The 255,590-nt window shown below is 52.4% G+C and overlaps 10 protein-coding genes and 1 long non-coding RNA gene across 18 annotated transcripts; 5 read left to right on the top strand and 6 right to left on the bottom strand.

Annotated features, from left to right (window-relative positions):
* The first annotated feature begins 36,538 nt into the window (after positions 1–36,538).
* ZNF683 (zinc finger protein 683) lies at positions 36,539–50,009 on the top strand. Its single transcript, XM_073317817.2, has 6 exons — positions 36,539–36,746; positions 40,491–40,610; positions 43,139–43,379; positions 44,749–45,752; positions 46,808–46,936; positions 47,412–50,009. Exons 1-6 carry the CDS (start codon positions 36,576–36,578, stop codon positions 47,916–47,918), a joined length of 2,172 nt encoding a protein of 723 aa, XP_073173918.1. The 5' UTR covers positions 36,539–36,575; the 3' UTR covers positions 47,919–50,009.
* Positions 50,010–59,013: 9,004 nt separating this feature from the next.
* CRYBG2 (crystallin beta-gamma domain containing 2) lies at positions 59,014–92,799 on the top strand. Its single transcript, XM_073317733.2, has 22 exons — positions 59,014–59,289; positions 60,533–60,620; positions 65,460–66,652; positions 74,359–76,813; positions 79,436–79,483; positions 79,580–79,698; positions 80,999–81,155; positions 81,760–81,899; positions 82,124–82,250; positions 82,779–82,814; positions 83,223–83,359; positions 83,614–83,740; positions 84,247–84,389; positions 84,722–84,848; positions 85,361–85,393; positions 85,727–85,839; positions 86,451–86,580; positions 86,722–86,861; positions 88,508–88,631; positions 89,461–89,619; positions 90,229–90,388; positions 90,839–92,799. Exons 1-22 carry the CDS (start codon positions 59,045–59,047, stop codon positions 90,925–90,927), a joined length of 6,090 nt encoding a protein of 2,029 aa, XP_073173834.2. The 5' UTR covers positions 59,014–59,044; the 3' UTR covers positions 90,928–92,799.
* A 3,366-nt stretch (positions 92,800–96,165) lies between these two features.
* LOC140900467 (uncharacterized) lies at positions 96,166–102,774 on the bottom strand. The gene is made up of 2 exons (XR_012155643.2): positions 102,600–102,774; positions 96,166–96,959 (listed from the first exon to the last, which is right to left on the bottom strand). It is a non-coding gene; the product is annotated as an uncharacterized LOC140900467 (long non-coding RNA).
* A 4,028-nt stretch (positions 102,775–106,802) lies between these two features.
* On the top strand, positions 106,803–132,364 carry UBXN11 (UBX domain protein 11). 3 transcript variants are annotated; one of them, XM_073317599.1, is made up of 15 exons: positions 106,803–106,862; positions 108,058–108,143; positions 109,926–109,963; positions 110,690–110,800; positions 111,226–111,326; positions 112,183–112,237; positions 113,821–113,897; positions 115,388–115,502; positions 118,477–118,694; positions 118,988–119,065; positions 126,643–126,763; positions 127,817–127,920; positions 128,982–129,052; positions 130,267–130,413; positions 131,234–132,364. In XM_073317599.1, exons 2-15 carry the CDS (start codon positions 108,085–108,087, stop codon positions 131,391–131,393), a joined length of 1,455 nt encoding a protein of 484 aa, XP_073173700.1. In that variant the 5' UTR covers positions 106,803–106,862; positions 108,058–108,084; the 3' UTR covers positions 131,394–132,364. The 3 variants fall into 3 exon arrangements, with proteins under 3 accessions (XP_073173700.1, XP_073173702.1, XP_073173701.1); XM_073317600.1 differs by lacking the exon at positions 108,058–108,143 and having other exon boundaries at positions 106,805–106,862; XM_073317601.1 differs by lacking the exons at positions 126,643–126,763; positions 127,817–127,920; positions 128,982–129,052; positions 130,267–130,413; positions 131,234–132,364 and adding an exon at positions 120,440–121,972.
* A 2,000-nt stretch (positions 132,365–134,364) lies between these two features.
* SH3BGRL3 (SH3 domain binding glutamate rich protein like 3) lies at positions 134,365–138,750 on the bottom strand. Its single transcript, XM_073317602.2, has 3 exons — positions 138,564–138,750; positions 136,052–136,219; positions 134,365–135,304 (listed from the first exon to the last, which is right to left on the bottom strand). The coding sequence occupies exons 1-3, from the start codon at positions 138,609–138,611 to the stop codon at positions 135,239–135,241; spliced, it is 282 nt and encodes a 93-aa protein (XP_073173703.1). The 5' UTR covers positions 138,612–138,750; the 3' UTR covers positions 134,365–135,238.
* A 5,724-nt stretch (positions 138,751–144,474) lies between these two features.
* On the bottom strand, positions 144,475–163,712 carry CEP85 (centrosomal protein 85). 3 transcript variants are annotated; one of them, XM_073317604.1, is made up of 14 exons: positions 163,631–163,712; positions 161,591–161,663; positions 159,968–160,120; positions 156,206–156,933; positions 154,548–154,681; positions 153,577–153,694; positions 152,963–153,148; positions 151,424–151,576; positions 151,014–151,168; positions 150,271–150,391; positions 149,732–149,782; positions 149,534–149,641; positions 147,982–148,207; positions 144,475–147,376 (listed from the first exon to the last, which is right to left on the bottom strand). In XM_073317604.1, exons 2-14 carry the CDS (start codon positions 161,643–161,645, stop codon positions 147,213–147,215), a joined length of 2,352 nt encoding a protein of 783 aa, XP_073173705.1. In that variant the 5' UTR covers positions 161,646–161,663; positions 163,631–163,712; the 3' UTR covers positions 144,475–147,212. The 3 variants fall into 3 exon arrangements, with proteins under 3 accessions (XP_073173705.1, XP_073173707.1, XP_073173708.1); XM_073317606.2 differs by lacking the exon at positions 163,631–163,712 and adding an exon at positions 162,579–162,613; XM_073317607.1 differs by lacking the exons at positions 144,475–147,376; positions 147,982–148,207 and having other exon boundaries at positions 149,593–149,782.
* Positions 163,713–167,380: 3,668 nt separating this feature from the next.
* LOC140900584 (claudin-23) lies at positions 167,381–167,980 on the top strand. The gene has a single exon (XM_073318089.1). The coding sequence runs from the start codon at positions 167,381–167,383 to the stop codon at positions 167,978–167,980; it is 600 nt and encodes a 199-aa protein (XP_073174190.1).
* Positions 167,981–170,141: 2,161 nt separating this feature from the next.
* CNKSR1 (connector enhancer of kinase suppressor of Ras 1) lies at positions 170,142–192,716 on the bottom strand. 4 transcript variants are annotated; one of them, XM_073317531.2, is made up of 21 exons: positions 192,468–192,715; positions 191,247–191,404; positions 190,761–190,963; positions 189,875–189,959; positions 185,752–185,793; positions 185,496–185,615; positions 185,358–185,417; positions 184,731–184,799; positions 182,548–182,676; positions 182,016–182,101; positions 179,757–179,884; positions 178,401–178,582; positions 177,692–177,722; positions 175,825–175,997; positions 174,975–175,048; positions 174,508–174,579; positions 173,903–173,976; positions 172,622–172,686; positions 172,257–172,386; positions 171,404–171,585; positions 170,142–171,315 (listed from the first exon to the last, which is right to left on the bottom strand). In XM_073317531.2, the coding sequence occupies exons 1-21, from the start codon at positions 192,517–192,519 to the stop codon at positions 171,106–171,108; spliced, it is 2,325 nt and encodes a 774-aa protein (XP_073173632.1). In that variant the 5' UTR covers positions 192,520–192,715; the 3' UTR covers positions 170,142–171,105. The 4 variants fall into 4 exon arrangements, with proteins under 4 accessions (XP_073173632.1, XP_078705523.1, XP_073173630.1 ...); XM_078849397.1 differs by lacking the exon at positions 192,468–192,715 and adding an exon at positions 192,170–192,408; XM_073317529.2 differs by having other exon boundaries at positions 185,358–185,615; positions 192,468–192,716.
* A 14,219-nt stretch (positions 192,717–206,935) lies between these two features.
* Positions 206,936–209,205, bottom strand: ZNF593 (zinc finger protein 593). Its single transcript, XM_073317620.2, has 3 exons — positions 208,935–209,205; positions 208,390–208,452; positions 206,936–207,496 (listed from the first exon to the last, which is right to left on the bottom strand). Exons 1-3 carry the CDS (start codon positions 209,129–209,131, stop codon positions 207,367–207,369), a joined length of 390 nt encoding a protein of 129 aa, XP_073173721.1. The 5' UTR covers positions 209,132–209,205; the 3' UTR covers positions 206,936–207,366.
* A 6,882-nt stretch (positions 209,206–216,087) lies between these two features.
* C19H1orf232 (chromosome 19 C1orf232 homolog) lies at positions 216,088–223,586 on the top strand. The gene is made up of 4 exons (XM_073318088.1): positions 216,088–216,174; positions 219,441–219,632; positions 221,774–221,871; positions 223,286–223,586. Exons 1-4 carry the CDS (start codon positions 216,088–216,090, stop codon positions 223,584–223,586), a joined length of 678 nt encoding a protein of 225 aa, XP_073174189.1.
* Positions 223,587–231,896: 8,310 nt separating this feature from the next.
* FAM110D (family with sequence similarity 110 member D) lies at positions 231,897–239,677 on the bottom strand. Its single transcript, XM_073317567.2, has 2 exons — positions 239,595–239,677; positions 231,897–234,246 (listed from the first exon to the last, which is right to left on the bottom strand). Exon 2 carries the CDS (start codon positions 233,928–233,930, stop codon positions 232,875–232,877), a length of 1,056 nt encoding a protein of 351 aa, XP_073173668.1. The 5' UTR covers positions 233,931–234,246; positions 239,595–239,677; the 3' UTR covers positions 231,897–232,874.
* Positions 239,678–255,590: the final 15,913 nt, after the last annotated feature.

The following is a 255,590-nucleotide window of genomic DNA, read 5'->3' as shown; positions in this document are numbered from 1 at the left end:
CAATCAGGAATCAGAGCCCCATTATGCTAGGCGCTGTACAAACACATATCAGAGACAATCCTTACCCCGAAGACGTTACAATCTAGACTTGCTGTCACCAAACAAGCATAGGACTACTCCGTCTGTAACAGGCTGCCTGAAGACCCTACCTTGTCCGCACAGGATGATCCTGCTGAAAATTGTTACATATATTCTTCTGACTCACCATTGCAGATGGCTCATTGCCCCACCTGGGTATAAGAAGGTTTCTCTGGGAAGAGAGGATCTAGGGTGTGGGCTGAGCAGTCCTGAGGGAGGATCAACCCAGCCTGGAGAGTAGCTGTGCATTGTTTTATTTTGAGCTCCTTTTATGAGTAAGTCCAAACCCAAAGAAGGGATAAGTTCTGACCTGCTACTATCTGGTGATCATGTTGGAGCAGAGGGAGAAGGCCACCTGCTCACATGAGTCTACTCTGTCCAGCCTGAGATCAAAGGCACATTCTTAATACATCACCCAAGAACAGGCAATACCTTTTTGACAGAAGAAAGAGGAGTGGGGAAAGGAAAAGGTCTGCAAGGAGAAGAAATCGGGAGGAAGGCTAGTGGAGGGAGGGTGAAGTAAAGACGGGGGGAAGAGGGAACAGAATGAACTGGGGATGCAGACCGTGTTTTGAACTGAATTCCCTCTTCTGTTCTTCCAGTCTGGATCTGCAAGTCTTTGTGTTTGTACAGGGAGCACAGGGCTGTTGTCTGAGCTGACGCTAGCGGAGGGTGTGAGTCAGGCTGCACACTAGGCCAATCCCTCTGCACTGAACGGGAGCTTTTTAGCATGTGTGTAGGTTCTTTTGTTGCTTTAAAGCTGTTCTCTCTGTAATGCTTTCACCTTAAGAATAAAGGTGCTTGCTTAGAAAGAGCTGTGTGCTATCCTATACCTGGGGCAATGCAGTCTGGCTTGTTGGGGATATTACAGTGTAGGCAGGCAACTGTGTAGCTTAGAAAAACCTTGGTCTGGTGGGAGAGAGATGCGGGTCTCCTCCCAAGAGAGGTGATGGCTGGGAGCTGGAAATCTTTAAGTAAGTGCCCTTGGTGGGGGAAGACAGGTGCAGTTGCTCTGAATTGTGACATGTGGGCTCATCTATTCAGCTTCCACGTATGCACCCCCTTCTTGAGCCAGATATAACCCCCTCTGCGTGTTCCACTATGCAGTATACTTCCCGGGGTCTAGTACTGTAGAGCCCCCTCCCTATACAGCCAGCTGGTGAACAGATCTCTCTCCATGCAATGTCCCTCTCTAGTGAGCTGCCGTCTCCGTTCTCCCTTGGCTCGGTGGAGCAAAGTTGACATGCCTTAAATTAGAGGAACCCGAGGCCTTAAAGCTGCCCTGGCTGATGGCTGCAGAGCCAGCAGGAAAGTGGGTGTGTAGGCCGTTTGGAGGAGGAGAATTAGCACTTTGCTGCTTGGTGACTTCCACGCAGGCAGTGTTGCTGTAGCTGTGTCGGTCCCAGGATATTAGAGAGACCAGGCCGGGGAGGGAACATCTTCTATTGGGCCGACTTCTGTGGGTGAGAGAGACGAGCGGGAGACCGCTGTGTAAGCCCGACAGCTCGTCTCTCTCACCAAAAGTAGCTGGTCCAGTAAAAGATATTCCCGCCCCCACCGTGACTTCCAAGTGGCACTTTAAAGAGAGAGTGAAAGGGCCAGGGTGGAGTTTTGTTTATGTGTGGGTGGATTCTGTTTGTCCAGCAGTCCCTCTGGCCCTTGGAGGGGATTGAAATATTTCTTCTTGACCCGCTGATGCCTGCCAAGGAGATGCTAAATATCCCCTTCCTCCTATTAACTAGCTGGGATCAAACCCCGCCCTCCCCATGGCATTCCAGCTGCTGACAAGGGCAAGTGTCTGGGACAAGGTCTGTCACCTCCTTGGGATTCTGCTTTCCTCACACCCTGTGTAGCTGCAGGGAGGGAGCCAGCCCACTGCCACCCTCTTTTTAGTAACAATAACCGCAACGAGGTGGCTCATCTGTGTCGTCTCCCAGAGCCAGTCAGAAGCATTAGTACGTTCCTGCAGCGCCCCTGGCAGGTGGGTTGGCACCACTAACCCTCATTATACAGCAGAGGAACCAGAGACACGGGAAAGGGAAAGTGTCTTACCCAAGGTCCCGCAGCAGGTCAGTAGCAGAGCCAGGAAGAAACCCTTGGCCTCCTGGGTCTCACACCTGTGTCTTAACAGCTGGCCCAGCCTGCTTGTTACAGCTCCCAGTCTGTGCAGCTGCTCTCCCGAGCTGAGGAAATGGAGAGCGAGGGGTTTGGGATGAGCTGCCTCGGGAGCCTCAGATTAAGGAAAGGTTTAAGGGCCCCTCATGATCTGTCTGTGAGTCAGGACTGGACAACTATACCAGAGCAAGCCAGCAGGATATTAACTCTAATTTGGACTGAGCCATAGACTTGCCATAGGCCTCAGTGCACCTGTGGCTAGCTTGCCCCGGGGCACCCGGCAGCACTCCAGCATGGCCTATTGTTTGGTTTTATTTGTATTTATATTTCTCGCGGCTCTGAGGGGCTTTGAAACAGTTTGATGGGCTTGTCCCGGGAGGCTGTTTTAACACTGGAATCCGCAGCTAGTGCGTTGGGTTTGACTGCGCGCTTGGTTTTTTACCAGCAGGGGGCACCGCTTCCCTGTAATATCACAGGGTACCCACCGCCTCCAACCAAAGGCCCTTTCTCAAGGCAGTGTAAGTGTTTCAACCTTTTTGGTTTTTGTCCTTGGCTGCTCCCACAGTGGCCAAATCCCTTCCGCTAGGTGGGGAAGACCCATTTCAGTCATCTCTAAACCATCTCTCCACCGGCGCGGGATGGCTCCCTGCCATGTACTGACCGTCCTACAGGCAGGAGGATTCAGCCCGGCAGCTATTCCTGACTCCCCACAAGAGTGGGCGGCCAGGTGCTGCTTGGGGTGGGCCAGGCTATGAGAGTAGAGGCAGGCCGAGGGGATACTGTTCAGATCTGGGTCCAGATTAGATGGAGACAAACTCTCCTGAGATGTTGGCCTCATAATGCCAGAAATCTTATCAGCGCAGTCATTCTTGTGAGATTCCCACCATCCTGAGTGGCAGCTGGGCCTGGCTGAGGGGAGATAGGCCCTTTCTGGGTTAGGGTCCAGTTCAGAGCCAGGACTGTAGGAGATGGCTTGGCTTCTTCAGGGGCCTGAATCTGCATCCCTGGAAATCCCAGGGTGGCTGAATTTGAAGCTCTGGTTCAGTCCCATATCTAGCACAGAGCGTCCCTTTGTCCCACATTCATTCTGCTCCAGGGTTAGTATGTCTCCTTTGACCAGCTACACCGTGTCCATCTTTCTTTTCTTCTGCATCAGCCAGGCCTCCCCCAAGAAATATCAAGGCCTTGAAACGCCAGAGGGAAAGGGCCTTTTATATTGACAGAGCTATTGGCAGTAAGGGAGGCAGCAAGGCCTAGTGGATAGTGCACTGGAATGGGACTTGAGTCGGGAGCCCACGTGTCTATTCCCAATTCTGCAACTGGCCTGCTGAGTGGCCTCGGGCAAGTCACTTCTCCTCTCTGTGCCTCAGTCTCCCCATCTGTAAAATGGGGATAGTGATAGTGACATGTTTTGTAAAGTGCTTTAGATCTATTGGTGGATCTGCTGTTTGTGTGTACTGCAGTAGCAACCAGTCACAGACCATGACCCCACTGTGCTAGGCACTGTACAAACACAGAATGGAAAGACGGTCCCAGTGCCAAAGAGCTTATGAGCTAAGTAAAGGTAGCCTCCCTCGGCAAACTCTGCTCTCAGATACGCTGGTGTAACCCCAAATGGACATTCCAGATTTCCATCCGTATAGCTGACGGCACCAGGGGGCTGGGTGGGAGCTGCTGCTGAGGTCAGTCCTGAGTTTGGTTTGCACTTCAGCTATGTTAATAATAATAATCATGCCACCCCCATGGAGACAGCGTCTGGGGACCGGGGGGGTCTCTGTGCCCCCAGAGCAGGCCTGTACCGTGGGCTGATCTCCCAACAGCACCACACTGAGAAATTCCAGGGTCACTAGCATTTCTCTCTTGTGCATGTGGCTGATGAGTGGTTGGGCCCAGGAGCCTTTTCTTAGAAACCCCATGGTTTTATTTTTAAACTGCTGGGGCCCTTCCTGGAAACCCCAAGAAAGAGAGAATTGAGAAAGCTTAGGGAAGGGCTGGGGGCGTTTCTGAAAGGCACCCTCGCACATCACCGCTCGCCTCGCTGGCTGCAGAGACAGTCTCACTTTCAAAGGTAACATGTTCTTTTCCTCTCCTTCCCCCCCTCGACCTGCCCTGCAGTCACTGGGGTGGGATGATGCACTTGTGTCAGCAAGAGAAACCCCGGTGAGAGAAACCACATGACCTCAGGGTGCGCTGGGCCTGAAGTGAAAGTTGAGGCTGTGTGCAAAGCCAGGCATGCAGCCTTCTCCACACTCAGCTCTTCGCGTGGTAGGAAGCGCAACCAGAACAGAGAGCCTGTGTGACAGCAAAGGTCTTGGGGGCTCATGAAAGCACCAAGGGCTCTGGCTTTTCTCATTAAGCGTTTTGATGAACTAGTTACATGGCCCAGGGCGGGGAGCCCGAGTCCCCAATTCATCAAAGCATGCTGCACGGGTTCCCCCTTGACCTGACTTCAGCACCTGCTTAATTTAAGCCCCTGCTTAAGTGCTCCAGCTGGTTCGGCGGCCTGCCCACCGCAGCAGCCAGCGCTGGTGCTTCTAGGAAGCTGTGCCACCTCTGCGTCCCAGCGGATTGCGGAGGGCTCCGCTGCATGGCTTTCCCTCTCAGGGAGCCAGGAGCCCTGGCTACGAATGGGTAACAGCCCAGGCCCCAGCCCTGCATGCTCCTCCATGCAGCAGGTGGTTCCATGGCCGGCCTGGAGCCACATCCCAACAGTGCGAGTGGATCCTGTGTCTCTAATGGGTGGGAACGAGACTTGGAGGCCAAGTTCTGAGAGGTAGGGAGAGACGGCCTGTAAGGAATCTCTGTCCGGCACCCTGACCGTATCTGATCTCTGCTGGCCCAAAGAGCAGGGCTGGGGAAGGGGCGAAGCTCCAGCTGGAAGCCCTGTATGAATAACCCAAGCTGGCTTGGAAGGTGGGGTGGGACTGGCGGTGGCCCCTGAGTCAGAATTGATACGTCTCCAGACCCTTGAAAGAACTGACCAGGGCAGGAGATGGGCTGCAAGACTATGTACCTGCCCCACCCCATGCGTTGGCCGGACAGCATCGCTATAGAGTAAGGTCATGCCTCCCCCTGCACAGGGCATGTTGCTAGGCCCTGCTGGCCTGGGAATGAGCTGCTTGGGATTTGAGCTCCTTCCTCCTAAGTGGGGACCTTCCAGGATGTGGCTGGGGCTGTCCATCTCATGCGTGAGCACCCTCTGGAAACGACTGAGAGTTTGTATTGACCCACGTGCAGCGGCCGTCAAAAAAGCGAACAGAATGTTGGGAATCATTAAGAAAGGGAGAGATAAGAAGACAGAAAATACCATATTGCCTCTATCTGAATCCAGTGTACGCCCACATCTTGAATACTGCCTGCAGATGTGGTCACCCCATCTCAAAAAAGATATATTGGAACTGGAAAAGGTTCAGAAAAGGGCAACAAAAATGATTAGAGGTATGGAATGGCTGCCGTATGAGGAGAGATTAATAAGACTGGGACTTTTCAGCTTGGAAAAGAGATGACTAAGGGGGGATATGATGGAGGTCTATAAAATCATGACTGGTGTGGAGAAAGTAAATAAGGAAGTGCATCTGAAGAAGTGGTTTTTTTTACCCACAAAAGCTTATGCCCAAATAAATCTGTTAGTCTTTAAGGTGCTACCGGACTCCTCGTTGTTTTTGTGGATATGGACTAACACAGCTACATCACTGATAAATAAGGAAGGGTTATTTACTCCTTGTCATAACACAAGAACTAGGGGTCACCAAATGAAATTAATAGGCAGCAGGTTTAAAACAAACAAAAGGAAGTATTTCTTCACACAGTCGACCTGTGGAACTCTTTGCCAGAGGATGTTGTGAAGGCCAAGACTATAAGAGGGTTCAAAAAAGAACTAGATAAATTCCAGGGGAATAGGTCCATCAGTGGCCATTAGCCAGAATGGGCAGGGATGGTGTCCCTTTCCTCTGTTTGCCAGGAGCTGGGAATGGGCGACAGGGGATGGATCACTTGATGATTACCTGTTCTGTTCATTCCCTCTGGGGCACCTGGCATGGGCCACTGTCAGAAGACAGGATACTGGGCTAGATGGACCTTTGGTCTGACCCAGTATGGCCGTTCTGATGTTCTTATGACTTGCTCCCAATTAGAGGGTAACTAATGATGCAGTTAGGCCGAAAGGCAGCACACTTCTCCTCTGGGGGAAGGCATGTTCCAGTCAGCTTGCTCCCCAATGGACTGGAGGTGGCAAGTAATGTCACTCTGATGATTAACAAACACCAGCTAATCCCCACTCAGCTGGGCCCCTCTGCCTGTGCTTTCCGGCATCTCCTTGGTTTTATTGGGTGGACTCTACTGTCAAAGTGGGACACTGCTCTGTTTTGGAACACCTGCTAGATCAGAACCCTCGCCCACCCAGCCTGTTATCCTGCCTCTGATGGTGGCCAATACCTGAACTGTGCTTGCTCAACCCCTCTGAAAATCAGGCCATTAACCAATTGTACAATGATAAACATATGGGGGCGAATTCCTTCCTGACCATTGCAGGTGCTCGAGATACACCCTGAAACATGAGAGTGGCTTGGCCTTAGCATGTGCAATTACAAATGGTCCTATCAATTTTAAGGGACCCTGATGATCATTGTCTGACCTCCTGCATCGCGCAGGCCAAAGAATTTCATTCAGTGCTTCCTGCATTGAGCCCAATAACTTGCGGTTGAATTAGAGCAGATTGGAAGAGAACCCAGCTCGATTTAAAGATGTCAGATAATGGGGAATCCACCATATCCTTGGGTAAGGTGTTGTAGCTTGGTCCTAAATTTCTCTGTAGCTTTTTAGATCCAGCTATGTTACTTGACACCATTTCTCTTTGATGAGGGACACCGTGCTTCTCACTCTGTTGTTCTTTTGCGGCTTGCACCTTATGAAGCTCTCGAGCTGCTGCCGTGGAGGGCATCCTCCTATCTCGAGCTATCTCGTTCTGGTAGGGTAGGCGTGAAATTTTGGAGAGGAGACGCTGAGGCTCTCTGCCATTTGGTTTGTCTCTCTGGAGAAAGCATCTTCTTTACCTCCTGACTTTGGTTTCTCTTCTCTACCACCTCTTGCAGCCTGACGGGGCAGGAGGAGAGATAAAAGAGTGAATGCAGGTTGCACTGAAGGTGTGAACCACAGACCAGGTAGTGCTGGAGGGCTCCGTGCAGGTTGGGCTAGGAGCTCTTTCTGCAGCTGCTGTAGCTCTCTCTAATTCACTGGGGAGCAATGTAACCCCTTCACCACTGGATGCCTGCACAGTAAGACTTGGGGATCCTCCTGCACTGTGAAAGGGAACAGGGAACGGCTGGAGGACGCAGCCACCTGCCCAGGGCCCAGCAGGCCTTTATTTCAGAGACACGCACCGTGTGCCTCGGGTGCGAATGCGTGCACGAACTAGATGAGGCCTCTGCGAGTTGGTAGTGGCCAGGGTCAGAGCGTTGGAGCTCTGTGGTTGGTCCTTAGGTGTGAGAGGGACAGTCCTGGGGGAGCCAGGCCCAGGGTGTGCGGAGAGGAGCACGCAGGATTCCAATCCCCGGCGCGTTGCCAACGCAGGACGGGCGCCAGGGGCAGCGGGGGCAGTAGGAACGCCTGGCCCTGCCAAAGGCTCCAGCAGGCTCCTTGCAGCTGCTGAAAGGCTTCTGATGGGACGGTTGCCCAAAGTCAGATGCGAGCCGTCCTTCCGGTGCTCGAGCAAAGCGCTGAGTCTGTTCTCTGGCCGCGTGGGGAGCGCGGGCGGGGGAAGCACACCCGCCGCTCTCCTTTTGAAGTGGAGGAAGTGGTGAGTTCCCACTGTGGTTCAGTGCGTTTGCCTTTCTCACTGATCTCCTCGGCCCTGCTCCCCCGCCACATCCATCCCTCTCTCTGCCTCCAGCTCTTGCTTTCCCCATTAGCTCCCCAGCTTTCTCCTTGCCCTCTCGAGGTCCCGTTCCCTTTGGTGGAGAGCCCCGTGCTCTTCTCATGTAGGCATTGTCTGCACTGGTGCAACTACCAGGCTCGGCAGCTCCTTGCCTCCGCACACAGAACTGTTCCCACCCCTCCACGGCACGCCTGCACTCCTCCATTTGCTCAGAGCATATCACTCCCCAGCACAGCGCCGACACTGGCAGAAAGCGCAGGCATAAAGGCCCCAGCCTTCAGTTACTCCTCCCCCAGTGCAGCCGTCACTTCTCCCACAATTCACCTGGGCTTCCAGAAGGTCTCCCACCAGCCACTGCTTCGGGGAGCCGTGGAATTGGCACCCAGAAGGCCGTGCAACAAAGGGGAAGGGGGTGTTCTGACACTGAATGCTTTCAGATAGTGACAGTTTTCAGGCCCTACCAACCCACGCTGGATTTGAACCAGCGACTTCGAGGTGAAAAAGACACTCCAGCATTACCCAGTCCCTTGCATGGCAACAGCCTGAGCCATGTCCAAGAAAAAAGGGGAAGAACAAACCCTGTTGTTGACTCAGCAGTGTCTAAGTGAACAGTTTCCCACGAGGCACCGGCAGGTCCCATGAGACATGGCAGACCCTGTTCCTGTTTCATGCAGATAACCAAGGGAAAGGCACATGAGAAGACAAAGGTTGCAGAAGTGCCAGGCGGTTTCCATGAGATGCCTGAAGCCCTTCACTGTCCAACCTCCCTCTCACCCCTCCCCGCCCCCAGTTGCCTCTGCTAGCTCGTTTTCTCTCTTGTAGTCGTTTCCTTTCTCTTCAAATTTTCTCCTTCCTTCCTTTTTTATCGTTCCGTTGATGGCAGAGACAGAGCCCAGTTCGATCCGGGGATTTGGGATCTGGATTCGAACTTCAGCACTGACCAACATCCCCAAATCCCTCAGCCACTATCTTTAGGAACGAAAATCCCGGCTCTGAATGCCACCCAGGCTTTGGCTCTCGTTGCATCTGGCTCTCGCGTCCATAGTGGGTTGAGGTCCACTCCAAAGAGCCATGGGTTTGGGCAGAATTCAGACCCAAACTTGGTGCCGCCGGCCTTGTCTGTAGGAGAAAAGTTGTGTCTGGTTTAGATAGATTTGAAACGGATGCAACCCCCAGTTGGAGACGCATTTAGCCTGGCTTAAATCAGTCATTTACTGACATAAGCTTTAAGAGAGACTCGTAGCTAGTTTATCTTCCATCTTCCTCTACCCATCCCCCTGGCCCGTTCCTGAGCAGCAGTTGTCCCTCACTTAGTCCCGTGGCCCAGACTCTCCCAGCAGCTCCTAGAAGAGGGAGACGCTTGGTAACTATTTCAAGGGTTGAATGCCGTGTAGTGCTGGCAGAGGGTGCTGGAGTGACCCTGGGGCCCGGAGTCCTCTGCTGTACTCAGGGAAGGCAGCTGCAGAGCCAGTCTACCCTGCAGGAATGGAGCACAGAAACAGATGCCCAGAATATAAGGGCTCCATCAGGGAACCGCAAGTCCATTGCCAGCAGCTGGGACACTGTTCTGAAGGAAACGGTGGGCGGGAGTCGTTGCTGTACCGGAGATGAGCTCCGCACAGGACCGGAGAGGGGGTCCCCTGTTCTGGGACTGATGGAGGGGAGGGACTGCTTTGGTCCCTGGATCAGTGTAGAGGGGTCTTGGGGCTGCCCTAACTTGTGCCCAGCTGCCTGTGGCCCTGAGAAGCCACCCCAGCAAGTGAGAGTAGTTGATTCTCCCTTGCTTGGCACCTTGTGTCGTGATTCGCACCTGTGTTAATGTTACCTGATCAGGTAACATTTAATGCTCACTGTGCGCATGATGGCACAAAGTCCATGGCTCTGGGCTGGATCCTCAGCCGGAGGAAGCTGCGTTGACTCCAAGTGACTACACCAGCTGAGGATCTGGCCCCCGGCGTCTCTTATTTGCTCTGCCCAGTGCTGACTAAATCACAAACAATAGTGACAATCGAGAGCGAGGAGCGCGGCAGGGAAGCTCTCGGTTCCTTGAAGCAGAAGCACTGAGTTTACCCTACCAGTTTCACATGTGCACACAAACAGCCGTGCAGAGCTGGGCTCCCGTCACGTCCTCAGCCTCCCCCTCAAGGAGATTCAGTGTCGTGAGGCTGTCGGGGAGGGAAAAAGCGAAGGGCTTGGCCACTGAGCTGACGTGTGTCGAAAAGCCCCTTTCTGTTTATTTTGGGCTGCACACGACCTGTTCGTCGAGGGTCTGGTTTTAACACTCCTGAAAAGGCAGCGATGGCCAGAAAAGTGAGTGGGTAAGAAAGTGGCACCTCGTTCCTCCGCAGGTCTGTTCTCTGGGTGTGTTTGAGTCACAGGCTCTCAGCTTCTCTGACACAAACAAGTTCTCGCTCCTGTTCAGGGGGGCTGGAACCATGATTACAGCGGCGGAGTTATGAGCCGTTGAGTCAAACTGTAAATCCTGTATATAATGGGAACCACTTCAAGTCAGGGAGTGCTACACCGTCCCCCACGCCCCTAGATCCAGCACATATGCTCCTGCTAATCCTTCAGAACCGGCACTGCTCCAGGAGTCTAGTCTGCCTTGTGCGCCAGCAGCTCCCAGCGACACTCGTACGGTGGGACCTTGATTGCCGGTGGTGACACAAGGGGGAATTAGGAGGTACCCTTATTAAACCTAGACGAGAGCAGGGGCTCTGAACTAGCCACCCCGCCTTTCCTGTACTGCTTATTGGGAGGGGGTCCTGGCTGGGTCCCCGCTAGCTGGGGTGGGGGGTGGGATGGGTGTCCTGGCTGGCTGGATCTTGCGGTGGAGCGGGGGTGGCAGTTTGGGAGCAGTTGAGAAGCCCTGCCCTAGTGTGCTCTGCAGGACTGGCCTCGTGCGCTGGGCCTGCAGCGAAGTGGTGGGCTTGGCTCAAGGTGGGGCCCCGTTTCTGTGCGCAGGAGCATGGGAAAGGAACACGAAAGAGGGAACAGCACCTGTCTCACCCCTCGGCCCTGGCAGATTGCTCCTCAGCTCCACCTGCCCCTTTCTCTCCCTCCATTCCTTTATTTCTCTCTCTCTCTGCCTCGTGAGGGCCCTCCAGGGTGTCACAGGCCGCTGCACCCTTACCATCCCCTTGGGTGCACTGCAGCACATGGGACCAAAGCAGGGATGGATTAACTCACAGCTCAGATGGCCATGGCCTGGGCCAGTGCCCATCTGTACGTTCCCCGAGATTGAAGGCGGCCCTGTGTCCCTGATCACCTGGGGCCTGATGCAAAGCCCATATGGGAGTCCTTCTGCTTTGGATCAGGCCCTTGGGTATGGTGTCCAGTGGACTAAGTTCAGTGCCTTCTGGCACAGCCTCATTTATAGCGTGTCTCCACTGTACACCCCTTTGGGCGGCGTGTCGGGTACGTTCACTGCACCCTCACCCCCCAGCAGTGTAGATGGGGAGCCACTGCTTCAGTGAGTAGGGTAAAGACACGCCTGAACCCTTGGCTGTGTACCCTACAGAGCTCTCTACGTGCCTGTGAACCTTGTGGCCCCGACGGGCGGTCTGATCTCTGAATCCCTGCTCATGCGACCGGGGTGCTATAAACTCAGGGGCATGACTCACCCTTTGGGGAAGTTTGGCTCCAAACTGAACATTTTCTCTGGCTTCTGGGTGTGGAAAGAGCAGACTGCAAACCCAGAGTCCAATCACCCTAGGATCTGAGGGCGTTTGAAGTCAAGATGCCACTGCTATGGCTTGGGCCCACTTTTAGTTATGAATGAGCCCTGAGGAGACCTTTAGCTCTTCAGTGTAGACAGTACACTCTCTTCCATTCCTGATGGCCTGCCAAGGAAATTGGGCTTATGACCTTTTTTGTTTGGTTGTTTTTTGCTATGATGGATAAAGAAAGCCAGACAGGGGTTTTTTTTCTCCTGTTTGTCTTTGCCTTCTCTGTTTTTGCAAACACTCTCCATTGGCAGACCAGAGAAGTAGACTGGGAACTTGCACTGTTCTTAATTGTAGACACAGGTGTCCTCACATTGTCACAAGGAGAATTTTCCTCCCCGCAATTTGGCCGGTGTATTGAGTTAGATAGGTAGTAACCAAACCGATGAGAACAGAGGCTTTTAAATGGTCTGTCTGAAATCTCCTCCCTCTCAGTTGTCAGGGTTTTTCTGTTTGTGACTTCAGAACACTACCAGTCCTCTAGAGAGTCTTCCACGAAAAACATGGCAGACAAGACTTGAATGGTTAAGGTAAAAAACAAGTGGTGGGCAGGCAGGCGGGGGGAACCTTTCAAGGAGGAAAAGGGCACAACTCTTGTTTGTTTTCCTGTGCAGATCACCTTTAAGGATAAGTTGCGGGGTGAAAACTAGGGATGGATGTATCCGTTTGGGTATCATAGCTGCGATTTATCAGCTGGGGTAAATCAGTGTAGAAACAGAGCGGGCCAATTTAAATCAGCTGGTCCAACGTGCCTCCCGATTCACTTTTGCCTAATACCAACCCTGAATCAAAGCAACTCTGAGGTTAACAAATGTAAAGTTTGCTGACCAGGTGTCACCCAGTTGAGAAGGGTGTCGTTTCCGAGCTAAAGGGGATTACGGCAGACAATGCCTCCTGTCTTCACAGATTCTTTTGCTTTGGCGGTTGTGGGATTCGCAGCCAGCAGGAACACGGTGGCGGCTATCAAAATTGCTCTCCATGAATCCCGGCTTCCCAATTCAAGTTCCTGCTGCAGATTAACATGGCCTAATCAGAGCGCAAAGAGCAGGGCGCTGGCCTCCAATGGAATCGAGGGGCATGCCACCTTTGCTGGGGATTTGGATAATGAAACGGGGGCCCTAACGAGATCTACAAGGACCCCACATGGCCTGGATAACCCAGAAACCTGCTCAGCCATGAAATCGGCAGCTGTTGTTTTCAATTCAGAGGGTTTATGTAACCTTTAGACCAGAGCCAGGCTGACTCCAAGCTCCGCTCGCTCCCCGTTGACCCTCTCCTGTTCATTGTCAGAGTGCTCTGCTGTCTGTCGGTCGCATTCTGGGGAGCGAGGGCTCAGTGGGGAGGGGTAGTTCAGCAGGTGCCAAATGTTTTAATGATGCATTTAAAAAAAATCCAGATAAAAACTCCCCCCCCCCCCACTGACAGAACTGGGAACGTGTCCTGCAGAGAATCAGAAAGGCCTGTCAGATGTCACCCCAAAAGCGGGGAAAGCAAGACAGCGGGCGAGTCAAACTATGGCCTCATCAGCCTTCAGATTGTACAAACCTGCCTCCCTTCCCATCGTTCCCCTGGGCATTGCTCAGTGCATAGGAAGCCGAGATCGGTCAGGATCTCTGTTGGCTTCGTTAGCACCTTATTGCTGGGAGAGCCTGGCTAAGGGCAAAGTATCATACATTCGCCCATGCTAAAAGTTAATGGAGTCTGTCTCTGCAACTCCTGGCCTTGGATTCCCCCCACCCTCCCATCTCCCCTTGAACCTTGCACCCCCAGAGGGATAACAGCATTGCCCTACCTCCCTGGGGGTTGAGAGAATACATATATCAAGGACTAAGAGGCAGTGAGAGACTACAGTGGTGGAGGCCAGATGAGTACCAGAGCTAGGCAGAAAGAAGGGGCAGGGAAGGATAGCTCAGTGGTTTGAGCCTTGGCCTACTAAATCCAGGGTTGTGAGTTCAACCCTTGAGGGGGCCATTTAGGGATCTGGGGAAAAATTGCAGATTGGCCCTGCTTTGAGCAGGGGGTTGGACTTGATGACCTCCTGAGGTCCCTTCCAACCCTGATATTCTATGATTCAAACCTTAAACGAAGCTCAGTTTGCATTTTGTTCTCGGTTTGGGGCGAAGTGCTGGGTTGGTTCCTATTTGATGCAAATCAGTTTGTCCATACCCAGCAGAGACCTGGCTTCCAAAAAGGGCTGATTTCTTGCTACTTGCTGTGTTTTCCTCTTGCAGCCCTGGCAGGCCAGTCCGTCAAAGCCGCACATTTAGCTTGAACCTGTTCAGAGAAAGGAAGTGGCCTCACATCAAAAGCAGCTGATTAAAAATAATCAGGAGGGAGTAGGTTAGAAAGTTGACCACAGGGTGACAGCAGCGGGGGACACACGCTTCTTCTGTGAATTTAAGTTTGGAGCAGGAAGTGTCAGGCCGAGGAAGGGAGCTGGGGTGGTGAGCTCTGTCCACCCCTTCCAAAGGGACATCCCACGTGCCCTTTGCCATCGCTCTGTTGGTCTCTCAAGGGTCGCTCAGTGGTACAAAGCAGGTCTCCTTGTGACATCAGAAACAAGTTCCTGAGCCCCAAGTTGTTCTCCTGGTTTTGGAGGAAAGGAACTTGCCAGGTGCTCAGGGGGCTCTAGGACGGGTAAGTGGCAATTGAGAAATGTGAGGCACGGTGTTATGGCACAAATCTAACTGTCCAAAGAGATGTCTCTAGAGCCTCGATTCCTTGTAAATGTGGGCTCCCCAGCATTCACTGAAAGAGCTCGTAAACAGCCCTTTGATTTTTGATTACGGAGAGAGGGTCTCGACGCTCCCCACTCAGTAGCTGACTCGACAATAATGGCTGCAAGGCTATGTCAGAGTGAAATCTTTTACTAATGTCCCTGGACAATCGCAAAGTGATCAGTTTCAGCTTCTGATTCATTTCTGGCAGAGTTGTCCTAGGCATCTCCATGGTGTGTTCCATTGTGAGGATCTCAAAGCACTGATGTATTCAGCTGCACATCTCCCCTTCCCTGTGACATAGGCCGGGGTTGAGTTGGATCAGTTCAGTGAGCTGTTGACTTTTTCCTGGAAGCTGGCATCTTGTGCCCCAGAGGCTGGCACTCTCTTCACACCCACACACACACCCATCTTGTGTGGCTCAGCAATAAGGGCAGAATTTTCCCTTTTGTGATTTGTTCTCTGAGAAAGGGGGATTTTTTTGCAAGCTCAGTTGTGTGTCTGACTGGATGTGCAATTGCAAAAGAGGCCTTTAAACCCACCTCATTTGCATGTGAAAAATAACATCAGCCTCTCGTGGATGTTAGGGATGGTGTTGCGCATGCAGTTGAATATAGCTCAACAATACCCCCTTGTCTGTTTGTGCTATTTAACAGGATCTAGCAGCTGCTGTACCTAAGAAGAAAATCAATAGCAGGCAAAAGCCCTAATTGCACTGATGCTGAGACCAAAATGTTAATTACAGTGAGAGAAACAGTTTCCCCCACCTCCAGTTCCCCCCCTTAACTCCTCACAGCTGTTAAGAACAGTGGGCCTGACTCTGCTCTCATATATGCTGGTATGAATCAGGAGTAATACTACTAGAGGTACTGGGGTTGCAATGGTGTAAAAGAGCCAGACCCCTCCATTGCCTTGCACTTCACACCTCTGCAAAGGGGGTGCATGACGCTGCCCTTGTGACCTGCACTTTGCACGCCCTTTGCACTGGTATAAATGACAATGCAGGGCAAAAGGCAGGTAGTGGTCAGACCTGGTGTTTTGTGTCTTGGATGACACAAAGATTGAGGAAGGGGTAAATAATGAAGAGGACCGGTCCTGATACAGAGCGATCTGGATTGCTTGGCAAACCGGATACAAGAAAACAATATGCGCTTTAATACAGGTAAATGTATACATCGAGGAACAGATGTCAGCCATATGTACAGAATGGGGTACTGTATCCTGGGAAGCAGTGACTGAATAAGATTTGGGGGGCAGCTGACCATGAGTTCCCAGTGTGACGCTGTGTCCAAAAGGGCTAATGCAGTCATTGGATCCATAAACTGAGGAATCTTGAACAGGTTGGAGAGGTGATTTTATCAAGGAGCTCAATCTATTTAGCTTAACCAAGAGAAGGTTAAGGGGTGACTTGATCACAGTTTGTAATCAAGGGGTGACTTGATCACAATACCTGCACGGGGAACAAATATTTGATAATGGCTCTTCAGTCTAGCAGAGAAAGATCTAACAGGATCCAATGGCTGGAAGTTGACTTTAGACAGATCCAGACTGGAAATGAGGCGTAAAATTTTAACTATGAGGGTAATTAACCATTGGAACAACTCACCCAGGGTCGTGGGGGATTCTCCATCACCGATCATTTTAAAATCCAGATTGGATGTTTTTCTAAAAGATCCGCTGTAGGAATTATTGTGGCACAGGTCTATGGCCCGTGTTACACAGGGGTAGGGGGGGTCAGATTAGTCATCCTGTCTGGCCTTGGAATTCATGGAGTTATGCCGGGGATCAGAATGAGGCCCGGTGTCATTTGTCAGGCGTACACCTGGGAGGCACTTGCTCCAGTGGAAGAATTTGAGGGCCACCAGGAAGCCCAAAGTCATATTGATTCATTTTAAATGCCCTTCCCTGCCATTCTAATGATACCTGGGATCATGGAAAGGGAGAGAGTTTAAAAGTGTCAATGTACTTTTCATCATCTCTTCTGTTTATTTGCATCATGCTCTTCACTTGGTCGGAGAGTGAAACTAGACCCACTTAAGTCGGGTTTGTGGCTGCTTTGTTTTGCTGGAGCTGTGCAAATCCCCCGTGGAGGAACTAGTGACTCTGATCTAGTTCCAAGTCAGATTCCCTCTCTGGGTTGAGTGGCCCTGCCCTAGGGCGGTTGTGCTTGGGTTGTCAGCATTACATGGGGTCAGTGAGAACCCAGCCCCGCTGCCAAATAGCTTTAATTGCTGTTGAAATCCTGAGGTTATTTCTCTCCATTGAAGCTTTGTGCAGCCGCCGAGCAAGGTGGGTGGTGCAAATCTAGCACCAGTGAGTGACTGAAACCAACCATCCTCTCGGGAGGCCTGTGTGAAATGGTCTCCACACTGGACAGGTGCTTGCATCACAATGCCGCGTTGCTGCCCCCTCCCGGCTGTCTCAGGAGGGTGGCCAGGGGCTGACTGGGCTGTAGAAGAAAAACGACCTTCTCTCGTAGAGGTGCTCAGAAGTGGGACGCGCTGGTGGGGCAGAGGGTGGGGCTGCCCTGTTCTGTGGCCCACGCAGCGCCTGGGATTTTCAGAAATGTTTAGTGGACGTAGGCCCAGAGCCTCAGAGGTGTTTAGACTTGTACCTTCCATTGAAATCAATGGGACTTAGGTGCCTCAATGCCTTTGAGGATCGGGGTCATAGGCACCCAACCCCCATTGACATTCAACCCCCCTCGATTCCTTTTAAAATCCCAGCCAGAATGCTGCAAATTGAGGAAATACGGAGTCTCCTGATCCTGTTGCTTACCTGGCAGAGCTCCATGCAGCTGTGTGGATGGCCACCAGCTGGGGGTCTGGCCCTGCTTTGTCAACCCAGTCTGCTAGAATGGATCCCTCTGCAACATGGATCCGGCAGGCAAGGGGGCAGCAGCCTTTGAGCCGCGTAAAAATAAACCTGGCTTCCTCTTTTGCTGACGTTCAGTACATGCGATGAGAACTTTTGCAGGATGATTTCCAAACCTCGGCCCTTCGGGAGGAGACCAGAGCCTGGCTTGCTGCTCTTCGGTGAATCAGAGTCAGTTAGGCACATGAAGGCAGTGAGTAAGCGAGGCCTTGCACAGCTCGCACGCTGGGCTGGGTTGAAAATGCAATTGTGCTCTCCAGGGGCTCGTCTTGGCCTTCGGGCCCTCTGGTTTAGGGGAGAAACGACTGGGTGCTAGGAAAAATGCAAGTGCGGCCGAGCCCCCAGCTAGATGTGCCCGGGCTGCTGTTCTGCATGTGCAAGGATGGGCATGTCATCACCGCCTGCGCTTACCCTGAGGCGGGGGCAGCAGGCAGCGCCGTGCATAAATATTTCCTTTCCCCACCGCTGAGCCTCAGTGCACAAGCAAAATGGCTGCTATGGCTTAGGGACTGGGCTGAGGTGACTGGACAACCCCAGCGAAGACTCAGTAATATCTAGCAAACGTCTCGCACTCTTACTTCCCTTCCCGTCGCTGAAATGCAGCCACTTCTGGGGTGGGGAGAGGTCGATCCTGTTTTGATGCCACTGCAGCTGATGGGGCCAGAAGCCCCCTGCCTTGGCACACCCTAGGAGGATCCCTGTTCTCATGCCTTGAGGCCTCCCCAGCTAGTGGGATCCCCCCCTCATCCCCCATCACCACACCTCCGGCTGTGGGGCAGCTGGAGTGTGGAGGACCTGCAATGTCAGGCTTGAGAGGGTTCTCCCCCTCTCCCCAGTGCTGCCTGGTGTCAGTCATTCTGATCCCAGAGGGGCTGCAGGGTGAGGCAGTTCCATGGTATTAAAGGTGCAGGGAATTATAAGATGTTCAGAATACTTAAGAAATCATTTTAAATGTGGGATAAGCCCAGTCCCTGATTGAAATCCCTGCTTAACAGAGGGTGGCAGGCTCTGTTTGGTAGCAGCAAGTTTGGCAAAGCTCAGGGAAAGAGAAGCATAATGAGCCAGCTGCTTGGCTAATGGGCCGAGTGGGAGATTTATCCAGGGCTAGAGGCCAAATCCCAACATGTCCATCTCATGCAGGTGCCAGCTACTAAATGCTCCCCTGGGAGCAGCAGGTAAATGCCTGGGGCCGGATCCTGCCATCTGTGCTTGGAGAACACCCCTGCACTGCTGTGTACAGTACGATGATGATGATCTCACAGCATCCTAGGTGCTTCCCAGATCCTGATCCCAGGAGCTTGCAGCCGAAGTATAGGACAAGCCACAGTTGGCTAGTGCAACAAACCAGAGGGAGGGTGGGGGGAAGGACAGGAAGAGGATTTCCAAGGCGCTCAGCTCCCATTGGGTCGGACTGGTGCACCTGGCTCCTGGCTCCCTTAGGCTGCTTTGGAAATCCCATCGTGCGGAGGCCATGTGGTCTGGTGGATCAGCTGTGTGTGCTCCCAGGGAATGAGAACTTGTCCTTTAAACCGCACGTCCCTACCCCATTTCCAGTTGTCAATGCTCTTGGAAGCTGGGGTGTCCCCCCCATGTGTTTCTATAGTGCCTAGTGCGATGGGGCCCCGATCCTGAGTGGGGCCCATGGGTGTTGCTACTATAATATACAAGATAAATGGTAATATGAAAAAAGAGAAGATCCTTCTGTAGCTCTCAGCTATTGACTGGGTTTTAACATTGACCCAGACCTTGTCCCTAAACCCATATGGCTTTATTTATCTTTAAACACCCCCCTAAAGTGCTAGCCAAATGACCCCCTTTCCGGGACCACCTAATGCCTTCTCTCCTCATCTCCCTCTGCCCAGGGAATGACAGCCCCATTCATTCTGGGGGGGGAGTTGCTGGAGTGAGGATTACATGGTAGTGCCCTTGGTGGGTAAGACTGGTCCTGGAGTATAGAAGAGTCACCATCTCTAGCCTCCATCTAGAGGGACTGATCCTGCAAGGTGCTGAGCACCTTCAGCTCCCATTAAAATCAATGGGAATTTTGCCAGTGGGAGCAGATGCAAGGAATTTCCCCAAGCATTCAAAAGCCTTGGGGACCTGTAATGAGAAGAAGGTCTCTCTTTATTATTATTCTACTCTGACGGGCCCAAATCCACCTGGAAAATGCTCCCTCCAGGAACTCCTCCCCACGACCCCTTTTCCATTGTTCATTCCGCCCCTTCGCTCATACAGTGCAATTAAACCCATTAGCATAACCAGCCCTAATAAGAGTGCGGTGGTGGGGCACTGCCAGACAGCCTCTCCCTGCATGGCCGCACCTGCCAGCAATCCAGGATGCGGATTACAACCAGTGAGGAATGTGTGTAAATGCCCAGCCTCTCTCCCAGCTCAGCCAGAGGCCGTGACCCTGGTGCCAGCTGCACTGGCTTAATATTTCCATCCCTCTGGGGTTGGCACATGTGGCGGTTTTGAATCCGGGCTCATCTGGCGAAGGCCCTTAGCTGACCGGGGAAATTCCTGAATGGGGAAACTAAGCCAAATCCTTCCACATCTCTGTATGTGGAGACTCTGAGGCTGCCTGTTTAATCTACTGTGCCCAGCAGCAAGGGATCTAAGCAATGCTATGTACCAGGGGCACGTCAATGTGCATCCAAACAGGAGGTGCTCAGCTCTGCAGCAAGGCTCCCTCGTCCGGCACCAGCTGCATTTCCATTAACATTGGGAGGTTTCTCTTGAATTAGGGGTCAGAAAGAATAATCCAAGCAGCACAGCAGCTCCCTGTTCTTTATTCTGATGGGAAATTCCATCCAGGCCTGAGCCACACACAGATTTTGTACAAGCATAACGACGTCAGTTACCGGTGAGCTTTTTTGCTGACCAAGTTTTACCAGTGCAGCCCTAGTCTGGAGGCAGTTATGCTGGTATGAAGTGCCTTGTGGTGGTACAGCTTAGTTCTGTTACTGATGTAGACACCTTCAGATCAGTTAACTACATCCACGCTTAAGGGGTTGTTTTGCTTTAACTATACCAGTGTAGGAAAATGTTTTTGTAAACAAGGCCTTCCTTTATGCTGCCCCCACATTTTCCATTTGCTGCATATTTTGCATTGACAGGGTCTAACTGAATTGCAGCTGTCGGGGAGGGCAGCTCGGTACGGAATAGTGGGGGGTGGGCTTTGCATCAGGAAAGGCATGGAAGGCAGTTTGGGATTGTAGGATAGACATATTAGCTGGAATTTCACATCCAGCATTGAAATAGTTAACCATATTGCCATTTCAATGGCCATCTTTAGGTTTCAGAGTTGACGTTCCGTTGAGCTGAATGGGGCGGTTCATAGCAGACCTGTTGTTTCAGGCTGTCAGCAGACTTGTGCAGCTGCAGCAATTGCAGCCAGGTCACTTTTTCAGGTTATCTTTACAGGCTTCTGGGCCAGACACTTCATTTTTACTGAGGTGAAAGCTGAGATTCTGGAGCACAAACGTGTCCCCAGGGGTGGCTTCCACAGCAAGTCTCGGGTAAACTCTACCTGCATCCTCAAATGGCATGTACCTGGCATACTCCTCGAATTCCCCCCCACGGTGCACGTGCACCCCCCTGTATTGTGAGGGAGTGATGAGAAAGGATGACTTTAAGGCTCAGAGGCCCCCAAAATTCTGACTGCCACCCTCCTTGTAGATACTTCTCTCTCTCTCTCCACATGCCCTACAACTGGAAATAATTAAAGTCTGCAAACCCTGGGATGAGAGTCATTATATATGTGCAAAGCAAGTGCCATTAAGCCTCACAACATCCCTGGGAGAGGGGATTAAGTATTAGGGGGAAACTGAGGCAGAGAGGGGCAAAATGACTCCGCCACAGCCACACAGGGAGCCAGCAGAGATGGGAATAGATCCCAGGAGTCTTTATGCCCGGTCATCTCCGCTAGTCCCTCCCTCTTTATGGCCCATGTGCTCTGGGAGAAAAAGCAGCTCTAGTGGGGAGCAATGATCTGGGTACAGCCTGGGATGGGGCAACCCGCTCTGGCTCAGCCTGCACCCATGCTTCCTGCGTCCCCAGTGACTCACCCTGGGCACTCTGCATCTCGCCCCATGGATACATCTCCTCTCTGGAGCCATCAAGCCTCCGAGCTCTCACTTGCTCTGTTTTGCTGAGGAATTATGCTAGAGAAGCAGCCCCAGCAGGGGGGAAGAGCACGTCTGAGTCGCTGCCCCCCACTCTTGTCCCGCTGCCCGGATTGATTCCTTCTTTGTTCCTGATACAAAGCGGCTAATTGGTTTTAATGTGGCATTAGCAGAGATACTGTATTCTCCTTCTCCAGGGGCGTCTGTTTCACTGGGGGCAGGAAGGGGGTGAGCTCCAGCTGGATTAGTGCCTGATGGCATAAATGGAAGGTGATTACGGGGGAAGGATTGGGTTATGGATTATCGAGGATTAAGGTCAGTGGACCGAGGGTAAAATTATAGGTGAAGAATCTAATCTGCAGGTCCCCAGGAGGAAGAGGGGGTAGGATGGGGAAGGGAGCGACACAGACGATAGGAGGGGAAAGGAGAAGGGTGATCGTAAGGACCTTTCCCAGGCCAGCCTGGCTATTGTCCCGTCCCACAAGAGCAGAGCCTTGGGGAGCCAAACTGCCCCCTGGATAGGTGCCCCTCACGTTGCCCCGCCCTGAGGAGCCAGGCTGGGGTGAATGCAGAAGAGGTTCCAAACTTCTTCCCCCAGAAAAATAAAATCCGTTTCCCCTAATCCCAGGTCTCAAGAGGCTCCTGGCAGCCACTTTCATGCACCCCTAGCCACGTGCTTTGTGGGTGACGTGTGCTTTCAGCAATCGGAGAGAGACTCAGCTGCCAGGCCAGTGAACATGCCCCGGCCTCTCCCTCTCTAGCCCTGGGCTGCCAGGGGAAGCAGGAGTTGCACACACAAGCTGCTCTGATGCTGTGGCTTCTGCCCTAGTCATTCCCATGTGCCCTCTGGTACCGCGGTGCTTCCGACTGCCATCTGTAGTGTAAACTGAATAAGGACGGCGGTGGCTTTGGGTGGAAACCACATGGATGAGCCCCTGCTTCGAGATCCCAGCTCTGCCGAGCGTCAGGCATGGCGTGTGACACTCACACCCCCCCCCCCGCCCGCCCCGTGCCTCACGCACTCCCGCTGCCCAGCCAGAATGTGGCACATTCAGCTATGCTCCGGGCAAGCAGGAGAGTTTGGGCTGCCACTCAGTTTGGCTACTGCCCGGGGGCTGCTCTCCGCTCCCCGAGCGGTTCCTCGCCATGCGGCACAGCAGCAAGGCGGAGGTCAGTGCCCCAGGTGGGGTGGGGTAGGGCTATTGTGGGGGAAGAGGGACCCTGGAGCTATTGGGATGGATCTCTTGGAGGAATAGGGGGCAGGGCCCAGACAAACTCTTGTCGGGGCAGGGAGACAGGAGCCACTGGAGAAGAAACATTTTAAAATGAATCCTGAGATGCTCTGGCTTGTGTTATGCTGGCGGTCAGACAAGGGGGGTCGCACGAATTCACGTGACTCCAGGCACTGGGACTCTAAGAAAAACACCAAATCTCATGAGACTTGCGATCCCATTGTGAGATTTGGCCACACGTTCTATGGATCTGGGCCTGGCAGAGGGGTAGTCCAGGGCTGCTGCTGGCAGAGGAAATGTGGATCTCCAGTGACTTCTGCATTTTGCCTGACTGGAAAGAAGAACCTGCCTGTTACTGTGTCACTGAGGCAGCTGGTGTTAGTCACCTTCCGAAATTAACCACGGGTCCATGTGAGCTGCTGCCCAGCTTTGCATTTCCCATCACAACCGCTCTGTCACTGGACGCTGAGTGTGCCTAGCAATGGGAAAATACAAACCTCAACTCCCGAGGGCAGGGCAGGGGGTACCACGGCTCCGGAATGAATCAGAATGTTTCTGCTCGCTGCTGTGACGCAGAGCAGGTAACGTGGGGAGGGGGGCAGGGTGAGTATGTGTGCGTGGGGGGGGGGTGAGCGTGCATGTGATCCTGTGCTGGTAAGGTGGGGAGTGTGATTGTGATGGGATGAGCGTGCAACGCGGGTGTGGAGGAGCTGCGGCTTTTCTCATCTCTCCAGCTGGGAATTTCCTGCCTGTCCCGGTGACACTGGGCAGCTCAGGGCAAGGCTGAAGTGGCGCATCATTAACTGTGCGGCGACACAGACTCCTGAGGCTTAGAATGACCCCCCCACCCCGCCCCCTTTCCATCGTATTTGGACCCAGGCCGCTGGGCCCAGAACTCTCTGATTCACTCGCTGTCCCAGCTCTCTGAAGCGTCGAGGGGGGAAGATCGCTCCCCCATCCTCCCTGGCCAAGATACCGAGGGCTTTGGTTAAGACAGGCCCCGTACAGCCTTAATTTGCCCCTGTTTCTCTTCCAGTTTGTCTGGGGCCAGGAGGGGCCCATGGGGCTGGAGGCAGAGAGGGAAGGAGTGAAAGGGGGTTCTCATCAAAATGAGTCGGGGCGGGGAGGGGTATAGAACAGGGGAACTGCCAGACTGACTCCGAGCCGGGGGCCAGAGACCGTTCTGCTCCCAGGCAGTATTTCCTCCTGGCCCCGAAAAGTTAGGCCTGGCCTTGGCTAAGGTTTCGAGGCAGGATGCTAGAGCCAACACTTCGTAAAGCTTAGGCTTCAGCCATACCAGCTTTGTACCCCTTAAAGTGAAACTCGTCTTGCCTTGCCTAGGGGCTTGGCAGTTTTTAACACCATCTAACACCATGCCTTGAAATAAACTCTAGTTCAGACAAGGGATGTTTCATCAGAAGGAAACCTGCCCGGGGGGGTGGGGTGGGGGCTCTTTCTTCCAGAACTGCCCTCTGTACAGCTTCTTCTACCTTCCTCTGGAGCAGCCGGGACTGGCGCATTTGGAGACAGGACACCGGACAGGTGCACTTGGGAGAGAGAGCTGCGCTGGGGAACCACACCATCAAACTCCCTGAAATACAGGTCTGCAGAGCACTGAATCCCACCTCTCTGAGTATCAGGGCTAAGAGCCCCCCAGCGATCCATGGATGGGCTGGAACATTCTGAAGAGGTGAAGGGACTTTCCAAGAACAGACAACAAGCCCCATAAGTCACTTGTGCCCAGAACTAGTGCCACATCCTCTCTTCCCCTGAAGTCTCTGGAGTCATTTCCTGAACCACACTGCATCCTTCCTTCCCTTGAGCCCTCCCTCCCCGCCCTGGGGTAGTTGCCCAGAATCAGCCACACCCTCTCTGTTCTAGGCAGCAGCTTCTTTAGTTTCTGTCCAGAGTTCCTTGGAAATGTGCCTTTCTCCCATCTGCCCAGGGTTCCCTGGCCTCCGGGAACAGCCTTCCCCAGAGAATGTGTCTCACTCATTGGTACAAGGCTGGTTCTTCTGAGGCTTCCCATGGGATGATGATAACCTAGGGGCAAGTTCTTCCTTTCTAAATGGCTCTGGGTGTTGGACAAGCCAAACCGGTGATGTTATTCAGGGCCAAGTCCTCAGTTGGTGTAAATCAGGCATGCACCATTGGCTTCAGTGCTGATATACACCATTTGAGGATCTGGTCCTTAATGTGGAGTCATAGAATCGTAGGACTGCAAGGGACCTCGAGAGGTCATCTAGTCCAGTCCCCTGCATGCAAGGCAGGAGTATTAGACCATCCCTGACAGGTGTTTGTCCAACCTTCTCTTAAAAATCTCCAATGATGGAGACTCCGCAACCTCCCTAGGCAATTTATTCCAGTGCTTAACCACCCTGACGATTAGGACATTTTTCCTTATGTCCAACCTAACCTGCCCTCCCCGGCGTCCGGCTGCAGGATTCCAGAGTGGTAGGCAGCTTGGAGGAAGCAGAGTTAAGAAGGGGGTTAGACACAGATCCCATGGGTGTTAACGCATGCGTCCCAGTCTCCTTTATGCTGTGATGGATCATTGGTGTCTCATGCTCTGTTGCCCGCTTTAGCCCAGTCCTTTGGCTTTGGCGAGAGTTATTGGACCCATTTGTCAGATGTGGGTGCTGAAGCACAGAGCGGTTGAGGCCTACAAATGTCCAAGTTGGGTGCCTAAAGCTAGGCCCATAAATCCACTTTCAGCTACCAAAATAAGTGATTTCTAGAGAAGAGGCGTACTCAATATTCCCACTGAAGCCAATGGGAGCTAGAGCTGCTTAAGATCTGTGATGTTCAGGCCAGCCAGGTATGACACCGAGACCCCTTGGCAAAGGTCCCCTGTTCTTTGTTCGTCTCCGACCTGACAAACTCACTTCATCACATACATTGCTCCCAGGCTGTTTAGCCATAAAGGGTAACATGTGAGGTCTCTATTGAAAGCTGGTAACTTATCAAGGTTCATAATCGTGGTGTGATATTAAGGCATAAAGTGACTATACTGAAGTTGATGCCCTTATGCTCTTAAAGTTAAGAGGAGTCACCAGGGAGAACTACAACTTGGTGATGCCCTCTTCATGCAGGAGGGAGTGGCCACCTCTCCCTCGTTAGCCAGTGATGTCATGCAAGGTTCAATTGTTTACTGTTGCCCCATTGCAGAAAAGTCAATGCAAAACCAACAACTGCAAACAATAGAAACCAAGTGGAGGTCAAAAGGAAGAAATATTACAACAGACAGGGTCCCCCGGTCGATGAGTAAAGACTGTTTCAGTAGAACACACAGTGGGGAGCGGCCCTCTGCAGCCATTCCCTGAGGAGACATCTCATGGAAGGGGGGCTGTTTTCATGACAGTTTGGATCCTGGTTCCCGTGAAGCCAGCCAGCTTTGCAACAGACTGAATGCTGGCGGGGGTGGAGGGTGGGAGAGGACTCCCACTTTATTAGCTAGGAAAGGGAACTTTTAATCAATGTCAGCCTTAGTTTGGGTTGCACGACTTTGTTTTGTATTGGAACCGTTTGTTTCCATCACTCTCTCCTGTTTCTAATTAAATCTTTATTCTGAAATAAGCCTATTATTGGTTTGTTATAAATGCTCACCTGTGTGAGGCAGGAGCAGGGGTTTAAAGTAAAACGGGGGTACCCGGCTCCTTTGGGGGCACAGGATTTCTGTGAGTAGCCAGTGTCGGGGGCTGGATGTCACAGGGGAGCGCTTCCAAGGGACTCGGGGATTGGGGTGCTCCTCTTGCTCACCTGCAAGGCAAAGAGAGGGCTGGCTGAGCCTGGAGGGGAGCGCTCGAGGGGCTGACGGGCTGGTGGCATTAGGGAGAGGAGCCCAGCACAGAATGGACTAGGGAGAAGTGATTCCTAGCTGGTGGTCCTTTCCCCCACTGGGTGAGGAAGGTTCCCAAGCGCAGGCTAGATTGTGGGTGCAGTAGGAAAGAGCGGAGATCCTTTCCCTGGGCTTTGTTTATCAGAGAACCCAGTTGTCACCTCCTCCTCCCTTGTGGTGCAGCTGATGCAGAGGTTGCTTTGACTCGCCTCTCCAAATTTAGCAAGAGCCCCTGAACGAGAGACACTTCCTGTCAATGAACTCGCTTCAAGCAAAGCCGCTGAATCATAACATTAAAGAGAATCCCCAGAGGCTGGGGCACTCTCGCCTTCTCTCATCCTCTGGAATCCGGGTTAAGGAGCAGCTGCCCAGGCCAGGTAGGCAATGGCCCTTCTCCTGGGGTCTCTCTTGCTCTTTTCTCTGCCCACCTTGCTTTCCTTCCTTCACTCTCTGCCTCTGTTTCCCTTGCCAAATCCCCTGTTGAGAGCCTCCTCTCCTGGTGCTGTTACCTGCTTCTTGTCCAAACCGCCCCAAGGCAGAGCAGCCTTGGGATGCTCACCTTTGGCATTGATTATTCGGGATGCAAAGTTCGGATCTGGATCAGAACTTTCCCAAAGCCTAGGGGCTGTGCAGATTCAGGATTTTGAACTGGCCAGTTAAAAAAAGAAGAAGAAGGACCAGGTGCACAATTCAGCCTTGGGTCAGAGCTGCCTTGAAGTTTGAGGGTGTTACCATCCCTCTGGCTGTTTGTTCAGACCCATCCCTATACGAAGCCAAAATACCTTTCTCCTAGAAACCAGAGAAGGTTGCTAAGAGACACCCGTGTGATTTCCTAGCATATCACTTAAAAACTCAAGCTCTTCAAAGCAAGGAAACAAACAGCTAAGGACATCATAAATCTTAACTCTTGCCTCATAATAGCTGAAGACACGATCATTTTCTCACGTATAAAGACATGCGTATTTCACTGCAACACAACAACCTTATCTCTGATCTGTGAATTGTTTGTGGATTTTATATGTATTATTCTTGTTATCTAGAGTTCAGTAAATAAGTGTTTTCTTTTACAAGATACTGTTACATGGGAAATATTGTCAACTCATAAGTGTATCCACTGACAGAAGAATGTTTTGGTCAATTACATATAATTGATGACTCTTGAGACTGCAGTTATCCAATAGATGCTCTTAAAAATGTTCATTCCAGTTCTAGAGATGTTACCATTTCTATCTGTAAAAAGAAAAGGAGTACTTGTGGCACCTTAGAGACTAACAAATTTATTTGAGCATAAGCTTCCGTGAGCTACAGCTCACTTCATCGGATGCAATGTGTTCCTCATGTTCAGCATAGGGAATATTGCTGGAACTGAGAATATAGTTAAACCCAGAACGACCTTTTTAAGTGTACTCTATTACATAGGGTAATAGGAAAGTATAGAACATTATCCATTTTGGATATTTGTGGGGTTGCATCTGGGGCTGATCAATATGTATTGTTTATGTATCCATATTGGGATGTCATTTTGATGTTTCGTTTTCAGAAATATTTTGTGTCGTGTTAAGTTTGGGATTACTTGTGAAAGAGCTGTATTTATGCTGGACCAGAGTTGAAACTCATGAGTTGTGATGAAATATGCATTAATTTATATTTGTTTTATTTGTTACATGGGCAGGGGAAGATTTCTTATGCCCCTGACTATTTATTTCCTTTCCCTTTAAACGCTTAGATTTTGTAAATGTGCACCAATGGGATCGGTAACGACGTTGCTGTCACTTGGCAACCTGGCCTGGATTTTGAAACAAAGTTTTTGGTTTTGGAATTTCTTAAGTTTTTCAATTTTTTTTACTACATCTTCCATTTTTGGTGAGCGTGGAGGTGAATGAAGACAGAATTTGAAACATTTGTAATTAATAACACCCAGGGTTCACCAGATTAAAGGGAGGGAGTGGTCCTGGCTAAATTAAGAATGGCTCCCACCTGGATCATTCCATGCACGCTTGATACAATACGCACATTCCCTGCATAGCAGAAGAACTTGTTGCAGGATTGGGACCTATCTCAACCACAGATATGTATTGAGCACAACCTGCCTTCACTCCCAGGCTAGGTCCTAAATTAAAACACTTACCGGTCCAGTGATGTCAGTTAGGGGGGTGATGTTTTTATACTGGCAAAAGCCCTTGTATAGACACAATTTCACCAAAAGAGTGCTTTTGCCAGGATAAGCTGTGTCTCCACTTGGAGGATTTGTCAGTATAATGGTATCAGCATAATATACTGGTGTAGACCAGGCCTTCATGTTGTAAAGAAGTGCTCACCTGTTATGGCAAATTCAGCTCCAACCCAAGCCTAGACCCTATATTCTGAAGCCAATGCCCAACTCACCAGGCTTCAATGTGTCTCAGCAAGCCGAGAAGGGTGGCCATTAAGAATGCTGAGCATGGCCCTGCTGCTTCCAGACTGCGCGTGAGCCGATAACATCGGCTCTGCTGCCTGCAGGACCAGAGTTCTGCTCCCAGGTTTGCTGTATACTCTCTATATGACCTTTAGGAAGTCGCTTACTCTCTGTTCATCAAATACCCCCCATGGACCCATGCTCACCCCCTCCCTAGGCTCAGGGGTGTTTGGCAGATCGAGGGACACGAGAAAATATCGGTCACCACCTTCAACAAAGGCCATTCCAAGTCATTTTGTCCACAAATTATTAGTCGAATGAATAAAAAAATTCAGAAAACATTGTAGTTCCCATGAGTCTCAGCCCTCACTGTTTGCAAGGCTGAAGGAATTTCTGGGTCTGGGGAATTACAAGGATTCCTGGGCTCTATTCCTGGATCCAATCTAATCTAATCTGTATATCTAAGAGGGCATTTATTTGCCCCTCATCACCACAGTATCCCAATGACTGACTGTGTGGCCTTGGATATGTCACATCACCTCTCTGTGCCTCAGTTGACCCACCAGTGAAATGGCTCTAACGATCCTTTCCAAGCTTGCAGTGTTGATGTGAAGCTTAACCAACTCATTTAGGTAAAGTGCTTTGGGATGCTTAGATGGAAGCAGCCCAGCGTTGCTTTTATTCACTGTCACAGCCACTGGGCAGGAACTCTGGGCTCACATCCGTCTATGGCCCAGTTTTCCCAGTGCATTTTCCATCTTCCCCAGGCAGCTTGTGTATCTGTTTAATGTCCGAGCTCCCTTGGCACAGCTGTGGCTCTGTGTGGCATGAACATCAGGGCATGAGATCCTGCCCCTTGGCCTCACCTGGGCCTGGTTTCCTTTGCTCCTGGTATTGCAGATGAGACTCTCCACCTTCCTAGCCCAGGAGGAACCAATCCCAAATAGGAGCAGAGCTGACAAACCAACCAGCTACGTCACAGCTTCTGAGGCCTCTTGCTACAGCTGGCAGCTCAGAGGAAACTGTTCTTTCAAAGTGATGCTCTGAACTTCAGAGACTGCCCCATGGCGGAGGGAATTTCCTGTTCTGTAGCAGCAGCTGTTGGGTGGGGTGGGGGACCTGGGAGGAGACCCTTCTGCCAACCTTTTTGAAGGTGGGTGCTTCAACTAGGCGCCAGTGGCTTGATCTGAAGAGGTGCTGAGCGCCCACGACTCCCACCGACTTCACTGGAGTCAGTTTGGATTGAGACCCCTCGGATGCACCTCCTTGGATGCTGGCCCTGGTGGACTCCTCTCCTTCCTTGGCATTTAGACCCGTGAGATACACGTGGGCGTCCTCGGCCGTCTTCTAGCAGAGCGACATCCATTCAGCGTCTCTAATCTCCCCGTAGAAGGCAAACTTCCCAGCTCCCTGCTACTTGTCACTCGAGGCACTGGAGGAGAAGAGAAAAGGAGCCCAGCCCAGCCTTCCCCAGGACGGTGAGGTCTGCCGGCTTGAGCCTGCTGGTGTGAAGTGCCCCCCAGCTCCCCCCCGTCCCTACCGTGCTGGAGTTTGCTCCTTCTTGACAAGCAGCTGGGGAAATATTTCCTCCCAGTCCCCGCCCCACACCAAATCTTTGGAAATCTTCCTGCAGGGGGTGTCCAAAGCAGCCAGAGCCGCTCAGGGCTAAATCCTGTGCAGTGTCATGGCACGCTCTTCTCTGGGCACCGGGCCACTGAGGCCTCAGCATTGTGCATGCTCCAGCCCTTGTACAAAAGGCCATTGAATGAAATTCTGCCATGTCCTTTGCTCATCTATGCATTGCAAATAGCCGGCTGCTTCCTCATAGCTTGTGCTCCCAACACACTACCCTTCAGTGACCCCTGCTGGCAGAAGCTGGGTTTGCACTAGCTGCGAACTGCCCTCTAGCCAGTGCTCCTGTCCCAGTCCCTGCAGTGACTCCTGCTGGCAGAGGCTAGAATTGCACTTCCTTTGAGCTTCCAAACAGCTGTTGCTCATGCACCCCACACAGGGCCAGAGCCTTGGTGTGTGTAAAGCAGCACAGAAGTTGCTCCATTGACTTACACCCACCAAAGCCTGGCCCATATTTGTAGTGTTTGTGAAATGCATGAAAACAAATTCAATACCCTAGTGACGTGAAACGACTGAAAGGCTCTGAATGACTCTGGTGTTGGCCACATCAAAGGAGTGGGGTCGATGGCGGTTTGCTGAAGTCCTGGGGTGAGGTGTGTCTCTCTCTCTTGCACACAAACAGCGATGTTCTATGGGTTGTTACAAAGGCTGTTTGCAGGAGCGTTAGTGACCTGCTGTCCTTAGTGGGTGTGCGCCAGGGCTGGGCTGGCTGTTTGTGGTTTGGTGAAGAACTGTGACAGGAAGCTGCCTGCCAAACAAATCAATGGACTTTCTTTCACTGTATTGATGGGCTCTTCCAAACCTGCATGGACGGGCCAGCTGCTGGGTTGTGCTGTCGAATGAGTCTGGAGGTGCAGGTTCACTTCTGTGCTCCAGTCCTGGGTCGCTGTTTGCAGCTTTCTGTGGAGGTGGTTGACTTCTGGAATACCCCTGTTCTAGATCTCAGTGGTCACTTTGTCATGGAGGTGCTTGCCTACTGGGTTACCTGGATCTCTGCACTCAGACTGTTAGGGAGATGTTTGTATACGGGGTAGCCCAGTGCTGGATCTCAGCAGCTGAATTGCTGGGGAGGCTTGCTGGGGTACCTGGATCGCTGCACTCAGCTTGCCATGGAGGTGCATGCATGCTGGGTATTGTCATATTGCTGGGTTGCACTTTGGAAAATTTCACTGCAGAACCCAGCCGAGATCATGAAAAGTGATGGCTAATTCAATCAATCAATCAACCAAACCAAGAAACCTAATAAACCCCAGCATTTCACCATGGCAGCCGTGTGAGACCCTGTTGTGTGGTATCTATGGGGAGATCCGGCCAGGTGGAATCTCTTTTGCCATGATAACGGGGACTCGTGAAGACCTCCCTCACACTCACAAACTCACCCTCGTGGATGTAACTACAGCCTTGAGAAAAGACTTGCATCTTTCACAGCTTGGAGCCAGTTCATTGATAGGAAAGGCCAAATCTGAGGTCCCACAGAGCAGGCCAGGTGCCCCCTCAGCATGGATCTTTCCTGATCCCCTCCCCCTGCTGCCCCCATCCACTAAACTGGTCCATGCAGAGGTCAAGGCCACCTCGGCACCCCCCCCCCTTTTTGGGACTCCTCCTGGTACTTTTTGCATCCTAACAGGAGGGCTACCAAATCCTCCATCTGGACTCTCTTTTTTTGGCAGGGGTGAAAGAAGGGCCATCTCCCTGCATGCTATTGGCTAATCCCCTGTAATCCCCATCACGTGACGCCCCGGGATAGCTTGTGTTCCACAGGCAGGTTGTCAGAATGAGGGCTGCTGTCTGTGATCTTGCTGAAGGAGCTGCTCACCCCAATGCTGGGGGTCTGAGAGCAGAGTGCACCAGCCAGGGCCCAAAGAGATGGGGAAGGACCTCTGAGGCGGGAGGCTGGGGGGCATGGCAAGGTCGGCGAGGGCTGCCCGCAGCTGTGCTGGGTGGAGGAGGAGGTGATCCCAGGTAAGTGCCACTTTCCAGCCTGGGTCTGAGACTTGGAGCCAGCTCTGCAGTCAGGCATCCCAGCCAAGTGAGCAGCAGGACCGAAGTCCTGAGTTCCCATCTCTGCCTTCCTGCTGGGATGCTGGATCTGACAGTCCTTGGCGTGCGGGGCCAGGACACACTTGGAGGTGCGCCCTTGGCTCGGCAGACCTCTTGGTCTGACAGAGGTGCTTTGCTCCTTGAGGGCGTGCTCCCAGCGAGGCTGATTGGGAAGGGGATGCGGGAGGGACGAGGGCACTCTGGGCTGTGAGTCCACCTCAGTTTGAGAGATGAATCCTGTTGTGACTCTGCCTCGAGGCTGGCGACAGGCATGTCCTAGAAATGAATTAAACCCGACTTTCAGCAGCATTTCCTGGGGGCTCTTGCTGCCCATCTGTCTGTTTGGCTGCAGCCCTCTAGTGCCCGCTGTCCTCTATGAGATTCAGTTGTTGAGGCATGCCAACCGGCTACTGTACCTCCTCCCGTCAATGGGACTCCGTCACGTGCCAGCCAGCGTGGAGGGTTCCCAGGGAGACACAGGCACTGGTGGGGAAGTCAGGGCCAGGCTAGCAAAGCTGTATGTGCATCAAAGACAGCCACGTTGTGGAAGAAACGCAGCCTTCCCTCTTAGGTTGGCTGCTGCAAGTCAGAGACAGTCTTTATTCTCAAGCAATTGCAAGGAGGAGAGAGTGCACATTGAAAGGGATTAAGTCCCCGGTACTGCTCTGCATCTGATCATGCCGCACAGGAACCTTATCGGGGGTGGCAAACTAAGTCCCCAGTACCACTCTGCATCTGATCATGCCGCACAGTCAACAAGTGGGATGGTGTAAGCCCAAAGGGACAGATGGCAACACGAGCAGTCCTCCTCCGATACCCCAATACAGATTTCAAAAGGTCTCTTACCTCTATTGTGGCGCCATGGGGTTGGAAGGGGAACGGTCCGCAGCAGCCACCGCTGTCTCAGCAGGTGTTGCCATCCGCGTCACGGCACCAAATTGTGGAAGTAGGAAGAGGCAAAAAGAGGCTTTGAGGGCAGCCCTCTTAGTTTGTTAGAGACAGAGCAACAGTCAGGCTAACACAGAACCATAATAAAGCGAGATTTGTAGAGACAGGACTGGTGAAGTGTATGGGAAACTGCAAGCAAAGCTGTTTTTTAACCTTGCCTTGAGATAACAATGGAATGTAATTGTTAGGAGAAATGCTGAAAACAAATAAGATATCAGAAAGAAAAATGTATAAACAAGGCACAGCTTTGTTTACTGAAAAGGTAAAAATTTTGCTGTATATTGTTTTGTATTTTGAAGATTTGCATAAGGACAGACACCCTGTCCAAAACTGTTGCCTTCCTTCTTGCAATTGCCAGAAAGTAAAATTGTCTCTGACTTGTTGCAAACAACCTAAGAGTGAAGACTGAGTTTTCTTCCACAGGGTGAAAGGAGACCCAGCTAGCCCCATCCCCACTCCCTAATGCCCTGGGATCCTGCCGGGGACAAAGATTTGGGATCATTATAAGAGCACAGCTAGGATTCCACATCCAGCTCCGGGCACATTGGGATAGGAAAGAGGCCGGTAAAATGAACCAGCTTCGGAGAAGAGGCACAAAAATGACAAAGGGGGAGGAGAGGTTAATTTATCTGGAAAGATTAAACGAGCTAAAGGCTCAGTTCTGCTCCCGGTTACAATCAATTGACTTTGGCAGCCCCAGGATCTGTTAGAGACAATGGGCTTGCCCCAAAGGTGTGGATCGACACTGATCTGGCTGTTTCGGAGCAACTTTCCTTAGGAATTTTCCCCATCTGCCCCTTATTCTGAGTACTCCACTTAGCTTGGTACAGCAAGTTTGGACACGCTTATTTTGGCCTAGAAGGGGTCCAGGTTGACCTAGTCTAATGCAGTTTGTCACTTGGCATTGCCTGAATTGACGTGAGATGCTTTTACCTGCAATAAGAGCGTCCACTTCCAAACTCACTCCAAAATAATGAAATCAGTTTTATTTCCTCCTGGGGTTATTTCAAAGGCCTGGCAAGAAGATAGATCGCCTGGAAAGCGCAGAGCTAGTTCCAAGTTCCCAACACTGATGCCTGGGCCGGATTTTCAGAAGAGCCCAGCCTCAGTGGGCCTTCTTTTGGTGCCTAAACCTGGCCCTTGCATGTGCATGATGTGAGAGACAATCACTGTCTCGGATCTGAGCCCGGAGAACAAGGAGGTATAACTGGGAGAATTGAGGTGGACTGTCAGACAGGACTTCCCGATAGTGTGTGGAATAGCCGCCCAAGGGAAGCGGGGAAGCCTCAGAGCTGCAGACAATTATAACCAGACTGGATACAGCAGAAGAAAATTCACTGTATGGACCAGTCCTGCCCTGGCTGGAGGGATGGATCTGAGGAGTTCATTTTTATGAGAAAATACTCCCCCTCCCTCCTGCCCTGCCGGAGACTCCACTCCTCTGGCCCCGCTCCCTTTTTTGAAAAAAATTTTTTTTTTAAATTTGCCCAGTGCAGAACTGACGATGTTCTGCGCGCTTGGTGTAAGCTGGACAGCTAGAAAAGCAGACATGGCAGCTGTGTCATGCCGACCCCGGGACGGGTTCTGCGCCCGTCGGTGGTTAACCTGTCATTGGTGCTCCCTGCCACTGCTTCTGTTTTCAGACCCCCTAGTCCTGGGGGCTAATGCTCCTGTCCAGTGTCTGCCTGTCACGTGGTGTGTTAGCCATGCAGGCCGTCAGCTGTGAGACCTCCTGGTGGGTCAGTGACCCGCTGGCACTGGGGTACTTTCAAGTGTCCTTTGCAACCTTTTTAGGCCAAGACTTGTGACAGTGCAGGGGACAAAAGCATCAGTCCAAGCAAATTTGTCTCCAGGGATGGACACGGGATAGAGAGAGGGATGGATGACGGACTGTGCCCAAGTCCTGGAACTGCCGTTGCAGATTCTTTGGGCCTGATTCTCCGTTGCCTATGCAGTCATACCCCCGGGGCAAAAAGAGCGCAGAGGGGCTGGAAAAAGTCTGCCAGCTCAGAGTGGGATCAGGTCTTTTGTGTTTTCTTCCTGCTGCACTAGGGTGACCAGATGTCCCAAATTTATAGGGACAGTCCTGATTTTGGGGTATTTTTCTTATATAGGCTCCTATTACCCCCCACCCCCTGTCCCGATTTTTCACATTTGCTGTCTGGTCACCGTATGCTGCACAGCACAAACTGCCCTTCCTGGGCAGATCTGCTTTAAGTTCCAGTGACTACTGCAGACCGCCCCTAGCTGGCGCTAATGAGCCCCTGGCTGGAGATCTCAGTTCGTGTTTCCTTTGTGACCATCGGCCCTAGGAGTGAAGGGGAAGATCTAAAAAGAAGGGAACACACAGGGGTGTAGAGCTCCTTAGGGGCAGGGATGTTGGAGGTGGAAAAATCCATCCTATGTTACCATAGATCACTGAGCTGGTTCCCTTCGGCTGCATCTGCCCTTAAGCGACCACACTTGGCCTGAGCCACAAAGACCCATCCAGTAGCAACAGTCCCACCCCGGTTAATTTAGCAGTGGGTGAAGATCCTGCATAGCCCAGCAGCCTCTCCATCGCAGACCCCTGTGTGGTCCCTGGGGATCCCTGAGCTTGGTTCCTTGGAGATGACTGGGTCACTGGCAGGTTAGGCTGGTTAAGTGTGTAATTTGGATGGAGAACTTGATTCTGATCTGACCTCCACTAGATTTACACCCGTGTATCTCCTTTGCTGTTAGGGGAGTTACTCCTGATTTACACCCAGAGATTCCGGCTTTTTGCATTCGGGTCCAGATGTAGGGTGTGACGTGTGAGCTCCCTGTCTAGCTTCCTGATGAGTCTGATCCGAGCCCCCAGGGACAGTGACCCCACCCCCCCCAGCCAGTTACTGCATGGCCCCAGCCCCTGTGCCAGGTGCTGTGAGTGAGCAGTTTGCTCTTGTCCTCCTTGTGCCAGGCTCCCCCATGCTGCGGCCAGACTGAGAGGGAAGCGAGCGAGCGGCGATGAAGGGGGAGCGCCGAGCCATGCTGCACTGGCGGGAGGCAGATTTCCAGGAACGATGCACCTACATCGTGAAGGACCAGCCGTGTGAAATGCTCACGCGCCCTGACTTCCCTCGCGCACAAGCCTCCTTACCCCGAAACTTGGCCTTCCAGCACAACAGCAGCCACAAGGTGAGTTGCAGACACCAAGGGCTCGGCTTTTCCTGGGAGCCCTGGCCAAGGCAAGAGGCAATGGGACAAAAGGAGGGGCTTTGAGGTGCCCCCTCACCAACCCCAGGGAGGGGGCGTCAGACCATTGCTCTAGGCCAGTGGTTCCTAAACTTGTTCCCCCACTTGTGCGGGGAAAGCCCCTGGCGGGCCGGGCCAGTTTGTTTACCTGCCGCGTCCGCAGGTTCGGCTGATTGCGGCTCCCAATGGCCGTGGTTCAGGCCAATGGGAGCTGCTGGAAGCGGCGCGGGCCGAGGGACGTGCAAGACACTTGTGCACATTCTCACATACGTACGCACCCCCCCGTGAATGTACACGTGGATCTGTTAGTGAACACGCGACTGTGCAAACACACCTGCTCGTGCTCATATACATGCATGTGAACATACTAATATGCGCACATGCTAACGTGCAGACACAAGCGTGTGCATGCTCACATGTGTACACCCCTGTGCTCATGCTCACACGCATGCACATACCTGTGTGCACACCTAACACCGACAGACTACAGTCACCAGCGGGCGGGATCGAACACGCTCCTCACTTGCAATCTGCCACTCATGCTTATCGCACACCATCAGCGGGGGCACACCAGCAGGCCTGCACACAGACGGGGCCGGCGTTCACGCTCCCGTCTTGCTGCTTCCTGCGGGGTGAAATGAAAGCAGCCGGGGCTGGGCGGGTGCGGTGACAGCCAAAGGAGCCTGAGCCTCCAGGGTGTGACTGCAAGGGAGGAAGCTCCCAGGCAGGCCCCGCGAGGGCTGTATCTGCCTGTGGTATTCACCAAGTGACAGCCTCTGGGCTCGGCTTCCTCCCATCAAAGCAGGAGAGCGAGACACGCAGCCACGAAGGCATTAACCTTCCCCTCCCTCCCAGCCCTCTCCTCCCTGCAGCCTGGCCTTGTCGGGGCAGGTGCCCAGCTGGTGGAGTGAGGGTGGAGGGCACATTCCCTTCTGACAGGGAGCCCTGCCTGGCTGCGGCCTGTGCCCAGAGCCCTAGGCCTGTCGCCGCTGGCTGTGTACCACACGTCGTGGTGGGGTGGCATGCCATGGCGGTGGGCAGCCTGGTGATGTCTCACAGGCTCCCTGGCTCTGACTCTCAGCGTTAACCTTCTGCCTTCACCCAGGAAGTGCCCTGAGAACTTGCCTCCTTGTCTTTCTCTGTCCCCACAAAGGCCCAGGGGCAAGTGGAGGCCCTGGCAGCTAGCAAACCAGGGGCGCCCTGATTGCATCCCCCGCCCCCAGGGTGTGAGCACTAGACCCTGCTGCCATTCCGAGGGAGCCGGAGGTGGCAGATTTCCAGGTGCCGAGCACCAGCCCAGTGGCTAGGCCATGCCCAGAGCTAGGGACAGCCAGAGTAGGGGCTGGGGGTGGGGAGGGGCTTCTCCTGACTTGTGTGCAGGTGGGAACATGGGCTGGGTGGCTGCTCTTGGGGCGGGGGTGGGGGTGAGCACAGAGCAAACCCTTCGCTGGGATTCCCGCTCCCCGCACCGTGCCAAGCTTTCCACCCTCCTGTAGAGGGGATGCTTTCTAGCCCCATCTACCAGCAGGAAATGTGAGTGTGTGTGAGGGGGCAGTGGCGAGGCGGGGGCTGCTGTTGGGAAGGAAGGAAATGCAGAGGAGGAACAGTGAGTCGAGGGGGGAGCAAGGCGTTCAGAGGGGCTGGGAAGGGCAACAAGCAAAGGAAGTGGAAGCGAGGGAGCAGGGACATTCCCAGCAGCTGGGTCAGGCTGGGGTTTTCCTGCGGTGTCAGGCTGTCCCGGGTGGAAGGGGTGAGCTAACCCTGCCTGGCACGGGGATCCGAGCAAGGAAAGGCTGGGGTTTTCCTGTGCCTCCCGCGGGAGAAAGGCCCCGGTGTATTACACCAGACTTGCTGTCGCAGCTGGAACAGGAGGTGCATTGATGTGCCTGGCTGGGAGAGGTTCTGGTGGGCCACTCCCCTGGGCCGGAGTTCCTCTGCCACCTGGTGATAGCCCTGGGCATGCCAAGCCAAGCCGAGGGGAGCCTCACGCAACTTGGTCCCAATCCAGTCAAGGGCAAAATTACCCTGGAGTGAACTGGGGCAGGCCCAGCATCAGCCTCTTCTGGGACCCTCCCTCCTGCCTGGGCAGGTGCCCCTCCCTCCTTGCAGCCCTGCTCACCCTGTGCAGATGAGCAAAGCCCACATGGGCTGTGGGCGCTGCTGGCTGCCCAGCTAAATGGAGGTGCCTGACCAAGCTTGGCCGTCCCATTGTGCAGAGAGCACGTGGCGGGAGGGGGAGGGAGCTGAGGGGTGGGTAGGGAAAGAAGGGGCAATGAGCCACGGTGGCAAGCGGGGGTAAAATATTAGCCAGACCCCTGCTGGTCCCCCACCCCATGCCTGCCCCCACTCCTCTCCTGCCTCCAGCCGCCGGCTCAGCCTGCTCCGTGGGAACCCGCCAGGGGAGCGCTCTGATTAACACATATGCCTGCTCCCCTTCCCAGCTCTCGTGTGTTGGGAGGGTTGCGGGGGGGGTGGGGGAGGGACAGAGTCCTGCAGGATCGGGAGGAGGAGGAGGAGGAGGAAGGGGCGGGATGGGGGATGGGGAAGCAGAGCAGAAGACGCACTTCCCTCCTGTACAATTTCCCTCCAGTGTAGAGGAAATCCCCCCAGTTCTGTGCACCCAAGGGCAGCCCAGGAGAGGGCGGAGGGAACAGGGCTGAGGATGAGGGGTGCCAGGCAGGGATGAGCGAGAGGGAGGGTGCGGCAGAGGCAGGGGATTCGACTCCCACGCTGCCCCTTTGCTAGGGTGGAGGGGCGGCTTTCCCCACCCCAGCTGCCTTTGCAGGCTCCACGTGCAAGGACGCTGCGTTTGCTGGCAGCTGATGCTGAGGCCACGAGCGCCTGCCCTCATCCAGTGGGAGGAGGCAGAGAAGGGTGCGAAGCGGCCAGATCCCAGTCCGAACCCCTCGCAGTGCGGGCCTGCGGGCAGCTGGAATTTCTCCTCGCCCCTTCGCACCGGCAGAGTTTGCATCCAGCCCTGCAGGTCACCAGCCTTTGGGCCAGGGGGAGGCCAGACCCGGCGTGTTCCAGCCCAGGCCCGTCTCTGGGTCTGCTGGAAGAGACACGCTGCTCCGTGTGCAGCGTCTGTCCTTGTGGCAGGACTGAAGGTGTCTCTGGGTGTGGCAAGGCTGGAGTGTTTTGGGGAGGCTCCGGGGTTCTTTGAGAGGCTCCGGCCCCAGGAAGGGGCAGCAGGAGCCAGTTCCTAACACTCTGATGGGAATCGGAAAAACTTTCATTCACAGTCTAACTCGGTTTATCTGTGCTGCTCTCCCCCTCAATGAAGGGTCTGCCTAATCCCGTTTAGGGATTAGCGTGTCAGGGGCCTGGGCTAATTAACGCCAGACTGATCCCACGGACAGTGCTGTCCATCACCTGTTTGCTCCGCCACCAAAATCTGGTCTCCCCAGCTGGGTTGCATTGACGGTGACAGCGAGGCCTGCCACAGGGGAGCGGGGAGGTGGCGGGGGGCCTTGGGCTGCAGTGGTGGGAGGGTGCATGGGGCGTACGGCATGGAGGAAGGGGAATGGCTGTGTGTGCAGGGGGGGCGTAGTTTTGGGGTATATGTGTGTGTCAGGAGTGCTGTCAAGATTCGGGATCCAAGGAGGCTGCTGGGATGTTCCCTGGAGCCTGTTCCCAGGCGTGGGAGGAGGGCTGGCCGGTGCTGACTGCATGCTCGTGCCCCTGCAGGTGGTGGCGGTGCTGAGCCGAGAGTACATCCCGGCGGGCACGTGCTTCGGGCCGCTGGTCGGGGAGGTCTACACCAAAGAGAACGTGCCAAAGAACGCAGACAGGAAGCACTTCTGGAGAGTGAGTAACGGCTCCCTCCTAGGCCAGCTGGGAGGGTGACGGGATTGGTGTGTTCTCCCCAGCCCCAGGGGCCGTCCCCTCCCGAGGGCTTTCACCCATTGCGCAGGGCTATCTGTGCAGCCTTCCTCCCAGACATATCTCTGCTCCTGGCAGCCAGCCAGAGCGGGCGGCTTCCTGCGGGGGTGGAAGGCTGCTCTAACAGCCAGCTACCAAGGGTGCCCGGGGCGGAGACAAGCAGCACCTTCCCTAGAAGGCTTGGGTCACCAGCACTATGAGACAACCTGCTTCTGCCAGGCCCTCCGCTCCTCCCGAGCCCTGCTCAGCTCCACTGGCCCCAACCTGCCCCATTGACCAAGTTGTCTGGCAGCAGGCGAGCTCAGTGGGCACGAGGCCATCAGGGTGCCAGTACCTGGGAGACAGTCACTGGCATCTTCCCAGAGCTGGACGCAGCATGGGCCGGCCTCTGGCGCAGTCTTTGGAGGACACTTGAATCAGGGAATCTCCTTGTGGGAAGGTTTTGCTGTCTCCAGAGCACTCTGCCTCCATCCCCAGTCTGGTCCCCCAGCGCCATAGCCGGACCTTTGGGGGCACTGCCTTCCACTCGTGTAGCCATATAGGGTTTGGGTGGCTGGGGTCGCACGGGATCTCATGGCTGCCAGGGAGGAGTCCAGGGACTCTCCGGCATTGCCAGAAGCAGTGTCTCCGCGAGTGGGTGCTGTATCGATGCCCCAGCATGCCGATGGGCAGATGGTGTGGCTGGGGAGAGAGTCCTAATGGGAGAATGCGTCACATCTGAGTGTCCTGACCAGAGCCCCTCACCTGTCCAGGGCCTGGAGTCCACCCGGGGGCTGCCGGTTAAGGATGTGTCTGCAGCTCCAGCCCCCACACCCGAGCTAGCTTTAATGTAGCTACCTCTGGTTTCGGAGCGTGGAGCCGCTGCCGGGTGGGCTTCAGCGGCAGTACAAGCCCCGGGTGGTTGCTTGCGGGGCCAGCCTGTGCTGACGTACATGCTGCCGTAGCTTCACCGCTCCAGCCCCTGAGCTAGCTAGGTTAAAGCTAGCTCGGGAATGTCTGCCCGACCTGCGGTCACGCCCTGGGCCCACAACAGCGACGTACTTGGAATGATCATTTGCTCTTTTATTGCACCTTCCTCCAAAGCACTTTACATACGTCAGAGAATTAAGTCTCTCAGCCCCCTGTGCAAGGTGGCTCAGTATGGCTACCCCTCCTTTACAGATGGGGAAACTGAGGCATGGAGCAAGAAAGTGAGGCAACTCTGGCAGGTACAGCAACAGAACTCAGGAAGGGAGGCCCGCCCCTGCTCCCTGTCCTGTGCTCTCACCATTAGACAACCCTGCCCTGGGTTATTTACACAGAGTAACCCGTGCCCGGGGAAGGGGGAGAGGAGGGGAACTTCTGCTGGTCGAACTGCAAGTGAAAGCCCCTTTCTGCATTCCCCGTTTGTGCTGGGAATTTCAGGTGGCCGACAGCATGCCCCAGTGCTTGCTGGGGAGTGTTTTGGTTTGGGGGCTTTTTTTTTGCTTTTTTTTTGCTTTGGTTCATTTTTCTTGTTTCTTAAAAGGAAATAATCCCATGGCTGCTCGCCAGCCAGTGTTTAGCCCTCCGGCCTTTGTCAGCTCTTCCTGCTCTTCAAAGCACCGGGCGGCTCTGAGCTGTTTGCCTCCCGGAGCGACAAGGGGAATGGACCAGCCCTTTCTGGGCCCCTGTCCAGTTCCTCCTGCCGGGAGGCAGAACCAAGTTAGGGGCCAAAAAACACCGCAGAGGCGAAGGTCGCGGCTGCTGAGTTTGAAACCAAAACTCTCCCCGCGTGGGGTGATGTCAGCAGGGGCTGGGATAAAGCTCCTCTTGTGCCCAGTGCTCTGGTAGTGACTCATGAGAACCCCACAGGGTGAGTGTGACAGGCAGAGAGAGAGAGATCACAGACGGGCTGTAAGTGTCGCAGGTACTTGGGACCTCGTCGCTCTCAGCAGCTGCTCACGGCGCAGACGCTCCATGGCTGAGGTGCTCAGAACATTGGTTCTTCCAGCCTTTTCGAGCTGGACCCATTTGGACGGAGGGTAACATTGCCTCTGGGGCTGACCCCTGGCAGGGAGCGGTTGGCTTTGTGAAAGCGAAAGGAACAGCTGTGTGCCGGTGCATGGAACTCGTGGATGGGGAGAGTCCGGACTCCTGGGTTCTATTCCTGACTCTGGGAGAGAGCTCGCTCCGGTGGACTCAACTTACAGCTGAGAGCCAGGACTCCTGGGTTCTCTTCCATGCGGACCCTACACGGGGCAAGTCACTTCCCTCCTCTCTACCTCAGCATCCCGTGTCTGTTAAAGGGGGATAACAAAACTGGGTGACCAAGTACCCATCACCATCAGTGACCAACCTAGTGGGCACAACCCTGGAGGCCCCAGAGGCAGCGTAAACCTCCTGCCAGATGCACCGGCAGGGGATGCTCGTTTTGCTAAGCGCCCCCAGCTCTGTGGCTAACCAGACTGTCTCTTCCCTTCTGCCTCCTACAGATTTACGCCCCGTGGGGCGAGCTTCACCATTTCATCGACGCCCATGACCCACGCCGCAGTAACTGGATGCGCTACGTCAACCCCACCCCTGACGCCCCGGCCCAGAACCTGGTGGCCTGCCAGAACGGTCTGGAGATTTACTTCTACACCCTGAAGCCCATCGTGACGGGGGCCGAGCTCCTGGTGTGGTACAGCCACGAGTTTGCTGAGTGCTTGCAGTGCCCGCTGCCGGGGGAGCTCGGTGAGGAGCGTCTGGGGCGGGGTCTGAGGGTGGCTGGCGTGCCTCCATGTCTGAGATGTTACAGCGGACCCAGAGAGAGTCTGGCTGTAATGGGGGGAGAGGGGGAGTCATGCCAGGGGGCTGTGCCCCGAAGGAGGGGGTGGCATGTGGGGTTGTGCACGTGTGTCTGCCATCCTGCACGTGTCTGGGTTTGCACAGAACGCCTGCCAGTTGAGCCAGGCCCATGGATCGCGGATACTCTGCTCTGGAGCTCAGCTGATCACAGGCTGCCTGGCCCGTCCCCAGAAGCAGCAGCTCACTGGGGCAGTGACTGGGTGCCAGCCCAACCCTGAGCCTTGAGTGTGGGTGGCTGTGGAGGTGAGCTCCAGGTGCCAGCTGATCCCCTGTGAAATAGGGGCGGGACATCAAGTGCAGGTGAGTTTCCTGCAAAGTGGCAGGGAGTAGGGGCAGGTCTGGTCCCCCAGGTGATGGAGTGGCTCTGAGGCAGGGGAGCAGGCCAGACTGAAGGGCACAGGCTCCCAGCCCGGCTTTCCTCTCCGTGTGTGAGCACAGCTGCTTCCAGGGAAACGGACAACCTTCGCTGAACTGACGTGGATCTTCCAATTGGGGTTCATGGTTCAGCCTGAGTCTGGGCCAGTTCAATCCTTATTTCACGCAAACTGACCCGTCCATCTCTAGTAATCTAGAAAAGGAGTACTTGTGGCACCTTAGAGACTAACCAATTTATTTGAGCATAAGCTTTTGTGAGCTACAGCTTCATCAGATGCAAGTGAGCTGTAGCTCACGAAAGCTTATGCTCAAATAAATTGGCTAGTCTCTAAGGTGCCACAAGTCCTCCTTTTCTTTTTGCGAATACAGACTAACATGGCTGTTACTCTGAAATCTAGGAATCTAGTAATCTCTGTCCATCTCTAGTCATCGGCCTCGCTCCAGGCCAGATGAGGAGCTGTCCCGAAAAGTGAATTTAGCGCTGGTGAAAGGCATGGGGGTGCAGCTGGTCCCACGAGGGTGGAAATCTCACCCACAACCCGAGGTCTTGCGAGATCACCCTTGGTGATGATAGGATTTCCACCAGATGGACACAACCACCTGAGAACAGGACCTGTGTTCTGTCTACTATACGGCAGGCCTGGCTGCAGGGCCCTGCGGGCTTGTCTGCATTTAACGTGTCTTAGGTGCTTGGAGCCTGGGATGGGAGCCTAGGACAGGATATGAATAAACAGCCAGGTGAATCACTAGTCACTCACAGTGCCTGGATGGAACACCCGGGGTAGGGTGGGGGTGGGATTACCCTGCCAATGACACTTCCTGGCAACGCCGGGACCCGGAACGTGCGTGGTAACACGTGTGCTTGCTTCTTTCTCTCCAGAGCACGATGGTCTCTGGAAATCCACCACAGAGGCCCCCGCCACGCCAGGGCCTCAGCCACCACAGGGGGGCTCTGCCGCCAATCCAAACCCCACAGCGAAGCACTCACAGAGCAAGGAGGCGGAAGAGGGCGATGAAGATGAGAGCGTTGACGTGGAAGCGCTGGACAGGGGCGTGCCGCCGAGCCCAGCAGGATGCCGACCCGCGGTGCTGAGCGGGCAGCTCCCCCAGGAAGTCAAGCCGTGGCCCCTGGGGCGTAGCCCTTTCCCCAGTGCCCCTGGCAAGGAAGGGGCACCGGAGAAGCCCAGCCAAAGAGCCGCAAGCCTCAGGAACCAGGCAGTCCTCGGCTTCTGCCCGTACGGCCCAACTACCTCGCTGTGCAAGGAGCTGCAGGGCTGCCTTCGCAGCCTCTACCCCTCCTGCCCCCTGTATCTGCCGACGGGCCACCTGCCCCAGCCGTATCTTCACGCCTGCGGCACCATCCCTGCCCACTCCCCCCGGTTTGTGCTGCCCCCCCAAACCATGCCTTTCCTGCCAGCGCTGCCCCTGAGCAGGGCCGGGGTGGTCCCTCCCTTGGGGTTGCTGTCGCAGGATCCGCAGGTCTACGCCCATGCCCGGGGAGATGGGACATCTCCATACCCAGGCCTCTACGCAACTGTCTTGCCTCATGAAAAACAGGAAGCCCATGAGCTCCGGAAGCCACAGGATGTTTTAATCGCCCTCCAAAGCGGGGCTTTCTCCTTTCCAGGCTTGGACAATGGACCAAAGCAGTATTTGTCCCCTGCCGGGGACACCTCATATACCTCTGAAGTTCAGCAACAGAAACCTACCTCCCTGCTTGCCCACCCACTGGAGGCCATCAATCTCAGCATGCCAAAGTTCTGCCCGCCATCCGGCCGCTTGGGTACCACGCCCGTGCCCTACCCTCTGAAGAAGCAGAACGGCAAGATCAAATACGAGTGCAACATCTGCGCCAAGAGCTTCGGGCAGCTCTCCAACCTCAAGGTACCAAAAAGCCACCTTGGGCCAGTCTCTCACCTTCCTCCATCAGCAGCAGCCTTGCCCCTCCCAGCCCACATCAGTGTGGTCCTGTTAGCTTCTTCCGAGGCAGCATGGTCTAGTGGCTAGGGCACTGGGCTGAGAGTCTGGAGACCCAGGTTGTATTCCTGACTCTACCCACTGTGCGACCTTGGGCCAGTCATGTCCCTGCTCTGTGCCTCAGTTTTCTCCATCTGTCAAATGGGTATAATGATACCGACTCACCTCTGCTTTGAGCACTATGGATGAAAAGTATCTCCTCATTTGGTAAATACCCTCCCGTGCCTCTTCCTTAATCAGTCAGTCTCCATCCTTCTCAGCAGCCTTCAATGTCACGTCTCACCCACCTCCTAGGTCTCCCAGTCACAAATCATTATGGCTGAAGATGTTCCATTATGTTAATAGCCGGACACTGGGCTACCCGGGATTGTGCTTCGTGGGTGGGCTTTGGTCGCAAGCTGATCAGGGGTGGGATCTGGGAGGACATCACTAGAGTCCCCTCTGACGTCTTTGCTCTTCCTCTGTATTATCTCAGCAGCTTGGGGCATGTCCCCTGTCCTGGATCCAGCACATGGATCACATTGCAGGAGGATTTTCCCAGCCTCTCTCTCTCATTAGCACAGCACAGCCCAGATGGGGAAAGCCAGGATGTTCCCCGTCTAGCCCCAAAGGTTCCAGGCAGGAGGGAAGAGCCAGCCCAGGAGAGGGCCCCCATCCTGGCCAGCAAGAGACATGCAGGCTCCCCCATTATCCCTGCTCATCCATCCCTCAGATGAGGAGAGCCCAACTCAGAGGGACAATCGCCTCTCGGAGCAAGTGGCTCCATCGCCTAATGGAAATGTCTCTCGCTTCTCTCCCTCAATCCCTCGCTTTTCTCAAACCCCTGACCTCCGACCATGCTCTTACTCCTGCACTTTCCCATCTTTCTTTTTCTTTCTTTCTTTCTTTCTTTCTTTCTTTCTTTCTTTCTTTCTTTCTTTCTTTCTTTCCCCACCCTGCCCCGCCCCCTGTGCTCCCTGCAGGTCCATCTGAGGGTGCACAGCGGCGAGAGACCCTTCCAGTGCCACATCTGCAAGAAGTGTTTCACGCAGCTGGCTCACCTGCAGAAGCACCACCTGGTGCATACGGGCGAGAAACCTCACAAATGCCTGGTAGGTGACGCTCCCTCCTTCCCCCTGCTAAAGGCTGCGGTGCTGGGAAAGGGGCCTCAGGGCCCATCTGAGCCCATGCCGGCGTGGGGGCGGTTGACTCTGAGGTCTGAGAGTGTGGGGCACTGTCCATTGGGCAGCCTGTTGGAATGGTGTTGAAGGCGGGGCAATGGCATCAATATGGGGGGCAGAGACCCAGCGGGGCCTCGGTTGCTGGGCAGCAGGAGGGTGGATAACGGTTGCCGGGGGGACGAGGAATCAGCTGGACACTGAGCCCAAGGCACAGGGACAGGAGGGCCCTGAGTAGGCACAGGACCAAATTCTGCCCTGGGCTGAGTGAGCCCAGCTCCACGGACGGGCCTGGAGTCGCCCCCCGCGAGGCTGATCCTCGCCGCAGGCCCGGGGGCAGGCCGGGGGGGGCGGGGGGCTGAGCCGGGGGGCCGGCCGGCAGGTCTGAGACGCGTCCGCCCCTACGCAGGTCTGCCACAAGCGCTTCAGCAGCACCAGCAACCTCAAGACCCACCTGCGGCTGCACTCGGGCGAGCGGCCCTACCGGTGCCCCCGGTGCCAGGGCCGCTTCACCCAGCACGCCCACCTCAAGCTGCACAAGCGGCTGCACGCGCGTGAGCGCCCGCACCGCTGCCCCGGCTGCCCCGAGGCCTACACCCACCCCTTCGGCCTGGCGCTGCACCGCCGCGGCTGCTGCCCGCCGGCCCCCGGCGCGGCCGGCCCCCCCGCCCAGCTCGGCCGCTTCGACGCCCTGATCGGCCGCCTCGACTTCAGCCTGGACGCCGAGCGCCTGCAGGGGCAAAGGGCTCCCGGGCCCCTGGAGGATCTCACCCGCCGGGAGATGGAGACCGGCAGGCCTGGGCAGCCCCCCAGGGACAAGGGCCCCTGCTCGCCGGGCCTCCGCAAACAGCTGCCGCCCCTGCCCCACTGCAGTGTCTCCGTCAAGCAGGAAGACTTCCCGTTGCAGCCGGCCTGAGCCGCTCGCTCGGCTGGGACTGGGCCGGACCCCATGCCCACTGCGGGGCCTTGGCTAGCTGTGGTCAGGGCTAGCTCAGCGGTTTGAGCGTTGGCTGGCTAAACCCAGGGTTGTGAGTTCAATCCTTGAGGGGGCCATGTAGGGATCTGGGCCAAAAAAAAAAAAAATTGGGGATCGGTCCTGCTTTGAGCAGAGGGGTTGGACTAGGTGACCTCCTGAGGGCCCTTCCAACTCTGATATTCTGATTCTGTGGCCCCTCTGGGCAAGGGCTAGGCAAAAGACCAAGCCCTTACAGACCCCTATGGGCTCTGTATCTTCCCCTCTGGGTCCCACACCAGCCCTGGGTGCCAGGGGCTGGGCTGGGGTACAGCAGCCTGGGATTTTGATTGGGGCCATGGATGTGTCCGCAGGGTGAAGCGGGTGCCAGGGAGCTGTGGGTATCGCCTCCCGCTCTGCAGACAGGGCTAGGAGGGGGCTTTGTTTCTCGCACTGGCCTCCCCAGTCTCAGGACTGAGCGGGGGGGCTGACACCTGGGCTTTACATGAGCTCCAGCCCCGTAGCAGCGCCCTCAGCCTAGGGGCCTGCAGGGATCCAGGGAAAGCCCTTCCTTGGGTTCCCTCTCCAGGCCGCAGGTAAGGTGCAGGTCAAGACCCACAACCTGTCCCAGAACTCCGGGAGCTGCCTGGTCTGTGTTATCTCTGTGAATGGCCCAAACCTCCCCTTTAAAAGTGATGCCACCCTGCTCACCAGGAGGCTAGGCCAGGGTGGCAGGAACCCCGGGCTGGCCAAGAACCAGCTGCGGTCAGCTCCGCCATCCCATTGGGACCTGATTTCCTTCAGCACCACAGTGACTTCCGGGCCCCAGGCCCTGTAGAGAGATACCAAAAACTGGGATCTGCCAAGCCCTTCCCAGCTCCTGCAGCCTCCTCTCCTGACCTCCAGTGTCACATCACGGGAATCTGTGATGAACCCTCGAAGTGCCACATCTGGTCCTGCCCACAGCCCCTGAGGGCACCATCCAAGCCACACGAAGGTACAAAACCAAGGGACTCCTTTCTCTGGGGTCTATGGAATGAGCTTTAACCTCTCGGGGGGGGGGAGGGGGGAGGACGTGGTATAGGAGCAAGACTTCGTCCCTGTCTATACAAAGCTTTAATCTCTCCAGTGCCCCTCGTGTGGGGTCAGGGAGCTGCACTCAGTACAAGCCAGGGGCCCCAGCCTGGCCTATGGAAAGAGCTTTAACTTCTCCTGTTGCCCCCCCCGCCCCACAATCTCGGGCTGTGCCACCCTCCCTAGTCTGTGACCTTCTCAGGTATCCCCGCTGGGGCCGCTGCCCTCACATTCGACTTGCCCTTCCTTTTTTATTTATTTCTCGGCTGGCTGCAGCCCTGGCCAGGGCCTTTGTGTATTCCTTGGGCACTTTGCTGGCGTAGAGCGCTGAAATGGAGGGAGTGAGAAAGTGGGGCCAGCGGGGGCTGATCCTGGTGGCAGGAAGACGGCCCCTGGGGCGGGGGGACATTTAGGCCATGCCCAACCTTCTACCCCCGTTAGCTGCTCGATCTCTGTCTAGGGCAGTGCCCCTGGGACATCTGCCCAGCCCTAGGGAAACGCTTAGTGGTAGGATGGCCCCGCCAGCCCAGAACACCCCATGGGACACCCCACTGCTTTCCTGCTCCCCACTTACCGGTCTGTCCCCTCACCCTATAGCTCCTTCACATCCTTTCCCCAGCATCCTCGATGGCCGGCAGCCTGCCTGCCTGCTTCACGTTAGACCCCCCTCTACTCTTCACTCCTGTATCCCCTTTGCGTTCTGCCCTCTGCCTCTGCACCTCCTTGCACCCTTTGTCCTCTATATCCCTCCTAGCTGCAGGCCCAGCCCTCCACTCCTTGGCTCCTCGTACCCACTGAGCTCCCTCCATACCCTGCAAGCCAGGGCGAGTCACATAACACTCTGGAGCCGGCAGACAGACCCCCACCGACCCCCACCTCAGGTGCCACAGCGGAAACGTCTGCTGATCGGAAAAGCCTGGTAACATGGAAGGGGCCAGGGCCGGGGGTTGTGATTCCAATGTGTATAGTCAATAAAACTTTCTGCCTTTGTACTTTGACAAATTTCTCTGAGGAACAAACCTGTTTTCTGGGGCCTTTTGGTTTCCATGTGTCTGTTTAGAGGCCTCGGTTACCGAAGGAGGAGGCTCTGGAGAGCTGTATTTCCACAGGGGATGCCTGAGCTCTCTTCAGGCCAGCGGTCCCCTCCTCCAACATCCCCAACCACTCAATAGATCAATAGATTCTTCACAGCCCCGGGTGCTCAAGGCACAGCCACCGGGCAATAATACAGCCCATCAGGCTATATATGGTCCGTGGGCACCCCTTCAATTTCAATACAGACGTGTGGCCTGCATGGATGACAGCCTCCAGCATGCCACGTGGCATGGCAGGCTAACAGCAATCAAACATCCTTCAGAGTACCAGCTGTTTTCTGCAGGGGTCAGGAAGGAATCTACTTTTAGCTGGCATACAGCATTGCCTGGTTACCAGGTGCATTCTGGTTTATATTCCACCCCCTTCCTCTAAAGAACTGGATTGTGGCTGCTGCCAGGGACAGGATACTGGTTAAGGTGGACCGATGTTCTGACCTGCTATAGCAAGCAGTCCATGATGGAGGGGTTGGAAGAGGGACCTGGGTTGGGACCCAGATCTCCTGGGTTCCTTTCTTGGTTATGCCATTGAGTGACCTTGGGCCAGTCTCTTTACCTCTCTGTGCCTTGATTTTTCCACCAGTAATATGGGCATAATGTAATAGACTGGTTAGTGTCCCTGTGCACGACTGCCCTTTGCTGGCTGGGGTCAAACCTGCTCAACTGTGTATCATAGACCCTATACTGCTGACAACTACTGGGGATTCTTCTTTAGCTCCAATGACTGGGGCTTGTGCTTTTAGAGCAGGAGGATCTGGATTCTGACCTCAGAGCTGATGTGAATTTCCTGGTTGCCCATGGATTAGTTACAATGCTCACCTGCGTCAAAAGGGTGGGGTTAATCAATGGGTATCTGTTTGTGAAGGGCTTTTGGGGCCTGAGATGGGGGGCCTTGTGAACAGCTCTCGGAAGTGTTTCCAGAACCAGTGAGCAAACCAAGTGGGGAGGCGAGGGGTCTTGCGTGCGGTTGTGACGAGGGAGGTTGCCACTCAAGTCCAAGGGGAAGTGCTCTGCGCATGACCTGGCTTCCTGTTTCCTCATCAAGCCTGGGAAACAGCAGGGTTCCCCATTGCGACCCAGGGAAGGGAGTTCTTCCTGCCCAGCTGGTACGAGCACATCACCTGCGAGATGGTGCCAAGGAATCAGCCATGTGACTGGCTGCTCCTGGGCTGGGCAGGGAGCTGGCTGTGAACCCCAGAGCCAAGCCTCATGCTCACCCCTAGGACCTGCAACAAAGCTGTCACCATGACACCAGCTCCCACATACTTGTCTATCCCAGGGGGCTCTGTAGGGAGCAGGGCAAAAAGCTCTGGTTGTGTGTGGGGGACGTGTCGCAGCAGGGGACGCTGTAGGGAATGGGGCGGAAGAGGTGGCTTTGGGGGAGCTCACACCTATTCTAGTCCCAGCCTCAGGCTCCAACCAAAGCAGGAGGTTCCTAATGGGGGATGAAACGTTTTTTCCCGTGGGTCCCCCTGTGAAGTGGAGGTGGCTTCCTGCACGGTCTGCACCCCTTTGTAGAAAGACACGTCCCCCTACTGGCATCTCTCTCCTGGAGGCAGCTCTCGCCATCCGGCAGCTGTTGTCGAAAGAGTCTTGTGAGTGTGTGACTCATGCTTCGCTGACTTCCCCCCCACGACCCACCCCAGACCCGGCTGAGGGGGAAGATGCCGCGTGCAGGGCTGGGCTGGTCTCTCAGCCCCTCTGCCTGTCACTTCAACAGGAAGAGCTGAAGGAAGCTGCAGCCTCGAGCGCTCGCCTTTGCTACGCTCTGAGAAATCCCCTCATTTACCAGCAGGCCTGGTGACTAATCCCCACCGCATGGCACACAGGGTGGGCGGGCAGGCAGGTACCCAGCTGTGTAAGGACAGGGCCTGGGCCTTCCTAGAACTCACTCAAGGCGGCTTTGATTAACCCATCGTTCCCCAGTGACAGTACGAAGTGCTCAGGGTAGTGGCCATATTATGGGCCCGATCCTGCCCTTTTGAAACCAACAGGAGTTTTGCCGTGGACTTCAACAGGAGCAGGATCCAGGCCTGTGTCCTCTCTTGTGGCCCAGTCCTGTGGGGTGAAGAGCCTTTTCCGGAAGGTGCTGGCGTACCCTCAGATTTCCTTGGGAGCTGAGGTTGCTCAGCACCTTTCAGGATCAGGCCCAAAGGAAGGGTGGTCTTGTGGTTAAGCCAGAGGCCTCAGAGACAGGACATCTGGGTTTAGTTCCTGTGTCGCCTTGGGCAAGTCATGTCACTGCCCCATGCCTCAGTTTCCCCACCTCTAAAATGGGGATAGTGAGAGGTAGACAAGCCATTTATTTACCTTTGGTCTAGCCAGAAGCTGGTCTGGAGGGATTGGTCCAACTTCAGTGTCAGAGACCTGAGAGAGGTCACTACTGTCCTCTCAGGTTAAGAAGAGTGTGACTTCCCTACCTGATATATCCCTCCCTGTGTCACAGAGCTGGGGCTGGAAGTGGGGACTGCAGGCCAGGCTGGTGGGACTCCTTCCCTAGCTGAGTCACAGAGCTGGGCTCATGAGGCTCCTCCAAGCTGCCTGTTCAGTGGGGAAAGGCCCCTGATTCCCCCTCCTGCCCGGGGCGGGGTGCGGGGGGGTGACTTTCGGGTGCAGCGTGCTGAGAGATTTGCCTGCTCGGCCAGCTGCCCGCCAGCTGCTTATGTGAAAACTCCGCAGAGAGCTGAGCAGAGTCTTTCGAGGAACAAGCTTCCTCCTGAGATGAAGAAGAAACCAGCGAGGCTGGGAGAAGGGAAAGGCACCTGGCCAGGCTCCATGCATCCTCAGCTCAGCTTCAGCAGCAGCTGAGATGTGTCGGCCCAGGGGAGCTAGCATCTCAAACACGAGGGGGGGTTTGCCTCCTAAAAACGGCTCTCAGGAAAGAGCACAAGGGATGGGGCTGAAATGGAAGCCGTACTTCAGTTTAACGCTTTACCTTTCAAAGGCTTGAACTGTTTTTTCTCCTTTTCGGTATCTTTAATCAAAGGTTAGAAGGATTGTTCATGCTGTGGAGGAAAGAGCCTTCACTCTCAGGTTGGAAGCAACAAAATCAAAGACAGCTTTATTTGACAGGGTTCAGAGTAGCAGCCGTGTTAGTCTGTATCCGCACAAAGAAAAGGAGGACTTGTGGCACTTTAGAGGCTAACCAATTTATTTGAGCATAAGCTTTCCTGAGCTACAGCCCACTTCATCGAGTGATTGCAAGGGAAGAATACAGCTGACAGAGAGCATCACTGCCTCAGTTTCTCCGAAATACAAGCAGTATCACACAAGCATTTACACTCTTTTGTGGCCTGCATTAATTGAAAACATCTACATTTTGTTTATATTATGTCCTGTCTAATCCAGCATTTTCTCACTTTCACTTCTTAAAACATCATTATCTCAAGGCTAGGTCACACTGACTGTGCGCTGCTGTTTTCCCACTCGCTTCTGACGTGAGTCCTGCTTCTACAGGTCCCGTGATATTAGGCTAAGACGTGGCATAACCGTTGTTCTGTTTCTAACAAATTAAAAATGGCGGCACTTAAACCCTCTCTTTCTTTCCTGTTTCCACAATGCCGTGTCTGCCGGGGGGCTGAGCAGGCAAAGGGCTCTGTCTACCGAGCCCCGGACCTTGTTTAACGGGTAATGTTGGATGGTGACTGGGTTAGGTGGACAGCTTTAGCCCGTTTATTTCATCTAAATTAATACATCATCCTGCAACTCCCCTTCCTTCAGCCCGCAGCTGGAGTGCCCCCTGGTGGGTGAACTTCAGACATGATCTGGTGGAGCAGAGTTCAGCTTTGAGTTCCCAGGCCCCCTGGATTAGTCAGGGGGGCAGCATGGGGATTGAAGCGGGGAGCCCACAGTCAGCACATAGCTCATTGCTTAGCATTTCACGACAAGACTGGGCTTGAAGGACATTCCCCTGGTGCCTCCTTGTGGTTCACGTGAGAACCTCTGGGTCCAGCCTTTGGGGTGTATCCGCAAGGCTTGGGACCTGGGGGCAGTGCGGTTCAGATTCAGAACCAGGGCTGGCATTAGGGGGTAGCAAGCAGGGCAATTGCCTGGGGCCCCACGCCGTAGGGGCCCTCTCAAAGCTACATTGCTCAGGCTTCGGCTGCAGCCCTGGGGGTTTCAGTGGAGTTGCCAGGCGTCTGGTTTTTGACCGGAACGCCCGGTCGAAAAGGGACCCTGGTGGCTCTAGTCGGGTCAGTCTGGTCAGCAGTGGCCCAGGGCTAAGGCCCCAGAGCCAGCTCTGCAGCTCCCATTGGCTGGGAACCACGGCCAATGGGAGCAGCGGGAGTGGCACCTGCGGGTGCGAGGGCAGCGCATGGAGTCTCCCTGGCTGCCCATGCGCCTAGGGGCCACAGGGACCTGGCGACCACTTCCTGGGAGCCGTGGTAAGCACCGCCGGGATCCTGCACTCCCTCCCACACCCCAACCCTCTGCCCCAGCCCAGAGTCCCCTCCTGTACCCAAACTTCCTCCTGGAGCCCGCACTCTTCACCCCCTCCTGCACCCCAACCTCCTGCCCCAGCCCTGAGCCCCCTCCTGCACCCCAAACCCCTTATCCCCGGCCCCACCCCAGAGCCAGCACCCCCAGCTGGAGCCCCCACCCCTCCTGCACCCCAACCCCCAGTCCCCTCCTGCACCCCAAACCCCTCATCCTTGGCCCCACCCCAGAGCCCACACCCCCAGCCAGAGCCCTCACTCCCCCTCCCTCACCCAACCCCCCCTCGTCCCAGCCCAGTGAAAGTGAGTGAGGGTGGGGGAGAGCAAGTGACAGAGGGAGGGGAGATGGAGTGAGCGGGGGTGGGGCCTCAGAGCAGGGGCAGGGCAGGATGTTCAGTTTTGTGCCATTAGAAAGTTGGCAACCCTAGGTTTCAGCCCCATGAGGTGGGGCTTCAGCTTTCTGTCCTGAGCCCCAGCCAGTCTAACGCTTGCCCTGCTTGGCGGCCCCCTGAAACCTGCTTGCAGCCCCCCGGGGGAGCCCCGGACCTCTGGTTGAGAACCACTGGTCTGGAGAGAGAGGTTGCCAGCCTCCAGGTAGAGCCGCTGGAATAAAGTGAGACCACAGGACAAAGCTCACTTCAGAGCCCAGCCAGCACTGGTGATAGCCCATGCCAATGTGCCCATAGTCAAGTGGGGGTTAACTGGGTTAATCACAGTATTATGGGTTGGAGCCATGTCCGCCTCTCCCTTACTTCCCGTTTGGTTAGCAGGGTTTCCCACTCCCACGCTCTGTTGGGTTGGAGTCCAGAGCAGCGGCGAGTTCCCAGCCTGCAGTCCTGGGAGCGTCTCTGTCCCTTTAGAAAGCTGCTCGGTCTGGTGGGCGTCACATCTGCCCCCAGCACACACTGGCTCCCATTTTACAATCCCTGCACTGGCCCTGATTCACTTCCCATTATTTCACGTGGCTTTGGGTGCCCGCACCCTGCTGGCCTGCCCCATCCCCAGGGACTTCTCATGCCTGATTTCCCCAGGCTCGGGGGAAGGCGACCCCCCCTGCTGGTCCTTCACTTTTACCCTCGGCCCAGCTCTGAGAGCTTTGGGCTGGCACTGGCCACCCCATCTGTGCTGGCGCGGGGAAGGGTTTTCTAAAGCACCCTGGTCGCTCTCCGTTGCAGAAGCTCCGGAGATTTTCAGTGCTTTAGAAAACGCTGCCCGTTGTGCTTGTCTCATGTGGCTCTAGTGACCCGACTGCAAACACTGCGATGCCCTTGTACTGCCCCCGGGTACAGCAGAGCCCCGGGGGGATCTGACTCTGAGGGGCAGGAGGCAGCCTGGTTTTGAAAGTCCCAAGCAGTAGCACTCCCAGCGCCTCCCTCAGGGGCCCGTCCCCAGCCTAATTCAGCCCCTGTTGAGTCCTGCCTTTGGGGTGTATCTCCCAGCCCCTGCCTGGCCTCCTGATGTTTCCTGGCTCCCTCCCGCTCTCCGCTGGACTCTCAGACCCCCTTTTCAGGCTGCTGGGACAGAATTCAGGGACCCCGAGAGGGACTCAGTGACAGACTGAGGCTGCGGCTCACAAGCCCCACCCCAGGACTTGCAGCAGGGATGAGTCCGGAGAGGTTAGCAAGGCTCTGGGTGGGTCAGCGGACCGGCACTGACCTACAGGGTCTTTCCCATCTGAAGGTTGCTGAAGGTGACTCGGGTCAATAGTGCCAGGCCAGCCTGGTGGCTGCGGCAACAGGCCAATGGCCTGTGTGAAATGTTTGGGGCGTCTCACACCAGGTGTCCACATCTCAAATCCCCACCCCCATTCTCAACTGGCACTGACTGGCCCCCTTGTGGGCAGACCCACTGAGTGGGTCTCGGAGACTGAGCTCCCCTCTAGGTCCTAGATGGGGTCCCTCTAATGCAGGGCTGAAGCACACTGGCCAAGAGAGGAGGCAGTTTTTTGGTGCAGGGACCATGTGTCTCTTGGTTCTGTGTTTGTACAGCACCTATCCCAATGGAGTCCTGGGGCAGGAGCGGGGCTCTTGGGCATGACTGCAGTACACATCAGACATCATAATATTAATACCCAGAGGATTCAGGTTTCCAGGACTCTCAGCCTGGTGCATTCGTTCCCTGGTGCTGCCTCTGCGAGGGGATGTTGGGATGCTTTGGCATGAAAGACATGACCAGCATTCAGGGCTGGATTAAGCCATGGGCCCCATAGGCCTCTGCCTGGGACTAAAGTCACTGCTGCTGCCCAAAGCTCAGCTTTCATTTGTAAAAGAATTACGTTTCCGGCCCTCGTGGGGGCCAAGAAAAACTTGAAGCTGCACCATGAATACAACCAGTGCAGTGGCGGCTTCCTGAGTCTGCAGAGAGCCTGAACCAAGAGCTCTGAGAAGGCTGAGCTGCACCAGCCATCTCAATGGGCTGTTTGCTACCAGACCCACTGCTCTGGGAGGGGGCCCTCACTGTTGTCACCCTGCAGGGGTGAAGATGGCAGGGCCCCGGTGTGCTATGCAGAGTCTTCAGCTCCGGTGGGTGGGAGCTTAAACCTCCACCTTTAGGGCAGACCCCAGCCTGCCGGAATGCAGGGAGCAAGAGGGCAGGGGTGGGAAAGCCCAGCCTACCCACATGGAGTGGTAATAAATTCCCCACCAGCTCGGCCAGTGGCCCTTGTGTGGGGTGTCCCTAGGGGGACCCATGTGATAGGGCTCAAAGTAACAGCCCTGGTAACGGGTCCCTCTGCTTGGGCTCCACAGACTTTCCAGGGCCTTGCTCCCACTCTCACTGGGGCAGAGCTATGGCAACGGGGTGGGGTCCACTAGAGGGGCCACCTGGGCCTGTTAGCTTTCATTTTCTGGGGCGCCCGTGCTGCCAGTCCCCCCCTGTTTTTGAGATCCAATGGTTGGGACCCATGGGGTAAGTTCCACATAGTAGTGCCCTCCATACAACAGCATCACCTTGGGGTGCGACCTTCTCCAGTGCCATGTGCTAAGGAGGCCTGGGCTGGGTTTCAGCCCCTGGATGGGAGACCCACCTGGCAGCAGACACTGAAGTTGGTGAGTCTGTTTCCAGTGAGTCAGTGCTGAGCCAGCACCCCGTCCTCCATGAGTGGGAGTGGTGCTGCTGGGGGAGCCATCTTTCAACTGAGAGCCCTGGCCTTGGGTTTGCATAGCTATGGTCATTAAAGATCCCAGGCACTTTTTGCCTGCGTGGAGATATTAACCCCATTGTTGTGGCTAAATTCCAACTCAGGGAACTGCAATCTGCAGCCCGAAATCCCCCTAGGATTTGCAAAGGATACAGCATTACTCCTCACTTCCTGTCCTAAACTGTTGTGCAGTGTTGCTGTATGTAGCAAAACAGCTGCTGTGCTCCACCCCAGAGGTGGCTGCATTACAACGTTGGATGAAGTGATCCGTATATAAAGTGCTTTAGGATCCTTTAGGTAAATATATCAATGTAAGTTATTAATTATTATTAACAATGCCCAAAAGACCCCTTCCCAGACTTTTATCTAGGGCACAACCTCCCCATGAGGGGGAATATGGAGAGACAGTGGACTGAAGATTTGTTATAAGGCTCTGCCACTTCATAACAGATAGGCTCTTTGGAGGATACGGCTAGTGGGGCTGGGAGCCAGGAGCGCCAGGGTTCCCTTGCCCCCACTCAGGTACTGCGTCTCAGACTAGACTTGGGAAGTCACCCCAAAATCTGGGAAATGGGGGTAATGATCAAATTTAGCCCCCTTCCCCTCCTGATAACGCAGGGGAAGGGGGCTCCTTAGAGGGGTCTCCTCTACCCAAGTGAGGGATGTAAAAGATCCATGAGAGCACCCACTCGATCTCCCCTGGCCTGCTTAGTAGAGATGGGCCTGATCCAGCCCCTCAGCCTTTGGAGAGGCTGGATCGGCCTCCGAAAGGTGGAAGCCTGCCTCACTGTTTGTTGTTTTCTGAGTCAGTGCCTAGGTGAGACTTTCCCCTCGGACCCGGGCTGCTGAGATCTGCCTTGTTTGTTCTCTAAACAAACACACAGCAGGTAGGATCCTTTCCCGGAGCTACTGAGTCTCAAATCCGAGCCCCACACCTGCCACACACCGTCCGAGGCCTGGGCTGGGCGCTTTCCCACTTTCCCTGGGCGGTTACGCTGAACACCTGTCTCCAGGCTGCGGTCGCGCTCATGTGACCGGGCTCGAGTTCCCAATGCCAGGTAACAGCCCCGGTAACCAGGCCCTCCGCCTGGGCCCCACAGTCCTCCCGGGGCCGCTCTAGCCGTGCTCCCAGCTGGGCACGGCTGGATCTGTCAGCACTGCCGCAGCAGGAGTTACTCCCCGCTCCCTCCCCAGCACACACACCCGGATTCTCCCAGGTGGGTCGCATGCCGGCTCCTGGCTAAGAAAAGGAGGGAGCAAGAGGAGGCTTGTCTGTCCCTGCCGGCTGGGTGCGTGGGGAGCGGTGCTCCCAGCTCCACCCTCCACTGGCCTCTAGCCCTCCGGTTGCTAATGTCTCTCAGGGCCGAGGACCAGGCGGGCTCCCCGCAGCGGGACCCCCCCAGAGCCAAGAAAGGGGGCATCAGGAGGCGGCTCGCCCAGCTCTTCTCCAGAAGTGAGATCAGCCTGACAGAGCTGCAGAGGAAGGAGGGCAGCTGGGATGGCCCCAGCGCCCCAGGAGCTGCCAGCCACCAGGATGGGAAAGGGAAGGGCAGGAGGAAAGAGAAGAGGAGCACGTTGCAGGGGTCCTTGCAGAGGTGAGCCCCCCCGGAGGCGGGCAATGGGTGAGCTGCAGCTTCTGGCTGCGGGAGAAGGGGTGTGCTAGCTTGGGCCTGGGGACGACTGCACGCCCCTCAGTGCGACGGGTGGGTTTGTGTGTGCACGTGAGTGACTGTGACAGGCATGTGTGTATAGGTGTGTTTTCACATGTGCCTGACAAGGCGTGTTGCATCTGGTGGGCACGTCTCTCCATGTGCATGTTGTGATTGTGGCGGGCACAGGGCTAGGCGTGTGTGCGGACTAGGGGCATGTTCCGCGTTCAGCTGTGAACGTTTATCCCCCTCACACGCTCCCCACCCAGGGACGTGCTGAGCTGTGGCCGTACAGATTGGGCCTCCTTTGCTCTTGGGGTGTTTATAGGAGCCCTTTTGGGAAGCAGTCCCGCTGCTGAGTCAGCCTGGGGAGGTTTGATAGGAGACTAGGATCTGGGTCTGTCTTTCATTCCCAGCCCATAAGGAAGCGGGAGCAGCCCCTAGGCTGGCACGCTTGAGGAAGGGGGCTGAATTCTTGTCCGTGTCGCCTTTGTGTGAACAGGTCGCTATCTGGCCTGCTAGGCCCTTTCCTAATGGGTCCAAGCTTGTAGTCACCGTGTCCAGACCACATACAACCTGGTGGTTTCAGAATCTAATCAGTGCTTGGAGTAACGTAACCCATCCAGTCAATACACACCCCAGCAGTCAATACATCCTGTCCACGTGCATCTCACAGTCAGGGTATCTGGTCCATACACAAGGGATACAGTCCCGCTGCCTGGTCCATATACACCTTCATTCAGCATGATCTTTTTTGCAGTATCTGGTCTGTACATAGCTTGAATCCATGGTGCTTGGTCCATGTGAACCTCAAAGTCAAGGTGTCCAGCCTATACCCCTCAGAATGGGCTGTAGATTCAGGAGGCCAACACCCAGGCCAAACAAGATGCATTCCTGTCCTACCCGATGGGATGGGGAAGTGGGCAGCAAAGTCCCTCCAGATAGAGTCGAGGGAGCCTGTGCTCATAGACTGGATGGTTCTGCCTTCTGAGAGAAACGTTGGTTCTTCTCATGATGGTCTGAGATCGTTGGGAGACAACTGAAAAGCCCAGGTACTCCCCTTTTTCCACCTGGAGCGGGGTCTGAGCCAGGCAGTTTGGATTCAGCGCTTTCCCCGAGGTCAGGCAGGTTGGGCTCTGGGCCCATCACTAGCACCACTGTCTCCCATGGACTTTGCGCTTCACTCTAGGATGGCCGAGGAGGACAAGATCTCCGCTGGGGGAAGACGCAGCGAGGAGCACCCCCATCCCAGCGGGCCCCGGAAGTCATCCTCGAAGGTGAGGCCTCTCTGGCGTGAATGGCTGTGGAAAGGATAAGTGTCTGGCCTGGGGCGTGCGGGATGGCTCAGCTCCTGGGGCAGAAGGCGCTGTGGAGAGGCCTGTGAGCTTCCCCTGGGCAGAGCCAGCGGGTCACTCTCCTTCCTTTGGTAACGGATACCCAGAGGCCTGCCCGATTCTCCAACACGTGACCCCGGGGTCGCTCGGCCCTTTGTGCTGCTGGCAGCAGGGGCACTGGGCCGCTCAGAGCGCAAGGCCGTGGCCAGTCTGCTCCACTGCACATGCCTGAGGCTGGCCCGGCTGTTGAGGCTGGCCGCCCTGGCACATGTGAGGTTTAAGGAGACAGGTTCTCCAGCTGGGATGGAGTGTGGTCTAGTGGTTGAAGAGGGGACCCAGGGACTTGGGTTCTCTTCCTGGCTCTGCCACTCACCTGCTCTGGGACTTTGGACAAGTTGCTGAATCATTGTGTGCCTCAGTTTCCCCACCTGTAAATGGGGATAATTGTACTTGAAATCCCCAGAAGGAGGGATCCTGCTTTCAGAACTGCAGCCTTCTGTGCCTCTCCCATCAGAGGCCTCCTCCATCCAGGGAGGGGAGTATCCCAGAGGCTTGTCTGGCTGCTTTCCGCGGGCAAGGGTCTGTGCTGGTACAGTGAGGCTTGTGGGCGTGGGGCATCACTGATTAATGATATTTTGCACTTCAAGAGAGACAGATGCTCCAGGCTCGCAAAGCGCATCACAAACGTTAATGAGTGATGCCCCAGACCCGTCCCCATGGAGGTGGGGCAGTCTCGTTTCCCCGGTGACAGATGGGGAAACTAAAGCACAGGGATGGGAAATTGCCAGGATCAGTGACCCTGGGGGACAGATTCTCTCCAGCCTCGAGGTGTCAGTTACAACATTGTTATTGGGTGGTGTTTCACACTCGCTCTCCACAGGAGCAAATTGGTGACACAAGGCGCAAAGCAGGGGAGAATCAGGAACAGAACCCAGCAGTCCTGGCTCCCCAACCATCCCTTACTCTAGTTACCAAACCCCCTGGGGATTCACCATAGCTTTGCTGTGGGTGCCTTTCTCCCTTCCTGCTGATCTCACTGACTTCTGCAGAAGCAGCAGGCTGAGGGCCATTTCCTGTGGGGCGAGGGTTCCCTCTCTTGGGAGCTCAGGAGTACTACAGGGCAATCAGAGCAATGCCTTGGAATTTCCTGAGGGGCAGCCGTGTTAGTCTGTATCAGCAAAAAAAAACAAGGAGTCCTTGTGGCACCTTGGGGACTAACACATTTATTTGGGCATAAGCTTTCATGGGCTAAATCCCACTTCATCGGATGCATGCAGTGGAAAATACAGGAGGAAGATATATATATATATATAGATATATATATATATACAGACCTAAAAGTCACAATTCTTCAACAAAAAAACTTCAAAAACAGACTCCAACGAGAAACTGCAGAACTGGAATTAATTTGCAAACTGGACACCATTAAATTAGGCTTGAATAAAGACTGGGAGTGGATGGGTCATTACACAAAGTAAAACTATTTCCCCATGCTAATTTTCTCCCTACCGTTACTCACACCTTCTTGTCAACTGTTGGAAATGGGCCATCCTGGTTATCACTACAAAAGTTTTTTTTCTCCTGCTGATAATAGCCCACCTTAATTGATTAGTCTCATTAGAGTTGGTATGGCAACACCCATTTTTCATCTTCTCTGTGTATATATATCTTCCTACTGTATTTTCCACTGCATGCATCTGATGAAGTGGGTTTTAGCCCACGAAAGCTTATGCCCAAATAAATTTGTTAGTCTCCAAGGTGCCACAAGTACTCCTCGTTCTTTTTGGAATTTCCTGTTTCCCATGTAATTCTGTCCATGCTTTGACCCGGCTAGCATTTTAAAGCCATAAACAGGGAGGTCTAGGGGGAAACACATGGGCCCATCACTAAACCCCACTGAAAGCCATTGGGCTGGGACAGCTTTGGGGAGGGACGAGCTCCCCTAACTGGGGAAAGCATATGCGCATCTATATATTTTCTCCAGCTCTCTCTGTCTGTGTTTCCCTCTGTCTCTCACCTGTCTGTCCATCCATCATGGTAAATAATATCTGCAAGACACCTAGCCTGGCGCCGCGGCAGGAACTGAGCATGTGCGATCTAGGCTGTGCTTTGCAGGGACATGGCTGTAAGAGGATGGGATTTTTCCCATCATTTAATGGGGCCCCCAAATCCCCCACCATGATGTTCCTTCTGTGGGTGTTTGTGATGCTAGGGCAAGCAGATGAGCAGAAACCATCAGGGGAAGATTTGAATTGGAAGTAGTTTGGTAACTGAGGCTGGTTTGGAGTACAGTTAGAGAGTGGAGCCAGTACTGCTAATCACAAGTGGCCAAAAACCATAAGTCAGCCCCGCAGAATCATGAGATGGGCTTAAACTCTCATGAGATTTTTAAAAACCAATAAATGATGGGTTCTTTTTATGGGCCTTCTGTCTGTGCTTAAGGGCTTTTCTCAGCAATCATGAGGGCTAGGCACTTACTTTCGTTTTAATGGAAGTTGAGAGTCTCGTGTGATCACCTGACTCCAGGAACTGGGGCTTTAAGAAAACCACGAAATGTCACAAGCTTCATGATAAAATTGTGAGAGTGGGCAACACTCTATGGCAGTCATTGATTGTATCTACAACCTGGTCTGTTCCCATGGCAAACATCCTGAGGCCTCCTCTAGAAACACACCCGCTCTGGGGTTCCTGCACGTTTCTCCTCCGCTCCCTGCGTTCCGTCAGAGCAGGGATCTGCGACTCCAGAGAAGAATTTGCTCAGGGACGGTGCAGGGATCCCCAAACTTCAGCAGAGACGCTGCTACCCCAGCCCGTTCATCAGAGCTGAGGGGCGTTGGTGGGGAGTTTGCGCAGAGCCTGGCTCTAGAGCCCATCAGCCCAGTGAACGCCTAGGAACGTTACAGGGCAGAAAACAACCCAGTATCTATTAAAGGAGAGAAACCTGCCCCAATCCCGGTCCCTGCTCTGGGCTGCGCGAGTCACTCCTGGTGTTAGCACCATTCTCGTTGGAAGCTGTCCATGGGGTGGGTGAGGGAACGTGTGAAAGTGGGGGATCTAATCTCCCCAGGTGTCTGTGGAACAGGTGTGCTCCACTGGCCTGTGTCTAATAGCTTCAGCTCCTTCCTGCTGCACCAGTGACTCCGGAGGGTGGAGCCCCTTTGGCTGTTTGCTCAGCGCCTTGCCCCAGGGGAAGGCTGGAGCTACGTCCTAGCCTGGCTCAGCTGGGGCAAGTGGGACCACTAGCTGCTTGGTACGGTGTAGGGGCCAATGGGGATTATGTAAGGCTGGTGCTCGCTCTGCTGCTACATGTCAGATCCCTTCTGCTGCCAGCCTGCACGTCCCCAGAGACAGGGACACAGGGGCTACCTCCTATCTGCTGGATCAGGAGCCCAGGCCTCCCACATTAGCCCAGGGACTGAGATCTCCTCTAGTGAGCAGGATTTACTATAATCCAGCGACACAGAGACTTGGACCTGGTCCAGTGACACAGGGACCAGCGCCTTAGTTGCTGAGTCAGAGGTTAGGACTTTCCCTGTGAGTTGGGCTGGGATCTCGTTCAGTGACTAGGAGCTCCCATAGTCCAGGGACATGGAGTCCCTGACCTAACCCAGTGGGACAGGGGACAGGCCTTGTTGAGTGACAGGAGCACAAAGATCTCCTAGAGCGTGGGGTCTACTCCACTCCCCCAGCAACTGGGAGAAGGGCTTTCTCTTAGGAACCCTCCCACCTCTTGTGCGGCACCGCTGATCTGCACGGGAGCTGCCGAAACTGACAGCCAGAGACAAAATGAGGGGCGCTGGCCAACCTCCTGGATCCCCACCCCTGCGGGGCCTGAGTTCTTGTTCATTTCTTGGAGTTGCCTTGATTCTGTGGGAGCAAGGGAAGGACACTCTGATCCTGCCCCTGCTGGACCAGCTGTCTCCTGGGCTCACACTTTCCACTTCCCTCCTTTACCAGCTGGAGAATCTGGCTGAGATGCAGGTCTGCCCGCCTGCCCCTGTTAACAGAGATCCCCATGTGGGAGCCGTCTCTGCACAGGGATCACGATGCACTGTTGAAGAAGACCCACAGGCAGGAGCTGGCAAGCCCCAAGCACTGTGGAAATGCAGTTATCTGGGAGAAGGTGGCTCAGGAGATGGGTTCTGGGTTCTGGATCTTCTCTCACTTGCCGGTTCCAGGCCAGCCAGAAACCAGATCTCATCCCCATAGATGTGAAGCAAATGGGAAGGCAGCGGGAGTGTGAGTCCAGTGCGCTGTGACAAAGCGACATCACAACTAGCTCTTGTGTTGTTGACTCAGCAGAGGCTAAGGGTTGAACGAGCCGTGGAGACGGGGCAGGCCTGCCTGGATCAGCGCTAAGTTGCCCAGGCAGGGCCGGGTGAGGGTGGCTTGCCCTGCCGATGCCCGTGCTGCCCCTGTCCGGCGGATAGGCGCCCTGCAGGGCTGGGATGCCAGCACTAGGATGCTGGAGCGTATCTGGAGTTTCTCCCATTGCTCCGATCAAACCCAGCAGCGTGGACGTGAATCAGTTCTAGAACCAGGGGCGCTTGGGCGACACCAAGCGTTTGCAAGGGGTGCGGGGACACACGCAGAATTCCAGCCTCCAGGCCAGTCGTGTGCAGGATCCTGCCCTTGTGAGCCTTGGCGCAGGGCAGGGGCTCTCGCTGGTGCTCCTGCTAGCCAGCACCTCCGTGCTGCTGTGTGGGGATGGAGCACACTAGTGGCTGCTTACTGCCTCCTGCCTGTGCACCCGCTCCTGATTCCCTCTCCTTCCCCCCACAGCTGCATGCTCTCAGCTACTCGGAGTCCGACCTCTGGAGGAACGGCCTCCTGCGGACGTTTGGGACCCTGCCCTGGCGGAGGCAGCAAAGCAGCCATCTGGAGCTCTCAGGCACCGGCGCTGGTGGTACGGGACACCTGGGGAGCTCACTGGGCAAGCCCTGGCCTTTCGGGCGGCTACAGAGACCAGCGGTCGGCAGTGATTTGGATATGGCAGGCCGGCTTGACCTGTGCTCTGCTGGGAACCTGGCCAGAGAGCAAGAGACTGCAGAGCCATCTGCTTGGCCCAGGGACACAGGGAACTCGAAGCCAGCCATACCCAGCCAGGTGGAAATCTTCACATCCTTTGACTCTCTGCTGGGCAAAGAAGATGGGAGTTCCTGGGGAGGGTCTGTTTCCATCAGCAGCTCCTCTCTGGACTTCCCCACCAGCCCTGAGACGCAGGAGGTAGACTACAAGCTTCCAGCTGCCCAGGAGGAACCCAGCAGAGCCTCAGAGCTTCTGACAGAGTGGGCTGAAAGAGTTTTCCAAGAGTATTTAGACTCAGGGACCTTCCGCCCTAAGGTGGCGGGACAGCCAGACCATGTGAGCCATGGCCACAGAGAATCCATCTCTGAACCAGAGACTTGTCCATTCACCAGCCCTGCCTATAATCGGATCAGCAGGACAGAGGACCCTGCAATAGGCAGGGAGAACCCGGAATGGCCTCTGGAGAATATCCGTGGGGTTGAACCCGCCCCTGCCAAGAGGCCTGCGAAGATCCGCTACGAGGTAATGATCACTCTGACCAAGGAGCAGGAAGAGAGTGCGAAGAGCGGAGCAGAGGATCGGCCTAGGGTCTGTGGGAATGGACCGGGTTCTCACGGAGCTGCGAAGTCACCTGGGGAGGCAGGAGTTTCTCAGGGGATTGCTGAGTTGCAGAAAATGGATGAGCAATGTCATGGGGAACCAGCCAGACCGGCTCTCCAGCTGGCAGCACACAAGGAATTCCAAACCTTCACGCGGCAAAGGGAGGGTACTGTTGGGGTGACCGGGCAGGTCCGCCCAGTCCCAGGGTGCCTGGTGACACCTCTGCAAGGATCAGAGCCCAGCCCCAGGCAGAGACGGGACGGGCAGGAACAGAGCCTGTGCCACGGCAGGGACCTCTCGGCAGCAGAGGGGAGAGCCGTCCGCGTGGCAGGAGCCCCGGCCAGCAGGTACGTGAGGAAACAGGTTTTGAAAGGAACCTGGGCCAGCCCAGGTCGGCAAGAACTGGGGAGGGAGGCATGTCTCCGCAGAATGGAGCCAGAGTGTCTCTGTGCCCCACACTGGGAGCTGTATCCATCCTTGGCACCTGAGCTCTCTCCACCTCTGCCTAACTCATTTTCCCTGAGCAGCTGGGAAGGGACCCGACAAGAGGAACCTCTGGCCGGGTTCGCAGAGGGCCGGTGTGCCCACTGACGTAATGGGGGGGATGGGGACTCAGCCCTGCTGAGAACCAAGCCACTCATTCATAAAAACAGTGAAAAGGGCTCCCCGAGTTCTGGGCCTGTATAAATCCTGGTGGGATGGGGGTCGGATCTGGGGGCCTCAGCTCTAAAAATGCAGGGCCAGATTCAGCTCCCAGTTCCATGGGTGTCAATGCAGAGTGAGCGCAAAGGCAGTGGAGTTACACTAGATTGACTCCTGGGGCTGGAGAGCAGAATTCAACCTGCCTGAGGCATCAAGAAACAACCTGGATTACAAATATATATATAGATATATATATGGCTACATTCCAACCCGGGGATCCAGCCCCCCGTTCAGCTGATGAACCCTCCTGTCCCAGTCATGCTCCTTTTGGGAGGGGGGCTTTCCCCAGGGGTTTGCAAGCCTGTTCACCCCAAATGCTTTTAACAGCCGGGAGTGTTGGCATCCGGGATGAGTCTGGGTCACGCTGCCGGAGGGTTTCGGTCCGAGTCTGAGGCTATTTTAAATATTGTCGTGACTTTGTGGCTGAGATGGAATCAACCAGCCAGCACTTCTGCCAAGCAGGAGGGGGGGAAAAATTGGAGCCAGTTATTGAGATTAACCAGCCTTGCCCGAATTCTTAATGCAGTCTCTCTGGCAGCAAACCCTCTGGCCCAAGTCCTTTCAGGCAGCATGGATCATGACCTTTTTTTTTGCATTAAAGACCACAGGGCGCTGGCTGCAGATTGGATTTCCATTAGGCTCCACTGGGCAGCCAGCCCATCATTGTGTGTCCAGATGTCTGGGGTTGTTACCTGAGCAGCTCAGTCTTTCTGCGTGCAGACGTGTATTTTGTAGGAACAAGGGAGTCACAGGAGTTTGCTGTTGTTGAAAACATGGCTCCATCAATGGACTATTGGGGTTCAGGCCAGGGGAAGCCCCCAAAGGTAGACAACAAAGTCATGAAATGTCAGCTGACCAGAAACAGGCAGAAGACAGCTGGGGCTCTTCCTCGAGGTCACCGGTTCAAAGCCAGCCCCAGTAAGTGGTGGCTGGAACTTGTTACCTCTGATGCCTGTCCAGTGGCCTGGGTGACATGAGTCTGCAGGTCCATTTCAACTGATGCTGATTGGCACAGCTGAAGTCGCGATTTATTGTTGTGTGTGTCCAGTGGCTTTGGAACAGTTTGTACAGTGGGGGGTGCTGAGAGCCACTGACCAAAACTGTAAACCCTGGATATGATGGAAACTACTTCAAGCCAGGGGGCGCTGCTACACCCCAGCAGCCCTAGTTCTAGCACCCTTGGGTGCAGCTCTAGGGTGCATGGTATTTCGGGGCCCTTTACACAGTTTGGATTAGGAGCATTTAACTATCCACATTGGGAATCATAACGATAAGGCCAGAATTAAGGCCAGAAGGGACCATCATGGTCATAGTCTGACTTCCTGGACATCACAGGACACAGACCCTCACCCACCCACTCCTGTAATAGACCCCTAACCTCTGACTGACTTACCAAAGTCCTCAAATTATGGTTTAAAGACTTCAATACCTAGCTCGTATGTAGCACTTTTCATCAGTGGACTTCAAAGCCCTTTATGAAGGAGGTCAGTAAATGCATCTCATGGTACTGCAGCTTTAAAGGGTAGACTCGGAGAAACTAAGTCAGTCGGTTAAATGCCAGGGCTCTCAGTCGGTCCAGTAAAAGCTACTACCTCACCCACCAGGGTTCTTCGTGATCACAGTCAGCAGGAGGGCTGGACACAAAGATGCACCTTGCAACCTCTTCTAAATGTCACCAGGTCCGGGATGAGCCATATTTCTGGCGGGAATGAATTCCAGAAGCCAGAGGCTGCTGCTGAGAATTCCCAACCTCTGACTCCTTCCTGGGACAGACAGCCCGAGTTTTCCAATGGTGGGGTGAGTCAGGGGGGAGAGTCAGTTTCTTAGGTAACCTGGGCTTGTGTCATTTTGGGCCCTGTAACCAGCACCTTCCCTTTCACCAGGAAGTGGAGCACCGCTGTGATGCGCTCACGCCAGCTCGTTTTGCTCGGCAGGTGGCAAGACGTTTTCTGCAGTAGCCAAAGCTTCCAGGTGGCCTTTGAGGTAGAGCTGGTGGTCCGTTCTGAAGGGGACCATGATGAGGCCTGCATCCCGAAGGAAGCAATGTGCCAGCCCTTGACCAACTGTGGGGGAAAGAAAGTGTCTCTGGCCACTGAAGCAATCTGGGCATCTAGGGGCAGTGGCAGGCACCTGCCAAACCCCAGAGATTGGGAGCCACCTCAGCAATAGACAGGGAGATGCCTGCATCTGAGGGAGTGGCCACAGGCTTAACCAGCTGCTCAGTGCTTCCTTTGCAAGCCAGCATCAGCTCCATCTTATCTGTTTGATGCTTGCCTCCAGGGACCCATCTCAGCCAGACTCTGGGCGAGCAGACAGAGAGCTCCGTCGGGGGCCAGCTGGAGATCAGTGCGCCATCAGCACGGTGATGGCTCTGTAGCCCATCCTGCCTCACGATTGCCCCAAGCAGTTTTCTGTAATCACTAAACAAAGACTACAGGACTCCAGAGCTGGGAGTCCATTTGAGATGGGACAATCTGGCGGTACCACACTTTGGGTCCCTGTGGACAGGAGTGAATGGAACTGGTTTAAAGTGATACTGTCCAGACCTGCCAGGTCCCCTACTGGAGTTTTCAGAAGTGGAAGGCTTGTCTAGTGGTTAAGGCACTAGTGTAGGGCTCGGGAAACCAGTGTTCAGTTCTCTGCCACAGTCTTCCTGTGTGTGACCCTGGGCAAGTCACTTAGCCTATGTGTGCCTCAGTTCCCCATCTATACATTGGGGATAATAGCACTGCCCTGCTTCACAGGGGTGAGTGAAGATAAATACATTAAAGATTGTGAGGTGCTCAGATACTAGAAGAATAGGGGCCTTAGGCAAAGTTAGCAGCACCTCATAGGTGACGTGGTCGAAGGTCACTGCTCTACTGGTATGAGCCAGGCCACATGGCTTCTGTCCATTGCTGTGAGGAGATTAACCCCATTCCCATGCCTTAGTCTGGGCTGGAGGCTGATTGCCCAGGGTCCAAAGAATCTGATGATGCCAGCCTCAGCTGCGGGTTGTGGGTGGCAATCTGGCCCTGAGATCTTTTGGAAATCTGGCACAGGGAACTGAGATTTGTCTGTAGCTTTCTACTGAGGCAGCCCAGCAGACAAGGATTGTTCTGGGTTGAAAAGCCATCCAAATAGTTAAAGAGCTCAGGCTAAAACTGTGTTTGCTTAGAGCAGGGAAGGAACACCTTAAAGTCACCTGCCAACATGCAGGTGCTGCGTAGTTAGGGGGTCACCCAAACTGCATTTGGTCAGGTTACTGTAACTTCAGTATTCAGATGCTAATGGCCTGGGATCTCCTATGTGAATCGCAGGAGCTTCATTAAGAATCTTTATTAAAAACCTAATTGCAGCAGCAAATTCAAGTGCTCCGGCTTCTCGGGACGTGACTCACGCCCACACTCCAGTACGTGTCTGTCTGAATGCTGGACTTGCACCGATACAAATTACCCCCTCCGAAAGAGGAGGCTGGGGGAGGTGCTACATGTTAGTATGGCTTAGTGGACAGAGCATTGGAATGGCACTCTGCCACCAACTGACTTGGGTGACCTTGAGCAAGTCACTTTGCTGCCTTGTGCCTCAGTTTCCGCATCTGTAAAATGAGGATAGTGACACTGAGCTCCTTTGCCAAGTGCTTCGAAATCTACAGATGAAAAGTGCAAGATACAAGCTAGGTTTTATTATTAGTTCTTTTTACACACAACATTGAAACTCAGTCAGACTCCCATATCAATTTAGCTTCAATTGATTGCTTAGGCCTGATCTACAGACCGGTTTTGTACGGTTACGGGGGTGAATTTTTACTGATACACTGGTACAACTGGTTTCAGAGTAACAGCCGTGTTAGTCTGTATTCGCAAAAAGAACAGGAGGACTTGTGGCACCTTAGAGACTAACCAATTTATTTGAGCATAAGCTTTCGTGAGCTACAGCTCACTTCATCGGATGCATACTGTGGAAAATACAGAAGATGTTCTTATACATACAAACCATGAAAAAATGGGTGTTTACCACTACAAAAGGTTTTCTCTCCCCCCACAAACCCACTCTCCTGCTGGTAATAGCTTATCTAAAGTGATCACTCTCCTTACAATGTGTATGATAATCAAGATGGGCGATTTCCAACACAAATCCAGGGTTTAACAAGAATGTCTGAGGAAGGGGGGGGGGAGGAAAAAACAAGGGGAAATAGGTTACCTTGCATAATGACTTAGCCACTCCCAGTCTCTATTCAAGCCTAAGTTAATTGTATCCAATTTGCAAATGAATTCCAATTCAACAGTTTTCTCGCTGGAGTCTGGTTTTGAAGTTTTTCTGTTGTAATATCGCAACTTTCATATCTTTAATTGTGTGACCAGAGAGATTGAAGTGTTCTCCGACTGGTTTATCAATGTTATCATTCTTGACATCTGATTTGTGTCCATTTATTCTTAAAGCTGGTGGCTGAACTTTGTGACTTACTCATAACTATTTTACATTTGGGGACAATGTATACCTTCAAACCAGCAGCACTGCTATGGGTACCCGCATGGCCCCACAGTATGCCAACATTTTTATGGCTGACTTAGAACAACGCTTCCTCAGCTCTCATCCCCTAACGCCCCTACTCTACTTGTGCTATATTGATGACATCTTCATCATCTGGACCCATAGAAAAGAAGCCCTTGAGGAATTCCACCATGATTTCAACAATTTCCATCCCACCATCAACCTCAGCCTGGTCCAGTCCACACAAGAGATCCACTTCCTGGACACTACAGTGCTAATAAACGATGGTCACATAAACACCACCCTATACCGGAAACCTACTGGCTGCTATTCCTACCTACATGCCTCCAGCTTTCACCCTGACCACACCACACGATCCATTGTCTACAGCCAAGCTCTGCGATACAACTGCATTTGCTCCAACCCCTCAGACCGAGACAAACACCTACAAGATCTCTATCAAGCATTCTTACAACTACAATACCCACCTGCGGAAGGGAAGAAACAGATTGATAAAGCCAGAAGAGTTCCCAGGAGTCACCTACTACAGGATAGGCCTAACAAAGAAAATAACAGAACGCCACTAGCCGTCACCTTCAGCCCCCAACTAAAACCCCTCCAACGCATTATTAAGGATCTACAACCTATCCTGAAGGATGACCCAATACTCTCACAAATCTTGGGAGACAGGCCAGTCTTTGCCTACAGACAGCCCCGCAACCTGAAGCGAATGCTCACCAGCAACCACACACCACACAACAGAACCACTAACCCAGGAACCTATCCTTGCAACAAAGCCCGTTGCCAACTGTGCCCACATATCTATTCAGGGGACACCATCACAGGGCCTAATCACATCAGCCACACTATCAGAGGCTCGTTCACCTGCACATCTACCAATGTGATATATGCCATCATGTGCCAGCAATGCCCCTCTGCCATGAACATTGGTCAAACTGGACAGTCTCTACGTAAAAGAATAAATGGACACAAATCAGATGTCAAGAATTATAACATTCATAAACCAGTCGGAGAACACTTCAATCTCTCTGGTCACGCGATTACAGACATGAAAGTTGCGATATTACAACAGAAAAACTTCAAAGCCAGTACTCCTTGTGGTATAACTAGGACAATTATAAGCCCCTTTATATCTGTGTCCAGTCTAGGGGACAGTTGTAGCTCTTTAACGATCCCAGTGTTGCTAAAGCAGTACAATTTGTATGTGTGGACAAGGCCGTACGGACTTATATTAACAGATATCAGGGCCTCTTCGACCGATTTTACAGCATCAGTTTCTAAGCGACTTAGGTAAATCAGCGCAAGTGCGGGGCGTAGACAAGGCCTTGGAGAAGGGTGAATATGAAAAGGAGACCTGCCTAGAAGGTAAACCAAAGTGGTAGTAAGCCAGAGCTGATCAGAGAGCCACAGAGTCTGAGATCCTAATGAGGAGGGGCTGTCAGAAGGGGGGCGGGGACAGGCACATGCTGATTGTCAGACAGTAGGACTTTGCTGTGTGGGCCCTGTCCCGCGCTGAGTCATGCAGGAGGTTCCTGATTGGGATGCCTTGTCAGCTGCTTATTTGTAAACTGAACCATGTAATACAACTATTCTGGGGGAGCTACGCTCCATAAGAACAGAGTCTCCCCAACAGATGACAGCGCTTAGCTAGGAGGACGTTGTCTTTGCAATGGGCAGGCGGGAGGAACGTCTAATCTTGTCGTTCACTCTTCCTGCACGTCCATAAAGTGCCATGGACTTAACGGGGCCGAGAGCTTAGCAAGATTCAATGTGGGATCAGCTATTTATGTGGCTAGCCGTGCAAATGACAGCAAATGTTTTGGAAGAGATGGGCGTACACCAATCTCTGAGTATTAGAGAACGGGGTTAGACAGAATGTGTGTGTTACTGTGGGGTTCTTCTTACACCTTTCTCGGAAACATCTGGTGCCACCACTGTCAGAGACAGGACCATGGGCTAGCTAGACCTCGGGTCTGATCCAGTCTGGCGATGCCTATGTAAAGAGATCCCTCTGCTGCCAAGGAATACTAGCAAAGGGACTCACCTGTCGACTTCCTCAGGAGTTTGCCGTGAATAAATGCTGAGTTTGGCCCAATATTAATGAAAATGTTTCCCTTCCTCTTGAGGAATCTACAGCTGGAACTCCCAGGAAGCCAGTCCTTTCCCAGGGGAGATAAGAGAACAGAGGAAAGGCAGCTCCACTCCTGCTTCCTCAGGGGGAGGGGAGTATCCTGGCTGGTTGGTTTCTGGCTCCTTTGTTTGCAGAGTTGCTGGCTTGGCTTGGCCCAGACACCCAGGTGACTCATCCTGAAAACTTCAGGCACCAGGTAGGGCAGGCCAGGCTGGCTCTGTTCCACCCTCCCACAGGAAATGCTGGTTGAATGTTTTCCAGCTGGTTTTTACAGGTGTCACTCAGCACCTTGGTTCTGGAACAACATGACTGGTCTGATGTTTGGCTGGCTCCTAGGGCGACTGCTCCTCCAGTGGGAGGCAGTGATGTCTGATGGACCCCACCTGATTTCCACTGCGGCCCAGCCTGATGTACAAACTCTCACTGCATAACAGGCTATGACCCAGGTTCTGGGGTGTGATCCATCCCCCAGAGCCGGAGGGGTTGGTGGGGGAAGCCGCGGTAGCCTCTTACTACAGGCTCATTGGGGGGGGCGGGGGGGCGGGGCTGATCTGAGGTTAGTTAATTAAAGGGGGAGGAACTCGGTTCGGGTTGTGATTTCTACAAGATGGTAGCTGCTCAGTGCAGGTGCAGTGCCAGTGAGTGAGAACAGAGCCAAAGCAGAGAGCTCTGGGCCTTGCCCAAGCACTGACAGCTTCTTGTGTCTCTTCTCTCCTCCCCTTGTAGCTCCCCCAGCTCCTCTGGGCCGTGCAGAGATCGCCCGGGGGCGGCAGGCGAGGAGGCTCAATCAGAGGGAGGCCGTGACGCTGGGACGGGCCTAGACGAGATGAAGAAGGTTGGCGGTAGCTCCCACGCCCATCACCCCAAGCCAGGAGAGTCCACCCGGAGCACCTGGTTCAGCTGGAAGAAAGCACCTGCTGATCAGCCCGAGGAAGAGGCCAAGCCCGGCTTCCGCAAGGTCTCTTTGCTGTCACGGAGGTTAGAGGCTGCTGCCAGCCCCTCCCGGGTGTCGATGCTGCTGGAGGCCTGGGAGAAGGGAACAATAGGCAGGGAATCTTCAGACTTGCCTTCTCCAACAGACGGCAGCTGCTCCCCATCTCCCGGCCTGCGGCAGGATTTCTCTGAACACACGCCCGTGTTCTCACAAATCTATTCTCCAGTTCAAAGGGAGACGAGGCCGACTGAAAGGGGAAAGCAGGCTGCTGATAGCACTGCACTCACTGAATCCCAGAGGGATGGCCACCTGCCCGGCGCTGTCAGCACCACTGCATCCACTGGACCTCCAAGAGAAAGCCACTTGCCCGGTGCAAATGGCATCACTACAGTCATTGGGTCCCCAAAAGAAAGCCACATGCCCAGTGCAGGTGGTTTCACTACACCTGTTGGGTCCCCGAGAGAAAGCCACGGGCCCAGTGCTGTTGGCACCAATACGCCCATTGGGTCCCCAAGAGAAAGCCACGAGCCCAGTGAAATTGGCACCAATACGCCCATTGGGTCCCCAGGAGAAAGCCACGGGCCCCGTGCTGTTGGCATCACTACTGTAACCAGTTCCCAAAAGCAATGGCACATCCCAAATGCTGGCAGCATTACTGTATTTAGATCCGAAAGGGAAATCCTCATGCTCAAAGCTGGAAGCACTGTTGAGTTTAGATCTGGAAGAGAAGTCACTGGGCCTAACGTGGAGAGCACCAGCATAAGCGAATTCGCACGAGGGAGCAGGCAGTGTGCTGGTGGAAGCCAGATGGCCCTTGGTGAGGCTGCTGGTAGCTCTGCAGCTGGCTTGCAGGGAGAAAGCCGCATGACTCAAGCCGGCGGCGCCGATGTGACTGAATCCAAAGGAGACAGGGGCATGCTGGGCGCCTTTAGCACCAGCATAAATGCACCCCAGAGGCAGAACAGTCCCTTCGCTGTGAGCGGATCTGAAACCGACGGCAGCCTGCCAGGTCCGGGCGGCGCGGCCTCAGCTGGGTCAGCAATGGAAAGCGGCATGCCAAGCACTGCGGATGCCGTGTTAGCTGCACCCGGGACAGAGAGCACGTCTAATGCTGCTGGCTCGCCTGGACATAGCGCCCAAGGAGACAGTGGCAATCCAGAACCTTTAGCTGGCGTGCAGCTGTTGGCCTCCCAGGCTAAGGTCAGGGGTGAGGGGGATGAACCAGCATGGAGCTCCGAGGGATCTGCACAAGAGTCCAACATTTCATCTGAAGAGACCAAGGCCTCCCCTGAAGCCTTGAGCCACGCCCAGCCAACGGGGAGTCCCCAGGAGACAGCAGAAGAGGACCCCGACCTGTCTGTGGACATGGAACTTTTGGTGGACACCCTCCGTAGCATGGACCCCTCCGAAATCCGAAAGCCTCCCAAGATCTCCCGGCCATCGCGCTCTTCCTCGCGTGGAAAATACGTTACCCTGCCGCCCATTGACGAGCATCACATTGCTCCCAAGTCCCAGGTTCCCCTCCCGGAGGCCCTCAGCAAGCTCTTTGGTCGGACAGAACAGAAGCATCTGGAGGAGAATGGACCAAAATGGGAGAACGTGGATCCCGAGGAGGAGGAGGAGATAGAGAACCCGTATCTCAGTAAGGTTGATAAGCCACAGGCCGAAGAGGAGACCAGGAAAGTTTACCCCTGGGAAAACATGTCAACTGAAATAGAGGAGAAGACGCTGTCCCTCCTGGGGAAGTTGAGGCAGCCCCCAGGGGACGAGAAGGCTTCCAGGAATCAAAGCATCCTTTTCAATGCTAACATCCTCAAAGGTGCCTCCCTGCTGACAGATCTCCGGGAGCAGAAGGCCATCCCCACGGAAGACAAGCCCTACTCCCGCTTGGACAGCAGCCTCCTCTACAGGCGGTACATCTCCTCCGTGACGCCCCCGCTCAAAGCTCTGGAGAAGGAGCGAGAAGGAAGGAGCTCACCCACGCCAATTGACCTGGCTCTGCTAAATGCCAGAGAGCAGGGCTGGATGCCACCCAATGGACCACAGTTGAAACCCTGTGAACAGCTGACCTCTGAGCCTTCCCCCGCTGGAGTCCAAGTCTCTCTGGACCCTCAGAAGGCACCAGGCATAGACAAAAGCACTGGCCAGATTCCTTTGCTCTTCATGGAGGCTGAGCAGAAAAATACTCCTCCCCTGTTGCTGGGTCACCCTGCAGCTGGGGTGAGTAAATCCACACTACGCAGTCAGGTGAGTCTCAAGAGCTCTGAGCAGGAAGCCAGCTCAGCTTGTCCTCACCCCCGTCCCAATAATGCCATGCCCTTGAGTGCCTCGTCTGGTGGTAGGGGAATCAAAACTCACCGGGGGTTCTGCACCCTAGAAACTCCCTCAGTCCCACTGTGCTGCTCTGACCCTGCAGCTTGTGCTCCACCGCTGATGGGGAAAAGCTACAAAGAAACTGGTGGGACCTGCATTCCCAAAGCAGAGCATTGATAATCATTGTGAACAGTGCCAATAACATCATCAGTTATGGGTCAGCTCAGGAGGTCCTTACTCAGGCAAAACTCCCCGTGAGTAAGGACAGCAGGGTTTGGCCTTTGTAATATTTGTGATTGGTGTGAAGTCGGTCTTTGGAGGGAGGGGGGAAGCTTTGTGGTGTTGGTGGGGGTGGGGTTAGCTGACGTGAGCTGGGTGAGGGAGGGGGGAGGTTCCACTCTGGCAGACCCCAGGACCTGCACCCCCTGGAGCCCTGGGGAGAACGCAGAGCAACGGGGAGAATGGGAGGCAGGGGTGCAGACACCCATCAGGATGAGGCTCTGAGGCGTGGGCAGAACTGACGCTGTCGTCATGACGCACACAGGGTCACCCAGCTGGGTATGAGCCACTCTGGGACGGACAGAAGGGCCGATTCTGATACCCCCTCCTCAAACTGTGCAGCACCTTGCTCCACGAGTAGCTCCATTGCCTTCTGCTCGTGGAGTAAGGTAAGTCGTGGAATCTGGAGTGTCCCGGAGAGAGACTGGTACAGCAGCTGGTATAGGGGCAAGTGAGAGATGATCTGATATGATTGGATGATAGATCTGGAGAGCTGGATTATATTGGATGAGAGATCGATGGGAGTGTTTGGGATTAGGTAGATAGATTAGATAGATGGCTATGCACAGGGAATGCATACATAGGGACTAGATAGATGAGAATGGGGATGTTTAGATAGAGGGCTGTGTATAAGGGATAGACAGACCGAGGTGTATGGGGTTGGATAGACAGAGGGCTGTGTATAAGGGATAGACAGACAGAGGTGTATGGGGTTGGATAGACAGAGGGCTGTGTATAAGGGATAGACAGACCGAGGTGTATGGGGTTGGATAGACAGAGGGCTGTGTATAAGGGATAGACAGACAGAGGTGTATGGGGTTGGATAGACAGAGGGCTGTGTATAAGGGATAGACAGACCGAGGTGTATGGGGTTGGATAGACAGAGGGCTGTGTATAAGGGATAGACAGACAGAGGTGTATGGGGTTGGATAGACAGAGGGCTGTGTATAAGGGATAGACAGACAGAGGTGTATGGGGTTGGATAGACAGAGGGCTGTGTATAAGGGATAGACAGACAGAGGTGTATGGGGTTGGATAGACAGAGGGCTGTGTATAAGGGATAGACAGACAGAGGTGTATGGGGTTGGATAGACAGAGGGCTGTGTATAAGGGATAGACAGACCGAGGTGTATGGGGTTGGATAGACAGAGGGCTGTGTATAAGGGATAGACAGACAGAGGTGTATGGGGTTGGATAGACAGAGGGCTGTGTATAAGGGATAGACAGACAGAGGTGTATGGGGTTGGATAGACAGAGGGCTGTGTATAAGGGATAGACAGACCGAGGTGTATGGGGTTGGATAGACAGAGGGCTGTGTATAAGGGATAGACAGACAGAGGTGTATGGGGTTGGATAGACAGAGGGCTGTGTATAAGGGATAGACAGACAGAGGTGTATGGGGTTGGATAGACAGAGGGCTGTGTATAAGGGATAGACAGACAGAGGTGTATGGGGTTGGATAGACAGAGGGCTGTGTATAAGGGATAGACAGACAGAGGTGTATGGGGTTGGATAGACAGAGGGCTGTGTATAAGGGATAGACAGACAGAGGTCTATGGGGTTGGATAGACAGAGGGCTGTGTATAAGGGATAGACAGACAGAGGTGTATGGGGTTGGATAGACAGAGGGCTGTGTATAAGGGATAGACAGACAGAGGTGTATGGGGTTGGATAGACAGAGGGCTGTGTATAAGGGATAGACAGACAGAGGTGTATGGGGTTGGATAGACAGAGGGCTGTGTATAAGGGATAGACAGACAGAGGTGTATGGGGTTGGATAGACAGAGGGCTGTGTATAAGGGATAGACAGACAGAGGTCTATGGGGTTGGATAGACAGAGGGCTGTGTATAAGGGATAGACAGACAGAGGTGTATGGGGTTGGATAGACAGAGGGCTGTGTATAAGGGATAGACAGACAGAGGTCTATGGGGTTGGATAGATAGAGGATTGAGTATAAAGGAAAAACAGACAGAGGTGTATGGGGTTGGATAGATGGAAAGCTCTGTATGAGAGAGAGAGCTAGCTAGCTGGATGTGTCTGAGGATAGCTAGAGAGACCGCCATGTAGGACAGGGGCTGGATAGCTGGAGAGAAGTGGGTGAGGTAACTGATGAACAGAGATGATGGGATGCCAGGTGTGTGGAAGGAAGGAATCTTGGGGCAGACGAGAGAAGACGAGATGGGACCGAGGGAGCCTTCTCGAAGTGCACGGCTCTTTCCAGAGGACGTGCCATTTGCTTCCGCTTCTTATCCTGTTATCCTTTTCTTTTTTTCCAGGAAGAGGCAAAGAACCCCCCCACGAAGCTCAACGGGAGACCTGGGAAGGTACTGATGCTGTAGGCAGGGCTGGGGTGGGGGCGCCGGCCCGGCGCAGGGGCAGGGCAGGCAGTTGAGGCTAGCGGTGGTGTCATTTCTCTCCAGATCATTCTGTTCTCCGAGTCGGGCTTCGCGGGCCAGAAGAGGGAGATCTGGGGCGATGTCGCTGACGCTACGTCCTGGGAGCTCTCCCACACCATCTCCATCCGGGTGGTCCGAGGGGGGTAAGCGTACCGCCGGCTGCTCTGCTACCGTAAGGTTGCCTGCAATGGCACGTGGCCCATCTGCGACTGCTAGTAGCAAACACCTCGAATGGCCAGAGATGGGACGCTAGATGGGGAGGGCTCTGAGTTACTACACAGAATTCTTTCCCAGGTGTCTGGCTGGTGGGGGGGTCGGGATCAAACTGGTTGCCGTCTTTGGGATCAAGAAGGAATTTTCTCCCAGATCAGATTGGCTGAGACCCCTGGGGGTTTTCACCTTCCTCTGCAGCATGGGCCATGGGTCGCTTGCTGGTTTGAACTCGAGTAACTGGTGGATTCTCAGTAACTTGAATCAAGCTCTGAGGACTTCAGGAACTCGACCAGCGGCTAGGGACCTACTACAGGAATGGGTGGGGGAGGTTCTGTTGCCTGCCATAAGCAGGTCAGACTAGATGATCCCGATGGTGCCCCCAGCCTTAGCGTCTATGAGTCTGTGACCCGTAGGAAGCTGCCCAGCTCAGCTTGCATGAGAACCCCAATCCCCACATTCGGGCGACTCTCCAGCACTGGAGAAGGAGGTTAAGGCACTGAGCTGGGACTCAGGAGATGAGGGCTCCATTCCCGGCTCCGCCACTGGTTCCCAGTGAGGTCTTGGGCAAGAAATCTCTATGCCTTGTTTCACCAGTGCGGAGAATAATCCTTCCTGTCTCCTACCTTTGTCGGCTGGGTCTATTTAGATTGTGAGCTCCTTGGGGCAGGGAGCGCACAGCACTGAACATGTCTCGGCCCTAATCTTGGTGGTTAGAAACTAGTGCCCTGGTCACTGATAAAATGCCCTCGCAGCCAAAGACTAAATCCAGGGCTCTGGTCACTCTCTGGAAACCCCATGACGGGGGGACTTTAAACAGTGGCTCAGCTTGGGCTTGCACTGATCCCTCTGATTATTATCCAGGTTCTACTATTCTGCTGGGAATTTAACAGTCTCTTGATTATCAGCTCACTGTTTAATCGGGTCTCCTTGGTTATTCCCCTGGTTTGCTCCCCGCTGTGTGTTGACCCCGGGTTACTGTCCAAGGCCCTGATGCTGCAAAGTCATCCTCATGGGTAAGACCCTTTATCCTACACAGAGACCCACTGACACCGCTGGGACACCACATGAGCACTAGGGTTCCCTTTGCCCAGTCGGGGTCCCAGTGGGCAGGCAAGCGGTGCTGGACTCCCAAGTCGGGCACAGGGTCAGAGGCTCTGCTGGCAGGCAGCACGGTTACCCTGCAGTGCTCTCGGTGCAAGACCCCCCTCCCATGCGCTTTGCTCCCTCCAGCTGGGTGATGTACGAGAAGCCGCGATTCCACGGGCGGAAGTGTGTGCTGGCCGAGGGGGATGTGGAGATCAATAATCCATGGACAGCCTATCGGAAAGACGGGGAGGTGCCTGAGAACGCGCCCTTCCGCATCGGCTCCTTCAAGAGGGTGGTGAGGGTAAGTGCGGGACCCCATTGAGGCTGCTCTCCGGGTGGGTTTGATCCTCTTGGAAAACGCTTCCCCTCCTCCAAAGCAATGGGACGTTCAGTAGAGTTGGGCCCAAACCGTAGACCCAACGCCCGTGAAGTTTGTGGCGCAGGCCCAGCAGAAGGGCATGCATGGCAGCTGGAGTGGGAGCAGAGTGCGAGGGAGGGCTATGCACTAGGGCAGTGCCAATGGAAGTGGAATGATGAGATCGTTGGCCATGGAAGCGTTTGTTGGAGGAGGTCAACATAGACAACGATGAGGCCAATAATAAGAGTAACGTCAGAGATGGAGCCCTGGATTTTTTTACAAGGCAGATTCTTGGAATCTCTAGGGCTTTTGGGTCCATTTGGAAGAGAATCTAAAATGTCATCGAACTCCTTCTCCACAACCTGAGAAAAAGCCCTTGATGGAAGTTGATCTTAACTTGTCTTTTGGGATCTAAATTAGTGAAGCAGCTGGCATTTGATTGGAGGCCGGGATAGGTTTCCCTGGGGTGGTTCTTAGCACAAGCTCGGGGAGAGATGAAGGGTACTTTAGTCCCTGCTGGCTAGCAGGCTGCTGTCTCCTGTTGCAGGATTATCGGATCCCCGAGATCAGTTTGTTTACTGAGGAGAATGGAGAAGGCACAAAAGTGAGGTTCACGGATTCCTCAGAAGACACCCGGATCTGTGGCCAGCCCTTGAAGGCCTCTTCCATCATTGTCCACTCTGGCCTGTAAGACATGCATACTGTGATGCTGGGATCTGGGGGTGGGGGTTCCTCTCTTCCTGCTTTGGCTTCCCAGTGCAACACAGGGAATTGCAGGGGAGACGTAAACCAGAGAAGGAGCCCGATCCAATGACCTTTGAAGTCAGTGGAAAGACTCACATTTTGTTCATAGAGCAATGGGTCAGGCCCATGGCTTGTCCATATCTAATTGTTTTCTCGCTGTCCTCCAGGTGGCTGATTTACTCCAGACCCTTCTTTGATGACGACCCCTATGTTTTGGAACCTGGCGGGTATCCCAATTTAAAAGCCTGGGGTGCGAAGGACCCTTCCGTCTGCTCTATGCATCCTATTAAACTGGTGAGTGCTTGGCACTGGTGCCTCCCACCCTCCCATTGGGGGGTGCTACCAGCTAATCACTCTGTCCCTTCTCAGATAGAATGGTGCAAAAGTAGTGACTGGTTTCTCACAAAATGTTAGACAGCCTTGTATCAGGATCAAGCATATCTTATAAAAGATGGCGACCACCGTTGGAATTTGAACCTCCCCTGACGGAGATGGTTTGTCCTGAGCTGCGTTTTTGGAAAGGTGTCTGGGACCTAGTGAAATGGCCAGTGCACTGTGGAGACTGGAACGAAGCAGGAACACTCTGAATCCCCAGGGCTGCACATGGCAGGTGTCTCATCAAGCCAGAAGACAAGCTGAAGCTCACACACAGCCCCATCCTTCCTTACAAGACTATAAATCAGCCTGATTTGACTTCAGTAGCTTTTGAGCCCCAAGCCCTTAGCTTGTCTGGTTTGAGCCTTGCATCTGTGGCCTGCTTCACTCTCTTGCTCTCTGCTGGGCAATTCTCTGAGCTCTCATTCTGGTTTCCTCTTGTTTCAGGGCTGCCCTGCTGTAGAGAAACCTGGGGAGCCCAAGGTAAGAGAGGAAGGGACTTGCTGAGCCAGGGCCCTAAAACTGATCAGGTGAAAGGATCAGTTCGCAAAGGGAAGGGTGTCCAGAGTGCTCACAGCTGCTGCGGAACCAGCCACTCCCATCAGGAGGTGCTGTTGGGGATCACTCCAAGAGATGGGCTGAGGGACTGCTCACAACCCACTCCCAGCTGTTGCTAGGAGGAGTGACTATAGAGCATGGTGTCAGAAGACTGGCTGTGGCAGTGCTCCCGCAACTCCAGCCTCTTCCAGTAGGGGGCGCTGTAGGGAATGGGGCAGGAGCACTGGCTGTGGGGGAGTTCCCAGCTACTCCAGTCCCGACCTACCCCAGCAGGAGTCACTAGGTCTGGATCTGAGGTTCCACAATCGCCATGTGATTCCTGTGTCTCTCCAGGCAGTGATCTATGAGAAGGCATGTTTCCAGGGCCACAGCTGCGAAGTGAACCGAGACATCTATGCTCTGAAGAAGCAGGAGAACAGCCAGGGCCCTGTGATGTCCACAATGGGGTCTCTGCGCATCCTGGGGGGCTGGTGAGTGTATGGAGGAACTGCAGAGACCAGAGGGTGAGATTGTCGTCATTGTAAAGTGCTCTGGTGGCCAAAGTCCAAGGTGAAGGAGACCGGGGTCTCCAAGCCCAGGAGCTGTTCTGGGTGAGGTGCCCCCATACACAAAGGGGAAAGGAGTGCCCCTAGCAATAGGAGAAGCATCTCAATAGCCTGGGGGTGAATGTGGGCCCAGAAGGTGCGTGACGGAACTGACTGCTTGTCTGTCTCCGTTCCCTCAGCTGGGTCGGCTACGAGAAGGAGGGGTTCCGGGGCCACCAGTATCTGCTGGAGGAAGGCGAATACCATGACTGGACACAGTGGGGCGGCTACAACGACGAGCTGGTGTCCTTACGGCTGATCCGGACGGTGAGAGGAGCAAGCTGCGGGGCCGGCAGGGTGTTTGACAGCAGACGGCTGGATTGCCACCTCCTTTACCCACGCCAGCCTGGGCAGGGCCGGCTCTCCCACACTGCCCGCCCACATGCCTCAGCCGAAGTCAGAGTGCCAGGGGAGTTCAGCGCCTTTATCTATCCAGCCCTTGCCCTCTCTGAGACCACTGTCCAGAAAGGTGCCAAGCAGTGCCAGTAGCTTTTGTGCTGTGGACACCTGTCCCAGTGGGACTCAGAAGACCCACCAAACTCATTACATACACGGCACCAGCCGGTAACAACGGTTCAGGCTGGATTTGAACCGGTGACTTAGTGGTTATCCTATTCTCCATCACCTGCCGCATCCAGCACCACTAGGGACCCAGGTTGTGTTTGTGGAGGGAGCCTGCCGTGGCCCAGTGGCACCCACCGCCAAGCAGTGACACACCGAGGAGGGAGTCAGGCAGACAGAAAGACTGAGAGAGAGTTCCCCTCTTCCCACAGGACTTCTCAGACCCGGCGCTGGTGCTCTTTGAGGCCAAGGACTTCCAGGATGGGCCCAGTGTGGAGCTAAGCGAAGCGCTGCCCGACGTGGAGCTGGCCAGCTATGGAATCACAACCCAGTCCATCCACGTGCTGAGTGGAGTGTGAGAGCCCTGGGGAAGGGCGGGGTGAGGCTGCACTGTGGGCTGCGGGTGCGGGGGCGGCGGGGACAGTGCTGTATCAGGGAACAAGGGAGACAGCTTCAATATAGAAGAGGGGAAAGGAGTTTAGGGTCTTGGCAAATCCAGTGCTGGGTAACTTAGTGACCAGCAGGAACATTTGTGCTAAGGACTGGGGTAGGAATCCACATGCTTCAGGGCTGATCACCACTGGGGTAAGGAAGTAATACTCCCCCACGTGCAACACTGCATGATTGGCAGGGTGCATTAAGAGCTGGATGGGTGTCTAAGTCACCCTGTTCCATTTCTCTGGCCAGGTGGGTGGCCTATGAGAACACGAACTTCTCAGGCGAGCAGTACATCCTGGAGAAAGGAGTGTATCGGAACTGCGAAGACTGGGGAGCCAGTGACAGCCGGATCTCCTCAGTGCAACCTGTCCTCCAGGTGAGGGAGCCCTGTGTCTCCCCATACACCTGCCCCCTGTGAGGGAGCCCACATCACCCCAATTGCCTGCCCCTCTGGGCAAAAGAGTCGCACCCTGCCTTGCCCTTGCCCTTGCCCTGTGGCCAAGGGGTGTTAAAAAAAGAAGTCCTTCAATCAGTGTTCTTTGGGCTTGATTCTCTGTTGCCATCCGCCTTCCTGCTGTACAGGGAGCGCCAGCCAGGGGAGATGGCCCCGGGGCAATACACCCAGCGCAGGGAGTATTGACCCTCCCGTGCTTGGTGTGGGGACAAAGTTGCTCCAAATCGGGGCCCTTTGCTCTGCAGCACACCATGGGAAGCCCCCTTGGGGCGTGAAGGGAACTGGTGTGGGGCATGTGCTCCTGGTGCAGGTGGTGGGAGATGTTAATGGGCGTTGCTGAGGCCCCATCTGAGTGCAGTGCTCACCGCTGTGGGTTATTAGCCCCTGGTGCAGGCGGGGTGAGACAGTAACAGGTGTGGCTTGTTTTCTTCCAGGTCAGGGAGCACAGTCTGCATATTGTCTCCAGGGTAAGAGGTGGGATCCTGTGGAGTGGGGTTGTAATTTGTCTCTCTCCTTTCTGACAGGCCCATCCCCTGGGGTCTGGGTGCTGGGATGTCATTGGGAGCGGATGCTGGTTTGGTGGGGGTGTTAAGATCACTGTGGCCTCTGCCAGCTCGGTGCTGGGTTGGACGCACGAGCTTGAGCTGCTGGGGGATGCCGCCTCGCGAGGTGCCACGAGCTGCCTGCTGGAGAAGTCGCATGTATCCCTCCCTGGGTCCCATCTCCATTAACACTCCCCCAGCCCCGACCCCGTGCCCTGCTGGCCCAGTTCATTCAGTTTCACTCCTGGGTTTCTCCAGATCCAGCTGTTCTCAGATCCCAATTACCTCGGTGATCACATCTCCTTTGAGGACGATCAGGTGTCCCTGCCAGAGGCCTTCACTCCCCAGTCCTGCAGGGTCCACGGAGGCAGGTAACGCGTCCATCAGGCCAGCCAGAGCTGCCGCACATGCTCTGAGCCACGCGCCATATTTACTAAGCAGGGGCTGCTGAGCTGGCGTTGAAATGCTGGCGGCCGCACGAACCTCCCAGAGCTCTGACGGAGTGATTGGGAACATGGGAGATCATGCCAGGAACCCCTAGGGGCTGTGCCCCAGCAGGCTCTTTGGGGAGTTGAAGAGCAGGGTCTTCAGTTCTGGATTTGTGGGGATGGGCCCTGTGTGTTTGGCAAGTGGGCTGGGAAGCACGTGAGCTCTTGAGGGTTGGGGTGGGGAGGATCTGGACGGGAGTTGCAGGGGACTGCCAGTTCCCAGGAGGAAGGACCTGGGGGCTGGTAGGTTCAGGAGGAAGGCAGGTGTCTTGCAGGTTTGATAGAGGCATGGCAGGGCTGTATGCTGGGGAAGAGGTGGGGAGGAGGGGGTGAGGTTCCCTGTGTTTGGAGGGGGCTGCAGGGAGTTCCTCTCACTGGTACATAAGTGTGGAGGAGGGTTTGGGAAGAGCCCAGGGAGCCTGCACCCCAGTCCCCTGCCTGCCCCGAAGGCCCCTGGGGACAGAATCATTCCTGTGGGTGCATCTCACTTCCAGCTGGATTCTCTATGACGGCTGGGAGTTCAAGGGGGAACAGCACGTTCTATCGGATGGCGAGTATCCGACGCTCACCGCCATGGGCTGCGTCTCGTCCACGGTCACCCGGTCACTGAAGAAGGTCCCAATTGTAAGTATTTCAAATCCCAATGCTGCCTCCTCATCCCCCTTAGCAGTTTCTTGGCTTTGCCTGCGTATCGCCATGTGTATCCTCCCTGCCTGCCCCATCCTGCCCCTTCGCTGCTTCCATCCCTTTCCCCTTTCCCTGCAGTTTTTCTCGGAGCCCTCGATCTTCCTGCATGGGCTGGAGCGTTTTGAAGGGAAGGAGATAGAGCTGACCAGCGAAGTGCGGAGCCTGCAGGCCGAGGGCTTCAATAACCACGTGCTGTCTGTGCGCGTGAAAGGCGGGATGTAAGTGAACGAACTTCCCCTGGCATACACCAAGAATAGGGGCCAGCGACCTCCCAGGGGCCCCCTCTGACATCCAGAAATAGTGATCCATCTGGATAAACCAGGAAGAGTGCCCAGCAGTGACCTTCCGCCCACTGGGTGTGCATCCATCACAACCAGCAGTACCGTACCCCACAACACGTCCTGAGTACTGCTCAGTCGTGACCCACCTCGGATTTCCGTCACCCCACAGCAATAGGGAACGGTAGCCACCTTTCTGTGATGCCTGACACGTACCCAGGACAGTGACCGATAGTGATTCTCTTTGGACCCGTGTCACATAGAGGGAAGTATCCAGATGCTGAGGGAACCACTCCACACGACGCTCAGAGCCGCGGGGAAAGCCCTGCCTCCCTCCTGACGGCTGTGACCAGCTCCTGAGCCCTGGACAGTCAGACCCAACCTGTGCCAGAGCCCAGCCCACAGCTGACACTATGAGCCTGGTCACCGCTGCCCCAGGCCAGCCAGGCTGGGGAAGCCTCTCCCAGGTCTCCCCTTCACAATGTGCTGTGGGAAAGGACTCAGCACCCCCTCTGTGGCTCCTCCCCAGAGCCAGAACCCGCACAGACCCGTTCTGTTTGCTTCTCCCCATCTGACCCCACTGGGATGCCAGCCAATCAGACCGTCAGCTACGCAGGTGTGTTTTGGCTCCGCCCCCGGGCTGGCAGGAAGCCAGGCTGTGCAGCTTCCAGGCCCAAATAACAGGTTGACAAACACTCCCAGGTGGCTCAGCCCTGCCCCAGTTGTGGAAGAACATGAAGGTTAAAGAATAACTTGAAACACACAAGCCTGGACATTTCCCCAGGTAACACCCTCTGGGTGTTAACTCAGAGCAGGCTGGCCTTGAATTAAAGGTGGGATGAAATATTCCTGGAGACCCCTTTTCAAACAAGCTTAGCTCCCAGAGGCCGGGTGCTGAGTGCAGATTTTGCTGCTGTCAATCCGTGCATTTAGTTATAGAAAAATAGCTCGTAATAGGGAAGTTGAGCTTCTTGCCCCAGGTCACACACCGATCTCGTAATTGGACCCAGGAGCCCTGATTTCTAATCCCCTCCTGTAACAGTTAGACCGTGCTCCCTCTAAGAGCTGGGGAGAAAAACCAAGAGTCCTGACTCCGAGTCCCTTGCTATCCACGCTGCTTCCCAATTGAGCATAGAGTTTGGTGGGGTCTCTAGAGCAGTGGTTCTCAAACTGTGGGTCGGGACCCCAAAGTGGGTCGCAACTCTGTTTTAATGGGGTCGCCAGGGCTGGCTTAGACTTGCTGGGGCCTGGGGCTGAAGCTGAAGCCTGAGCCCCACCGCCCAGGGCTGAAGCCTGAGCCCGAGGGCACCCTGGGTGTCAGGGCTCAGGATACAGGCTCCTTGCCCAGAGCTGAAGCCCTTGGGCTTCGGCTTTGGCACCCCTGCTCGGGGTAGCAGGGCTCAGGCTTCGGCCCCCTCTCCTGGGGTGGTGCAGTCATTTCTGTTGTCAGAAGGGGATCGTGGTTCAATTAAGTTTGAGAACCCCTGCACTAGGGCGACACCCCTCCGGGCCTGTGCACTCTTTGGAGCATTCTTCCGCACGGGGAAGGTAACAGAATGTCTTTGCTCCCTCTCCCCTCCCCCCAGATGGGTGCTGTGTGAACACAGCAACTTCCGAGGCCGCCAGTGGCTGCTGGACTCTACAGAGATCACCAACTGGCTGACCTACAGCGGGCTTCAGCACATAGGCTCCCTCTACCCCATCAGGCAGGTGAGTGCTGGGCACCAAACTTCCCTTACTGCTATATGTGCTGGAAGCAGGGGAAAACTGACAGGGAGTCCCCTGCTCTTTCCTAGCCCACCTTCTCAACGGGGGAGTAACAGAAGTGATGCTAACAGCCATGTGTCACCAGCACAACCCACCCTGTTCCTACTGAGCTGACAACTTTGCCAGAGGGCTGTTCCCTCTCTGTCTGGGCCAGGAGCCCAGGGGACTGAGAGCATGTGCTTAGATTACTGGGAGTGCATGAAGATGTCCTGGGATTTACTGGGACACAGTGGGAATTCAGTGGGGTTTGCTGGAGATTCCGAGTTACACTCAGTGGATAGAGCTGGTATAGGAAGGCTTGGCCAAGGGTACATCTGCACTCAAGCTGGAGTAGACGGATGTGCACTAGTCTGGGGATTTGATCAGCTGGTGCTGAGGACATCTGGAGCTGCAAGAGGAAGGGACGGGGCAATACACTTATTCTATATGGTGTATGCCATGGTCAGAACTTCATAGCAACTGCAGGAATAAAACTCAGCTCTTCCTGCTCCTAAAGCCGAGCACTTTCCCCCTCGAGCTAAAGGAGGATTTCCATTAGCTGTTAGTAGTATGGAGCTTATGACACATTTTGGAGCAGTTCTGATTCAATCCAGTAGAGGGCAGTGGTGCACAGGGCCACTAGCCGGCTTCTCCTTACACTAGCCAGCTCTTTATACTCACTTATGAACAGACCCAAGCCATGTAATTGCTGCTCTGTACCAGAAGGAGGGTGGCCATTGTGAGTGATGCTGTGAAATGGGGCAGCAGAAGCTCATGGTTTGTCTCCTTCCAGAGACGGATCTACTTCCGGATAAAAAACGCGGAGCTGCAGTTCTTCCTCTCTGTCCCAGATGACGTTGAGGACATGAAAGCAGGACGCGTGGTGGTCTTGGACCTGAGTGACCAGAGCAGCTCCATCTGGTACTACGAGGAGGGGCTCATCAAAAACCAGGTCAGGACTGGCCCCTGCGTGTGGGTGACTGGAGACTCAGGGGGGGGACTCATGGGGATGTCACCAGCCCTGGATTGCATGGGTCATAGGCTGCTTGAGATGGGCCCAAAGCAGAACCCCAGATCCACACCCCACGACCCAGGTTCAATCCCCAGGTTCAATCCCTGCTGTATGTGCATACAGCTGTGAGTGGTTACCGTGGCAACCTTGTTAATTTCTCAACTATTCCCCCACCCGAACCGCCAGAGCTGGAGGGATTGTTTGGGGCTGGTCCCCCTGGATCATGGCTCCCCAGGGAGGTGTGTTGCAATGGATCCATGCCAGGCAGGACTCACACCTGCGTACTCAGTTTCTGGGGTTACTCCCCAGCCCATTGGGGTGTGGGGCAGCCAGCAGAGAGCAGTGTGTGCCACTGGAAAAAGGCTCCCCCAGCACTGACGTCCCCCCTTCATCGGTTCCTCACTTGATATCGCAGGGAGGAATGTCCCTGGCACTTTGCACTGGACTTTATCTGTCCCTTACGGCCATGGCAAGTCTGAGCTTGGAAGGCCTGAGCTGGGCATGGGAGGTAGCAGAGGGGCTGACTGGTTTGGCTGTTGCCGGTTTCAGGTTGCCCCCACCATGAGCCTGCAGGTGATTGGTCTGGCCGGGAAAGGCGCCAAGGTGGTGCTGTGGGCTGAGAGCCGAGTTCCCCGCCAGACCTGGAGAATCGATTCTTTTGGGCGGATCTGTAGCCAGATGTTTGAGGACATGATCCTGGATGTGAAAGGTGAGGCTTGGGCCTGCCCACCGTCTGAATTCAGGGGGGGAAGGAGGGCACTTTCTCAGGTCCTCAATTCCACTCCCAAAATCTCTGGGCTTTGGCTGTGGCAGAGACAGCCCTGCCCAATGGGGATGGATCATTTCAGTGCTACGAAGGTTTTTGGGTGGAAAATTGTTTCTTCGAAAGGCGGGGCAGAGCGGGAAAACCCGTGGCTTTTTACTTCCCCATTGGAGACTGGTCAGAGGAGAGGCTACATGGCCGAGTGGCAGAGCCCAAGGGGCAAAATAAGGGCACTAAGCTACCAAAGAGGCGATTTCTCAGCTCCTGTAAATAGTGACTAAAAGCACTGGGTCCTAGCTGGGAGATTGGCAGGGGGTGGAGGAGAGGGCGGGGAAGAGGGAGAGAGAAAATACCTCCTATCTTTTCCCCATCAGACTCTCCCCTCTCTCCATGCAGGGGGCAGATTGTATGACCGAGATCACGCCATCCTCTGGGACGTGGCTGAGGAAAGATCCACGCAGATCTGGGACATACAAGTGCTCTAAGAGCTTACATTCAGGCCTGGATCCTGTTGGAGGTGCCACCAAGTGCCCCCAGCTCTTCCCACGGTCTTTCTGGGTTATCAGGGTTCCTTGCAAACTGGTTCAGGGGTGCTGCTACCAGAAAGTATCCCCTGCCCTGGAATGGAGCCTGGACAGGCACATGTCTCTGCAGCCTCTCCTCTGCCCGCTGGCCATTCTAGGGTTGTGACTACTCCAGTTCAACCCTTCGTCAATTCCAGGGATTGCCTGGGAGTGGAGGTGGCACTGGCTGTCCTGTTTCAGCATTCAGGGGCTCATCAGGACCTACCTGAACTATAGTGAATCACCTGTGAAGTGCCATGTGGTACCCGTGTGCACACGTGAGTGCCGTGCAATGGGCCATTTGGTGCCGAACCGGTTCTGGTGTGGCTGATTTGGGCTGTACGCCAAAGACTGAAACACAGACTCCTGCCCTGTCATGGCTTCCTAAGCCCCTGTATTTATGTGTGTGTCAGATACGATCCCTTTTCTAACACCAGCTCTCCGACTGGGTGCTCGGTTTGTATCACCAGTCGCACGCTAACACACTCGTTGAGCTGGTCTCTGAGATGCTGCTCAATGGATGGACGTGAGACACTACGGCAGGGGTTCTCAAACTGGGGGTTATTACTTGGGGGGGTCGCGAGCTGTCAGCCTCCATCCCAAACCCCGCTTCGCCTTCAGCATTTATAATAGTGTTAAATATAAAAAGATGTGTTTTTTAATTTATAAGGGGGGTTGCACTCAGATGCTAGCTGTGTGAAAGGGGTCACCAATACAAAAGTTTGAGAACCACTGCACTTGGGCCTTTCACACAAGGGAGGGATCACTGCACACAACCAGCTGCACACCTTAACAACATGGGAGCAGCCGCCGCGCACGCCCTCTTGTGTCCAGAGTGGCAATTGCAGGGTACATCATTTGTTGCATTTCCAGCTAGCATCCATCACTGGGGAGTATTTCCTAGCTGAGCATCTTAAAGCACTTTATAAACATTAATGAACTAAGCCTCACCATCCCCTATGGGGTTAGTAGCTCCCAATTTACATTTGGGGCAACTGAGCTGTACAGAGGTGAAATGTCTTCCCCAAGGTCCCACAACAGACAGAGCTAGGAATAAAAATCTGCTTTCCTGCTCCTATGCTGAGCACTAACCAGTGCTTCCAGGGTGCTGTTTATTAGCCTGCATGTGCTCTCCTCTGAACACTGTTTATTAAGTGTAGAGAATAAGCCCACCTGTCAATAAGGCGTCTGTGTGTCATATGAAGCTCTGAGGAAGTCTCAGATTTTGCTCAGGGTGACGCCTCTCTGTCCCATTCAGTAGTTCTGGCCGAGCTCCTTGAATGACCCTAGTCTCTTCAGTGACTTGGCTGTTGCCCGGCACTTGTTTAGTTGCCGTCCCCACATCAGGTGATATTGACTCGCCCTCTAGCATGTCACGTAGTAGAACCTCACAGCAGATCTCTGATGAAGCTTCGACCTCCAACCCACAACAGGCTGCAGTGCAGTCTCCTTCACCGTCATTGGAGTAGCATCTTCATTCAGCTGGTCTGCACCGAAACCTGCATCACCAGCCTTAGACATTGAGCCTGACTGCTACAACCTTCACTGACTCCAACTTCAGTCTCCCTGGACCTGTGCAATTCCTGAATGTACTGTCCCAACTTCAGGTGCGGATCTGTGGCTTTCGCTGCTCAAGACTGCACTTGTATTATACAAACACACACTCTCTCTTTCATATACATTCATGCTCTGGGCCACACAAAGCACTAGAAAAGGCCCGCAGAGCACAATCCTGCAGTAACCAGGAGAGAGATGGACTGCATGGGGTGGGGGAGGGTCTTTTCCACCTTTAATTTCTATGCTTGTATAAAATTTCACTTTATCTATAACAATAATACTGATACCTAGCTCTTCTATAGTGCTTTTCATCAGTAGATCTCAAAGCACTTTATAAAGGAGGGCAGTAGCAGTATCCCCATTTTACTTTACGATTAGAAACAGAGCAGACAAGCACGGTGGAAGGGAAAGTATTACACGCAGTCGCATGAGTACGTTTCCCCCCTGCCCCCAGAGATGGGTAGAGTTTATTCTTAGGGCAATGGATGCTTGTTGAGTTAATAAATAAACGCTCATTCTTGGGTTAGAAGAACACCGAAAAGAAAGCAGCAGCTTTTAAGACAAAGTGTAGGGCTACAATCCTGGATGGGCTGGGTTGTAGAATAATCCTCTCCTGCCCTGTTTTATTGTATTAATGCAGAATTCTCACCTCCATCATCAGCATTATTACCACTAGAGGTGAGCCAAATCCACCCTTCCTGACTCCTATTGGAGCTGGAGCTCTGGGCTGTTCCACATCTGGACCCAGATCTGAATTTTGGGGCTGAATTCTGCTCTAGCTACACTCGTACATTTCCTGATCACTCTCCAAGCTAACCCGTTCTAGGACAGGTCTATTTGCAGAGTTGCACCAGTCTAAGTAAAGATGTGATTTTTAAACTGACTTCGTTCAAAGGCTGTGTGGACACTCATTTCGTTTTAACCAGGCCTCCTTTGGTTTAGCTTAAATCGATCAGGGTGAGATCAAAATAAGCCACTTGCCAACTGAAATAAGAGTGTCTACACAGCCTTTTGCACCAGCTTCACAGTATCGGGGTAAAATCACAGCTGAAGTTAAAAGAAAAGGAGGACTTGTGGCACCTTAGAGACTAACAAATTTAGCTGAAGTTAAGGCACCTGGCTCGTGGAGACAAGCCCTTGATGTGTAGTTTCTTTATGGCTGCTGTACTCCCTCGTGACCTCTAGAGGCCACTCTTTGTTCACTAAGCATGTTGTGCAATAGTGCTGTGGATCTGGGGGGCGACAGGAAAGAGGTGTGCACAGCACAGTGTGGGTGCTATGGGGCTGGGAAGGGAGTTTCATTTGTTAGCTGCAATATTGCCCCTGTGCAGTCCCTACGAGCCAGACCCTCAGCTGGTGTAAATCAGCGTAGCTCAGTACAGCTGTGCTGATTTACACCAGTCGAAGGTCTGGCCCTAAACTCTGAGGCATGTGAATGGACTTGAGTGCACAGCCCAGCACCAAGCTGAACAGCAGAAGCCATTTAAATCCCTGAGATGATGAGCTAACAGGTTCTTAAATGCCGGCTTCCCTGTTTCGCTGTAGATGGGTGGCCTCATCTTGCGAGGAGCTCGGACTCTCAACGGTCAGTGAGGTGATCCTGGGTCACTGTTCAGTCCCTAGCTTATGCTAGATTTCAAGTGAGCTGTGAATTGATTTTAATAGTTTGGAGACTCAACGGGTCATCAAGCTTCTCTCTGGTGTGCGGGCCTCAGCCCATCCTCTGCAAGTGCAAACACAGCGCCCCAGACACCTGGCATATGGTGAGGGGGGGCCTCTCCTAACCACACGCCATATGCTAATACCAGAGGGATCCACATGATAGGAGGACCTAGGCAGATACAGCGTCAGCCCAAACGCAGTGCTCCGGGCTCCTAGGGCAGGGATCTTGGCCTCCTTGTGCACCCAAACCCGCAGCAACTAAACTGGGGGTGTGTGTGTGTGTGTGTGGAAATACTTTTAAAACGCCCATGGTTGGTGTGGGGTAAAGTTGGCCTTGATGAATGGCTTGAGAACATTACCCCCCCCCCTCGCCCCCCAGTGTGCTGAGCCCTGGGATGAGAGAGCCATTGTTACACTTTGCAGCCAGGAAACCCCAGTCTATTTTAGTGGCCTGAGGCCGCTCAAGCTGTGTTGCAACTTTTCACACACTGCTTGTATGCAGTCCTTACATAGGAAACGCTGTATTTAGGAGGGCAGTGGGTGTCAGCACCATCCTCTTGCAAACTAAAGATGAGCCCACGCTGCAGACGGCTGATGGAAAGCCAGGGCTGAACTGTTCTCACAGACAGGGGTGTTTGGAGCTGGGTTTGTTTCGGGCCCGCCTGTAAGGCAGGCAGCGTCCCATTCCATGTTTCTGCAGTCCAGGCAGGGATTTAGAGATGTTTTACGTACAAAACTTATACTGCTTTAATTAAACTACTGTACCTTGAAAGGCTCTCTTTTGGCCACGTCTAGGTGAGAAAGTTGTGCTGGTTTCCCTAAAGGTATGGGTTGAAACCGATTCGCTGAACTGGGACAGCCCCTGGGCGGACACACTTCTTCCACTGAAAAGTGTGGCTTGTTTTGGCTTAGCGTACATTGATTTGGAATCAAATTTAAGCTAAACCACAATAAGTCATTCTTAAACCAGTTTAGCGAGGTACACACAGGGATGGAGGGAAGCAGATGAACTAAACATTAGGCAGAGTTGCCTAACAGATGAAAGCACGGGCCTTGGACAGAGGAGCTAGGGAGTATTAATGTGATACAGGTTGTGTGTAGACAAGCTTTGAATGTTTCCTTAGCCCACCGGTCCAACGTCCCTTTCCCCTCTCATGTGATCTTCAGTCTAAGTTGCTTTTTCAGTGTTCTCTATTCCAAAGGGCCGGGAGAGGAGCAACAATGTGCCGAGCCCTGGTCTTCACACAAGGGCACACAAGTTTAACTAAAGGTGTGATTTTAAACCAGTTTAGTTACATGAGTACAAGCCCTGTGTGGATAATTCATTTAAGTCTGGCTTGTATTGCTCTAGCATGCACCAGTAAAGGTACAGGTGTAAATAAGCCGCTCTACCCAGCTTTAAACTGATATGTGTGGCCGTATAAGGGGTTGTCTGTGCTTAACTAGCTTGGTTTTGAAACTGATTTTAAGTAGATTGGCGCAAGGTTATGTGTAGATAAGGTTTTAGCCTCTCTGTCTGGGTTTGCACTGTCACCATGTCCAGAGGGTATTTATGTGAGGGTGAAATGGGCAACTGAAGAACGCTCAGGCCAAATTCATACCTGCTGTAATTTCACTGAACTCAGAGTGACCTCAGCTACATCTCTGGCCCTGTGTGTCTAGAGCAGTGGTTTTCAAACTGGGGTACGCAGACTCCTAGGGGTACACGAGTTCTCGTCAGGGGGTATGTGAGAAAAATCCTGTAATGGTGGACAATGCATTTTATTTCGTAAGATTTAGCAATCTAACCATAGGAATAGTACGACCCTATCTCAGGTAGGGGTATGTGGGGTATGACATTATTTGGAAAGGGGAACTCAGCCTAAAAGTTTAAAAACAACTGGTCTAGAGGAATTTGATTCAGCTTTGATTCAAAAGAAGATGATGACACACACTCGGCAGTAAGAAAGCTTGTCTTTCATTTTATTAGGTTGAGCTGGCTGCCACTCTGCAGGGATCAGAAAGACCTCAAAGCATTTATATTGACATTAATTTCTCAAAGCATCAGAACATGTCTTCATGGAATGGGGATTGCTGCCCACTGCTGGGTGGGATGTCTCAGCACCAGGAGTTGATCTCTGTCTTCCAGTGGCTAGTCCTCGGGAACTTCAGATTAGTGCAATACATACACAAGCATGCAACAAAACACTCTTGTTGCAATCTCTGTCTCTTTGGAGAGGCCCATTCTGCACAGGAGCTGGTCAATCAATGGCAAGGCTCCTCAGGTGTTGCGGTGAGACATGCATCTGCCTATCCAATGCGATTCTAATGGGAAGCTCCATGCAAAGCTGGACTCTGCTGCCGGGATTCCATCGCAGTTGGTGGAATGAATGGCTCTGATGGGAAACAAGGAAAGAAGCCGATGGCTGCGAAGAAAAGGGCGCAGTGGGTGTGTTGCGGGAAGACTTCAGCTGGAGCCATAATGCTGGCTGGGTTACGCGGATTGGCAGGCTGCAGCAGGGTTGGCAGGCTCAGCATAGATTGGCAGGCTCAGCAGAGAGGCTGAGATGGTGGCAGGCAGAAGGCAGCGTTGACATCTCTCTGGGGAGTGAAGTGCAGGGGGCTCATTTTGCTTGGAGGAGGTAAACTGCTGCCAAGGCAGACACCAGCAAAAGAGAAGGTGGCACACAGCAGGGTGTGCCCAGGCTCTGTCTGGGATTTTCCTGGTTCGGTTTACTTGTCACAGTGGGTGTTCCCTGGAAGAGCAATCAGAAAGGCTATTAGAGTAAGGCAGTGGCCCTGTGTCATTCCCAGGCAGTCCCATGCTGAATAGCTGTGAGGATACTGGGCCTTCCTCATTCAGATCAAGATATTGTGACAAAGCTCTGTCCTTGCCTCCATGGGTCCCGTGTTTCCTGGAGGATTTTGCTAGCCTCAGAGGCTCACTGTGACCCTCCACGTAGCCCTTCTCTCTCTAGAGACAAGGGCCACAGTCTACTGAGCCATTTTCATCATAAGCCAGCGAGGGAGGTGAGGAGAAGTTATCCTTCCTTGCACAGTTTCTGTTGTCTCCCAGTCTCAGTGATTAATCAGGGGGCAAAGGTCGGAGGGGGAGCCCGGACCCACCCTCTACTCCGGGCTCCAGCCCAGGGACCCTAATAGCATCAACTATGGTAGCTGACCTTTTAGAAACATGACATGTACAATTCCCCCACAGCAGCCCTCACTTTCTCAAGCTCCACTTCACCCTTACCTCAGGGTCTCCTTCCTTGTGCCTGATATGGTGTGTACTACTCAGCCTCTCCAACAGCACAACTTCCTCCCACAGCTCCTGACATGCACACCCACCTGACTAACTGGGAGGCTTTTAACTAGTTTCAGCCAGCCCCTGATTGGCTTCAGCTGTCCCAATCAACGTAGCCTTCTCCCTGCCTTCTGGAAAGTTCTTCATTGGCCCCAGGTGTCTTAATTGACCTGGAGCAGCTGCCATTTCACTTATCCTGGTACCATGGATTTGTTTAGCCTGGAGCTAATATATCTATCTCCCACTACTTTTCCATAGCCATCTGGCCTTGCCCCGTCACAATATGAATGTGGGATTTGCCATAATGGCTCTAACCGATTGGTCCTCATAACCCAGTATCCCGCCTCTGGCCCTGAGCAGTGCCTGACACTTCAGAGAAAGGGATAAAGAACCTTAACAAACCTGAGCAATTGTGCAATGCTGCATAGGCAGTGGTGGGAGCTCCTTCCTGACCCCACCGGGCAACCAGCTTACGTTTTGAAGCATGAGTCTCGTTTATCCTGATCTCACCTTGCACGTGTTATTAATGGTCATAACAGCATCCGTACCATTTTAAAAGCCAGCCTCAGGTTGTGACTCTGGGATGTCATGTAGCAGAGACATACAGTTCCCTTGGTGAGGGATGTAGTCTGAGGCTGCGGGCAGAGTACCACCGTTCTCAGGTCCCACCCTTCCCTAAGGGACAGTGTTAAAGAATCCTCAGTATCTCCCTCTCCTCATTCTGCTGCTTTACAATCTGTAAGCAATCAGTCCTCACCATAGGTACATAAGTGTCATTATCCCTGTTTCACAGAGGATGGAATTAAGGCACACAGGGGAAGTGACGTTCTCAATGCTACCAAGTGTCTGTGAGGGGCTCAGAACTCCCCCCATTCTAGCCATGTGCTCAGTCTAAGTCATGCTGCCTAGACCCACCCTGCTCTCTCTGCGGCTAGAACGTGTCCCAGCAGAATTCTAGTTGGGCCAGTTTGGCTCGAGAAGCGTCCTCTGTCCCAACCAGCAGAGCAGATATCTTGTTGAGGACCTGCAAGCCTCCAACACTGTGCAGCCAAGACCTCAAGGCTGTGGTTTCCAGTGCATAAAACAATTCCAGCCCTGAAACCAGCTTCCTGTTATGTAGCAGTTCTCCTTTTGCACACCCACAGTGCGCCTGACTGCAGAGGAAATCCAGAGAGAAGCAAGAGAGGTCATCAACAGACAGAGAAGAGCAAACTAGAGAAAGGAGAAATAGGAGAGACCTGCTGGATCACTCAGGAGCTTTGCCCCATCTACTCTGCAGCGATTCGGTTGTAGGAACTTCTACCACTTCCCTGTCAGACCAGCCCACTACATGGGAGCCTCGCTTATCTTTTCTGAGACAGTTTCTCCTTTTTGTTACGTTGTTGTAAACCTGGAGCAAGTCATTGGGCACCCTCTCTGGAGCCCCTCTAGATTTTCACCAATGCAACTGGAAAATAATTTAGTTCTTTCTTCATTTTGTCCCATTATTTGTATGTATTATTCTCTGTAGGTTCTTATTCCATGCATGCCTGAGCGCCTCCTAGCAGTACAGTGAGTGACATGATTACCATCTGTCACGTGGTGTTTGTTCTCGTATCTCGTCTAGCGAAACACTCTTGGAAAGTGGGGGAGGCGGTGGACGAGGAACCCATGTACCTGCCACCCAGAGGTCAGGGGGAACTCCGGCAACAGCAATGGCTGTGGAACTAGACCATGACATGGGAAGAGACCCAGTGATCATAAAAAAGCAGGGCTGGAAGAGACCTTAGGAGGCCATCTAGTTCAGCTCCCCCTGCTCCCACCTCACTGAGGCAGGCTGGGAATGATGAGCTCAGCTGCAGGGAAAATATCACACCGAGAGGAACCCGAGCACGGGGAAAACAGTGGGAAAGGAAGGGCCTGCTTTTTCCAAGGAGGAACATCAAAACTACCTGACTCTATCAGACTAGGGGCAATTTAGCCAAGGCTCTAACAGTGGCCAGTCCCAGCTGCTTCAGAGGAAGGTGCAAGAAACCCTGCCGTAGGCAGGTCGTCCATAGAGAAAGTTTCTTCTGAACCCCCATTAGTTAATGGCAGACTTATGTCCTGGAGTATGAACTCTATTTCTCTTAGGTACTCATCTGGTCCCACTACTGGAGAGCCTAGCATAGGGGTGGGCAAACTTTTTGGCCCGAGGGCCACATCGGGGAATAGAAATTGTGTGGCAGGCCATGAATGCTCACAAAATTGGGGTTGAGATGCGGGAGGGAGTATGGGCTCTGGGGTGAGGCTGGGGATGAGGAGTTTGGGGTGTAGGAGGGTGCTCCGGGCTGGGACTGAGGGGTTCGGAGGACGGGAGGGAGATCATGGCTGAGGCAGGGGTGCAGGAAGGGGTGCAGGTTCCGGCTGGGGGTTTGGAGAGCGGGAGGGGGATCACAGCTGGGGCAGGGGGTTGGGGAGAGGCTCGAGGGTTGCAGGCTCCGAGCAGCGCTTAGCTCACGCGGCTCCCGGAATCAGTGCCATGTCCCTTCTCTGGCTACCATTGGAGTGCACAGGAGCCGGAGCGGGACCATTCCGCGGCTTCCAGGAGCCACGTGCGGCCCCCGACCCAGTGCCCCGGCTGGAGTGGGACTGAGCTGCATGATGCAGCCCCTGACCCAGCGCCCCGACCAGAGTGGGGCAGAGCCGCGTGGTCCGGCCCCCAACCCAACTGTCACGAAGTCCCCGGGCGATGCTCTGGAACTGCTCCCCAGGAAGCCAGTCAGGACTCTGGGGAAGTCTCCTTTCTGTGAGCACCCTGTCTTCAGGACACACAGCTCACACAGCTTCCACCTTCCTGGGTCTGACCTCGGAGCATTCGGCATCCTCTGCCCCTCCGTGTGCTTCCCACAGCGAGTCCGCCCAGGCGGGCTCCTGGGGAAGCTAGAAGATCCTGCCTCCCAACTCCGCAGTCAGACGTGACTCTCAGCCAGCCAGTAAAACAGAAGGTTTATTAGACGACAGGAACATGGTCTAAAACAGAGCTTGTAGGTGCAGAGAACAGGACCCCTCAGCTGGGTCCATTTTGGGGGGCAGTGAGCCAGACAACCACGTCTGCACTTCACTCCATGTCCCCAGCCAGCCCCAAACTGACTCACTCTCCAGCCCCCGCTCCTCTGGGCTTTGTCCCTTTCCCGGGCCAGGAGGGCACCTGATTCCTTTGTTCCCCAACCCTTTAGCTCTCACCTTGCAGGAGGAAAGAGCCAGGCCATCAGTTGCCAGGAAACAGGGTGTTGGCCATTCTCTGTGTCCAGATCCCTGCACAAACCTGCCCTCTAGGGCTCTGCAACGATCATACACCCTTATCCCACCACCTAGATACTTAAGAACTGCATAGGGGAAACTGAGGCACCCCTACACTATTCAGAGGAAACATTAAGAACAGTCCCGCTTCGTCACACCAGCGCCCCAGCTGGAGTGCTGGAGCAGGGCCGAGCCGCATGCTGTGGCTTGCGAGCTGTAGTTTGCCCTCCCCGACCTACTTGCATAGACAATAAGACTCCAATCCCGCAATTTACAAAGGGTGGGTGGAGGCTTGCACCCGCATGGAGGGATGGCTCAGTGGTTTGAGCATTGGCCTGCTAAACCCAGGGTTATGAGTTCAATCCTTGCGGGGGCCATGTAGGGATCTGAGGCAAAAATTGAGGATTGGTCCTGCTTTGAGCAGGGGGTTGGACAAGATGATCTCCTGAGGTCCCTTCCAACTCTGATATTCCATGAAGTCAGCGGGGCTCTGGGAGGCTGCAGGGATCTGTCAACGTGCAAAAAATTACAGGATTGGGGGGGCCTTAGACGAAATGAGCAGCTGAGCCCAAATCTGTATTATTATTTTTGATTAGTCACTGTCTACACCTGCAAATACAGGGATTTGCATTGCAGCCTGTTGATTTATTCAGTTTATCCACTGCCTAGTCACCCCTCTAGGCACCTCTCAGCATTTTAAACTGATCGTTAAATATCTCACATGGAGCCATACAGTATTTCATTTGAAATTTCCACTAATTCAAATACCATTGAAAGATTCTCCCACCAAAGAAAAACACCGATCCTTTTATTCAGCTGTAACATGAGCCCCTGCTCAGCCCCTCTGCCTATAAACCCCCAACCTCCTTAACAGCCTACCAGAAGACATGGGCTTCACGGCATGCCTGAAAAATTAATAGATCCGGGCTCTGGGAGGTCACAGTTTAACTTAGTTACGAATGATCTGGAGAAGGGGTTGAGCAAGGAGGTGGCAAAATTGATGGGTGACATGGAGGGTGGGCCACCCTATCTCTAGAAAGATACGTGAACAGAGTGGGTCTAGAGACCGGAGACAAAAATTACTTAGATAGCTGGAAAGACCTCCCTCCTTGTGAGGAGAGATTGAAAGGCCTGGGATTGTTTAGTTTACAGATGCAGGGGGCCGGCAAAGGGAGAGATTGGGGATTGATATGGGGATAAAAGCACCTCACTGGGGTGTTGTGAGGATAAATACGTTAAAGATGGTGACAGGTTTCAGAGTAGCAGCCGTGTTAGTCTGTATTCGCAAAAAGAAAAGGAGGACTTGTGGCACCTTAGAGACTAACAAATTTATCTGAGCATAAGCTTTTGTGAGCTACAGCTCATTTCATCGGATGATTCATCAGATGATTCACTTCAAAGATGATGAGACACTCAGATGCTACGGTAATGAGGGACAGAGACATACCATAGATAAATGATTATTTGTACCGCACCTAGCACAATGGGCAAAGCATTAAGTGCTATGGTAAGACAAATAATAAGTAACATCTATGGGTGGGGTTGGAAGGAGAGAAATTAAGATATAAACAATACTGGTAAATAAAATGTCTTTTTAAAACTCATGTGATGCTCATATACTATGGGGGTGAGCATGGTGTAAAAACCAGATTGAATTAGATTAAGGTAAAACATAGATTAAAAAGATAAAATAAAATAGGATGACAGAGACAAATGGACACGGGTCAGTTGCCCCAGCACCCAGCCCCATTTAGCTGATCAGGGCTCAGCTGACCCAATTATGGTTTTGGTGGAATTTGGTCTCCACCTGAACCATTTGGGCTGGTCTTACCGTTTCAGCAGAGGTTAAAGTCATCAAGAGAAGAGCAGTGACAAGCAGGACAGTCTTCATGTTAAACCTCTATGAGTGAGATGCAACGTGTGCAAGGAAGCGTCCTCTTCTGCCCACACCAGAACAGAAACAGAAGCTTTAAGTTTGCCTGTTGAGAAGCAGAGAGCTCTCACCAATCAAACCCCTTGCAGCCTCCCTGACATGCCTTACTTGGGCTGCTGTTCAGAGTGGATTTACCGTTACAATGTTTAAAATTTAAAACATTTATTTTCTGATCATGACACCCCCAATATCCCCCCCTTCCCAAAACCAGGATAGTAGCATTAATAAAATCACAGCTTCTCAGCATGGGCAATTCATCAACCAAAATTAAAACTAGCCATGGGGTTCATGTACCAGTGGCTCAAGCGGACATTCCGAACTTGCACATCTGGATTTGGAGAGGTGACTGGCAGCTAGTTGGGTTTGTTTCTGTGGAGCGTGGTGGTGGTGCTTATCAGGGGGCTGGTTAAGAGGCTTTGGGCATCTGGAGGGCTTGGGTTGACTCTCTTGCAGATATGCCAAACCCTTGAAAAAACCGCAGAAATTGGGCTAGTTTTCGGTTTGTAGCTTTTTGCTTGTTTGGCCTGTAGCTTGTTGTAGCTTGTTGCTTCTTTTTTCTGATCGGCTCCCAGCAAGCAGAGGCAAGGGACGGCAAGCCAGGGATAAGGGGGGAAGAGAGTTGGGGTGCACAGTGGGCCTACCACAGTCCCAGATTGCACGCTGTGGGGATCTAGACACATAGAGTGTTGGGGTTCTTAGGGATTGGCTTGTTTTGGCCTTGTTTTGAAATGGGATTAGCTTGATTTTTGGCTTATTATGAAAGTCAGGGTGCTTATTTACTGCGTGAAAGTTGGTAACTGTGCTCTCTTGATACTGCAAGAAGGAGCAACAGAAGAGTTTCGCATCTGGGACGGGGGTTCTGCAGGGATCCCAGATCACAAGGCTCTTCAGGCCAGTTTGTCAGTCTTTTCTTTTCCCTACATTTCAGGAAGTGCATGGTTCCCAAAGCACAGGGCCACATGGGGCTGACAATGGCTTGGAGAGGATGGGGGTGAATCTACACTTAAGTGTTGATTCCCCCACTCTCATGCTCAAATTTTTCTAGAAACCTCAAAACCTTCAAAACTGCCACCTATCTCCTAGGCCTCAGGTGACAAAATGAGAGTTTTGCCGTTTTCTCCTAAAATCATAAATCAGCTCAGGCTCACTGGGATGTTTGCAAACATCAGCCAAACTTTCAGCTAAACTGGCCTGAATTTCCGGTTTGTTAACTAAGCCTCTTATTTTTCAACCGAAAAGTAGAAATAGATTCAACTGGAAAATTCAGATCCAAACTGCGACCCCACAACGTTCAGTGGTGCTTTGATCTGGGGTGAGGGATAGTTCAGCCCCATCTCTCTTAAAAACATTTAAAAGTATATTTTGAAGCTTGCTCATGACGAAAAGCATTTCCTAACTCATGAATTTGGACTGTTGTACTGAGCTACAGGTACCACGGGAAGGAGCATCATTATCTAGAAAGATGACAGATGAGATTAGACAGAGCATAATAACATTTCCTTTTAAATGTCAGTAATATCTATTCAAAGCCAATAAGCTTCATCCTGAGTTTACACCAGTTTCACCAGTTTTACACCAGGGTAACTCCACTGACTTAGGTGGATTTACTCCCGAGTCACACTTGTCCAAGAAAGAAGAATTAGGCCCAGCCTGTTTTGTGCCTTTTTAAGGCAGCTTGAAAAAAGTAACTGACCAAAATATTTCAGATAAAACGCACCCACTGGATTTCTTTGTGCGTATGGCAGGTTTCAGAGTAGCAGCCGTGTTAGTCTGTATTCGCAAAAAGAAAAGGAGGACTTGTGGCACCTTAGAGACTAACCAATTTATTAGAGCATAAGCTTTCGTGAGCTACAGCTCACTTCATCAGATGCATATCGTGGAAACTGCAGCAGACTTTATATATACACAGAGAATATGAACCAATACCTCCTCCCACCCCACTGTCCTGCTGGTGGGGTTTGGGGGGGTGGAGGGTGAGAAAACCTGGATTTGTGCTGGAAATGGCCCACCTGATGATCACTTTAGATAAGCTATTACCAGCAGGACAGTGGGGTGGGAGGAGGTATTGGTTCATATTCTCTGTGTATATATAAAGTCTGCTGCAGTTTCCACGATATGCATCTGATGAAGTGAGCTGTAGCTCACGAAAGCTTATGCTCTAATAAATTGGTTAGTCTCTAAGGTGCCACAAGTCCTCCTTTTCTTTTTGTGCGTATGAAATGTATCAGATTCTGGAAAGGGAAAGATTTAACATACAATATCTGAAAGAAACAGAAAATGCAGAAGCTAGTGCTTTAGCTGTTTTAGATCTTTGTTGACGGTTTCCGTCAGCAGAAGAGTTGAAATGAAAGTCTGTTGGTGGAGGTTACCAGACCGTGAAAGGGTAATTCTCAGCACATGTTTCAAATTCAGCAGGCCAGATCCTGAGCTGTTGTCAGTTGTTGGCATAGCTTCAATGGAAGATCTTTTCCCAAAAAATACGTCAGAGAAGGGTTCCCCAGAAATGGCATGATGACAACCAAACAGCTGTCTTGGATATTTCAAAGATTTTGTTTATAGAAAAAAGAAAAGGAGCACTTGTGGCACCTTAGAGACTAACAAATTTATTTGAGCATAAGCTTTCGTGAGCTACAGCTCACTTCATCGGATGCATCCCTTTTCTTTTTGTGAATACAGACGAACACGGCTGCTACTCTGAAACCTTTGTTTATAGAGTTTTTCAAATGTTACACAGACAAAACAAGCTGTGTGGATCAGAGAAGGAACACAGGAAGAAAGAAACAGTCAAAAAAAAAAAAGTGAGAGGGAGAAAAAACTATGAAAATACAACTAAAAAGGTATCTTCATGACCCTCACGGATCTGTTTGTGGATAAGGGAGGGAGTGCAAATCCATTGACATAAACCTTGAATGATCAGTTCATAAAGTTGAAAACTGTCAGCAGTGGGGTTTTTTTAACAGATTCTAAAAAAGAATAATTTCTAAGTTAAAGCTCATGAGTAAAATCTGACACTTACTGGTGGGAGATGTGGGGAAATGGAACAATAGCAACAAAAAAGCATTGCCAACCCCTACATTCATAAATCATGAGTCAGGCCACCCAAAATCATGAGACTGACTTAAAAATCATGGGAGTTTTAGAACAATAAATTTTGCATCCTTTTTATTTGCATTCTGGTTTTGTAGCTTTTTAGGGTTCATCTTTTCTCCACAATCACGAGGGCTGGAATCTCTGTATTTTGTTTAACGAAATTGTGAGACTTTCAAGAACACTGCAAGAGTTGGCAATTCTTAATGCTTAAAGCACAGGACCAGACCAGAGGTGATCTGGGTTCTGGTGTGCGGCATGACCTTGGGCAAGTTGCTTTCCCTCTGTGTGCCTCAGAGTTATCATCTGTACTGTGGGGAAAGTATTGCTTCCCTGGGGTGGGTTGTGAAGATTAACCCTCTGACATACCTGAGGCTCAGAAAAGCCTATACACAGAACAGCATGCAGCTGTCCCATGAGCCATCCTGTGGGCACAGGGTGAGTGTCGAGCTGGGGAGGAATGCCTGCTGGAGCAGTGCGTCTCCTAGGATGGCACACAGACTCATAGGACCTCAGGGTTGGAAGAGACCTCAGGAGGTCATCTCGTCCAACCCCCTGCTCAAAGCAGGGCCAATCCCCAATTTTTGCCCCCGATCCCTAAACGGCCCCCTCAAGGATTGAGCTCACAACCCTGGGTTTAGCAGGCCAACGCTCAAACCACTGAGCTATCCCTCCCCCCCCCCGCCGCTGCAGTACACAGGGCGACGAGGGAATTAGCCAGGAGCCCGGGGCCGGCTGTGGGGGGGTCACAGCAGGCTCACAAGTGGGGGCCCTGCCACAGTCCTTGGGCATGGGGATCCCTGGGCTCGGCCCCATTAACATGGGCGGGGGGGGGTTAATGCCTCCTCCATGCCCCTATATCCCATCAGGGGGAGGCGTCAATGCCCTGCCCCTCTCCCCAGCTCAGACCCATGAGCATGGCCGGGGGGGTTTGCAGGACACCCGAGCGTTGCATGCTGGGACTAGTGGTCGACCCACGGGACTTTCGCGGAGCCAATCATCTGGCCCGGCCGTAACCGGGGCAACCGCGGCAAACAAGATGGCGTCGCGTGGGCCGAGCCCGACGGGGGGAGAGTGAGTCCGTTAAAAGCCCGCGCCCCTCGGGGCTGGGAGCCGCGGGGGGGAGGCTCCTCGGGCCGGGCTGGGCCGACCACGGCGGCTCCGCGGGGCCCTCAGTGCGGGGGGGGCCGCGACGACGGGCCCAGGGATGCCCAAAGCCGTTGGGTTGCGTGGTGACGCCTTATGAGGCCATTGGGTGGCACGTTGTGAGGTCACCGTGTTGCGCGGGGACGCCGCCTGAAGTCATCGCCTTGCACGGTGGCCGTTGGTGATGTCATAGTGATGTCATAGCCTTGCATGAGGATCTCCCCCTCCCCCCCCCCGGCCGGGCATTGCACTGTGGTGACTTGTGAAGTTGTCGCGGTGCGCACTGATGACGTGCGGGGGGCTTGACCCGGTGAGCTGACTTATTGAGGCACAATCAGTACGCCCGCGCTGGTGCGGTGACGGAAGGTCACGATGCTTGAGTTGGTCCCTCCACAGCAACCCCAGGGAAAGTGGCAGCCTTCGCCTGAGGGCTGCACCCAGCTGGCATGAAACGGAGCAGATTGTGGGGCAGATTGTGAAGCAGATTGTGGTTTTTCACCTGGAGGCTGCAGCCGGTGTGAAGACCACAGGGCCCACAATGAAGTGCTTGACGTCATTTCTATGGGTCTGTCTAAGCAGCAAAGAAAAACCTGCCACTGGCCAGCCAACTTGGGCTTGCAGGGCTGTTTCATTGCTGTGTAGATTTCTGGACTTGGGCTGGAGCCTGGGCTGTACGACCCTGCGGGGCGGGAGGGTCCCAGAGCTCGGCCTCCAGCCTGAGGTCATAAGTCTACACAGCAATGAAAAAGCCCCGCAGCCCCATCTTCATGAGCCAGAGTCAACTGGTACAGGCCAGCAGCGGGTTTTTCTTTGCTGTGTAGACATATCCTATGGGACCCCACAGGCAAAAGAGACCCCAGCATGAAATGCACCTTTTGCTCCAAGCAGCATGGCTGGACCTGAATCCTCTGCGAGGCTCCCTGCTCTGTATGAAAGACGAAGGGTCAGGCTTTTAACTCCGTGGTCTGCCCTAAGACCAACCTGCTCTGAGGGAAACCTCTACAATGTGTGATGATAAAATACATCCTGGGGTCATCAGTGTGCCTCAATCTTGTGTTCCAAGGCATTTCACTCTCAGTTTCATCTTGCAGCCTGGAATTGTAACACTGTCTTTGTTCCCTAGGATCTAGAGCTGTCTAAGGTATAAACCATGAGTTCTCCTCTTTCCTCCCTGGGGAAGCACCGCAGAGTCCCGCTGCAGAGTCCAGGGTAAATGAGACATGAGGACTCTTCCTTGCGTTGTCTTGTTGCCATCTTTGCTTATTTGTGAAATTTTGATATCAGCTGCTTCTCCTAACACTATAATCAAGGCATAAATGACAAATGCCTCAAGACCAGCAAACTCTCACCCCACACTATATACTTCACAGCTGTGTATGCTGCCTGGTATAAACTGGGAGGGTTCTTCTTTGGTCTTGATCTTTCAAGATGCTGGGTCCCTTCAGCTCCCATTGAAGTCAGTAGGATTTAAGGGTGGTCAGAACCACATTCTGCAGTCACTCAGCACCTTGCAGAATTGGGCCCTAAAAACCAGTATTTTGCCATCCCAAATCCAGCTGTGAGCCACCGTTCCATGGTAGGGCCCTATATGAATCAGAATAGTCTGTGCAGTTATACTAGCAAGAATAACCTTGCTGGAGCTCTTGGTTCTATGGCAGGGGTGGGCAAACTATGGCCCATGGGATTGCCAGCCCTGGCTAAGGCAGGCTCCCTGCCTGCCCTGGCCCTGTGCTGCTCCCAAAAGCGGCCAGCACCATGTCCCTGCAGCCCCTGGGAGAGGGGAGTGGGAGCAGAGGGCTCTCTGTGCTGCCCTCGCTTGCAGGCACCGCCCTCCACAGCTCCCATTGGCCAAGAACGGGGAACTGCAACCAATGAGAGCTTTGGGGGAGGTTCGCACAGGCAGGGGCCGCGTGTGGAGCCCCCCGCGCCCAGGGGCCGCTGGGACGTGGTGCCGGCCGCTTCCAGGAGTGGCGCGGGGCCAGGGCAGGCAGGGAACCTGCCTTAGCCCTGCTGTGCACCACTGCCTCCACAGAGCCGCTCAAGGTAAGTGGCGCCGGGCTGGAGCCCGCACTCAGAACCCCTCCTGCACCCCTGCCCTGAGCCCCCTCCTGCAGCCATCCTGCACCCCAACCCCTTGCCCTGAGCCTCCTCCTGCACACTGCACCCCCTCCCATACCCCACACTTCCTCCCACATCCCAAACCCCTGACTTGAGCCCCATGCCACACCCCTCCTGCACCGCAACCCCCTGCCCTGAGCCCCCTGTTGTGCCCTGAGCCCCCTCCTGCATCGCAACCCCCTGTCCAGAGCCCCCTCCTGCACTCCGCACCCCCTCCTGCACCCCAATCCCCTGCCCGGAGCCCCCTCTCCCACCCCTCCTGCACCCCAACCCCCTGCCCTGAGCCCTCTCCCGCACTCCACACCCCTCCCTGCACCCCAACCCCCTGCTCTGAGCTCCCTTCCGCACTCTGCACCCCCTCCTGCAGACCGCACTCCTTCCCGCACCTCAACCCCCTGCCCCAGCCCTACATTCATGGCCCTGCATGCAATTTCCCCACCCAGATGTGGCCCTTGGGCCAAAAAGTTTGCCCACCCCTGTTCTATGGCCTTGTGGTGCAAGCTGATCCCTAGCTGGGATCAGGAGGAATATTGTACAATTCTGCATAGCACGGTTGACCAGGTTTGTTGTTTGTCTTTCTTTTGCTTGTCCCTGGTGCAAAGCAGCTAAAGTTAGTTGTGGCTTCCTGTGATCTCAATTGCTGCTAGGCTGCTCTGAATTTGTTGTTTGTGTGTGAGCTCACTCAGCACACAAAGGAAGAGGGGGCTTGTTTGATTTGTTTCTGTGTAGTGAACTGGTGAGAAAGTATAGGTGGTTGCATTTTAAGAACATTTTTGATGTAATTTAGAAGTCTGTTATCCCTCAAACAAATTACCCAGCCGATAATTAATCTGTCTGCTGTTTGTTTTCTGTATTCCCTATTCTTATGTGCAGGAAAAGGACAGTGCCATTTAAACTGAGTGCTTACAATGGTGAGTAAGGCCTTTCTCTTCCCTTTATGCGTCTTTTGCATTAAAGTGTTATGTGCTTAGTTCATTTTCTTGTCCTTGGTTTCTCTCTCCTTCCCACATCTGTCTTATATCAGATTAGTAGAAATTAGTTTTCCCATCCCCAGGATTCGTTGGAACATGGTTAACTCTCTAAAATAATTTACAGTTCCAAATCAAGCTGCTTCCCTCATTTGTCCATGCTGTCACCTACGCTCAGAACACCCTCCCTAATGCAGAGCAAATTGCGTCTTCCAAATCCCTCTTTGAAACTCCCTTCTTCTGTGAGGCTCACAGACACTAATCCTGGACAGTATTATGCTGTCGTCACCATTGTTCTAATGCGCAAACAGTCCCACCACTCACCTCTCTCACCCTCAGAAAAACATACTCTAAATTAGCACCATGGTCTGCTTCCCAGTATAGTTGTGTGTCCGATCATTGTCTGTCTGTTTAAAGTGTAAGCTCCTCAAGTTATGGACTGTATTGTCCTTTGAGTGTCATACTGTGCCGAGCACGCTCTTGAAGCTTAGTAATCATCACTTCGGAAGCCTTTGCGTGGGCGAGTGGGATTGTGCAACACCCTTTCCCCAACCCTCTCCTTCCCTGATGATACACCCCAGCATTATCCTCACAAGATTTTGGTGAGGCATCATCTAAAATGTGGACCTGGCCCAGTCTCTAATGCTTCTTTGCCTCTTTGATTCACAGAGGATGAAGCTGCGCTACTGAATGACATCCTGTCTCCTAGAACAAAGTTTCCAGTGCAAGACATTTCCCCTTCCTGCTCAAAGGGAACAGCAACAAAAACAAGTACCCATGGTAATGTCTCTGAAAGGACATTTGCTGCTGAGCCAGACACAGTGCTGGCATCAGGGTCGATAACCTTAATGGTCCATAGATGGTGCTTGATAAGTGAATCCAGCTACAGAGTCTGGTGCTCATTTCACATCCCTGAACACTTACTTACCCAGTGTGCCAGTTGGTGATCGAGGGATGCATGCACAGTGTCTGCTGCAAGGTCCATATCTACCTCTGTTACTTTGGCCAGGGACTTGCAGGATTTATACATGGTGCCCACAGGACATCCATTCATGCTGTCTGCGAGGGCTAATCCAGGATTCCTGCACTATGCTTTCAGCCCATGTAATGTGGCACTGGATGATCATAAGGGTTCCCCTTGGTCAATTTAAAATTATAATTCTGAAGGTGCTTTTTTGGGTGATGTGTTGTACTTGTGCTTATAGGGGCAGCTCCGACTGACATGGAGCTCATGTCCTCCATGATGCAAAAAATTGCTTTGTTGGAACAAAAAGCAAAGAGCCAAGCACAAGAAATCCAGCTGAAGGTAAAAATGCCAGCCTCATTTGGGCCCTGTCTGAACAGTTCTAGTTTGGGCTAAAATGGTGTAATTATTCTTTAGACAAGGCAACTGCTAGGCCTGTATCTTACTAATTACAGAAACCACCCACTATAGAGGCCCAGTTGCTGTTACCACACTGCAGTAAGGAACAGTCCCTGTAGTGATCCTAGGAAAAAATGAGCCCTAACACCTAATGTCATTGACTCTTCTGCTTTGGATGTTTCTTTTCTTCCTTCCATTTTATAATGTTTGAGTTGATAAGGCCAGAGGTCTCACTGAAGCAGACACACCCGATAGAAATGGGAATGGATAGTACCCTGTTGGTGTTATAGACACTTTAGGGTAAATAGTGTTTCTAGTGGCTAGAAGATCAGGACTCCTGAGTTCTAACCCCAGATTTGCCATGTACTTACTACTGACTTAACTTTGAGCCACACCCTCAGTGGGGGTAAGAAAGCATGAGCGCAACCTGCATAACTGGCCTGTGTGCGAGAGGAGGAGCAACGATCATGGGGTCACTACTCCCATCTCATGCAGGTGGGCAATGGATGGGCAGGCAGGGTGACTTGGTCCCTAGCCTACTTCTGGGACTGCGCAGTTATGTGCTATTCCCTTACTCGGGGCCTGTGGTAACTCCACAGTCCAGCCCTATGTGATCTTGGGACAGGCCGCACCCTTTCTAGACCTTACTTTGCCCATCCATAAAACAAGTGTAGTTAACCTACCTGGCTTCTGGGAGCAGAGTGGCTAAATCAGTCGGTATGTGAAAAGTGCTTTGAGATCCTCAGAGGAAAGGAACCAAGTGCAATCATTATTTTTGCCTTTTTTCTTGGATCTTCAGGCTAGAAAGGTTGCTGAACTTGAGAAGCAGGTGAAGATCCTTCAGAAAGGAAAAGGTAAGTTGTTCTGTTCTTGGCAACCTCCTGTTTCCTGTGTGTGGCTTACATTCTCTTCAGGTGCGTTTACACTACCCACGTTATAGCGAGGCTGCTGCAGCGCCAAACGAGGGGTGGTAGCTTTTTCACTGTGCGTGCGGCTCCTGGCGATAAAGCACTGTCTCTACTGGCACTTTTAAGCCTAAAACTTTTGTCACTCGGGAGGGGGGTGTTTTTTCACACCCCTGAACGACTGAAGTTTTAGAACTGAAAGTGGCAGTGTAGACACAGCCTTAGGCTCAGACCGTGCTCTTTTCCAATACTGGGAGGTGCTGCTGTGGACCTCAATACAGTCCTTTCCTTGGGGAAGCCCAGTTCCAGTACCCCGCCAAGGACAACTGTGAATTACAAACTCACTGCTTCATTTGCCAGCAGGTTTTCAGTTCATGCATACACCTGCTGACTTTTAAGCTGCTGGTTTCTGGTGCAGCGCTCAGATGCCACAGTGACCTGCTTTCACTATGGTAAAGTGTTCCCACAAGACTGAGAACCTGAGCAGAAGATGGCCACGTAACCACTTGGTGTGTAGTAGTGGTCAGAAGAAACAAGGCTGGGAAGAGAGCAAACAAACCAGCGTTCAGATTTAAGCCGATTGAAGAAATAGGCCTTTTCCCAGCTAAATAAATCAAAAAGGCCTCTTACAGCCAAGGTTTACTGTGTGACTCAAAGGACTCTCACAGCCAAAGTTTCCCCTTGTCCCACATGTGATCTAGTTCCAAATTTCATCCAGCCTTGAGTGAATCTCTCCCTACAGTTGACTTCCCTCAAAGTCCCTTGGAATTCAGTAGTTCCCTCAAGCTGAGCCCTGACACATTGGGTGGGATCAACAAAGGTACTTAGGTGCTTAAACTCCAGATGTGGGTGCCTTCATTTGGGGTTTATGTGCCTAAGTCCTGGTTTTGCTCCACTGTAATTCACAAAATTCCTGATGAACCCTGTAGGGGCCTAAACTCACTCGGCACCTAAGTTTTTCAGAGTAAAAGTTCCCTAGGCGTCTGTGTTCCTGCCTATGGGCATGTGTACTGCTGCCTTCCCCCAGTCACTTTGATGATTTCTTTACTCAGGGAGTAGGGTGTATCCACCTTGTCAAACTACAGACAGGGTTCATATACCCCATCATGTGGTGGTCACTCTATTCAGCACAGCAGAGTAGATCCAAATTCACCGGGTTGCTGACTTTTGAATAGATTCATAGATATGAACTGGGTAAGTCAAGTCACGCCCACTGTATTACTGCAAACAGCACCATTTACACATGAGCTCCTTCTGTGCAGCATAGAAGCTCACCAGTGTTGCCCATAAATAACTGCCAAATGTGTCTTTTCATCCATCCACATCTTTTTGGAGGTGATCCTGGTTGAACAGTCAGGGGACAGTGGGCAAAGAGTTGTGTTTTCAGCTTCTGTGCCTTGCCGACTCAAGTGCAGTTATTTATAGACGGGGCTGAGGATCCTTGTACTCCCTGACACTGATTATCTCAGCTCTTGTCTGAAGCTTTTTAGAGCAAAAATAAAACACCTCAGGTCTCTGTCTTTCCTCTGCAGATTCCCCAAAGTCAAGCGGAATAGAGGAACTGGAGGTGAAGTGTCTTCAGCTGCAGAATCAGGTCTGGGAAATGGAGGTGAGATTCATGGATGGACCCCCCTGGCCTCACCCTGTGCTCCCCTGGAATTGGCTTCCTGTTCCTTCAGTCCATAAATGTTTGGTTCTTACTAAGCTGCCAGTTTCAATATCACTGCCTGTTATTACAGCCTCTGTACAGAAGGAACAGGTTAAATGGAAGATGAGGGACATTCCCTAATCCCCTTCCCACTCCTTTTCCTTTCTCCCCTTTTGAATCTGTTTTGATATATGATGTAACACTCAATAATAATTAGCAGCTTGCTAATCGTAGCACCGCTCATTCTGAAGAAGCCCAGGGAATTGTACATAGATTCTTAGACTGTAAGGCCAGAAGGGACCATTAGATCATCTACTCTTTCTGACCTCCTGTAAACCATCAGCCATTACATTTTACCCAGTTATTCGTGTAAGGAGCTCAATAATTTGTTTAGCTAAAGCATATCTTGCAGAAAGATATCTAGTCTTGATCTGAAGACATCAAGAGTTGGAGAATCCATCACCCTGGGGAGCACTTCACTCACCTGTGATATGCAGTCATCTCTAGGGTGGAACACAGTAGCCTTTGAACAGCTCACAGCAACACTACACAAGATTGTAGGACAGAAAGTGAAGAATTATTTATCCAAATTGCAGTGTGGGGAACATTTATTAATACTATTACTACTTTGCATTTTAACTCATTTCATCCAAAAATCCCAAATCTGCTCTATTACTATCCCCATTTTACAGACAGGAAAGCTGTGTCACAGAGAGTCAGTGGCTCTTGATACATGCTCAGCTGTTTGATATGGAACCACAAGACTTTTCTCTATAATACAAAATTGATGTCTGACTGAAACTTTAACCTGGTGATTAGAGCAGAGAACTGGGAGTCAGGACTTCTGGGTTCTTCTTCCAGTGCTGCCACTAATTTCACTGTGTGGCCTTGAACAAGTTTTCTAACCTCTCTGTCGTTCAGTTTTCCAGTGTGTAAAATGCGGGTAGTTGTCCTGACTTAACTCACATTTAGTTGTGGGGTTTAAAAAATTAATGTTTGTGATGTACTTTGAGATCCTTGGGAGATAGTGCTAAGTAAATATAGCACATCATTATTATTGACACCTGGCTAGATTGCATGCATTTTTAATAGTGTTTATATGCAAACACTTATGCCTCCTCCTTTTGATCTGTATGGCTTTAGTTTTGTTTCAGTCCCTTCTTTTGCTGTTCCAAGTTAACTGGCTGACTCAGTAGAACTGAAAACTCTTTGCAGTGATCAAAGACATGATAGACTGAGTACTGAATGATTGATCACTGTGGATAGATTCATACAACTTTTGGAGTCCATGACATGCTACTCTTCCTGCCCAGTGAGTTTTCTCACCCCCGCACCTTATAACAAGGTCAAACTTGTTCAAGGCAACACTCATTTTACAGCTCCCATTCCTGGCCTTTGATAGTCCCATGCTTCTCAAGCTAGTTCATCCTCTTCTCATCTTCCCCATGCAGCGGTTTCTGAATGATTATGGATTGATTTGGGTTGGAGAGAGGAATGAACAGCTGGAAGAGTTGAAATCATTGAAGAAGCAGGAAAATCTGCCATCAAGGGGTCTCTGGAAACCAGGTAAAGCAGCAATGCCCTTTGCTGAGGCAGACAGCCTGCCCCTCATGGGGTATTTAAAAAAGGCATAATATTCTCCAGATTGGAAAAACAGATAATTTGGGATTTATTAATCAATCAGATTCATGGCACGATAGGCCTTTGTGACTCCCCTTGAACTGCTTCATCGTGCCAAGACTTGTGCAGAGAGCTCTTAGCCCGTAGGTCATTCATTCAATTCTTATTATTTACGTAACATCTTAGCTGGGTGTGACCCTGGAAAGATGCACCTTTCTATCTGAAATGCCTGGTCCAAAAACCTGTTCGATTCATGTGTTTGACTTTTTAGTTTGTGTTTAGAGATGAATTTTTAGTGCCCTTTATATAAACTTTATTAACATCTCTGGACACAACGGAGGAGGTTTTCAAAGGCGCTAATGAGAGATAGGTACCTAACACCCTTTGACTTCAGTCACCTAACTGCCCTTTGAAAACCTCCCCTCTATTATCTGTAGAACAGGCACTATGTGGGCAGTAGCAGGTCAGGCTTCCCCCTTACTGCACTCCCCTCCCAATATGCTTCAACTCTAACCCGGAGAGACCTCCCCTAGGTCTAAGAGGGGAGGTTGGTGTCAATGACATCCAGCCTTTGGCTTCTCTGCTGAGGCTGTTGAGAAGGGGGCATGGGCGGTGGGTATCATAGGCTGGAGGAGGCTGAGCCTCCCCAAACAGCCAGGAGTGTCCCCACCCATGCTCTGCCCCCAGGCCCCCTCCTGCCAGTTCCTCTGTCCCGGTGCTGTAGCCCTGGCTCAGGTTGGGGCTGGGGCTGTGCTTCCCACATGGTGCTCCAGGGCTGGGGACACTAGCCTGGGACAGGGGCCGGGGGCTGCAGTGGGGGGAGGAGGGGCTCTGGTGGGGGGCACAAGAGGGGACTTCGGCTGGAAGGGGCAGAGCTGAGGGCTAGCCAACCTTAGCCAGCGGTTCACACGCTGCCCATGGAAGGGGGCCTATTAGGAATGATGGCTTCTGGGATCTGAACCCCCAAATCAACCCCTTTGCTTTAGGGAAAGACAAAAAACGGTCGTGTGGGATTTTCCAAAGCTTGTAAGTGTCGTAGGTGCACAGGTATCATTGCAAATCAGTGGGACTGGAAAATCCTACCCTTAAATGACAGAAAATGCAGTGAGGGGAAGGATTTTGTATGGCCAGAGCACAGTGTGGAAACAGCTTACAGCAGAGGTGAAGATACCCAGTGAAAATTAGTACAGCTTGATGCGGGGATGAAAGGGTCTAATGTTTTACAGATAGCTCTGGATGCAGGTTGGGTACAGGGCCGTCCTTACCCATATGCAAAGTACACAGCTGCGTAGGGCACCAGGAAATTTTGGGCAGGAAGTGGAGCGACTCGGCCCCAACCTGCTCCGCGCCGCCAGCAAGTGCTGGGAGGCGGTTCCCCCCTGGCCCCCAAGCCTGCTCCTCCCCCCAGTCTGGAGGCCCCGTCTGGAGGCCACATGCACACACACCCTGTGGGGGGCTGTGTAGGGCACCAAAATGGCTAGGGATGGCCCTGGTTGGGTATGATAGGTCCCACAGACTTTCAAATGCTAAGGTTCTTCCCTGTTATGATTTCCTCATGATGATCCTGGGGTCTACATCCTAACCCATTTCAGTAGAAAGAAGACTTGCAATATAACACAAGCAGCACCAGGAACATAGTTTAGTAACTGCGGATATTTTATAAAGCCCATTTCTTTTGTGGAGCTAATGGGTCAGCTATCAGGAAGAAAATCTTCAGAAGCAGTCCCCACACTTTGAATGTTTGGAGCCTGATTCCAGTCTGAGGCAACGCAGACATGAAATGGGTGTGAGATCAAAATCTGGCCCTTTCTGTATGTATTAGGTGCATTGATTTGCCCCGATTGCCTGACCCCATCAAAGCACACTATTGTTCTCTTCCTCCAGCAGCCACGTGAGTGGTTTTGTTGGGAGCAGGTTGCATTGTGTTGAATCCTATAGTATTTAGTGATGGCTTTCTGATAAGTGGCAAGAGAGAATTATGAGAATATACTTGGGACTTGTAGCAGCCTCACCTTCAGAGTGCTGTGAAAAGCCCCCGCTACTTAACTTTCATAACTCCTTGAAGTAGGTAAGGGAGATGATCTCTGAATAGCAGTGGGCGTAAAGCACAGAGGCTAGCGTGTCAGTTCACTTGGCCTTACTTGCAGATTGATGCATTTACAGAGATTGTTTCCGCTTATTGATGCCATTTTTATCCTTTGAAGGATGTGTCAAAAGCAGAATTGAAAATATCAGAGGCCTCATCCCAGTCAACATCTCTGCGCTCACTTCCTCTTCTCATATACTTCTCCCACTGTCATCTGCACATCTCTCCTGCTCTACCCCATAAACCTGGCATCCCTTTCTGAAGCACCCAAAAGACCTCCCTCTCCCCAATAATCCACCAGCAGGAGAAGGGATTGTCTAGAAAGAGCAATTTGCCTGAGATCAGTCAGTCAGCTGGTGTCCCATCTGTGTTCCCTGCAGCAGCCTGTGCTGAAGTTAACTGCTGGTCTAACCTAGGTTGTAAGCTCTTTGGGACAGGCACCTCACCTCCCTCTTTGTATTGTACAGCACCAAGCAAGGAACGATGCTAAGTACATTATAACCATCAAAATAATCAGGGCCTCCAAGGAGTGCAGGCTGTGGTATTGGCTGATGATGCAGTTTCATAAGTTGATAACAAGGGGACTGGTTCTCCACTGTGGTGTTATATACACCTGTGCAGTGTGGAAGCGAAACACTGCCATTCTGATGTGATAGCATTTCACACTCCCTTCCCAAAGGAGTAAATGACACAAAGTGGAGGCAGGCGGGAGCCAGGCCCAAAATGGTAGGGTTTGGGCAGCACCTTTAACATGCCCATGCAGGGAGACGTGTGGATTCAACACTCCTGTCTGCAGGCTCCTCCCTGACGATAACTCTGTTTTCCTTGCTGCAGGTCACTCAACTGTTTCCAACTACCCAATCGATTTTGATTTAATTTTTGAAAACCTGAAAGATTTAAACGTGCTGGCTGGGGAAGGTGTGTCTCAAATCGAACGTACAGCAGGAGGTGCGAGACTGAGGCAGCCCCAATCGATATCCCTCACTTTTTATCAGAATGGGATAGTCATGTTCAACGGACCCTTCCGGTCGTATGAGGAGCCGTCCACGCAGGTATGGACCAATTCCTGGAGGAAGTCAAGTTATTGCCATCTAACTATTCCCTCAGCAAAGGCTGAGGGTGGGAGTGGGGAAAGGCTGAGGCTTGTGGGGGTCACTCTAGTCCCATCTGCCCCCCACAGGGCTTCGTGAGGAATGATGGTTGTTAGAGGATCTGCCAGTCTTTCCCAGTCAGAGATCCTGTGGTGCCTTTGTAGGTCTCCAGGTCTGATGCAGGTGGAATGTATCAGCAGCAAGGTACTATGGAGTCTGAGGCCTGATTTTTAAGCATTCATGCTTTGTTTCAGCAATGTCTTCAGGATATCATGGATGGCTATTTTCCCTCAGAGCTACAGACGCGCTACCCGGATGGTGTTCCTTTTCAGGTAAGCAATGCAAAGCCCCTGCCATCTTCCTTTTAGGAGAAATCCCTCTCTCCATGCAAACTGCTTCTATCGTATTGTTTGCACCACTCTGCAGGCCTTTCTCAACACGAAAAGCAGTTTGATGTTTCTAAACCCAGCCCACGTGCAGCTAGACTTTTGAGGTGGGGCATGCACCTGCTACAGCCGTTACAGGAAAGGGCTAGGCCTTTGTGCACTAGAACTGAACGGTTTGTCTGCTTCAATTAATCATGGGTTAGAAAGAGACAGTGAGGGCAAAATTTCTGAGTCACTAGAAAGCAGTCAAAGGCGGGAGGTGTGACGGGTTGAACCCCCTGGGGTGTCACTTGGTGTGCTGGGACACCACTGAGTCAAACTATTCTGCCAGCCTGGGCCCCTTTTTACCTGGTCTTGCTGGACTGGGCTCCCCAGCCTTTTCCAGCCAAGCGCACAGGCAGGGCCACACCCAGCTGCACAGAAAGACAGAGATCTGCACTGAGAAGGCTCAGCTTACGGGGCTTGCCACAGCACCCACATGTCTACCCCCACTCCTTTTGGAGTACAAACCGAAAATTATATAAAATTCACCTCTTCCCTCAATGTGGAGGAGGGTGTATACAACTTCTTGCCCCCCCCCCCAGTTATTAGTCACATAAACTGGGTTGTATTATAAACCAGAAATAAATGTATTAGCTATAAAAGGTGTATTTTAAGTAGTTAAGGAGGTAGCAGACAGAACAAGGCAGATTACTAAGAAAATAAAACACAGCACACAAACTAAGCTTAATACACTAAAGAAACTGGTTATATGTAAGTTCTCACCCTAAATGTGGTTCTAATAATCTTCACAGGTCAGACACCCTTGCAACCAGGGTCCAGTTCTTTCCCCCAGTTCAGTCTTAGGGTACATCTACAGTACGAAATTATTTCGAAATTATTCTGTTCGAATGTTTGGAAGCTATTTTTATACGTTCGCTCTTCTGTGTCCCCACTAAAGTGCGTGAATTCGGTGGAGTGCGTCCACAGTACCAAGGCTAGCATCGAATGTTGGAGCGGTGCATTGTGGGTAGCTATCCCACAGTTCCCGCAGTCCCCGCCGCCCATTGGAATTCTGGGTTAAGCTCCCAGTGCATGATGGGGCAAAAACATTCTTGTGGGTGTTTCTGGGTTTGTGTCGTCAGTCGCTCCTCCCTTCGTGAAAGCTACGGCAGACAATCGTTTCACCCCTTTTTGGTGTGCAGACGCCATACTGCTTTCAGCAGACGGTGCACCGCTGCTTTCCTGCTACTATGAATCCACCTCTCATTTTCTCTCATCTTCCTATGTAATCTCTACTATCTACTCTTTCTCTTCCTCATCGAACGCTTCCGCCGCCAGCTCTGCTCTCCCACTATTGTCGCGCTTCCGAGCTTCTCCATGTTGTCTGTCCTGGCCCCCAGCTCCGTAAAAGCTACAGAAGACAACCATTTCCTGCCTTTTTTCGGCTGCCGTGAACGGAACAGCACCTCTTCCGCTGCCACTCTGCTCTCCTACGTTTCGCGCCCTTTTTCCAGGATTACCCGTGCAGGCGCCATAGCCATGGAGCTTGATCAGATCTCTGCTGCAGTTTTGACCATTGTAAATACCTCGCACATTATCCATCAGTATGTGCAGTACTTGCAAAACCGGGCAAGGAAGCAACGACAGCGCGATTATGGTAGTGATGAGGACATGGACACAGACGTTCCTAGAAGCACGGCATGTGGCAATTGGAAGATCATGGTGGTATTGGGCCAGGTGCATGCCATGGAATGCTGATTCTGGGCACGGGAAACGAGCACAGACTGGTGGGACCGCATAGTGTTGCAGGTATGGGATGATTCCCAGGGGCTGAGAAACTTTCGTATGCGTAGGGCCACTTTTGTGGAACTTTGTGACTTGCTGTCCTCTGCCCTGAAGCGCAAAGACACCAAAATGAGAGCAGCCCTCACAGTTGAGAAGCGAGTGGCCATAGCTCTGTGGAAGCTTGCAATGCCTGACAGCTACCGGTCAGTCAGGAATCGGTTTGGAGTGGGCAAATCTACTGTGGGGGCTGCTGTGCTGCAAGTAGCCAATGCAGTCATTGACCAGCTGCTATCAAGGGTAGTGACTTTGGGAAATGTGCAGACCATTGTGGATGGCTTTAATGCGCTGGGGTTCTCTAACTGCAGCGGGGCGACAGATGGAACGCATATCGCTATCTTGGCCCCGGAACACCGGGGCGGCCAGTACATAAAGCTCAGGGGGTACTTTTCCATGATGCTGCAAGCAGTGGTGGATCACAAGGGACGTTTCACTGACATCAATGTGGGATGGCCGGGAAAGGTGCATGACACTCGCATCTTTAGGAACTCTGGTCTGTTTGAACAGCTGCAGGAAGGAACTTACTTCCCAGACCAGAAAATTACTGTTGGAGATGTTGAAATGCCTACAGTTATCCTCGGGGACCCAGCCTACCCCTTAATGCCAGCCTCATGAAGCCATACACAAGCACCCTGGACAGTAGTTAGGAGCAGTTCAACTATAGGCTAAGCAAGTGCAGAATGGTGGTAGAATGTGCATTTGGACGTTTGAAAGTGCACTGGTGCAGTTTACTGACTCGGTTAGATCTCAGCACAACCAATATTCCAATTGTAATTGCTGCTTGTTGTGTGCTCCACAGTATCTGTGAGAGTAAGGGGGAGACATTTATGGCGGGGTTGGAGGTTGAGGCCACTCGTCTGGTGGCCAGTTTCTCACAGCCAGACAACAGGGCGATTAGAAGAGAGCAGCAGGGCGCGCTGTCCATCAGAGAAGCTTTGAAAGCCAGTTTCATGACTGGCCAGGGCACAGGGAGACAGTTGTGTTTGTTTCTCTTAGTTACCCGCCCCCTATATATATGAAAGGAAATAAAGTCACAATTGTTTAAAAAACATTCTTTATTATTTGTTGCACAAAACATTGAGAGAAATCAGAAGCTAGACAGGGGAGGGGTGGGATATTGGGTTAGGGGGATGGAGGAGGAGGAGGAGGGAAGGACAAGTCCAGAAACCAAATAAAAATGTAGGATATGCCCGCTTTCTGCTGCTTGTGCAATCCTCTGGGGTTGACGGTGCGGGTCCCCGTAGCCTCCCCACCGGTGTTCTTGGGCGTCTGGGTGAGGAGGCTATAGAACTTGGGGAGGAGGGAGGGCGGTTATACAGGGGCTGCAGCGGCAGTCTGTAGTCTTTCTGTCTTTCCCGCATTAGATCCACCAGACAGCGGAGCATGTCAGTTTGCTCCACCATGAGCTTGACCATAGCATCCTGCCTGCTCTCATCGCGCACGTCCCTCCTCTCTTCGTATTCACGTAACACTCTACGCGACTCCACAATTGTTTGCCTCCATGCATTCAGCTGGGCCCTATCAGTGCGGGAGGACTGCATGAGCTCCGCAAACATGTCGTCCCGAATTCGTTTTTTCCACCTTCTAATCTGGAACAGCCTCTGGGATGGAGTAGATAGGGGCCACGTTGAAACATTTGCATCTGCTGCGGGAGGAGAAAAAGGGAGGGTAGTATTTTAAAAGAGACATTTTAGAGAACAAAGGGGACACTCTTTCTCAGTGAAACAGGCAATTCATAGTACACAGCACATGTTCTTTCTGTACAAGGTCTCATTTTGCCTCTTATACCGAAGTGCCTGCCGCTTTGGTGTGAATAAGCCCCCACATGCAGCCGGGCAACAGAATTCAGCTTGCAGGCAGCCATGGTAAGCCCTAGGGGCACGTGGGGTTCTGCTTCTTCCGCATTCATTTCAGTGTTTTCAAACTGCTGGGCCCCCTTTACCCTAGCAAGCAATGCCTGGTGGGTTTGCATATAAAAGGAGGGCCTGCAGGCTCTCTGGGATGATCGCTTCACACAACCCTCTCCCCCCCACACCGCGTGGCTCTGAGCAGGGATGAGCCCTTTAAACTAAATGCAAACAGCCCAGTGCAGCTGGGTTTCCCCCCACCCCTCACTGTGTGGCTCTGATCAAGCTCTCACTCACCAGAAGTGCCTTCTCCCGGATCACGGTCCGGGAGCATGCCTTGGGAATGGGGGGAGGCTATTGGCTCCAGCATTAAGAACAGTTCCTGGCTAGGGGGGGAAACAGATTCCCCATTTGCCGTCTGTGCACTGTCCTCCTCTTCCTCCAAAAACTCATCCTCCTCGCTCCGTGCTACTCCCCCCTTGCAAGTGTCCACGGTCAGTGGTGGGGTAGTGGTGGCATCCCCCCCATAACTGCATGCAGCTCATGGTAGAAGCGGCATGTATGGGGCTGTGACCCAGAGCGTCCTTTCGCCTCCAGGCTTTTTGGTATACTTGCCTGAGCTCCTTGATTTTTGTACGACACTGCTCTGTGTCCCTGGAGTAGCCTCTTTCCGTTATGGCCCTGGAGACTTTAGCGTACGTATTTGCGTTTCTTTTTTTGGAACGTAGTTCTGCCATAACAGATTCATCTCCCCAAAATGCAATGAGATCCAGTACCTCCCGTTCGGACCATGCTGGAGCTCGTCTGCGAATCCAGGACTGCATCGTCGCCTGTGATGGTGGACTGTGCTGATGGTCGCCTGAGATGGTGGACTGTGCTGATGGTCGCCTGTGCTGATGGTGACCAAACAGGAAATTCAAAAGTTCCTGGGGCTTTTACTGCCTACCTGGCTAGTGCATCAGAGTTGAGAGTGTTGTCCAGAGCGGTCACAAGGGAGCATTCTGGGATAGCTCCCGGAAGCCAATAATGTAGAATTGCATCCACAGTACCTGTAACCCGGAACTGCGATCTCGATTTTAGCGCTACTCCACTTGCCGAGGTTGAGTACAGAAATCGGATTAAAGAGCCCTTTAAATCGAAAAAACTGGTTTGGTCGTGTGGATGGATTCAGTTTTATTTCGAAGTAACTTGGCTAATTGTGAAATAACCGCGTACTGTAGACCAGGCCTAAGTTGTTTCCAGCAGTCATCTTGGGTGGGATAGCAGGGGAGAACTGAGGACCTGGATTACCTCACTCCCCACCCTTAAATAGGATTTGCATAAAGCAGGAATCCTTTGTTTCCTAGTTTGACACTCCTCCCACACACCAGCTTCTTGTGGAAAAGTACAGAATTCAAGATGGGTTCCAGTATCAGGTGACATGGTCACATGCCTCTGTAGGGCTCTTGTAGCCATTCTTCACAGGCTGACCCACAGATTCACAGGAAGGCCATCCGCCCGGTTTGGCTTTTCCATTGTTCTACCTGAAGTGTTAGCAGTGGGCGTCACTCAAAGTAGCTTAGCTGAAATACAGATACATAGTCAAAATTCCTAATTTCAGATACAGAAATGATGTATGCCTACAAATAGGATAATCGCTGTTAGGGGGCTTATTCCTTCACCCACTTACTTCCCTGGTCCTTCTCGCATGAACAGAGAGCAACAATACCCGAAGTCCAAAGGTGCAAACAATTCGATGTTTATTGGGGTGAACTTCCAGCAAGCATGATTCCAGTTTCCTTCCTTAGTATCCTCCTTCCCAGCTCTGACACCACAGAGCCTTACACCTGTGTCCCTGTTCCCATTTCCCCCTTTAGCAAAACATGATTCCAACTTCCTTACTCCCATTCCCTGTTCCCATTTCCCCCTTTAGCAAAACATGATTCCAATTTTCTTACCCCCATTCCCTGTTCCCATCTCCCTCACCCGCATGCCCACCCCCACCCCCCTACTTCCTGATTGACTGCAGACTATATAGTAAAACTTGAGTTCTGCTTTGCTATACCTTAACCAATCATTTTCCTGAAATTTAACTAACCAATCCTAACATATTGTAACATGATTATGTAACCAATTATATCCCACCACCTCAATTAGTTTACACCCAGCAAAATTAATTATACAGCAGACAGAAACAATCACAGAACCAGACAGAGATTATACAGACAAACAAAGCAAAGTGGGAACTATAATGTCAAAACAATACAGAAGTGAGGATTCCACATCCCAGCTATTGATAAGTGAGTTCTTGCCAGACAGGATGCTATCAAACTAAGTTTCCTTTTACATTTTCTAGGCACTTCCCTTTCTCTGGAGGTGATAGGCACTATCGGGACAGGATTGTATTCCTAACAGCCCAATAGCACCTTATTTCAATGTGACTAGTTTGGAATGTGAGAATGTGACCATTCACTTCCCAGTTTATGGCTGCCTCTGTTGCTTAGCCAAAGGCCTTAGCCTAAGAACTGGGCCTCAGACTGTCACAGTAAGAGAAGGCCCTTACACTGGCAGACAGTGGTTTTGATTCTTTCTTTTATACCTCTATAACTAGCCAAGTGATAAGAATACACCTAAATTCTTAGAGTATAGGCCTTTACAGACAGACCTGAATATCTATATCCTAACAATCGCATTCAGTAAATCGTAACCTTTCCAATGATACCTCACATGAGCCATCTTGCATAACGTATATCTCAGCTATGTCATATTCATATCATAAGCATATTTTCATAAAGAATATGGAATGACACGTCAGCGGAGGCAGCTGCAGAGGATATTATAATCCAGACCTTCACATATAAAATTAGGAACACACATCCCATGGAGCTGTATGTGCTCAGCCCCCCTGGGAAATCAGGCCACTTCCGTGTAGGTGCCTAACTTTAGACACCCGCTTTGAAAATGTTGGGCCTGCCACTGTGGGGGTTAGAGAATCATGGGGGAATGGAAGATGCCCAGTGGGGACTTAGAGTACATCTACGCTGCAGTAAAACACCTGCGGCTGGCCTGTGTCCGCTCACTTGGGCTCGCAGGCCTCGGGTTGTGGTGCAGACATTCAGGCTTGGGCTGAAGCCTTAGCTCTGGGACCCTCCCCCCTCACATGGTCCTAGAGCCTGGGCCCCAGGCCAAGTCCAAACAGCTACACAGCAATTGTATAGCCCTGCAGCCTGAGGCCGATGAGCCACAGGGGTTTTATTGCAGTGTGGACGTACCCAAAGTGGCCTTGTGCTTCTCTGACAGTTATGTTTTGCTGAACTGGGTGGAACTGGGGACCATGGGGGGGCTGAATATGGTGCTTTTGCTTCTTTGGGTTCAGAGAGACATCTGGTGGTCCTGGCTGCTTGCACATCCCTTCTTCTGTTAGCACAGATCAAGGCAAACGCCTGGGTGAGCCTATCGATAAAAAATAATACTTTACAATTTCACATCACCTTTTATCTGAGGATCAATTTTCATAGATGGGAAAACTGAGGCACAAAGCAGAATCAAATCACTGTACAAATGTATGCAAGGCTGGAGTGATCATCTGTCTTAGGGTCTGGATGTGATATTGAACTGCTAACTAGAAGGGTTTTAGACTTGAAGGGACACAGGTGTGGGTTTATTTTTCTGGAGGGTCTAAAAGGATCTGCAGACAGCTTCCTTTATAGGGGTTCTATGTTAGAACCACCCTCAGGAGGAATTAACTGTCTCTGTTAGTTGTTTGTTCTTGTTTTGTTCTTGCTGCTTACCCTTTAGTGTGCTCTGATGCAGTGAGAGCTGGGTCCTGGAGGCAGACAGGCTTGCTAATGACAGCTAGAGTTAATTTAACAGGTAACTGACAGAAGAGACGTTTTCTTTCGGGAGAGGCAGCTACCAGAGAACTTTCCTGGCCAGGGGCAGGTAGTTGGCCATTTGAAGTCAACTGAGGTAAAGGAAACCAGTGAGATCCCAGGTGAGTCTTTTGCCATTCCCACTAATCCCTGGAGATCCCCTACTTAGCCCCAAAAGAGAGAATAAATAAAGCCCTGGTGAAGCCTGGCAACAGGCATCCAGTTACTCAGGAGTTAATTCTGAGAGTCTCTGAGTTGCATGGTGACGTTCTGAGAGGAGTGTTATGTGTGTGCTTCCACGTACTGCTGCAGGAGCTGAGAGCTGCCCCAACAGTCAGTTTCACGGAGATCACAGCAGCAAACAGTCCTGAGACTTGCCATTCATAAAATACCACAGTTTGGGCAGTTTTCCCAGACTGTGCATGAAACCCACCCACTTTCTGCATGAAACCCAGAGCTCATTCTCAGCAGAGGTCTTTCCAACATCGCCCACTTGAGACATTCAGAAGAATAGCGTGGGTGACGGCCTTCAGGGACTGGGCCTTCAAACAAACAATTGTTCTATTGCAAGTTACTTATTTAAGTGGACATCTTCCCCCCTCAAGATGCCAACCTCGTCTTCTCCATCTCCGATATGTCACAGCACATCTCCAAGCCCTGGGGGAAAGACATATTATTTAGGACGATCTCACAGGTCCCTTGTTTTCCTTCTGCATTCCAGAAATCTGCTCCAACAGTTGCCAAAAATGACTCTCTCAGACTGAAAATTAAACTGCTCTAGCTAGATCTTGGAAGATCTGGTGACATATGTTCTGACATGTAGTTGTATAGTGGGAGTAGTCATGGTTATGGTTATGTATGTTCCTGGACAGCCATATATGGCAATATATAATAATCTATGCATATGCATTTCCCATCAGCAATTGTATATCGCCCTGTTATTTATTAGCTGTGAAGAGCTGCTCATATACTGTGGAATTTGGATCACATGCCTTATGGGTGATTCTAATAACACATTCCCAAAAGGGAACTGTCCAAAGTGTAATTCTGATGAGCCCAAGACGTGGAACATTTTAGTATTCGTTTAATTGCTTGGTGTGATGTGATACATATAGGATTCCCCTTCCTGCTTCCCCTCCCTGTCTCTCCCCCCTGTTCCCCCCCTCTCGTGGCAGGTCCCAAGCTCTCACCGGAGCAGTTTCTGAACAAACTTCCAAAATCCTTGATCCGGGAGGGACAAGTGATTGATATCCGAGGGCCAATCAAAGAAACTCTGCAGGTATGACAGAGCCCCTGCATGCACTGAGTCTTAATGGCTAGGTTATGCTTAAAATTAAGGTTGACCTAACTATATCTCTTAGGGGTGTGAAAAACACCTCTGAGCTCAGAAGTTAAGCTGATCTCACCCCTGGCGTAGACACAGTTTGGTCAATGGAAGAACACGGCTCGGGCAGTGGATTACCTACAGTGATGGGGAAAACTCTTTCCGTCGCTGTAGGAAGGGTCTACACTATGATGCTACGAGTGGAATAGCTACAGTGCTGTAGTGGAGCTGCTGGTAGTATAGACGTTTTCTGAGTCTGCAGTTACGCTGGCGTGAATCAACAGTAACTCTACGGAAGCTAACAACCTTACGTAGGTGCAAATAGAATCAGAACTGGGCCCTTTCTCTTGAAAAATCTTCAACCTCCTGAAAAGACTCCAGCAGAAAGCATGAGATGTATTTTCACCAGGCCCTTTCATCCCTTTCTGGAACTGTATCGTTTCTACCTGAGGGGGGGGGGGGGAATCATTCGTAACCCATGTGATGATTGAGTAAACATTTCAGTGAAGTTACTGTCTCGGGTGTTCGATCTAGATCCTGTCATTTTGCTTGAAGGGGAGCAAGTAGTTTCCTCAGATCAGTGTAATTATGATAATTAAACTTGGTGTCCATACAGAACATTTAGAAGGAAATAGACCAATCTAGCTTTATTGGATTAAAACGGACGAATCAATTAATGGGGGAGTTAGTTGTTAGATTAGAAGAAGCCCCAGCCAGCACCAGGACCAGGCCAGGCAGATTTTTTAAAAATAAATAGTTTAACTAGGTACAAAGTGTAGAAGCCATATTGACCATTTGCTGGAGAAACCTGCCTGCCTGGTGCTGTGCAAGCCTGCTGCATCCTGTTGGGAGCAGCAGGGGAGAGGGAGCATGGAGAAGCCATTGGCCTTGTAGCTGGTGGGCTCAGGAGGAGGGCACATTCTCCACCTGTGGTCAGAAAACAGGGGACTAGCCCCCATGTATTAATCCAGGAAAGCTGGGCCAATAGTATCTGAGGTTTCCCTGGTTGGTTTCAGGGCTCTGATGGGACAAGTAGCAATGAAGTGATCCTAGTGGAGACGCCCAGCCTTGCAGCAATGAAGGAGAGGTAAAGGGCAGTGGTTCCCTCAGCAAATGCACGGTCAGTCTCTCCTGTCCATCCACTAGCCATCAGAGGCAACCTGCAAAGATTTGTTTTAATGGTTTTTCCCATTTTTGCTGCTTTCTGATGGATAAAGAGGGCCTGGAAAGGGAGGGTTCGTTTGTGTGGTTTAAAGCAAAAATTCAAGAGTTTTTTCTGCTTGGTTTTTACTTCAGAAATAGCAGGAAGGCCAGGTTTGATCTTTCCTAGTTTTGGGAGGTGTCTGAGATTTTTATGATGAATCCCGACATCGTCAGCAAAGGCTTCCTTTATTCAAAATGTTAGCTAGCCCTTGGTATTAAAAGGGTGTTCACAAGAACAAGCAAAACCCAAGGAGTTTGAACCAGTCTGGCTATAAATTCTTCCTTCTCTCAATTTTCACCCTCTGAATGGGAAAGTGCCTCCAGAGAAGAGATGAGCAAATGGGGTCACCATTTCACTAGTTCTCCCATAGTCAGCGAGTCTTCCAGGCTAGACAAGACTTAATTTCTAATGTCACCATAAACCAAGCAGAACTTTGTATTTAAAAAGGCAAATAAACAACCCTACCAAGCAGCCTTGATCCAGAATAAGGAACAAAAAAAGAGCACCAGCTTATCTCAGAAAGTGAAAGAGCAGCCTTGCATGATCAGATAGGCTACAACCTCTCCCTCACGCAAAGGGGTAGGCGGTTGGGGCTGTTTTTCTACATTCAGCTATTTCAAAGGCATGTAGCACTTTGTAAGCCATTTTGGCCTATTTGCCCACAAGCAATCAGGGTTCAGGGAACTGCTAAGGGTATGTCTACACTGCAGAGCTGAAGCTGCAGCGCTGTAAGGTCTCCCGTATAGCCGCTCTATGCCGACAGGAGGGAGCTCTCCCATCCGTATAATTAAACCACCCCCAACATGCGGCGGGAGAGCGTCTCCCACCACCACCATAGCACTGTCCACACCAGCGCTTCTGTCTGTGACACTTACATCAGTCAGGGGGATTTTTTTTTCACACCCCAGACCGACAGTAGTTTTACCAGCTAGTGTAGACATTTCCGTAGATTTTTAAGGTACCGTTCTCTATTCCAGCACCTCCCTTTTCCCTTTGGCTCTCTCCTGATGCCCTATCCAGCCTAGGCCACTTAGCATTGCCTGATCAGTCTCTGTAAAATTGCTGTTTCTTGTCTAACCGGCTTTTATGGCTGTCAGGTTGCAGGCAGACGAACAGGACCAGCCTCCAGCCCCCAACATCTCCACTCTCCGAATAAAATCTGAGAATGGGGAGCAGACATACATTGTAAAAATGCTCTTCACAGAGACCATAGGAGACCTGCGCCGGCACCTCACCCAGAGCAGGTAGGTATAGGGAGAGGAAAGAGGGGTTTTTGCAAGCCAGGTCAACAACTCCACCCCACTGAGTCAGGCCACAGCAAAAACTGGGCCAGTGGCATTTCCAGATCCTGCTTGATCCCTGGAATTGAGCCGCCTGAAGAATACTCTACAGTGTAAGTCCAGCAGGTACAGGATCACAGGGCCTCTGCCTGCCAGATGCTGAGCCCCCTCAGCATACAGTGATGTTAGTGGGGGTTGAAGGTGCTTGTCACACTCAGCACCTCCAAAGCGGAATCAGGATCAGGCCCATGGTTTGGGAATTGTGTAGAGATTTCAAATCCTACCTCCTGCAGGGAGCGGACATCTCCATAGTCTTCCATGTTTCTGGCTCTTCTATTTCAGTAGGTCCCAACTCATCCTTACCTCCTGCAGTGTCGTTGTTGCCTCTGCTCCCCACGCCCACTCCTCAGCAACCCTCACCTTGACTGTTGCCATGCCCTTCTCACAATCCACTTCAAAACTGCCCTGGTTCTTAACATCCTGGAAGCAACTCTGGCCTACCAGAGGCACCTTCCGTCTTCTGTCCCTGCTCCCTTTACAGGACGTAGCCCTGCCTGGCCTAAGCTTTGTGTGCCTGGTGATCTGTAAGAGCTTTCCCCGCTGTAGCTGTTGCTGTCTGGAACAGCCTTCTACGGGCTGGGCTTTCCATCTCAGCTGGAAACACCTCTGTTCCTCATTAAATGCTCTAGCCTTCTGCTCTTGTGTAACCCTGCAACTAGCTTATTCCCAGCTGCTTTGTGGAAGGAACATGGCTCACAGGAAAGATTGTACTGTTCTTTCCTAGGGGTGGAGAATCACAGCTGTATGAGATCATCAGCACCTTTCCCCAGAGAGTGTATGCTGACAACTTCATGACCCTGCAGGAGTGTGGACTGATTCCCAACGCCTCCCTTCTGCTACGGGAAAAGATCCCTTCAGCCAAGGAGGGACAGGGCCACAGATAGTTTAACAGCTTCAGATGAGCCAGCTGGCCTTGCAACTGCTACTTCACATGAAGCAATTTGCTTTCCTCCACCAACATCTCCTTCTCCATCAGGCTCTGTGCTAAGGCAAGAGGACAATCAGATAAGCTACAACCTCTCCCTTACTCAAGGGGGACGGAGGGTGCGGTTATCTTTCCAGATTCAGTTGAACTTCATTGTTACCTGGGCCTACCACCTCCTGTAGGCAAAGCAAGTGGGAGAAATAGCCCTGGAGATCTAGCTCCTCTCTGCACTATGGGTGAGAGAACTGTAGTGACTCAAGGCTACACACCCTGCCAGTCTGGATCCTACTAGCCTCTGGGGGCTGCCTTTAGAGGCCTGCTGGGCCTGTGGCCTCATCACATGGCAGCCTACCTGTGTAAATATTATCCTGGGGGACTTGTATCCAAGCTGGGTTTCTCACCACCGTTGCTGAAGGTCACATGATCTTTTTGCCCCTGAGAGGCTGCAGTGAGTTCACTTCAACACCTGTGCCTTCATCTGCAGGTCCCTTATGTCTACACTGCAATAAAAAAACTGGCACCACTCTCAGAGCCCACATCTGTTGAGCTGGGCTCAGGATGGGGGGCTACAACTAGCAGCATAGATGATCAAGTGTAGTCTGGAGCCGGAGCACTGAGACCCACCCTGCTTGCAGAGTTTCAGAGCCCAGACTCCAGCCCAAGCCTGAATGTCTACACTGCAATCTTTAGCCGGTGAGCCTGAGTCTGCTGAGCCAGGCCAGACATGGCCATACCATGGTCTTTTATTACAGAGTAGACAGAGCCTTCAAGAACTAAGTTTATATATAGTATAGGTGAAATGCTGTGAGGGCCCTCCCAGCTAGGTTACAGTCCCGTTTCCACATGCATCTGCGCTCTTCATTAGGGCTAGATTCCGATCTCACACTGTTGTACAAATGGGCTTAACTATTAAAGTCAATAGGGTTAAACTGGACTGAGTGGAATCAGGCTGAGTCCTTTGCAGGGCTGAGACACAGCCAGAGCCACTCCAGCGAGGAGGTGCCAATACTTTCATTTCCTCTACATGAAACATTTCTTCCTTTAAACAGACCCCAAGTGTCCAGTGTTAACAGCCTCCCAGTCTGTATGGCTGAGCCTGGTCACCATAGTGCCAACCATCTCTGCCTTCCCATGAGAGACATACTCCCCCCATTTCTGTCCTGTGCAAGGGCCCAGTTCTCAGGCTTTGTACCGTGTTGTCATTTATCCCCTGGGCAAAGTACTATCAAATCAGCTGAGTGGTGCTGTGCTTTCCACTTTGCACACGTGGAAATGATCTGGCAAGTACAAGATGGGAGGATTCCAGGCCTTGAGAGTTAAGGACCCAAGCCCCCTTCTGCATCAGCCTATTTCACTGCAGGACAGAGTACGATCTCTGTGACTAGCTTAGGCACATAGGATTCAGCTAATAAAGAACATACCCCATCTTTTCCTATGAAGGGCTATGAAGGGAGGGAGCCTTAAGCCATGTTCCTATTCCAGCCTCACCCCCTCCTGTCCCGGAAAGCCTTCAACCCAGTCAGTGTGAGAACATGACAAATCTCCAGCTTATTTGTGGCTGAAGATGCTGCACCCTTTGTGCAATGCAGAGAGCCCTTGGGCACCTTCCCCTTTTACTAGGCTCTCCCGAGCACTCTCCTGTGTTCAAACACTTTTAAGCTGTGCAGTTCTTTAGCCACAGTTTCTCATCCGTCAACTTTCACTTGAGTGTTTAGGGAAGTGCTAAGCTGGGGCGGACAAACGTTTTGACCCGAGGGCCACATTGGGTTTCCAAAATTGTATGGAAAGCCAGTTAGGGGAGGCTGTGCCTCCCCAAACTGCCAGGCGTAGCCCAGCCCCTGCCCCCGCCCCCATCCAACCCCCCCATCCCCTGACAGCCCCCCCAGGACCCCTGCCCCATCCACCCCTCCCTATCCCCTGACTTTCCCCAGACTCCCACCCCTGACTGCCCCCCACCACCCCATCCAACCCCTTCTCTCATTCCTGACTGCCCCCCACCCCAGACCCCTGTCCCATCCAACCACCCCTGCTCCTGACTGCCCTCTGCTGTCCCATTCAACCCCCCGTTCCCCGCCCTGACCCTTATCCACACCCCCACCCCCGACCACCACCCTGAACTCCCCTGCCCCATTGCTGCGCTGTCTGGAGCGCCAGCTGTGCGACCCAGAGCACCAGGGCAGGCAGCCGTGCCGGCTGGCTGGAGCCAGTCATGCCCCCGTGCAGCACAGAGCATCAGGTCAGACCGCAGCTCTGCAGCCGCACTGCCTGGCAAGAGCTCACTGCCAGAGCATCGCGCCGATGCCGCAGTGAGCTGAGGCTGTGGGGGAGGGGGAACAGCAGAGGAGGGGCCAGGGGCTAGCCTCAGGGGCCGGGCAGGACGGTCCCACAGGCCAGATGTGGCCCGTGGGCCATAGTTTGCTCACCTCTGTGCTAAGCCTTGGTCAGACAACAATGCATTAGAAAGGTAAAAGGATGGCGCCAGAGAATCCTGCATCAAAACCCCTCCTCTCAGATGCACTCACCCCAGCTCACCAGCTGATTTCTTGCATGGTCCTGACCTACAGGAAGTTCAGTGAGTGGATGGAAACAGGTCTTCTCCCCGCTGCATAGATAGGAAGGATCCCCTTTTAAGGTCTTTGCTCATCTACTTAGACAAGTGTTCTCCTCACTAGCAGCTTGCCACCCTCCATGCCATGTACATTTCACTTGTGTTTAGAGGGGGACTGGGACCAATTCTGGAATAGACTCCAGAATTGTAAAGGCATTCATGTAAGTTCTTTAAGCTGGCGTTCTAGAGTCAAGATCTTTGTGCCAGGCCATAGCAATGAGCATAACTGACTAAGCTCCTCTGAATTGGTAAGGAGGATGATGCCCAATCTAGCATCAAAATACAGAAACCAATTTAAAAAAACCACACCAAAGCCAGCAAGAAAGGCTTAGTAGCATTTAATAGCATCTCAGAAGACAATAGTGGTTAGAAAGATGCTTTTTGGCAGGAAAACAAAATGCACTTGGTCCAGGTTGCAGAAAGGCAGCTCAAAAAGGAAAGACAGGAAGGCTGGAGCGTCAGACATTCTGGAACAACCCCTGAGCCCTAGGGGCTCCTAAAGGGAGCTTTCACATCACATCAGTACAGGAATGTGCTAATGGAACTGTATGGGTCCCCTAATAGCAGATCTGCCCTCACCACCCACCCCCTCCGAGCCTCTTCCAGAGAGCTCTGCACTCTACTGAAGTCGTTTTATTTGTTTCATCCTCCCCACTCTGGCTGATGAGGGAATTCAAACCCTATCCTTGTGCAATGCTTCTGCACTGAGTTTAAACAGCAAACCGCCCTCAGGTGCCAGCATTTCTACGCTCAGAATGAGGAAGAAAGCACAAGCTGCTGTGTTTACACAGCCCCGCAGCTGGTGATAGGGTGAAAGAGGAAGCACACACCCTTCCCTTCTAAAGCACAAGACTCATTCAGAGGAGAGGGGCGCAGGAATAGCTAGGCTTTCCAACGGCCTTACTTCAGGTGACCTCCTTTCTATAGAGGCACTGGCAGCTACATTGTGAGCACGGCCCGGCTGGGTTGGAAGGAATGTGCAGTGACATCAGAGCTGCGTTGGACCCCTGTCAGACAATATCGGGGTGAGGGAGGAAGCAGGCAGCTGCAAAGGGGAGAGGTTTTGGTCATGGGGTTCCCTGCGGCAGGAGATAGATCATGAGGCCGGGATGGCACTGAGGGCCTAGGAGTTAAGGTGATCAGAGAGGCAGTTGGTGGGGAATGCAGAGTTAAAGTCCAGGGTGGGAAAGGAATGCTCAGGCTAACTTCAGGAACTCCTGCAGGGTGTTCTGTTCCACGGCCTCCACAAACAACTCGTAGTCCTGCAGGTAGAAAATGCAACAAAACTAGCTCAGAACAGGGACGGAAACAAAACCAGGGGCACACAGCTCAGGCGGGGACCCCTGCTCCACAGCAGCCAGGTGCACAAACAGAACAAGTGCTGGGAGGGAGAAAGTCACAGCTCAGTGGCCTTTCCCGTCAGGTTCAGGGCAAGCAAATATAGTGGCTTCCACTCGGTACCCAGCGGAACCAGCTTCACCTCACAAACTCCTATAGAATTTGTTGCGCAATCGCAAATGCATTGGCAGTTTTCAGAACGGACAACTGCAGCCAAAGGTGCGATGACAGGGCAATACGTAGAAGGCTTCCACAATGCAGTGGTAAGGTTCAGCAATCATAGAATATCAGGGTTGGAAGGGACCTCAGGAGGTCATCTAGTCCAACCCCCTGCTCAAAGCAGGACCGATCCCCAACTAAATCATCCCAGCCAGGGGGTTGCCAAGCCTGACCTTAAAAACTTCTAAGGAAGGAGATTCTCCCACCTAATGCCAGGTCCCCTTAGGACAGTCGCACAATGCCGTTTGCGTGTTAGCCTTCTCTCCTGCTCCATGTGGCCTTTAAACTTAAAGGACAAGGGCCTGTAGCGCCATGTCCAGACACCTCTCCCCAGAGAAAGCCTTTCAAATGCCCTTCGTCATTTGCACACCCGGGCTGGGAGATCAAGGTCAATACCAAACCCCTGGGTTCTGAGGTCCCGAGAGCCCAGCCACCTGGATTCTGAGCCTTACCCCACAGTAATGGTCTCCGTTGAATATCTGGGGTGGAATGGCTTTAGGATTGCCTGACCTGGTCCTCATTTCCTCCCGCAGGGCATTATCCTGGGAGATATCCACCAGTTCATACTTGATATTTTTCCCATCCAGGATCCTGGTCACTTCACTCTGCTGGGACTTGATCTGAAACACAGATTGAGAAGGCAGGTTACACTTTCCCCTGTGGCTGAATTTGGGATTCGGCCACTGTCAGGCTAAAGGTTCGAAGAGTTTTAAGTTTCCAGAAACACATACACAAACCAGGTGTGTGCAGAACAGGGACTCGGGACAGGAATCACGAGTCACAGCTGGGTATGGACCAAGTCCCACAGGAAATAGGGCGTGTTGGGGAGAAGTCAGTCACCGCTGGACAGGAATGGCGAAGACAGAGCCCTATTGGGAGTGGCGGGGGGGGGGTGTGTGTGAATGAATCCCAGCTGGAGAGACACCTGGCCCAGGGCGCATTAGTGAGTTTGGGAGGAGAGAAGCACAGCTGTGTCAGGGAGAAGGACCCAGCCCCAGGAGGAATTAGTGCATATAATGGGGTTGCAGAGATCACAGCTGGATCAGGTAAAAGGACCCAGCCCCATGGGGAACCACAGCAGAATATGGGGGAGGGAACCAGCCCCATAAGGTGTATAATGGGGTGAGGTGGGGTGCAGCATTTATAGCAGGATCCAGGAGATGGACATGGCCCCATGGGAAGTTTGGGTGCATAATGGGGGGTGCAGTGATCATCGCAGGATGTGGAAGGAAAGGGGGGATTAGGGTGTATAATAGAGAAGGACAGCGATCACAGCAGGATTTGGGACAGGTGCAAGGATCATGGCAGGATCTGGGAGATGGACCCGGCCCCAGAGGGAATTAGGATGCGGGGTGTGGCAATCACAGCAGAATGTGGGAAGGGGGTTAGGGTGTACAATGGGAGGGTGCAGAGTTGGGATTGTATTATGGGGGATGCAGATATCACAGGGGGATGGGGGGGGTTAGGGTGTACAATGGGAGGGGTGCAGCCATTACAGGGGGATGGGGGGGTTAGGGTGTACAATGGGGAGTGTGCAGAGTTGGGGTGTATTATGGGGGGGAGTTAGGCTGTATGATGGGTGGGTGTGGCAATTACAGTGGGATGTGGGGAGGGGGTTTCGGTTTACAATGGGGGGTGCGGAGTTAGGGTGTATGACGGGGGATGCAGACATCATAGCAGGATGGGGGGGTTGCAATGGGGGGGTGTAGAGTTGGGGTGTATGATAGGGGATGCAGATATCCCAGTGGGGTGTGCACGGGTTGAGTTTACAATGGGAGGGTGCAGAGTTGGGGGTCTATGATGGGGGGTGCAGATATCACAGTGTGGGGGCGCTAGGGTGTACAATGTGGGGTGTAGAGTTGGGGTCTATGATGGAAGGTGCAGATATCACAGCGGGATGGGGGGTTGGGTTTACAATGGGGGGGTGCAGAGTTGGGGTCTATGATGGGGGTGCAGATATCACAGCGGGATGGGGGGTTGGGTTTACAATGGGGGGGTGCAGAGTTGGGGTCTATGGTGGGGGGTGCAGATATCACAGCGGGGGGCGCTAGGGTGTACAATGGGGGGTGCGGAGTTGGGGTCTATGATGGGGGTGCAGATATCACAGCGGGATGGGGGGTTGGGTTTACAACGGGGGGGTGCAGAGTTGGGGTCTATGATGGGGGTACAGATATCACAGCGGGGGGCGCTAGGGTGTACAATGGGGGGTGCAGAGTTGGGGTCTATGGTGGGGGGTGCAGATATCACAGCGGGATGGGGGGTTGGGTTTACAATGGGGGGGTGCAGAGTTGGGGTCTATGGTGGGGGGTGCAGATATCACAGCGGGATGGGGGGTTGGGTTTACAATGGGGGGGTGCAGAGTTGGGGTCTATGATGGGGGTGCAGATATCACAGCGGGATGGGGGGTTGGGTTTACAATGGGGGGGTGCAGAGTTGGGGTCTATGATGGGGGTACAGATATCACAGCGGGGGGCGCTAGGGTGTACAATGGGGGGTGCAGAGTTGGGGTCTATGGTGGGGGGTGCAGATATCACAGCGGGGGGCGCTAGGGTGTACAATGGGGGGTGCAGAGTTGGGGTCTATGATGGGGGTACAGATATCACAGCGGGGGGCGCTAGGGTGTACAATGGGGGGTGCAGAGTTGGGGTCTATGGTGGGGGGTGCAGATATCACAGCGGGGGGCGCTAGGGTGTACAATGGGGGGTGCGGAGTTGGGGTCTATGATGGGGGTGCAGATATCACAGCGGGATGGGGGGTTGGGTTTACAACGGGGGGGTGCAGAGTTGGGGTCTATGATGGGGGGCGGGAGGAGAGCGGAGCGGTCCCGTCCCCCGGAACAAAAGCAGGACCGTGGCCGCTCCAGGGGAAGGGGAAGGTGCCGCAGCCCCGCCCCGCGAGCCCGTCGAGCCGAGGGGCCGGGCAGCCCGTGGGGAGGCGGCGCCGCCGGCCCCGGGCCCCGCTCACCTCCCTGGAGCCGGTCACCGAGGTGCTGTAGACTCGAAGGCCGGACATGGTGCCGGACGCGCGGCCGCTCCCTCCCCGCGTCTCCGCTCCGCCGCTGGAAGCTGCCTCCGCCCAGCGTGTGACTGCGGGGCGCCGATGGGGCGGGCGGCGGCTTTTCCCCGCCCCCGGGCGGCCGGCCCCCGCCCCGGCGCAGGATCCAGCGGAGGGGCCCCGCGGGGCCGGGCCGGGGTGGGCAGAGGCCCCCGCCCCGGCGCAGGATCCAGCGGAGGGGCCCCGCGGGGCCTGGCCGGGGTGGGCAGAGGCCCCCGCCCCGGCGCAGGATCCAGCGGAGGGGCCCCGCGGGGCCGGGCCGGGGTGGGCAGAGGCCCCCGCCCCGGCGCAGGATCCAGCGGAGGGGCCCCGCGGGGCCGGGCCGGGGTGGGCAGAGGCCCCCGCCCCGGCGCAGGATCCAGCGGAGGGGCCCCGCGGGGCCGGGCCGGGGTGGGCAGAGGCCCCCGCCCTCCCGAGGCTGGTGTGGGTTCCCTGTGCGCGGCGCCCAGTTCCAGCGTCCCGAGCCAAAATCCTGTAGGCGGGGGTCTGTGTCGGGTGCAAATGTTTACAGCCAGGGGTGTCAGCCACTGAATGGGACCGACTGGGGTCCACGTCTAAAGGACTCGCTCCCTGTGAGTGGGGTTCTGAGTGTGGACATGGCAAAGTAAGCCCTCCTTCCCCCCGGGTGCTGCGTCCCTGTGACCATCCCCTTTCTGAAGACTCACAGAAAGGAGGGTCTGGCAAGGACTTGAGGGGTCATCTAATCCATCTCCCCCCTGCTGAGACGGGAGCAAGCCCACCTAGACCATCCCAGACAGGTCTTGGTCTAACCTGTTCTTAAAAACCTCCAATGGCAGAGATTCCACAACCTCCTGGTAACCTAGTCCAGTACTTAACTCGCCTTTCAAAAGTATTTTCTAATATTTAACCGCGAGCTCCCTTGCTGTAGATGGAGCTGGTTACTTCTCATCCTTGTGCTCACCATCCTCTTTCTAACAGCCCTTAATGTATCTGAAGATGTAGCAGGTCCCTGCCCAGTTTTTTTAACCTGTCCTCGTAGATCAGGTTTACTGAACCTTTTATCATGTTTGTTACTCTCCTCTGGACTCTCTCCCATTTGTCCCCAGCTTTCTTAAAGTGCAGCACCCCGAACTGGACACAGTACGCTAGACGAGGCTTCACCCATGCCCCGTGGCAAGTGATAATTATCTCCTATGGCTGACATGCAACTCTCCTGTTAATACACCCCAGAACGCTATTTGCCTTTTCTGTAACTGTATCACCTTGTTGGCTCATAATAATTTGTGATCCACTGTAATCCCAGATCCTTTTCTGCGCTAGCACGAGCTAGCTAGAAAACTCCCCGTTTTCTAGTTGTGCATTTGGTTTTTCCTTTGTAAGTAACATACTTTGCGCTTGTCTTTACTGAATTTTATCTTGTGAAATCCAGACCAATTCTCCAATCTGTCAAGGTCATTTTTGAATGTCCTCCAAAAGTACTTGCAACACCTCCCCGTTTGGCCTCATCTGCAAATTTTATGTATGTGCTCTCCACTCCATTAGCCAAGTCATTAATGAAGCGGACCAGCCTCTGAACACGAGCTCCCAGGGCGATCCTGCGGCAACAAGAGCTAACGTAATCCTAGGGGGTATAAACAAGAAAAATGAATAGGAGCAGGGAGGTGATTTTGCCTCTGTTTAAGGCCCTGGTGAGGTGGATTCTGCATCTAGTTCTGGTGTCTAGGTTTTAAAAAGGATGTTGAAACATTAGAGAGGGCACAGAGAAGAGCTCCAAAAATGAGTCAAAGGCTGACAAAAATGCCTTCCCCGTGAAGAGCTCAAGCTGTTTAGCTTATCAAAAAGAACGCCGAGATGGGACTTGACTACGGTGTACAGATACCTTCAAGGGGAGAAACTAGTGGGCATTAAAGGGCTCTTTAAGCTAGTTGAGAAAGGCAGACCAAGAACCAATGGCTGGAATTCAAATTTTGTAAAAAGTGCCTAATGTTTTAACAGTGAAGTTGATTAACCATTGGCCAAGGGAAGTGGCGGATGCTGCTCCTTGTACTGTCTTCAAATCAAGAGTGGATGCCATTCTAGATGTGTTTTAGTCAAACAAGTTATTACTGGGCTCAGCACGCAGGTAACTGGATGAAATTCTATAGTGGTATAGAGGAAGTCAGGCTACGTGATCCAGTGGTTCCCTCTGAATCTGTGAAACCCTTTTACTGGCTCTTCTACACATACACCTTTATCAAGGTTTCCCCCTCCCCATGGGAATTTGGTGCAGTAGTTGCTTCCATCAAGATTACAGACCACAAAAACCTCCTTGTGGGGAGAGAGACGGCACCAAAATATGCAGCACGTCTATGCAGAAATTCATGAAGAAACTTCCTTTCTGTGCAAAAGCAATACAAATCCTTATGGCTGCTTAAATCTAGGGGTCACCTATGAGCAACAATCGCTCAATTAATATTTTTGTTATGGCAACTTCTCTTACAAGTTCAGAGTCAAAGTGAACAAGGGCAAAGGATCACATCAACTGAATGCCCGTTGTTTCATTCACGGGGACTCTTCCTCACCACACGTGTAGCTAAGTCCGAGCACTGAAAGATTCAAAAATTTGACCCTCGGCTATTTCCGTCGGAGATTTCTGTGCACAACAAGTAATTTGGAAGAAAAAAAGATGCATTTTGGTGGATGCATCTCAAAGTGGCAATCTGCGTCTTTTCAAATACCATTCACGGACTATTCAGACAACAAAGAAATGCCCCTACCCAGAAAAGCTGCCCTCTCTATAGAACTTTTCCATGTAACTTGAGTATAGCATTAATATTTAAAATGTTTCAAATATTGATTAGTTCAATAGAAGTCATCAAAATTATTTGCGTAAACAGAAGAGTTTATTAAAGCAAATGTGTTGTCATTCTAGGTACAAGGCTGTTGGGATACCATACAACCCTGGGAACCATTTGATAGGTTTCCATAAGCTTGGTCAAAGTGAGAGCTGGCCTTCGGTGATGAAAGTTTGGAATTAAAAGAAGACCGGAGGGGGAGATATTGTAGCCACAGGTAGAATTCTCCAGATTCCACTGAAGTGCCCAAAGCCATGCTGCTGTTATATGAGTATCCCAGCAGCACTAAAGACACCAGCTAGTTTAACTTAGGCTTGGTCTATGCTACAAACTTATGGCGCCATAACTGTTCTCAAGAATGTGGAAAATCCATGTGACTGAGCACAGAATCATCGAATATCAGGATTGGAAGGGACCTCAGGAGGTCATCTAGTCCAACCTCCTGCTCAAAGCAGGACCAACTCCAACTAAATCATCCCAGCCAGGGCTTTGTCAAACCAGGTCTTAAAAACCTCTAAGGATGGAGATTCCACCACCCCCCTAGGCTTGACAAAGCCCTGGCTGGGATGATTTAACTGGGAATTGGTCCTGCTTTGAGCAGGGGGTTAGACTAGATGACCTTCTGGGGTCCCTTCCAACCCTGATATTCTATGATTCTATGATTCTAATGTAGTTAAACTGATCTAACCCCGTGTAGACAGAGCCAGGTCAACGGAAGGGCTTCTCCTGCCAACATAAGTATTCCACCTCCCTGAGAGGCAGTAGCTACCCCACTGTAGGTAGTATCTTCACTAAGCCCTGCAGGGACACAGGTGCCTGGAAGTGTAGCATTGTAGTATTCCTTCCAACAGTTAGTAAGCACTCTAGTGGTGCACACGGTTTTCTGCAAAGCCCTCAGAAACCACTCAGAGCAGCAGAACTAGGCCTTACATGTTTGCAGCCCGCCACCAGACATGGATTATTTCAGAGCCAACTGTGCCCTCCATCATCGTTTTTGTTGTGCAGCGAGTAAAGGACACAACTCGAATCATAACACATTTTTATATCGAAAACACATTTAGCCCTTTTTTCCTGTTCTTAATTCATCTAACGCCGCAGCAACGTTCCGACAGATTTCTTCCTGTGTAGCTATCCCATAATTCCTGTGGAAACACTGCAGCTGGATTTGCAACAACTTGGCTGGATATTGCTTTGTGCTGATTTTTACATGCATATTGTATGTTTACTACCAAGGAAAACAAAATAAAAATGGGGGTAATATAGGTCAGACCAGAAATAGAGGCTCACACCTCTGGGAGCCGCATCTCTTCATCTCAAAACAACTGCCACAGCAATGTGTCATTTGGGGGCGAACTGAGACGTCAGCTACAGCCAGTCACAACCCAGCTCCTTATCAGAGAATCAAGCCCACTGTGGAAGCGGGGTGAGGTGTCACAGTGTAGTGCGCAAAAAGGAAGCTTCGGGTCAGGATGTGGCATGTCCTAGCTCTTTCAGCAGTCTGGCCATTGCAGGGATGGGGCACTGGGTGATCTGAGACCTATTTGGTCACATACCACCAGTCAAAACCCAGTTCCTTGATTAAGGAGTTACTAATTTAAATTTGTAATCACATGGCAAGATTAATTTATTACATTTTTTGAAATTTTATCTCACTCTGAAGTAATTTTAGCGTTCGAATAGGGAACGGGGAGCCACAGGGAACCTAGAAGAAGGCACCAACTTGTGCCTTCAGCACAGATCACTTGCTCAGTTAGCGCTCACCCTCCCCAAATCCCTATAACCTCCTCTGCTATCCACCATTCCCAATGCTTGTCAAGGGAAAGTATCCTTGAGAGCAACACTGCTTAGCCTAGCCCGTGGGAGGCAGAGGCCCCCAGCTTCAGCTTTCTGTTGTAATCACTCAACGAGGCTCCCTTTAAGGAGTACAGCATTCTGGCCTCATGCCCTGCCCTACATGAAGGTAGCGGGCATCCTGCTATCACAGAAGTGGGCAAACTACAGCCCACGGGACCCTCCTGCCCAGCCCCTGAGCTCCTGGTCTGGGAGGCTAGGCCCTAGCACTTCCCCTGCTGTTCCCCCTCCCCAGGCACCGGTGCACTGCTTTGGGCGGGGGGGCTGCGAGCTCCTGGGGCACTGCTGCTGCAGAGCCCGGCCTGACCTGGTGCTGGCTCCAGCCGGGCGGCACGGCTGTAGTGCCGCCAGCCACCGGTGCTCCAGGCAGTGTGGTAAGAGGCCAGGGGGTTGAATAGAGGGCAGGGCAGTCAGAGGGCAGGGAACAGGGGGGTGGATGGGGCAGGGGTCCCGGGGGGGCGGATGGGGCGAGAAGCAGGGCTGGGATAGGGGGCGGGGGCTGGGCTACACCTGGCTGTTTGGGGAGGCACAGCCTCCCCTAACCCACCCTCCATACAATTTCTGAAACCCGATGCGGCCCTCGGGCCAAAACGTTTGCCCGCCCCTGTACTATCACCTCACGGCAAAGCTACTGGCATGCACATCTGAGCACTCAGGGGATGCCATTACCTAGCTCCGAATGCCCCAGAAAGGAGGTAGCAAGCGCTGCAGTACTTTAAGGAAAAATACTCGCAGTTCCCATCAAACTCTGCCCTCCTGGAAGCACGTGATGAAAAGGAAGGCACAGTTCTGTGCCCAGTCTGAGCTGCTATTTGGATCTTAAAGGCTTCGTGGTCAGCTTGTACTTCCCTGTACAAACAGAGTAGGAACTTTTTATTTTTTTTTAAAGTCTTCTGCAACATGTGTGCAGTGAAAAATCCTAGGGCTTGATTCATCCCTGCATGGCAGTGAAACTCCCACTGATTTCAGTAGAGCAACTCTAGTTGCAAGTGGAGTGACACCCTGATGAAGCAGACAGACTATGGGGCTTGATTTGGAAGTCGCAGTGTATAGCCAGGAAGGAAGTAGTTTCTGTTTGACAAAGCACAAGCGTAATTAGGAACAATGCAGAGTCTTATGAAATACTATCAAATCCCACCTCCCTCTGCCACACCTTTGAGAAGGAAAGCCGTACACCGAATTGCTCTGCTCAACAGGAACAAAGCAGCTTTATTTTATAACCAAAATACTCAGTACCATAAACTGCGTAAGACAAATATTCATATAAATATACCTGTGCTTAACTGTACAAGGAAACACCAGGCAGAAGTCAACTATTTAAACACATCCTGCGTAAGCAATGAGACAAACCACACTACATGGTTATTTTGGATACCAGGGTCTCGGGCGCTCTGTGAAGAGCCACCAAAACTGGTGGATACCTGCTATAACCAAAGTTACTTTAATAAAAAGGTATGCAAATAACTTTTTTTTTTTTAAATACAAACTTTTGCAAAAGGATTAAAATGAACCCCCCCCACCCCTCTCACCGGCACAGTAATATGCTACCAGAGTGCCATGACACATAGGAGCCTATCACCTCTTTCCCCAAGGACAGAAATGCAGCGCCCTGCTCTGTATCAGCTTAAATACATAAGGGTTTCATTTCTTAAGACCTAGATTCTGGTTTTGCACCATAACTCTGTGGGTGCCACTGGGGACATGTAGATATCTCCTCTCTTCCTCCCTGCATGTTTTTTGTGGGTATAAATGGAAAGGTGGGTGAGGCTGCTTTAAAAGTAAGGTGCTAAATGCAGGTTCCCTGGCAGGCTAACAGCATCTTTGTTAAACAACATGGTCACCAAGGTTTCCAGTTACCCAGCAACACTCATGTTTGGTGCTGCTAGCCCCGGCATGCCCATAGTATTTCTCAATAGTCTGGGCAACTGACTTCAAGAAATTGTCTTGGCCCACTGTCTAAGTAACTCAGCAAGGGAGCTGGCTGGAGGCAACACCTGTGGAGAGATGCCATGATCCATATTACGCTACCAGGCACCACACCAGATGCTCCAGGAAGGACAGAGTAGCTGCACAGCAGGGAATACACCAGCTAACAAGCCATCCATCAGATACTTTTTGATCTTAGTCATGGGTAGCCTATTAGCCAGGTGGTTTCCAGAACATACATTGTGGTGGCCAGATTTCAAAAACAGATTTTACTGGTCTCAATGAAATCCGACAAAAGAGCACCAGGAACAGCATCTTCACAGAACTGGGGATCAGCCCCAAAGGAAGGCTGCAAGCCTACAACAACCAAATGTTAACGTATGTCAGCAGGGTTTTCATCTGACTGAACTGACTTCTTAGCTTCTGAACCAAGAGTAAAATGACAGCCAGCGGGTTTCATCATTAGCCCCATGGTGCTTTCCCAGCTAAGCCGACATTTAGTACTTCAGAGTCACCCCTAAGGTTGAGAGCTGACAAAATGTGAGAATGGAAAAGAATTTTCATTTGCGTATTTTGACATCAGATTAAGGTCTGTCTTCACTACACTCACAGGGTGCGGTTGCAGCTCACGTACCCTAAACCAAGCAAGCTTTAATCTAGTTAGTTCAGGAACTGGAGCAATAAATCTGTGACAAGCGCACACGGAATCCTGGGTAATTGCTTGCAGATCCAGCGCCACCCTGCTGCGATTTCACCGCTCTGGTACTGAGCGAGCTTTAATCTAGTGGGTGTGTCTACGTGAGCCGCAATGACTCCCTGTGACTGCACTGCAGACATATAAGGGGGTCACCCTCCTGCAGGACTTTTGGGAAAACCCTGTGCAGATCCCAGACAGCAGAACGTTGATCATACCTCATGCAAAGATTCCTAATGTAGTATGGTCACTTCCCCCACTGAACTTCTACAGGAGGCTGCAAGGGTGTTTGCGCAAGAACATGCTGCAGGCCTGCAAAGGCTCTCTGCTGCTTGCAGGGAGCTGACCTCCCAGGCAGAGTGTATATATGCCCAAGGCTGCTGCAGGATTGGTTTATGGCTATAAAGGCAGTTAGGAGAAAGACCAGTTCCCCCATCCCACCAGCAGATCCATTAGGGATGAAGTTAAGTAGGCAGGAAATTTCTCTAGAGGATTAAGGCACTTCAGTAGCAATCCACTTGCTACTCCCCACATTCAGATCCCCGTTAAAGGGATAAAATCCTAAGGCCTCATCAAGACTAGCATTTTCAGAACCCAATTTTAGCATCACCTTTTTTCCAGCCTGTTGGCTACTGAAAGGCTTCAGTTGCCTATACCTGAGCAATGCAGACTTGGTTACCCGAATGACCACACACTATTTATCCGGGCCAGAACCATGTACATGGTTGTTGCAGGTAAGCCTGTAACCGTGTACTTCTAGGTACAATTGAATAGTGCTAGTGGTTTAGCAGCTTGTCTATGAACTCCACAGACTTCCTCTGAACCCTTCTGTGCAGTCAGTAAGGCCAGAATATTCAGAAGGAATCTACTTGGTTTGTTCATTACCAGAAAGGACAGAGGCCATGGCATCCACTTCCTTCTCATGTCAGTTTGAATCCTTGTGTTTCCATGTTCAGTATTTGACATTCTTGGAAGATAACTAGTAACTCACCCACCAGATCAAATCAGAGACTTCACCAAATCCAGCGTAACACCTTCCAAAGGATCAAAGTCGCTGCAATGTCTGACGAACACCAAAGACCCTGAATAGTTCCAGTTAGCCAGTCAGCATCTAAATGACCTTGCATCAGAATCCCTGATTTCCTCTTGTGGATAAGCACCTGCATCTTGTACCTAAGCATGGAGATGGTAAGGTGCTTGATTGTTTTTTCCATTCCATGGGCTCTAATCTCCTCAGGTTTTCAGGTGTTCATTTCCAGTTGTTCCAACGCTATCCTGGGGAGAGCTTATCCATCACTGCGTGATGCAGTTATCCCCCATATCCTGAGCATATCTGTCAGATATTGCAGTCCGTAAGTCCTCGATCTCTTTGTGAAGCTGCTTCACCTCCATCAGTTTCTTTGCAAGCATGTCTGCGTTCAGCAAGTCATCCTTCTCCTTAACTGAAGATTGCACAGCTGTATAGTTAGCAAATGAAATCACATCAGACATACAGTTCTGAACAGGAGTCCTGCATTAGTGAATACATCACTTTTCACCAGACAAATTATCCACAGTACATGGCATTATTTAACACCCAACAGATACGTACAGGGAATTCAAATCTTTAAAGCCTGTGAATCAGAGGTCTGAATAGAACGACAGAGCATAGAGAAAGGCAGGTTTCTTTTAAGCCTTTTCAGTGTTCTGAAACCCAGGAGGAGAACATTCTATCTAGAGTATAAATCAGACATCCCCAAACTGTGGGGCACCCCCCCAAGGGGGACATGGAGGAATGTTCGGGTGGTGGGGGCTGGGCTCGGGCCAGCCCCCATGGGGGGCAGGGAAGGAGTGCCACCCAGCCCTATTCTGCCCCTGGCCCCCGCCAGAACTCCGCTCCCAGCCCCACCCCGCAGAGCCACAGCCCTGCTTTCTGCCCCAGCTCAGGGGGAGCGTGACCCTGAAAAAAGTTTGGGGACCACTGATATAAACTAATTATTCTGTTCCACCCAGCCCATGAACCAAAGCCCCCCCGCCCCCCCTGACTCCGAGATTCCATCACTCTAGTCCCTTGTGTACTTACAGTGAATGCCCAGGAGCAGGGAAAGGTTGGGATCCTTGCCCTGCGCTCTTTGAGTCACAATGCTGTAGACAGACTGCAAATCCTGTAGGCAGCTGGCCAGTTCACTGTGTAACTCATGGGCGAGATGAGCTGTCCCAGCAGGAAGCAGTTGGTTCATCTCTACCTGCTGGAGGTGCTCCTGTAGGGTCAAATTCTTCTCAATCAGATCCTGATTCTGCACTGAAAGCTGAAGAAACAAAGTAACATTAGCTAAGTCTTAACTATGTCAGATAAGACAGCTGATTCTAATGGCCCCTCAGTGTGGAGCAGGCATTACAGACTTTCGTTGCATTAAAATGTTTGGGTACTGTCCAGAATCTATTCTCTGAATCAGGATGTTTTCTTTTCACAGGAATGGAAATTTGTGTCTTGCCAGCAGAGGGATATACTTTTAGCAGTGTAGATACTGGTGGTGGTGGTGACCAAAAGGGTGGGTTTATATTAAGAATGGCCTCTGGATTCAAACCCAACTAGAACAGTTTAAAGTCAAATGTTGGGCCTGACCACCACAACACGAGGGTTTCTTAAATAGGAGCCAGCTTCTCTCAAAAGGTAAAAATATAAAAATCAACAGGACAGGAAGCGCCTTATCCCACTATCTCCCTGGCGGTCTCAGTCTGGATAATAATGCAGAGGCTTCCAAGGGATGCCTGTGCTCTTTCTCCCTTCTCTTCGCCCAACTCGATGCAGGCTGAATTCTCCCTCAGGAGACACACTCAGTGCTTGGGTCACGTTCAGGCGACAGATGGAATTCAACCTAGACTCTTTCATTCATGGCTCATGAGGCTCTGGCACAGGGGTCGGCAACCTGCGGCAGGCATGCCAAAGGCGGCACACAAGCTGATTTTTAGTGGCACTCTGCTACCAGCCAGGGTCCCAGCTGCCAGCCCCGCTCAGCCTGCTGCCTGCCTGGATGGATGGAACCAAGGGCCGGCAGCAGGCTGAGTGGGGCCGGCGACCAGGACCCCACCTGGCATGGGCCAGTGGACGGAACCCCAGACCGGCAGTGGGCTGAGCAGCTCAGCCCGCTGCCGGCCCGGGGTCCCAGCCGCCAACCCCTGTAAATGTAAAATGTATTACTGGCACGCAAAACCTTAAATTACAGTAAATAAATGAAGAATTGGCACTCCACTTCTCAAAGTGCCGACCCCTGCTCTGGTACATAGTTGTGGTGAATAAGACTTCTTTACCGCACCCTGGTGGCCAAGTCAGTAACTACAACTACAATCCACACAGCTGGGAGCTAGGGAGACAAGCTGCTGCATGGGTGCCACACATAGCCAGATCTCGGGCATTACAAAAGCAACACCTGGGTGGAGAGAGGGATGAAAGAGAAATTATGGTTCTAAAATAGAGACAAGGGAACCCCTTTCTGGAGCACTGTCAGGGCAGCTAGCAGACTCTGACAAGGTGCAGTGAAGGAGGAACCAGCAACGGCACGTTAAATCCCCCGCTACAAGACAGTTTATTGTTCATTCAGCTACTGTGTTCATACACAAACTCCAGTTCTAACCTCTTTCACTGCAGTGCGCAGCTGCTGCAGTGCGTTTTCTCTTTGCATTGCTTCCTCCTTCAGAGCCTGACTTGTCCCCTCTTCCTGAGACACCTGTTCTTCCAGGCTCTGGAGCAGACCCAGGGAGAGAAGTTAGTCCAACATATCTTATAATCGATGCTCGAGAGTTCCCAGACCTTCAGCATTCACACCTCTCACCTTTATTCGGGAAGACAACTGCTCCATCTTCTTCTGCTGTTTGTCCACAATCTGAAATCAAAAGCAGTTGCGTCTAAGAGATGAACATGCCCAAACTTACTCAGTAATACCACTTGGGATTTGCCCTACAAATCCGTTTTTAATCACTTTAAATTACAGCCTGGTTTGTGAAGTGCTTTCAGATTCCCTGGTGGAAGGCGCTAATAGGAATAGCAATTATGTACTGAGACTGGAGAGGCTGCATTCTTGGGGTTTCCCCTCCCCACTTGCTTCCTTTTCTGGATTCTTCAGTTTCTCGTCACTTTGATGTTTAAGCGAACACTACAGAATTGTACAGTTATTGCACCAAGAATGGCTATTAGACCCCTCCAGGCTTGGCATGCTGAGAATGGCTAGCGCTTGTATAAGTTCGTAAGAGTTTGAATGTTAAACTTGAACCCCTGTTTTAACGCCTGATGTGGAACAGTCGAAGGAAGGAGACAAATCTGAGTTAGTGTGGGGTAGTCTCACCCATGTCTGAGTTGTATATTCAGAGTTACCTTCCTGAGACAATCACAGTCTTTCTGCAGAGAATCATTTTCTGATTTCTGTTTCTCCACCTCCTGGACAGGTGACCCTCTGCCTGCACTCTTCACACATTGCTGAATCCTATCCTGCAAGCTGAGATAAACAGCTCATCAAAGGAACTGGCAAATGTAAGAAATTTCAACACAATTTGGCAGTGGTTCTCTTAAAAGAGACAACAGGAGAAACGGACATCTTCTGCCACAGAATGGATACAGAAGGGAAAAGCTTTTTCCACTGCCCTGTCAATGTTCTTCCATGTGACTTGAAGTGATTTACTTCTAAGGAATAGGGGGGGGAGATCAGCCCCCATGACCCAGTCAACTGTTGCCCTCTTTGCTGAGGCTGTCACAATGGGATGCTCAATTGTAGCATGTGTGATATAGACACACATTCAATGGCAACTGGTCCAAGTCCACAAGCTAGTTTCACATAGCTCCATGAATATGAACCAAGGGATCTGGAGCAGAAAGGCTTCATGCATTTCCCTGAGCCATACCTCTGCTTTGGAACAGCCGGAAGTTATGGTAATTCAATTTTATCTAGTAGTTACATTTGAGCACAATATCCAGAGACTCAATACAAGCCCAGTTCATAACTACGCTGCAGTAGAAAGATGCACTCTCGTGTATTCCACTTCTCTGTTCTCAGGATTCTAGAGCTACTGGCCTTCGCTACTAGGCAGAGGTCCGGTTCACTGTCATCTTTGGAGCTTTACCTGTGCACAGTGGAAAGCAACTCCAGTTCTTTGCGTTTTTGTGTTTCTAGCTGCATCTCCTGCTCTCTGCAGGCAGCCCGGACATCTCCAAGCTCTCTTTTCAGCGCTGTCACGGTTTCCTGCAGAGCAGAACTCTTCAGTTCTGATTCCTTTAACTGGAACAGAGAACATTGCTCAGCACTAACAAGTCTACAGATCCTCTGCCATACGCCATATTAGGGCTACCCTAGCAGTTGACAGGGACTTCTACTATTGATGTGGCAATTTACAGCCATAGCTCAGAACATTTCCCTTTCAGAGGGACAGATTGCAATTCTACTCAGCCTAGTGTATGCATAACCGGCAGCAGTAAATTGTGGCATCCAGGCTAATGCCTCAAACGCAACACTATACAGAGGATGTCATTTTACCTGCTGATTCTGTTTCTGATGATCCTCTAGTGTTGGCAGATCAGCCAGGTAGCGCTCCAGGGTCTCAATTCTCTGCTGTCTCTCCCGGTTTTGCTCAGACTCCTTTTGGCATTTCTTTTTCAGACTGTTAATATGTTTGTCTCTTCCCTTTATCTGCATGAAGAGACATTTGAAGGTTTGATTTGCTTAGGTTATAATTTCCATGTGTGTGCGTCTCTCTCTCTCTCCAGCTTGTCTATCAAAGCATTTTTGCAGCACCCATCACCAAAATATCAAACTGCTTTATCTCAGCAGCTTTTCTTTTCACTGGTATCTGAAAAATAACTTCATCCATTGGAAGTTATATGCTAGGTATCTGGTCAGCACAGAAGCTCCTAAGCTGCCCTCTGTAACTGCAGGTTTTTATTTTTGCTGGTGAGCCCAAGCAAGGAGCGGTTTCTGTACTCAAAGGAAGGATGAGCAAATACTCTTGGAATTTAAAAAAGTTACCAAGTGCCACACACACATTTATAAGAGGCTGCACACAATTAAAAATACGGTTAAAATTCTGAAATATAAAAATAATTAAAGCCGAGCAATGTGATGTCATTAAATACACACAATTTAACACAGCCCTCAGACTCTTCGCAAGTTGCAAATAAGGGTCTTAGTGTTGCAATGTGTGGGTGCTCCTGTTTTATACCTACCTCTGAGCCCTCTGCAAATAATCAGAGGAACTTGAGAAAATGCGAGCCCAATAGTTTCCCTGAACCCACTCACCACAAACTGCAGATTTATGTATCATTTGTTTTTAGAACTGTAAAAATAGGATCACTACATTACAGGGAACAAGGACTAATAGGGCTGAGAAGAGTGTCTCCAAATGGAGCACTCTTACTAGTACCAGGCAAGAATGGAACAGGCAGTTCTACTCAGGGTGTGACATTTATATAACAGAATGCCCAAGAAAAATAAGTAATGGCTTAGCCTCAAAACACAACATTTTATTAATTAAGCCAAGAATCATTCCTCATTGAATAGACAGTTTCAGCGTGTTTAAGTACTGAGTGTGATCCATGTGACACAGAAACGTGGATCCATAAGTCAGACTTTACCTCGAGCAAGGGAAGGACTTATGTCAAGAGAGGGAGTCCAACCTATTTATTGTACTAACCCTTACATTCGCTTCACAATAAAGCCTTAATTATATTGATTACTAATGATGATTTGCTAATTATAATTAAGAGTGGGTCTAGACAAGTCACTGATGTTACAGTGATACATACTGAAGAAAATTAAAGGGCAAAAGAAACTCCAGAGGTTTTTCTTTGCTTCTTTTTGAAAGCAAGTTGCTCACAACTACAGCCTGATAGTGGCTGAGGTTTCTCTTTGCTTGGGGGCTGCAAGAGAAGAGAGCAGTCCCAATGGCTCCACGTAACAAGTGGTGGTGCCAGGAATGGCTCCTCGAGCCAATGCCCATCACTGTGCCAACTCCCCCCTGGAGAAAAAAAATAAATAAAAAAAGGCATTGCCTCAGTTCTAGAGCACCGACAGTCATACCCTCTCCTCTTGTTTCTTCAATTCCTCTACATGCTTCTGCACGGTCTCCTTCAGCGTCTCCTGAATCAGTTTCACATCCACCTCGGAAGCAGCCAGCTTCTTCTCCAGTTCAATCTTTTCCTTACTGAGGGATTCGGTCTTCTCAGTAAACTGTGCTCGCAGGAACGAGTTCTCCCGCTGCAGCTCCTGCCAACAAAGACACCCAGCAACCAGCGTAAGGGTTCCCATTGTCCACTAAACCCACCTGTTAAACGTAACAGACCTATTCTCCAGAACAGCAGTTACAACGCTGATGCATTATCCACCCTTCACCGCTCCCAAAGATCTTCACAGCACCTCTTATGCACCTGCAGTATCAGCTCGCACACCGCTTGGCTGGTGCTGTTAGCCACCGGCATCAATAGCGTGACCACTGCAGTTTGTTCAGAAATCGAAGGATCTAAATGTCAAGAGCCACAGAAAAACCCAGATGGATTGGCACCAGCACACACCAGGAATGGACTTTTACCTTGTCCACCCCTCCTACGTGGAAAGGACCCGCTAAAACAAGCACACTGCAGCCAGTGGGTTTAGTGCATGCTATTTTCAATGGACTTCTTGCTGTTCCTACTTACCTGCATTCTCAACATGCAAATATCTCCATAGGGGGCAGCAGACCTAAGAAGAGCACTGTGAACCTGCAGCTCACTCTCACGCACCTTCTGCTCCAACTGGGAGATGTGCTGCCTCTGCCTGCCCAAAAACAAAAGACAGATCAGACAATACATCCTTCTCAAACGTACCCCTTAGTTGTTGCTCTAGCCAAGAGGACAATACGCTCTGCCAGCTATGTAAACCCAGTACCGTCAAAAACACACAGCTCCTCAGTCACTGCCCTACATCGTGACAAAAAACGCAGCTACATATTTTAAAAATAGCCTGCACAGGAATAGCAATTTTTAAAGACTTGAAAGCGTTTGTCAAAAACATGCTTGTTTTTAGCATTAAAAATTTGAGGTCTCATCTGCCCTGCAAGTCTCTATGGTGACTGGAGAATTTACTGGTGAAATTGCATATGTCAGAAGAGTTAAGCTGAGCAAATGACAGGGGTAGGGATTTTTAGTCCAAATGTTTAAAACTTCATGTGTGTTAACACCTGACATCAACAGTCAATAAGCACTTTGGAGACAGGACAGATTTGTTAAAGATTCACCAGCCCAAAATAAACATCCCCGAGATCCCAAAGAGCAAAACGAGGAAGAGCAGACGTGGCATTCCAAATGTTTCTCATGTAAACAAACAGGAGAACACATTTTAAAAGCTTTTAGCTCTTCTTTCTCCGTCACAAAGCAGGAAAAAAGCACAAACGCAGTTTTTAAAAATCCTTTGCAGATCCTCTAAGTTAGCCAATGCTGCTAAGGAATCACCTGTCTCACTTCCTCACTATTTGCTTCCATGGGAATCACTCTGAAATCTCATGGAAGAAAAGGGCATTTCTTCAGATGTTTTCTTACAATTACTATGTTATTTGTTAGTTTCAATAAAAACCCACAGGATCTAGCATTTGTGTTTTTTTCTTACTGCTCTCTCCTGAAATACTTCCTACCTGTCAATGAGGATCTCTTTTTCCTTAAGTAGATTCTCACTGGTGTTCAGGATACTGACCCACTGGGCTGGATCAGAGGAATGCAGTGAAGTAGCATACATTGAAGGTTGGTGGCAAGCAGCTCCATTTTGTAACTGGGGAAAAAAAAAAAAAAAAGAGAATAGGAAGGAGTGGCTTAAGTTTCACAGAAGGTAACAGCAACATTGCTGAGGCTATTTTTGTGCACTGTGTGCTCATCTGGCACGCGAGCAAGCAGAAAGTTCATCTGGTACGGAGCTATTTCAGCCTGTGTCTGGGCTCTGGGAACAAGTCATTTTGGCTGAGCTCGGGCAATGAGTTTATTGAATAATTTTAGACCACTGTGCTGTCTCATTGGAAGCCATTCGTTTCTAATATTGCTACCCACCAACTGCTCACTAAACAAAATTGCTCCCCTCCAGTGAAAGACTGATATTTTCATAAAAATCTACTTAAAATTGTTCCAAAAGTCTAGATACGGAGCGAGGTTAGTCTGCTAGTTGAAATACTGATATCCACCATCTTCTATCTACATACGTTTCCCCTGTACTTTCCGTTGGAAAGGGTAATCACCACCTGATTTAAACTATTGTGTAGCATTGCTGTGTTACGTTACATCGGGGTGGGGAATCTACAGGCCAAATCCGGACTGCTGCTTCATTCCATCCGGCCCACAGCAAGTGTCCACAATGCAGGCTGGAAGTCCTGAGCCTCAGTGCCCCTCTGCAGGGCTGGAGCCACAAGCGCTGGCTCGCTGGGTTGCCAGAAGTCCGGTCAGCTCCACGCAGCTCCCGGCATGTCTCTGCAGCCCATAGGAGCAGGGGTAATTAGGGAAGCTCTGCGCACTGCCCCCACCCCCAATGCCAGCTCCGCAGCTCCCATTGGCTGGGAACCGCAGCCAATGGGAGCTGCGGGGGTGGCGCCTGTGGGCAGCAGGCACCACACAGAGCCCCCTGGCTCCTCCGCCTAGGGGCCAGAATGGAGCCGCCTGAAGTGAGCACCACCTGGCTGGAGTCTGTACCCCGAACCCACTGCCCCAGGTCGGAACCCCCTCCTGCACCCTAACTTCCTCGTAGACTCTGCGCCCCCACTGCAAACCTCTTGGCCCCAGCCTGGAGCCCACTCCTGCACTCCCAGCCAGAGCACTCACCTCCTCCCACACCCCAACCCTCTACCCCACCCTGGAGCCCCCTCCTGGCACCCTGAATGCCTCATTTCTGGTCCCACCCGGGAGCCTAGGGGAAGCCCCGAGCCTCTGCGCCCTTCCCTGTCCTCCCAAAGGGCTGGAGCCACAAGCGCCGGCTTGCCCCCTGCAGGGGGGAAGCCCCAAGCCTCCGCACTCCCCCATGGGGCTGTGTGTGTGGCATGCCAATGATTTTTTCTGTGGGTCAGTGGCCCGATAGAAAAAAGGTTCCCCACCCCTGCGTTACATGGTTGCCGCATTTCAGTGATGTGAGGAATGACACATGTATATGTAGATAGTTTTGAGATAATTTGTATAAAAATGTGTAATAGAAGCATGAGACATTCCCCCCATTACTGCATTAGTCAGGAATTGTGGTTACATTACATATAACTGCAAGAGAGGTGGAGAGGGAAGGAGAAAGCGATTTCAAAGAGTTGTTTTTTTAAATTTCTACCTGCATCTGTTCTACTTGCAACCGTATGTTGTCCAGCTGCTGCCTCCAAGCACTGAGTTCACAGACCCTCTGATGTGGATGCGAAGTGCAAGGCTCCTGCCTCCACACCCGAGACTGCGCCGCTGTTGGTTTCAAAAAGACATTATTGGACTGAAATCCTAATGGCACCAGTCTGCTCCCAGTGGGCCAAGTACCACCTCGTGGCTCACAGGCTTCACTAGCTCCTGCTGCTGGTTTAGTCTCTGGCAGCACTTTGTAAGGCTCCTTTCCTCTGTAGGTGGAAATCAAGCTTGGATCCTGGAACTTGTGGGCAGGGTCAGCGTACAGCGTATCCAGCAAAACAGACTGATTAAGGGTAGGCTCAATGGCAGGAGTGTCAAATTTTCGAGTGTCTTCCGCTCTCAGGTGATCCGAAATGGGAAACCAGGACTGCTCAAAACCATTTTCCCCAGAAGTCCCGTAGAGATGCAAGAGATCCATGGGCAGCACTTGAGAGGATTTCACAGCAGTAAGATCTCCACTTCTTGTCAGCCCTACATTTTCAGTGGACGATCTTGGTACCGCTGGTTTTGATGAAACTGGTGCATTCTGCAAAGAGCTTGGCTCACCTGTTGAGTAGAGTGTGGAGTGTGAAGTATCCAATGTAGAAGGCATGACATGGGCTGTAGGGATGGTCACTTGGGTTTTGATGGGCTGAAACGAGGAACTGCTACTGGAATTGCAAAATTCTAGGGAAAGGATTTTTGAGAGTTAGAATTAAAGCAACACTTTTCAATTAAAAGACAATTGCCACCTTTTCTTATCCTGCTAGGAACATTTCCTATGGTCGAGGGGCTGGGGGAGATCATACACAGTAGCAGTGCAAGGGCACATTTGCACATTGCTTTTTCCTTTATTAAAAGTTCCAGGAGCCCCATGATATTTATGGGGCCGGAGTAAACTGTAAAAGTGCAACAACTGCTATCATTCATCCTAAATCATTACATTTTGGCATTAAAATTCTGTAATCAAAACTTATTGATAAACTTATCTGTCTAGTCACTTATAAATAAATCCGGAAATTGAGTAAAAAGGCTGAAACTTACTCAAGAACTGAAAACTGAGGCCTTGATTACATTCTGCTCATCCCACAGCACAGCGACTCTGCACTGTAACCAAAAGCAATAGGAGCCTTTGCTAAGCCCATGATAAGCTGCAAACATAGCTGAACACACATCACAGAGCACTTGACCTTAGAACTCCCCTGGTACATGGCAACAAAATCAGCCGTTCCTAGAACTAAAAGTAACGGCTCTGTCCCACAGTCACAGGAAATGGGACAAAGCAGAGCACACAAGAGTGCAGATCCGTCATCTCACGCAGCCACCAAACCTGATTACATGGAAGTCTGAAGTTATTCTTAGTAACTCTCAGGTTTCAATAGAGCAACAACAGGAGCTCAACTGGGCAAACACCAAAGAGCCTTCTTTTCCAATGTGTAGATTTTTCCTCTTCCCCATATATTCGGGCACCAATGCACTAATTTCATGTTTCCTCAGGCTAGCCTGTTTTCTCAATGCATTGGCATAAGGCCCATCCCGACGTGCTATTTCTCCAGCCCAGTTTTGGGACAGCGAGCTCGCATTCCCACATGTTTTTAACATCAGAGTGTTCTTATGAGAAGGAACGAAGTCACAATTTTAAAGTAACTGGAATGAGGAACTATGCAGGACCCTGTCAAATGTCTCAAGCTACATAAAAATTGTTAATATGAAGGATCATCTCTCAACGTTAACAAACGGGGCGGGAAGAATCCCTGCAGGTATCATCTCCCCCTAGGACTCCTTCAAAAGAGGAAACAGCCCTCCAAATAGACAAAAATACATGTTTCAAACAGACTGAGGAGAGTCGGTGCCGATTTCTTCACTCAAGTCCCCTAAACTTAGATTGTAGCATCCTGGTCAGGAGCTATTGAGTTCTATCCATGAGCAATGGAATCCACTGGAAATGAATCAGTCCCTTGAAGTGTGGGAATGGTCACCACAGTCAGTAGCATCTTATAACAAGTGCACTGATTTTAAAAGTCAAAATATGATTCTAACAATTATCAGTAATGCAAGCTTAATCAGAGCTCTTCAGAGAAGGGACATTGTCTTGCTGTATGTTTGTGGTGTTATCGACAACAACACCCAACTTTGAGTGCAGCTGGAAATTTTCTTGTGCTGAGAAAGACTAGAGGGGGAACCTCAAGGTGCAGGCATACAATACTTTGAAAAAATTATTTAGGAACACCTAGATTTTGAATCTTGCATTGTTAGAAAATATGGCAAGTTTCAAATGGTACCATACACCTGAGGAAGAATGGGGAAGTGAACAAGAAGTGTTTCTTCTAAGGAGCAATACAAGTAAACCCTCCTTATTTGTGACTGAAAGGCGCTTTAGGTTAACAAGCAATGTCCTACGCCAGTGGTTCTCAACCTTTCCAGGCTACTGTACCCCTTGCAGGAGTCTGATTTGTCTTGCATACCCCAAGTTTCACCTCCACTTAAAAACTATCTGCTTACAAAATCAGACATAAAAAATACAAATGTATCACAGCACACTATTACTGAAAAATTGCTTACTTTTTCATTCTGTCTGTATGAAATTTTAGTTTGTACTGACTTCGCTAGTGCTTTTTATGTTGCCTAGTTTTACAACAGGCTAAGATCCAAATGTGTTGATGTATCCCCTGGAAGAGCTCTGCATAACCCTGATTGAGAACCACTGTCCTACGCAAGCCTCATTACTGCCTCAGACCAAACATACACAAGAGTTTGTCTCATCTAGCACGAGGTAAGGTGCAGTTTCCTATACTGCTGTAGAGTACATTACTTGCACACAATTAAAAAAGCCAACATGATGCGGTGGAAGTGTAGAAGCCTGAATTCAAGCAACAGAAGGACAAGAAGTGGATCCACACATAGTTATAAGTCAATGACCACAGTTTCTCTCCCCCGCTAAAAAGCAAAAATATGATTATTTCCCATTGATATCAGTGTCAGTTCCCCATGCGCTTAAAGTCATGGCCTTCTTGGGAAGCTTTGTGCTGCAAGGAGAACTCCAAACTAACAATCCCCTGATTAGGACTGGATACAATATGAAAAGTGACCTTGAAGAATGCATCTCACTACACAATCAAAATAGTCAAGTCTAGGTATCATTGAGAACTATTACACAAAAATTCCCTTGTTCTGTTTGCAGCTCAAGTCAAAGTATACCAACATATACCAGTCTCTATCCAGTTTAATAAATTGACCATAATTCATACAAAATACAGGTAAAGAGAAATATTGAGGAAATAGTTTTGTCAGGGAAATTGTGTAGAGTGAGATCCTCACACACACTATTGGAAAGTACATTAATATGAACCAGAGGCTGAAGATCAGTAGCTCTTTGTGCATTTTAAAGATTATTAATCTACCTCTGCCAAAAGTCATTTTAATTGACAAACTTGTAACTACAGTTGAAGCTGGAAATTGTAATGCAGTTTGGCTAATCACCTTTCAAGCTTTAGGTAAGATAATGAGTCTCTCAACCAATATAGGTTTGTTTACATTTTAGGTTATAAAACTAATGGCTAAGTGTATAATATTCTCATTACAGAATATGTCCTCTTCCCCTCTGTTTCATAATGCTAGGGCTGTTTTTGTATCAGGAGGTTCTTGACGCTTGGTTTATGTTGTAAGAAGAACTAGAAAAAATTCGGCAGTTTTACTGCAACGATCAGACATTCAGACTCACCCTCTGTGCTGTCTGAGCAGGAAGTCCCGATTGCTGTATCCCCACTGTCAGCCATACTTAAACAGTGACCAAAACGACTCTGGAACTTCACAGACAGAGTTGGGGTTTTCCAGTCGGTCTCCAAAGAACAGCTCTTTTGACCTGTATTAGAGTCTGGAAAAGAGTCACACCATGGGCATATAATTCAGAGCACTACCTATCAGTATTACACCAAGAGTGTGTTCCCCAAAGATCAACCTTTAGAACCTACACTGAGGGGAAAATATCCCCAGCCTGGTCCACCTGCTCAGAGATATTTGCCAGTGAAGGAGACCGAAAGGCAATAAATGAAGATGACTTTGCAGCTGATTTCAAAGAAATAAAGCTTCAGACGGCGAATGGAAGAGACTTATTAAACCCATCCTTGCCCTTGCTGGGGTGAACGGAGGAAATATTAGAAATTAATTTTACCAAGGAGACCAACAAGCCAATTTAATTTATCAAATGGAATTTGAACTTTTGGTTACAAAATAATTCTTCCAATTTAATTCAAATTCATTAAAAAAAAGTGAATCTCTCCAGAATGATTAGCAAGTCAATTTCTTGAGAATCAGCATTAAGCTGTAGTCACACATTTCCGCACTGTGTGGATATTAATTGTTCTTTGTTTGATTGCTCTGAAATACTGCTGCTTGAGAAATCTCTTTCCTAATGGCAAATCTTCTCGTAACAGGCACAGAGGACTTAAAGCAAGTCAGCAAGAGATGAAAGGACACCACTATGGAAGATAAGAATGCAATGCATCTCTCACCGGTATCACTGTGCATGTGCTCTGACGCAGCAGAGTGACAGTGTTTGCATACAGAGATAATACTAAAAAAAAACAAAAACAAGGAGTACTTGTGGCATCTTAGAGACTAAAACTGATTTAGGCATAAGCTTTTGTGGGCTAAAACCCACTACATCAGATGCATGCAGTGGAAAATACAGTAGAAAGATATATATACACAGAGAACATGAAAAAATGTTTTTCCAATTCCCCCCCCACTGTTACTCACACCTTCTTGTCAACTGTTTGAAATGGGCCATCCTGATTATCACTACAAAAGGGTTTTTTTCTCCTGCTCATAATAGCCCACGTTAATTAGTCTTGTTACAGTTGGTATGGCAACACTCATTTTTTCATGTTCTGTGTATATATATCTTCCTACTGTATTTTCCACTGCATGCATCCAATGAAGTGGGTTTTAGCCCACGAAAGCTTATGCCCAAATAAATTTGTTAGTCTCTAAGGTGCCACAAGTACTCCTCGGTTTTTTTTTGCTGATAGAGACTAACACGGCTACCACTCTGAAACCAGAGATAATATTGGTGATGGTAAAGATGCATTGCAATATTATCATATTATGAACTCCTCCTTTGCTGGATTTTAAGAGAGGTTGGTTGTATGTGTGACGATCTGTCCCTGGACACTCATGCAATTGTTTTGCAGACACAGGATACTAACAGATCAAGTAAATGTTTTAAGATTTTATTTTTAATAAAAAACTTTTGGTAAATAAGCCACCTCCTGGGTTTCCTAAGGAATCTCCTACAAGGATATGGAAGGAGTATGACTTAAGGAAAACAATTCACAATTCAAACCTGTTGGACTGGTGTGCTGGAACCTCAGGTCTGGGCATTTCTCGAGAGTGGCCATCACAGCTAGTCCAGTCAACTATAAAATTAAAGAAATAGAACCATATTTTAAATCAGCGTAATCCAATCCATTTTTGCCACTGGCCAAGCAAGAAGGATACAAAGCCTGCACTGACATAAATACTACAGCTACTCTTCACTAAAGGAAACATTTCTCTTCATTACATTTCACATTTAATTAGCACCTCCCTTCCAGGGCAGCGCTACTTTTCCAGTAGTGAACAGCAGTTAACACTTCAAGAAGGGCAATTAGTCTGGATTACCACACTTTTCAGAAATGGAAAATGTTCTGGTTTGTAACACTTTTAAAGTGCTCAGCATAAAACCTGGCCATATGTTATACTATCTTAGCTATTTATAGGGCATCAGCCACCATCATATCCAGGTATTCATTCTATAATTATTCAAAATTTCCTTTTACAAACCTCAGCACTTGGCCAGTTCATTTCTGCCCTCCAAAGATTACTTCATACAACTACACCCAGAAACCTGGTCAGTCAGTCATAAGTGATGTTACACCATCAGCTATGATCATTGCTCTATCCAGAGCTTTGGTTGACTTTATTGTATATGAAACCATCTCAAACATATGAACCTCCTGCCCAGAGTACACCTATAATATCTAGCACTTGCAAACGCCTTAATTATCAAATGCAAGCTCTCAGTTCCTTCAATCCTGTGAAATACTAACTGCCTATTATCCTGTTCGTGCAGGCCCCACTTTAATGAAGTATATTTTGCCATCCAAAGTCCTCATGGAAAATATTTCTATTTTGAAAACAAAGAGCTAATGATTTGGCACGAGTCACATGGTGAGACAGTAGGGAATGCAATGAGATATGGGGAGAAGAAAAGAAGTGGAGTTCCAGTTTGAGCAAAGAGAAACAAAACTTGGCCGGATAGCTCAAGTTAATGATTATGTGCAGGGCCCTACCAAACTCAAGGTCCATTCTGGTCCAATTTCACAGTCATAGGATTTGAAAATTAGTCAATTTCATCTTTTCAACTGATATTTCACAGTGTTGTGAAACCATGGGGGTCCTGACCCAAAAGGGGGTCATGGAGGGGTCACAAATCTGTTGTGTGTGTGTGTGTGGGGGGGGGTCATGGGCTTGCTACCCTCACTTCTGCGCTGTCAGCGGCCCCAGAACGTCCCACAGCCAGCTCCCAGAAATGGAGATGGGGCTGATCTCCTCTGTGCTGCTGGGAACACCCCAGCTGGGGGCTCCTAGCTATGAGTTGGGGCTGGGCTGGGACAGGACTTGCTCTTCCCCTGCACAGCTGCTCTGGGAGCAAGGCAGGTGATCAGACCCACCTCAGGGAATCCCCCCCTCCGGCAGGGCACTCCCAACAGCACAGGGGAGATCAGACCTATCTCCACTTCTGGCAATCTCTTGCAGCTGCAGGAAGCCCTGGGGCTGCTACCCAGGCCAGGTACCCAGAAGTGGGTCTGATCCCCCCTCTCCCCCGACAGTGGCTATGCAGGGGGAAAGTACATCCATCCCCTCTGGGCTGGGGGGGGGGATGCAGAGTAGCTGGAGACGTGGTAGGAGCCCCGGCTGGGACACCCCAGCCCTGCCCCTCCAATTTCACAGAGGAAGTCTGGTTTCACGGTCTGTGACACGTGGCGGGAGGGGGGGCGCTGAGTGGCGGGGAGGGGGCAGGATGCGAGGGCAGGGCGGCTAGGAGCTGACCCAAGGCGCGGGGGTGTCTGGGGACCCGAGGGACCTGGGCGCCCGTGGGGGGAGGAGAGGGACGGGTCGGAGGGCTGGGGGGGGGCGGTGTGTACCCGCTGGAGTGGGGCAATGGGGGAGGGGAGAGCGGCAGGACCGGGGGTATATCTGGGGGCAGGGGCTTAGCGGGGCCGCGGAGGGTCAGAGCCGGGGGGTCCCGCGTCGGGCTGCGCCCCCAGGCCGAGGACCGGCGGGAGGCCGTTGCCGGGCGGACGGGGGAGGGAGAACAGAGGGACTTTACCCGCCCCCTCACCTGGCTCCACTCGGCTCTCGAGCTCCCCCCGCCTCCTCACTCTCTCGCGACGCAGGCGCGCGCGGAGCCGGCGACCGTTACAGCCGTGCCGGGGGGGGGGGAGTGGGCACCACGCTAGCGAGCCACGCCCCCGCGCTGCGCCGCGCCTATCCGGAGCGACGGGTGCGCCTCGTGCCCCCCGCCATTGGCTCGCAGTGATCCGATCCCGGCCGAAGAGACACGAGCTCCGCCTTCCGGCTGAATAGAGGCAGCGCATCAGGGAGAAATGTCTGCCACCGGGACCCGTAAGGAGAGGAGGCGGGGCCTAGGGCTGTGACGCGATTGCCCCGCCCCCTTTCCAGCCCTCGCCTCCCAGCCCCTAGCCCGCCCCTGATCCGTCCCCTCTCAAATCCCAGGTCCCGCCCCCAGCCTCTGCCCCTCCCCCCTCAGTACCCTCCCCCGCCCCACATGGCATTGCCTGGGCTAGCCCAGCCCCTGCCCTGCCCCCTGCCCTGGGGGCCTTGCCCAGCTGCAGGCCCAGCTGCAGATTTTGCACCCGGTGTTGGCGGCTCCTCAACATCTGTTCCCAGCCCTCCTGCCCTGGCCCCCCAACCCCCCTCCCCCGACGTAGAACATCTGCACTGCTCGGTCCGCATCGCCCAGTGCAGGGGTGGGTCCCCCGGTCGTGCCGTGCACCCCAGGGCTCCTCTGCACTCGAACCGCTACCGCAGTGCCGCTGCGTGACCACCCCCCGCGTCCACGGGAGCGGGTCTCCGGGCCAGAGGGCGACCAGACAGCGAGTGTGAAAAATCCAGACGGGGGTGGGGGGTAATAGGAGCCTATATAAGAAAAAGACCCAAAATTTGGGACTGTCCCTATAAAATTGGGACATCTGGTCACCCTACCCGTCTGTCCCCGGAGAGGCCATACCTCGTCTATTGACCTAGTGCTGTCTACACCATGGCTCTGGTCAGCTTAACTACAGCGCTCAGGGGTGTGGACTTTTCACACCGCTGAGCGATGCAGCTGGGTCGACCTCACGTTTTAGTGTAGAGGAGGCCTATATCTCTACAAATACACTGGAGATAGCTGCACTGGAGAGCTACACTGGACCCCCCTGAGCCCGATTAGGGCCTGTGGGCACTACCCAGTACAATTAACCAATACCAATTATATGTTTCAGAGTAGCAGCCGTGTTAGTCTGTATTCGCAAAAAAGAAAAGGAGGACTTGTGGCACCTTAGAGACTAACCAATACTCCTTTTCTTTTCTGAGAATACAGACTAACACGGCTGCTACTCTGAAACATATAATTGGTATTGGTTAATTGTACTGGGTACAGCCCAAAGGCCCTAATTGGGCTCAGGGGGGTCCAGTGTAGCTCTCCAGTGCAGCTATCTCCAGTGTATTTGTAGACATATAGGCCTCGTCTACCTAAAACGTGAGGTCGACCCAGCTGCATCGCTCAGCGGTGTGAAAAGTCCACACCCCTGAGCGCTGTAGTTAAGCTGACCAGAGCCATGGTGTAGACAGCACTAGGTCAATAGACGAGGTATGGCCTCTCTGGGGACAGACGGGTAGGGTGACCAGATGTCCCGATTTTATAGGGACAGTCCCAAATTTTGGGTCTTTTTCTTATATAGGCTCCTATTACCCCCCACCCCCGTCTGGATTTTTCACACTTGCTGTCTGGTCGCCCTCCAGACCAGAGACCCGCTCCTGTGGTCTCTAAGGTGCCACAAGTACTCCTTTTCTTTTTTGCCAATACCAATTATATGTTATCCTGAGAAAGAAACTGTAACCTTGTTAATAAACCCATTACAGCAAGCTGGTGGACTCGCCTGAGATGAATAGCCAGCCCCTGGAGCATGCTTCTGTTCCAGAGCCCTAAGGACCGGAGCAGTTTCATAGCTAACAAAATTAACCATAGAAATGTAGGGCTGCAAGGGATTTTTAGAGGTCATCAAGTCCAGCCTCCTGCAGTGGGGCAGGACTAAGCCAGCCTAGCCCACCACCCTGACAGGCGGATGCACAGCTATAGTTTGCTTTACCCTTAGCACTAAGCACCGTTTTTTAAAAGGCCATTTAGGCACCTAACTACCATTGCAGTAGTTGTACCGAACAGCAGGCCAACCCCATATGACAAAATACTTCAGTGACCTGTCAGCATTCCTTGGGCTTCAATGACACCACTCCCACCTTGAAGGTAACTGATCAAACAAGCTCCCACCCCTGAGAACTTTCTCCCACGGTGATGTTCAAGAAACAGAAAAGTGGGAGTGCTTGGAGTCCTTTTTGTAACCTATGCAGGTGTTGCTGGCTGAAAGGGGCTATAGCAGGGCAAAGTATTTCTACCAAGCAAACCTGTATAGGGAGTGGAGGAAAGCTCGAAGCATTTTCAGCTACCAACTGTGAGAAAGATGCCAGAGTTGTTATGTAGGTTTAGAGCTGCTGTTTATGCCACAGAGCACCAGTTGGGGGGTGGGGGGGGGATGCTACCCTCTGCTCAGCATGCCTTTCCACACCTGGCAGCATTTGAGAAGTAGAAATATGGACACTTGGGAAGACAAACATTGGCACCTTGCTCCTTTAAATACATCAGGCTAGAAGAGCAGAGTGTGGGGAAAAGGTCCATAGCAGAGACAGGACTAGAACCCACCTGGGCTATTCCCTTTCTTTTGCACCAACCACTGGATCCCCTGGCCCAACTTCTGTCACGTGGGGCAAATCTAGAGTAACGGCCGTGACCTCTCTGGAGTTATGCTAGGTTCATGCTGGGGTAACTGAGAAAGAATGTTAGCCCACTGCCTAGACACAGTGTAAAGTGCAGTGTGTGCAGTATATTGTGTACAGCACAGTGCACATGATGGAGGCACCCGGCATCTTTAATAAGGCATGTTTCCATGGCAATGAGAACCTGGAGCCTGCAGCCGCCAATTCACTTGCAGCTGCACAGCGATCCTAGTCTCCCCGCCCGCCATGTCCCTCAGTCTTCCAGAGCTCCCCTTCCTGTACACTCCCAGCCAAGCCAACCCACCCAAAGCCCCTGTCCCACCCACCCAAGCTCTCCCAGGTCCCCTTTCCCCAAGACCCATCCTCCACCCAGACACATACCCTCTTGCACAATGCAAATGCTGGTGTTCATCACCCTTCTCCATTTCTCTCTCACACCCTTCCCCCACCCCAATCCTCCAACCTCTTTGCCCTTCATGAAGCTATTGGGCCAAGTTCAGCCCTGGTACAGGCAGAGGCGTCATGTTGGGGCTGATGCGATCCAAGCAGCATAAACGGTCTAACAGAAGGCACTCTCCCCGCAGTTACCTCGGGTGGGGGTCAATAGAGCATTGCTCACTGGGGCCCCTTCCTGGTGCATATTCATGATTAGAGCCTTTTGTTATGTCTGGCCACGATCTAGGGCCAGAGCGGAACGCGGGGCAATGTTAATGTGTAACATGGGGGCATGGGGGGGGGTCACTTAACGTTTAATCAACAGGCTTGAAATGTTAGGAAGGAAACGTGTTCACGACAGAGGATTTACAAAGTCAAGGTGATGTGGACAGTAGAACCATAACCAACATCTTCACCCGGGTTCCAGCAGCCTCCAGCCCGGCCTGAGAGCACCCTGGAGACGAGCGACGACTTTCTCCTTTCCGCTCCGTGCATCCCAGAAAACGCCTTCCCGATTGCACAGCGTCTCTGCCCGACTCTTCATCCCAGCCCGAGGGAGCCCCCTTGAAGAGGCTAAGAGACCTGGGCTCTTTCTCATCAGACCATGGCAACTGGCTCCGTGGCCCTTGGACTGGTGCTGGCTCCCATGGGATGGGTCTTGCTGCTGGCAGCCACGGTGACCCCGCAGTGGAGAGAATTCTCCAGGCGGCCCGGCTTCCCACGGGACATTTCCTTCAGCGATGGTCTGTGGGAAAGCTGCGTGGAGGTGATCGGTGTGCCGGGCAGGGCGTGCCAACCCATCCTCCAGGAGACTGCCATCTCCTGGCCCATGCAGATGCTGAGAGCACTCACTGTCATCTCAGTGCTTACAGGGATCCTGAGCTACTCTCTAGCCCATGTGGGGGTACGCTGGTGGACAGACCAGCCCAACCCCAAGCTTACGGGAACTGCTGGACTCCTGCTGGTTCTCTCTGGAGCCATGTATCTATGCGCCACATCTTACATGGCTTACGAAGTCCTAGAGAACATGGCCAACCCCCAGGCCCCCGCAGGGGACAAGTTCCGGCTCGGGACCTGTCTCTACCTTGGCTGGAGCGGCGGAGTAGCTGAGATCGTGGCTGGCATCTGTCTGGCTGTCAATTTCCAAAGGAAGGAGGAAAGCAGCTCAGGGAATGTGGCGGCTCCTTATCAGGTGGATTACTGAGGGGGGGCTACCAGGAAGCTGGAAGAGGAAACTGAGGGGGTTGGGGACTGTTCTCTGGGGGATTACAACTGTCTTTTCCTTGTGCACTGAGTCCATGTGGGTCTCCTGCTGTAGCCGCTTGAGCATGACTGTGCCTTTACCCTGCTGCGCTAGGATCAAGCTGCACATCTTCAGCCCCGCAGGACTGGCATTGCTGGTAACAGGATTATACAGGCTGGCCAGGCAGGGAAAATCAACACCCTCAATCAAGCTGATTTTAAAGATGGGCTGATGATCGTCTCCCTAATGAGGTGTCTCAGGGGCCGTGCCAACTTTGGGGTTTTACTAGCCTGTAGATTTGTCTCCCTGATGCTACTTGAAAACTGCCCCCCCCCCACAACCAGGGGGAAGGGGCTGAGGGAGGGTGCAGCAGAAGGGGAGTGCACACTTCCAGCTGTGTCACATCTGTAAGGGGCAGGGGAAGCACAGTGAGGGCAGCTTTGGGGGGAGCTGGGGTGTAGAACTGGCAGTGGGGGCTGACCCAGAGGTAATCCAGCCGAAGCAAATTGATAAGGGAGGAGCATAGCTGGCAGCAGAGTCGGGACTCTCCAAGCACAGATTTGATAGGGGTGGGATGGTGCCTGCTGCTGCTGGTGGAGGGTGGGAAGGAGGCATGCAAATGCTTCTGGTCCTCAAGCAGAGGCCAGCGGTGTTCAGCTGCTCTCCCTGGGCCCGGCCCTAGCTAGACTCTGCTCTGGTCTGAGGCCCTGGAAGTGCTCAGGTAACACAACACATGATGACATCACCCACCTCCAGAGCACCCTAGCATAGTCCCTCTCTTTGAGGGTCATCTTATTTCCTCTTGAGAGGGGCTGAATATCCCTCCAGGCAGGAGAGGCCAGCCCCTGAAGCGAGATGAAAGCAAGGAAAGAGGGGTAGAGAGAGACTATTGCACAGAGGGGTTTGGGATCCTGTCTCCGTGGAGCCAGCTACTCCCTGCATTGTAGAGACAGGCTGCTATTCCAAAACTTAAAATCTAAGAAAAGGAGGCAAAGCTGGACCTGTCATCAACGCAGTTTTATTCATGGCTTAAGAAAACCAACCTTGCCTGGTTCAGGCAACCCCTGTCTATTCCAGCTATAAGTGGCCAGATGCAGAGAGGTTAAGGATGGAACAGAGAAGTGGTTGGATCATACATAAAATCGAACCTCTGCTGTATATAAATCTGGCAGGGTAGAGTGCTTAGAAAAAGAAAACCGCTTTGACAATAGAAAAATAGAACAATGGCTGCTTTCCTTTCTCAGAAGCTCGCAAGGGATGGAGGGATCTTCCCCATCCCAACAGGAACAAGCCCAGAGCCTAGCTGAGACTGGAGTTACCGAATTAGAGCGAGGTGGCGAGCAAGGGAACAGCTTAATGCCCTGGTGAGCCAGTTCCGGCTGTCCGGAAAGCTGGGGCAGCAGAACCAAGCAGCGAGGGTGGTAACTTTAGGGTGAAGGCACGCTCAGGCAACAAAGCCTATTGAAAGCAAGAGAAAGACTCTCCCTGAGCTTCCAAGTGGACTCCAGTCCTGGCAGCTGCTGAAGATAATGAGATGATGGAGGCTCAACCGTCTCCTGCCCTAAGCAACCAAGGAAATGCCTGTTAGAGGCAGCTTCTGGTTCACATGTAGGGGGACAGGGTGGGTGCATTTCAGTAGCTCAAACCTGGGTCCCTGTAAGAGTTGAGGTTAGCTAGAACAGGCCCTGAACTGATTTGCCAGCAAAGGAAAGGGACTTGGGCTCAGGCACTTGATTAACAAAAAATAAAAATGGCAAAGTTAAAATACTAGAACACAGCTGGATCTTTTACTTCAAATTACTGGCAGGGCTGTAGCGAGCCAGCTGCTGTCAGCCTGTCGACGCTGTGTCAGGAGTGAGCCTCCCAGCCCGTCTCCTCAGACTTGTCTACACAGCTGTTTTTACAGCACTAGCCCTCTGCGGCTCAGGCTGGTGCTTGGGCTCTGACAACTGGGGGATGAAGGGGAAGCAATGTTAAAGTGACATCTACACAGCTCATTTTAGAGCCGTAACGGGAACCCTGACAGCACACGTCTCGGGGTGGGGGGAGAAGGGGGGATGTCGGCTCTCTTTCCAATGCACGGTAGACTGGTCCAGGATGTTTAAACAGAACAAAGCAGAGCTCACTCAACAGCAAACACATCCCTCGCCTTCGAGGGGAGCTGGATCAGATCTTTATTCGGGCTCAGACTGCCAGCCTACATCTGTAACAAGGCCTTGCAGCAGGGGAGCTCAAAGAGCTTTGGCCACATGAATAAATGAAAGTATACAGCAGCTTTGTGAGGCAGATCTGTCTTATCCCCTTTTACATATAGGGAAACTAAGGCAATCGCCCAAGGTCACACTTGGAGTTAGTAGCAGAGCACAGAATGGCACTTAAAGAGTCTGACTCTGTCCACTCACAAATACTGTTACACAGAATTATTTGTACATATATGAAAACCAGCCTTTCTTTATCAAATGAATATTTACCGCCACAAGCAGAGCCAGAGGGGGCCAGGCAGCACTTCTCTGATCCTTCTATCCATAAAAGATCTTCCATCACACGGGCTCTTGGTTCTGATCGGGCTCTGGATGGATGTCGAGTGATGAGAAATGCCAAGGCATCAACATGTTGAATATCCCAGTCTCAGAATTATACCCAGAGGGACTGTTCTGGCCTCACAGAGCTGGGGTCAGTTAGTCAGTGAAGTATATGGATGCAGATTAATTAAACATCACTGGGAAATGGAAACAGCAGTTCTTTTAAAACAAGCAATTCTCTTTAGACCCAACCGAGGATCCATTCCGAGAATTCCTCCCTCAGTCCTTGGAATTACAAGGCTTTGTCAAAAGTGGTTCCCTACATAAAATCCTGCTCTAAGGTGTCTTAAACGGGGTTTTTAAAATGCATCCCACTTTCCAGTTACATTGACGCACTGCGTGTTGTGAGCAAGCAGCATTCCTCCTTGCTCTCAGAGCACCATGTTTCTTCATGGGACGAGATGACAGGACTCTCTCTCTGGAATGAGAGGAGGACGTGTTATTCCCTGCAGTGAGGTTCATGAAGGGAACGTTATTGCCCGGGATCTGCCTTATTTCCATGTGTTACGGCCTCGCACCGGCAGCTTCCTGTGGACTGGATTCAGCGCCAAGTTCTGCTTCTAGACCTTCAGCCTGGCCTGGCTGGTGCACCCACCACTGGTGGATTTCCTGGTATAACTCCTGATGCTCTTCTTTCCAGTGTCTGAATTTCTCCGAGGTCAGTTCCGAGTCGTTCAGGAGCTGATTGAGGATCTGGAGCTCAGCCAACTTCGCCTGCAAAAGGAAAAGAACATTCCCCACGGCTCAGTGCTTGTGCGTCAGAGGGCATTACACGGCGAGGGGGCTTGAACGTTTCACCTACTTTGAGCGTGCTTTGCAGAGCCCGGACCAGGTGAACCCTCTCGTTGATCTGGGGGTTTTTGTTGCGCTTGATGAAGGATTTGCGGTACTGCTCGTGGGTCACGAGCTGGCACGTGCCGATGAGAGACACCCCGCCTTGCTTCAGACACTTAATTAGGGACTCCAGTTCTTCGCCAGGGGAGTCTGCATAAGGCGGGGGGAGGAAGGGGGCGGGGGAAGAGAGCCACAGCAGATAGAGTTAGAGTGGGGCTGGAACAGCCTCTGTGCCAGGGTGATGGACTTGTGGGGAGCAGGTGATGCCTGCTGCGAGGATGGCCCCAAGCAGATCAGGCTTCAGCACGACAGCCCGTTCAGGACCCTGGTTCTCCGTGGTCAAGAGGGTTTTAAGAACGTCCACAGATGGCGCTGGAGAAATATGACATTCCCCAGACACAGCGGCTAGCTCATGGAACGGCATGTTGGTGCCACAACAGGATCTATGGCCCTTTGGACATTCTGACACCAATCGTACGGGGACACACCAGACCAGATCCTGGGGGGAGGCTGAACAGAAAGGGGATGGGTGGGGTGTCCATAGGAGATTCTCCACAACAAAGGAGAAGCCCTGACAACCCCTCCCCCGCCCTCCATTCAGCACCCTCCCGCCGACCTGCCCCAGAAAGGACCCATTTGTGTAACACCCCCCACCCACCCCCCGCCCCCGCCCCCCGGAGCCCGCTCTGCTTGAGCGAAAGAACCAACTTTGTGAGCAGAGTCTGCCGTGGGTTCACTAACTGCTTTACCTGGATCAGTCACCAGGGGGCCACACTGAGCACAGCGGCCCTAAATCCAGGCTTGATCTCACTAGCACTTACCCAGGGGCGAGCAGGGCCTGCCACTGCCAGGGACGGGGCTCCCCACTGGGCCGGTGGAGTCAGGGCTCCCCATTGCAGCACTGGGCTGGGCTCTCTCCAGCGTGGTGAGCAGCTCCCTTCTCCTTGGCAGCTGGGGAAGAACATTTCTGTTTAAAGACCCGCCCCGCCCCCCAACAGCAAGGAAGGTTGGGAAGAGCCACCGTCCTCTCGCCCTTTGCCGAGCCGCGTTTGACACCCGCGACGCAGCCCCGCCCGCCAGCATCCGCAAAGGGAGGGCCAACAGCTGATCCCATGTCCCATCACACAGGGCCAGGGCTCTCCCCGGCTGGACGGTAGAGTCCACCCCCGTCCCCGGTGACGCTCACCAGATCAGAGCCAGGCTTGGGAGAGTCGTCGTCAAGATCCTCAGCTTCCGTCTCACTGTAGCAGTCTGGCGGGAGACGCGCAGAGGGGACTGTCAGCGGGAAAGCCTGGACCAGCCACCACCCTTTGCTCCTGCCCAGCACAAGCTGCCCTTCTCCAGCGCCTTCTATCCAAGGATCTCACCGCACTTTAGCGAGAAGAAGGGGCCCAGCCTGCCAGCTGGGGATGATCCCCACGGAGTGGGAAGGTGGGGCAAGGCCTCTTGGTCCCCAAGCTGGCCATCTAACCATTAGGCCGCACTGCGTCTTGTCACCCAACATCGCTTCAGCCCTGCTGCCCCTTGTTGACTGGAGGATTCATGGCTCAGCAATAGGATTCTCGTCTTCACCCCCTCCCCACCGTAAGGTGCAGCAAGCTGCTCCCAGGCCAGGAAAGGAAAGACTGGGAGCTGGAACAGAGCCTGGCTCGCCCACATCTTTGGATTCTTGGTCTCAAAGCGGGGAGGAGTGGGGGGTGCCAGCAGTCAATGCAGAGCAGGACCCTTTCCCCCGACCCCTGTACCCCAAACTCACCACCTTTTTCAGGGGTGTCCCTCTTTAGTCTCAAAGGTCCTACCCTGCACACAAAGTTGGGGTCCCCCACAAAGTTGGGGTCCCCTCGCTTTTGTCAAAAGGCCCATGAATCAGCAATCACTGCACGGAGTCCCGATGCCAGCGGGATGGATCCCGCCACATTGCAGGTCTCCCACGCGAATCGCTCGTGTGTGATCCTCCTTTCGGATCTCGGTCACCGTGCATTTGGGCCTTCACCAGCTGAGCACAGAACTCTGGAGAAGAGACCAGACCCTAGGGTGCCACAGGGCCCACGCTGACCCCCAAGCCAGAGGCAGTGCGGACTGACTGGTCTCCAAGATCCAAGAGCTTTGGTTCCCCACCAGTACTTAAAATGTCTGTGTGCACCCGTGCGGGGGTGGGGGGGAATAGTGGGAGTTACAGACCCAGCCAATTGAAAACAGAGCAGTGTTCTGAGGGGTGCACTTTAAGCATTGTCTTCCCGAAGCAGCTGCTCCCAGATTACGAGAGAGACCCTCCGCCCCACACACGCTTCAGACCACTTGCATCACTGCTGCCTCCCCCCAGCTCACGTAGATACGGGAGTGGAGCCCACTGGAGTCAGGAGGATTCTGGGAGGGGCTCATCCAGTCACCCTGTAGGGACATGGCATGTAATAGCTGGTTCACATGTGGGGTTCCAGCCCTGTTCAGCAAGGTGCCTGGTTCCTACCTTCTTCTCTATGTGGGAGCGATTCCTGGGCCAGCTTGTATTTGGTTTTTGCGGTGATCAAACCACTCACCCACCTGGGAAGACGAACAGATCACGGACAGTCACCAAAGAGACCCCCTCCCAGGTTCCCAGGCACTTCCCCTTCCATCACATGCACCCCCTCACGTGTGGCGAAAGCCATCTCAGACCAATGCGTCTCCAGCCTTTTCCTTCTGCAACCCGTTGGGAATGAGAGATCCGGCCCTCTTCCACAGCCACCTCCCTTCCTGGCAGCCCAAAACCTCCAAAGCATGGTCCCCACAGCATTTTAGTCTGTGGCCCGTTGGGGCGGGTTCCACAAATCTCAGCCTGAGAACCACAGCCCTCACTGAATCGTACCGGCCATTTGGACACAGCCTCCAGTGACCACAGGAACTGTGGATTCAGGCTGGTTCAGTCCCTCCCAAGAATGCTGGAGTTTAACTGCATCCGGGTATTTTAGCAAGCAAGGAGAGGGGTTTTGTGGCCAGTCATGGTTTGCATGGATCACCGCAGGGTGTTTACTTAGCGATGTCAAATTCATGCAGGGACAGCCTGGCCTGCCCCAACCCGACCCGGCTACTTACATGCTCAGATCAGCCAGAGTCTCTGCTGCGAAGACGAAAGGTTTGTACTTCTCATGGCAGAGCTGGAAGACACTGAAAGAAGAACAAGGATGCGGCTGCATTTTCCACAAATTCCTCCCGTATTAGCGGGCAGCTGTAACTACCCCCTAGTTAAGAGTGAAACAGGTGTCCCATTCTTAGCCCCATTTCCAGCTGCTGGGAGGGGGCTGCTTGTTTCCCCTACAGCACTGTTACTCAGCGCCTCCTGCTGGAGAGGCGGGGACTGGAGCAGCTGGGAGCTTCTCCCCACACAGAGCTCCTGCACTGTTGCGTACGGCTAATCGGCTTGGCACCAAGCGCTCCGACGGATGTGCTGCCCTACGGAGAGCGCTCCCACGCCACCCGTGCTTCAGGGTCCTCCTCTCCCAGGTTAAATTCGCCCTCCTCTCCCGAAGCTGAGGTCTCTGCTCAGCATCTCCCGTACTCACTATTTCTTCTTCTGCTCCCGGGTGCTTTCCAGGTCGTAGGTCGACACGTTGATCAGGCCTACGGCTTTCTCGTCCTGGGCGGTGAAACAAGGGGCATGTCACACACAGGGGGCTTTGCTGCCATTGGCGTTTAGAAGCAAGATTCATTTGGTTTTGGGGCATCATGTGGGACTCTGTGGCCAGGAGAGCCACTGTACCAAGAAGGTAAATCAACAACGTCATGCTGTCCTTGGGTATTATAACAATAAAGAATAATCCCCAGCTCTTCTTATCTGGCCTTTCAGTACATAGACCTGAATGCGCTTTCCAGAAGAGATCAGGCTTCTCCTTAGAAATGGGGTTGGTGGAGTCAGAGAGTGGGGAAAAAGCCCACAAAGCTGGTGCAGGATCCACCTTCTTCCAGCCCTCTCTGTGGGGCTGTTACACCCACCCACCCCTCTTACAGATCACCTCTGAATTTGGCTCACTGAGTTATCGGAGAGTAGAGGAGTCTCATTTGGGGACATGCACCAACTGGGCCAGGAGAGAAGGTGCCGCTAACGGGAGGGAGAGGCACAGAAATCTCTCCCCCCTTCTCTGAACTTCTGATTCCTCGGCACACCTGCAAAGACTCCCTAACCCAACAGTGGCTGGGCTGATCTAGGCCTGGGGCAGTCCAATAGGCTCTGAGCATAGCGAACTCTAACTTGTCTCACTTTACACGGTCCCTGTAGATTTGTCTCAGGATCTCTGGAGTCCAGCAGCCAATGCCCTCTTCCCTCCCGCCCTAAGCCCCCTGAGGACACGGCACCTCTGTATACCCCCGACCTGCCCCTTTCCACTAATCCCCAGCGTTGAGGGACACACTCACACTGGGCTGGTTGTACCAGTAGAGAATGTGGCCCTTCAGCACAAACCAGCAGCGTTTCCATTTCTGGGACATGAATCCCACGTGGTCTTTCTTTTTCAGGAGCCAGCCGTCGCAGTCCACCTTGCCCAGCTCCCGACAGGACACCCGCCGGCGGCTCAGCCTGGTAGCCACTCCTGCAAGGAAGGAGGAGAGGGGGGCAGTGGGAGTGAGGCACAGCGAGGGGAGCTCTCTCCAAAAGAGGAGCCACCCGCTTCCCATGAATCCTGCCCCAGCCCTGCCCCGACAGCAGTCTCATAGTGGCTTCTCTGCAAGGCTCCCCCACCCCCTGCGCCCTCTCACCGCTAGGGGATAGCGGAGACACAGAGGAGCCCTGTAGGGCAGTGGGGAAAGTCCCATGCTTTTTGGTGCAGGACAATGGTGAGCCTGGGCCTTAGCTGCTCCCGCCCGTAAATGCGCCGGCCATTCATCCCAGTCTGCCTCTGGTCACAAAGGAAATAAGCTTGGTGGTTCTCAGCCAAGCCCCTGGAGGGACTCTCTCCATCCCCCAAAACCACTATGGACTGCAGCAGCTGGCAGCCAGCGGAAAGGAGATGGGGAAGGAGCTGCACTGGCGGGGGAGGAGAGGGGACTGGAACAGCACAGCCGGCCGGCACTAGGCCTGGCTCGGCCCAGTGCTGAGCCCCTTGCTTCCGCGGCAGAAGCTCACCAAGGAGCAGAGGACGGAGGGAGGAAGGGTGGGGCGGGGAAGAGAAAGGATCAGAGCAGGTTCTCCCAGCCCCAGGCTCAGAACAGAAACACCCAGATTCTGCTCCGCAGCCAAGAGAAGCGGCACCAGACGGACACCACTTCTGCAGCCCCAAGCACCATGTCTGGCCCTTCCTTCCAGGGCTCTGCAGCCTGAGTGCGTTCTGCATCTCGCGGCCAAGCTGCACAGAACGCCGGGTAGCCACATCCCACGGGACCCCTCTTCCCTCTGGGCTGTGTGGCCAAGCAGGGCCGGCCTTAGGAAAATCGCACCCTGGGCAAATGTGCATTTTGGTGCTCTTGGCCCCCGTGGGTATGGTGCCCTCCCCCCCATTGCCCCTGGCCCTCAAGGGCTTCCCGGGATCCCCACTCTCCCTTCACTCCTAACCCCTGCACTGTGTCCCCTTCACCCCTAACACCCCTGCATCCCCCCTCCGGCGCTCCCCCGCTGGACTGCTGCTCCTCTGCCCCATGCACCCCTAGGGGGCTGGGGGGGGGGCGGAGGGAGTGAGGAGAGACAGCGCGCGTGCATGGCGCCTGAGTGAGTAGGAGCGTGCTGTCTCTTTAAGAAAGCCCTCAGGATCAGGAGCCTGAAGGCTTGTTCAGACACAGGCAGCTGCCCGACCCAGAGAGGCAGCAGCATGGACAGATTTCCCCCCCCCCCCGCCCCGTCCTGTCACCCCAGCTCAGTGCAGACCGGGTTCATGGGTGGGGGGAGGGGGACACCCCAACATCAGCCTCGCCCCCATCTCTCTGCACAGCAAACAGGACGCTCCCAGTGCCGAGCAGCAGGAGGGAGGAGGGGCAGCCCTGATCAGGAGGAGTCACCTGGCTGGTTGTCCAACTGCCCCCCTGCAGCTCAGGTCCCCCCCGCCCCCTCCAGACGCTGCTGCTCACCCGGTCAGCCCCCAGGACTCAGGCAAACCCTGCGCACGGCACCCTCCTTGGCGGGCTGCCCTGGGCCACCGGCCCTGTGGCCAAGTTAATGTGCAACCTAAGAATGCGCCTTGGGCCTGGGGAAAAACAATCCTTTGTGAAAGGGGAGGAAATGCTCCAATCCCCTGGTTAACTCAAAATGCTCAAGATTGTCAAACCCACAGGGGGACGGGAGGAGGCCACTCACCTTTCTGCCTGGAGCAACTCTTGGTGCTGCTCTGAAAGGGATGGAGAGGACACAGATACATGTGGTTACAAAGATCCTGGCCATGCAAGCAACTCACTAGGCTTTTGGGAGGCAGACGATAAAGTGCAGGAGACGCCGTTGTCTATGGCACTGGTCTGCCAGTGGAGAGCAGACAATGCACTCGCTGGCTGGCCGTTGTATGCGGGAAACGGCTGGGTGATCATAGCTTTCTTGCTTAGAGCACCCGGAGCTATAGCTGGTTCAGCATGCAGCTGCCTGCCCACCAGGTGACATTAACTGCAGGGTAGGGTATACTCCCAATGACTTCATTGGGAACAGAAGTAGGCCAGCCCTGAGCACATTTGAAAATCCCAATCATTTTTAAGGATGAAGATGAGGGTCCTGTTATTTGCCTCAGACATCCTGCAGCAGTGAGTTCCACAAGTTCACCACACACAAAGTTAAAGATTTTTTCCCTCTCATCTCAGTTTTATATTTGTTGCCTTTTAAATTTCTAATGGAGTTCCTTCTGGTCTAATAGGGGAGGGACATTAGGAGCCCATGTGGCCTTCTCAACCCCATCCATGTTTATCTTAGTCGTGTGTGCTGCATTAGTGCCTAGAGGCCTCAGCCACCTCAGGCCCAGAGGGTTGTCACTGTACAGACACACAGGAAGAGACTGGCCTAGGCTCATTCGCTCTCCTCTCACCTTGTTTGGAAGAGCGGGAGATTCTGGTCCCCGACTTCTGCTCCCAATTCCGTTCTCTGGGGACTCCTTAGATCCGAGTTCCAAGGTGCTGGGTCTGGCTGGAGCGACAGCAACGGGGGAGCTGCGCCCTTCAAATCCTGCCCCCAAAGCTTGGATCTCCAACGTAGGGGCTGCTGAAGCGCCTGCAAAGATCAAACTGGTCAGGGGGACTCCAACACCTCTGAGCCACATAGCGATTTGTATTTCACTCGCACGGAGAGGTCAGACAGCTGGTTAAAAATTTAGGGCCAGATCCCCAGCTGGCCCCACTAAAGCCTCTATTCTGTAACATGAGCGCCATTCCAGTTGCTCAAGCCCTGAGGTTTGCAAGGGGCCTACCCTTTAAGGCTTGAAGCACAGTATCGTCCATGCCACATTTTACCCGAACACTGTAGTCTCAACTCACTTCCCCCACCCCATGGCCATGTAAACCAAACAAACTCTGTGGGGAAGCTGGCCCTCCAGAACCAATGTTACCACATGCTCTGCATGTGCCCTACATGGAGCACCTTTGCACATATCACACAATGGATAATCTCTCAGGAGATCTCCGGGAATCTTAGTTGATGAAAGTTTCAGAAGAGCCCTGCAAGGAGGGTACTATCAGTATTGTTTTACACATGGGGAAACTGAGGCACAGCATTGTTAAGGGACTTGCTTAAAGTTGCACAGTGAGTCAGCACCCAAGCCAGGAAGAGACGCCGGATACCCAGGCCTCCGCTCCAAGCAGTCGGCAGCACTCTTTAGACCTGCCCTGACTCCAGTCGGCTTGGTCCCTTTCCTGACTTACTTATATCACAGTAGCACAAAGAGGATCAGATAGGGGCTCAAATGTGCACGGCGCTGTACGGGAGGCAGACAGAGTGTCCGGGGCGGGCGCCATTTATAACAGGAGTCCCAGTCACAGGTGCTGACATTTTTCCTTGGTGGGTGCTCCATCCCCGCTCTGGCCTGAGGCCCTGCCCCCTCTCCATCCCTTCCCCCACGGCGCCCCTTCCCTCCCCCAGCACCTTCTGCCAGCTGCTCCCTGCTCTGCTGGCAGCACTGGGGCCCTGCCAAACAGCTGTGGCTGGTGGGTGCTGAGGACCCCCTATTCCCCCCCCACCCCACGGGTGCTCGAGCCCCAGAGCACCCACGGAGTCGGCACCTATGGTCCCAGTGTTGCTCTGCACAGGGCACAGGACTCTCAGCCAAGTATCTGCCCACAATCGAGTCCCACTAACCTGCAACAAGCAGAGCTCGCACCAGTGTGGAAAGCCTTTCAGAGGAGGGCTTGCTGCTTTCCACAGGATGCAGAGGACATCTGCTCTCTCCTACCTTCAGTGGGGAGTTGCCGTAGGAAGTCCCTGGTCTCCTCTCTGGGGTGGCTTGAGACAAACTCCTCCTCTTCGTCAGTGGCGAGATCCAGCGCAGAGTCCAGCCCCGATTCCAACCCGGCGATCACGCTTCAGGAGAGGAGAAACCTTTAGCTAGCACTTGACAGCAAACCAACCCTGTGGTATGTTTGCTATTCAGCAGGATCGCGCCACCCTGCAAGCCCCAACGGTGTGTGGGTGGGAGCGTTTCATCAGAGTTCAGTTCAGCAAAGCAATGCCGGTCGGTGCTGGTCACGTGGGCCGTTTTTACCTTTGGCACCATACGTGCGATCTAGGAGCTGATGCTGCATCATTTTCCTCTCCCACACAAAATGTTACTTAATGGAAAAGTCAGTGGGGCAAAACAAGTGCGAGGCTCCAGATAAAAACAACATAAAATAAATAAATAAATACTGCCTAGATCTTCTGTGGTGCTTTTCAGCCCTAGATCTCCAAGCACTTCATAAATTATCCCCATTTTCCAGATGGGGAAACTGAGGGACAGACTTTTTTTTTTTTTTTAAATTTAAAGTGATTTGTCCAAGGTCACCTGGCAGGCCAGCAGCCAAGCCAGGAATAAAATTCAGGTCTCTGGAGTTGAAGTCCAGGGCCCTATCCATGAGGCAAACACTGCCTAGCAAGGCCACAACACCCCTGTGAGGAAAGGACATCTCCTCCTCCTTTTCCAGATGGGGAAACTGAGGCATGGAGGTGCTGTGACTTGTTCAGGTCACACAGCAAATTATGACAGAACTGGGAATGGAACCCAGAGTCCCAACTCCCAGTGTCTGATCCAAAAGCTCGACCACATTTCCTCCCTGGAAACAGGAACCTTTGCATTTGGGGAAGGATGGGATGCGGAGGAGAGAGGAGGGTTGTTTTAATCGTTTCAACCTCCCCACCCCTTCCCCCAGAAGATCCTTAAGGAAACAAATAGTTTTGCTTATTAATTCATAACAACATTACAAATTTCCCTGGCATGCGAGCCTGAAAACAGGAACCTTGCTCTGGTGACGGTGATCTTATCAGATCTACCCTCTACCTGAGCAAACCTACAGAAGCAGGGTCTTTGACTTACACCACCGACCAAGAAAAGGTTGGAAGAATTGAGCCTGTTTAGTCTAGAGAAGAGAAGGCTGACAGGGGACAAGATAACAGACTTCAAACACCTACAAGGTTGTGATAAACAGGACTGTGATCAATTGTTTTCCTGAGTCCACTGAGAGTGGGACAAGAAGTAATTGGCTTTGGTTTGCAGCCGGGGAAATTTAGGATTTTTAGGTTAGATATTAGGAAAAGCTTTCTACCTTGGAGGGTGGTGAAGCACTGGAACAGGTTACCTAGGGAGGTTGTGGGAGCCCCATCATCAGAGGCTTTTAAGAACAGGTCAGACAAACACATGTCAAGAATAGTCTAGGACAGGGGTTCTCAGGACAAATTTTTTGATGGCCCAGAGTGCAGCCCCCAACTCTTGCTGGTGGCCACTCTCACACTTTTTCCTAAAATACTTAATTAGCTTTAGGAGAAACAAAGAAAGAGGCACTTAGACACGTCCAAATCATCATACCTGATTTCTGCTAGCCAATAAGTCTGTTGTGAAAAGTGAAATTAAACATACAGGTATCACTTTTCACAGCAGACTTACTCAGCCCTGCCAAGATTGGGGACAGATTAAGCCCTGGATGAGGGGCTGGGGGAGGCAGCAGGGGGCCAGAGCCTGGGACTGGAGCCCAAAGCCGCCCTGCAAGTGCCTGCCAGCGCCTGCCAGCCCACCACCCCAGGGCTGAAGCCAAAAGCCTGAGCACCACCGCCCCAGGGAAGGTGGGGAACTCACCGGCTGCCTGCTCCTCCAGCATTGTGCCCCAAGTGTCTCCAGAGGAGGGCAGGGCGCAACCCTGGCTGGCCGCCCCAGCAGATAACACCAGGGCAGTGCATCCAGGAGCAACAGGGAGAGGGAGGGGCTATTACCACCCCCCCATGGCTGCAAGAAAAGCCCCTAGTGGTCACATCTGAGAGATGCTGATTCTAGGTTTACTGACTTCTGCCTCAGCGCAGGGGGCTCGACTAGACCTCTGAGGTCCCTGCCCGCCCCACCTTTCTGTGATGAACAGACAATGACTCATCACTCCTCCCAACAAAGCCACAGGGCAGAGCCGCTAGAGAGGCCTAGGGAAAGATTAGCAACAGGAAGTCACTTTGGATTAAGGTTCTGGGCTCTTACCTGGAAGGCAGGGAGACCAAGCTTACTGGAGAGTCATTGCTTTCCAAGCCAGGAGATTCTGCAGCACCCAAGAAGCTGCCAGGTGCCTATAAAACAGTCAGCGAATTTCCATCCTGCGCACCACTGGAGCTCAATAGACGCACAGCAGAGCAGGGTCACCACACTAGTGCTCTTCTGTGTTGCTGGGACAAAGCCTTCAGCACTGAGTCAGAGGAAACTCGGGGCACTTCACAAAAGCATTGACCCGAGATAGGGCCTGGAATGAAAGGGTAGCTGCAGAACTGCTAAGCCCCAGGAAGGAGCCTCCAGCCAGCACAATGAGGCATGCTGGGTGGGGATGGGAGCTGGTGCCCCCTCCAAAAAGACAGCAATGCAGCAACGGCTAGCCCTGGGGACCAGGCAGAGAGGGCCCTGCGATCCACCTCCGAATGCCCAGCACCACTGGGTTCCTAGCCGGTCACTGCCTATCCAGCACAGCAAGTAAAGGTTCAGTCCTCATGCTGGGGGTGTGGGGGTACCGGGTCGGGCTCACCTGATGGCACGGAGACCTGGGGGAACACGGGGACCCCACAGAGGTTAGTGGAATCTTCTTCAGCACCAACGTCACCTGGTTTGGCTTTTCGAGTATTTTCTTTACCAGATTCACTCGAGTCCAACCCACCTACACATGGGATTAGCAGGTCAGTGCTCATCGCCAGCACAGGCCGAATCACACTGAATGGGCTGTTTGAAACAGGCAACTCTGCAAGTCATTCTGCTCTGTTACATGGGCTCTGTCAGCTGGTGAGGCCATCAGTTTGATCTCGTGTCTGGTAACTATTACTCTGGACCATGAGCACCGCGAGCCACTGGATTTCAGAAAGGGGATGTTTCTCTCCCTAGGCACCTGATACAAGCAGTGGTCAGGGTTTAGACACCTGCATCTATTACAGCTCCATGGTGCAGACAAGGGAATCTATAGGCGTGTGATTCAGCAACCACGCACTTCACAAGACATCCAGCTAGCCAGCAACAATCCCACCATGCCCACCAGGGATTCCAAACGACGTGACAAACCAGTTAAACACCTGGCCATCAAAGCAGTTTCGTAAGCTAGTCATCCATGCCCTTCTCATTTCACTGTCCATTTCCGCAGCACCACCGGCCAAGTCAGAGACATTCAGCTAATAGCCTGCAGCCAGCCAGCCGGTCCTCCCTGTCAGAGGGTCAGCAGGAGGGCCGGCTGAAAATTCTCCATGAAAACTGGTTTTCAATGGAACAATTTTTTCCATTTTTCTAAGTATCTGATTTCTGTGGAAATTGATTTTATTGTTGCTGCAAACCTGAATGCCCATAAAGAGGTTAAGGTTTTGTTCAAATACTGAAACATTTCATTTTGGATAGATCTTTTGTGGTGCCTCATGGGAGCTGTATTCCAGCTGCTTCATGTCCCCAGTCTCCTCTATATGCTGGGCTTTCCAGCCTGACTACATATCCCATGCTGCATCACAGCCAGAGATGCTGTCATGCACCATCTGCTTTCCCCAAGAGGTGAGACTGGTGCATCATGGGAGATATAGTCCAACTAGGGAGCCCAGGTATAGAGGAGATGGGAGCAAGAGCACTCAAATGACAACTCCCAGGGGGTACCGCAGCACCATTGCTGAACCCAGTTGTTTCAGATTTTGATTTTTTGCTGAAAAGTCAACTTTTCTTCCCACAGGAAAAGACCCGTTTTCTGACCAGCTCAAGCAGACAGTCACCCACCTAACCAGATGCTTCACGGTCAAATGGAGAGAACGATTCTGACCCCACTCAAGTGGGCAGTAGAGATTTACGAGGCTAAATTAACTGATGTTGGTAAGCGTGGAGAGCTCAGCCAAGTGCTGGGTGTTGGCCTCTCCCAGCACTGAGCCTGAAACCCTCCTTTCCTCCCCCTCTCTCATCTGGTTTCAGTCTGTTGAGCATGTGGTTTGCCAGAGAGTCAGGGTAGAAACACTGGGTTCCTTACAGCGATTCTACCTGTTTCCTGGGTGTGCCCAAGCACTTGTGTTTAGAATGGAGGAGGGGGAGGGGGAAGCCAGGCTTTGGTGGCATTTGCTTCTCCTCCATGCAGCATGTGAGTCAGAGAGCGAAGAGGGGATGGAGGAAAGAAAAAAAAGCTAGCACCAGGCTTTCTAATAAAGGAAACTAGCCATTCTAGCATCCCAGTGGCATCTGACTCCTACAGTCAAGAGGGTCCAGGGCAATTAAGTGGGAACCAACCAGTCTTAGTAAACATGAGTAGGGATATGTTGCATTGTCATCCAAGGACCTCAGAGCCTTTTATAAAGGGGGAGCCAGCACAATCCCCTTGCCAGGAGGGGGTCCGCAAGGCCCAGAGTTGAAGTGAGTTTTAGCCTGATCCCTTCGGGGCTGGGATCACACCTTCCATTGGGAAAGAGTCTCGCACGTGGGGAGCCCCACCAGACTCAGAGAGAATGAAAGTGACTTGCCAAAGGTGACACAGCGAGTCAGGACTAGAACCCAAAGCCCCCCACTCTAACCAGAGGCCAGGCTGCACCCCCTACCGAGTGTGAGGTTCTTCCCCACTTTAACACAGATGAGGATCAGCCAGGGCAGACCATATACATCAGCCATGATTGCAGCTACACTCAGAGACCCCCTTTCCTAGTAGGATTTTGGCTGTCCCAAGAGACCAGCAAGCTAACGGACCGAGGACAGGGACATACTTACCACCACCTGCCCGTTGACTTGAACGATCTCATCCCCCGGCAGGATCTGGCTGCAGTCGTCAGCTGGAGACTAGGAGGAGAGGCAAGGAAAAGACCCGAGCGGTGTCAGAACCGTGCTCGTTGGGAAGCGGAGACAAGCTCTCAAGCCACTTACATTGCGGCCTAATCAGAGTTAAGCAGCTCTCTGGCTGATGTAAGTCAGAGGGGCTCAGGAAAGGGGGATTAACCATTAACTCGCAGGCCTGATCTTTTGGGCGATTCCCGTTCAATCACAGGCGTGAGCGCAGGAGGAGACGACTGAACCAAGGCGCCGGCTGAAGCCTTGGCCAAGGCTAGCGTGACACACGGCCACAAGGCAGCTGAGTAGGAAGGACTCAGCCAAGTCCTGTCCAGTGCAGCCCATGTCCTAGCTGGTTCAGGAAGAGGGTTTGGTGCCTTAACAAGCCCAGGGGGTTCTGATACCCAGGGGGAAAATGGATTTTGCTCATTATGGGCCAGTGTAGGCAGGTTTAAGAAGGGGGCTATGTTGGGACACCAGTTCTGAGCCATCTCCCTGCACCTGCAGGCTGGAAAGACCAAATCAGAAGCCATCTCCTCCCCCACCCCCCGGCCCCGACAAATCTCTCACCTTAGTGGCGGTTCCCGCTATGAAGTGGAGGCAGGAGTTAGTGGATTTGATCTCGATGCCCTGCAAAGAGGGACAGACAGAGTTTGGAAACGTCAAACGAGTCCCCAGCGTGAGCCAGTGGCGGAGGAGCGGACTCACCAGACTGTCCTCTGGCTCGGTGGGCACGAGGTCGACGCTCTCCAAGATGGCAGTCTGGTTCAGCAGGGCTGCCGGGCTGCAGCTCGAGATGTTCTCACAGATCCCCGCGAGGTGCCTGCACTGAAGGACAGCAGGAAAGACTCATTCCTCCGGAAACCCGCCAGGACCTCACGGCCTCTACAGAAGGGCAGCAGCGACCTCAAGGGTTGCAGAATACACACACACACACACACGGCAGCGGCACAGCCATACTTACAATCAGCAGGATCCGGTTCTCTCTCTCAGACACTCCGCAGTCCTAGAAGAACGAGAGACACGCAATAAGTTAGGTCGATCCAGCTTTTATATGTTGTAACTCCCCGAGATTCTTCCAAGCCAGGAGCAGATCATGACGGCCCTGCTTGGGATGACGGTGGGGATCACAACACAGCCCACAGGTTCCAGGTGCTGGTGGCTCCTCTCCCAATGCCCCCGCCCTGTCCCAGAGGGTGCCGTGCCGCTGGCCTCCAGGCGAGACGTAAGGCTGTGTGGTCACGAAAGACTTCTCAGCACTGGTTTTTAAGAGCAGCAGCAGGATTAACCCCAGCATCCTGGCCCGCTTCCAGGGCAGGTTGTTGCATTCCACCAGCCTCGACTCCTCCAGCTGTCTCCAACGGAGACGCCATTCTTCACACACTCCCGTCAGTGCCGCCTGGCTCCTCCCAGACAGCGGCTGCGTGTTGCGAGAAAGCCCGTGTTTGGGGGAGGGAAAGCCTGGCCGATCACATCTAGGCCTAAGGAGCACACTGGGATCCTCGAGGACAGGCGATTGGCCCCTGCAGGTGGGCTGATGATACTCATGCTCCCAGAGACGGGTACTCTGCCAAGAGGTCATTTTAGTCTCTGCCATTTAGCCCGGATGGGGGCGGACAGCGCGCAGCCGCCCACGCAGCACCCGACTCCCCGACAATCTGGCTGGGGAGTCACTGGGCAATTGCGCTGAGCCCTCACACGACTCCGTATAGCAACGGAAAGAGGATCCAGGATCCGAGTTGCTGTCGGAGGTACTCCTCGCTCTAAGGACAGACCTTTGAGAGTCTCCTTTTGGCTTCCAGGGGCTTCGGATGAGGCCCCGAGGCCCCACCTCCAGCCTCTTCTTGGGAATTTCACTGGAAGATCAGAGTGACTAAGACAAGAGGAGATTGCTGGAGGGCAGGAGTGGGGGAAACACCCTGGAGATGGGAAATAAGAATGAACTGGTCAACCCAGGCAGCGCACGTGGCGAGAATGTGGGGCAGCCGCTGGGCTAGACACAGAGGGGTGTCTGTCCAGAGGGCAGTCGGTGTTTGGAAGGCTCCGTCCCCTCCCCAAGGGAGAAGAGTCCATTGTTATGGGATGGGGGACAGGGGGTAATGGGTGAGAGATGCCTTACTGAGGCCATTCTTGCTCAGACACAGTTACACCAACCTCTGGATCTGGGAGCAGAAAGGAATCCCCACCCCGCAGGGCACAATGGCAGGGACCTCCTGGCTTAGCATGGCAGAGGAAGGTGTGAACCACAGCAAGGTAGAGCAGGCAAGGCATTGAGCGCCCTTCTGTTGCACGGGTGGATCTTGGCTCTAACCCTAAAATATCCCAGCAGGCTCTACTTTTAGGTTATTAGTAGGGTCAGTTTCTTCCTGCCCCACAGTCCTAAACCCTCCTGCCCCTGCCCCCCCAACCCTGTCCCCTAGCACTCCACCCTCCCTCCTTCCCCCCCAGACCCCATCCCCTAGCCCTCCACCCTGTCTCCTGCCCCCCAGACCCTGTCCCCTTGCCCTCCATCCCTCTCCCACTCATTTACAAGCCATTAAGGTTTCTCTGAGTCTCCTTTTCCATCTCTCTCCATGTCACAATCTCCCCTCCCCCACCTCAGAGCTACCCGTCCCTTCCACGCTTCCAGGCCCTGTCTCCAAAGCCAGAGAAGCCCAGAGCCCATTCCTGACACGCCCTCTCCTGCGGGTGCCCCGGACTCTGCATTCCACCCTGAGCAGGCCAGGATCTTTAGGAGAATTATTAGCTCCCAGTACCTGTGGCTCAGCAGAACAGCGTCCCCTGAATCTCTGGTTCGGCCCGTTAGTCTCTCTCCTCCCTTTCGCTCAGCTGAGTCTTACGGACAACTGAGCTCCCCCCCAGCCCGGAACCTGATCTCAAAGGGTGAATCACAGGGTTATATAAAGAACAGTTCCCCACCCCCACTTTGATGTTGTTTATCTCCTTGTCCCTTCCCTGCTCACACTGGTCATTTTCTCTTTCCTTCCTTGCAGCTGACTGAGCTGTGGCAGGCCAGGGGTCCGATTGCGGATACACCCATGGCTCTCTCATCCCCTATATCCCACGTTCCCCTGGGCAGCACCTCAGAGGCACAGAGCCTTCCCTGGGCATCTCAGGGACACACGTTCCTTTGGCCAGCTGTGAATCACTGCCATAACCTTTCTATAAAGCAAGGCCATTCCCAAGATAGATACCGACGAGGGCTCAAGTGACCTGATGGCATACACCCCAGGCAAAGCGCGGTCTCTCCACTTGGCACGGATGCTCCACTTCCAGACCTCTCTCCAGGAAGCATTCACAACATGTTTGCAACACTAAAACCTACTGTCCCTCCCTGATCCTTCCTTGATGGGCTCCCCAGGTACCCATGGACTTGCCCCTAAAGTGGGTTCTTGAAGGAAAGGCGCATGCCTAGGATTTGAACTACCAGCACTGCTGTCGGTGGGTACCTCTTCCTGCTAACCTTCTACTCTAGCTGGAGAGCCCTGCTGGGGTCCAAGAAGTTGTTAGAAGAGTCAGAACATACTTGGGATCCCATTGGGCCCTGTGGACTACAAAGGCATTGCTGGCTAGAAGGCATGCCGAGACCCGAGTCTGCTTTTACCATCTCGCAGCCTGTGAATGCAAGATGAAGGAGCACTGCAGAAGACGTGTGAACAGAGGAGAACTGGAGGATGAAGGTAGTTAACAGCACTCCTTCCTATTACCCAAATACCACCACTCCGACATACACCCCTTCAGCAGCGACTTGCTTATAGTCATGAGTCTAGTGGTTCGAGCAGGAGATGAGGAGCCAGGATTCAGGCATTTTAGTCCTGACACATTGAGCAAATCAGTTCATCTCTGTGCCTTAGTTTCCCTATCTACACATGTGGGTGACCCTGACTTATTTAATAGGGCTTCATTCATGTTTGTAAATCAGTTTGAGAACTGTAGGGAAAGGGAACTATTGAAAGGCAGGGTATGGTTATCTGTTCCATCAGCTGACAGTTTATAATCTCCAGTCAGATTCCTTCTTTTAACACTCTCCATCCTTCCACCAATATCCATTCATCTAACTCAGCTACCGCTAACCCGTCCCTGACAGAGGGGACGGCGCCCCGTGTCCGATAAAAACACTTTGGAAGGGCAAATTGTTTGCCTATGAAATGAACCAGATTTCACGGATAAAAATCATAATGCAGAAGAATATGGCTGGGTTCCTCTATAAGCGACAAGCTCCAAATTGGACATTGGGCTAGTCTATCAACACACGCGGCTTTATCCCTGAAAAATATACTATTGAACCGGTGCAAGGTTCACTTGTCTGTTCAGAAGTGGCCCAACATTTAGATGTATGGACACACTAAGAGCAACAGGAAGGTCTCCAGTACAGATTTAAATTGTAATGAAAACACACATTATTAAACAACATCTACCTAAAGCATTAGTAACCCAAACACTGCAGCAGGGGACAGCCCAAAAGTGAAATGGACTTTGAAACAAACATGAAACAGACATGAGCAATTTTCATTCTCTGAGCTGAGGGAGATGCACAGACAAAGCATGACGAGGGACAAATTAGAGGATGGGAAAGAAGCTTTAAAATCCCAGGGGCTAGTAACACAGTGGTTAAATTGACAGCGTCCAGAATATTTGCTGGTCAAGCAGTGTTGCCGAGACTAAGAGAAAATGTTTTGAATTGAAATAAGAACAAATAAATAGATTCCCCAGTCCCGCTAGGAGTTCACGCTCTCTTGGGAAAGGGGGTATTTATCAGCCAAGGAGGAACATTTTGGAGGGGAGATCCTGATGAAGTTTTGGGAAACATCTCACTGATCGTTTGCTAGTGAGAAAAGTGTGTGCGGTGTGTGTGACTGTCAGTCCTTACACTGTGCCCATCACCATGGTATTTGGGCCACCCTCCTTTTCTGCCCCTCCTACTCTCACTTCCGAGGTCATGAGACACCCCGGCACGACACGAGTACTGAAGAGACGTCACCCATATCCACAGGCCCCCTGCACATCTCAGGGGTAACACACAAACATGCCAACCCTGACACAGTCTGGCTTTGGTTTCTTGGGATTTTTAAACCCTCGTTACTGACCTTCTGCAGGATCTGGGCCAGTTCTCCGCAAAGCGAGACAATGTCCCGGCTGGCTGAGTAATCATTCAGGTGAGAGAAGAGATACCTATGAGGTGCGTGAGTGAGACGGAGTCATTAGATAAACGGAGGCAGGAGAGGAGAGGGCCCAACGAGCCTCAAGTTAATTGAGGCACCGTCCTCCCCTCGGGCCAGGGGTTTAAACACAGTCTTCCAGGAGTTTACGGAGCTTTCTGAAGGGGCCCCAGTTGGCACAAACAGCCGGTGACAGAACGCAGAGCTCCTCGCCTGCAGTGGGCAGCTGCCGGGCGCCCAGTGGAACAAGCTGGGAGTCTCAGTCTTGTTCCTACCACGCAGGTGTCCACACCCCATAGAGCCACTTCTGCTGTGGGGAGGCTCAGCAAAGGAATGAGCAGGCTGTGGAGACGAAACTCCCCTCTGGCCCCAAGAGGGGGTCCCTCCAGGGCAGAAGCACACGGGCAGAGGACCCTTGTCCAGCCACTGCCCATGATGTGCCCTTTCTCTGCACAGAAGGCTCCAGGCTGGCCTGCTGCTGTTTTCACCATCATCAAGAATAGCGTGGTCACAGCCCTCCCCTCCCCAGTCACTGAGTGGAGCCTTGTCCCTCTGTGCTAATAGACCATCCTCCTCTGGCCAGGGAGACACTGGCTGCCACGCAACCAGTCCTGACAGCACTGGTCTGGCATCCCTTTCCACCTCTGGAAAGACAGTGTATGCAAACCCCACAGAAACAGAAGGCCTGTAGCTTGCCCCCCGTGCCATTCAGCGATCCCCTTCCTTATCATGTGGGATCCCTCCTTACATGGCCCTGGCCTTCCAGTCTCTCCATGCTCTTTCCCTGGCCTCTGCAGACTGGGGAAGCAAGTACCTGCTGAGCCAGGTGAAGAGCCCCTTGGCCGCCGTGATCAGCTCAGCAATGCAGGCCAGGAGGTCCGGGGAGGGCGTCTCGATGGCCTCGCCATCATACGCGGTCACCTTCCTGCGGCTCAGGATGAGGGTCTGGGTGGTCCAAGCGACTTGCTGCAGCTTCTCCGTCAGCGTCCCCAGGCTGGTGGTCTCCAGCTCGTAGTTCTGGGGGAACAATCCAAACTAGCTCAGCAGAGGAGAGAGGAGCCAGCCCTGGAGCGGCTCAGAACGAAGACTGAGGGTGGCAGACACCCCACAACTCTGCACTGCTCCCCAAAACTGCTGGGGGGGGGGAAATCCACCCATCCCCTGAATCCCAGAGCTCCCTCCCTCTGGGAAGCAAGGCCGCAGGTGAGACCTGGGAGGGAACCCTCTCACCGTCGCTCACTGCAGGCGGTGCTGGAGATCGGGAGCGGGCCTCACTCCAGATTCACGGTCGCTCACTCACCAGCACGCACAGCTGCTCCACAGCTTCCAGAATGAGCTCCTGATGGCCAACACACCTCAGGCCCAGCTCCTCCAAGCGCCGATAGGACAGCTGCAGCAAATCGTTCCCGGTCAGGGACCACGTCTCAAAGGGATACTGCTGCAGCACCTTGTCCAGGCCTGAAAGGGGCAAACGCAGTCACTACCCAGCTGCTCCCAGATTGCCCACGTCCAGACATCTGCCACCACCACCTCAGCCTGGATTCCCCCTCTGCTGACAGCTCTGCCAGGCCTTCCTGTCCGCTCGCCTTCACCACCGCCGCTCCCTCAGGGGCACAGGAACTGCCAGGCTCGATCAGAAACCACCTAGGCCAACCTTGGAGAGAGACCAGCACCCGCTGCTTCAGAGCACGGTGAAGGAACCCTCCTAACCCCAGGAGTTAGAGGCTGGCTTAAGCCCTGAAGCATGCACTTCCAGAATAGCATTAACTCGTCTAACTCCAGACATTCCTGTTATCCACCAAACACATCCAAACCCCTTTGGAGTCTTGCGGAGGTTTTGGCCTCAGACGCATCCTGTGGCCGTGAGTTCCACCATCTCGCTGCGCACTGTGGGGAAAAAATATTTCCTTGTGGCGGTTTTGAGTTTGTCCCCTTTCTGTTTCACTGATGGGCCCCTCGTCCTCGTGTCAGGAGACTGGGAGAACAGAACCTCCGGATCTACCTTCTCCCCCATCCCACCAAGTGTGTAACACCAGTTGCCTTCCCTGGCTGCCAGATCTGTTTCCTCCCTACTGGCAGGTCCCCAGAGAGCTGCATATCCACCCACCCCAGCATGTGCACCTCCCTGCATTGGACTGTATATCCTCCCCTAGGAATGCCTCTCCTCCCCCAGGGCAGGGATCCGAGCCGTGCCCAGCCACGCCATGCCCGCATGAGTCTCACCCGCCTCTGCCAGGGCCCCCCAGAAGGTTTCAGCCACTCCTGCTCCCAGCAGGTCTTGCACAGCTCCTCCTGCCAGCACAGACTCTGCCGTGGGAGCGGGCAGCCGCCTGCCCGCCCTAGGGGCTGGAGTGCACCCCCTGGCCACAGGTGCTGGAATGAGGGGTGCTACCATGCCTGCTGGCTTGAAGTGGTTTCCATCACACACAGGGTTTACAGTTTGGTTCAATGGCTCTCAGCACCCCCCACCGGACAATCTGTTCCAGCCCCTGGCCAGCCCTGAAACCTCCACCACACTCACCTCTCAGCCACTGCGCCACCTTCACAGGGCTCCAGGCACCGATGGGCTCCATGCCCAGCTCCCTTCCCGGAAAGTCTGTCCAGGGGCAGGACTCCCGGACACACCTGAGCGGAGGCAGCCGCACCAGGTAAGTCCCAGCCAGCTCTGTGGTTGGTGCAGCTGCCTGCCGCTCAGCAGGGTGAGGCCCGCCCCCCTCTGGAGGTCCCTTGCTCCCCTCCCCATGGGGAATTCCAGGCTCTTAGCAACCCAGCTCAGAACTATTGTCCAGCCTCCAACCCCCTCCAGTCTCACTGATTCAACAAGGTTACACCCAGTCCCCCCCAGGCTGCCTCCTGACTCTCTTAAAGGCACAGACCCACAGTAGGTTGTTTACCTCAGCCCTGGCCAGTGAGGGAGCGTGCCCTAGTGGGCAGAGGGCAGGACTGGGTGCCAGGAGCTCCATCTTCCATCAGAGTCCTCATCTGATCGTGGCCGAGTCACTTACACAACACCTGCTATCTTGGCTGACGTGCCTGGAACCAAAAGGAGGTCTTGTGCAGCTACAACTTGAGCTAAAGAAGCAAGGTCCCCGAGCAGGGGCTGTCACAGGTAGCCTCTGCAGATCCGGCACCTATAACACATGCTCACCACTGACATTCTGTGTCTCAGTTTCCCCACCTGTAAAATGGGAATAAGTATAGCTGGCCTACCAGCTCATCGCAGGGGAATCATGAGAGTTTAAGTCTGTAAAGTGCTTTAAGATCCTTACAGGAAATGTGTTGTAAAAGTACAAAGCATTATTACTAACAGAGTGTGGCTAAACATCACATCCTCACTCTAAATATTAAAGCAAACACCAGCCTTGATGACTGCATGTCATCCGGGAGCATGTCCTACTGGTTCATGCAGAGGCTGGCAATTAGAAACTCCTGGATTTTATACCCAGCCACTGCCCCAGTGCATGACCGTGGGCAAGTCACTTAGCCTCAGCTTCCCTCTCTGTAAAATGGATTCACCTTGGTAGATACTTGGAGAAATACAGAATCTTAGAAATGTAGGACTGGAAGGGTCCTCGACTGATCATCTAGTCCTGTCCCCTGCACTGAGGCAGGACTAAGTATCACCTAGACCATCCCTGACAGGTGTTTGTCTAACCCAGTCATACTCAGACTGAGGCTCGCAAGCTGCAGGTGGCTCTTTAATGGGTCTCCGGCGGCTCTTTGCAGCATGTGATATCAAAACACTGTGTGATTTAATTATTAACCAATCTAAGTTCTTAACCAATCAGGGGGCTTTTACTATGTTATTACCCAATTGTAGTTGATAAAATAATAACACCGAGTCAGTCATTTTGCTGTGAGAATCATATACAGTATATATAAATACTGATGAACCACGGAATTCACACTACTGTGACTCTGAGGTTTGATTATCACTGGTCTAACCGGTTCTTAAAAACCCCCAGTGACGGAGATTCCACAACCTCCCTAGGCAATTTGTTCCAGTGCTTCACCACCCTGTCGGAAAAGAAGTTTTTCCTGATGCCCCAACCTAAACCGCCCTTGCTGCAATTTAAGCCCATTGCTTCTTGTCCCGTCCTCGGTAGATAAGGAGAAAAATTCTTCACCCTTCGCTTTATAACAATCTTTTACATACATGGAGACTGTTATCATAGGTGCCATCTCCGTGGGTGCTCCGGGGCTGGAGCACCTGTGGGGAAAAATTAGTGGGTGCCCCCCCACCTCTCCACCTCCTCCCCTGAGCGCGCACCTTGTCCCCGCTCCTTCCCCCTCCCTCCCAGCGCTTGCCGCTGCCAAACAGCTGTAGCAAACTCCGGGAGCGAGGGGGAGGAGCGGGAACGTGGCGCGCTCAGGGGAGGAGGCGGGGCCGGGGCGGGGATTTGGGGAAGGAGTCCAAGAGGGGCAGGGAGGGGGCGGAGTTGGGGTGGGAACTTTGGGGAAGGGGTTGGAATGAGGGCTGGGCAGGGTGGAGTCGGGGCGGGGCCGGAGGCAGAGGGGGCTCGAGCACCCACGGGCGCCATTAGAAGTTGGCGCCTATGACTGTTGTCATGTCCCCCGCCTCAGTCTTCTCTTCTCCAGACTAAACAATTTTTTCAATATTTCCATGTAGATCATGTTTTCTAGACCTTTCATAATTTGTGTTGCTCTCCTCTGCACTTTCTCCAATTTGCGCACCTCTTTCCTGAAGTGCAGTGCCCAGAGCGGGACACAAGACTCCAGCTGAGGCCTTATCAGTGCTGAGTAGAAAGGAAGCAGGACTTCGCGTGTCTTGCTCACAGCACTCCGGCTCATACAGCCCGGAATGATGTTTGCTTGTTTTGCAACAGTGTTGACTCATATTTAGTTTGTGATCCACTATAATCTCCAGATCCTTTTCTGCAGTACTCCTCCCTAGAGAGTCATTTCCCATTTTGTATCTGTGCAATTGATTACTCCGTCCCAAGTGTAATACTTTGCATTTGTCCTTATTGACGTTCAGCCTGTTTATTTCAGACCATTTCTCCAGTTTGTCAAGATCATCAAAAGACCTGTCACAAGAGTTAGCAGTGCACATCCCAGATCTTAGCAGAGTCAGTGTCCTTGTTTTCAGATCCTGTTGGATTATTGCACATCAAGGGGGTGGTGTTAACATCCACAGATATTTCCTGGACATTAATCAGGGTCTCATTTACTATCTATTTACCTTAGGGTTTTATACTGTTGCCCAACATCATAGTATCTGAGCTTCTTCCACGTAAAATCAATAGCAACTTCATGGAGTCTTTAGCATTTCTCCCTCTTTGGGGTCTAAACTCTGCTTGGGTTAGGGTTTGGTTTTTTGTGGGAGTTGGTAGGTGATCAGGACCAAAAGGGGTGTCTGAATTGTAAGTGTCACTTATGGTGGTATGCCTTTAGGGATGTATATTTAGGAAGCCACAACACTTCCTAAATATACATCCCTTAAAATGGTCAGATTCTGAGTTCACCTAATCTTCTCTGGAAGGCTTTACCCTAACCGGATCCCCTCTGACTAACAACCCCAGGAACGGCTAAGCATGATCCCTCACATTGTTGCACACACCCTCACTACGGCTCTTCAGAAGCTGGTGAGGTCTCCAGAAAAACCGTTCTCAGTCTCTTCTCAGACTCTGCAGTATCTTGGAGCCTCATAAATAGAGCTGGAATCCAAGTTGCTAAATACAGCTTCTCCTTCATTACACATTGCACAGTTCAACTCTCCAGGACCTCTGGAGGGGAAGCAAATAAGCGTTTCACAGAGGAGCATCTGTAATCATGCATATAAACCCTCAACATTTAGTGTTAAGTGCTTTCTAGTGAAGTCTAAGGTTTTTTGCACCAAGGTAGTTGGGCCAGTGCAAACCCTCAGAGGAGATGTGCCAGCCAGCGCAAGCCCCACTTTATATCTGTGCTACACTTCTACACCAGGGGGTTGTTTTACTTGTCCAGCCAACGCTCCACACATGGCTAGGGTCAGCTCTCTGTAGAGTTTGCAGCCGTTGCTTGTGCATTGCCTCATTTCCATCAGCCGTGCGAAAGGGGCCCAGACCTTCCCCACCAGCACAGTCCTGCTCCGAGGCAAAGCTGCTCTCATACCCTGCGGTCACTGCAGCCAGCCCCGCAACAGGCTTCCCCTGCCCCACCTGGGCACAACTATCCCCCCCGCTTCTCTTCTCAGTGCAGTAGCTGCCCAGAGCTACCTCCTCTCTTTGGTCTGCACTACAATCAGTGATAATAAAGGATTCCCCTTCTAATATAGACCTGCCTCCTCCACACCTGCTCAGTGCAGTTATCCAGGTAACAAGGTCCCAGACTTTCTGCTGGGGTTACTCATGACATCCCCTGCAACGGATTACTTTCCCCCTCCCAGTACTGCTCTCCCCTCCCCTCCTCACTATGGGAACATCAGGCATGAGGTGTCTCACGTCGGGCGTCCAAAATCAGAGGCCACTTCCGAGAACTTTGGCCCAAATCTTCCTGTCACAAAAGAAACTCGTTGCTCAAGGGACAAAAGGTCAATGAAATTCTGCCTCTAACACAAAGCTGCCATGAGGTAGCTGCTGAGAAGAGCAGGCTTGAGTTGGACAATCCCAAGGATGACCCAGACCCAAGGATCCTTGCTCAGACTTAGAGTGACCGTTCCGGATTCCCCTTTGCGGGAGACAGCTCTGACAGGCCTGGCTTGCAGACTCTTTGCTCACACTTCCAGGTCAAAACCTTGATTCTAAAGGAAACAAATGTAACCAGTTTGCTGCTGCTATTCCCTTCTCAGGAGCACTAGGGGGCCCCTGTAAGGATCCAGGAGCTGGTGCATTTTAAAATATAAGGTTATCTAAAACCAAAAACACCAGTGAGGAAAGGGGAGGTAGCCTTGTCTAGTGGTTAGGGCACTAGGCCTGGTCAGTCACGAGATATGTATTCTGTTCCTGGCACCAAAATGAATTTGGCCAACTCACCGCACTGTGCCTCAGTTTCCCCATCTATACAAGAGGGATAATGATGCTTGCCCACCTCACGTGGCGTTGTGAGGAGATGTTCATATCTGCTTGGAAAGTGTTTTGCAATCCTAGTGAAGCATGACAGCGGAGGACAAAGCACATGGTAAATTCACGCTCTAGCTAAAGTATTGGGAAAGACCTGAATCATTTCTCTGGATGTTGTTTGGTTCTGTGGAAGCAGCGCACCCTGGAGTCCAATTCTCCTAATTGCATTGGGAGTTCCAATTGAAGGGCTGCATTGACACTGTAACACTTGGACTAGCCTCCTCTCTGCAGCAAAGATTTGAAGGAGTGGTGTGTTACCTCTTTCCCAGTCCCCTGTATGCTGTGCATCCCCCCCCCCTCCAAACACACACACACACACCTACCTCGGCCACGTTAATCCCCCCTCCCCGGATCCTCACTGGGTTCTTTGTTCTCCCGTCCCATCAGAGGCAGGATCTCCACTGAGGAAAGCGGCGTGGTCTGAGCATAGGACTGGGTGTCAGGGCCTCTAATCCCTGCTCTGACAACGATTTCCTCTTTGACCTTGGGAAAATCACTCACCCTCTCTGTGCCTCAGTTTCCCCCTCTGTAAATGGAGATAATACTTGCCTGTTTCCCAGGCCTACAGGCTTCATCCATGTTAGGCCTGGCTGTGCCAGTCAATGACAGTCCCGAGATAATATCCACAAAATACTCAACTCTGTTCTCCATCTTCTCCCCCACCCCCACAGTACTTTCTCCCATGCAAGAACACCCCTTCTCTGTTCGGTCTTGTCAAGCCCTCTCCCACATGCACACACCCTCCCAGTGAGTTTCCTGCCCCCAGGACTGCCTCACTCCCACCCACTCACTCTGCTCTTTGCCCGGGCGGTCTCCAGATCTCTTAGTTACACGGGGGTGGGGTGGGGGGGGACTTTTCCCCTTAGCAGCTCCACAGCCCCGCTCAGGGCTCTGCAGGCCAGCCCAGGAGTCCCACACAGGAAGGTCGAGTTGCCCACTTTTTCTGTTCTTTTTCCCTTTGGAAAACATTGCTGCTCTGCTGAGCGAAGGGGCAGGTCAGCTTGCGAGATGCACCAACAGAGATGACCCTGACCCTGCAAAGCCTCTCCCAGGCAAGTCGACCTTCCTCACCTGAGCTGGTCCCACTGAAGTCAGCTGAGCTCCCGAAAGGTTTTGCAAGATCTGGCTGTTGCAGCCAGCTCCAGTCGCTCACTGGATCCAGGCTGGAAGAGCCACAAGACTCGTCTAGGAAGTCATCTACAGACCCCTTGAGCACTCACCCAGCAGTATCTTCCCTCCTGTGTGGTCAGTGGTGCTGCAGATACTGGTCACCGTGCCGGGCAGACTGTTTGTAGCATGCACTTGGGGTGTTCGGCATCTGAGATCTGCAGGGGGAGGAGGAGAGGTTTGTCTGTAGTCCAGCAAGGAACAGAGGAGGGGGCAAAATCACTGTCCTGTGGTGGGGGTTCCTCATGAGTAGAGGGCAGCAGTTCCCCAGAACAGAAGGATGATCTTGTAGGTAAGGTCCTGGGCTGGGATTCCGGTTCCCAGCTCTACCATGGACTCCCCTGCATGATCTTGTCACCTCATCCCGCCGTGCCTCGGTCCCCCCGTCAAATGGGGCTCACGACACTTTCTTCTGCTCTTTGTCTATTTCAGTGGCAAGCTCTTCGGTGCAGGACGGTCTCTTCCTCCAGGTTGTAGCACAAACAAGCCACCATCTTGGCCGATGCTGCTAGGCTCCACTAATACAAACCATGGCAAAGGGAACCAATTCCACAGACGCTTTAGAACTGCGGCTCTTAGTCCCTTAGGGCCTGATCTTTACGCACCTAAATACCTTTAACAATCTAGCTCCCTAGGAACTAGCCCCAGGACAGGAAAGCCCGACATCCCATCATTACAGGGCATCACACCCTAGGAGCCTCCTGAGGATATACCGACAGGCGATTTGCTTTCAGACACTTCAGTTGGCACATTCCTTGCCTTGTTATAGGGAGACACCTGCATTTCTCGCCATGCTGACTCCAGTAGGGAGCTTTACCCCACCCACTCCACTGCAGGCTAGGAGCCCTGTCTGAGAACTGGCCTAGAGCAATTGTTCTGAGCTCAGGTTTTGCATCGGTAGGCGCTTTATTCTGCTTTTGTAAATACAAAGAGAGGATCAGACAGGGATAGAAGGGGCTGGGCGTCTGGCTGATTGTCCAGCTCCATGCTCCAATATCTGCAGGGGCGTTTTCCAAACCTGTCTAATCAGAGAGGCGGCTTTGGCTGTATTCTTTAGGTTTCTCTTCAGAGTAGCAGCAGCTAAAGCATTAGCCTGGGACTCTGGAGAGGTGAGTTCTATGCCGAGCTCCGTTGCTGGGTGAGTTTGGGCCTCTTTCTGTGCCTCAGTTTCCCCTTCTGTAAAATGGGGCTCATTACACTGACCTCCTTTGATGGGAAGCACTAGATTTTATGATTAGAAGTTGCCCTCAAGTGAAGGGAATGCGGGTGGAAGGTGCAGGACGGACAGGGCCGGGTGGCTGATATTGCCTATGATTGATCGACACTGAAACCTTATACGAGCATAGCTCTGACAGCCAGGGGGAGTGAAAACCCATACTCCTGACCGACGTAGCTAAAAAACCCCAGTGTAGATGCTGCTATGTTAACAGAAGAGGGTTTTCGACGCCACAGCTAAGGGCGTTCGGGGAGGTGGTGTTCCGACACCAGCCAAAACCTCCTTCTGTCAGAGCACGCGGAGCCTGTGCTGCGCTCGGGGGCTATGCCGGCAGAGGCTCTGTGTGTAGACACAGACCGTATAGAGCAGGGACACCGGCACTGTCAGCTCTTCCCACCCTGCCCTGCTGGAGTGCCTGGGGCCTGCTCAGGAGCGCCCCCCTCACGCGATGAAAGGGGAGTTCAGTCAGCCCTTGGCCTTTCTGCTGCCCGGACTCACAGGGAGCCACTAGCACCGGGTGTGTGGTGATTTTTGGGAAGCAGACACCTACGGAGCAGGGTCTGGTGTCACGGCTCGCTCTGCGAGGAAGGCTCATGGCATTACCATGCATGCTCTGGAGATCGAGTGACTCACCCACGGTCACACAGGAAGTTTGGGTCGGGTGTCCAGTCCATTAGACCACACTTCCTTTCACCCACCACGGCTCCTACTGTCCTCCTCACCCTTTCCCAGAGCCCTTGGAGCCGTTTGATGGTCTCTCCTTCACGCCCCATGTTCTTTCAATTCTGCTCCTCTCTCGGAAGCCATCCCCCCATTGGAAGGACGCAGCTGTCATGGGATGGACAAGGAATTCAGTCTTCAGCTGCTTCCCCCTTCACTGACAAAGGGGAATTCATTCTTGATGCTCACCCAGTTCTGGACATGCACTTCCCACCCAACACATCACCAATGAGCTCTCACCTTGATCTGGAGGCTCCAGCCTCTCCTGGGCCTGGAGGGCAAGATGCTCCCTCCATGTTCCTTCAACCCAGGGCTTCCATACACAGCTCCTCCTGTCCTGCAGCAATTGTCTGCCCATCCTCCCCAGGGAGCGAGGCCGGATTATCAGCATCTGTCACTGTGCTTCTGGATTTCCCATGCTGACTCAGATTAAGGCTGCTGCTGTCGTGAATTTGACCCCCGTCTACTGCTGGGATTGTTTTCATGAGATAATCTCCAGCCGTCTAAACTGCTTGGGAAAGCAGCTGGGGGTTGGCGTGGGGCGGAAAGCGAGTTTCAGCTTTGGTGATGTGATTAGAAAGTTTCCATGCACTGGGGCCTGGACAGGCACAACCCATCCCAACGGCTCACCGTGAGGTTCAGACTTCATGCCGGATCCCTGTTCCCAAGTCCCAGCCCAGTGCTTTAACCACAGCACCATTCCATCCGGCATCTCACACCTGCAGCTAAGTAGGCACCTTTCCCACAAGGCAGCTGGATCCCAGCCAGGCAAGGGCGCCCCCTGTTGGTACTTGTAAGATGTTTCCATCCTCATCTCTCCAGATCCGTAACCTTCAAGCGAAGCCCCCAGCCGTTCTCTCGTGCCCGGTGTGATTCTTTGCTTCCCTCCTGCTTGGCCCCTCTTTAGCGGGCACTGGAGGAGATTCCAGAACGATATATTCAGGACGAAACGCTTTCTTGCCCGGCAGATGCCTCTCCCTCTCAGTGTCTCTCTCGCATGCGCTCGGCGAAGCAGCGAGCGCTGATCTCTTGTGACAGCTGCTCCCGGGGCTGGCTGTGGTTGGGATCGTCATCAGGGCGGGGGTGTGTGTGGGTAATATTTAAAAGCGCCACAACACAGCTGCCTGCCAGTCCTGCTGCCTGGCACTCAGGGACTGGAGTCCAACACAGGTAAGCGATCAACAATGAAACCCGTCCCCATTGCATTGAGAGGAAATTGTTTCTATTGGGGGAAGAACAGGCTGGGGTCCAGGAATTGGTTCAGAGCGAAGGTGAATTTAGATAGGGATTCCCATCACAAAATGGGGTGTGGAGAAAACACATGCTCCTCTCCCCGCAAGCCTGGGGAAAGGCCATTAGCGCCAGCCTGGGGTATAAGTGCCAATGCTGGGAACTGGGAAGGAGCATCTAAGGGGAAACACTAATTACATGATTCTAATCCTGGCCTAACGATGGAGCGCTCAGCCATTGGGCTGGGGGTGCATTTTGGAAACGCTGGTTTGGAGCAGGTTGGGGGAGTGAGGGGGGCAGGCTGTTTCCCAGTGATTTCCGTGGGCCAAAGAACATGTCTTTATGGCTGTTAATCTGGGTGGAGACTGTTTTCTGCTTCCTCTGGTTCCTGAACAGCCTCCCTGATCTTCAACTCTGCCCATCTTCCTCCTACAGCCGGAGGCAGTCAAGGCAAGTCTGTGAAGCTGCCTGACTACAAGCAGAAGACGGCACCCAACATCCACCCTTCCTCCTTCTGGGAGCCATGATCATCCGCCTCAGGCACTTAACCCCGGGGTACTTCCGCTTGCTCCAGGTAACACCCCTCCCCCCCCACATCCCCCTCCAGTTCCAGGCCTGAACCCTCTCTTGTCCAGTGAGCAGAGCAATCCCGGGGCCTGAGGCGCTTTGGGAATTGTAGCTCCGATAGGGTCGATCCCTTTGCCTCTCTCCTCCTGTCTGTCTTGGTGTTTTCGACCCGAAACCGAGAGTTAGTTCCCATCGAGTGCACCAGGCCTCCCTGTTTTGTCGAGGATCAGTATCTGGCACTTCCGTAGCCCCTGCCCGTACCTCAGTGCTTTGAGGAATCCCTGGAGCCTCTTCTGGGGGAGAGGGAGGCAGCCAACTGCCACACCGTTAGGAGAGGGGACATTTTAATCAAGGATGTTGGAGCAACTGCCCGCTCTTCCGAACAGAGCCTGAGTCCACGCGGAATAGCCAGGACTTGGTGGGCCCACACCCACTAAACTACCTCCAACTCCTCTGATTGACTTCACAGTGCGTTGAGCCTGCTGTGATTTGCGCCCGTGGGTCCCAGGCATTTTGCACATCTCAGCCCTGCTGAGCCATCCCCGGCCCCCAGCTTATAGCTCTGTGAGCAGCTGCACTTACAGGTACGGGGCTCATAGCTGTGCCGAGGCCGCTTTGCCTCAATCACCCAGTTGCAGTGGCAATCACTGCCCAGCTCCGACAGATCAAAATTTGAGGTGCTAATGCCTCCCCCCACCCTCACGGGGCTGCCCTGCCCCTGCCTCATCAGCTCGTCCTCAGGCAGGCCTGAGCCTGCCCACGCTGGCTCCATGGGTGCCAGGCACGCTCTGTGCCACCTGAGCGGTGATGCCCTACATAGGACACTGCGTAGACACACGTGAGCGGAGAGCAAATGTCCCTGCAGCACTGATCATGCAGCATCACGCAGGAGAAGGAACTGCTCTCTGCTGTCCATAGCAATGGCCGGGATAAGGCCAGTTTGCCGATTCCTCCTTCAACCCATCCCAAGCACACAGCCTTATGCAGACAGGCAGGCACAGTCATGGTCCTGGCCCGGCTAGTCACCGCTCCAGCAAGAGAATAAGACTCAGAGCAGCTTAAAGAACGTGGGCTAGTGGTTAGAGCAAGGGACTGGGAACCAGCATTCCTGGGCTCCATTCCCATTTCCGCCAGTGACTGGCTATAGGATGCAGCGGCAGTCTCCCTCTCCCTCTCCCTATGGAGCTAATAGCTCAGAGTGGAGTTGCAACTGAACTTTCCGCTTTTAAGCAGCAATGCTGCTGATGGGGGCATAGTGGGACCAGGGGCATCATCAGTGGCGCTGAGATCTAACTGCACCTGCTCTACAGGGTGTATGATGGCAAGCCCTGCCTTGGGAGGCCATGAGCATGAGTGGGGAGGAAAGTGGCAATCACCCACCAGGTGTATGCAGGTTTCAGCTTGCTAGCTTCAGGCTAGGAGCTCTGCTCACAGGAGCAGAACGGAGGGGCGTTTGCCTAAAGGGCTCCACGTAAGGAACGGTGCTGGCTCTAACAAGTCAGCATTTCAGCTGGTAAAGTGCAGGGTAACGGATAAAGTGCAGGGTAACGCCTTCCCCATAGGGCATTATTATGGCTTCACTGGCATCACCTGCAGAGCAGATGGTTATTGTTCCTGAAATCCCCACTTTGAAAGGGACAGAACCACTCCTGTGAAAACTGTTGTAGGCTTTGTCTGTCTGTTCTCCTCCACCTTGCCACTTAGGACACTGCACCACAGAAAATCTCTCTTTTGGAAGAGCTGGTTATCAAAATGGGCAGGCTGCATTTCAGACCCAGATTCTGATCTCAGGGCCACAGGGGCCTGGATTCCCCATCCCAAATGAGAACACAGCTGAGAAACAGACACGTTCCACTGTAGCATAAGAGAAACCCTGATCTGCTCTTAATTTGGAGCACAGTCACTAGGGCTGAGATAATGGTTCCACAAAGAAGGGCAGCTATGCCTAGATATATTCAGCAACAGGGTTCACTCCGCTAGAGCATAGAGTTGAAGAATTTACAGACAGCCTCTTGGTCAGAAGTGACAGCACCTGCCACTCGCATATTAAATCCCATCATCCAGGGAGCCGTGCATGGAGAACACTTTCTAAGATTTCCTGGGGCGGCTTTGAATGGACATGATTGCGTATTAGCCAGGAATGGTCAGCTGGTGTTCCTTGCTGTCTGCATACCAGGAAAGGTGTCCCCTGTGGCAGGCCCCTAGCTAAAGGAAAGCCTGCACTGCAGATATAACTGCAGCCATTTCTAATTGGTGCAGATCACTGGATACAGACTCCTGCCATCCACAAGGAATATGGGGTTTCTTCAAGTTCACAACCCACAGGGGTTGATGGGAGACAGGCTTCCCTTGTCCCTCAAGCATTGAGACGATCAAGTTCCTCTCCCCTCAATCTGCTGGGACCATCTGCCTCACCTGTTCTAAAAAGCTGCCTTTCTCCTCTCATAGATGCAGCTGGCCAAGGGGCTGGAGTCCGAACCTAAAGACCGTCTGGTGAATCACTTGGCTCTATTCCTGGCCATCATGGGGCTAAGTCTGTCCTACTACAGTGTCCGCCAAATGACTGACCCAGTTAGAACCCCACCAGAACCATGAGGCTCAGCTGCGTGGATGGAGTGCTCCAGAGCGAAGGAGATTCCTGCAGCTCTGAGATGGTGGTGGGGACCAGGTCTTGGGCACTGGCATTCACTCTGGGGCACAGGGGACATCCATTAGGTACAAACAGCATCACTCTCCAGTCCTGCTCTCACACTAGGGTCAGCTACATTCTCCTTCCTTGGTCTGTAATGGAAGGTTAGTCACAGGCTTCCCTCACGCTGCTCTCCTGGACCCATGCTAAAAGGGTAGCAAGAAGCATCTCCTAACTTGCTTTGTGCTGGCTTGAAAGGGATCGCTCAGTACATGCTCTCTGGCCTGTCTTGCTTTTCCTAGCCTCTCACTGTAGTTGCTGTCCAGAGACCTTGAGTAGGTGAAGCTGTCACACCCCTTCCAGAGTTTCTCATAGAGTTATACCAGTTTGTGCCAATGGATTTTAATTGGGAAGTCCTACCCCGTCCACTGACCACCCCAGCACCTGTCCTTGCTCCACCCTTCCAGTACATGCAACTAAGCTACTAAATGAAAGGCTAGAACTTCTCCCTGCAGCTCTACCAGAGCTCATGACAGAAGGCTGGGGAACCTACTTCCATACAGGAGGCTGGAATCTAAACTTCAGTGGGATGTCTCCCACTTTACACAGAAGTGAGATCATAAAGTAGGATCTGCAGGAACTGAGGCTGAAAGGCTAGAAGGCATCCTCCCAGGCCAGGAGCAGAATCCATCTTGGTAGCTTACTAGTCACGCTGGCTTATGAGATTTCCAACAAGAGGTTTCCAGACAGCAATTTCCACATCACTGGCTGCACTTGTGCCCCCCCTCTCTAAACCAATGTGATGGGGTATGACAGGCGGAATGCGCTGCATTGATAGCGAGAGAGGATATTACACATGGTTGACTGAGCCCTTTTATCATCATCTCCCCCCGCCCAGCTCAGCTAGGAGCGGCGCATCATAGGATAGCAAAACAAGCTGGAACAAGGTCATTGCCGATTGCTGTTATATAACAATGCGCACAATGAGATGGCTGGGACCTAAATCATGCTGTTCAAGTACAGATTAGAAAGGGGGATTTTTCAAGAAGTCCAGACTGGCTGACATTAAATACTTAATTGCAGCAATTGTGCGAGGACACTGTCATGGAGAGATTAGTACATGTCTCTTCCCACCCACCAGGGACAGGTACACTTCACCTTCTCAGACAGCATCAGGCTAATCTTCACACCCATCACCTCTCTGAACATTTCTACAGCTGTGACCCACTTGCTACGTTTATGCTGCTAACAGGGAAGGCTAGATGTTAATACAAGGCATTTCTAAATTTTGATAATATATCACCCGCCTTTATACCTGGGGAGGAGAGAACAGAGGAAATCATTTGGTGTTTGTCAAATAAATCCCTTTATATTAAGTGACCTGCTTGTCTCATCCTTTTGCCACCCCACATCCATGTGGCCAATAGAGTATATACGGTCAGGTGAGAAAAATATTACAAAGGCCTGGGGTGGGAGAGATGGTCTCCCCACCCTTGGGGGGGGGGGGAGAAAGAGAAGAGAAGTGAAGATGTTTAATTTCCACTGATGCACTGCAGTGCCCAGCATTAGCTGAACTTGCTTTGCAGGGACTTACAGCAGACAGTGGCATTCCCCACATTCCACCCTGCAGATCCAGACACAGACTATGTGTTTTCTAGAAAGTGCCTCACTGTTTGAGGGGCTCAAGCCAAGTACCCCGCTATGCTGTGGCAGCATATTGGCACATGCCGGCCAGTAGTATCCTACATCTGGTGGAACAGGGCTGAATTGTTAGTCCCCTACTTGTAAAGTGGGTCAATGTGGACTCTGCCTACAATCTGCATGTCCCTCCTCTTAGGTTACTGATCTCATCAAAAACAGCTCCCTGGCTGGAAGGAGATCTCCCGCAATCAAATGACTGTCAGTGGGTTTTAAACAGTTTCATATGCAATTTGTATCCATCCCTAACAATGTGATGAGGTTGGGATCAGCTGGGTTGGGGATGTCTTTCAGCAGACTCCTCTTGATAGAAGAGAAGGGAAGGAGCTTAGTAAGTCATCCTCCCATACCAGGGAAGAGTTAACTAGACACTTGAAGAGGGCAGAAAGGAAATTGTTTGAGATGTTAGAACATCTGCCAAAGGAAATATATTAAGAATAAATATAGCAGTGAATTTAGCAGTGACCAAGCTGGAGGCTGCTCAGACCTCTTATCTAGGTGCCCCACAAATGAAAGGATAGGCTACTTCAACCAATTAAATTCAAACAGTCATAATGAACAATCAAGCTGGTGGGATTAGCCCTGTCCAGGTAGCTGGATGGTGAAAGGGATGTTTTTGCTAACAATTCAGCTCAGCTCATTTTCCAAACTGAGTCCCTACAACTCAATCAGGATCAAACTGGCAAGGAATGTTCTATGGCTCATTTAGCAGCTGCCAGCTTGTTTATTAAAATAGTTTGATGGATGATTACAGAGGTCACACTCCTCAAGAGCTGCATCCACTGCTTAAAATACTAACACAAAGAGAAAAGACTGTAACAATCAGGTCAATATCACCAGGACGCTGGTCATCCTTTCTCTGGACCTCTAGCTGCACTGTATGTCCATGTTGCCAATGAGAACATAACGCACAATATCTGCCAAACCAAGAGGGTCCAAAGGTCTCCACTGGCCAGCGCTCTACTCCTTGCTGAAGAATTAATGAGAACAGCTGAGTTAATTTTTATGCCTTGTTGCAGGGGGAGTGTTTAGAAAGACACTTGTTGAACTCAGAAAATAAGCTGCCACGAAGTGGGGCTTTAAACAAGGGCGCTTTCTAATGGATCGGAGAACAATTGCTGGTCCTCCCTATTCAGCTGGATTCCTCCATCTCAAGCGGTTGAGTCTGTACTTCTATCTTCTTTGGAGGAATGTAGGATCCCATCCCAGCTGCTCTCTCTGCCTCCTGCTGGGTATAAGGCTCCTCACTCAACTGCTTCAGTCTAAAAAAGAAAAAAAAAAACCCAAGAGAGGAACATGAGTTGTGACATGCATCCGATGAAGTGAGCTGTAGCTCACGAAAGCTCATGCTCAAATAAATTGGTTAGTCTCTAAGGTGCCACAAGTACTCCTTTTCTTTTTGCGAATACAGACTAACACGGCTGTTACTCTGAAACCTGTCATTATGCAAGGCACTGCATTTAGCCGTATGGAGTATCTATCAACTGCATGAAAAAACTTGTACAGATACAGACAGACATCATCTTCCTTTCCAAATGCAAACAGATGGACATCGTACCAAAAGGACTGAAGGTAAAAAATCCATTACAATCTACATACCACACAGACTATGCTGTGTATAAATAAAGTCTGCTGCAGTTTCCACGGCATGCATCCGATGAAGTGAGCTGTAGCTCACGAAAGCTCATGCTCAAATAAATTGGTTAGTCTCTAAGGTGCCACAAGTACTCCTTTTCTTTTTGCGAATGTTCCCGCTGTAAGTCTAGCACTTTAAAAACTACCACAAACTGAAACCAGTTAAAGCTGCACTTGACATTGCCAGGTACATCTAGACTAAATCTCAGGTACTCAAATTTCAGAGTGGGATTGAAAAAACAGCAGTGGCAAAGCTATCATTGCTGCACCACCTGTTCTGTGACTAAATGGACACTTTCAGCCACTAGCGGAATTACACTCTCTTTAGAAGACTTAAGAAGCCATGAAGACTGGTGGGGTGAGGAGAAGAGATGGGAAAAGAGATTTTTCAAGTAACTTTTTGAAAGGAAAAGGGAGTGGGGGATTTCTTATTCATAAGAACCCCAAATAAATCAGATTTTTTTCTTCATGCTAATAGGCTTCTAAGAAAAATATGCCCTCACAACAGAATTTACATTACCTTCTTTTGTGAACTTTAGATTTGAAATGTTCCTTCATGCTATTCAAATCGACAAAGTATCGCCTGTCGGGAGAGAAGAAAGACGTTCAGGCAGTTGAACACAATCCTGCCCTTTCCGTGGAAGCGTCAAGCTAAGAACTAAACAGGAGGCTTTGCAGGCTCAGCCCGAAGACAGAGCTGAAGGCTCAGGATACCAAAGGTCATTACTGACCAAACACTGTTTCTATCAGAAGGTGGGGAAAGGGGCCTGATGAAGTTAAGTATTCGGCCCCGGGGCCCCGCTGTACAGACATGGGGGAAGGCAGGCAGGCTCGGGAGCCTCTTCCCGGTTAGCCCAGGGGACTGGGCCCTGGGAACACGCCCCTCACACCCCGCAGGCCACGGGCAGCCCCGGGGCCCCACGGCAGTTGGGCCCCCCCCCGCGGAGGCAGGAGCACGAGCCCGGGTAGCGGGAGGGGCAGACAGACCTGGGGGCGGGAGGGGCCATTTGGACGCCGCAGCCGCCCCCCGCCTCACGCGCAATGCCCCCCCCCACTCTCACGCACGCGCAGTGCAGGCAGTAGTGCTGCGCGCTCCCGGGCATGTCGGGGTCCGGCTCCTGGTGCAGCAGCCTGGCCGCGTTGTCCGGCCGCAGGTCCCCGTGGATCTGGTCCAGGTCCCGGCGCCGCCGCTTCGCTTTCCACTGGCGGGCCAGGGAGTGCGCCTTGTGCGAGCCCGTGTGACGTGAGCTCCGCGGCGCCATGGCGCGGCTGGGAGAGAAAACGGAGCCGCCGCTTCCTCCCCTACTTCCGCTTCCGGCCGGCGCCGGCTTGTGACCTCATCACAGAGCGACCGTCCCTCCCGCTCCTGTCAGGGGAGCGAACCTAGCGCGCATGCGGGAAAGGCACAGGGCCAGGGTGGGAGCAGAACTCAGGGCAGGCGGGGGCGGGGCTGGGCCACGCCCCCCTTGGCTCCCTGCAATGACCCCCTCCCTCATCAAAATCCAAAATGGCTCCTCGGGGTCGTGGCCACAATTCCCCCGCAGCTGCTGGGGGCGGGGGTATATTTCCCGCCTCTCTTGGGGAAGCCTCCTCTGATTGGCTGCTTTATCCTTGGCCGCCAATCAGGGCTGCTGTGGGAAACGGGCTCTGCTCGCTCCCCCTGCCCCAGCAGGCCCCATTCCAGGTAGGAGAAGGCACAGAGTTCGGTGGCTTGCGGCAGATTCGCGCTTCCCTGTCCTCCGCTCCTGCGACAAGGGGAGGGCTCTTGGGCCTGCTCCTCTCCCTCCCTGCAGCCCCTCTCCCGGGCCTGTGGGTGAACTGCAGGAGGAGCAAAGGTGAGCCAAGGTCGTCCCACCTCCAGCCCTTTCCACACCTGTGTTTACACATGGCAGCAAAGAAAAGGAAAGTCGACACCGAGAACCGTTCGTTTGAAGCAAAGTGGACCGACGCTTATTGTTTTGTTTTACCACCACGTCCAAGGGGTCGACCAGTATGTTTAATTTGTACAGAGACTGTGGCTGTTGTTAAATGTGGGCACCTCAAACGGCACTACGAAATGAAGCACATGGATTTTGACCACAAGTATCCACTGGGCTCCCAATGAAGATCAGACAAGATCGCTTCATTGAAGGATACATATTGAAGGCAAGTGATGCTTCAGTTGCCTTTTCCTGAGCACTGATACTATTTCAAAGGCTACTTGTGCTTAGGAAAAGGCAACTGGAGCATCACTGCGGTGGGTGTGGATAATGGCAAAACACAGAAAACCTTTTGCAGGTGCAGACGTTATTAAGCAGTGCATGGTTACTACAGCTGAAATCCTTTTTTGCAGAGAAGAAAGACATTGTTGACGCCTTCAGACAACTGCCGCTCTCAGACACAACAGCTATTAGGCACGCTGAGTTGATGGCACAAGACTTTTTCAAGCAATTGTGTATGAAACAGCAAATGGGAAAATTTTCCATGGCTGTGGAAGTGTCCCATATCATCAGGGACACAGCGCACCTAGCACTATATGCCCATTTTTTTGATGGAGAGAATTTTGGGGAGGAGTTGTTGACCTTTATACTGCATAACTGTTGCACGCTAGGCAAAGATTTGTTTAATTCTGTTCAAACTGTTTTGTCTAATGAAGGTCTTGCCGTAACTCAGATTGTGTCAGTTGCAACAGATGGCGCTCCTGCCATGATGGGCACTTGCAGAGGGCTTGTGAAACACCTGCAAGATCTGAACCCCAATTTGATTTGCTATCACTGTGTAATTCACCAAACCGAACTTTGTGCGAAGCTTAGCAATGAGTATGCAACTGTATTGTCAATGGTGATTAAACTTGTCAACTTCCTTCGGTCCAAGTCATCACTGCAACAAAGACAGTTCAAAAGCTTTCTTTCAGAAGTATCTGCCAATTATGATGACCTGTTGGTTCATAATGACATCTGCTGGCTGAGCAGAGGGCAACTACTAAGAAGGCTGTGGGAAATTCGAGTTCATGTGGAAGAATATCTACATAACATTCCAGGGAAAAAGGCAGAAGAGTTACATGTGGTTTTGAGGGATGCCGCAAGCATGAGCATTCTGGCCTTCCTTGTTGATTTGACAGGCCACTTAAATGATTTCAACTTAAAGCTACAAGGGTAAAATCACAACATAATGGATCTCCACAGTAGTGTCCCCTCATTTCAAAACAAACTGAGTCTCTTCAAAAGTGATTTGGAACCTGGAGAGATGCTGCATTTCCCTACCCTGCTGAGCTGCTGGGACACTGCAGACGTTACTCGGGTGGCATCATCTCTGGACAGACTTTTTCAAAACTTCCTGCAGAGGGTTCCAGAATCTGAAAGCATTCACAACATCTTCCTGCGTGTCAGGAATCCATTCGTGGTACAAGCAAATGGCACTTAGTCTGATCAAGCAAAAGCATCCATTCCTGATGTTTGAAAAAGCAAAACTAAAGCAGGAGTTTACTGATTTACAAGCCAATGAAGTGCTAAGGGTGCAGCATGCTGAAACTACAGCTGAAACTTTCCACACTTGAGGTAGGTGGCATTTAACATTTGGAAAAAGCGGCAAAGAGTCCTGTGGCACCTTATAGACTAACAGACATATTGGAGCATAAGCTTTCGTGGGTGAATCCCCACTTCGTCGGATGCATTGTCTAACATTTTGACTGTGTTTGGCTCGACCTATGTGTGTGAATCAGCATTCTCAACAACGAACAACATGAAATCCCGTAATCAACATGAAATCCTGTAATCGCTCTGTTCTGACTGATAATCATCTGTGCAATTGCCTTCTCTTGCATTGACTGAACTCACTCCAGACTTCAAGGCTCTTGTCCAGCAGAGGACCTATCACTTTCCCCACCGATGACGAGCAGTATAATCATACATTATTCACGCATATTTTATTTTAAATTTGTACTGCTGTACAAAATTACATTTTCAATAGTGATACTGCAGTTTTAACAGGTATTTCACAGTAATTATTCATGATTTTTTTTTTAATACATGTAAGTGGATGTGTATTTGTTATTGGAAAGACTTGAATCATAAAAGATAAAGAGTTCATGTGTACTAAGTGTTATTTTCTTTCATACTCTGATACTTATTAAATAAACCACAAAGGGCTTGAAAGTTTCAAATATGTTTTTCTATCTCTCTATATACATATATGCCTACAATAGTCTTATTTGACAAAACACATTCAAAACTTAAAACAGTTGTCTGAAAGTGTTTTAATGCTAATGTTTGCATCGATTTGACATTTTCTCTATGTATAATGACAGGTTTCAGAGTAACAGCCGTGTTAGTTTGTATTCGCAAAAAGAAAAGGAGTACTTGTGGCACCTTAGAGACTAACCAATTTATTTGAGCATAAGCTTTCGTGAGCTACAGCTCACTTCATCGGATGCATACTAAATAAATGCAAATAAATTGGTTAGTCTCTAAGGTGCCACAAGTACTCCTTTTCTTTTTTCCTCTATGTACTTTCTCAAAGTCTCAGATGTAATTTATTACATCTTTCTTGGAGGTTATTTTTAGGTTATACAGTGGTTTGATTTTATTTTTCATTTAATGCACTAAAAATATAAGCAATAGGGTATATAACATAGAATTGTATGTGTTCGTTGAACAGTGACACTTGGTGTGAAAAATGTTTCTCTGGAGCCCGGACCGGACCTTGACTATACCTTGACCAAGAAACGTGGACCTTGGCAAAAATAATTGACTAACCCAGGTCTAAACACTAAGCACACTTTTATAACTCTGATACCTATTTTAACAATACTAATACACAGGTGAGGCAGACTAATTCCAGCTATGTATTTGTTGGTGTCCACGTGAGGCATGATGACCTGTTCTGTTCATTCCCTCTGAAGCACCTGGCCTTGGCCACTGTCAGAAGACAGGATACTGGGCTAGATGGACCTTTGGTCTGACCCAGTTTGACGGTGCTGCCCGTGGGAGCCAGCTGAGGTCACTCAATTAGGGTGAACAAACAAAACGGGGCAGACAAACCCCAAACGCTGGTGGATATTCCAATACTTAGATTTACCCAGCCAGCCCAAAACAGCTTCTCTAGCACCTCCCTGGGTACTCAGATGTCCAAATAATGCAGTTCCCTTAAAGTACCCAGCCTCAGGCCTCCCTCCAGATACACGTCAAACATAGTGATAAATTCTGAAAATCTTATTTCATCAAATAAAAGAAAAGGTTCTCCTGACCCCAAAGGACCAAGCCCCAGACCCAGGCCAAATGATAACTCAGATATTACCCAAAATACACGCTTATAGTCAATTCTTATTAACTAAACTAAAATTTATTAAAAAAGAAAAAAGAGAGAGAGAGTGTTGGTTAAAAGATCAATATACAGACAGACCTGAGTTCAATGCTTGAGGTTCAGATACATGGCAGAGATGAGCTTGTAGTTGCCAAAAGTCCTTTTAGAAATAGTCCATAGGTTATAGTCCAATGTCCATATTCAGGGTGACTCCAGTCAGTGACTGGGGATCTCAATCCTTATGGCTTAAGGTTTCCCCCTCTTGAAACCCAAAGCAGATCTGAGCTGAAGAAGGATCGTGTCCCAAGGTTTTCATACATTTCCAGCAGCTTTTTGGCCTGAGAAAACAATAGGCTTAACTTTCCTTCTTCCAAACATCATGGCAATTGGCACAGGGTAATTTATCCATTAAACAGTTCAGATACAGGTTACACACACAACCTTCAAAGAGACATATAGACAATAATACAATTTCCCTCAAGTGTCTTCCTAAATACTAATACTTTTGATCTTTGAATCAAAGCTATAGACAAGACTTGTTGGCTTACATCACAAGACCTGAACAAACATCTACCCTTCTATCTCTAACAATACAGGCTTGCATTTCAAAGCTCTATTCATTTTAGGTATCTTCCTAACCAGTCTCTCAAGTTTGGCCATGGGTCAGGTCAGTCTGTGAGTTAATTAACTCTTTCTGGCCCTGTCACCTTTCAATGAGATATTATCAAAAAGAAAAGGAGAACTAGTGGCACCTTAGAGACTAACCAATTTATTTGAGCATGAGCTTTCGTGAGCTACAGCTCACTTCATCGAATGCATGAGATACTATATTACACTCATAATATCACACCCAGGATGGCCGTTCTTACGTTCTAATGTACTTCACTTTCTGCTTGAAACCACACTGGGCCCTGCCCCTTGCTGTATATAAACAGCTGTAACCTCCCACCCCAGAGGTGAGCATGCCTGAGTGGTGGATGAATGATCTCTATAAATAAACTCTTTAAGGCAGCTTGGCTGAATGAAAAGTGATACAGACACGTGCAGTTAGTCGCAGTATTGTACCCTTACAGGGAATGATCTGGAAAGCCCGAAGAGAAAGAAAGTTCTTTTTGCAGATACAGACTAACACGGCTGCTACTCTGAAACCTAAACACACTCAGTGAGTCTGACTTTGGCTTTGCATTTCGATGAAATCAAAAGCAGGCTTTTGTGGGATGGCAGCTTAAAGTGCCATCACCAGGTCCTGTCTGATGTGTTTAAAGCGTTTGGCAGGAAATAACAAACCTAGAAATGTGGTTGTGGGTCTTGATTTTCTGAGGTAATAGCATTTGATTGGGGTGTGTAAATTTGCCTGCAGTGTCTGCAACCTTCCCCCACAAGGGGAGAATCTGATACTGACTAGAGAACCGGTGATCCACCCTGTTCTGCTCTCTCTGCCCAAGCAGAGTGAGGGTCAAAAGGTAAACAACACAGTGAAGGGGTTTTAACCTGAGGGTGACCTTTGGAACAGGAAGGTGCATGGCTGCCACTTTGGGTGAAGTCACTGGTGCACTGAGCGGGGGGGGTTCTCAGCATGACTAAACTCCACTGTAGGTGGGTGTCTTAATGGCATGAAGGGCAGCAAACATGGAGTCGTGCATGTTTGATACACCTGTCAATCCACAACAAAGAAGCAGCTGTCAGTCAGCTAGCCACCTGTGATCACATTACCTCTCTGCTTAGGAATCAATAATACATACAGTCACGTAGCAATGGCAGACAGGCCTCTTGTCATTAACACAGTGCAGCTCAGGTAGGGTGGCAGAACAAAAGACACCCCCGTACCAGACATCAGGGTTTTGCCACTCCAGAACACCAGTGGCCATCTGCCTCCATGTCCGTTCATCTCATATGTGGCAGGCAAGAAGCCCCTTCCTCGTAGACTGTAGCTAGCTGCCCTGTTTCTACTCCAGCTTCAAGTTCTCCTCTCTTGTTTGCAATTTGCATAGACCCAGCTCCAAAAAGCTTTCAGTCCCTGAACAGAAATTAAATATGTGAATGAGAAGAGATGGGTTTGCAGGGCTGGCGACTCCTAAGGAATAATTTAGCTTCCGGACACTATTTTCAGCTGGTTGCTGAGATACTGTGTTCCAGGCGCCCCTTCTCAGGGGGGATCTGTTACAGGCCACAAACAATGAAGTGTAACGCAAGAGCTCAGCCAAGCTGGGATGAGACTGTCTGCAGGACCTGGGAGGGGGTGGGGGCCATGCAAGGACCTCACCCTGGGAGCTGGAAGACTCTACAGGGGCAGGGGAACAGAGTAGGCAGGAGACAGACCTTTGTTGCAAAGGGACATAGATGGTGGCTGGCCAGGCACAGACTCAGGGAGTGGGATGGAGAAGGTAGCTGTGGCCCAGAAGAGAGCCCCCTTTGGGAACAAGACAGAGGGGATGGATGAGGGGCTAGAGAGAATCTTTTCCTGGAGGCAAGATATGGGGGGAGCTGAAGGACAGGGAACAGCCCCTCCAGGATCAGGCGGATAGAACTCCCCGCAGGCCCACCGGCCCTATGTCTAGGAGCCCACTGGCATTCTGGGTCAGACCCGGATCGAGTTCCTCTTTGTGGTCTGAACATAGGAGGCCTCTGCAATTTTAATGAAGACACCAGATCCCAGCAGGCACCCGCCTGTACCAGGTGCGAGTTTGCAGCACTCTCCAGCATCCCGTCAAGTCCCCGATTCCCCGCAGAGCCCTCGAAGCAGCTGGGTGTAGCTGTGCAATGGCACCCCACCCCAGCCCTAGGCACGCGGGGCACAGGAGCTGAGCCAAAGGCTGCCAGGCACCAGGCAGACAGCACCACCTAAGCCACAAGGAGCCTGCTTGTCTGGGCCTCTCCTGCTACCGGCTGTAGGAGCGCAGCTGCCCTGGGACTCAGGGCCAACGTCCCGGCTGCCACCATGACTCAGGGATTCTGGAAAGTCTACAAGTCCAAAGTGCTGCAGAGTCTGGGCAGAGAGGGGCAGGAGGGGGAGTTCCAGGATGAGGTAGGGATGGCCCTGGCAGGGGCTTCGGGTCTCTATCGCTGCCCACGGGGGCAGGTACCAGGGGTTCCCAGCTTTACTTCCCTGCACCCCCGGGGTCCCCGCCCAGCCCCTGGCTTCACGCTCTGGTACCCTACGCCCCCGGGATCCCCGCACAGCCCCTGTCTCCACCCACTCTGATACCCTGAGCCCCCAGGATCCATGCCCAGCCCCCGGCTCCACCCACTCTGGTACCCTGAGCCCTCGGGATCCCCACCCAGCCCCTGGCTCCACCCACTCTGGTACCCTGAGCCCCCAGGATCCCCGCCTAGCCCCTGGCTCCACCCACTCTGGTACCCTGAGCCCCCAGGATCTCCGCACAGCCCCCGGCTCCACCCACTCTGGTACCCTGAGCCCCCAGGGTCTCCGCCCAGCCCCCGGCTCCACCCACTCTGGTACCCTGAGCCCTTGGGATCCCCACCTAGCCCCTGGCTCCACCCACTCTGGTACCCTGAGCCCCCAGGATCCCCACCCAGCCCCCGTCTCCACCCACTCTGGTACCCTGGGCCCTGGGGATCCCCGCCCAGGCCCTGTCTCCACCCACTCTGATACCCTGAGCCCCCAGGATCTCCGCCCAGCCCCCGGCTCCACCCACTCTGGTACCCTGAGCCCTTGGGATCCCCACCTAGCCCCTGGTTCCACCCACTCTGGTACCCTGAGCCCTCGGGATCCCCACCCAGCCCCCGGCTCCACCCACTCTGGTACCCTGAGCCCTCGGGATCCCCGCCCAGCCCCTGGCTTCACGCTCTGGTACCCTACGCCCCCGGGATCCCCGCACAGCCCCTGTCTCCACCCACTCTGATACCCTGAGCCCCCAGGATCCATGTCCAGCCCCCGGCTCCACCCACTCTGGTACCCTGAGCCCCCAGGATCCCCGCCTAGCCCCTGGCTCCACCCACTCTGGTACCCTGAGCCCCCAGGATCTCCGCACAGCCCCCGGCTCCACCCACTCTGGTACCCTGAGCCCCCAGGGTCTCCGACCAGCCCCCGGCTCCACCCACTCTGGTACCCTGAGCCCTTGGGATCCCCACCTAGCCCCTGGCTCCACCCACTCTGGTACCCTGAGCCCCCAGGATCCCCACCCAGCCCCCGTCTCCACCCACTCTGGTACCCTGGGCATCCCCGCCCAGGCCCTGTCTCCACCCACTCTGATACCCTGAGCCCCCAGGATCTCCGCCCAGCCCCCGGCTCCACCCACTCTGGTACCCTGAGCCCTTGGGATCCCCACCTAGCCCCTGGCTCCACCCACTCTGGTACCCTGAGCCCTCGGGATCCCCACCCAGCCCCCGGCTCCACCCACTCTGGTACCCTGAGCCCTCGGGATCCCCACCTAGCCCCTGGCTCCACCCACTCTGGTACCCTGAGCCCCCAGGATCTCCGCACAGCCCCCGGCTCCAACCACTCTGGTACCCTGAGCCCCCAGGGTCTCCGCCCAGCCCCCGGCTCCACCCACTCTGGTACCCTGAGCCCCCAGGATCCCCACCCAGCCCCCGTCTCCACCCACTCTGTTACCCTGGGCCCTGGGGATCCCCACCCAGCCCCCGGCTCCACCCACTCTGGTACCCTGAGCCCTCGGGATCCCTGCCCAGCCCCCGTCTCCACCCACTCTGATACCCTGCGCCCCCGGGATCCTACCCAGCCCCCGTCTCCACCCACTCTGGTACCCTGAGCCCTTGGGATCCCCACCTAGCCCCTGGCTCCACGCACTCTGGTACCCTGAGCCCCCAGGATCCCCGCACAGCCCCCGTCTCCACCCACTCTGGTACCTTGAGCCCTGGGGATCCCCGCCCAGCCCCCGTCTCCACCCGCTCTGGTACCCTGAGCCCCTGGGATCCCCACCCAGCCCCAGCTCCGCACCCTCTATCCCTTTGGCACAAGCCCCCCCCACGCCACGGTGGGGTTTATTCATTGATTCCCAGACTCAGAGCGGCACAGTGCAGAACACAGCTATTGCTGCTGCCACGTCCAGTCTCTGGCAGGACAACTGCCCCCGGGGCCCCTAGTGCTGTGGTCACCACGCTACCTGCTGCTGTTTCTCCTTGTGCTGTTCTTCCCTCTGCTGCTGCTGTTGCAGCCTGTGGCAACCAGGCACTCTCTGGTGCCCTGTGTTCGTGCCCCGGCATCCGCCAGCCGCTTCAGCAGCTCTCCTTGGCTTGCTCGCCCTGCCCCGGTTTTTGGCAGGGATCTGTGTTCTGGGCGCCGACAAATCATCCAGTCAGAAAGAAAAATCAGATCCGAGCACTTTGGAGAGTCTTGGGGTGGGGCAAGAGCGATGGGGTTCGTGCCCTTCGGCGCAGAGAAATACAAACCCAGCCCTGGCCCCGTGAACTCAGCACTGCTTGTTACAGGGCAGGGAGAAGGACCAGTCGGGGTGGAGGGATTGGAGTGAAGGGGTGGGTACAACTCCAGAGCTGGTCAGTGCTATGAAATGAGGGAAACCCATTTCTAGGGGTCACTGAACTCGGAGCAGAGAAGATTCTTGTAGCATGGCAGATGGGGCATGGAGAGACCTCGCCTGGTCACTTTATCTTCAGTGTGGCCAAATCGTGTAAATTTTGGTGTTTTCCTTAAAGCCCCAGCTCCTGGAGTCAGGTGATAACATGAGACTCTCCGCTTCCCATCTAGTCACATAAGGTAGTTTGAAGCAGGCCCAGATTAGCCAATGTGAACTCAGTGCACTTGCACAAGGCCCCCATCTCAGGCAGGCCCCCAACCACTGGGCAAAAAATTGGTTATGGTAGAAGTGGGGGAGGATCAAGCGTCACGCACTCAGGTTTGGCCCAGCACCTAGACAGACCCTGCAGCCCTAGGCAGCTGCCTCGTTTGCCCACAGCTAGTCTCTAGCTAACGGAACTGTCTAGGTGAAGGCAGGTGGGGAGCCCACATTTTCATAGTGTACAGGGCCCCCAAATTCTTTAATCCCTCCCTGCTTTGAGGGCTTGACCTGATTCGTTGGAGAAGGGGAGCGCAGAAGGGAGTTTCTGTTCAGTAGGGAATAGACAGGAGATGCCACAACACTGAGCCTGGGTCAAACACAAGGACAAGGGACTCCGCTAGGACCAGGGCCAAACGACTGAGGAAGTCTGGTGGAAGCTCCTTGCACAGGGAATAGTTAGTGCATGGACCAGACCAAGACCAGAGGCAGCAGCTAGAGGAGGAGGAGAAAAAAGTGAATGGGGTGAGGGGAGTCAAGGGGGTGAGAAATCCCGTTGCTAACTCCACTCACCCAGGGACAGAGCCAGCCGATCTTTCCAGGTGCTGCCCCTGCAGCTGTTCACACGGCCCTCCTCTCCACACGCTGCTGCCCCATGGCTGATACTGTGAGTTTGTTTCAGAGGGATAACCCCGAGCTGGTGGAAACCACAGATGCCCCAGTTCTGATGGAGGAGGGATCGAACCCCATCTCCCAGCTGGCACGAAGGGTAAGGCCTCCCATCTTAGGCGACCCACCTGCATCCCAGAGCTGCCGTCTCTCTCTTAGCACCATACCTCTGGCACCAGTCACCACACCCAAGCCGAACTGGCCGGGGGGATTTTCTGCTCACTGGGATTGTTTTCAGGAGTTTCTGTGGGTTCCAATCTACCCTGGAGATTCGCCTGGCTTTCTGTCACCCCCCTCGGTGCTACCGCATCTTAGGGTTGCCAACTCTGACTGAAGCTATTCTGGGAGATTTTTTTTTGGCCCCCCAACTTGACGTAATGTTATTTTCTTAAAATATCCCATTAAAATCTCCTGAATGGCTTTCAATAGCCACCGGGAGATCGATGCCGATTCCGGGAGATTCCTGGCCAATCCTTGAGGGCTGGCAACCCTACCGTATCTGTGGCAGCCAAGCACGGTTGCCTTGATGCAGCCTGTAACAGGGGCTTTGTCTTCACTGCCAAAAAAAAAATCCAGAAGGCGAGCTTGGGCTATGGAACACGCACTGGTGATCTCACCGCAGAGACAAGGGGCAGGCGGGTCCTGCTGCAGTGGAAGGAGGCAAGGCCAAACGCTGGGCGTGGGGGCTCTCGGAGGGACCTCACCTCACCACAGTGTGATACAAAGAGCTTGGGCCTCATCTCGCTCGGATTTCACAGCGGAGAGCTCCACGCTGGGAAGAAGGCCACGGAGCTGTGGCCAGGCCGAGAGGGCAGTGCTCCGAGGGGAAAGCCAGATGCAGGATTTAGTGCACAATAATGTGTTGAGGGAGAGCAGGGGAATCAAACCAGGCTATGATAAGGAGGCCGCAAGCCCCCTGGCCCTAATACCAGTCCTCGCCCGGCTGCAGGTTTCTGTAATGAATGTGAATTAGCAGAGACAGGTGCGTTTGATTTGACCGTAGCCTGGTCTTTCTTCCACGTGTCCTTAAAGAAACAGACCCCCTCCAAAGGTAGACAGCAAAGCACCAGTACCTGTCCAGAGCCCGGCCTAAGGCAAAGAGGTCGCAGATAATGGAAAGGGACTGCAGATCTACAACCGCAAGAGGGGAAAAAAGTCACTTGGTTGCCCACATCCCCCTCAGGGCCATTGTGCCTGTCTGCTGGAGGCCCTGATCACACCCTGGCATGGGGGCTGCTTCCCCCAGTCTGCTGTCGGATCAGAGCCTTAGGTGCTCACAGAGCACCGAGCACCCTAGAAATTAGGTGCGGTGGTATGGCCCTGGGTGCCCAGCTGTATCCAGACACCCATTACTCTGGCTGCATCTTCCCTCCAGAGTCAGCCTTCCCCTCCCTGACCCAGCCGCACTGGCTCTGATCAGTCTCCAGCCAGCCCTGCTCGAGCTGGTCAAACCTTCACCCCTTTACCACCCTGATGGGCAGAACTCCCCGTGGGCCGAGACCTCACGCGGCACCAAAAGGCCTTCTTGCTGCAGTGGGTGGCAGATGCCCATAAACAGGTGGAGGGGGTGGTTGAGTGTTGTGGGGGACAGGCAGTGTGAGCGTGGAACCTGGTCATTTGCTGTCATAATGTCTGTGCTGTCCTTATAGTACCGAGGTGGCCCAGTCCTGGACCCGGGCCCCCTTGGCGCCAGGTGCTGTACAAATACAGACCAGAAGGCTGGTCCTGCTCCAAAGAGCCTACACCCAGGCTAACAAAGACAAAGGGCAAACGCCCCCTCTCCTCTGGGCTCCAGGGGTCTCTGCCAGCTGTTCCTCACCCACTCCTCACCCGCACAACGGCCAGTGAGGTCACTCAAAGGGGGGCATGGAAAACAAGGGGGCAGTGGACATGCAAGGGCTGAGCGGGGCAGGGACCCCTCTTCTGAATCTGGTGTCCAGCCCCTGCCTAACCTGGGACGAGTGGCTGGCATGGAGACAGTCACTGCTCTTTTGGGAGGAGGGGGGATAATGCTGAGGGTGACAGAGGAGGAGGGTGACGCTTTGCGGGGTGCATCCGTGAGGCTAGTCTGTGTGTGGTGGAGGAGGAGGCAGAGGAAATAAATTCCTGCTGCGTCAGTCCCATGGATGCCCGTTGACATTCCCAGGGACCCATGTGAGCTCGGCCGAACCACACAAGCTCCACTCCTGCCTGGACCCGGGCAGCTTCACTGACCAGTGTTTCCCTCCCTCTGCTCTGCAGGTCCAGGGGGCTGGCGCCAGAGGCTGGAGGAGCATGTCGTCTCTGTTCAGTAGGGAGGATGAGCACAAGCTGCTGACCCCCGAGCCCTGCGCTGACCAGTAAGACTGACGCTTGCGTCTGCATCGTAGCGTCCCCGTCGGGATCCCGTCCTTCTAGGCAGTGCCCGGCTAGTCATGGCCCAGCTTATGGTAGGGCTGAGGGTCTGCCACAGGCCTGAGGACCAGGACGAGGGGTGGCTTGGGGTGAGACTTCAGGCAGCGAGGTACAAGCGTATCTGGATTTCGCCCCCCCAGAGCAAGGATGAGTGTACGGCCCTGTACACCTGAGCTCTCAGCCAGGCGAGGGGTCCTCTCAAGTCCAGTAACTCTGTTGTCATTAACCTGGATTCCAGAGAGGGCTTATGACTAAATTCAGCCCTGCTGTATGTGGACCCCACTCCCATTGAGATCAGTGAGAGCTTTACCCCATGGCTGAGTCTGAACCCAAAACTGTGTCCAACAACAGCGCCCTCGGCTATCTTCCCGCCCCTGCTGCTACTAGCCAGAGGACATGATGCACGGGCCACTCAGATGGCCGCAGGTGAAGGCAAGAGAACCACACCCTGCTGTCTTGTCCTGGTCATGTCCATGTGGAAATCTGTCCCCATGGTTCCAGTGCTGGATGCAAAGTGTTTAGATCGAGAGGCATTTCCTGGCCCCAGAGCCGGCGTAGGAGGAGAGAGAAGAAATGCGCTGGAGATCCACCAGGTGCCTCAGTCACACTGTAGAAAAGTTACCCAGTTCCAATGGGCTCCTTTGCCTGTGTGGAGACCGTTCCAGCCTCCCGCCGGGGCAGCCTGGGCTCAGCCCCAAGAGCCAGCAGCTTTGCAATAAGAAGTTCCCTGTCCCACACCCTGGGGCACAAAGTGCAGATCCTCCCGAGCCAGGAGAGTTCAAAGCCCCCCGTTCAGAGCATCCCCCAGTCACGTGTGCATGGCGATCCTTGAGCCCTGCAGCCAGCTTGTTCACCCCAGTGCCCACATCGCTTCTGCTGTGTCTATAAAATCCAGACCCGGGCTGGTGCCTGTGTTCTGGCCCTGCGCCTGGGAACGGGGGCTAGGGTTTGGGTAGCGCCCCCCCCCCCCGCCCGCCTTCATGAGAAGCCACGCCCTTCTCAACAAGGCTGGTTCAATAACATCTGCTGAAGGGAAGCCTGTGGCTCAGGGATTCTTATTAAACTACAGTCCCGTCTGTGCGAATCAGCCTCTCTCGCTTGCACTCTAGCCGCCTGCCAGACACCAGGACTCAGCATCCTGTCTCTGCCCCTCCCTGGATCATTTTGTCTGCCTGTGCCTTTCCTACACAGGCTCAGTCTCTTCCCTGTAGGCTGCAATACTGCCCGACACCCTCTTGCTGCTCATCTCCTTCTCTTTCTCTCCTTGACGCTCTCCCCCTTCCCGTCTCTCCTGTGTGTGTTGGGATCTTTAGGCTCAGATGCTCCCCACTCCCTAACCTCCCCCTCTCTTGCTTCCAGCCCCCTGGCACCAAAGCCAGCAGAGTCGCCCTCTGCAGAGAAGACGACTTCAGGGTTCTGGGATGTCTTTGCCGCCAAGTGGCAGCAGGCCTCTGCGCTGGACAAGAAGACGGCCCAGCCGGAGATCAGCGAGCCAGCGGCCGAGTTCAGCGGGGCGCCTGGGGAGCCCCCCGGAGAGAAGGCCTCCTATTCTAACAACGGCAGCGACCTCCGGGAGCCAGAAGAGGGCGCCTTCAAGTGGGGCTTCCTGGTCAGCAAACTGGCTGAGATAAGGAATAAAAATGCCCCCAAGAGTAACTAGAGCGGAAGGACCTTTCCCATCAGCCTCAGCACAGGGCCCCTCACTCGGGAGGAGAACACTCCCTGTAACTGTAACCCTTCCAGTCACTGCAAAGGACCCCCCAGCAGCGCCGTCAGCCTGGAACACCCACAGCATGGCTGCAGGATCCCACCCCCTCCGCCCCAGAGTCTGTCCCTGTGAGCTAAGGGGCTGGACTGTTCAGTGTCTGACACCCTCACCCTCTCCCCAGCCTGCCCTGGGGTGGAGAGACTGGAGCGTCTCACATCTCCAAGTTCTGTGGTTCACCCGGGGACCTTGGTCTCCATGGACTTTGCTCACAGTGACGCCCTCTGGGCCTGCGCACGTGGCTGGGCACGGGGAAGCCAGCACTCTGAGGCTGAAGGCGGGACCTGCAGGGTTCGCCTGCCCTGGAGCCTTGCTCGCCTCGCCTTGGGCCAACAGCGGCACTTGGGTTGGGAGTGCAGGGCTCGGGGTAGCATCTTGGGGACACAGGGGAGGTCCAGCCAGCACCCATCAGGCCCAGGAGACTCAAGTAGGTAAAGCATTGAAACAGCTGAAAACACCCCCCATGGATCACCCTGGTGCAGCTCTGGCCTCTTTGCAGGGTATGGATGAGGTCCCCACTGCTGGGAAGCACTTGTCAGAGCGAGGTCTCCACTGAGCTCCCCCCTTGTGTTCTGTACCGTTTGCACTATCGGGGAGAGATTCTGGGACCACTTCAGTGTGTAACGCCTCTCCCAGGGCTAAGCATTCCCTGTCCGTACTGTACAGCCTGCTCGCAGCCTAGTGGTTAGAGCAGGGACCTGGGTTGCCAGGTTCTTGTCCCTGTTCTGCTATTGACTTGAATTGAGTGACTGTGGGCAAGTCCCGTAATCTCTTTGCACGATATCTGAAATCTGAGCAAGAGCCTATCTGCTACCTCCCAGGCATGGCATGAGGTGACTGGGCTGATCCTGCCCCATGGACTGAGCAATTAATGGACCTAGAGCGCTTTGTGATCCTTGCATGGCTGGAGTGGTGGAAGCCCATAGCCTGAGGAGCTGCAGTTCTGTGTACTGGGATTTCCCATACCTGGCAAGCCAAGGCTTTCAGAAGTGACCAGAGACTGTGGGTGCCAAGCCTGGGAGACCTTAAGGGGGCCCAGTTTGTTGAAAGAGCAGAGCACCCACCTCAGAAAAGCCAGACCCTCTTTAAAGGTGGCTCCATTTGGATACCCTGAAAATGAAGAACCAAAGATCACTAGGCGCTTTAAAGATCTTGGCCATGGTGGCTTCCTTCGTAACTCGTGTCTGAAAGCCTGGCTGCCCTGGTTACACTTTCTTTGGCCAAAGCCTGGATAAGAAGGAGCAGGTTCTTCGCACCTCTGGGTTAGTGTTTGGCTAAGGAGTGCCAAGAACTCACCCTCCAGCAGGAGGAGTTCTGGAATTAGGTGTTCATGGTGCTGCCCTGAAGCTTGTGAATTATTGATCCACAGATCCTTGTAAGGCCTGGATCGCCCAGCCCCAGGGAACTGACCCAGCCAAGCTTCCCTGCATGAAACTCTGTTTCTGGGACTCAGACCCACCATCGCACGTGGATGGGGGCTGCAGTTTGACTGGCTGGGGCATTTGCAGCGTGCACATGAGTGACTCCTGCCGTTTTCCTGCCGCTGTGCCTGTTTAACACTGATGGTGTCATTTGCAGTGAGTTTCAGCTGATCTTTATCATATGTAGAAGTGTATGAAGTAAAGATCCCTTCCCTCAACCCCCTTTTCCACAATGCGAGGCTATTGCTCGGCCTGGGATTATTTCTTTGTGTCATCTCTACGGCGCTCAGCGTCAAGCTCAGGGCTGCACTGCAAAGGACAGTCACCCCTTTGCAACCAGAAAGGTCTTCACATTTTTACTTAGTATGGTTGCAGAGTAGCTGAGCCCCAGGGGGAGCATTTAGCAACAGGGCCAAATGTCCCCTTGCTTTACTGAGCAGTCTAGTGGAAAAACAGCCTGGCAAACCAGACAACCTGGGCCAGATCCTCAGCTTGTGGAGATTGGCATAGCACTAGTGATGTCAATGGAAGTATGGTTATTTACACCCACTGAGGATCCGCCCCCCGAGTCCGAATGAGATGAGTTTAGCATTCTCCGCTTAGTCCCTGGTGGATAAGCTGCTGCACGCACTAAAGCTCCAACGGAAACTGGCCCCGAGCCGACCTGAGAGTGACTTACCTGGGAGCCTGGCAGAGGGAGAATGTTCACCAGGTCAAGGGCCAGGTAATTCACAGAGCACGACCTACATCATGCCTGTAGATACACAACCTTGGAGTCCATGGCGGCTGTTTAAGGACAGTGTAGAGCCACCCCTCTCGGATGGGATTAGCAGTGAGATAGGTCCATCGCCCCCAGCTCAGAACGGATAACCTAGAGGGGCAGGTTCCCTCTCCCCTCACCAGGCCCATGCAGCCCCCTCTCCTGAGCTACTTTCCAATGGGGGAACCCAAGAAAGAGAGAGACCAGCATAGTGGGCCGATGGACTGCGAGCCACTCGCCCACCGGGTTCTCTCGGTCTCTGCTCTGGCATCAGAGAGTTGGCCACCAAGAGAAATTTAAGACAGATTCAGTTCCTGCATGGACCGCATGACATCCTTTCAACCATCTCTACAATCGTGCACAGGCCAACCAAACCCTTCTCCTCCTGGGGAAGAGTTCACCTTCCCTGCACCCAGAGATGATTCATAACTGTTGACAGCAGGGGGGGGGGGGGGATGGGACACACAATGTAACGGTTCTGGTGGTATGCAGCGGGGTTCAGGACAGGGTATATAAAACCTGGCAGAAATTGGGGGGGGACATGACCCCCACTTGCACCCCCTGCCCCATGCAGCGCCTCTATCTGCATCTGACCCTGAGATGCAGGTATTTCTTTCTACACAAAGAGCAAGGCTTACAGAGCACACGAGGAAGATCATATGCTCAGGGAAGCCACCTCGCCCATCAGAATCTCTCCGGCCTTCATTTTTCTCACTTCTGTTTTGCCTATGCATAAAAAAAGGGATAAAGACCAGGCAGGAGCTGGGATCTCTGAGGGCTGGACCAGGAGTGGCTTTAATGTAGCATGGTGCCTTGTTAACCTTCTTGCTAGTCCTGGGATAGGGTGGGAATCCTCTATCCCAATAGTGCCCCACCCCTGCAATTTCAGGTTCAGAGGATATGGGATCCCACCCAAACTCCTGGCATCGGAGCTGGCCAATGAGGTTTTACAAAAGCACCTCCACCCCCTCTGTATTGTCGCATCTCCACTTACAGAGCACGGGCCCAGCCAGCCCCTCGCCTGGCCTCTCAACTCCCACTTCTGGCACCAGCCCAATGGGGATAGATTCCACATGAATCCTGCAGCCTAGCCCTTAGCTCCTGGCCCAATTTTACATCCCTACCCCTCGGTCATTAATTTATCGTTAACAATATAAAGCCTCCCCCAACCTCCCTCCTCCCCCAGTTCTGCGAAAGAGAAAGAACGTCAACGGGGTAAACTTTTATTAAAGTCATCCTGACTCAGTTGTTGTTCCCAGAGCAGCCACTAGGTGTCAGTAAGTCTACAGCATGAGAAAAGAACTGATCAAACTTCTTCAGTTTTCATTCATAGAGTGCAGTGTAACAGCCGTGTTAGTCTGTATTCGCAAAAAGAAAAGGAGGACTTGTGACACCTTAGAGACTAACCAATTTATTTGAGCATAAGCTTTCGTGAGCTACAGCTCACTTCATCGGATGCATCCTGTGGAAAGTGAAGAAGATCTTTTTATACACACAAAGCATGAAGAAATACCTCCCCCCACCCCACTCTCCTGCTGGTAATAGCTTATCTAAAGTGACCACTCTCCTTACAATAAGAAAAGGAGTACTTGTGGCACCTTAGAGACTAACCAATTTATTAGAGCATAAGCTTTCGTGAGCTACAGCTCACTTCTTCAGATGCATATCGTGGAAACTGCAGCAGGCTTTATATATACACAGAGAATATGAAACAATACCTATTCCCACCCCACTGTCCTGCTGGTAATAGCTTATCTAAAGTGATTTCCAGCACAAATCCAGGTTTTCTCACCCTCCACCCCCCCACACAAATTCACTCTCCTGCTGGTGATAGCCCATCCAAAGTGATAACTCTTTACACAATGTGCATGACAATTAAGCTAGGCTATTTCCTGCATAAATCCAGGTTCTCACATCCCCCCCACCCCCATACACACACAAACTCACTCTCCTGCTGGTAATAGCTCATCCAAACTGACCACTCTTCAAGTTAAAATCCAAGTTAAACCAGAACATCTGGGGGGGGGGGGGGTAGGAAAAAACAAGAGGAAACAGGCTACCTTGCATAATGACTTAGCCACTCCAAGTCTCTATTTAAGCCTAAATTAATAGTATCCAATTTGCAAATGAATTCCAATTCAGCAGTTTCTCGCTGGAGTCTGGATTTGAAGTTTTTTTGTTTTAAGATAGCGACCTTCATGTCTGTGATCGCGTGACCAGAGAGATTGAAGTGTTCTCCGACTGGTTTATGAATGTTATAATTCTTGACATCTGATTTGTGTCCATTTATTCTTTTACGTAGAGACTGTCCAGTTTGACCAATGTACATGGCAGAGGGGCATTGCTGGCACATGATGGCATATATCACATTGGTGGATGTGCAGGTGAACGAGCCTCTGATAGTGTGGCTGATGTTATTAGGCCCTGTGATGGTGTCCCCTGAATAGATATGTGGGCACAGTTGGCAACGGGCTTTGTTGCAAGGATAAGTTCCTGGGTTAGTGGTTCTGTTGTGTGGTATGTGGTTGTTGGTGAGTATTTGCTTCAGGTTGCGGGGCTGTCTGTAGGCAAGGACTGGCCTGTCTCCCAAGATTTGTGAGAGTGTTGGGTCATCCTTTAGGATAGGTTGTAGATCCTTAATAATGCGTTGGAGGGGTTTTAGTTGGGGGCTGAAGGTGACGGCTAGTGGCGTTCTGTTATTTTCTTTGTTAGGCCTGTCCTGTAGTAGGTAACTTCTGGGAACTCTTCTGGCTCTATCAATCTGTTTCTTTACTTCTGCAGGTGGGTATTGTAGTTGTAAGAAAGCTTGACAGAGATCTTGTAGGTGTTTGTCTCTGTCTGAGGGGTTGGAGCAAATGCGGTTGTATCGCAGAGCTTGGCTGTAGACGATGGATCGTGTGGTGTGGTCAGGGTGAAAGCTGGAGGCATGCAGGTAGGAATAGCGGTCAGTAGGTTTCCGGTATAGGGTGGTATTTATGTGACCATTGTTTATTAGCACTGTAGTGTCCAGGAAGTGGATCTCTTGTGTGGACTGGACCAGGCTGAGGTTGGTGGTGGGATGGAAATTGTTGAAATCATGGTGGAATTCCTCAAGGGCTTCTTTTCCATGGGTCCAGATGATGAAGATGTCATCAATATAGCGCAAGTAGAGTAGGGGCTTTAGGGGACGAGAGCTGAGGAAGCGTTGTTCTAAATCAGCCATAAAAATGTTGGCATACTGTGGGGCCATGCGGGTACCCATAGCAGTGCCGCTGATCTGAAGGTATACATTGTCCCCAAATGTGAAGTAGTTATGGGTAAGGACAAAGTCACAAAGTTCAGCCACCAGGTTAGCCGTGACATTATCGGGGATAGTGTTCTTGACGGCTTGTAGTCCATCTTTGTGTGGAATGTTGGTGTAGAGGGCTTCTACATCCATAGTGGCCAGGATGGTGTTATCAGGAAGATCACCGATGGATTGTAGTTTCCTCAGGAAGTCAGTGGTGTCTCTAAGGTAGCTGGGAGTGCTGGTAGCGTAGGGCCTGAGGAGGGAGTCTACATAGCCAGACAATCCTGCTGTCAGGGTGCCAATGCCTGAGATGATGGGGCGCCCAGGATTTCCAGGTTTATGGATCTTGGGTAGTAGATAGAATATCCCAGGTCGGGGTTCCAGGGGTGTGTCTGTGCGGATTTGATCTTGTGCTTTTTCAGGAAGTTTCTTGAGCAAATGCTGTAGTTGCTTTTGGTAACTCTCAGTGGGATCAGAGGGTAATGGCTTGTAGAAACTCGTGTTGGAGAGCTGCCGAGCAGCCTCCAACAATGTGTATGATAATCAAGGTGGGCCATTTCCAGCACAAATCCAGGGTTTAACAAGAACGTTGGGGGGGGGGAACACAAGGGGAAATAGGTTACCTTGCATAATGACTTAGCCACTAAAGTGATCACTTTAGATAAGCTATTACCAACAGGAAAGTGGGTTTGTATGGGGGGGAGGGGAGAGAAAACCTGGATTTGTGCTGGAAATGGCCCAACTTGATTATCATACACATTGTAAGGAGAGTGGTCACTTTAGATAAGCTATTACCAGCAGGAGAGTGGGGTGGGGGGAGGTATTTTTTCATGCTTTGTGTGTATAAAAAGATCTTCTTCACTTTCCACGGAATGCATCCGATGAAGTGAGCTGTAGCTCACAAAAGCTTATGCTCAAATAAATTGGTTAGTCTCTAAGGTGCCACAAGTACTTCTTTTCATTCATAGAGTGTAAGGCCAGAAAGGACCGTTGTGGTCACCCAGCCAGACCTACCTAGCCCAGCTTCCAGGAGGCCTTACTAAGTGTAAATGTGTAGAACGCCAGGTACAAGCCCAAGAGTTCAGCAGTTCCAGCTGATTAACTTGAAGCATCATCTGCTCCTCTCGGCTGCAGCAGCGAGGATGTAACTTTCTGAAGGAGATTGGTGGCTAGCTCGAAGATCTCAGATTCAGGGCTGCCAAGCAGCTCCCAAACACAAAGCAGACAGGTGTTAGAATAGACAGGGACTGTCCCAGACAGTTTTTAAGGTGGATAGCGGGGCCCCCAGCTTTTCAGAGGGCCCCCTACACTAGTGAGATACTGAAATCCAGGTGTTATTTGCTAACAGTGCATGCCAGGCAACAGAGGCACCTGGCTGTAAGAAAGGACAACTCAACCAATACAAAGATTAATTGCTATGACTCTGGGCCATTGTTATGCCCCAATGCCACAGGCATAGAGCCCTGTGGACCGAGGAGTTGGCAGTACTCCCGTACAGTGGGTCACAGGCCAAGCTGTTCAGGAAGCACAGTGCAAAGACAGAAGCGTGGATGGCCAGGGCTGTTGAGTGCTTGGCCTCCCACCCTGGCAATGTTATGGCTGCTATGAGCCAGACTGAGGCCCAACAAACTCATAACCCAAGACACTGAACAGGCTTTGGACTGTTCCAGTTTTCAGTCAATCATAAGAGGGGCTCCTTTCAACCCACCATCCTAGAGGCAGAGGCTCCATCTTGGGTCTCCACCTCTTTCCACTCTGAGGACTGCTCGGTTAAAGAGCCCTCTTGCCTCAACTTCCCACACCCAAGGAGCTCCCCTTCCATGGCCCACCAGAGAGAACCACTCTCCCATTGGCCATTCCTCCCGGCCGGTTACAGGCCTTTCCGCTAGAGCCAGTGGTGGTGCTGGCTGGGAAAGTCCTAGAGGCATGAAGCCCCGTTTGTGTTTTAAGTCAAGCAGAAGGTGTGACCCCAAGAGGCAGCTGCCACTGCCCAGGTGGGGAGCAGAGGCCACAAAAGGAGTCGGTTGGTTCAGCACTCCCCTGAGATAACCTGACGACTCTTCCCCTGCAGATTAAAGGGAGCCATTAATCACCGCAGAGCTTCTGGAGCACCTGGAGGAGGAGGGCACAGGTCACGGGGGTAATCGGGGCTCCTGAAAGGAGGAGTAAATCATCCCTCAGAGCACACTCAGGCAGGTTCCCGTCAGGCTGGAATCTGCACAGGCTGGGAAGGATCATTCTGCTCCTGGGAGCTCAACTCCGCCCTGCGGGGGCTGGGACGGGGAAGCAAGGCTAGGGATGGTGGCCAGCAGAAGTTGCTGAAGGCAAAGCTGATATTGAGGGAGGGAAGGGGCCTCAGGAGGGCAGAGCCTGCTGGCATCTTCCCACAGCCCCCAGGAGGAAACTGGCCCACCAGCCACAGAGAAGCAGATTCTCCAGAATGATGTTGAACTCTGCCGCTGGGAGAGGGGTGGGAGAACTGGTGATGCCCTGTACCCCACCTGAGCATGGCCATGATCCCAGCACGCCCCACTGCCATCCAGTCGCCTCCCCTCTGTCTACCCCTCTGCTCGGCTCTAGCGGGAAGAGGAGAGGCAATGGCTCAGAGTCCTCCTCAGTTCACTCTGCTGCTCTGCTCCCACGTGGAGTGCGGGGAGGGGGGGCAGAGGGGCAGGGAAACACAGACAGGACACAGCTCTGACGTATCCTCACCGGCTTTGCCCCTCGCAGGAGAACAGAGATCACACATGGCAGGATTTAAAACACAGCCGGCTTTATTCAACTTTTCAGATCCAGCCAAAATGAAAATTTCTCATGGGTGGGTGGGGTGTTTTGCAGCGTTGGGGGCGGGGGCTCCCAGGACTGGCACAGCCAGGTCTCACGGCTGCCCACACTGCTGTTAGTTACAGCTGGATCCTGTTCTCATGGTGCAGCCACACACCTAAACACACCCCAACCTGCTAGCATCATGCCAGTGCCTCCGGCCATTCCCAGATCCCTCAGAGAGGGAGGAGACCACACAGCCAGAGGGTCCATTTCTGCCCTTACGACCTCATCTACTGCAGGGCCGGCTGCATCAGTGAAGGGGCCAGGCCGAGAGCGTAGCAGCAGAGAAAGGCTTAAAGGGCCAGTTTGTCTCCCCCTTCCAGTCCCATTGCTACAAACGCTCGAGGGGGGTGAGACTCAACCGAGAGGGAGCAGAAGCAGGGGGGCAGCCCAGGGGGAGCTGCTCCAAGCCCCCTCTCCCAGCACAATGCCTCCCCCGGGCACCTTTTAAAATATCATTCAAAAGAGGAAAGTCTCTGTTGAACACACTGGCCCTCAGAGGTGAATGTCACCCGCACCCCCTTCCCCGCTCAGCAGGATTAGGCCATGCAGTGCTGGAAGCATCTGGGGTCCCCCACATTTACATTACAGTCCCCCAGTTGGCAGCCCCAGTGCAGACAGGGTGCTTGTGGGTACTTGCACATACAAGGCAAGAGCAGACCAGGAGGGAGGAGCCAGCTCAGGGCATCTCCCCCCCCAAGCGTCTGTTTCACCCAGGGGCCAAACGATCTGCCTGGTTCATGCCCCAGGCCGCCTCCTGCCCACGCTGAGAGCAAGCGGGGGGCGGTTGCCCTGGCCTTCGCTGGAGGCCGGACTGGCAGGCTTGGGCCCCGAACTGGAGTGGAGATCGCCTGCCCCCAGCCTTTGAGACGGGACGGGGTCTCTCTAGGCCGGCCAGGGCCCTTCCCTCAGACCGTGGACTCCCTGGCCGTGGTCCAGGCTCGCTGGCAGCCGTAGAGCCACTTGATCACCCGGGCGTTGCGCTCGATAATGGAGACGGTCGAACAGAGCCGTGCGCCCAGCTCCTCCGCCTCGGGCCCCGCTTCGCAGCCGCTGGAATGGGCCGGCCCACTGAGCTCCGAGCCGGCCGAGCCCGCGCTCCCCAGGAGCAAGGAGGAGGCCGCGTCCCAGCCAGCAGGACCGAACCTCTCCCTGCCCAGCACCTCCACCAGGTCCCGGTCCAAGCCGCAGTAGTTGAAAAACCTCTCCTTCTCGGAGAGGGGCAGGGAGCAGCCTCGGCCCAGCTCCCTCTTGGCCTCCTTCGGGCCTGGCCCCGACTGGGGGCTGGGCAGGTGCGTCTGGGTGCCGTGTGGAGGCTGCACCATGGGGCTCGCGTTCGGGCTGAAGATGCCGCCCCCTGGGCTCTGCGTTCTAGCAGCCTCCTTCTCCACTGGCACCCACACCATGGGGGTCTCGTCTCTCTCCGGCCCCTGCTGCCTGTCGTCCAGGCCCCTGGAGGAGGGGGAGCCGGGCAGTTTGTCTCTCAGAGGCCCCTGGAAGAGCCGCCTGACCAGGCCGGAGCCCTTGGCATTCTCCTTGTTGACGGCCGTGCAGTCCCGTTTCTGCCGGTAAATGATGAGCGAGTCGGGCCTCAGCAGGCGTTTGCTGCTGCCCCTGCGCGCCACGGGGGACTGGGGGGAAGGCAGCAGCTTCCTGGGGCCGTTCTGCTTGGGGCTCTCTCGGCCCAGCTCTGAGCTCTGACAGATCTCGTGACACTGGTGGAGAGTCAGGCGCCTCCTGCTGCGAGGGGAAGGCCGCGGGGGGCAGCTACGCAGCACCGGCTCCTGCCGGCTGTTGATCACTTGCTGGGTTTTGACATACTTGGCTTTGTCAGCTTCCAGCCTTTCCACGGCACTCGGGGTGCGGCCCCCGCTCCCCACCTCCATCTGCCTGCGGAGATACTCCGGGCCCCGGTTCAGCAGCCCCAGGGGGGAGGCGCTGCTTGCAGGAGACACAGGCCTCATGGTCTCGTGCTCTGGCACCTCAGCTCTCAGGGACAGGGCCTGGCAACCTGCAATGGGGGGCCCCTCAGGGGAACCATAGCGCAAAAGCCCTGAACCCCAAATCCACACTGTTCTAAGGCCAGCCCCTCACGTGGGCCACAGGACACAGACGTGGCTCTTCACCCCGAAGCTGGAGCCTGTAACCAGACAGGACTGCAAGAGGGGCTCTCTGGCACCAGCTTCCTTGTTCACAGGGAGCCCCGGAAACCAGCTCTCTGCCCCTTGCCCCAGCGCAGGGGCCAGTCCTCGGTGGCCATGGTGAAGGTGCACTCAGCCCCTGGAAGGAGAGGAGGGAAGTGGTTAGTAATAGGAAAGTTGTCACCGCCACCACCGGCGAAGGGCCCTGCATGGGTAACGGGCAGCTTCCATCCATCCCCAAGATGGGGAAGGACCTGGTCCCACCACAGGAGAAGTTCTGAAGTCTCCAGTTTATCCGCGTCCCCATTCCCCGCACAATGTAGCGCCCAAGCTTCCCCCAGGAGAAGGACCATTTTGAGCAGGAACCATCATCTCAAGGGGAAGCCACCCTCCCGCTAGGTCATTCACACACACATATACGCCATCTCCTCCTCCCGGTGCAACACCACAGTGTGGGCAGAGAGAGGTGCCCCGCTCCCCACCAGTATAATATGGCACCCAGGCTGCAGCCCCCCAGCTCCACTCTGCCTGCTGCCCAGCCGCTTTCCAGGGCTGTGGAGGATGCAGTCACGCAGAGCCTGTACCCAGCACAGTCTTCTCCCCAGCGGGCAGCGGCGCGTCCAACTCAGCTGCATCAGCCAGAGATGGAGCAAAGCAAGACCCTTCGGACGAGGCCCCGCAGCCAGACAGAGCCTGGATATGGCAGCAGGGGACGGGGCAGCCCAGAGCTGCTGCCTGCTCTGTGGGAGATCGATCAAGGATTCAGGAGCAAGAGGAGGACAAGAGCCCCAGGGGGAGGAGTCTGTTCGGGCCCCACCTCCCCCACAAATTGGAACTTGCCCCCCACCCCCCATGTTGGGGGTAGACAAGGGCTTCTGGTTGGAGCCTCCCCCCCTCACCATGGCAGAGATGGGCACCCAGAGAGTCCAGAGCCCAAGACGATGGGGGTAGGGGAATGAAGGAGAGGAAGAAGGAGGAGAATGCATTGGCGAAGGGGCAACCCGGAGCTGAGGAGAGCGGGGAAGGAGCTTGATTTTCTTGTCCAGTAAAGGGGCCGGGCTAGATGCCCCTGTGAACCACCCACACCCGTGGCTGAGTTCAAGGTGCCAGGAGGAAACCAAACTACCGCAGAGGGCCGCTTAGCAAACGAGACACTGACGAGACGGAGGGGGGCACTTTGGTGGGATAGGGCAGCCGGCCGGGGCTGCAGTTTCAGGGAGGGTTTTGATGCCACCTCTAGACGCGGCGTGCGGTTCAGAGCGGTCTGGGTCGGGCTGTTGAGGGGCCCGGTGATTTTTCCAATGGGTGCGACTTCCCCCTCTCCCCGCCGGGGCAGCCCCAGCTCCTCTCAAGCATCACAGCTGCCAGGATGCTGGAAAAGGAGAAATCGCAGGCTGAGCTCTGCTGGGATGCCACCGTGCTTCACGCCGAGGAGGAGCCAAGGAGGGCACACGGCCCATTGGCACAACAGCCGGACTGGCTAGCAGAGAGCCTGGGAGGGGACAGAAGACGGGGCCTTTTTCTAGACAGCAGCAGGCTCCTAGGTGGGAATAATCACCGCAGGAAGAGGAAAGCACTGAACAGCCTGGGTTATTGCAGAGCTTCCAAGAGCAACTTAAACAGGAAAAAATACCGGAGCCCGCAGCCTTATCTTTATGTGCCCAACAGTAGCAGAACAAAGACAATCCGGCCATCAAGTGCCACGCTTCCCGGCAGCCCCCAGCACCGGCCAGGGCTACCTTCAGGGAGCAAAGGAGGAGCCAGGTTGGAGCAGCTGGGAGGGGAGGAACCAGATGGCAGGAGGTGGAAAAGCCACAAGGGCGTTTCTGGCTCCACTCGCCTTCCGCGTGGCTCAGAATAATCACAGCGTCTGAGCAGCCCCGGGTTGGGACGGGCTCCCTTCTGGGTTTCCCTTTTCAGAAAGGAAAACAAGAAAAAGGCTTTTTTTAATCCGTCCAAGTTTCAGCCAGCTGACACACTGACTCCATAGTGGTTGTCGAGGGCTAGAGTCCCCCAGCAGGCAGCATGGCCCAGCGGCTAGAGCACTGGACTAGGAGTCAGGAGACATGGGTTCTACTCCCAGCTCTCACCTGCTGGGCAACTTTGGGCATGTCACTTCCTCCTTTGTCTCTGTGACTCAGTTTCCCCATCTGGCTCATCTATTTAGATGGTCAGCTCTTTGGGGCAGGGATTGGCTCTGACTAGGTATGCGTGCAAAGCCTCCGTGTGCTACTGTCATATAAACAAGCACCTGTCTGGTTCTGGGACCCTTTATCCTCAGCAACCAAAGAGCCTCCTCCTGGAATAGGTGGGCCAATCCCCGAACCATTAAACTTTGCAGGCTCAGATCCCAACCACCTCTCATTCACAGCGAACAAGCCTCCAACAAACAAGGCTTAGAAAGGGCAAAATCCCCCCTGGCTTTGCCCCATGACTAATTCCTAATTCATAGGAGGCCCTAAATGAGCAGCCAGAGGTCACTGCTGGCATCGTGACCACCAGAGAGCCATTATTAGCCCACTGGGCATAATGGCTCTTATTCACCTCCCGACTGACCATCCATCCAGGGAAGGACTAGGACAAAGCAAGGTCTGAGCCTAAGGGGCTGGCTAAAGAGGGGCCAGGGTGGGACCAGGGCAGTAAATCTGGTGCTGAAGTTGACAGCAGCTAGTGCAGGGGGCCTGGAGTCAGATGCAGAAGCTGTAAATGGCCCAAGCAGATGGTTTCCTTTAACAGAAGAGACACAAATGGCGCTGAAGTGACTGATCGGAAGCTAATGGTTAACCAGCCTGCTTGCCCCAGGCAGTCACCATTCTCTGCCCATTGCTGGAGAAAAGCCCATCCACACTCTGAGCTGCGTTCCCTCCCCCCACAATTCCCCTCCAGCCTGCCAGGGAACACTCAAGACACCCCCCCAGCTAACTTGTCTCATGAACACTTAGCTCTTCTCAGCTGAGGATCTCCAAGCACATGACAAACAAGAACAAAAATAAGCTTTTCAACATCCGCTGGAGGCATGTCCATCTCATTCCTATTTTACAAGTGGGGAAACTGAGGCATGAAGCAGTTAAGCAAGTTGCCCGAGATCCCACAGGAAGTCTATGGCAGAGCCAGATCGCCCTGGAGCTGAACCAACCGAGACTTCTGAGATGAGAAGCAAGAGTTGGGACTGAGAAAGAGGCAACAGCTGGAGTTTGATACTGTGGTGTTAGGAAGGAAGGGATCAGCACCCAAACCCTCCACCAGCTGAGCCCCACTTCCTTCTGCCTTTCCTGCCCTTTAATCCCACCACACACCTCTGACCTGCACAGTCATGGTAAAGATCCCACACGTTGGAGATCAGGAAGACTTTCACACGGAGACTTCATGCCACCCAGGGAGAGGCTGCCCAGGGTTTGGCTTACCCAGTTCGGTCATGCAAAGAGGGGTTGCATGATATAAAGGCACAGATTCCCTGCTGCCTTCCCAAGGGGCATTTCTGATGGAAAGGTTCACTGCCTTGATCAGTCCTGAGTGCAGGAATTTCAACTCCAGCTCTCAGGGCAGAGATCAAGTCAGCGGGGGAGCAAACAGGCCAGCTCCCAAGCTGTTATTAGAGCCACTGGGGAAATGGAATTTCCAGCCTGCAGGAAATCCCTCTTTCCACATTTGCTTTCATCCCAAAGGAGGAGGAAAAGTCAAAACGGTGAGAATTTTCATGAAGCAAAATGTTGGTAAGCTGAGAAATTGGGAGAGGAAATGTGTTCCATCAAAGTGAAACACTCGTTCAAACCATTTCCTTTTGCGTTTTCCCAATTAAAAAAACGTAATAAAAAAATCAACATTTTTGGTTCCCTTGTGCCTCCCTGTCTGCCTGCATCCATCTGTCGTCTCTGGTCTTACAGACCAGCTTTTGGGGGCAGGGACTGTCTCTTTGTCCTAGGTTTGTACAGCACCTAGCACAATGGGTCCTGGTGCACTGACTGAGCCTCTCACATGCTATCACAAGACAAACAAACAGTTTTTTTCACAGGGAAGTTTTATTTCAGCGCATCTCCATATTTTGCCAGGAAAGTTTTCTGCCAGCTCTCCCCAGTATACTCCAGCTAGATCTGCCGTGGAGCTTCCGAGTCAAAATGTGATTGTTCCTACCACAACACCACCACTCTGCTTGGGTACAGCACCTTGTGGGGAACCTGAAAGCATTTCAGGCCCATGAATTAAGCCACATAACAGTCCTGTATGTAAAGCCAGGTAAGGATCACTGCACCCACCTATGGGGTGGAATGCAGCAGGTCTTGAGCAGCCCATCGCAACGCTATAGCAACGGCTGGTGTAGGAAAGGAAGAAGAATGCTGCACAGGTGAAAATGCCAGGGCAGAGAGAGAGTTCCCGAGTTAGAATATGGCCAGGACACCAAAGGACAGATTTTCAGCGGAGCTCAGCTTGGTTCATGACTGAATGCCCTTGAAAAACTGGCCATAAACAGGAGCTGAGCACTTGAAAACCTGGCCCTGATTGAAAATCCAGCCCCGAGACAAAAGACTCACCATGGGCGAGGTGCCGTACCAAGACACACATGCCACATGAGTTGGGACAGCAGCAGCCAACACATGAGATACCTCGTTGCTCATTGTTGCCAGACACCTGGCTCCAGCCCTGGAGTTCACAGGCGGGGAAAAACATGCATCTCGAAAGATCACCCCCTGCACTGCTCACCAAGGAGAGGTTGATTGCAAAGGCTGCAGGAAGGCTCCCCCTGGGGGCGTTCCCCTGTGGATCCTAACACAGCACTGAAGCTAGACCAAATTTTCTCCATTTGGGAGCTTAGATCCCATCCTGTGTTATCCCAGGGCCACTAGGATGCAAGGAGAAAAAAAACAAACAAAAACCCTGCTATAAAAAGCCCAAAGAGCTGACCTTCCGCCTCCTAAATGTAGTGCTATAAATAAGCAGTTCCAGGGCAGACACTCACCCACCTCCCTGGCCCGTGCCCTGCAGAGACAGCTCTTAAACACAGGGCAGCCAGACCTCAGTTCCCAAAAGCAACCAGCCCAGGTCTCCAGCCTCCCGCGGGCCCCGAGCCGGACGCCCGAAGGTAGCACCCGCTCGCCAGGGCTGCACAGAGCCAACAGGGCTCCAGAGGAGCCCACAGCAGGGCATGGCCTGCCCCAAGGGACAAGACACTGCGCCCTGCCCACAGAGCCTGGCATTGTCACGCATCCCCCCATTCCTACCTCCCAGGGCCGGTGTTAGACTGACTGGCGCCCAGGGCAGAAAGCCGAAGCCTGAGCCCCGCCATGAGGGGCTAAAGCCGAAGCCTGAGCAACTTAGCTTCACGGCCCCTTCCCGTGGCACGGGGCTTTAAGAAATTGCCCTGCTTGCTCCCCCCTGGGACCACCCCAGCCTTGCAGCAGAAATTCTGCTGAGCCGAGCAGCGTGGCTCTAAGGCAGGGCAGGGTGGGGGGCTCCAGGCAAGTGGTACCTCAACACAGAGGGTGAACTCACCAAGCCCGGCTAAGGCATCTCCAGTCAAGCGCCAGCTGGTCCTGCCCTGCCAAGAGCTCCCAGGGAACTGAGCTCAGCCAGGGCCTGCAGCGGCTGCGGGATATACAGGGTCAGGGGAAAGCCATCCCCTCCCTGTGCATTAACCCCTGCCCGCCTGCCCCCCGCCTGCATTAACCCCGTCTCTCCAGCTCAGACCCAGTGCATTAACCCCTTCCCACCCACCCGCCGCCAGCCTGCATTAACCCCTGCCTGCCCTCCTTAACCCCTGCTCGCCCACCCCAAGCCTGCATTAACCCCTGCCTGCCCCCAGCCTGCATTAACCCCTTCCCGCTTGCCGCCAGCCTACATTAACTCCTTCTCTCCAGCTCAGACCCACTGCATTAACCCCTGCCCGCCCCCCAGCCTACATTAACCCCTTCCCGCCCGCCTGCATTATCCCCTTCCCGCCCACATTAACCCCTGCCAACCTGCCCTCAGCTTGCATTAACCCCTTCTCTCCAGCTCACTGTGTATTAACCCCTGCCCTCCTTCTCACACCCAGCATTAACCCCTTCTCTCCAGCTCACTGTGTATTAACCCCTGCCCTCCTTCTCACACCCAGCATTAACCCCTTCCCTCCAGCTCATACCCAGTGCATTAACTCTTTCCCACTCACACCCAGAATTAACCCCTTCTTTCCTGACCCCACCCAGCATTAACCCTTGCCCTCCTGCTCCTAGTGCAGTAACACCTTCCCTCCCTCTCCTAGGTTCATGCCCACATTCCCTTTTTCTGCACAGCTGCAACACGTACCACAGTGCCCACTCTATCTAAAACTGTTCCACCGTCTCTTACCCACTGTACATTGCCCCCGGCCTTTCCCCTACATCTGCCTTATGCTTGTTTACATATAATCTGCCCCTTCCTAACCAGAGGCGTCATTTGCTATGGGGCAATTGTTCCCCCCCCCCCGACTTTTCATAGGTCTATATGCTCCATTGGGTCTTCCACTCCACCCCCCAGACTTTCCAGGAAATAGACAATCACATATAACAACATGATTTCCCTCCCTCCCCCAGATTTTTCTGCAATGACACCCCGGTGCTAACTCTGCCTACCTTCCTCCTCTCTGCTTTACCATCCATGCCTCACCCTCTTCTTTCCTGATGAGAAGACTCTCCAACGCCCCTGCTGCTCCCCCCGCCCCCATCTCTGTCTCTAGGGTACTGGAGGGGGCTGCATGCACACATGGCCAGGGAGGATCCATTTGTGGCTGCAGTTGATCTCCCTGGCAGGTTTCAATTGGTGCCCTGACGTTGCCCTGTCTGTCTGCTGCCTGGAGCGGCACGGGTGGTCTGACTCTGACATTCACAGGAAACCTCTGGCCTTTTAAGTGGCTGCAGAGAAAGGCCGGCCTCGTGGACCGGGACACAGAAGAGCTGTGTTCTGTGCCGAGCACTGTCGCAGATGCCTGAGTGAGCCTGGGCAAGTCACATCATCTCTCGGGGCCTCAGTTTCTCCTATCTATAAAACGGGGGCAAGGATCCTTCCTGTCTTGCTCAGGTCGACCGCGCTATTCAGGGCAGGACTCTCCCCAGGTGTACGTGCAGCGCCGAGCACAACACATGACAAACCACAGATACTGCTAATCCGAGCTGCGGCCTGTGCGTGCAACTCTGCCACAAATGGTAACATGCAAATACTGCCCGGGGGCCCATCACTGCTCAGGCCCGGATTTTACCCACCCGCTTCCCCGGGCTATTCCGAACAAGCCCCACTGTCATTAACCCCCAAATTCACCAAGGTGTTTTCAGCACCTAATTCCCATCACAACAAAGGAAGCGAGGAACTGGGCTTAAGTCCTGGAGTCTACGTCCCGTTCTCCTCCCTACCGGCTTTCCTCCCCTGGTCTAGATCAAGCTCCACCCTCACACCATTCCCCCTGCTCAGTTTGTCTGAGCTTCCACACCTTGAGCTGCCACTTGGGGCGTTGCAGGAGGGGGTGGAGGGAACAGGTTGCACCAATGGAGTGGGTGTCTCCGTCTGGGCTGGGAGAGAACCCTCAAGGCCTTGCAGCAAACAGCCACTCCTCTCTTTGCCCTCTCCCTGCCAGCACCAGGTCTGGAATGAGACACAGTGATACGGGGGCCCCAGCTGTTTCTCATTTTACACCTCATTACTCAGAGGCCCGGGGTGCAGCCCGGCAGCAGGAACTCGCCGTCCCCGGGGACCCCCGCTGAGCGAGCAAACATGAACTGAGTGCTGATGGGCTGACAGGCGGCTGTGTCTGAGCGGACCTTGGACCGGCGGGTACCGCAAGAATAGTTCCCCAGAACTTCTCTGCATCTGCTGCATTTACTCGCTGGCCCAGATCCATCCCCAACACACATTGCAGTGAAGCTGCACCAGAGGGGAATTAGGCTCATTAACCCCCACAAGCCCTGAGCCTGAGCTCTAACCTCTGTTACTTACTTCCCCTCTCACTGTCCCTTAGCAGGCACGTGTCCCGCTGTCCCTAGAACGGTGCTAGACACGAGACTCTGAACCAGCAGAGGGAGAGCACAAGGCCTGCTGCTGCATTTCCTTGGCAGCGAAAAGGGTTAAGAGCCGGCCAGCCAGGGGAAGGTTCCTGCCTTTTGTCTTTCCTGGGGAGTTTATAAATTGCAGGAAGGTGGAGTGAAGCCAGGGGTTATTTTTACATCTGCCCTTTGACCTGCCTGAGGGCTGTTCATTCTGCAGGGAAAGGGCCCTCCCCAGCACCGAGGCAGGGAGACTGACCAGCTCTGTAAACAACACGCCGCACACTTCTCCGGGCAGCCAGCGGGAGCAGCAGGCAGAGCTGAAGCAGGCAGAGGGCAGCTTGTTCCTTCTGCTCTCAGCTTATTCAGACTTGAAACCCTGGCTCAGTTCTCCGTGCTCCAGCCCCCCGTTTTGAGGGACAGGAGCATAGACACGAGAGATGGGAAAGTGAGATTTGGCACCGGGCCCAAGGAGAGAGAGATCACCCCTGCCCCCAGCTCGCCCTCCCTCCCAGGGGATGCGTTTGGCTCCCGTCCTTTTCAGGGCTGCAGCTTGGTCCTGTCACAGCAACGCTGGTCCCATTGAAGCCAGCGAGACCGAACCCTGAAACAATGCATTGGGGGCATGAGTATATTACATCCTACCCCTGCAGCACCACCGTTCTTACAGGCTCTTCCCCTGGTTTTGATGCTCAATTTACAGTCAGTTTAAAACGGAAGCTGGGGTTGGTTTATAACAGAAGTTGCAACAGTGTTTTTACACTTACACACTTTTTAGTGCATGGCTCCTGCTCACACCAGTGGCCTGCTGAGTCCAGGACAATGTAACACATACAAAGTGGGCACGCTGTTGCAGCAGGTCGATACGCGGCCAGGGCGGCTCCAGCAGGCGGGGAGTGACTGCAGCCCCCAGCTTCCGCGAAGCGCGATTGCCGGAAGCGATGGCGCCAAAAGGAAGGGGGACTTGAAGGAAAGTGGAAAGGGAAATCCACCTGGGGCTACAGCCCAGACTGGTTTGTTTATATCACAGGCAAAACAGAGTCCAATGATCAACAATCACCTTTCTCCAGCAGAGTCAGTTCCTTCCTGCCTCGTCATCAGCCCCACGCTGCCGGAGGGAGCCAATGCCAGGAACAAGGATTAGCCCAGTTCCCCCTGTCTGGGTGGAGGTAATGCCAGGATCAGCCCAGCTCCCCCTTGCCTGGCCAGAGGCACTGCCAGGAGCTGGGGTCGACCCAGTACCATTGCAAGATAACAATGAGATGATGCAGTCACTTGTCTTTTGCATATATTTAGGCCTGATCTACACTTGAAAGTTCTGTCAGCATAGCTACCGCGGTCCCGGTTGTGAAAAAGCCACGCCTGGCTGACGTAGTTATGCCAACACCACCCCAGTGTCGGGGCAGCTCACTGAACAGAAGAGGGCTGCCCGTCCCATAGTTAATGCCCTTCTGGGAGGTGGTGTCCCTACAGTGACAAACGCTCCGGTTGGTGTAGGCTGCACCTACGCCAGGGGGCTATGCGGGCATGGTGCATAGCTCTAGTGTAGACGCAGAGCGTGAGATCAGGACTCGCCCCTTTGTTCTATGTCAGCACCTAGCACAATGTGGCCGGGGCCTTTAGGTGCCACTATGGCGCAAATCGCTAGCAGGGATGAGGACAGTTCTGGCCCCTGTTCAGTTATTTCTGTCTCCCTGTTCTCTTCCCACCGTATCTGTCCAGCCTTCTCCCTGGTGCATTTATTGCATGCATTGTATCAAAGCAGAAATGCCGTCCTTCCTCTTGCTCACTTCACGTCTCTCTCACGGACCCGAGTGCGACAGCTCACACTGTCCTTGCTGTGACTGGAGCGAGGCTGCCTCTGAACGCTCCTCACGCTCGGGATGATCCCACAGGACACTTTGCCTAGTTATCTGTGGCACCTGTCGTACACAAGTCTCGGCTTCTTCCCGGCCCAAAGGACCTCTATAACTGGAAGACTATGTACACCAGACAGCTTCATGGTAGGGGCCCTAGTTAGAACAAAGAAGTGTCCCAGCGCAGCTGGGTCTTGCATGGTGGACGGGCCCAAGCCATGCTTTAAGCCTGCTCCAGCCCTAGAGCGGGTTCAGTTGACAGTCACAGATGGAGTGCTGGCCCCAGCAGGAGGGTCCTAGCACTGGTGGGAGCTTCCTGGCAGACAAGGCTGGTGTTGCTAGCAGAGTTCGGCCGGCGTTCCCTGACGACTGAGGGCAGGGGTGTCTTCTGAGACTCGTGCTATGCCGACTCCACTATCAGTCCCTACAGCACGGGTCAGCGCCGTAGCTGGCAGATAAAAACGCCCAGCCGGCACTGCTCAAGGAAACGAGCTAGAACCCTGCTCAGACACCGTTGTAGCAACAGTGATTTTGTTCCCAGCATGCACAAGGCCCTAAAGAGCTAGAGATGGTTCAAGCTCTCAGCACTGAACGATCAAAGACAACCTCCCATGTCAGTAGGCAACCCCCTACACGGATCCATGGGTCCTTCTGCGGTATCGGGCCCCAATTCAGCCTGGAACTTATCCATGTGCATAGCTTGAATGACACGATTAGTCCCATTAAAGCCCATGGGACCACTCACCTGCTGAATTCCACATGCTCAGGAGCCTTGCTGAATTGGGGCCTTAGCAAAACTCTAAGGGGCTAGGTTTCACTTCGGCTTCCCCAGCACATCATCCCGGGGGTGGAAGTCTCCGTCGAGCCCATCTGAAATAATAAAGAAGCAACAGGGAGGGAGGTCTGGGTAAAGAAAATACATGATTTCCAGCCTGACCTTTGCTTCCGGCGGGGAAAGTGACAGAGGCAGCTGCATGCACTCCGCTCGCAGGGAAGGAAAGCGATCTGAGTGCCATCGGCAGGCACAAAGTGACTAGCAATGGCTGAGCTTCGAGCTTGCTTTTCCTGCTAACGATGCCACCCCCTGGGGGATGGTGGGGGCCTTTATGGACTGTGAAAATACCATAGGTATGTTCCTTCTTAAGGGCTTTTTTACTGCTGCTCATGTAGCAACAGGAGACAAAGTGCTGAGCTGGAGAGCAACTTTCTGCCCTTCTTCAGTGCCTTCCAGCAAAGGATCTCAGAGCACGTCCCCAACCTGCAGTCACTGAATCCGCTGCAGCTCCTGAGGGAGCTACCACCCAGAGCAACGGCCCTGGCCAAGGTCAGTCTGGAAGTCAGTGGCAGAAATCAGACTCCAGTGGTCTGATTTTCAGGGCCCTGCTCTAACTGCTAGACTTAACTGTCCATGTACTTACAGAGAGAATCCTAGCCCCTGACTTGGGTGGGTCTCTGTACGAGTGACGGAGACATAAGCCTGGGAGCCAGGAGTCTTAAGTCCTATTCCTACATCTCTGCTACAGAGTCACTGTGCATGGCGTGGGTAAGCCATGTGTGGGCTGATTTTCAAAGGTGCGGAGCCCCCATGCTCCCATTGACAGCAGTAGGAGCCAACGGCGCCCAGCACCTCGGGAAAAAAAAATTTAAAAAGGCTACTAACTTAACCTCCACCCCCGGCTGCAGTGATTTCAGCTGGTGTGTGTCAAGTGCTTTGGCATCCTGAGCGGGTGGAAGGCACTTGCGAAGAGCAAAGTGCTCCCATCACTGCAGAAAGCTGGGCAGGCCCGGTTGGAGAACAGGGCAACATCAGACACTGCTGATCCCAGCTTTCTGTGCACAGATCAGATGGGACGAGGTGTGAAAACCCCAGCGAGCTACTTCGCACCTGAGTGCCAGGCCCACATGCTTGGTCCTTCCCATGCTTTGCGGCTGTTGGTCAACAGTTGCATGGAGTGATAATGGGGGAGAGAGGATCACCCAGAGTGGGAAATGAAGAATCCCTCAGCAAACTTTCTGGGACAGGAGGGTCCCACGCTGGAAATGCCAAGCTGGAAAAGAACAAACAGTGTTAAAAACATCCTCTCTTATTGTTAGCTCTGCAGCCCCCCACCAGCATGAATCATGGCTTACTATGCTCAGTTTGTTTACAGCGCTGGAATTCAACCAGCTATTCTGGTAAAGACAGAGGTGAGTAATAGCAGCCGAGCAGATGGGGATTGTTCCTGCTAATGCCTGGCCCTTTTACCAAACCTTTGACTACAGCCTGCACCTTCCTGGCAGGCAGAGACACAAAAGCGCACCCAGGAACAGTTCCCAGCTGCTCTCAAGAGACTCCCACCACACCAGCCAGCAGCATAGATGCACGAAGCACGCTGAATCGGATCATGCCTTAGAGCCCCAAGTCACGATCTAACGGCAGTCTTGGGTGCTGCGGGATAAGCCAACATTCCTCTCCAGGTACAACAACAAAGGTTTCTGAGGCCTCATCTGCCAGCAATAACCCAGCCAGCTCCAGCTTCCCTTAGCAGACTGGAAAAGGGCAGCTCCCAGGACTGGAGCCTCAGGAGTGTGTCTGCTTTTGCTGCCCTACTAAATTAAATCCCTAAGTGCTGCGTCTATTCTCAGCTCAGCTGAGCAACAAAGAACTAGAAGCCCTTTTTATTCCAGCCCTGAGCATCAGCGGTTCAGGCTTACTGCGCACAGACTGCCTGGGTAAATCAATGTAAGGATCCAGCCCACTGTAAACACATTGGAAAACAATTTTCAGAAGTACCTAAATCCCTCTCACTTTCAGCTGAATTGGAAAATTTTGCTGATCTCAAATTCCGCTTGCAGTTTCAATCCGATCCCAAGTTCCTCTTTATTTCCTCTCCTAGCCGGTAGGGTAGGTAGGTACTATTGCTTTGCAGTGTAGAACAGCTACCTTCCTTCATCCAGAGGGGGCTGCTTTCACAAGTGAGTGAAGGGATCCCTTTATATAGTTTGTCAAGCACTTTGGGGGTGAAAGGCGATGCAGCACCATAAGTTATTGTGAAACCTGCACAAGAGGCCACCTTTGAGGCAACAAGCTACCTTAAAAGTCCATCCCAAAGTATCCCCTAATACGCACTGGTGAGTAGTGTCGGCCACTCCTGCAGTTTTATCACGGGGCTCATGCTATCTGAGGGTTTTCCTTAAAGCCCCAGCTCCTGGAGTCAGGTGATCATGTGACAATCTCAGGGAGATGGGGGGAGGGTTAAACAAGATCTCCAGCCCTCATGTTGGCAGGAAAAATGCTGGAAAATGGGGATTCTAAAGGCTGAAGAGCCAAGGAGTAAATCAGAAGAACCGAACATTTGTTATTTTGTAAACTTATTATTTTTGGTGGGCCTAACATATGAAACACTTGGGGTTGGCAATGCTGACAACAATACATGCAAAGGACTTTCATATCTACCTACCTACAACCTATAACAAAGCATCTTATAAACCAGGAAGGCAGAAGAATGGAACAGTCCAGGAAGATCACTAAGGACTTCATGCAGTTCTAATTTACCCCAGATGATCAGGCAAGAAATAATTTGAAAGGCTACACACTAGAAACATGTGGGAGAAGAACTGAAGACTGCTGCGTTCAGTCGAGACTGCAGGGAGGGGAGGGAGAATGTGTTTTCCAGAGATGGAAGTCTACCTGGACAGCCAGGCCTACAGCCAAACTCCCACAAAAAGCGAGACGAGATCTTTAATGACCAGAAGCAATCAGGATGCCAGTCATTCCAGCACCTCCAGGAGTACAACAGTCCCTCGCCACAAAGGGTATGTCTACACGGCAATCGGAGGCGTGATTGCAGCACGTTGACATGCTCACAGTCGCATAGCTAACAAATAGCTGTGTAGACACAATTACAAGGGCTGTACAAGCATCTCCGGGACCCTGGGCACACGCTCATGTTGATAGCCTAGGCTGCCTGTTTTTAGCCATGGTAGCGTGGGTGAAACTGGCGTGAGTAGGTATACCTGAGCTGCAATCGCATGTCAGACGGCAGGGCAGACGTACCCAAAGTGAGACATCCTGACTCCTCTGGAAGACAGCCACCCACTGACAACTGAATTTTCCAATTCTCTTCAGTTTCCTCAGGATAGGCTCTCTTGTGAGCCGTCAGCTTGCTGCACTGATAAAAATGAAGGCCACTTTTCTTCCTGTAACTTAGTAAAAATTTTACACATTTAACAGAAGCTTTCAAACTTTTTCTTGCCCAGAGAGACTGCTGGCACTTAGAATGCAACAAAGGTTTTGCCCTAGAGAGCAGAAGAGGACAGGCTTATAAAAGATTTGTGTGTGCAATAGTGTGTCATTTTACAAGGTGTATCCTTAAAAAGATGTACATGTGTGTATCTGTTGTGTTCAGAGCAACGTTACATAAGGGGCACGGTGAGGCGACCTTTCAGGGCTGCATCTATACGGACAAAATTCCGACCTGTAATTCTTCACCAATGCTAGCAATAGTATAAGCTAGACTTGGTTCTCAACTTTTCCAGTTGCCCCAGGCCCCTTTCAGGAGTCTGATTTATCTTGCGTACCCCAAGTTTCACCTCACTTGAAAACTACTTGCTTACAAAATCAGACCTAAAAATACAAAAGTGTCACAGCACAGTTACTGAAAAACTGCTGACTTTCCCATTTTTACCATATAATCATCAAATAAATTAATTGAAATATAAATATTGTACTTACATTTCAGTGTGATACTTCAGCCTGTTTTTCACTTGTGAGCCTCGTCTGAAGACCGAGCCCCAGGGGACAGAGCTGAAGCATGTAACTTAGCTTCACGTGGCCCCCTTTGGCTTGGGGCCCCAGGCATCGTCCTGCTTGCCAATCTCTAATGCTGACCCTGCATTTACAATCCCCCTAAATCTGTCCTGTGACTCCCCTGGGGCTGCAGCTCCCAGGTTGAGAAACACTGATCTAGATGAGTTAGAATCATAGAATACCAGGGTTGGAAGGGACCTCAGGAGGTCATCTAGTCCAACCCCCTGCTCAAAGCAGGACCAATCCCCAATTTTTGCCCCAGATCCCAAATGGCCCCCTCAAGGATTGAACCCACAACCCTGGGTTTAGCAGGCCAATGCTCAAACCACTGAGCTATCCCTGATGTACCCCCGGAAGACGTCTGCATACTCCCAGGGGTATGTGAACCCCTGGTTGAGAACCACTGAGCTAGAGCACAAACAGAGTTCAGGTGTTTTTACTACCATGCCATCTCCTAGTCCTTCCCTGACCAGAGTTTGAGGACTTGATAGTAAGAACTCTAGAACGTTCAATATACCTTCCGCTTGAGAATGCCACAGATTTTGCCTAGCAGATAGAACGGCTTGACTGCTCAAAGAATATTGTACGGGCCAAGGTTCAAGAGAAAGAACAAAAGCCATATATGACTCTGCCTGTAGTGGGCAAAATAAGACTGGTGGGATGAGAGTGATGGGAAGCTGGGTGGCAACCACTCATCTGGATTCAGAGATTGTTTTTTAAAAGCCTTCGGATGCCACAGTGAGCATGCAACATACCCATCTGTTTCTAGGTGCAATTCTACTTGCTTGTTTTAATCCATAAAAGTCCCTTATGGTTGGAGGTCAGTATGACTGTCTCACTGCAAGATGAGCTGATGCACCAGAGCTGCGAGTGTCTAGATTTCTATGCCTGGGTGTTGTCTGCTGTTCATTCTAGGTGGAAGGCCCTCCACCTGCAACTAGAGCTTGGGGAGGGGGTGTGGGGGGGCAGTACTGGTCTATAAATTGAAAACAAAAAGGATCAAGGCAGTGTTTTTAAGTGTTTGAGATCTAATCAACAGTAGTCATCTACAGCTTCTCAACAGCACTGATAGGAAGGGGGGAGGCAGGGTAGGAAAGGGAGATGGGTGCTTGCAATCAATTTGTAAGCACCTAGAGGATAATAGGGTTATAAGGAATAGCCAGCATGGATTTATCGAGAAAAAAAATCATGCCAAACCAGCCTAATTTCCTTCTTGCCCAGGGTTACTGTCCTAGTGGATGGGGGAGGGTGGGGAGAAGGGCAAAAGGGGGAAGCAATAGACATGATAGATCTTGATTTTTAGTAAGGCTTTTGAAAGTCCCTCCTGACAGTCTCACAAGCAAACTAGGAAAACGCAGTCTAGATGAAATTACCATAAGATGGGTGCACAACTGGTTGAAAGACTGTAGTCAAAGAGTAGTCATCAGCGGTTCACTGTCAAACTGGGTGGGTGTACCTAGTGGGATCCCACAGGGGCCAGTATTATTCTATATGGTCATTAATGACTTGAATAATGGAGTTGAGAGCATGCTTGTAAAATCTGCAGATGACACCAAGCTGGGAGATGTTGCAAGCACTTTGGAGGACAGCCTTAGAATTCAAAAGGACGGTGACAAGTTGGAGAATTAGTCGAAATTCATCTTGTTAAATTTAAAGAACGTACTCCACACTTAGGAAGGAAAAAAAAATCAAATGCACAACAACAAAATAGGGAAGTGCTGAAAAGGATCTGGGATTACAGTGGGTCACAAATTGAATGAGTCAACAACGTGAGGCAGTTGCAGAAAAGGCAAGCATCATTCTGGGGTGTAACAGGAGTGTTGTAAGTAAGACATAGGAGGTAACTGTCCGTCCCACTCTACTCAGCACAGGTGAGGCTTCAGCTGGAGTAGTGTGTTCAATTCTGGGCACCACACCATAGGAAAGATGTGGACAAATTGGAGAGAATCCAGAGGAAAGCAACAAATATGCAAGAGGTTTAGAAAACTTGACCTAAAAAACTGAGCATGTTTAGTCTGGAGGAAAGACGACTGAGGGGGATTTCATAGGAGTCTTCAAATATGCTAAAGGCTGTTACCCAGAGGACAGGGATCAACTCTTTGTGAGACAGGATGCGTGAAGTAATGTCTTATTGGACCAGCTTCTGTTCGTGAAAGACAAGCTTTTGACCTACAGAGAGCACTTCTCTAGGTCTGGGGAAGGTACTTAGTGTCTCAGCTAAATACAAGGTGGAACAGATTGTTTAGCATAAGCAATTAACACATATTGTAAGAGACCATTCAAGGTGAAGTGGCCTGTTAACACCACACCCCACCACCACCGCCCCGTCCTAGAACAAAAAAAAAAGGGGGGGGGAGGAGAGAAGAGAAGGGGTTAATGGGTTACAGATTGTCATACGCCACCATAACTGCCAGTGTCTCCATTCAGTCCATGATTTTAGTGTCTAACAAAGTTGTGAATTTAAGCACTCAGGCTCATCTTTTGAAGGTGTTGAGCTGGTTTCCTTTGAGAATGTGGACTGAGGTCAGATATGGAGTGATCCTTTTGTGAAAAGTATTAGCCTATGGAAGATACGGTGGTTTTGTCTTATTTTTCTGTGTGAGTTCATTCAAGAGCAGAGTGTTTGGTTTCACCCACATAGTTGTTGTTGGGGCATTTAGTGCACTGGATGAGGTACATCACATGTTGTGAAAGGCATGTGTAAGACTCATGGATCTTGAAAGGTGTGTTGGGGGGTGGGGGGGGGAGGAGGAAATTGATCTTCCAAGCAGTGGAGATACATCTGCAAGCTTTGCATCTGTTTGGCAGGCTCTGCTGCCGCTTTGAGTTGGTGAGTCCTGGTTGTGGGGAGCTAGATTCTGATGAGCTTAGTTTGAGAAATTTCTTTCAAGAGTGGTTCCCATGGAATATGGGTTGTAATTGTTTAATGATACCGCATATGGATTCCAGTGTGGGGTGGTAGGTGACAACTAGGGGTATGTGATCAGAGGTTTTTGGGTCCCCCCCATTAAATAGGTTATCTTGGGGGGATCCATTCCATACTGGCATCTATTTCTTGGGTGGCGTCCTTGTTCACTAAAGGTAGTTTTAAGTGTGTTAAAAGGTGTACATGCTGGACTTTCTTCTGTAGTATCTGAGCGCTGGCTGTAGATAACAGATTTCTTGGTGTGCTTGGAATGGTTACTGGATCTGTGAAGGTAGATGAGTGGGTTTCTTGTATGTAGTTGTCCATACAGTTCCATTGCTGAAGCTGATCGTGGTGTCCAGGAAGTTGACACCAGTGGGGAAGTATTCTAGAGAGTTTGATGGATGGGAGGTGGTTGTTGAAGTTGTGGTGGAAATCTATGAGGGAGTTTAAGTCTTGTGTCCAGAGGATGAAAATATCATTGATGTATCTCCGGTATGTCATTGGTTGCATGGTGTGTTTGTCCAGAAGTTCTTCCTCAAGGCAGCCCAGGAAGAAGTTGGTATACTGGGGAGTCATCCTAGTACCAACGGTGTTCCCATGGTTTAGACAAAATGTTTGTTGTTGAATGTAAAATTGTTCTGGATGAGGATGAAATGGATGAGGTTGGTGATGTTTGGGGTGGATATCTGAGTATTGTCCATTGCCTTGTAGATATTTGAGGCAAGCAGCAGGGCTGTCATTGTGAAGAATGCTGGTGTACAGGGAGGGGACATCCATAGTGGCAAGGATGGTGTTCAGAGGGAGCTTGTTGATGTTGCTGAGTTTCTGGAGGAAGTCAGTTGTGTCAACTGGCTCTTTCTGAGTGGAGTGATTGGAGGATAGTTTCTCGGAGCCCTGATATTCTCCTGTAAGAGTGCCACTGTCCTCTGTGTCCACTAGAGTAGGACAAGAAGTAATGTACTTAATCTGCAGCAAGGGAGATTCACCTCTAGGATACCACTTCCCGTGACTTCAGTGAGAACTCCAGTGAGGCCCATCAAAATGATTTCACTGAACAGGGCTTCACATCAATAAATCACCACGACAAGTGGGACCATTGTGGCAGTAACAGCAGAGGCCATAGACTGAATGGGTCACCTTGACTCCCCTAGAAATGATCTTTCTGTGTCACATTGAGGGACATTAGAGGAGCAGCCTGGGGGAAAGCTTGCACTGCTGTATAGAAAATTTCAGGCTCCAGGGCTCTTACTGAAAATAAATGTAAGACTTAGTGCTTTTCATCAGATAAAGTCAGAGCTAGATCTCATCACCATCAACACTAAAGTGAGGCAATTCAAAACCCAGGCAGACTCAGGCAAAAATCATGGTTATCATGTGCCACCTTGTGGCCATGCTCCATATTACTCAGTGGGACATTTGAAAGTTCCAAATTACAGCCAATAGAACATGTTAGCTGAACTGGGTAAATATTAGAGTTGGCACAACTATTTGTCATTCTTTACACAGTTACCTTCTGTTTTAGTCAGCAGTTTGCCAGCCAATCTGATGCAGTGCAGCCTAGTGGATGGAGCACTGCACAGGGCCTCTGAAGACATTCTTACTCCTGTCTCTACCACTGGCCAGCTGGATGACCTTGGACAAGTCACTTCACCTCTGTACCTATCTCTAAAATGGGGATATCATATTGATCTCCTTCATAAAGCACTTTGAGATCTACGGATGGAAAGCACTGTAAGAGCTGGGTATTCTACTAATGTATTTTCATAAATATTCACCAGATAGGTCAGACACACGGAGGCAATTTGTGGCATCTAATATGGGGTGTAACAAATCCTTCTTTGTTAACTGGTGGGACTGTACCTATAAGAATAACCAGCACTTTGCATCAGCTGCTCACCCCATGACTGAAAAAGAAATGAGGCACAGCACATGCTACTTGGCAGTGTCTCCTGCGAGCTGTGGGGCCCTGTTAAAATGGTTTGTGTTTAAACATCTTTTGCTAGTTTACCTTGAAGCAGTATCCTTTGTATGCTAGTAGAAGTTCATTACCCTTTTCTCCTCTCTTACAGCTCTTCAGTAGAAGTTTAGAAAGACATTTAATTGGCACACATAAGCATAAAAGAATCATGAACACCAATCCTTGGTAGGAAAGAAAAAACAGTACACAAAACCTCAAGTTCATTATGCAGATTGCACAAGCTTAAATGGACCTTGTACTAACAAACAGTCAATGTTAAGGGGGAAAAAAAATGCAGCACTTTAAAAGAGGGCAATGTTCCAAGGGGCGGGGCATAATTACTGTAGGTTTCCTCAGACAGGATTTTATCTAAACCGCAAAAGAAACGTCTATCATTACGCTGCAATTTAGGAAAGTGCCCTGATTGGCCAATGCACAGAGAAGAGCATTATTTAAATGAACACAGAAAGCAAAAACAAAAGCAAGTAAAGTTCACAACCCCAGCTTCAAAGAGCAACGCCCTGCCAATAAATACAGTATGAGCATGATCAGACTAGAATTTAACGTCTTGCAAAAAATTAGTGAAATAAAGTAGTTGTGTTAAATTTCGAAAAATGTGGCCTTCTTTGCATCACTCACATTAATTTCAGTTTTAAAAGCATTAATACATTGATGTAGGTTTAGCATTTTATTTTGTTTGCTGGGTGGGAATTTAGTTTGTTTAAAAATCATCATCATTCTGAAAAAAAATTAAAATAAATAAGTCAGTCCATCAAGGAATTGGGACAGTTTTGCCTTGAATTAAATCAGTTTTATCCTGTAGCAAAAATGTAAGGACCAGGGGGAGGAACGCATTAGCTTATTGATTTTAGCACACAAGTCTTTCGCAGCTGGGAACCAGATCCATTTTCTCCACTGGGATAGATAGGGTATCGTAGGTCAGGATTTAGATGCATTGGCAAAGATGAAAGATTTCTTTGGTGGAGGGACAGGGGAGTCAGAAGACAAGGAAATAGAATTTATAAAGTGTACAGCTTGTGCTATTCTATACATTAATCATTTCACCCCAGTTGTACGATCCCTCAGTCTGGAACACTCATACCAATATTTTTTTAAATTAATCATTGAGAGTATTTTTATATTTCCACTCATTATCACAACTAAGATTTTTCATCATAATTATTAGCATTACTGTTGTGCTTAGAAGCCCTAGCCAAGGACCCCAGTGTGCTAGGAGAGTCAGTGTCATTTCACATGCCTCCCCAAAGAGTGTCAATTACATCTAACTGGGTCCAGGATCTGTCTAAGCAAGCAACCTGTGCTGCCCTCTGACTGGGGAGGCTTTTTTCCAGCTTCAACTTAAAACCAGACTAATTTAAACAATAAAGTCATATCTGGGCATTCTGCCCACATACTATACTTGAGGAAGGAGACGTGCCAGTTAGTACCTTTCTTTAATGCTTCCCTCCAATCCTTTGCAGTGAGGCTAATGTTGCAAGATGTCATTGCTGGGCTGGTGACAATTTCTACACACATTCAGAACAGTTTGTGGCATCGTTCTGGAAGAAGTCTGACTATTCCAATGCACAACACAGACATCCCCCTAGGATGAACCTCCCATTGGTGTGTATTTGAGCATAAGTTAACAGTACAAAGGTCATTCTAAAGCAGTGGTTCACAAATGTTTGTATGGGTGACCCCTTTCACACAGCAAGCCTCTGAGTGGGACCCCTCCCCCACCCTGAATTTAAAAAAAAAAAAAAACAGCATTTTTTATATTTAACACTATTATAAATGCTGGAGGTGAAATAGGGTGTGGGGGCAGAGGCTGACAGCTTGCAACCCCCACATACTAACTTCGCTACCCCCCGAGGTGTCACAACCCCCAGTTTGAGAACCTCTGTTCTAATAGAATATGTGTCAGTGACCCAAAAGGGTTGATGCATCTCGATCTACAAATATCCTGCTGGGATAGGCTCAAAAGCCTA

The sequence above is a fragment of the Lepidochelys kempii genome, chromosome 19 (genome assembly GCF_965140285.1).
Source record: "Lepidochelys kempii isolate rLepKem1 chromosome 19, rLepKem1.hap1, whole genome shotgun sequence".
Lineage (NCBI taxonomy): Eukaryota > Metazoa > Chordata > Testudines > Cheloniidae > Lepidochelys > Lepidochelys kempii.
This window is presented reverse-complemented; position numbering and strand designations above follow the sequence as displayed.

What these genes read in the sequence shown, in the direction of transcription:
- CNKSR1 (XM_078849396.1), bottom strand. Translation starts at nt 192,341, where the DNA reads ATGGTAGCACCCCTCATTCCAGCACCTGTGGCCAGGGGGTGCACTCCA. An exon ending in CTCTTCACCTGGCTCAGCAG is followed by an intron (nt 189,960 to 190,760) that starts GTACTTGCTTCC and finishes CGCACCTCATAG; the next exon opens with GTATCTCTTCTCTCACCTGA. An exon ending in AAGTCAACGGGCAGGTGGTG is followed by an intron (nt 182,677 to 184,730) that starts GTAAGTATGTCC and finishes TCCCATGTGTAG; the next exon opens with GTGGGTTGGACTCGAGTGAA.
- CEP85 (XM_073317604.1), bottom strand. Translation starts at nt 161,645, where the DNA reads ATGGCCACTCTCGAGAAATGCCCAGACCTGAGGTTCCAGCACACCAGT. An exon ending in TGCGCACTGCAGTGAAAGAG is followed by an intron (nt 148,208 to 149,533) that starts GTTAGAACTGGA and finishes TTGTTTCTTCAG; the next exon opens with CTTTCAGTGCAGAATCAGGA. An exon ending in CCTGCTCCTGGGCATTCACT is followed by an intron (nt 147,377 to 147,981) that starts GTAAGTACACAA and finishes CTAACTATACAG; the next exon opens with CTGTGCAATCTTCAGTTAAG.
- UBXN11 (XM_073317599.1), top strand. Translation starts at nt 108,085, where the DNA reads ATGAGTTCTCCTCTTTCCTCCCTGGGGAAGCACCGCAGAGTCCCGCTG. An exon ending in ATCAGGTCTGGGAAATGGAG is followed by an intron (nt 113,898 to 115,387) that starts GTGAGATTCATG and finishes TTCCCCATGCAG; the next exon opens with CGGTTTCTGAATGATTATGG. An exon ending in ATGAGGAGCCGTCCACGCAG is followed by an intron (nt 118,695 to 118,987) that starts GTATGGACCAAT and finishes GCTTTGTTTCAG; the next exon opens with CAATGTCTTCAGGATATCAT.
- CRYBG2 (XM_073317733.2), top strand. Translation starts at nt 59,045, where the DNA reads ATGTCTCTCAGGGCCGAGGACCAGGCGGGCTCCCCGCAGCGGGACCCC. An exon ending in CCCGGAAGTCATCCTCGAAG is followed by an intron (nt 60,621 to 65,459) that starts GTGAGGCCTCTC and finishes TTCCCCCCACAG; the next exon opens with CTGCATGCTCTCAGCTACTC. An exon ending in CTATGCATCCTATTAAACTG is followed by an intron (nt 82,251 to 82,778) that starts GTGAGTGCTTGG and finishes CTCTTGTTTCAG; the next exon opens with GGCTGCCCTGCTGTAGAGAA.
- ZNF593 (XM_073317620.2), bottom strand. Translation starts at nt 209,131, where the DNA reads ATGGCGCCGCGGAGCTCACGTCACACGGGCTCGCACAAGGCGCACTCC. An exon ending in CACTACTGCCTGCACTGCGC is followed by an intron (nt 208,453 to 208,934) that starts GTGCGTGAGAGT and finishes CTCTCCCGACAG; the next exon opens with GCGATACTTTGTCGATTTGA. An exon ending in TCTAAAGTTCACAAAAGAAG is followed by an intron (nt 207,497 to 208,389) that starts GTAATGTAAATT and finishes TTTCTTTTTTAG; the next exon opens with ACTGAAGCAGTTGAGTGAGG.
- ZNF683 (XM_073317817.2), top strand. Translation starts at nt 36,576, where the DNA reads ATGAAGGGGGAGCGCCGAGCCATGCTGCACTGGCGGGAGGCAGATTTC. An exon ending in AGCACAACAGCAGCCACAAG is followed by an intron (nt 36,747 to 40,490) that starts GTGAGTTGCAGA and finishes GTGCCCCTGCAG; the next exon opens with GTGGTGGCGGTGCTGAGCCG. An exon ending in ACAGGAAGCACTTCTGGAGA is followed by an intron (nt 40,611 to 43,138) that starts GTGAGTAACGGC and finishes TGCCTCCTACAG; the next exon opens with ATTTACGCCCCGTGGGGCGA.
- FAM110D (XM_073317567.2), bottom strand. Translation starts at nt 233,930, where the DNA reads ATGAGGCCTGTGTCTCCTGCAAGCAGCGCCTCCCCCCTGGGGCTGCTG.
- C19H1orf232 (XM_073318088.1), top strand. Translation starts at nt 216,088, where the DNA reads ATGACTCAGGGATTCTGGAAAGTCTACAAGTCCAAAGTGCTGCAGAGT. An exon ending in TCTCCCAGCTGGCACGAAGG is followed by an intron (nt 219,633 to 221,773) that starts GTAAGGCCTCCC and finishes TCTGCTCTGCAG; the next exon opens with GTCCAGGGGGCTGGCGCCAG. An exon ending in CCCGAGCCCTGCGCTGACCA is followed by an intron (nt 221,872 to 223,285) that starts GTAAGACTGACG and finishes TCTTGCTTCCAG; the next exon opens with CCCCCTGGCACCAAAGCCAG.
- LOC140900584 (XM_073318089.1), top strand. Translation starts at nt 167,381, where the DNA reads ATGGCAACTGGCTCCGTGGCCCTTGGACTGGTGCTGGCTCCCATGGGA.
- SH3BGRL3 (XM_073317602.2), bottom strand. Translation starts at nt 138,611, where the DNA reads ATGTCCGGCCTTCGAGTCTACAGCACCTCGGTGACCGGCTCCAGGGAG. An exon ending in CGGTGACCGGCTCCAGGGAG is followed by an intron (nt 136,220 to 138,563) that starts GTGAGCGGGGCC and finishes TCTGTGTTTCAG; the next exon opens with ATCAAGTCCCAGCAGAGTGA. An exon ending in ACGGAGACCATTACTGTGGG is followed by an intron (nt 135,305 to 136,051) that starts GTAAGGCTCAGA and finishes TTCTACCTGCAG; the next exon opens with GACTACGAGTTGTTTGTGGA.